Source organism: Schistocerca gregaria, chromosome 11 (assembly GCF_023897955.1).
Source record: "Schistocerca gregaria isolate iqSchGreg1 chromosome 11, iqSchGreg1.2, whole genome shotgun sequence".
NCBI lineage: Eukaryota > Metazoa > Arthropoda > Insecta > Orthoptera > Acrididae > Schistocerca > Schistocerca gregaria.
The window spans coordinates 108,399,933-108,688,290 of NC_064930.1; the positions used below are offsets into that span (position 1 = coordinate 108,399,933).

Here is a 288,358-nt window from a genome sequence, read left to right on the forward strand (position 1 = left end):
ACTGCACTTGTCTGTAATTCAAAAAAATGTTAGTATAAGCACTAAAGTAATGGGTGTGGAGCACTCCAATGTTGATCACAGCCCTACATATTCAACATACTCCTGTAGCACAGAATAAGAATCCATTTGCAATGCATGCATGCATGCGCGTGCGTACGCGTGTGCGTACACACACACACACACACACACACACACACACACACACACACACAGAGTTAAATGTGTTGTAATTGCGCTGACTGGCAAGAGGTTTCTGGCTGCCACAGCAGAACCTTCTCCCAACTGGCCCCTGTTTGCTGCCCCCCTGCAGGTCCGGGGTAAGAATAGGCCCGAGGGCGACTAAAAGGAGTCCCTCCCCCTCGAGGGGGTAGTTTGCGCCCGCGTCTTGAGACAGACGGTTCCACGACTTACATTTGCGGTAATTTTGGTTTTTCGCTTATTCTGGTTTCTTCCTTCCTTTCTTTGTCCTTCTCCCTCTCTCACTGTCTACCTTGCTTTTTACCTCGACTTCTTCTCCTCACCTTCTCGTCCACCCTACGGTCTCCGCCTCAGCATTCGAGACAGTCTGTCCTTTCTCTCCCTTTTTTTTCCCTATTCTTCTTTCGTCCCTGTGCGTGCCCAAAGGCCTACCCACGCGTTCGCACGCATAGCCAGTGACGGAGTAAAGCGTAATTCCCGCCCCGGGTAGACAAGTAAGGCACGCACGTACCCCCTGGTAGAGACCAGGCCTGGGGAGGGGTGACTGCCCGAGCTAACACCTTTAGACCGTGCCAACTGGTCCCTCCGTCCGTTTCTCGGGAGGTGTGACCCGAGGTGTAAACATTCACCTAAGGCGGGAGTGCCCTCCGAGAGGATCCCCACGAGGAAGGAGCGTGCCGTCGGAGATGCTGGCAATCGTGGGGGATTTGTCCGCAATGCTTTTCTCTTCTTCTGCCCAAAATTGCAAACTTGACCAGCCACCAGTGACAAAACTACTACCGCCTGCCCCAAAGTTCCTCGTAGTTTCTACATCTGAGGACGGAAAGGATTTTTCATCAGTCAACCCTTTCCTTATTCAGAAGGGCATAGAAGCCGTAGCTGGATCTGTCGAGTCTTGTACCAGGATGCGTAACGGTACCTCATTGTTGGAAACTGAGAGCGCCTTTCAGGCACAAAAACTTTTTGGGCCACACTCCTGTACACGTTCCCTGTCCCAGTGCAGGCTCACCGCACTTTGAATTCGTCGCGTGGTGTGGTATTTACTAGATCACTCGACGGATTGACTGTCGAGGAGATTCAGTCTTTCCTCGCTGAACAAGGCGCGACGTCTGTCCGTAGGGTCACGAAAAAGGTCGACAACGACCTTGTACTGACCCGGACACTTTTCTTGACTTGATAGTGTTCAGCTGCTGTCGCGCATCAAAGCGGGCTATGAACCTCTTCACCTCCAAATAACTCCTGCAACGTACATCCTTGTGACTCTACTTACTGCATTCATTCTTGGTCTTCTTCTATGGTTTTTACCCCCACCCCCACCCCCCCACTTCCCTCCAGTATTAAACTCGTGATCCCTTCAGTTTCTCTTTTCTCCCAAAACTTCTTAATTTTTCCCATAGGTGAAATCTATCTGCTAGTGATGTATGATTCTAAATCCTTACACTTTGCCTGTAGACATTTGTGCTTAGCCATTTCGCACCTTCTCTCTGTCTCATTTTTTTGACATTTGTATGCCCAATCTCCTGCTTCATTTATTGCATTTTTATGCACACATCAAAAAGTTTTGCATCACACCGGTTCCCAGGACTCCTGAAGATAGACACTGACTGTGGATATTATATCACAGACACAGTCCCTTTGACTGCTCATACATGTCACTGAACCCATCCAATGATGTAAACAACCATGTGTGAGCAGCACCTATTAGACGGAGGGAGTCCGACAGCCGATCAGTTCCAGTCATTCCACCAGTTCAACCGTGCCTAGACAATCAATACTGTGGTTCAATTGTGTCCACATTGTTACTTTGTGCAAGGAAGGGCTCTCTACAAGGGAAGTGTCCAGGCGTCTCTGAGTGAACCAAAGCAATGTCATTAGGACATGGAAGAGATAGAGACAGTAACCGTCGGTGACACGCTTTGCTCAGGCTGCCCAAGGGCTAATACTGCAGTGGGTGACCGCTACCTACAGATTATGGCTCGGAGGAACCTTGTTAGCAATGCCCCCATGTTGAATAATGCTTTTCGTGCAGCCACAGGAGGTCGTACGACGACTCAAACTGTGCGCTATACGCTGCATTATGCTCAATTTCACCCCGACGTCCATGGTGATGTCCATCTTTGCAACCACGACACCATGCAGCCTAGTACAAATGGACACAACAACATGTCGAATGGACTGCTCAGGATTGGCATCACATTCTCTTCACCGATGAGTGTCGCATATGCATTAAACGAGACAATCATTTGGAGATGTGTTTGGAGGCAATCCGGTCAGGCTGAATGCCTTAGACACACTGTCTAGTGAGTGCAGCAAGGTGGAGGTTCCCTGCTGTTTTTGGCTGGTATTATGTGGGGTCGACATATGCCGCTGGTGGTCACGGTAGGCGCCATAACGGCTGTACGATACACGAATGCCATCCTCCGACTGATAGTGCAACCGTATTGGCAGCATATTGGCGAGGCATTCGTCTTCATGGATGACAGTTTGCGCCCCCATCATGAACATCTTGTGAAAGAATTCCTTTCAGGGTAACAACATCACTCGAATAGAGTGGCCAGCATGTTCTCCAGACATGAACCCTATGAAACATGCCTGGGATAGATTGAAATGGGCTGTTTATGGACGACATGACCCACCAACCACTCCATGAGGGGTCTACACCGAATTGCCGTTGAGGAGTGGGACAATCTGGACCGACAGTGCCTTGACGAACTTGTGGCTAGTATGCCACGATGAGCGCAGGCATCCATCAATGCAAGAGGATGCACTACTGGGTATTACAGGTACCGGTGTGTACAGCAATCTGGACCACCACCTCTGAAGATCTCACTGTATGGTGGTACAACATGCAATGTGTGGTTTTCATGAGTAATAAAATGGGCGATGTTTCTGTTGATCTCTATTGTAATTTTCTGTACAGGTTCCGAAACTCTCACAATTGAGGTGATGCAAAACTTTTTGTGATGCGTGTATTTTCTCCTGTCGTTAATTAAATACAATACTTCCAGTGTTATCAAAGGATTTCTATTGGGCCTTGTCTTTTTACCTATTTAAATCTTTGCTGCCTTCATTATTTCACCTCTCAAAGCTACCCATAGATCTTCCATTGTATTCCTTTCCTCTGTTCTTGTCAATTGTTTCCTAATGCTCCCTCTGAAACTCTCAACAAACTCTGGTTCTTTCAACCTACTCAGGCCCCATTTCCTTATTTTCCAACCTTTTTGCGGCTTATTCAGTTTTAATCTACATTTCATGGCCAATAATTTGTTGTCAAAGTCTACATCTTTCCCTGGGAATGTCTTAAAATCTGGTTCCTAAATCTCTGTTTTACCATTATATAATCAATCTGACACCTTCCTGTGTCTCCAGGTCACTTCCATGTGTACAATCTTGTTTCGCATAGCAATGATTAAATTATACTCTGTGCAAAATTCTACCAGGCAGCTCTCTCAGTCATTCCTTCCCATCAGTCAATATTCACCGACTATTTTTCCATCCCTTCCTTTTCCTACTATTGAATTCCAGTCCTCCATCGCCGTTGAATTTTCTTTTCCCTGAATTGAATAATTTCTTTTATCTCTTCAACATCTGAGGACCTAGTTGACACATAAACTTGTCCTAATGTGCTGGGTGTGGGCTTCATGTGTATCCTTGCTATGGTAATAATGTAAATCATCATGCTATTCATAGTGGCTTACCCCCATTCCTATTTTCTTATACATTATGCAACTCACAACTTTTGTCTAGCTGCCAACTAAGATTGTAGTAGTCTCATAGCTCAAAATCAGGGGATACAAAATATCACTCCTGACACACAAACAAGAAAAAGTTAACAGAAATACAAGAGTTCAAAAGTGTGTAACTTGAAGATTTCTGAAACATGTGAAGACGTTATTCCATATTCTGTGAAACCTGTGACAAATGACTCTGCGCATTATTCAAAAAGACACTGATTCCTATGAACCTGGATTTTTAATTGCACTTGCATCCTCAATAAATTGATTATTGTATATGTATGTTCTTTCTTTTCCTTTGCAGTTTACCCAGTTTTTGTTTCTAATTCTTGGTGCAAGATAAAATAGCCTTCAGTAGTCAGCATCCTCATGGTATGCTGAGTCCTGGCCTGGCAGTGTGGCTACAGGCAGGATGCAATGACTTCCAAAGAAAATGTTATAATAATAATAATAATAATAATAATAATAATAATAATAATAATAATAATAATAATAATTACATGTGTGCTATAAAATAATGTATAGGAACTTTTGCAAACAAGAATGGTGGTATATGATGAAGTAATAACATACACAACTAGTACGAGTCGTTGATGTATTTGAAGGATAGGAAAATGTATCAGATACGTGTGGGATGCTTATTCTTGAAATGTGGTGTAGAGGAGATATATCTATTTAATTTAAAGAACAAAATACAGCTTTGAGAACAGAGTCCATAACATAAATGTGTGAAGCACACAGTCAAACTACTTTTACGTATAACAGCAACACACATCTGAAGAAACACCACCAATGCACAATGCATATTTAATTTTCCACCATATCTGAAATGCTTACTGGGCTCTCTTTTCAGGAATGTAAACCAATTAGAATTATGAGTGTGTGTCATACCATCCAAGCATTGTAATACGAGGTGCATTCAAGTTCTAAGGCCTCTGACTTTTTTCCCCGTACGGGAAAGAGATAGAAACATGCGCATTGTTTTAATATGAGGCCGCGTTCATTGTCAATATTACGTCGAGAAGTAACACGACTTTCATCGATTTCGGGTGAATAGTTAATTAGAAAAAAAATCGGAGGCCTCAGAACTCGAATGCACCTCGTAGATCCTCCTGGCTTGCAATACAACATTTCTTTACACCAGTAGTAATGCAACACATATAAATGCTGAATATATTGACCTTTTAATTTTAGGACTTACTGCTATTTTGAAATACTGACTCAAAGCTTTAAAGCCCTACTATGACTCATTCAAAAAGAATTCCACACAGGCATCAATAACCTCGACGCCGAGTGCCCTGAAATAAAAAAAAAAAATGGAGCTGCTGCCTCTGACACCAACATTTCACGCTAACTGAGGATGTCAGCCAACTGACACACACGTGACCAGTGCCCACCTGACAGCAGAGCTGCCCTCTCCATGCTACGACCAGTCTCATCCTCAGTTTCATCTTCACGGAGTGAGCAAATCTACTCAGTAACCCTGTGTGCCGTGTGTGTGTGTGTGTGTGTGAGGGGAGAGGGGACATGTGCATTGAGAGTGCTTGTGGCAGGGGGTGAAGGTTTCTACTGCCTCTCATCCAGTTACCAGGTACAAGGAAAATGGGAAGTGCGATAGGAAGTAATTTTACATTACGTACAGAGGCACAAACTCACATTTCTCTGAGCAAGTTGGGGAATGTAACAAAACATAAATAGTCAAAAATGTTTTTAACTAATTTATTGACATCTGTCTTCTCAGTTGAAATATATGAAGTAGTACAAAAAACACTTCCGCATTACATTGGGTGTGACACCATTACAACATTTATTCGTACGCTTCAGATATGCAACATCAGATGACCACAAACAAAGAATTTTCGTGCCATTTTAGTCCATATCATTGATTCAAACCCCCAACAAATTAAATCAAATGGAGAATACAGTTTCAAATTTTGTCAGTTCAAACTGGATATATCACATTTTAATTTGAGCCTGTAATGATCTAGTTCAAAAATTCTGACTTAATTATGAATAAACATATTGTAACAAGCCTCTCATTTGACATACTGTAGTTTTCCATATTTTGGAGTAGCATTTTACAAGTTATACAGATATAATAAACTGAAATTGAAAATTTCATGTAACACTATCAACAGAATTTGGAATGCAACATTTATGAAATACAAAAAAAGCAAGCTCTCCAAAAGATGTTTTTTTGAAACACTTAGCATGTATTGTCAACCACTTGTAAGTAAGATTTTTTAACCAGTTTATCTTGACTTAATTTGCATTTCAGTTAAAAATTATGGCACCCCAAGTCAAGTTATTTACAAATTGTGCTACAACGTATAAAGGACTCATACGATAAACATTTCTCGTGGAAATGCATAATTTACGTACAAAATAGTTCATAAATTTCCATTAGCCTTTCTCCATTACCATTATAAATTGCTTCTCTGTTTTCCCCACTGCCCTAGATGATTCCCTGATGCCTACTCTTGCATTCATGTCTGCTATAGTAGTAAATTCCTTCCTTACTGGGATCTCTTCAATATTTTCTTGGAGAATTGTCCAGAAATCTTCTTTCTTCTGGTCTTTTGTATCATTCCTGGGTGCATGTGCTCCAATAATCACAATGCCCAAGGTAAACAGTGTAATTTGAGCTAAACAGTACATTTGCAGATAAGTTTCAAATTTTTTTAATTCTTTTACTCCGTATTACCTTTAACTTTCTATATTTTTCTACTTCATTTAATACTTTTATATACATTTCATGGTAATACTGTACTAATTTAGCATGTTTAGATGTTTTTCATGTGAGGTGCCAAAAGCAAAAGTGTTTCTTGCAGACTGCAATCCCTTATTACATTCTGACAGTGAAATGGTAGAAAAAGTTACATCTCTTCGCTACTCTGCCATTTCTTCGTGTTCCCAACTGACAGTAAAATTCAATATGCAGTGAATAACATTCTGAACAACAAATTACCAAAGAGCAGTTGGTTGGAAGGATACAATTGACTAGTAATAATTAGTTTCATACATAAATGCTTAAATTTGATCAGAATACGTGTGCAATAGAACCCTGTCATCATTTTGGTACACTATGCCACAACTCACCGTGCAAGCTTGCGTCTTGACAAGTGCACAGTAGTGTTACACAGTCCCAGATGAAGAAGAAAACTTAAAGAAGGTGGGTAAAAACACTTTTGTTGAGATTTTTGACATAAATCCTCAAACGATTATGACACTCGTCAAGAGAAAAAAAAGTAAGAAGCTCAACCATCGAGGACAATCTGTGGCGTGAGGAAATTTAAGTACTCTTACAATGACAGAACTATTGTTAAAGACCATGTTAATGAGTTTCCTCATACTGAGAGCCACTATTATCAATGCAAGCCCTAAAAGGAATATCTCAGCCAAGACCTCAATGTGAACAGACTCTATGAAACTTGCAAACAAAAGTATCTCACAATAACAATGGCCTACTAGTTTTACCAGGCAAAATATTTGAAGGGTTGTAACGCTACAATACAATAGCTGGAGGCAGCCGGCACAAGCCATCTACCGGCAAAAAGGTGATGCTAAGCGGTAGTATTAATATAAAATAAAACCGAGAGAGGGCAGCAGGGAATGGAGACAGCCAGCGAGAGGCATCTAGTGCCTTACAAAAGAAACGGTGCTGCTAGCCTTACCTGGGGACAGTACTCCCCCTTTGAAAATATAAATAGTGTTTAAGGAAAACAGATAATAAGTAAATGAGTAAAAATAATAATTAAGCTGTACTGATGGAAGAAGAATAGATGAAAGTACATAGACTATAAGTAAATCAACCAGTAATTTTACAAGAATAACAAGGGGAGTTTCTCCCCTCCAAGGTTACGCGAATGGAACAGCGTAGACAGCGGGCGAGAAAAAGAACAACGATCAGGAGTCAAGTCGAGGTGGCTCACGGCAGCGGAAGTTTCGCACGTGATCTGTTGAGGCCTAAGTACACTGTGCACTAACTTTTGTTAATTATTATAAAAGTCAGCACAGAAATGACGTCGTGTGGAGGGGAGCAGTGGCATATACGTGTTAAAAGGGCTTCAGAACGAGGAGAAGTATATTTCAGTGAAAAGGGCGTTATTGTGCAGTACGACAATGACGATGGCAACCACGTACACCCACTGCTTTGGGCTCTGCTATGGGATATACAGCAGCAACAGTACTGAAGAAAGTTATTAAGTGCACTGTCTTGGGCCAAGCTTGTGAATACAAGACGCTTCCAGCACTGTGAGTGATTGTAAGTGTGATTGTGGCCACAAATAGGTCTGCTTGTGTCTGTATATGTATGGATGGATATGTGTGTGTGTGTGTGTGTGTGTGTGTGTGTGTGTGTGCACGAGTATATACCTATCCTTTTTTCCCCCCTAAGGTAAGTCTTTCCACTCCCGGGATTGGAATGACTCCTTACCCTCTCCCTTAAAACCCACATCCTTTCGCCTTTCCCTCTCCTTCCCTCTTTCCTGAAGAAGCAACAGTTGGTTGCGAAAGCTCGAAATTTTGTGTTTGTGTGTTATTTTATTGTGCTTGTCTACCGGCGCTTTCCCGCTTGGTAACTCTTGGAATATTTGTTTATATATATATATATGTGTGTGTGCGGATGGATATGTGTGTGTGTGTGTGTGTGTGTGTGTGTGTGTGTGTGTGTGTGTGTGTGTGTGTGTGTGCGCGTGCAAGTGTACACCTGTCCTTTTTTTCCCCTAAGGGAAGTCTTTCCGCTCCCGGGATTGGAATGACTCCTTACCCTCTCCCTTAAAACCCACATCCTTTCATTTTTCCCTCTCCTTCCCTCTTTCCTGACGAAGCAACTGCCAGTTGCGAAAGCTCGTAATTCTGTGTGTGTGTTTGTGTGTTTTGTTCATGTGCCTGTCTGCCGGCGCTTTCCCGCTTGGTAAGTCTTGGAATCTTTGTTTTTAATATATTTTTCCCATGTGGAAGTTTCTTTCTATTTTATTTACATCATCTCATATATATTAAAAACAAAGATTCCAAGACTTACCAAGCGGGAAAGCGCCGGCAGACAGGCACATTAACAAAACACACAAACACACACACAGAATTGCTAGCTTTCGCAACCGATGGTTGCTTCTTCAGGAAGGAGAGGGAAAGACAAAAGGATGTGGGTTTTAAGGGAGAGGGTAAGGAGTCATTCCAATCCCGTGAGCGGAAAGACTTCCCTTAGGGGAAAAAAAGGACAGGTGTAAACTCGCACACACATACACACACATATCCATCCGCACATTCCCCTAAGGGAAGTCTTTCCGCTCCCGGGATTGGAATGACTCCTTACCCTCTCCCTTAAAAGCCACATCCTTTTGTCTTTCCCTCTCCTTCCTGAAGAAGCAACCATCGGTTGCGAAAGCTAGCAATTCTGTGTGTGTGTTTGTGTGTTTTGTTAATGTGCCTGTCTGCCGGCGCTTTCCCATATATGCAGACATATGTAAATGCAAAGAGGTTTGGCAGAGATGTCAGTCGCTCGAGTGAATGAGTATTAAATCGGTGTTTACCTCAAATAGTGGTCCCAGTGAATGTTATTTGAAAGTTAACCTAAGTCCTTCACCACCTGGTACATGGTATTATTATAATCTTGTACAATATAAACAGAGCATGAGGATTGTCAACTACAGGCACCACAAAGTTGGTCGTGGAGGGCAATCTGTCAGGCAGGTGTGCAGTCGTGCCAAACGTAGTCTGATGGAAGAATCCTGGGGAGGGCACGACCGCTACAGGGTTTTCCAAACTCATCATTTTGAAAATTCACGAGTTGATACGTGTAAAACTTGTGATTCCCTCTGTATTAAAGTAGAACTCTTTACGGAATTACTGCAGTGTTGGTTTGATTCGGTAGTTTTTGCCAGTCAGTGAGAGCAAATTGCAATTGCCAAGAATCTCAGATCCAGTTGGGATCTGCATTGTGATTGGATTTTTTTCCGGCAAAAGTGTCTCCAGTTGCTGAAATAATGAGTGACAAAGTTCCAAAATGGTAACGAGAGATTTTAAACAGCTGCACAAATGTTCAAGACGAATAGTGGAGTGGTAGGCTCAGCATTCACATCGACGACATCGTCGATCGAGTGAACCGAAAACTTCAAAGTGATTGGCAATTAACAATTACTGATCTGGCTAATAAATTCCAAAATGTTGCTCAAACCTCGATTTACAAAACTGTCACCGAACAGCTCGGATATCACAAACTGTGTGTGAATGTGTTCCAAAAATGCTCACTGATCAGCATAAAGAGCAAAGAATATGTATTAAACAGTTTTTGGAGACTACAGAAAAGAGAGAGGTTTTCCTACATTGTTGCAAGTGACAAGATGTGGACAACAGAGAAGCTAAAGAACAGTCAATGCAGTGGCACCATTAACAAAAATGTTTAAGCAATCTCCAATCTTGAATAGAAAAATGATGGCATCCTTTCGGTCAATTTCGTACACCGTGGGTTAACAATTACAGCTGACGTAGACTGTAAACACCAACCAAACTGAAATGCATGGGTAGAGGTATAAAGCCAAAATCGGTACAGTCTGCACTGTTGCCAAATTTACTCAAGATGGCGACTCTTCTTGGGTGGTCCTCTTCGTGGGGGTAGGCGTGACAATGTCACACTGATGGTGTCACCACACCCACTACTCCCTCCCCCTTCCCCCCACTTGTGAACTGGCAGAAGAAACACTCAGTCTGTTGTCGTGTATGTGTTGTGGATGAGTTGCGTGGAGTATTGAGAGCGTGTAGCTGAAAGGTATAACGTTGCACGAGGTATGCCTGTAAAAAAGTAACCTAACATCAGCAGGGATGCTACAAAGTAGGAAGAACTGTGCTTTTGTGGTAAGGGTAGAGGGCTATGTGACCAGCAGCATAGAAGCTCGGAAGGAGCCCAGGTCAGAACAGCAAATCAATTGCGTCGGAGGCTGTGGGAGATATTTTTTTTTTCTTTTTTCCCTCTTCCTTTCTTTTCTTTCTTTCCATTTCATATGTATATTTCTGATGATATAGCATAGGATTTATTTGTCCTGTGTTTATTAGAGATAATATGGTTTTGAAATTAACTTTTTTACATGAGTAAATACGTTTCTCTTGCTTATTGAGAAGGTAAAATATTTTGGTTCTTTGCTTATCATTTGCTGAAAATGTTTATTGCGATTAAAATAGTTTGTACAATTAAAAATATACTGAGATACTAGGTAAACAGAGCGATAGTGAGCTGGGAGCATTGATAGTGACGGTCGAACAGTGTGTAGAATGTCTGTGTTAGATGAAGGAGGCACGAACACGTATGGTGTGATGTCAGTGTTTGCTTTAATTCAAATCGGTGCAAATGAAACTCATTAATGGTGATGTGTGTTTCTGTTCTTTCCGCACTGAATTCTGAAAACGTTTATTGCAGGCAGAGAAGTTAGACTTCGTAAAACCGCCAACTGAACTGGGTTGTGTAGCTACGACAATACAGCTGTGTGCAGAAGACATTGTAGTTACAGGTTTTGAGGTGAACTGTGTTCACATTGACTGTATTGCGGGCACTTGGCATGTTTGAGAACTCCTGATGTATGTATGCGTTTTGGCTGAGAACAGGGTAAATATTATTAACTGGGCCACAGGTGTGTAAAAGACTGTCTACTATGAACATGCTGATTCCCACCAAGTGTGGGGATTTTGTGGTAGTGGTTTTCGCGTAACTAATGAGCTGTAATTCCCCTATCAGAAAACTTTAAAACTGTGTAACGAACAGTGTTGCTGCAAATCTCGTGTGTGGTAGACGTGAAATCATGCACACTTGCCAGTCTGAGTGCTGGTAACAACAACAACAACAACAACAACAACAACAACGTACAGTGTGCCAGTGGCCTATAATACGCCACTGATGTCAGCTTCACTGGATGGAGATCATTTGCCAAATGAGAAGATGATCAGCTGTCTTCATTCAATTAACAGAGCTGATCCAACACACCGCCTGTACCGACGAGCTCCTGTAACATTATCCTCAACATCACAACACACCCGTCATCTCAACACATCAGCAATGGTAAGATAAGATGCATTGCTTTGCGCTCTCCCTATTGAAAGACTAAACAGTAATTCAGAGGATGAACTTGTAAATTCACTATTTCCAATTAAAAACCATAATTTTGTTTAACTTTGCCTATGGCAATAAAACTACTTTCACTGAACTGTTAGCTTTCACTGTAGGTATTGTTAACCTGCCATTATTTATAAGCAGTTTTCTTTCACTTGAACTATATTTCATTTTAAGTTAACCCTGCTGTATTTGCATGTATTTTTATGTGCCTTTTGGAGGGAAGTGTTATAAATGTGAGTGTAGTATTAATTCAAAACTCAGTAGGCACAGTTTATTGTGTGACACATTCGTGCACGTAAAGCACGGTATCTGCCACTAGTTTCTGGGCACCGACCAATAGGATTAAAGCTACTTATTCCCTACAGGCGTAAGCTTTGCTGCGAGGGTAAAACTGAATGTGACAGGTGTCAGACAAAACAGGCTATGTTTACATCATACTCAGAGTCATGTTACCACACTATCACGAGTAGAAACATCGAGTTTTGTTGGTTACAGGGGATAAGTGTAGAGAAGAAAAGCCTGAACCCTCAGCATTTACAGGGTTGTTAATAGAACTGTGTGGGATTTACACGTTTAGGACACTATTTTATTTGAGAATGTTTTGTTCCACACAATTCGGAAGTAAAACGCTTTCTTTTGGGGAGATGTAATTAGATACATTCTCAATAGGGTTATTTTCACAAGACTTTGTATAAACACATGGTCTGTAATCTCACAAAGTACAACCTCTGGCAACCATTTTCTTCACATATGTCAACCGTGGCATGACATGACAGGATATTCTGACACTGTCTTAAAGAATTTGCAATCTTTGAATCGAAGTTTCAAAATTAGTGGGAGTGATTTGTTCGTGTTTGGAGCAAATAATAGACAAGATGATTATCAAAGAGGATGAATGGGTAGCCATTTTAAAGGTGTGGGGTTGATGAGGAAGAGCAAAAATAAAGAACAGGAACCTGTTATGGAAAAGGTGGAAAAAGATACAGCAATTAAGACAGAACCAGGTGTTGAGAAAGAAGTGGGGGAGAAAGTACAAATAGGAAGTATGTTTGCTGTACTGTTAGCGGAAATGAAAGGAATGAAACAAGGTTTAAGAGAAGAAATGAAGGATGTAAGAGAAGAAATGAAGGAGGTAAAAGAAGAATTGAGTAGAAAGATGGAAGCTGTTAGTAGGGAGGTAGAAGCAGATAATAAATCTCAAAAGGATGTGGGAGAAGAACTGAGAAATTTAGATATGAAATTTGAACAAAGGTTTAAAGATTTTAAAAGGGAACTAGATGATGGAATAAAAAAGAAGATTTCTGAGATAAAGTCACATGTGGGCAAAGATTTTTACAAATTTAAAGATGATGTTAAAGAGACATTTAAAGAAATAGAATTAGAGTTGGTGGAAAAGCAAGAGAGATTCAGGGAGGGCATAAATGAAAGAGTGGAATGCTTGATAAAAATATTGTAGCACAGGATGAAGTGTGAGATAAGAGAAAGAGAGAAGTGAAGGAGTATCGTGATAGAATGTTGCAGGAACATAGCAATAAAGCTCAAGTGTAAGTGGAAGAAATCAAAGCGCCCACTTCTGTCATTGAAAAAAGAGTGGAAATAAAGGTAGAAGATACAAATTGCACAGCTCCATCTGTGGTAGTAAATGTGAGAGATGGCAATAATTTTAATAACATAGTGTTTGAGCCTAAAGGCAATGTCCATACAGTGGCTTTTGTGAATAGTGTAAGAAGTCAGCTTACTGTAGAGTGGACTGAGAAAGATGAATTAATAAGGGCCAGTGCTTGCTTGAAAGGTGAGAGTTTAGATTGGGAGGGCAGATGCACCGGATAAATACGAAACTTTTGAGGATTTTGTGTTAGCTCTCCTAGCAGAGTACTGGTCTAAGGAGAAACAGAGTGATGTCATTAAGGTATGACAACCAAAGGGAGAGTACGAGAGAATACTGTGAGAGATGGATCAATAGGTTGAACCACTTCAAGGAAGGTCTCCCTGACCAGGGAATACCAGTGACATATATGTCAACTTCCATTGATAATAATAATATTCTACATATTCACTTTTCTAGTTAATAGATTCTACTTTCTATTGCTGTTGCATGAATTATTTTCACTGTATCCGATACCTTTGGGAAGTTATTCGTTGGTGAATGCCAAACGACACCTCGCTTGGTGTAAGGAGTGTAAACATTGGACAATTGAAAAACGTTGTGTGATGAGTCACAGTACACATTGTGGCAATCTGATGGCAGGGTGTGGGTATTGTGAATGGCCAGTGAATGTCATCTGCCAGCATGTGTAGTGGCAACAGTAAAATTCAGAGGTGGTGGCGTTACGGTGTGGTCGTGTTTTTCATCGAGGGCGCTCGCACCCCTTGTTGTTTTGCATGGCACTATTACAGAGCAAGTCTACATTGAAGTTTTAAGCACCTGCTTGCTTCTCAGTGTTGAAGAGCAATTTGGGGATAGTGACTGCATCTTTCAACACGATCGAGCACCTCTTCCTAATGCACGGCCTGTGGCGGAGTGGTTACACGACAATAAAATCCCTGTAATGGACTAGCCTGCACAGAGTCCTGACCTGAATGTTACAGATCACCTTTGGGATATTTGGCAAAGCCGACTTCGTGCCAGGTCTCGCTGACCTTCATCAGTACCCCTCAGTGCAGCACTCTGTGACGAATGGGCTGCCATTCTCCAAGAAACCTTCCAGCACCTGATTTAACGTATGCCTGTGAGAGTAGCTGTCATCAATGCTAAGGGTGGACCAACACCATATTAAATTCCTGTATTACCGATTGAGGGCACCGTGAACTTTTAAGTCATTTTCGGGCAGGTGCCTGGATACTTTTGAACACACAGTGTATATGTCAGCCACCACCTTGATCCACTTGACAATACATTGTGTTGAACTGCTAAAGAGAGGAAGGACATGAGGTACTGTGTTTACTTATTTATTTCTGTGGGGTGTTGGCTGGGTGTGGCCTCTACATTCCACCCCCTCCCTGGACCCACTTTTTCCGATCACACCTGTGTCTGTACACCTCAAAGTTTGGAGACCAACTGCTCTAGTCCACAATACCATCACCAGAAGATGCTGGAAACTGTCCTACAGCCCCCGCCACCCAACTGCCCCCATTCTCCCCTCCCCCTCCCCCTCCCCCTTGTGCGCTGCTGGGAAAAGCTCTGTTCACCTGGCTGTTCGTGAGGAAAGTACTGTGTGTGTGCACACAACGTGTACAACTGGTAAGAGAAGTGGACATCAAACAGCAGGTCTGCAGCAGTTTGTCCTCTCCCACAGCCCCAGACCGACTGGTCTAGTAGACAATTCTGACACCACAGGGTGCTCAGAATTGTGACACCGTGGGTGAAAAATTTGCGAGAACCGACGGTAACACTGCAACCGATCATACGACGACGAAATCTGAGGATGTAAGACTCGTGAGGCCGACAGCAACCGAGATCTTCATCTGCTCCGTCTCACAGAAAAAGTGTAAAATTAAATATGTGTGGTTTACTTCCATATCTATGTTCAACTCCACATCTGGGGACGCTTACTGTTCCTCCTCCTCCGTTCGACACCTCCGGCACACCCAGACTGCAGCGCCCTCCGGCCTGTCAGGATCCTGTAGCGCACCTGACCAGCTCGCTGGAGCAGGACGACCGTCTGCTATTATCGATCCCACTAGTCGATTTGTGTAACGAAGACACCCAGCCAGTCCCTGATCCTCAGACAAATTGTGCCGGGGTGCTACACGACAGGGTGCAGGTCAGTACCGGTCTCCGACACACACACCACTCCAGAGCATTCCGGTGTTACAGCGAGGACCGTGTCGATGTGGTCGAGGAGAAGCTGCCGATTCCACCCGGTGCTCTACTGCTTTCCAATTCAATATGCAATGCAGCAGCTAGTGGTCAAAGTGCTCAAATATCAGTACAGAAGCATCGTTGGAAGGTGAGTGGCACGAGGAGTGTGTTGAGAAGTGTTGAAGTGCAGTTTAAGGAGTCGGAACGGGATGAAGTGTGTCGTGCAGAACTCTATATCGATCGACAGATGACCTCCGAGTAGTGCCCATTTCGTTCACCCCCCGACATTTACTGTTCTCGCCCGATGCTGTCTGTAATATCATCACACGACTGCACAGCACTCGTGGTAAGATCCGGAGGTCGATCCGTTTACCTGCAACATTTGACCGTCACAAACTTGATCGCCCTAACGATGGGGCTATCCCTTGTGTCGGAAAGACTGGACATATGACTTCCTCACGTTCAAACTGACATAAAGACATTGTAAACTATCACTGTATGTATAGTGTGCATGCAGACGATTTTGAACACTGCATCAATTTAATGTCAAAAGAAGAAACTAAAGGAACGTGCATCAGTTAGAGAAATACGTGCTGAATTCTATGCAGACAAGAAATCTTTATTTATTAAATTCTGTACAGTGGTGGAGATAAAGAAAGAACCGACTGATTCTTCTGATGTAGTGCACTCAATGTATGGCTGTTAAATAAAAATATGTATATTACCGCTAATGTGTTTTATTTGCTTCAAAGATCTCTCACTGTTACAGGTACCAGTATTTTCACTGCTATGTCTAGAATGCCACAGCAGCACCAAGCTGTCTTAATCACCTCGCCACCACATTCAGCAGATAAGCAACTACTCCTGTGATGGTGAAGAAGAAGAAGAAGAAGAAGAAGAAGCCAGACAATATACAAGCGACAACTGTAGGTCCAACAAGCTGAGGAACACCAATGTTCTCCTGTCACAATTAACACGTACAGATGGAGTCCGCTTTGAGCATGTATGCATATTTTCAGCTGCTGCAAAAGATATTGCAAGTGTAGCGATTCAAGAATTCCTGTGTAAATTCTAGAACCACTTGGCCTTCTACCGTCTCGAACACACGATATTCTGGATACGAGTGTGGGATGGTAGAATCCTACCTACTGCGTATCACATGTTTGTGTGTGCAGGTTTAAAAATGAGTTGTGGGAAGAAAGTAGATGTGGTGGACAGACAGCACTGACAAGTGCCTGTTGGGCAATCCGTAGATGTTTTAAGTGAGTGTTTAAGGAAGAACCACAGAGTTTATATGCAACTCTGTGCTTATAGGGTCATTGACTATTGTTATTAAAACAAAAACAGCTGAAAAAGAACTCTTTAAAACTCTTGACATAACCTTCACATAGGCAAGACTTATTTTCTGATTTATGTTATGAAAAGTTAAGGTATCAAAGCCCACTGTCTTTTAACTGTAATTCAATTTGTTTCTGATGTTCGACTGTATGAGAGACTTACCACAAGTTATTTACAGGGTGGTCCAAAAGTCCGTACACACTGATAAAATCCAAATGGTTACCAGAGACAGCATACACGAAAAAGAAAAGAAATGCTCTTCGAAAAAAGGTCGGAACACTGGACCGACAACAAGTTAAGCAACCAATGAGTAGAAAATTTCATAGTAGAAACGAACACATTCTAACACATTAAGAACAAAGAAATAATTGTGAAATGAACATGGGACTGATAAGAGAATTAGTAATAAAAGGTATAATAACCCAGCAGACTCAGAAAAGAACAACCAAACAGAAGCAGTCAAGATAAATGCATTAAAACAAAAGTTAATAAACAACAACATAGTAATAACAAGAGCAGACAATGGAACTTTAAGAATACGTATGGACAAAGAACAATACATCACAAAAACCAAGGAATACATGATTACCAACACCATGCAAAAACTGAAGTCAAATACAACACAATTCCAGGTAAACTTGAAATGAAAACTGAAAAATATTGAACACACACTCACAGATGAACGGAAATACTACATAACACAGAAAAACCCACAAGTACCAATACTCCACAGCCACACAAAGATATATAAAGATGGTATGCCAATGAGAGCCGTTATAAACTTCAAGAAAGCCCCAAGTACCATATAGCCAAACATCTCCAAAAGTTGATCACGAAACACTATAAAATTGAAAACAATAAAACAGTGACAAACACAGGAAACCTAACAGAACACATATCCAGAACATACATGTACCACACGCACCATCACCGATTCATTCAGCAGAGGAAACGTGTATACCTCCGTCCCTATCGCAGAAACAATAGAAATCGTAGACCAAAATTTCATATTCCACAGCAACTTCACTACAGAAGCAATAATAGAAATAACAAATATACTCAGACTGACAAATGAACAAAACCACTCGCAGTTCGAGAATGAATATTACCTACAAAGTGACAGACCACCAGAGGGGGTCCCCAAAATTGGGAACATTAGCAAACATTTTTATCAGTCATCTAGATAATCAGATACTTGACAAGATAACCACTAATGAAAGATTTAAAATCATATAATGGTACAGAAATGTGGACGACATTATTTGTGTGGTAGATGAGCCAAATGAAAAAACATGTGAACTCCATTCGGAAACCAACAAAGCACACCAGAACATAAAATTCACACTTGAAAACGAAAATCAGATAAATTTTCTTGACATAATAATAATAATAATAATAATAATAATAATAATAATAATAATAATAATAATAATAATAATAAAAGAAAATGGCAAACACACATTGAACATCTTCAGAAAATCAACAGCCATAGACACAATACTACAACCAACATCCAATCACCTTCACAACCAGAAGCTTGCAGCACATGTATTATATGTTATATAGGTCACATTATAGCACATGTCATATAGATTAAACAGGACCTCACTCAACAAGAGAAACTAAGAAAAAGAAATGTGTAAAACCATACAAATAGCTAGGAACAATGGGTATGACACACATGCAGCATACAGACCCAATCAAAAAATAAAAACGCAAATACAAAAGAAACGCAACAGTTCCAGAATACACAATGACTCATAAGCTACAGACTCAAAAACACCCACAATGGCAGCATCACACAGAAAAGCAGCAGGTGGTGCACTGTGACTTACACACACAAATTAGCACACAGAGTGGCAAACACACTAAAGAGACAGGGCTCCCAAATAGCATATAACACTGGGCAAAAGCCCTCCAATCACCCTTAGGCCGTCAGCACACGGACCGTGCACTCTGACATCGAGAGTGCTGAGTTTCTGACGTCACAGAGTGGAAAACGTGCATCGGGTAGTCTTTCCGAACGTGCAAGAGCGACGTTTAGCATTTCAGATATTCTGAACTCGCACTCGAACGTTGACCGACGAGATGGAAGAACGCCACCTACGTCCCGGGCAGGTCGTCTCTCCACTCGGTGGTATCACAACTTTAGGACGCGAAATTCAGCTGCCCGAACACACGACTTATTGTGTGTGCTAATAGATGCATTCGAGGAAGAGCAGTGCTTGTATAATGTGAAGTGCGAGAACTATCATAATAAACATTCCCAGTTGGAAGCTCTCAGTGGCGTGTTCCAGAAAGTGAAAAGTGTTCAGCCGCAGTAACAGGACGCAAAGGAATGCCAGATAAAGTTTTCCGATATGATAAATGTGTTCAATGTGGAAAACATTGAGAGAAGAGAGAGAACATGAAAACTGGATCAGGAGCAGATGATGTAAGTATTTATTTTCGTTAGATTTGTCTGTTATAAAGATTGTATTTACTAGTGATGTAAGTAAATCGTAGCACATTGTTTTTACAGCATTTACTAATGAAATAAATAAATCACTGCACCTTTTTTTTAGGTGTACACACCAAATTTACAGTATTTTAAAAAACGATATTCGTGGAGGAACATTATGTACCACGGAGAACGAAGGCAACTGAGGTTCCATTCATGGCAATTCCCCACAATTTTCAGGTTTGTATAAGTTTAGTTTTTAGAGTGTAGTGTTTGTACATGTCGTCTTGTTGCAGTTGGTGGTGCCCTCTGATGGTCTGTGTACGGCCCGCGTGTTATGTGGTGTATTGGGTTCATATGGGTGTCGGTGCTTGAAGTGTGCTAATAGAAGTTCGGAAATTGGTTTCAGTGAGTTAAGAATTAAGTTTCTGTTGTGTTTATGTTATTGCAGAGTCGTTTGATGTCATTGGTCTGCTTGTTTGTCACGCAGTAAGTTGTTTAATTCAGTTTGTAGCTTCTTTTGTTAGGCACGGATATGACTTCTAAGTTTAATAGTGCACGTCTGATGGCTGAAATAGAGGACGACATGTCCGTCATAAAGGTTCTGCAACTTTTTGTGCTTGTGGTGGTGATAGTGAAATGCGGCGTATGCAAACAGAATATGTGGCCGGCTAGAGTTCAGGCATCTCGGACCGGGGAGTGTTGGTAGGTATTTGTTTATCCCTTTATGCCCCTACGCCCATAATCGTGAGGGTCTGGTACGACTTCATACTTTTGGAACTAGAATGTAATTGCAGCCGTAAACAAACGATCGTGAGGGTACTTTGGTTCGTGTATAAAAGCCGAACGTCACTAGATCACAGCTCTGTCCACTCCGCTGTTTTGGCGGGCTTCTTTGTCTTCCAGTGTTGTTGCGTGACGTGTAGTGGCTTTGTCTTGTCTGTAGCAGTTGTGTTTTTGTGTGATTCTGAGGAATTGTTTGGACTCAGTCTGTTTTTAGACATCTCAAAGAAATTGTGTATTACCGAAATATCCATTTTGCGCAATTATTGTGGCTGTGGTGCTTGAAATTGTCTCCACCGTCACAATCGTGAGGGCTAGGCGTTGCTCCAGTTTTCACTTATATTTTACTCAAATACTTTTTTTCGCATTCTTTCATGCTGATTAATGCCATGTATATGGTGTAATGTATTGGAACATTTTTAGATAATGAAGGGACTTACTGAGGGAGATATTTTGAAGTTGCTTGATGCATCAGACTTAGAAGTAAGTGAAGAAGAAGATTCTGAAGATTGGTTTGTGCCAGAAAATACTGGTGCATTCAGTTCTGATTCTGATACAGATGAAATACCAGTTGAAACTGCATCAGAATCGTCCGGGAATAATAATCAACCGAAAGCAGACACTCTCAGTTCTCCACAAGTTATAAAGAAGAAAAACCTATTAGGCGGAAAGTATCTGTGGAAGAAGAAATTATTTACAGCTAAGCATCACCCAGGACCATTGGACTTTTCTAGAATGCAGGTAAAATATACACCTTCTCTCTGGGTTACAGTAATATATTTTGTTCTTTAAATGAAAATTTGGTCCATTGTAAGCTGTTTGTTCTGTTTTCCAATCAATTTTCTTTTCAGTTTCTGGATCCATTGCATACTCCTCTCCAGTATTTTACCACAAATTTTACAGATGAATTCTTTAAGATTGCTGAAGAACATACAAATCAGTACACCATGTGGAAGCATGGAAAAAGCATTAAAACAGATGCAACAGAACTCAGAAATTTATAGCTGTCAACCTGATTATGGGTTGCATCACACTTCCTCGACTGAGATTATACTGGAGCACTGAGTATGGCTATACTCCAGTTTCGAGAATCATGTCAAGAGACAGGTTTCTGGCACTCAGAAATTCTTTTCACGTGATTGATGCTTCCTCTGCCCCAGATAATAATAATAATAATAATAATAATAATAATAATAATAATAAAACTCCGCCAAAGCCGGTCCCAAGCCCGGTTGCAAAAGGAGGAGGGGGAGGAGTAACACCTCGTTAAAAAACCTTGGTTCACCTGGCCCGGGTGATAGTACCTTGTGAGGGCCCCTTGTCAGGGTACAATGAAGACCTCAACGGCAGTGAAGACGGAGATGAAGATCATCGGTACGGCGGAACTGGCGGAAGAGGCTAGCTTTACGGAGAAGATAAAGCATATCCAAAGTCCAAACACGTCTGTGTGGCAACCACCGGTACTCTGGCCAGCGTCTGTTCACCATGTGAGGTGCGGCTGAACACCATGCTCCAGGAACTAACAATCCCTGGTTCTAACCACCCAGCATAGCTGGAACTGAATTACAAGCAGTATGATTCGTACAAGTAAAATTAATATTACCCCAGGTGGACAATCCACTCGCCCTGTGGCGACAACCAAGCTATCGGATTCTGGGGAGCTTGGGCTAGTACGACAGAGAGAGTCGGAGTTCTCTGGTAAACTTCCACGAAAGTCGCATACATTTATTGGCACTTTCAACATCCAAACACTAATACAAACTGGCAAGTTACATAATCTGATGACAGAACTCAACAAACAGAAAATTCAAATCCTTGCTCTCCAAGAGACTAGATTCACTGATTCAGAAACAATAGACTACAATAACTACTGTATCTTCAAAAGTAAAACAAGCAAGAAAATATGCAAAGGAGCTGCATTATTTGGCATGGCCTTTATTGTGAATAAGGACATCCTTGATTCTGTTATAGGTGTGAATCAAATCAGTAACAGACTAATGACCATGCGAGTCAAGCACACCAACAAAACATATACATTTATTAATGTTCATGCACCCACCAACATTGATAACAAAAAAGAACCTGAGAAGACAGAAAAATTTTGGGAAAAACTTGAAAATGAAATGTCCAGAATTCCAAAGGAGGACGTAAAAATTCTCCTCGGTGATTTTAACGCACAAATCGGCAAAGAAAAGAAATATAAAAAAACAGTCGGCAACTACCCTGCACACAAATTCACAAACAAGAATGGCATGAGGCTCATCGAGCTGTGCCAGCAAAACAACCTAAAAATCATGTCAACATCATTTCAAAAGGACCCTAAGAAACAAAACACGTGGCGATCCCCTATCCTTCAGCTAGGGGAATTTCAAATAGACCATGTTGCGATTTCCTATGATTTCCAAAAAGAAATACATGACGTTCAAATCCGCAGAGGGGCAAATATAGATTCTGACCACTATCTTACCAGAGTGAAAATTAAATTCACTCCAAAAAGGAAAGGAAGAAAGAAAACTCCACTAATTCCCAAATTTGATCTGAAAAAAAATCGAAGAATAAAAAATTACAGAAGTATGGGAAAAGCAACCTGCAAACAATTGGAGAGATTTCCAAACAAAAATTGTACAGAAAGCAAGAGAACTGATCCCATTAAAGAAAAAATCCAAACACCCATGGTGGAATTCAGATTGTGATAATGCAATAGAAGAGAGACGACGTGCCTTCCTAAATTACAATTGTGACAAATCGGAAACCACGCAACAGACATTTTTCGAAGTGAGAAAGCAAACAGCTAAAATACTTAGGCAAACTAAAAGAAAATATCTTCATGAACAACTAAACTCAATAGAAGAAGACTTCAGGAACCACAACACACAAGATTTTTACAAAATGCTCGCAAATCAAGTCAAAGGATACAATCCACGAAACCTCTGTTTCAGGAAAGAAAATGGAAAATTAGCATTAACTAACAAAGAAAATTGCCAAGAACTAGCTAAATACTTTTCACAACTTCTAAACTGCCCACAACCGAAAACAAGATTCCCCAGATTACAACCAGAATGCACGAATGAAAGTTCACTAGCGCCAACTCAGGAAGAAATATATAGCCACATTAAGAAGCTCAAAAATAATAAGTCATCAGGAGAGGATGGAATTGTAGCTGAACTACTGAAGAACCTTGGCCCAAACTCCCTAAAAGAGATCACCCAAATCATCACAGAAATCTGGCAGACAGAAAATATTCCAGAGGATTGGAAGTGTGCACTAATTCATCCACTGCACAAAGAGGGAGACAGAGCAGACGTAAACAACTACAGAGGCATTTCACTTTTACCTGTGACTTATAAAATTTTATCCGCGTGTCTACTAAAGAGGGCACAAGAACAACTAGAACATACAATTTCAGACTACCAAGCAGGCTTTCGACCTAACAGATCATGCCCTGAACAGATCTTTAACCTTAAAGCTATTTTAAAACTGAAAGCAATCCGGTCTAAACCAATAGTGTGCACATTCGTTGATTTTAAAAAAGCATATGACTCTATAGACAGACAGTCTCTATTTAATATTCTCGAAGAACGTGGACTAGACACCAAAACCCGAAAACTAATCGAACAAACACTGACAGAAACCAAATCAAAAATTAAATTCATAGACGAAATCTCAGAACCATTCTTAATTAAAACAGGAGTAAGACAAGGAGATGGGATCTCGCCACTATTATTCAACATAGTTTTAGACAAAGTAATGGAAGAATGGGAAATCGAACTAAAGAAACAAAACTTCTGGAAACAAATTGAACTAGGAAGAGGTAAAGGAAAATTGAACATCCCATATTTAGCGTTTGCAGATGACCTAGCAATTATAACTGACAGTGAAGAAACTGCAATAAAACAAATTGAGATCCTTAAAGAATGTGCAGAGAAGGTTGGCCTGCAAATCTCCTTTGAGAAGACTGAGTTTATGTGCTCCAAATTAGATATTCCAAAACTGGAAACAAATTTTGGTGAAATCAACAGAGTCAAACACTTTAAGTATCTCGGCGAAGTTATTGAACCAACAGGACTCGAGAAAATAGCACAAAACAACCGAGTACAGAAATTCAAGAAAGCATTCGGACTTGTTCAAAGCATATATAACAAAAAATGCCTGTCAAAAGGAACTAAAATCAGACACTACAACACAGTTATCAAACCTACAGTCACATATGCAAGTGAAACGCTCTCACTGAATAGAAAACTAGATTTACAAGATATTAAGAAAATAGAGAGAAAAATTATTAGGAAAATTCTGGGACCACGATACACACAAGATGGATACAGACTGCAGACCATCGAAACAACTGAAAAACTATCAAATATCGAAAGTGACATCAGAAAGAGACGAATGAAATTTTATGGACACCTACACAGATTACCTGGAAACAGGTTAACTAAACGTCTATTGGACTATGTGACATCACTTAAAGCAACAATACCCTGGGTAACTGAAGTTAAGAAGGATTTGACAAAAGCAAAAATTGACATAACAGACGCATCAGACAAGGATACATTCAGAAGAAAAATTGACAAGTGGAAGTTTACTTCAGAGACGGCACCAAAACCATACCGAACAAAGTGGACTGAAGAAAGAAAGAAGGCCTTTGGGGAGAAAATGAAGAAATATTGGCAAAACAAGAAGAACCTAAAGAAATATTGATAAATCACCTGCTTATCGTTCTCCTATGGGGACATTCGCTAAAAAATAATAATAATAATAATAATAAGAAAGAACCTAAACCACCAACCATCAACGAAATAGCAGAAATTATCAAGACACTGAAGAACAATAGAGCCCCAGGAGAAGACTGAATTATTGCTGAACTAAGGAAGTTAAATGATGAAAGATTAACAGGAAAAATCCACAAAATCATATTAAACGTTTGGCAAACAGAACATATCTCTTCTGAATGGAAATGCGCACTCATCCATCCACTCCACAAAAAAGGGGACAAAACTGAACCAAATAATTACAGGGGTATCTCACTCGTGCCGGTCACATGTAAAATCCTATCAAAAGTTCTCATGAATATATTAGAAGAACAAGCTGATGCACAAATAGGAGAATACCAGGCTGGTTTTCGCAAGGGACGATCCTGCATAGAACAGATCTGGAATCTGAAAATGATTTCTCAGATGAGAAACACCCGAAACACAGTGGTCACTTTTGTAGATTTTAAAAAGGCCTACAACCCAATAGACAGAGTAGCGCTCCACAACATGCTGGTAGAATTCAGCATTGACAGAAAGACAAGAGCAATCATTCAGCAAACATTAACTGACACAGTCTCCAAGGTCAAATTTATGGGGGATATCTCTGAACCATCTGAAATCCAAACTGGAGTGCGACAGGGTGACGGACTTTCACCATTATTCTTTATTATCATTCCTGAAAAAATTATCAGGACATGGGAAAAAGGAGTCAAAGGAATCCAAATTGGCATTAGAAAAGATAATAGATTCAATGTGAAGTGTTTAGCTTTTGCAGATGACCTTGCAATCCTCACAAATAATAGAAAAGAAGCCACTAACGCCATAGAGAAGTTACATGTAATTGCACAAAGAACTGGCCTGCAAATTTCATATGAGAAAACACAGTACATAGAAAGAGTGCCACAAGACAAATTGCCTATTGTGTCAACCTATGGGAAAATCATACAAGTACCAGATTTTAAGTACCTGGGAGAAATCATCCAGCCATCAGGGATCAACCTAAAGGCCAATGAGGAAAGAATAAAAAAAACTACAGAAAGCATATAAACTCAAGTGGAACTATTATAACAAAAAGTCCATATCCATTAATGCAAAATTGAGGCATTACAACACTGTCGTACTTCCAGAGGCACTGTATGCATCTGAAACAACACAAATAAGTGGGCAAGCTAAAATCAAAGAAATAGAGAAACAAGAAAGGAAAATTCTCAGGAAAATTTTTGGCCCGATACAAGAGCAAGGAATCTGGAAGAAGAGACCAACATCAGAATTACGTAAATACACAGACATGATTACAGATACAATAAGGAAAAGAAGAATGCAGTTCTACAGACATATCCACAGGATGAATGAAAACAGAATTTCAAAGCGAATTCTTAAAGTCATCAACTCAGGCAGGGGAAAAACAAAACCGATAAAAAAAGTTGAAGAGGACCTTAGACAAGCACATATAACAGTAAACGATGCAGAAAATAGAACTGAATTCAGGAACATCATCAAAAAACATAAATTTGACACCACAACACAGAAGACACCAGGATGCAAATGAACAGCGGAGCGAAAGAAACAACACAGTGAACAGTGAACACACGAAGAAAATTTGGCCTCAGAAAAAACATAAACAATCATCATAAAGGAATTCAAGTTCAAACGCTCTCTTTAAATGGGAATAATCGATGATAATAATAATAATAATAATAATAATAAGAAGAAGAAGAAGAAGAAGAAGAAGAAGAAGAAAACGAGAAAAAATTGAAATATGCATCCAAAATTGAAATATGCATCCAAGTCAAGGACATATGGCATCAGGGTAAGTTTGACATTATACCAATTATACTGTCAACTTCAGCAGTCATACCACACAATATCCACCAGTACATCAACGCAATACAGCTACATCAAATATATAGATACAACTACAGAAATCTGTAATTATTGATACATGTTCAATTACCCGGAAGTTCCTAAATAAAATGTAACATATACCGTAAAGTTAAAAGGAAGTCACACTTGATCAAGGTCCACGTCACTTTCCATTTTTAACCAGACATAACGTCTGAGAAAGGAAAGAAATAATAATAATAATAATAATAATAATAATAATAATAATAATAATAAAGTGTGGAAAGCACAGCCAGTTCTTGATGCAGTAAGAAATGTGTGCCTGAGTCTTCAACGGGATCGTGTTACTTATTCAGTTGACGAACATATAATACCATTTACGGGTCGCTGCCCACTGAGGTAGTTTGTAAAATACAAACATCGGCCAGTTGGATTAAAGAACTTTGTACTTACTACATCAGCTGGTCTTGTATTTGACTTTGAAATATATCAAGGTGATTCAGCTCCTCCACAGACTAAGGAGTTTGTAACATGCCCTTCTGTGATATTAAGATTGGCACAAACTTTACCTCAAGAAAGCTTCATCTACTTTGATAGATATTTTACATCATTGCCTCTCCTGGAGAAACTGACTGAAATGAAGCTCTATGGAAGTGGAACAATAATGGCCAACAGACTAAAGGGCTTGCCTCTCACTGATGCAAGCAAGTTGGTTCATCGACAGAGTATAGAACATGTTGCTGAAAATTGTGATTTAGTAGTTGTAGAATGGAAAGACAGCAACAAAGTAATCACGGCTTCAAACTGTTGTGGCTCCACACAGACTGAGCCAGTGCAACATTGGTCCAAAATTGATAACAAACACATTGAAGTCGATTGTCCTCCTGTGGTGTGCAAATATAAACAAAACATGGGTGGAGTTGACGTTTGTGACCAGCAGATGGAATGCTACAGAGCCTGGTTCAGAAGTATGAAATGAACATGGAAAGTAATTTTGCACTTTGTGGACCTTGCTGTGGTAAATGCATGGAATCAATACATGAGAAGCATCAAAGAGAATAATATTCCAAGAAAAGAACAGAAAGATTTGCCACACTTCAAATTAGAGGTAATGGGTAATTTGCAATATCACATTATTTTATGTTTACATTAATGTTATTTGATATTGTGTTATCTGAAATTATGTTATTTGATAATATTGTATGTTTCTAGGTAGCAGAAGGACTGCTTGCAGTTACACCTGAGGATAGAAGGGTATTGAGTGACAGTGAGACTTATCAAGAAGGAGATGCACTTCCTGTGGCCAAAAGATCTAAATTCTTTAATCAACCTGCAAAGCTGACATGCAGTGACAAGCGCTGTGATGGATATGAACATTTTCCAATTTCTGATGATATTCCAGCACCACGCACTTGCAGATACGAGCCATGCAAAACGCGGTGCGAAAAGTGTAATGTATACTTGTGCCTCTTGAATGACAAGACTTGTTTTAAGGGCTTTCATGTTCCTCCCAAATAGAAACAAAGAAGACAAACATTCATTTAAAACAGCTACAACAAGAGTTTTGTACATTTTGTGTAGTTTTTACAAGCACAATAAATGTTGCGTTCTCTAAAGTATTTTGTATTAGTATTTACCTGACCCTCATGATTGTGACAGTACCGACCTACACCTCCCCCCCCCCCCCCCACCACCACCACTACCCCCCCCCCCCCCCAGAAAAAATTTAAACTCCAGAATATTTTTCTTATTTTTCTAGTAACATTTAAAGCTAAACAAATACACAAAAGCATTGGGAAATAAAATCACGTTTTAAGAAATCTTCAGGTCGTACAGGATTACGGGAGGGGGGGGGGGGGGGTTAAAGTTGGGTGGAGGGGGATGGAGGGGTGGGGAGTGGGAGGGGTGTGTTGATAGGTGTTGTGGGTGGGTTCGAAGTTGGTTTTGGTGTGTGTGTGTGTGTGTGTGTGTGTGTGTGTGTGTGTGTGTGTGTGTGTGTGTTTGAGCCTGCGGCTTTGTGTGATTGGGGTGGCTTACTGTGTTTAGTGACGGAACTTTTATGTGGTAAATAGTCTATTTCTTGGCTCTATTGTTCACACGTTATGATGTTCAGTGGGGTTTTTGTATGTTGTTGGGTCGGTGTTATTAACTGCATGTGTTGGTGGTTGATGTTTTGGTAACGGCTCATGTGGCTGATTTTTGTTATCTCAGGGGAACTACTCAATTTCAATTTTTTTGGTACCACCAGTTGTATTTGAGCTATATAGGTCCCGGAAAGCGTCCGATTCTAATTTGTCATTGTAGCTATGCGTGTTTTGGTATTGTGAGATGTTGCTGACCCTTTAAAGGTCAAGGGAAGAGTCCGATTCGAATGTGTCATCGTAGCTGTGGGTGTTTTAGTCTCGTGAGCTGCTGTTGAGTCATATAGGTCAAGGAAAGTATCCGATTCAATTTTTTTTTTTTTTTTTTTTTTACTTTTAGGTGTCGGTTTTGTGGTATCGATAGTTATGGTGTGATTATAAATTTTGGAATAGTTGGCTTTTATTTTGTGGTATCGACAAATGAAGTTGAACTATGTAGGTGAAGAGAAGTGACCGATTCCTGTCGATATTTTAAGTGTAGCGGAATCTGGGAATTTTGTGGGGTTTCCATGTCATAGTTTTGTGTGGTTTCGGATAGTTATGGTGTGATTATAAATTTTGGAATAGTTGGCTTTTATTTTGTGGTATCGACAAATGAAGTTGAGCTATGTAGGTGAAGAGAAGTGACCGATTCCTGTCGATATTTTAAGTGTAGCGGAATCTGGGAATTTTGTGGGGTTTCCATGTCATAGTTTTGTGTGGTTTCGGATCGTGGTGTGTGTGTGTATATGTTTATATTTAATTTATCCCCACGCAAAACCTCCACTTTCCCACGATGGTCCTGTTATTTTTTTATATTTTTGGAGGAAGGTGTGTTTGTTGGTTTTATATGTATTTTCGTGTTTGTTGTCATGTTTATATGATAGCATCATAGGCACCTGGAGGTGGACCCTGCAACAAACGATGTTGAGGATGTCTGCAGTAGCAGTAACAGCAGCAGTATCAGTATGTTTGTAGCAAATAATCAAGCATCCTCACAAACAGTTCATGAGTCACTAGATATTCAAATGTCCACACCTAGGTTCTCAACAACTAAGAAGGCGAAGTGAAGAATATGGATCTGCAGTTCACCTGATTGCGAATGCACTCCAGGAAGATGATGAAACATATCTGTTTGTTAAATTTCTGGGAGCAGAAATTAAAAAAATTAACTGTTACAGAAGAGACATGTAAGATTAGAACTAATGAAAGTACTGTGTCAAGCATTAGATGAATAAATTTAATTTTGAAATGTAATTTGCTTCTATTTGTGTGGATAGAATTCATCCTCTGTGTTTTATGCCTGTAAGTGCAAGGGTATGGATGGGAATAGAAACTGTTAAAGTAGTTTTACCCCAACTGAAATGTGCATCTGCACAGATAGTTCCTGTTTGTTGAAACAGGCTGTCTTCTCAAGGAAAGCTTGATAAATCTGTATAACAAATTTTTGAAACTATAAGAGCAATATTTGTCACATGCATCAGCAGCTAGATGGTAAAGCACTGCTACAGTGAACTGGTGTTTATGTAAAGTCCTTATTTCCAACCACATTTCATTTTAATTTTATTGGGACAGTTCAAATAGCATAAATATATACTAATGTCTATTTTCCAATTATTGCTTGTGGTACTGTTGTAATGTAATGAGTAAGTGCAGAAGAAACTACAGTTGAGGTTGGTCAGCCAGCCAGCTCAAACAAACAAAAGTTATCTGTCAAAGTTTTGAAACTTCCTGGCAGATTAAAACTGTGTGCCCGACTGAGACTTGAACTCGGGACCTTTGCCTTTCGTGGGCAAGTGCTCTACCATGTGAGCTACCGAAGCACGACTCACGCCCGGTACTCACAGCTTTACTTCTGCCATTATCCGTCTCCTACCTTCCAAACTTTACAGAAACTCTCCTGCGAAACTTGCAGAACTAGCACTCCTGAAAGAAAGGATATTGCGGAGACATGGCTTAGCCACAGCCTGGGGGATGTTTCCAGAATGAGATTTTCACTCTGCAGCGGAGTGTGCGCTGATATGAAACTTCCTGGCAGATTAAAACTGTGTGCCCGACCGAGACTTGAACTCGGGACCTTTGCCTTTCGTGGGCAAGTGCTCACCATGTAAGCTACCGAAGCACGACTCACGCCCGGTACTCACAGCTTTACTTCTGCCAGTATCCGTCTCCTACCTTCCAAACTTTACAGAAGCTCTCCTGCGAAACTTGCAGAACTAGCACTCCTGAAAGAAAGGATATTGCGGAGACATGGCTTAGCCACAGCCTGGGGGATGTTTCCAGAATGAGATTTTCACTCTGCAGCGGAGTGTGCGCTGATATGAAACTTCCTGGCAGATTAAAACTGCGTGCCCGACCGAGACTCGAACTTGGGACCTTTGCCTTTCGCGGGCAAGGCAAAGGTCCCAAGTTCGAGTCTCGGTCGGGCACGCAGTTTTAATCTGCCAGGAAGTTTCATATCAGTGCACACTCCGCTGCAGAGTGAAAATCTCATTCTGTCAGTGTTTTATTTCTGTTCATTGCAATTTTCAGTGAAGAATTTCTATACAGTCTTCGTTAAAATCAACCTGGGTGTTTTATGTACAACTTTGTTTTATGTTTCAGGTAGATGATGGTGGCACATCCAAGGATAGTGATCCAGCTCCAGCAAATTGTGAACTGAAGGTGGACTCCGTGTTGTAACCGCAGAAACAAGCCCAGTTTAAACACAGTCTTTCTCAGGCAGTACAATGGAAATAGTTCATAAACAGCAGCCGAGTTAAAATGTAAGCTAAATGCTGGGCATGGCAGACGGGTCATAAAGGAACTCGGCTGGAGAGCCTAGGCGGAAGTCCAAACTGTCGGGCAGCTACACGTGATAAGAAAAGAAACAGACTTCTTAATGAGACAAAAGAAGCTCTGTGTAGGAACTCGTGACAAGTAGGCAATTAAAAATATCAACGGAAAACTTCTGGTTCGAGAGAGAAGTCTGGGATCGGAGAGAGAAAGAATAAGGGCCCTCGATGGGGACCGCACTATGTCACGAGGAGCTAATGAAGGGCCCAGGACGCACTGCATGACCGTATTGGGAGAGGTGCCTCCATCCTGCCACCCAGCCTCTGAAGAACACCAACAATAATACTTCAACATTACCAAATGAGGGTAAGCTGCCTGCGACGGTACGTCACGCCGAGCGCCGGCGGGATCGGAGGGGCAGAGCTCACAAAACTCGAGAGAACGCCGTTCCGGCAGCTCTCGACGTCAGGCTCCAGGTAGCGACAGTAGTTGGCGTAATAGTGGCAGCCGACTAGGGCTGAGAAACAGACTGTACGCAGGCAGCCGGAAACAGTCACCGAAGAGCGTCAGGTTGTAGCCGCGGGACTCTGACATAGGGTGCTAGGAAGTACTGCAGAGCTTCTAGTAGGCAGTCGGAATGGTGGAATCAGTCACCGCCTCTGTATTAGACTCGGCCTTCCTGTGAACGCAATCACCGCCCAGTTAGGGTGAGCTGTAATTCTTCGAAATAAACTGCAACTTGTTAAAGTTAGTGAGACTTTAATTCCACCCACTTCCTGGCCTCATACCTGGGGATTTCAACATCTTAGCCAGATCAAAAAGTCTCCCTATCACTAAGGTGAACCGGCTAAAACCCCTTTCACGAACTGTGTCACTCAATCCCTTACAATAACCACGGTTGGGATGCAACACCTACAACGAACAATGTTGAGGATGTCTGCAGTAACAGTAACAGCAGCAGTATCAGTATGTTTGTAGTGAATGATCAAGCATCCTCACAGACAGTTCATGAGTCACCAGATATTCAAATGTCCACACCTATGTCCTCAACAACTAAGAAAGCGAACCTGATTGCAAAATCACTCCAGGAAGATGATGATGATCATGATGTAACAGATCTGTTTGTTAAATTTCTGGGAGCAGAAATTAAAAAAAAAATAATTGTGACAAAAAGAAAAGACATGTAAGATTAGAACTAATGAAAGTACTGTATCAAGCATTAGATGAATAAATTTAATTTTGAAATGTAATTTGCTTCTAGACAAAGGAATTATATTCTGTGCCTGCCCCACTACCTGTATCCTAACATTACCTTCTCTCTCTGTGTGTGTGTGTGTGTGTGTGTGTGTGTGTGTGTGTGTGTGTGTGTGTGTGTGAAAATCTCTCTAAATATGATCAAACGGAGAACAGACTGTTGTATCAGTATTTTTGTGCACTATGATCAGTTTATTTAAGTAATTCAGCCATCCAATGTGAACCATATTATAGGAACATGTGAAACATTGCATAACAACAACCTACTTTGTGTAGGATTAAATTCAAGGTTAATATCAACATAAAATAATACTGGTAGTTCTCATGTTTATGTACTTTGGTTTTGTATGATAAAATGCTTTCAGTGCAGTGAAATTTGCCTGCCCCTTTTTAGTACCTATTCCATTGACAGTGTGAAATGATAATTTCAATGATCTACATGAATAAAGGGCCACATTTCATGTATTTCCATTTAAATTGTCATTGTGTATGTGAAAGCAACATGCTGTGTAATTTTCTTTGAGTGCAGTTCTCTATTAAGTTAGGGAATTCTCTATTCAGTTAAGGGAATTTGACAGTGTGTACTACATACATATAATTTACCAGACATTTTCAGTTTTTCCTATCCCCCTGTGGCTGTTAACCCTGCATTGCTACTGGTGGGTCTCCCGGACCCTGACTCGTGTGAGCGATTAGTTTTCATTAGGTTCACAAGAGTGGACACGAGCAGCATTCCTTGTAGCTTCCTACCTTACACAGCTGTGCCATTTGCTAGTCGAGTCGTAGCGTGTTTGGGTCTGCCAGACCGACCGTACCAAGTAGGTAAGTACTTGTCGGGGCTATAGGACCCAGAGTAGCAATGACGGTATCATTTATCCCAACATAAATACGTTTGTAGCACACATGTCAGCATATCAACAGACCTCTCAAAAGATATGTCAACAGACAGGTGGGGGTCGAACAGCGAGACAATGGGACTGTGAGCCAGAGTACGGTGCCCAAGAGATGACGGTGCTATGGGTGTGAAGATAGCAGAACACAACATTTGTTACAAATGCTCTACGTTTGTGTGTCTCAAAAAACACGTTTAATTTGTAAAGACGGCTTGTAGTGGCCCGATGTGGTAAAACGACATGTTGAAACGGTACATTCAAAAGACATTGTGGAGACACACTGTTTACTTATGACATTTTTGTACATGTTTTCTACTCATCTGTTCGCACCTGAGTTTGTTTTTTTGTAGCTTTCACTGTTCTACTTTGTGTGCTATTACACATGACAGTCGCACTGTGTAACCATTTTTGTCCTGTATGGTATGTAAATGTTAGAATCAAACCCAAAGCAAAATGTGTTTGTTTACGTCATCTAGACAACATTCATGAATGTGAAGCGCTTTTGTGCTCCCTATCCTTAACAAATCAGACATAGGCAGGTCGGGTCTGAAAGACACCTTGTAGCGTTAGTGGTACAAACGAACACAGTAGCAATGCAGCATTAACTAATCAGTAAGACCATCTATTGATACATGTTTATTTCACCATTTTTGAGCTATAGTTCAATAATCCTTTCCACCAATTTTCCAATCACTCTTTTCTTTTTTGCAGTATGTTTAATTTCACTTTATCTGTTATGACTTTCTTAGTAATTTTGAGTCAGTGTACCCTACCTTTTCTTAATAGCTATTTTTTTTCCAAATTGTGCACTCTGTTGCTCAGTATTCTTGTTGAACTTTTTGCTTCATTCAGTGATATGGTCATGTGATGTCAGAGTTTGCAAATGATAATTACAATGTTAAAGGCAGCAGTTTATTGTAGTAAGCTTCAATGTTGAGTTTGCTAAGACTGATTACATATTCCATTACACAAACTGGCATAGAAACTTTTGTCATTACTTACGAATGGTATTGATGTGCTGTGTCTTCTGGCATAACTGCAGGATTGTAGGGAGGAAAATAGAAAAACAGTACAATAGATGATAGTACTGGGACAGCCGTTCTCGTAGGAGCTGAATCCAGATACAGATGAATAGACGAGGGTTGGTTTTTTTCATTATACTCTACAAATCATTCACTTGCTATCAGATTGTTTTGACAGCATAAATTAAAGTCCAAGATAAAAGCCCACAATTATAAGTGGGAAGAGGTGAAAGTATGAGGAAGGTCCGATGGTGTAATTTGTTAATACTCTTTACCACTGTGTCAATTATATATGTCATCTAAATTTGGATGCTTGGTATACACACAAAAGCTACATTCCCAATAAGGCTGTACACTGAATGCAATTCACATAAAAAGCTAGCATTCGTTGTTAACTGCTGTGGAGCCCAAGATTTATTTACATTTAAATAAACTGATTATACATAAGCAGCAACATATATTTAACAACAATATTGGGATATAACTGAGGTGCATGAGGCCTCGAAATGGTGTGGATAATGTGCTTAAAACAACTAACTTGCACCAAGTCATGGTATTGAAAGATATCCAACAGAGAACTTACATCATGGTTTTCATCTCAGTCCGATACTATAGCAGGTAAAAATAACATTCATAAACTTCATCGCCCACATTACTACACTATTCACCATCTCTCTGGATCTAGCGGTTTGCCATATGAAACTCGTCAATACAGCTTGTGACAGGTGTTTGCAACATAACGGGTGATCAAAAAGTCAATATAAATTTGAAAACTTAATAAACCACGGAATAATGTAGATAGAGAGGCAAAAATTGACACACAAGCTTGGAATGACATGGGGTTTTATATTAAAAAAAAAGGGTTCACAAAATGTCCGAGAGATGGCGCTGGACAGCAAAAAGCCAGTGACTGTGCATGACAATCCTGTATAAAAGGAGCTGTAATGAGAGAGAGAATCAGATGCGCGAGCAGTCGCAGCATGTTGACGTTACCTGAAAAGGCGCTTTTAGTGAAGCTGTATTATCTGAATGGGGAATGTGCTAGTTCAGCGTTACAATCCTATCGCCATACGAAGGGGATTCGAACGGGTAAGGGTCCGTTGACAAATGCAGCTGTGGTGAGAATGATTTCGAAGTTCAAAGCCACGGTTGTTTAGACGATAGATCCATAGTGGCCTACTGAGCACAAGGCGTAATGCTACTGAGACAGCTGAGGAAGAAACGAAGACTGTAGTGGGTTTGTCTGTGCCCTGGGAAGTCAACGCTCGTGCAGTCGCATGTTGCACCAGCATGCCGTACACTACTGTTTGGTTGGCACTGAGGCGTTCCCTCCAATGTTATCCGTACAAAATCCATCGGCATCGTGAACTGTTACCTGGCAATTTAGTGAAGCAGAGGGCGTTTGCGGTGTGGGCATTTCAAAAGATGGGGGAAGATGACGTGTTGTGGTCCGACGAAGCTCATTTCACACTCCGAGGGTCTGTCAATGCCCACAACTGCAGAATTTGGGTTACCGAAAATCCTAGAACTGTCTTGGAAATTCCATTGCACGACGAGAAAGTTACGGTATGGGTTGGATTTACCTCATCTACCATTTTTCGGGCCTTTTTTCTTTGAGGAAAAGTGTGATTTTGGTTTTGTAACTGCTACCAGGTACGCCGGTATGTTACAGAATCGCATCATCCCCAGCCTGGCTGATACACACCTGCTGGAACGTATGATGTTTATGTAGGATGACGCTCAACCCCATATTGTTAGACGCGTGAAAGATCTCTTGCGCGCGTCATTTGGTGACGATCTTGTGCTCAGCTGCCACTTTCATCACGCTTGGCCTCCCAGGTCCCCAGACCTCAGTTCATGCGATTATTGGCTTTGGGGTTACCAGAAGTCGCAAGTGTATCGTGATCGACTGACATCTAGGGATGCTGAAAGACAACATCTGACACCAATGCCTCACCATAACGCTGGACATGCTTTACAGTGATGTTCACAACATTATTCCTCGACTACAGCTATTGTTGAGGAATGATGGTGGACATATTGAACATTTCCTGTAAAGAACATCATCTTTGCTTTGTCTTACTTTGTTATGCTAATTATTGCTATTCTGATCCAATGAAGTGCCATCTGTCGGACATTTTTGAACTTTTGTATTTTTTTGTTTCTAATAAAACCCCATGTCATTCCAAACATATGTGTCAATTTGTACCTCTCTATCTACATTCTGTGATTTATTCAGTTTTCAATTTTATACCGACTTTTTGATACATTTCGAGGTGAGAGCTCCCTGTAGAGTTTTACCAATGGGACTCCAGAAGGTTACTGATGTGACTCAAGAAGTGCAGTGTGAATGTATGTAGTACTCATTTAACTAGAGGTCTTTTGGTAAATTGCACCAGTGTAGTTACCAGAAAACATCAGGTGGTTGGTTGGTTTTGGGGGAAGAGACCAAACAGCGAGGTCATCGGTCTCATCGGATTAGGGAAGGAAGTCGGCCGTGCCCTTTCAGAGGAACCATCCCGGCATTTGCCTGGAGCGATTTAGGGAAATCACGAAAACCCTAAATCAGGATGGCCGGACGCGGGATTGAACCGTCGTCCTCCCGAATGCGAGTCCAGTGTGCTAACCACTGCGCCACCTCGCTCAGTCATCAGGTGGTCCACTAGCACATTATATGGTTACTGTTACTAAGTGTTATACTTGCTTTAGGTCTTATTTAGACTGACATTGTTGAAGGAAATTAAGTTGACAAGGACTCCCAGTTCATATAACAAGAATAGAGGGAAAGGGGAATTAACACCAGAATATTAGGGGATACACATCAAAATAAACGGGCAGCTAATTTGATCTGGAAGATCCTAGTTGTTGGAAAGGAACTGATGTCAGTTGTTTGTCCAAATGCCATAACAATCAGAAGGATAGAAAATCACATGCAAGCTGTTATCAGTTTAAAAACATTCGGGTTTAGCTACTATCGCAATAAGAAGAACTGTCAAAAATGGGGACATAAAATTCAGTAAGTTAATATATTTTCATTCACTGATGTATTACAGGATAATGCTTTGGGCTATCCCATCTCTGAGACAAAAGTATTTATTGGTCAAAAGAAAATAATTAGAGCTATGTGTGGGGTTCATGCACATACATCTTGTGGACATATCTTTAAGCAGCTGGAATTATTAACCACATTGTAAGTGTATTGTCATATCACTGGCTCGGTTGCAGAATATCTTTGCAAGCAGCCACGTTTTTGCAGAGTCTAGCACGGGACACGAAACTGTAATGTTGTGCTGTGGGTACCTCCACATGTGGTAGACATTATTATGGAAGTTAAAGTGTTGCTACAAGTGCTATTACAGTGAAATAATGAGATATGGAGGTGAATACAGTGAAAAAGGTAGCAAAGCAATAATGAAATATGAACAGTGCCACCGATAAAGTGTGAGTATCCACTCGTTGCACGTCGTACCGTACAGCATCAATCGTCCGCGCTGTATTCAGTTACGCGCACGCTCGTACAATTGTGAATTGTAATTTAACTTTATGAGCAGTGTTGTATTATTACTAATGTCAATGAGGGCTGGTATCAGATAGCTATGTACATGTGACGAGCGTAAGAAGTTTCATTCAAAAATTCGGCTTCCGCATCATCAAGAATCACCCACGCCGTGTTCGGTTACGTGTACGCTCGTCCAAGTGATATTGTGGACAGATAATCATCTAGAAGTGGCATCAAAACTTATGGCTTATAGCATAAACAGTGCAACCTGCTATTTTTCTTATCATCTCAGAATATAGTTGTTCATACCACATGAAGGACAGTGTTGGGTTTGATGTTGAGTGGCTCCCCTAAACCCGCTTGCATGTTTAGATACATAATTTCAGGCAAGCCAGCAGCAGTGTGGAGCAGAATAATACAACTGTCACGGGAGTATCAGGTATGTGGTCTGGACAACAGGATGCTGTGAGAGATGCTGGACTGCGGAATGAACTTTTTATGCCTTTTCTTTCTCTTCTTTCTGCATCTTCTACGTTCTCTTTACCAACCTTTTATTCTTTTTCCGACCGTGTCTTCCATCTTTCATAACCGGCAGTTGCTTAACTGGTTAACTCAATGTAAGGATCCACGACAGATTAATTGATATATTGTAATAAAAGTTATACTGATTAAAGAGAATTTATCTGTTGCACCCCTGTAAGTCAAAATGAGAGGACATTATGACTTCTGGCTGTTGACCCCCAGAGGGCAGCCAAGTTTTGTTGATATGAAGACACATATGAGGTTGATTTATTGAGGTTGTTTGTGAGCATACAAGAGGTCCTGCCATCCATTTGGTTGAAGGAAAATATGTACAGGAAGGAGTTCTTGTGGCAGTTGTTTTAAGTTATGCTATTTCTGTTGTATATATAATGTTTTGTTGTGAAATTTGAGAAGGATACAATGAATGCTAATTATGTTGCTAACTCTGTGAGAGATTATCGAGTGATGTTACATGGTCTATTTTATGCTGTGGTCCCCAAAGGTCAGAGTAGAGCTATTAACCACGATTAGTTCTACTGTGCAGCGAGTTTTGAGTTGAGGCTATGGGTATTTTTAGTCATTTAAATTGCAGGCTATGTTACCAGTGAACACTTACTATAAGCAGAGACCGCATGGTGCGAACACGTGGACTGGCAAGCCATCACCTTGCGATAAGCCAGCCACGCCCCGACATGCTACCACTCCTCTCCCTCTTCATTGTCTTGTCTGCTGTAATTAAATCTAACTTTCATATGGTTTACGTTATTTATTGCATAAGTTTTGAGTGACAATGTTCTGAGAGTATTATATACAGTATAAATATTGGGTGGTGTAATTGTTACTAGTTTTGTCAGAGAGATGGCCCAAGTTCATACTCATTTGTACTGTATGGAAATTTTAAGTATAAGGGTGGTCCAAAAAGCAAGTTCCATTTCGATTTCTATCCGTGGCAGCGGTACGATCGCAGTTCCGAGCATGTACGGCAGTTACTCTGACTCGACGAGGAGACACGTACGCCATTTTCAGATCGCTGCTGCTGACGAGTGCTTTGTAGTGCTTCTTTATAATGTCAGCCGTAATTGAAAATGCCGCTGCGTGTGAAATAAGATCTGCAAATTGTTTTCTAAAGGCAAAGAAAGTTAAACTAAAGGAAATTCATCAGCAGATCTGTGAGGTTTACGGACAAAATGCTATGAGTGATTCAATGGTTAGAAGACGGATTAGACTGTTAAATGAAGGACGTGATCAAGTGCACGATGAAGAACAAAGTGGACATCCGTCCATGATTACTGATGAACTGGTTCACACAATTGAAAAGAAGATTAAGCACAACCGTAAGTCTACACTTGGTGGCCTTGCTATGGAAGTTCCGCAAATCTTATAATCACTATTTCATGAAATTTTTACTGAACATCTGAAATTTCGAAACTTTGCTCACGATGGGTATCCAAAATTCTTACTTAACAACACAAAAAACAACGGATGGGCAGTGCACTTCAGTTTTTGACATGATACAATGAAGAAGGCGATGGTTTTCTTTCTCAGATAGTCACGGGAGATGAAACTTGGCTATAGTATGACATCCGTGAAACAAAACATCAATCAGTACGACGCCACTGAATCAAAACAGCAATCAGTACGACACCCCTGAAACAAAACAGCAATCAATGGAATGGAGGCACACTTCATCCCCAACAAAGGTTGAGCCTAAGCAAATCTTGACACCTCAAAAAATCATGTGCACAGTTTTTTTGGGACAGAAAAGACATTTTGTCGATTTATTTCTTACCACGAGGCCAAAAAATCAATGCACACAGTTACTGCGAGACCATTAAGAAATTGCACTGCACAATACAGAACAAGCACTGAGGATTACTGTCAAAGGTGTTGTTTTTTTTTTTTTTTTTTTTCCCCCATGAAAATGTCCGACATCACACGGCGAGTGTGACCAAACAACTCTTACGGGAATTTCACTGGGACACAACTGAACATCCTCCGTACAGCCCAGACCTCGCTCCTATCAACTTTCATCTCTTCTTACACCTACAATCTGTCCTCAGTGGTCAACACTTCAACGATGATGACAAGCTGAAAGAACGTGTTACCACACGGTTGAATACACGGGTGGCAACCTTCTATGAAGAAGGCATACACTAACTTGTGCCACTCTATGACAAGTGCCTACAAAATTTCAGAAGCTATGTATAAAAGTATGTTAACAGTTGTAGATTTTTGTACAATAAATATTTTTTCTGTATCTGTACATGTTTGTTTTATATAACCAAATGGAACTTACTTTGTGGACATACCTCGTATTTCTCAAGATTTGGAGCTGTTTACTGTGGAGGTCTTTGTAATGTGGTGAATTAAGCTATTTACATTATTCAGCTTCATTGTACCATTCTGGTGTTGTACTGTATTTCACTTGCAGATCTCTTATTTAGAAGATTTTTGTTTTGTCTTTCGAAAGGATGCATCAAGCTTACCTTATTAAAGTTTTTCAACAATGCTATATGTTACAAGTCTGCTTTGTCAAATGTTTCATTTTGTTGTCAAACCTAGAATGTCTATTCTGTTTGTCTTTGATTGTTCAGCTGATCAAACTTTTCCACTGTTCCACTGCTTCGCAGATGAGCTAAGTCCACTGTTGGTTTAGAAGCCTTTATTTCCCTCTTATCTTTCAAGCTGTCACAGAGTTACATATAACTATGCATTTTTAATTCTTAGGTCCATTGAACTGACAATTTCCCTTCAGTCTCACTCTATTATGTATTTCTGACCCGTGTCTAGTAAAGCAACAAGCACTCTTTCCCTGCCCACACCTTAACCAGCAGATTTTTTGTCCGAAACCGTAGTACTCCTTATCACACCTCGGTTCTTCTGTAACGAAATTTTTGTCGTTTTGAGATGACTGTCGTGGTTTTTATGTAGGCAACAAATTCCTAAAACAGATGGCCAGTGTTTTCTGATTTTTTTTTGTTTGCTTAAATTCAACACAGAGATGCACTCTGTCACCCTATTTCTGTTTTAAATTTAAAATAAGTACTGTACTGACAGTCCGAACTAACCCTCACTTTTTTGTCACGTGAAAGTCAAGGTGCTTTCGCTTACAAATTTGGTAACGCTCTGTACTTAGTATTTAACCTGCCATCAGAGAGCATTGCCTTTCTCTGTTTTCACACATACTTAGTGTTGTATCACCTTTACATGGCACCAGTTGTGCTTCAAAACAAGTTCTTTTCAAGGTCGCTTTAGCAAGTATACGTGTGTCGTGACACCTCCCTCTCACCTCTCTCGCCCTTCCTCCTCCCTCGCGCCTGCCTACGTCTCCGCTCTTTCCCTCCTGCGAGATGTGCATTGCACTGTAGTTAATACCTCTCCATCACTCTGCTGGAGAGAGATGCCATTAAGTTTTGTCAATGTCACACACGCACGTACCTTTCTCCCTGCAGTGCAGTTGGAAGTCTGTTTACAAACAGTGCACACGTTTCTGTCACATCGGACCACATTCTAGCCTTGAAACTTTCTGTATCTTACAAACAGGTTAAAAACTCACTGCATTCTTTCCCTTCCGCTATGTAAAGTTTTACGAATAGGACAAGGATATTATTCGAGGGGGCGGACCAGTAGAGCGCAGGCCCTTTACTGCCGGACGATACCTCGAGCGCACTACGCTTGCTGTAGCTAAGCAAACTTTGTTGTGAACATTGTGCTTGCATAAAGCAGGCAAAATTGTCGTGTGTGTGTGTGTGTGTGTGTGTGTGTGTGTGTGTGTGTGTGTGTGTGTGTGTGTGTGTGTGTGCCCGAGCTTCCTTCGTGATTGCGCTGCAAATTTGTCGTACGAGGATTCGCGCGTGGTCCCTTTGTCGTGTAGCTGCTGCCAGTCTACTAGCAGCGCAGCTGCAGCAAGGGCCGTGATTTTCTCGTTCGTCCATCGTCTGATATGCCTCCAGTGTGAACCGCTCATACACTGCCGTGGGGCACCCTCCCTGCTCCTCCGAGAGTAGGGAATTTCCTATGCCGGGGCACGGGGTGTTACCCAGATACCCGTGCGTTGTATAAAATAGGGCTGGCGCTGTAGAGGGAAACCTAACGGTGCCGACGAATGATCTTCCGGTGCCCCTCGGCAGCGCACATCAGACTTCGAGAACCGCTTCGTCAGACATATTGGGTAAACCCGAAGCCCCAGTCTGCAGCAGCAACCAGTCACTGGGTACCCGTGGCCAACCTGACATGGGCATTACAAAGGCAAAAACACGCCTACGAGAAGTGGATGTAATGCCGGCACCTAAGTTTTCGGCTCACTGAGGAACCCGCGACCACAGTGCTGACACAGAAGCAGGGGGGAAAACCGTTGTGGCCGACATCCTCAATTCGAACAGCTTCACTCCGATCGCTTCCGACAGCACAGAAGTGACCGAAGCGACAGCTACCTGACCCTGAACCTCAGGTGCACAAGTGCAACATCTACATCTACATGATTACTCTGCAATTCACATTTAAGTGCTCGGCGGAGGGTTCAACAAACCACAATCATACTATCTCTCTACCATTCCACTCCCAAACAGCGCACGGGAAAAAGCGAACACCTAAACCTTTCTGTTCCAGCTCTGATTTCTCTTATTTTATTTTTATGATCATTCCTACCTATGTAGGTTGGGCTCAACAAAATATTTTCGCATTCAGAAGAGAAAGTTCGCGACTGAAATTTCGTAAATAGATCACGCCGTGACGAAAAACGTCTTTGCTTTAATGACTTCCATCCCAAATCGCGTATCATATCTGCCACACTCTCTCCCCTATTACGTGATAATAGAAAACGAGCTGCCCGTTTTTGCACCTTTTTGATGTCCTCCGTCAATTCCACACCGTGGAGCAATATTCTAACAGAGGACGAATGAGTGTAGTGTAAGCTGTCTCTTTAGTGGACTTGTTGCATCTTCCAAGTGTCCTGCCAATGAAACACAACCTTTGGCTCGCCTTCCCCACAATACTATCTATGTGGTCTTTCCAACTGAAGTTGTTCGTAATTTCAACACTCAGGTACTTAGTTGAATTGACAGCTTCGAGAATTGTACTATTTATCGAATAATTGAATTCCAACGGATTTCTTCTGGAACTCGTGTGGATCACCTCAAACTTTTCGCTATTTAGCATCAACTGCCACCTACCACACCATACAACAATCTTTTCTAAATCGCTTTGCAACTGATGCTTGTCTTTGGATGACTTTACTAGACAGTAAATTACAGCATCATCTGCGAACAACCTAAGAGAACTGCTCAGATTGTCACCCAGGTCATTTATATAGACCAGGAACAGCGCTTCCCTGGGGAACACCCGATATCACTTCAGTTTTACTCGACGATTTGCCATCTATTACTACGAGGCAGAGACGGGAGAAAGTGCCACCAATCGTTACCACCGTAGTTAAAGGCAATATGAAAATTATGAAGGATGTCAGCCCCCACCTAAAACGGTGATTGAATACTTAATGTAGAGGGTCCTCTATTAAACATCAACCCTCCATACCACCCGACTACAGGTTTTCGGTATATTATTTCAGGCAGAAGAAAATCCCCTTCCACAGCTACACATCAATAGAGAAAAAAGCACCTACATGGCGGTGATCGACGGTCTTCCACGAGAGACAGACCCTGCCGAAAACAAACAATTACTCATTGAGTGTCAGTCCAGACTCAGAGGTTGTAACGAAGCAGGGTTGCCCACTGCTATGCTGTTTTGGTTTTACCCTCCTTCAGTAACTTAGTTAAGCAATGAACGTTTCTTATTTTTCATTTTCACTACTCAAGATTCCAATTACAAATTCTGTGGCCTTCAGCCTCACTGCGCAGAATTCAGAAATAGTTTAAATAAAATTCCCCTAGTAAAATCTATTATTTCAGTACATTCTAATGTCTGTTCTGAAAGTAATGAGCTAATAGTTTTATTTGAAATGCATCCTATTAAAAGTTATGCACAATTATGTATATTGTGCAATACATATTAAGTAAAATTCGAGTGAGCTAATAGATCAAATTCAGCTATAAGACTGCATCCAAAAGAAAGCATAAATTTCACTGATTCCAGCAATGTGTTTAAATTAACCTAAAGTCTATTAGTTAAACAGACATTAAGACTTGAAATGTGTAGCCTGTATGACTTTCAGTGCCAATTGTGACCAAACTACTAAATAATTCTGAGATCTGTTTTGATACTTTTGGTACCTATATTTTTCTACATAAAATGACTCCAGTCTCAACTTTGTAAGTGCATTAATTAAGACTTAAGTAAATTTGAATAAGTAAAAACTCTTGTTCAAGAGGGAATTCCCACAGCGGATGCATAAGTTAGTTCTGCGTATTTAAATTGATACAGCTCACTCGTGTTATTTAAGTAATAAAACCCAATAGTTAACTTCAAAAACAATTAGAAAGGATCATTTTAAGCCTGGGAAATCATAAACTATAATATATTAACAGAAATAGTCAAATATTTAAGCACTCGTCTATGTAAGGTCCGAGCTGGTGCAATTCTCAGTTAGTTCTCGGTCAGATTCTCACAGAGCAAAAGTGGGGCAAGTCGGTGCCGGAATGTGAAACAGAAGCTTAACTTTTCTGGTCTGCACAACAACAAAAAAAGAGTAATTGTATTCGGCTTTGAACATTTAACGCGTATTGTGAACATTGTTGAAGACTGGAAGTTTTTGACCTACCTAATGTGACAATTATTAAGTGTAAGAGGCCTGGTCACAGGAATATTGTGTGTGTGAGTGGTAACAAATAAATCACACTGAAGTTGTTGTAAGTGTTCAACAATGAATACGGTCTTGACTTTTGATTTTGAAAAACATAATCTAGGATCCTGGCTCCTTAATTGCAGTGAGATTTAGGTGAGATGGACGCAGTTACCGAGAAGACAATATCAAATAAGCAAACCGAGGTAGGTCAGGAACAATGTGCGCCATCTACTGGGTGAGGAAATGTTTCACTACATCCGGTTGGAACATGAACTTAAAGTGGCACTAATACAAGGATTCAGCCCGGCACGTTGCAACCTGATTGCGTGATATAAAGTAAGTATGAGGGCAAACTTATCGTAAGGAGCGCCACACGTGACATGTTCAATGAGTTCAGAATTAAAATTTTGTCTACTGACTTGCCAGAAAATATGAAGTACTTTTTGTACAGATTGAAGCCATCTGTCCAGACACAATCGATAACCATAATGGCACTGAGGCAGAGGAAGAGGCAGGAAAGGTCAAAATATTGAATAAGTTTTTCTTAAACGGCTCCGAAAGGAAGATCACATTGTAGTCTCTCCTATAAATTGTAGCACGGATGACAAAATGGCTGGTACTGAAATAAGCAACCATAGGACAGAATAGCAACTGACAGAAAACTACTAGATCTGACAGCTCTACAAAGAATACACAAAAATACTTTCCCCTTCTAGCAGTAGCTTGCGCATTATGATATTCCGTGAAGGCAGAAAATCATCTTTAGGAAACAACACAATAATTGTGGGACACCCATCTTTCCCTGTTTGTTCACAAGTCTCAGAAAGCAGTAGATAAGGTACCCAAGTAGATGACACCTTCCTCGACTGCTGGAAGGTGTTCAGTACAGTTCCACATTGCTGCCCAACAAACAAAATGTGTGTGTACAGAACACCAGACAAATTGTGTGACTGAACTGAGGAGTTTCTAAAAAATAGAACACAACACGTCATTAAGAATGGAGAGAAGTCTTCAGACATTACAGTAACTTCGAACTTGTCCAGGGGAATGTTACAGGACCATTTCTTTTCCACAATACACACAGGGGGCAGTCAAGAAAGTCCCAGAATATTGTTGTGTTTTGCTGCCCCCCATATTAATCTGAATTAATTACCCTGATTTAACTAGTTATCCTTCATTATTTGCAAATCATTTGCATATTTGTATTGTTTATTTACAGGCTAAGTGTGCTCTCGCCTGCTGTCACAATGTCACATTTCGAGCAAAGGACACACAACAAATTCATGTGCTGATCGAGGAAATCTACTGCAGAGAATTTGCTAACCTAACAAACAGTTTTTGGGAATGCTACCTTAAAAAGAGCAGCTATTTCCTAATTGTTTACAAGATTCCAGGGCAGATATGAATTGTCATTAGATGAGTTCGAGTACCACAGTCCCCCCCATGAACCATGGATCTTGCCGTTGGTGGGGAGGTTTGTGTGCCTCAGCGATACAGATGGCCGTACCGTAGGTGCAACCACAACGGAGGGGTATCTGTTGAGAGGCCAGACAAATGTGTGGTTCCTGAAGAGGGGCAGCAGCCTTTTCAGTAGTTGCAGGGGCAACAGTCTGGATGATTCACTGATCTGGCTCTGTAACACTAACTAAACGGCCTTGCTCTTTTGGTACTGCAAACAGCTGAAAGCAAGGGGAAACTACAGCTGTAATTTTTCCCGAGGGCATGCAGCTTTACTGTATGATTAAATGATGATGGCGTCCTCTTGGGTGAAATATTCCGGAGGTAAAATAGTCCCCCATTCGGATCTCTGGGCGGGGACTACTCAAGAGGATGTCGTTATCAGGAGAAAGAAAACTGGCGTTCTACGGATCGGAGCGTGGAATGTCAGATCCCTTAATCGGGCAAATAGGTTAGAAAATTTAAAAAGGGAAATGGATAGGTTAAAGTTATATATAGTGGGAATTAGTAAAGTTCAGGGCAGGAAGATCAAGACATTTGGTCAGGTAAATATAGGGTTATAAACACAAAATCAAATAGGGGTAATGCAGAAGTAGGTTTAATAATGAATAAAAAAATGGGAGTGCGGGTAAGCTGCTACAAACAGCATAGTGAATGCATTATTGTGGCCAAGATAGACACGAAGCCCATGCCTACTACAGTAGTACAAGTTTATATGCCAGCTAGCTCTGCAGATGATGAAGAAATTGATGAAATGTATGATGAGATAAAAGAAATTATTCAGGTATTGAAGGGAGACGAAAATTTAATAGTCATGCGTGACTGGAATTCAAGACTAGGAAAAGGGAGAGAAGGAAACATAGTAGGTGAATATGGATTGGGGCTACGCAATGAAAGAGGAAGCTGCCTGGTAGAATTTTGCACAGAGCACAACTTAATCATTGCTAACACTTGGTTCCAGAATCATAAAAGAAGGTTGTATACATGGAAGAAGCCTGGAGATGATAACAGGTTTTAGACATGTTATATAACGGTAAGACAGAGATTTAGGGACCCGGTTTTAAATTGTAAGACATTTCCAGGGGCAGATGTGGACTCTGACCACAATCTATTGGTTATGAACTGTAGATTAAAACTGAAGAAACTGCAAAAAGGGGGGAATTTAGGAGATGGGACCTGGATAAACTGACTAAACCAGAGGTTCTACAGAGTTCCAGGGAGAGCATAAGGGAACAATTGACAGGAATGGGGGAAAGAAATACAGTAGAAGAAGAATGGGTAGCTTCGAGAGATGAAGTAGTGAAGGCAGCAGAGAATCAAATAGGTAAAAAGACAAGGGCTGGTAGAAATCCTTGGGTAACAGAAGAAATATTCAACTTAATTGATTAAAGGAGAAAGTATAAAAATACAGTAAATGAAGGAGGCAAAAAGGAATACAAAAGTCTCAAAAATGAGATGACAGGAAGTGCAAAATGGCTAAGCAGGGATGGCTAGAGGACAAATGTAAGGATGTAGAGGCTTATCTCACTAGGGGTAAGATAGATACTGCCTACAGGAAAATTAAAGAGACCTTTGGAGAAAAGAGAACCATTTGTATGAATATCAAGAGCTCAGATGAAAACCCACTTCTAGCAAGGAAGGGAAGGGAGTATATAGAGGGTCTATACAAGGGTGATGTACTTGAGGACAATATTATGGAAATGGAAGAGGAGGTAGATGAAGATGAAATGGGAGGTAGAAATGAAGAGTTTGACAGCGCACTGAAAGACCTGAGTCGAAACAAGGCCCCGGTAGTAGACAACATTCCATTAAAACTACTGACAGCCTTGGGAGAGCCAGTCCTGACAAACTACCATCTGGTGAGCAAGTTGTATGGGACAGGCGAAATAACCTCAGACTTCAAGAAGAATGTAATAATTACAATCCCAAAGAAAGCAGGCGTTGACAGATGTGAAAATTACCGAACTATCAGTTTAATAAGTCACAGCTGCAAAATACTAACGCGAATTCTTTACAGACGAATGGAAAAACTAGTAGAATTAGATTAGGAAATGAGACGTTTACAGTAGTAAATGAGTTTTGCTATTTGGGGAGCAAAATAACTGATAATGGTCGAAGTAGAGAGGATATAAAATGTAGACTGCAATGGCAAGGAAAGTGTTTCTTAAGTTTTTGTATGGAGTGTAGCCATTTATGGAAGTGAAACGTGGACAATAAATAGCTTAGACAAAAAGAGAATAGAAGCTTTCAAAATGTGGTGCTACAGAAGAATGCCAAAGATTAGATGTGTAGATCACATAACTAATGAGGAGGTATTGAATAGGATTGGGGTGAAGAGAAGTTTGTGGCACAACTTGACTAGAAGAGGGGATCAGTTGGTAGGACATGTTCTGAGGCATCAAGGGATCACCAATTTCGTATTGGAGGGCAGCGTGGAGGGTAAAAATCATAGAGGGAGACCATGAGATGAATACACTAAGCAGATTCAGAAGGATGTAGGCTGCAGTAGGTACTGGGAGATGAAGCACCTTGCACAGGATAGAGTAGCATGGAGAGATGCATCAAACCAGTCTCAGGACTGAAGACCACAACAACAAACAAGGAGTACCACAGTAAAAGACCATCAACTTACACAAACTAAGAAGCAAGTGGAACAGTTTATCAATATCAGACCAACGTGATTCTGGGTCAAATGGAAACTCATTTGTTGACTGCAGCCAAATGTTTTGAAAAGCGCACAGAGGACCTAACATTTCTCGAGACAATCATCACTGGTGATGAGACCAAGATGTGCGGATATGATCCACAGCAAATAAAAAAGGAGCCATTGAGCATAATGCCATACGACATCCTCTACCTGAGCGAAGAAAGCACGTGAAGTGAAACTGAGAATAAAATTGATGCATACCACGTTTTTTGACAACGAAGGCATAGTTCACCACGAATTTGTACCAACTGGGCAACCTGTTAACAGCCGTCTCAATGTGCAGGTTTTGAAATGACTGAGGGATGCAATCGGAAGAATACTTCCCACGAAATGATAAGGACGGACGAACACCGGATTACGACAATGTAGGAAATGTAGCACCTCAATGGAAGGGGCTTGCAAAACACTACCTAAACCAATATTTGAATACTGCTCATCAGTATGGGATCCATACCCCAAAAGATTGGAAGATGAAGTAGAGAAGATCCAAAGAAGAAGGGTGCATTTCCTTACAGATTCATTCGGTATGCATGGAAGAGTTACAGAGATGATCGACCAACTCCTGTGGCAGATGCTGTAAGAGGGGTTCCCAATCACCGTACGAATTAATTGCTAAAGTTCCGACAGTGTACGTTCCTAGCAGGATAAAAATATATATTGCTTCCTCCTAATTACATTTCACAAAAAGACCACGAAAATGAAGTTCATGAGACTCGAGCCCACATTCGTCACATCAACTGTTTGTGACTGTAACAGGAAAGAGGAGTAACCGACACGAAGTGCATTCTGCCACACACCGCAAGGTAGCTTGTGGAGTATAAATTTAGATTCATGTCTATAAAATATGTTAGTAATATCATGTGACCGGTTGCCTTACACTTTATATATGTTCTCGGATTTGTTTCTTGGACTTCAACTATCTTAAATATTTCAGCTGACCATCTGGAGTGTAACCCTTATTAAATACTGCTTTATGCTTGCCGATTGTCACAGGTATAGAAACGAATGGTTTGGTCACGAGATCTAAGTAACCCATTTTCTTTCAGGTTTGTTTATACTGGAGAAGAACTGCAAAGCTCATTAATTTTGATATTTTTGGTAAATTCAGTAGGGAGCGTCAAGTCTGAGAGGAGCACCTCTGTGCAGGGTTTCAGTCATCGGTACACACCAAATTTCATCCAAGCATTAACCCCTCAAGCCGGGAGCCCGAGTAGTACTCGCACACTGTGAATGTCCGCACTGGCGGCCTCCCGACCACTTACTCGCCAGTTGTATCTCAGAGGTAAAACTGTACTGCTCTGCTTCCAAGATCTTTGTCACGAAGTGAGGCAGTTGGAAGAAATAACGTGTCATGTCTTACAGTCCGAGCGACGCTCTCAAACGCAAAACGATGCAGCCAAACACTTCATGCAGTATAACTTCAGAGCAAATTCTCACGATTGTCAATGAACCGACGAACAGCTTAGATAGTATAAATGACAGCGAGAGCGATCTAGATGTTGATGATCAAAGTGATTTTCACTGTTTGGAAGAAACACCCGAAAGAAGTGAAGAAGAAACTGCGGACAGTGACGATGACATCGAACGAGGTGCATCGGTGAACCGCGCACGCACTGAAGGAGACTGGAAATGGCAAGAAGATGACAGCGCTTATGTCTCTTTGAGAACACCGTTTGTTGGTAAATGTGGGCCTGTGATACAGGTAAATTCTGCAGCCGAAGTGTCCAAGCTGTATTTCGGTGAAACCGTCGTAGAAACAATCGTGTGTGAAACTAACCGTTATGCTGCATATTGTACACAAAAACAGACTTCTACAACCTCGTTCTAGGCTACGTAACTAGGCAGATACGGACAAAGATGAGCTTCGTGTGTTTTTTGCACTGCGGATGTTGATGGGAATTATTCAGAAGCCATCCATGAAGTCTTATTTCAGCAAGCATCCGCTTTTGAACACGCCGATTTTTTACCAGAGTATGCAACAAGACAGGTACGAGCTACTTTGCAGATTCCTTCATTTTGCAAACAATGAAGAATTGAAAACATTTGAAGGCAATAAGAGATTGTTCCCGAAATGCAAAATGGTGCTTCGGGGGCAGCACTTGGGAGATGTGGAAGCCATCGAGGCAGAAACAACACGGCAACTGAACAACATCACAACTGAAGACTTTCAGCAGTGTTATCAACAGTGGAAACGGCATTGGCAGAAGTGTATCAAGTCTCAGGGCGAGTACTTTGAAGGAGACCTTATTGTAATACCTGAATATTTGTAAAATAAAGTTATTATTCAACTTTTATAAGTATTTTCCGGACAAACCTTGTATAGCATATTTACTGGAATTTAGACTGTGATACATTGAAACATGTAAGAAACAGTAGGCTGCTCATACACATTTGTTATGTATATTTTGAGTAATATATTTTAGACTTATAATGATAATACAAGTTTATCCAGTTGTACATATGACTTATTTCTTTACAGAAGAAGAGCTTCAGAACAGTACTGACTTGACATCTCAGCAGGAAACGTGTCCAATAGATCACCAAGTTCGGAATGGTTATTGCTCTCGCTGCCTCTCTGTGCTTATAAATAATCAGTAGACTGTAATAAAAAGTAAATAATTTTGGCCAGTGTTGTGTAATAACTTGTTTAGGTATTTAGGTAAATAGTACAATACATGTAAACAAATCCTACATACGACTAAACCCGGGCCACTGAAGCATTGCACTTGACGTTTGCGTATGAAGTTGGCAGCATAACAGAGTAACAAGTGAAGAATGATAGGCACAAGGCATTCAGTGTGGGGCGCCAGCCAATCACAGCGCAGTGAGCACTGCTGTTACTCACGTGCTGTGACGTCAAAGTTCCCGCGTGGCCGGCTTTGTTTAGTAAATGTGTATACAACGTGAATTGTATGTTGTTTACCGCATGTTTTCGTTGTACAGTGTGCTATATCATTGTGATTTTTGTTACGTTGTGAGTTAACACACTTGGAAAATGCCACCAAAAAGACTTCGTTCACCTAATGACAATCCTCTGCGTTCAGGGGTGCCGCTAAACAGCCAGGCACTGGAGTTGCTACGCAGAACTCGTGAGTTTTATGAGCAGGAGAGAAACTATGTAAGCATTCATGGACAGCCATCAATTCCTGCCGACGAAGTGGTGGAACGTACGTCAAAAACTCTTGGTATTAGTGCAAGAACCGTAGTAAGTAAGGGAGTATTACTACAAAACAAGTGAGCCGTAATGATTCCAAACTGTCTGGATTAAATAATACATTTTTATCAACCCCGTGAAAGAAGAAAAAGCGGCTTAGTCCTATCACAGATCAGATTCTTTCCAGACTGATGCAATTCGTAGGCATGTTTATGCTTACTTCAGCAGACAAGAGTATCCGACTGTAGCTAAGTTATTAATCTCTTTAAAAGAAAGTGAACTCTTCAGGGGTGGTAACACATCACTAAAAATTGTGCTAAAAAATATGGATTTCCGTTACAAAACACTAAACGGACGCAAAGTACTGTTAGAGAGGGCACATATTGTTACCGCTCGTAGCATTTTCTTGCACAAAATTGTGGGCAGAGACATTCATTCCATAATTTGGCTAGACGATATGTGGGTTAATGCCGGGGAAGCTGTCAGTAAATGTTGGACGGATAACACACCCAGCAGTAGCGGCCATCAGCCGACGGGAAGAGGAACTAGATTAATTGTGGTCTATGCAGGCTCCTCCAGTGGTTTTGTCCCCAATGCACTTTTAGTTTTTAGATAAAAAAAAGACTGGTGATTACCATGAAGATAAGGATCTCACACGATTTGTTGAGTGGCTCAGGAACCTTTTAAAACAATTTCCTGTCCCTACAACAACTGTAATGGACAATGCTCCATATCATTTGATGATATAGAACAAAGCCCCAACCACAATTGATCGGAAATAAGTTATGGTGCAGTGTTTACAGGCTCGAAATATTGCAGCGGATACGAGTATGACAAAGGTTCCTGTTATATTCTCTTGTTAAAGAAAATAAGCCTACGACACCTACATATGTAGTAGGAGAAATTGCCAGGGAGCAGGGTCATACTGTAATAAGGCTGTCACCATATCACTGCCATTTCAACCCTATTGAGTTAATATGGAGTGATGTAAAAATGTATGTAAGGAACAACAAGAAGCCCTTTACAAGAACAGAGGTGGAAAAGCTGTTGCGTGAAGCTCTTGTGACTGTGGATGCAGCCTCATGGAGAAAAAAGTAGAGCATGTCGAGAAGCTTATACGAGCAGCACAGACAATAGAAGGCATTATCAGTGGCCATGAACAATTAATGATTTGTCTTGCTGATGAGGACGATGAAGACAGTTTTGGCAATGAGTCGGACAACACTGACGATGGCGAGCTGGATGGAATTGCGCCATTATCGCTGTAAATTGGTGAGTGAAAAATTACTAATATTGGTTATTTATTGCAATCTAGGTTATTATTTATTTTGTAAACTAAGTACATTATTGATTTTAAAGTACCAGTCATCACATGCTTGTTTTTTGTATTTCTTTGCTCCGTTATCGAAAGGGTGTGTATTGTTATGCTTTTACATGCATTATTATATGGTTGTTTACTTCCTGTCACTGTAGTGCAACTAAAAACGAGTTTTTATATACACTGTGATTGCTCAATCACTTGCATTTACGAGACGGGCCGGAAAACTGTATTGTCTGCTGTGTGTATAGAGGCTGCTGTTGCAACATCGCTATTACAGTATAGCCAACCTAACTGGACACAAAGCGAACTGTCAAGTGCAATGTTTCGCCGGCAGGGGTATAATTTATAGGAACTGAAGATCAAACTGATGGTGTGGAGACACCGCAGCATGTAGAGCACGCGGCTCCTGATCATGAAGTTGAAAATGGTAATTATTCTCAACCCTATCTTTCTCATTACCAATAAGAATACTGTTGATTTAGAGCAAAATTATGACACCCTAAATATACAAATCTACTTTCATGTTGTCATTTTAGGTCATCAACCGAAACCTCAACCTACTCGTTGAGTACGTCGAGTAAGAAGACCCGGGGCAGGCAGCGACGCTGACTCGGGATGGGATGACATTCCTGTATCTGCCCCTCCAGTAAGGGACACTGTTTATGAAGAAGTTCCGAGAATTACAGTTCCACTCGATGCCACATCAACTGAATTTGACTTTTTTGAAAACAATTTCGACAGGAATATGGCGAAGCTTGTGAAACGAGCAACAAACAGGTATGCTGCAAATACCATTGAAAACTTGATGCGTACCGTCAAATCGAGGAACACAGTTTGTGGTCGCATTGGAAATCTGTTACTTTAGCAGAGAAAAACTGGCCACGATGGCAGGGGAGGAACTGGTGGGAGTGAACCCTTTGACTGTAGGTGACAGACTAACTGTGTGTCATTTTGGAAGAAAAATACCTCCAACTGACAACAAAGCGAGGCCGTGCAGATTGTGCAAAGTGTGTGGTGACAGGGCTAAGGAAGAAACTGGAAAGTGGAATAGGAAAGATACAACTTATTATTGTGCAATGTGTGATGTTGCTCTGTGCATGCCAGAATGCTTTGAACTATTTCATACGAAAGCCAATTACGTATGGAAATGATTTATACAAAATGTAATGTAATTTAGTTGTGCATTGTAATTTTTTAAAATAAATACCTTTCATTTTGCTTTTATAAAACATACTTCAGTGCCATATTCTTTCTACCAACAATAAATCCTACTATAAGACTCTTTTATTTTCCTTGTTTCAGCAATCGGCTTGCGATAACAGTGTAAATTTAAGTGTAGTTGGTAACTATAATGTGTTGCTTCACTGTAAAGTTTAAGTTACAGTGGTAAAAATGAAAAAAACTGTAACGATTTATCTCTAACTGTTCCTGAATTACAATTTTTTGAAAAACAACAAAAAACCCCAGTCTCGTGTGTAGAATGTCGTATTAAGTCCCAGACCTTAAAGTGTTAATCGTAATAAATATGTATTGAAACCAATTCCTGAAATCTTCGAAACATTTGAACAAGTAATTCCCATCCTAGAGCAATTTCACTGAAATGTTACATTCTGGGGCCAGCCAGCCGTATAAACTACCGCCAGTAGCCTAGGCACGCACCTGGAAACTACTGGCTTGATGGGTTAAGCTTTAGGCCTGTAGACATTACCTTTTTTTTTTTGTTAGGATTGAGTGAGGATTTCTCTGTGATTAACGTACCACCCATTGTCTTCCACCAAGTAAAGTGTTCACAAATGTACACATTATGAGCTATCAGCCTCTCTACGTGCACATTTTAAAATGACTGAGTGAGGCAATCTGAAGAAAACATCCCATGAAATGGCAAGGACAGTGGACACTGCATCAAGACAATGCCGCCTCCCACACAATGCCGACTGTGCGGGGACAGCTCGCACAACCTCTTGACAAATTGCATATTGTTTTCCTGATCACTTCTTGTCCCTCGCTCGGGAACTGCGTCGGAACATCTCAGCTACGACAAAAGTTGACCAGAGTGGTTCTGTTACAACACACTGACTGACAAAAAGCTCAGCACTGACATTCTTTATTTGATGTCACACAGAAGGAGGTACATTTCTAGGTTAAGCCATGATTGGCAATGAGACCTAGACGTGTCACATCACCGAGGGGAACAAATGCAGATCACTCTAGAGACATCATCCCTCGTGAGCAAAATCTGAGAAAATTCAGACTGACACACTCACCACGAAAGGTCACGACAACCGTCTTTTGGGGCTGTAAAGGCGTTCTTTTGGTGCCTTTCTTGTCACAAGGCTTTGTGACTAATGCAAATAGTTATTGTGAGACTAATAAAATGATGGAGAACCATCCAAAGGGGGAAGTGAGGAATGCCTTCTAGAGGAATTGAGCTTCTTCACAACAGTGCCTTCCCTCACATTGCTGCTGCAACTGATGAACTGCTCAATCAATTCAAATGGCGAACTTACTCGTGCAGCCTATAATGTGGGTCTTGCAACTAGCCGTTAGTTCTGTAGTTTTCCAGTAAATGTTTTGTTTTTCATTTTGTATAACTAAATGGTCTTTACTCTGGATGACCATCTCCATACTGCCCGGGTGTAGCAGAAATGGCATATCACCTTCCCAGACACATAACCAGTTTGAAAATGGGAGTGTGATCACTGGATACAACATCTTGTGCCAATGAAATCAAAGATGATTTTAGACAAGTTGAAAGTGAAACACACTAAGAAAGTCGGGAATACAAACAGTAACAAGTTTACCCAGACTCATACAAGGATAGCAGTAAGGAAAATTTGCACTACATAAGTTTTCAAGTTTTTACAACTCAACACTTATTATTTCACGCAATTGGGTACTATTGCTAGTAATACATAGATACCTAAGAGCAAGTAGAGTGAGTTTCAGAATTATTGCTGGACAGAGACAGCTGGAAAACTAAAAACAAGAGAAAGTTTCTGGAAATTAGGTCTACTGATAGAGAGGTGATGTTATCTGTAGAATCAGAGGAAAAAAATATGTGCAACGTAATGAAAAGAAGGGATATGATGCAGAATTCAGCTGAATTAAATCTGTGAATTTCCTCATGAACCTTAGTGGTGCAAAAATTTCTGCCCTCATTGCCCATAAATGAACAAAGGTGTGCACAACTAATTTTATTATACTTTTAATTGTAATTGAATGAGACCAAGAGATCATTTGTAAATAAATGATATCCTAGAAATGTTGAAACATTTGCTTTGTATTTCGTAGTTGACAGCAGGTGCTTCATGGAGCTACCAAAGTCGTGCCAAGTGTCAACAAGGACCTCAGAATACTACACCATAATGAACGAACGAACGAACGAACGAACGAACACACACACACACACACACACACACACACACACACACACACACACACACACACAGAGAGAGAGAGAGAGAGAGAGAGAGAGAGAGAGAGAGAGAGAGAGAGAGGTATGCATAGCATGTAACACCAAACTAGATCTTGAAAAACAAAGGTGCATTAATGACAGAAACATGGTAATGAAAGAGGTGTGAATTTTATATCCATTGTATGGTTATTAGCTTCAGAAATTCAGTTCTTAACACTGGCAAAACTTCATCTTTGAATAGGGCACGTAAAGGCAACAGTGAATAACTTCTATAGTACTAGAGGGAGCTATAAAGGTAAAAAATTTAGAGGAACAAGAATACTGGAATATGCCCAAAAAAGTTGCGCAGAGCACACGATCTGTTCTCTCCGTATTCCTCCAAAGCTCGATACCAAATTGCCAAAAAAACAGAATTATATATTAAAAAGACCACCTAAAAATATGTATATACACATATATAAAATATTTAAAACAAAGAGTAACAATGCTATAGTACATGCTTCATGGTCGGTACTTACAGTCCTCAGAAGCTTACACACTTCTCATACTGCGATATTATCAGACACACAATACACACAAGTATGATGCCCCTTTTCTATGTGAAGATTTCTATGACATCACTTAACTTGTTGCAACCAACAGTCTGGTAATATTTGCCATGGCTGCACAAGGCAACGCCACGTGTTCACAGTACAGTATGCAATTCACAGTGCTACTTGCACAGTACAATTTAATTGATCGCAAGTTGCACCATTAACCTCGGCTTTCATTCTGCAGCAGCAGACTCAAAACTGGAGGCTGAACATTGAAAACTGGTCTCTAATGAATGTTACTGTGCCAATGAGACTGTGAGTTACATATCACGACAAATGTCCAGTTACACACACCATGTGTGGAGTCTTACAGAGGTTTTTCTAAAGTCTTCTCCCAAAATAGAAACAAAAGAGCTCCCTCAACTAAGTAGAATATATACACCGGGAATCATTCGACGTAAGGCAATCTAAACGCCACGCCAGACATCTCGCACGAGCTGGCGAGGCCCCACACGCTCCCAGCATGCCACTGTTAGCAGCTGCACATTTGCTTTCTCACAATACAAATAACAATCGGCATGTCACCCCAAAGGTGTGCGAGACTGTACGTGCCCGATTACGACGGCGGCAGTTTAGGGTCCGAGGACACTTTGACACGTGCTCGGTACGCATTACAAATACTTCTTCCCTCTTCACGACGTATCGTTCGAGTTTCGTACTCTTCCGGCTCACGAGATTCCGGTGCAGCACTCGGAAACAGCACACGTCATTCTCCGAGCTGTTACCGCTACTCGACTTCACGTCAGTGGCGAAACGTCTCCTTCACGTAGCTCCCGGACTTTGCGGGTCGTCGTCTTCGTGTAGCTCCGGGGCCTCGCATTGACCTGTGGGATTGAAAACAAATTGAAGTGAGGGGAAAAAGAGTATTACACAATATAGAATGTCTGCAAAAAAAAATAATTCCCCAAAATTGGAACAAAGATTTACTACTTCTGCTTCACAAGAAGTGGGACGGACTATACATCTTCAGAAGCTTTTTTAAGCCGCCTCTCTGAATTCTTACATTTAGTTCCTAGCACCTGTACTCCTTAATGGTTCTCACTATTGCTGATGGAACAATTCAATTTAACTCTGAATTATACAATCGGAATAGGAGATAAAAGTTCCTAGAATGAGATTTTGACTCTGCAGCGGAGTGTGCGCTGATATGAAACTTCCTGGCAGATTAAAACTGTGTGCCAGACCAAGACTCGAACTCGGGACCTTTGCCTTTCGCGGGCAAGTGCTCTACCAACTGAGTTACCCGAGCACGACTCACGCCCCGTCCTCACAGCTTTACTTCTGCCAGTCCCTCGTCTCCTACCTTCCAAACTTTACAGAGGCTCTTCTTTAACAACAGTGGAAATTCTTGGCTGGAGCAAAATGTAAAATAAGGGAAAAGCAACCAGTCAGGAGACTCACACGTGTAGCAGAGAATGTCTGACTGTGTGAACATTGTCTAGAAATAGAGCTAGTGTCAAAGCTGTTCACTGTTAAATGTTTGTGTTCCACCCATCATTCTCCATAGAAAAGTACAAGGTGGTTATAATTAAGCTTTTACAATTGAAGGACAATGAAACTCTGTGGAAACATCTGGAAGAACATGTGGACGACGTAACAACTAAACAGGGATCATTTATTAATTGCATACCACATTTAGGTTCCATTTCACAAACGTTGCCCAATGTGACCACCACCTACATGGTCGACAATTTGAAACCGCCGTAGAGGTTCGTTGCACAATTATCATCCACAGCACTTTTTGAACGGTGGACCGTGGAAAGTTCGGCTGTCACAACGATTCGCGCACTGCTCGGAGACTGCACATTGCATCCAGTAACCTTAAGCTGTGGCAACAAAAACCTATTCAACAATTTCTGACACATTTGGCCATCAGCCTCTCCCACGAGCAATTCTCAAACCGTCATTTAATACGACTTCTGAATCGTGTTCTTCCACCACAATGTGGAAAGAGGACCTCTCCGTATTCCTTTAATGCGTCGATACTCACGAAGAACAGTGGGACTACTACTGCTGTAATAAAACAGCTTTATGAGTAAAGCTCTATCCGCCTGGTCCAGGTCCGTGTTGACTGTCTGCAACTGTAATGTGCAAGGCGGTTTTTTTTAAGTAAGGTCAATTTTGATGTAGATTCTACTAGTTCATCCACATACCGCAACGAGCACGCGTGTCATGTATTGGCACGCCTCGTGAACAACTGTGCTCAGTTTCAGCTCTGTATTTAACCTGTACGGTTCTGTTCTGTGCTTTCAAAATGTTTAAGACTATCAACTCCTTGCCACGAGTGAGGTTCACTCGGTGATACGGTTTTTGTCAGCAAGGAAACTGTCTGCTGCAGAAATTCATTGACAGATTTGCGAAGTGTACAGTGATACTGTTACGAGTGAAAGCAAAGTGCGTAAGTGGGTACGAGAATTCAAAGATGGCCGTGACAACGTCCACGATGAGGACCGGTCCGGATGCCCTTCTTTGATTACAGACAATTTGGTTGCCTCAATTGAAGCGAAGATTCGTGAGAACAGGTGCTTCACAATAATGAATCTCTCAAACGAATTTCCTGATGTGTCGAAATCAGTGCTTTACAACATTGAGTCTAAACATCTAAGGTTTAGGAAACTGTGCTCCCATTGGATCCCTAAAATCCTAACAGAGGACCACAAAAACTGAAGATTTGAGTGTGCGATGAAGTTCTTAACTCATTATCACGATGAAGGTGACGGCTTGTAGAGTTAGATCATAACTGGAGACAAAACATGGGTTTTGCATGTTGCACACACACACACACACACACACACACACACACACACACACACACCTGTAAAGGTGAAGGCCAAACAGACCTGGTCCCAGTGCAAAATTGTGGCATCGGTGTTTTGGGATAGGTACGGTGTTTTGTTGTTCGACTTTATGCAAAGAGGAACCACTATCAATGCAGAAGCATATTGCCAAACCCTGAGAAAGCTATGCAGAGCAATTCAAAGCAAAAGATGTGGCACGTTAACAAAGGGAATTGTCCTCCTCTGTGACAATGCAAGACCTCACACTGCAGGTCACACCTGCAAGTTATTTGACAGTCGTGTGTGGGATGTTTTAGACCACCCACCCTACAGTCCCGATCTCGCATCGAGCGATTACCATCTGTTCCGCCACCTCAAACGACACCTCAGTGGCAACCGTTACAATGACAACAATGTGAAAACGGCAGTTGGCTCTCGGTTATAGGAGCAGGCGTCATTTTTTTATGAAAAGGGTATTTTAAAATTGGTTGAGAGGTATGATACATATTTCAACAAACTTAGCAACGGTGTCAAAAAATAGAGTGAAGTACATAATTTCTGAAAATAAATTTACATTTTTTTTTAAACAACCCTTCATTGTGTACTTATGTTCAAACAGATCTTACTTAAAAAACACACCTCGTACACTCATTCTCACGATTCAACCCTACGTTGCCATATCGGTACCAGCACCTAGCAGTAACTCGTGTCACCAACACTGCTGAAAACACAAATCTTGCAGTGCACAGTCTCCCATTGCTATAAAGTTGGGTATCCAAATGGGAAACAGTTTTCCGACTGCACTTGTTCGAGTAGCGAAAGTTTAATTGTAACCACCCTGTACTTAAGCAAATAGAAAACAACAGGTTTTATATTAATTAATTCATACTTCATTTCTTAAAACTGCCAAAAGCTATTACATTAACTATTAGTTTCCTGCTGTTATGTAGACAGGAGAGACACCACCAGAAGTCGACCAGTGGTGTAAATGCGCAGAAGATGACCCCTACGTCAGGTTGAAACCGGTTGGCGGTATTTTAACGATAATAAATGCGATTCAGAGGGCTTTTGAATTACTGATTAATCACACTAATTGCTGCTTCTCTCCATAACCATGTTGTCCAAAAATCTACTACATTAATAATTTCTATCTTAAATCATCCATCTCATCGACATTATTTTTTAGCTTGTTTGCAGCACGCCCTAACTGTATTACGTATGACACATACATATATTACACATTGCCTCATATATCATACCACGTATGTAGATAAGTACGAGGGGCGTTTGAAAAGTCCGGGCAAAGTCCGAGAGATGGCACCACTGGCACATATCGAGGTCAAGTCTAGTTAGTAGCATCTTTGGAAAGGACGCACACCGAGTTTCAGCCATATTGGTCTATTTCTTTATGTTTGGCATTCGTGTGAATCAAGGAAGTCAAGTTATTGTCAAAAAAATGGATGAAGAAGAATTTCATGTGCTGATTAAACATTACTTTCTGAAAGGCAAAACACCTCAAGAGACTAAAGAGAAGCTAGATAAACATTACGGTGACTCTGCACCTTAGATTAGAACAGTTTACAAGTGGTTTCAAAATTTTCGGAGTGGCCATATGGGCACAAGTGATTCGAAACTTTCCTGACGCCCTGTGGAGGTTATGACTCCAGAAATCATTGATAAAATCCGTGATATGGTGATGGATGACAGAAGAGTTAAGGTGCATGAGATTGCTAGTGCTGTGGGAATCTCGAATGAGCGGGTACATAATATTTTGCATAAACATTTGGACACAAGAAAGCTATCCGCAAGATGGGTTCTGCGGTTGCTCACACTTGACCAAAACCGGAATCGTGTGAAGTGTTGCAAGGATGGCTTGCAGCTGTTCTGGAAGAATCCGCAGGACTTTAAGCATCGTTTCGTCACTGTGGATGAAACGTGGATACATTACTATATTCCTGAGGCCAAACAACAATCTAAACAATGGGTTACCAAGGGAGAATCTGCACCAAAAAAGGCAAATACCACTCCTTCCGCCGGAAAGGTTATGGTGACTGTTTTGGGATTCACGAGGGATAATCCTCATCAACTATTTGGAAAAGGGTAAAACTATTACAGGTGCATATTATTAATTGTTACTGTACCGTTTGAAAACCGAGCTGCGAGAAAAACGCTGGTGACTGGACCGCAAAAAAGTCCTTTTCCATCACGACAATGCACCAGCACACACCTCGGCAGTTGTGGTCGCAAAATTAATCGAAATAGGATTCCAACTCGTTTCAGAGCCCCCTATTCTCCAGACTTGGTTCCCTTGGACTACTATTTGTTTCCCAATTTGAAGAAATGGCTGGTGGGACAAAGATTTTATTCAAATGAGGAGGTGATTGCAGCAGCTAATAGCGCTATTATTCTGAAGGGATCAACAAATTAGAACAGTGTTGGACAAACTGCTTAAGTCTAAAAGGAGACTGTCGAAAAATAAAAAAGGTTTACCCTCCAGTTTTTATTTTTCAATGGACTTGTCAAACGCCCCTTGTAAGAGTGTGTGTGTGTGTGTGTGTGTGTGTGTGTGTGTGTGTGTGTGTGTACATACTTCATAGAGGCTGCACAACATCATGAATACAAAGCAGTGGAGTTCAGTTTGTTGACATCAAAAGAACTAGTGACATTTGCCAAGTTTATTATGCAAAGTTGGCTGTGCATGAATGAAACTATTAAGCCATGGTTCTGGACAGTGTAAAGCTCATATCACTAGAAAAAGCAAACTTGTCCTTGGCCAGCACTCCTTGCACTCACATCAATCTTTTCAACACGTCCACTGCCTGCAGTAGTTATGTGGTCCAACGAAATTTGGCATCATACCTTGTAGTGTGAACAGAAATGAATTTAACTGCAATACGAATGACTGAACCTTGTCCAGCTCGCTGGAATACTTTCGACAGACGTGGTCTTTGACTTTGCTGAACAAAACTGAACCACAAAGTGTCAGACTGGACGAATACGGAGACCCATCTGTGCTCGCACCGTTCAATTTAGGATAGCCCGACGCAATGACTATTCCCGAAATATTTGGCAAATAAGCGAACGTCTGTTCTGTGTGATGCGGTCAGGCCCCATCTCACACTCGGTGCCCACTCAATCTCTAAACACGTGCTGTGGTGGCGAACTGTTCCAAAATTGCTGTGCAACATTCGCCGGTCCTTTCACAGCAAATCTGGTATGCAAAATGGATCTGTCGCATATCGAAGCCCAAACAACAACTTTGGAAGAACGAAGTTGTTTTGTTTGACACAAATGTGGATTTTCAAAATCCCAAAACTACCAGATTTTCTTGTTCACAAATCCATTCATTTGGAAGTGTGCTTCATTTGTGAACCAAATGCAGCCAACTTCAGATCCTCATTACCATTTATTATGAGAACCTGGATTGCAAAAGCAGCTGTTTGCCACACAGCAGGTGTGAGCACAACCTGGTGACTGGATTTTGAACGGAAGCATTTAGACTGTTTCCCCAAACTGTATTTGTGCTGAAGCATTTCAATCCAGTCTCTGCTGCAATTCTTTGTATGAATTTCCTTGAATGTTGCTAATTATCCAGAAACAGTGACAACATTTTCTGCAGTAACTGCAGTTGTCCTGCGGCCAACCTCACTAAGTAGATCACCGCTGCCCGTCCATTCGAATTTATCGAAAGCTTGAGAGTTGTTTTGATGTCGAGTCCTTTTGTAGCATTAAACTGTGTCTGAATATGGCACCTCATTGCCATAATACTGTGTTCTAAAGTGTGTTTTTCCAGTATCATAAACACACACTGTATAATGAAATACAATATTCGCCCAAAAAATTTTATTTTATTCCCAGTGTATAAGCCCCAAACTCAGTTCGACACAGCTGCCTCACTGTTTGTGAAACGAAGGGGACGGCACTAGCTACAGGCCTGTAAAACTGTGTCAAACCCACTTCACCTCAGGGCTGGTTTTCAGGGATAACCTGTAATGTGAAAACTTTTTACATTCAACTGCATTATTTCATGCCAGTATTTAATATTCCCAGTATAATCCACTACATCCAGATTTGCAGTGCAGTGACGGCGGTTCGGTATGTATACCAATCAAAAATTTATCATGCCAAATATCAGCTCAGGAAGAGGAACAATAAACTAGCCGTAACATTCCTCTGTGTCAGCCATATTTCTTTTTATTTCATTATTCCACAAATGTGATAGTATTCATTCAAGTATGTGGATACTTGACTATGTCGGGAACCCAAGTTTCTCAGAAAACAAATTAAAGTAAGCGCATTGTGGATAACTTAGCAATATAATCCAAACAAGAAGTTTATTAACACCGAACATAAATTTAAGCATTTTCTGGAGGTATTTGCATGGAGTGCTGTCTTTTATGGAAATGATTTGTAGGCAATAGGCAGGTCAGACTAAGAACTATGGTGCTACAGAAGAATATTGAAGACTAAAGACTACATTGGTAGATCAAGTAATTATGAAGAGGTATTGAACAGAATTGGGATGGGGATGAAGATATTTACAGCAGAGGCTGACCAATAATGGGGTTAGTTGAAAGGACACATTGGGAGTTATCTAGAAACCGTCAGTTTCGTAATGGAGTGGAAGAATGGGTGGATGGGTGAGTGAGCGAGTCGTTTAGGTTAGGTTAGGATGGTGGGTGAGTGAGTGAGGGAGGGATCAAGTGGATGTACACTGTTATGCTGACATGAAGAGGACAGAGTAGGGGGGAGCGCTGTATCAAACCAGCCTTCAGACTGAAGACAACGACAACTCGTTACTCACGTAATTCTTTGATTCCTCCTGACATAACTCATGATTAAAGTTCACAGGTGGACTGAAGGATGTCAGTGTTTCACAGGCACAATATTTTGAAGAGCAGCCACATTTCCCTCACCAAGTGGCGTGGTGACCTGATTACCTAGGAGCTAGTGAGCGACTCGACATACTGTATCACCGCAGGAGCCGTTTGTAGGCAATCAGTTCACCAGCGCGCTTCATGACGAAAATGTGGTCAGCTCACTGAAATACTGTGTCTGGGAACTATTTCATTAACTGAAACTTCCTGACAGATTAAAACTGTGTGCCGGAGTGGGACTCGAACTCAGGACCTTTGCCTTTCGCAGGCAAGTGCTCTACCGACTGAGCTACCCAAGCACGACTCACGCCCCGTCCTTACAGCTTTCCTTCTGCCAGTACCTTGTCTCCTACCTTCCAAACTTTACAGAAGCTCTCCTGCTAACCTTGCAAGACTAGCACCTCTGGAAGAAAGGATATTGGCGAGACATGGCTTAGCCACAGCCTGGGGGATGTTTCCAGAATGAAATTTTCACTCTGCAGCGGAGTGTGAGCCGATATTCTTCCAGGAGTGCTAGTTCTGCAAGGTTGGCAGAAGAGCTTCTGTGAAGTTTGGAAGGTAGGAGACGAGGTACTAGCAGAAGTAAAATTGTGAGGACGGGTCGTGAGTCGTGCTCGGGTAGCTCAGATAGTAGACCACTTGCCCGCGAAAGCAAAAAGTCCCGAGTTCGAGTCTCTGTCTGGCACACAGTTTTAATCTGTCATTAACTGTCATATCAGCACACACTCCACTGCAGAATGAAAATCTCATTATTTTTCATTAACTGGTCACTACTTCTGATGTGGTGTACAACTTGTTGGATGAAAACTTACTGGATTGAGTTTGACTCATTAAAACACCATAAATAGTTGTAAATACATACCTGTCTTTTCTGCCTAGCTCAATCTGTCTGCCGTGCTACAGTCGCTACTACCAGCAGGTCTGCAAGAATTCAGAAATGGGATTATATAATAATTAGCCGAAAAGTTGAACGGTGAAACTAATTACAAATTCAAGTTTGCCAGAGAGAGAGAGAGAGAGAGAGAGAGAGAAGGGGGCACCGAGAAACTGGCAATATGAGTGCTTATTTGGCCTCCAGATGAAAATATAGAATTTAAGACTAGCACAAACCTCGAGTTAATTTTCGAACTGAAGGCAGACCACCGTTAGCTTTTCGCTCGGTATTATCATTGGACAGACTAATCAAGTTTAACAGCTTATAATGCAAGAGTTTTTATTTCTTGATTAATAACGCTGTTAATTACAAGTGTTCTACTGAATTAATACTTTTGATACAAAAACAATATGCAACAGAATGAAAAACTGTGTTGACCATAAGTGGCAAAGATCTACATCAAAAGCACTGAAACATTATACTGAGATGACTAAAGTCACGGGCTACCTCCCAATACCATGTCGGACTTCCTTTTGCCCAGCACAATGCAGCAACTGAATGTGGCACGGACTCAACAAGTTGCGGGAAGTCCCCGGCAGAAATATTGAACCATTTCGCCTCTACAGCCATCCAGAATTGTGAAAATGTTGCCAGTGCAGAACTTTATGCACGAACTGATCTCTCGATTAAATCCTACGAGATTCGTATCCGGCAGCATGGGTGGCCGAATCGTTCGCTCGAACTATCCAGAACGTTCTTAAAACCTATTACGAACACACTGTCATCCCTAAAAATTCGATTGTCGTTTGAGAAGGTGAAGTCCTCGAATGGCTTTAAATGGTCTCCAAGTACCCAAATATAAATATTTCGAGCCATAGATCGGTTCAGTCGGACCACAGGACCCAGTCCTTCATATGTAAACACAGCCCACACCATTACGGAGCCACTACCAGCTCGGAAAGTGCCTTGTCGACAGTGGGTTCGTGAAGTCTGCACCCCACACCAACTCTACCATCAGCTCTTACCAACTAAAATCGGGACTCACCTCGTCAGGCCACGGTTTTCCAGTCATCTAGCATCCAACCGAATGTCGTTAGCAAAAGCACTCTTGTTGGCTGTCTGCCGCCACAGCTCATTAACGGCAACTTTCACCACAATGTACTGATGGCATGTTTGTCATACATTCCACACTGATTTCAAGCAGTATTACTTGTCTGTTAGCACTGACAACCTCTACGCAAAAGCACTTACTCTCTAGTGAATGCCGTCGGCCACTGCATTGTCCACTGTGAGAGGTAGCGCCTGAAATTTGGCACACTCTCAACAATGTGGATCTTGTAACATTCAATTTCCAAAGGATTTCCGAAATGTGCCACTCGTCTAGCTCCAACTGTCATTCTTCATTCAGAGTCTGTTAATTCCCAGTGGGGCCGTAATCACGTCAGAAATCTTTTCACGTGAATCACCGTAGCGCAAATGACAGCTCCACCCTTTTATACCTCGTGGATACGATACTACCACCATTCGTATTCGTACATATGGCTACCCCATAACTTTTTTCATCTCAGTGTGTAAAGGGTGAACCAGAATTCCACCAAAAAGCCTTGAGAGGTTGTTCAGGAATACCTTCAGAGTATTTTGGTATATGGGACCTACGAAAGCAAATGGACCATTATACAGTAATTCTGCAATATTCCTCCACATCTCCTTTTCCAGGGTTTTAATGCCTCCTCTAGGTAGATCTTAAAGAGAGTAGGAGCGAGGGTGCATCCCTGGCGTACTCCCTTTGTCACCTCAAACTCTTGAGATAGTCAATTTCTCACTTTAACCATTGCTGTACAGCCTCATTAGAAGAGTCTGACTGCTTTCACACAGCTCAGTGACATGCTGTTATAAATTAGACTTGTCTGTAGATTGTTCTGTGGAACTGTGTCACAAACTTTCTGGAGGTGTACAAAGTCAAGCTGGGTCATAAAGCCCCTTGCTGTCTTTCTCTCCACTAGGTTTCTGCGGGTGAATACTCCATCAGTACAGGAGCGACCGGATCTGAATCCATTTAGTTTTTCAGATTCAGTTATTTCTTTTTCTATCCTCTTTTTTTAGTATATGGCCGTATACTCTCACTGTGTATGGCATCACACTAATACCACAATAGTCTGCACAAGTTCTCCTGTTGCCCTTCTTAGATACTGATGTAATTACTGCCTTTTTTCAGTCCTTTGGGGCTTCATCACCTCTAAGGGATTTGTGAAAAATCACTGCCAAAATCTCAAGGAGTTTTGACAGAGCCGCTTCAACCAGTTCTATATAAATTAATCCCGAACCTGGCGACTTTCAGTTTTTTGGTGGTATTAATTGCATTTTGGACTTCCTTTGGGGTTATTGGTGATATATTATCATTACTTATTATCATCATTACTTATTTCAATGTCTGGTGGGTTCTCAGTGACGAAGAGATCTTGTTCACTTTATTTTTTGCTGATGTCCAAGTGTTAGTAGCTGAAGATAAGGAAGATGCAAATTATATGCTCCACAAATTAAAAGAATAATATGATATTATAAACATATCTAAAACAGAAAATCTGAAAGTGGAAGAAAATGCTTTTAATGACTTACAACTCGGTGCTGTTACTGTTAAAGGGTGTCATAATTTTAAGTATCTAGAGTGACACTGTTGTCCAATGGTAGAAGTAGGGATGATATAAACAATAAAATTGGCCAGGACAAGTGAGCCATAAAACAACAAAATGGTATTCTCTGGAACAAAAACAGAATGCTCAGAACAAAACGTACCATCTACCATACAATTATTGAAATCATCGCAACATATGGTGCAGAGTTGTGGGAACTAACTCAGAGGCAGAAGCATCGCCTGCTAAATGTCGAGATGGATTTCTGAAGACAGAGCTGTGGGCATTCCAGGCTTGATCGTATTAGAAATGATAGGATCAGAGAGGTTACGAATGTCGAAAGCACAATCCTAGATTACATAGAAAGGAAGCGCCTACTCTGGTAAGTCACTTACAGTGTATGCCAGACACAAGACGGCCAAAACATGTATGGCAATGGACTCCACATCAAAGAAGAAAGTACGGTAGTCCTGTAAGATTCTGGAAAGACGACATCAATGAAACAATGGTGGCGAGAGGTCTTAATGAAGGAGACTGGATTGACCGTGAACGATGGAGATTGGGATGCGAGTGAAGAAGCCGGCAATATGCGACGACCCTCAGACTAAACACCTCATTGCAATAATGTGTGGCTGCCGCTGCTGCAGGAACAGCCCGGCACAGCATCACTGTGCCTTCCCCATAAACACACTCACAGTACTGCTTTAACACTGTCAATCCACAATTTACACAGTCGGAAAACTAAACCCTAGACAGAACCGATCAGCACTGAATGCAAACTTCAGGGCAATGCTGTTAACAGTAAGTAACATTGGCAAATGGAAACCAATCTCACAGCATGCAACATTGATATTTACACTGTTGTGCACTATTTTCAGTGGAATGCAGATACAACACTAACTGAGACACAAAACCGAACTAAATGCAATAAGTCCGTAATGAGCTGCCAGAGACTGTGGGTCCCTAATATCAAAACACTCAGAAGGTACCTGAACAACCTCTGAAAGTTTGTTGTTGGGGCTCTTCATCATCCTGCATACAGGCACACATACATTCAAATATAACACAATATATTACACAATGGTTATAACTACACTCTCAGTTTTATAGTCTACTAGATTCTGAAATAGTTCAAAAATAATTATTAAGTTCACCATCCCAGGTCAATGCCTCAGTAGGTGTCAGATGACACATTTGAATGTCTCACATTCAACTGCCAGTCAAAGATTTTTATTGGTCAATCGTAACTTATTTCACCTTTGTCAATGATTTGTTAATCTGAAAAACCCTAAAATGTACAAAAGGTCAGAGTTCCATGTCAAACTGCAGGTCTGCTGTAAGTGGATGACTAAGTCATTATGAGGGTTGGTGAAAGGCATTCTGGGAATCAAATCTAGGTCCTTCTGTACCAAAGGAAGCAATGCTAACCATTCGACTACGGAGTCAGTGCGATATATGACCTGCCTAAGTTATTGATTACAAGCTGATAATTGCAATATTATTGGTGTCAATAAATGAAAATCTTGGCTGTAAACAGTGATAATGGCCAATCAATGAGAAACATTGTAAGAGGCGTGCTGTATTCATACCAGTTAATAATTGAACTATAAACCGAGAGGTGGCAATACTACCTCCAATTTCAGGTTCTCACTATTCAAAACTATATCAGGATTATGCAAGTAAATAGCGGTAACTGCTAAATGCATGGCCGACAGCAGTAGTAACGCAACTTGTGTTCGTGGCACAAATATGATCTCCAGGGACTTAATTCAAATATCTTCTGAAAATTTATTGAAGTTTTACTGTGCACTTTCTTGACACAAGCATCTTGTCCCCTACCATCATTTACTGCTAAAATCTTCAAATATGAAAAGTTTTCAAGCCAACCACTGTAGTGTTGTGTGATCATTTAAAAACCTGTCACTAAACCAAATAACTGCAGGAAGCTTGGCACCAACGAGAATCACCACTACTACTGAGGTAACATTGCCAACAACTGCAGAAGGACTGTTCCTAGTAAAACACTCCAGTGTTCTCATTCTAGAGAGGTGTGTACGACAACTTGTGTCAGGTTTAGAAGGCAGCAAATGAAGTACTGGTGGAAGTGAAGGTGTGTCACGAGTTGTGGCTCGACAGTCAGTCGGTAAAGCAACTGTTCACGAAAGGCAAAGGCAGGTTCAGCCCAGGTTCGGCACACGGTTATTCATTTGACGGGAAGTTCTAAATTGGCACACAGTCCAGTGCAGAGTGGAAATTCATTCTTGAAGTAATAAATAAGATTATGAGGAAGCTTACCACCAAATTCTATAACAATGAGCAATTTATTTATGACAGCAAACTTATATAAATTAATTGGAAGAACTGCTAGTTACAAAGAAAGAGTTGGGCCTTCTAAATTAAATGCATTAGACTGACGTATGATCAACATTAACTAATGATTTTTGAATAAACTAAAAAAGGTGAATCATTTTTCTGACCTCTTGTTATTCTGAATTTCCTTCTTCAAATGGTACAGAAATTTGGCATGCAATCACAGTTATTCAGGCTGCGTGGTCACAAAAAGTGATGTACAATTAAGACCGCCCCCCCCCCCCCCCAATTAACTTACCACATGCCTAAAATTTTGATGAATTGTAATTGCAAAAATTGATAGCGAGTATAAAACACATAATACATCACTTCCCAGCAAAACTGAGAATTTACAGGGTATGAGCAACTTTTAGAATTTCAGAACTGCTCACTTCCACACTCCATAATTCAAACCTTACTTATGACAGTTTCATTGTAGGTATTCTAGACTATCAGTAACAACTCTGATGGGAGTTTGTGAGCTGACCAGATTAATAGTCTGTTTCATGTAGCTCAACAGCTGAGGGATTTGACAAAAGGACTTCAATTTAATGTGCTATTGTTGGTTATCTTTTAGGAACATTGTAACCTGAGATTCCAGCAACTGTTTAAGTCTTACTTATATATGTTTGTCAAGGGCTCAAAAGTATGCCACTGACCGATTGGTTACCTCTACTCCATCTACTGTTTGTATCCTGCCATGAGCATTTCCATATTAGACGAGAGATTAGTGCCGAACATCAAGGCGACATCGAGGTCATTAAAGACGGAGCACAACCTTGGATTAGGGAAGGCTGGAGAAAGAAAAAGGCTGTGCCCTTTCAAAGGAACCATCCTGACATTTAAACCGAGTGATTTAGGGAAATCATGGAAAACCTACATCGGGACAGCTGGACGTGCGTTTGAACCATTGTCCTCCCAAATGAGAGTCCAGTGCCATTTCAGTATTGTACAAGTAGCTCAGATTAACCCTTTCATTTGCCTCGAGCGACTTAGGGAAATCACAGGAAACCTAAATTGGGATGGCCGGACAACGTTTTGAGTCGTCATCCTCCCAAATGATAGCCCAGTGTCATTTCAGTATTTTATAAGTAGCAACATAACTTCATTAGATATTATCTATCTTACCTCTTCTGAAAAGCTGAGTGGATCGGTGTAATCATCACAGTCCTGCAACAAATATGCAAAAATTATGTAAAACACATGAGTCAACTATAAAAAGTATTGAATTAACAAATCACCTGGCAGAAAGGAACAGAAACTTAACCAGAATCAAAAGGCAATACTGATCAGGGCATTAAAACCACTAAGCATACACATACTAGCTCATCAACATTATTCAGACATCTATTAATGTACTTCAATATGTGGTTTGAACTTTGGTAGAGGCACTTTCACTAATGTGTTCCAACACTTTGCAGTTGGGCCACAGGAACTGCTGAAATCCCTTAGAAGTCTTACACTTTTGCACCTTTTATGCATGGCTCCTGACCAAACGATAATGATGACAAGCAAAACCTTTTAACTGATGTTTGGATTCTCATTCTATATCTCAACATTTGTTTAAAGTTTTTGAAAGGTATCACATATTCCCAGAATCATTATTTTTGAAAATTAGAAGATTCAGAGACAGAAAAAAATTGTAATTGCAATAAATCAGAAATTATTATAAAATAAATGTAAAAACTATTTCATTAAATTTATAAAACTCTTTTCATTGAACAAAATTTTTCTTGGCGTGAAGACTTTTCAAGCAATATCACACAACCACTTGGTCTCCCTTCCCATATGTCTGCCAGCACTGCGTGCGCGCTCCTCAGAGCAAACGATGCAGTACCCTGTTTGCTGCTGAACCCTGTTTTTCATCTTCATTGAAAACTTCACCTGATTTCTCGAGTACCGTATTAGTTTTCCCAGGTTCACCATAAAAGTAAACAAGCTGGTTTGTATGTGAAAGACAGGCGGAAGTTTCTTGTACAGAATTGACCACGCACATCATAAATACATGAAAAAATACCTTTTTCCACCATTTCATTGTTCGTCGTTGAAAATAATAGGAGGCCACTAGCTGATCTCCATAATCAACACCAGTTTTATTTTTATTATAATCAAGTATGAGATCAGGGTTCAGTTTTTCTACCATCCCAGCCTTGCATTTTGTCTTTATAACACTACGTGTCATTCTACGTTTGTACAAAGGGCAAACACATCCCTAGTATCTTTCCAGTGAAGCGCTAGCATGGAATTTTTTCTCTTGAAAACTATTTCACCCCTTCTTAGCTTATTATGTTTGAATTCCTGTGCTAAGCCTCTTCTGTTTCTCATTACTGTGCCAACAGTAGATGTGCTCTCATCGAAAAATCTTTCAAATAATTTTACAAAAGTATAAAACCGGTCCACATTCAGTGTAAGACCCGAATGTAGACTGTTGCACAAACGTAGCACCACTTAATCTGCACTGTTGTCTTTTTCAGCTGCACCAGCGTACACTTCACAGTTCAAAACATATTCTGTTGCTGATAATCACTTAGAATGAAAAATTTTTACCTCAGTTTGTTCTCGATATATACTCGAAATCGAATTCTCCCTCTGAATGGGCACATACCTTCAACTGCGAGATTCTTGCCAGGATAAAAACTGTTCTTGCTTTTCAGTACAAAGTTATCAAAAAAAGGTCAGATTATGTGTGTAGGATCACGGTTTGTATGTCATTCTCATTGTTATTCACCCGAAGTATAAAATAAATTGATCTAAATCTGTCTCTTTTTCATGATTTTTGGAGGTAAAGAGGAATCTAGCATTAGCTCATTGCTCCAATAGTCCGTAACATTTGGTTTGTGTACAAGACACATGTGAATAATTATAGCAAAAAACGGATACATCTCATGTAGTGTCACAGCAGATCATCTGGCTCAAAGCGACCTGGATGTTATCTTATTTTGCCTCCACAATTTGGAAATTATTGCTCTAATGTAGCGGTTTGTTTCTGTCTTTATGTTTTTTTATGACATTTGCGTCAATAAAGATGCTCCAATTGTCAAATTAAGTGCCACTGAAAATACAAGAGGGCAGTACTTGCCTTAAAGAGGCAAAATTCCATGTATCACTGATAGACACACAATCATACAAAAAACTATCTCAGCTTTCAGAAGTGTCAGTTTGATCCTCGACAAGGACAGGAGGACATCTGACGATGACCCACCCATTGTCGCGACAAGAGGGACAAAGATAAAAGAGAAGCATCACAAATACGTTAAATGCAGACCGACGGTAAGCACTGTGATGAACACGCTTGAATACACTAAGTTCTGGTAAACTTCCATAATTTCGAAGCCCCCTTCCCGATATTTCACCCCAGTATGAAACTGATGACTACTTCATATTGCAAGACGTGTGTTGCCAACTAAGCTGATACGCATCACCGTAAGTGTGTGTGTGTGTGTGTGTGTGTGTGTGTGTGTGTGTGTGTGTGTGTGTGTGTGTGTGTGTGTGTGTGCGTGTGCACGCACACACGCTCGTGCCTACACTTACTGACAAATGGTAACTCATAACTTTACATTATAAAGGAGATTTTGGTAAAAGTACAGATACTGTGCAAGGTGGTTGCTCCTTATTTGCATGTATCAGTTCACATCAAGGGATGATGCATGGCCAATCGGATGGCAAATGCACTAACTTCACGAGATGGCATACCTGTTTAGGGGGAGACTGGAAGCTGTGAGGACTGCTGGCCTGCTTTCGAGAGGCACAGGTTTCCGAAGATGAGACACACAAATGAACAACAGAGAATAAGATTTTCAAACAAATGATGTGTTTTTCTGGTTTCCTTCTTTGATTGATCTCGAGAATTGAAAGAAAGTACAGATAATGTACACCAAGGAAGTCAATAGATGGGTTACTGGTAAAAAATAATGAGTTTTTATATTATTTGACAGAAGCCTCTAAAGGTGTTGTGGATTATCTAAACAGCAACAGAAATACAGTCCCAGTCCGAGAAAAGGCTTACAAACTAACACAGTTGAGAATGAAAAAGGAAAGGAAGACATAAATTACTAATATTCCACAACATCGTCCACCAAAACACCACACAACCAGCTCCTTCTTTTAGTTACATTGTGCCACGGATATGCTTTTTTCCTCATTTCAAATCATAATCTCCTCATTAGTCATTCGATCTACACAACGAATTTTCAGCTTTCTTCTGTTGCACCACATTTAAAAAGTGTCTAGTCTCTTCTTGCTTTAACTACTTATTGTCTATATTTATTTCACTTCCATTAAAGATTACATTCCAGAAAATAGTTTTAGAGAACACCTAGTACACTCGAATTCATATTAAACGTTTTTGTAATTTTCAGAAACACTTTTCTTCCCAGTGCCAGTCCGCTTTTTATCCTGTCTACTTCAGACATGGTCAGTTATCTCGCTGCCTAAAGAAACAAAACTCCATTACTCAATTTAATGTAATTTCTTATTGAAATACCCCACAGTATTGCCCGTTTTCTTCTAATCTGTCACACTACAGCGAAAAGCATCAGTGGCCAGACTGCATACTGGCTAAACCGGTTTCCAGTGCTTACTCACTGTAAACAGCCCACAAACACTTCTCAGCCCACATCCGAGTCAACATTTCCACGAGACTCCTACTAAGAGACTTCTCTATCGACCACAACAAACACTGCACCCCACAATTAGCGTAGAGGTGCAAAGCTGTGGAAGTTGCTAGTTGAAGCAGTGAAACCCACGGCAGAGGTAGAGGTAGTCCATTTAGTAAATAGAGTGGTGACAAGGACCAGTAGGACAGCCCAACATTAAAATGGAACAAAGTTATTAGTAACAAAGTCTATTAAACCATTAAGTGTTGTCCACAACATAAGTTTTTCTCTAGATGAAGTTAAAAAGTTTGTCAGTTTTGTACATGTACGAGACAGCTACACACTTATCTCATTACCCTGTCAGGGTTCTAATCTATTGCCTTCCCGTAACCTCATTAAAATGAGTGCACATGCTTAGCACAAGTCGCAGTAACCCTTCAGACTGTCTGCTCCCCTCTGACAACTCGCTTACTTAGCAGTCTGCGTACTTCGCCAGTGGTACGAGCTCAGGTGCCGCCTGCTGGTCGATGTGAAAGCTCCACTTGTGACCTCGTCCTGAGCTCAACATCAGCTGTGTCCAGACTCGGGCCGTAGTGCAGCACCTGCCAAAACAGTGCGTTTCCATCCACAGCTGTCATCTCCCGAGCCCTAGGTAGCGGTGCCGGGTCATTTTACTGGAACTGCTATGACGCACGGTCGATAGCACCACACTGAGACAGCAAGCTGCACGGGACTTCAAACTAACCCACCACAGGCCAGATGCGGCTGAAACCTGCTCAGCAGAGGGTACGTCCAGCTTACCTGCCGTCGAGGTCACACGTAGACACGATCTCGAGACCCAGATGCCACTGAAACCTCTCAGGGTGTATACGTGGACAAGAAAAAAAATTACCGTATTTCCCGGTTGAAAATGCACTTTCTCCTGGGTGAAAATACAATTTTTCCGTGTTAAGTGACAGTATATTTTTCCTCGGCACTGTAAAACTTAGCAATCCTTTGAATGTTTACGGTTTTATACACCGACGTAGCATTTCCCGGCACTATAGAAAACAAAATTGAGATTGTGATGCGCTTTTGTAAGCCCGTCATAGCTCATGTCACATGATCTCGCCAGGTGATGACAGCGTAGGACATGTGGTGTAGTCAGCCAATAGCAAGATCACTCTTAAGTAGTGCGAACACACAAATAAGAAAAGTTAATGGTTTAAATTACAAGAAAAGCAAAGCTGTCACGCATAATATTGGTCTCTAAGATTAATAAGCTGCAAGAGAAGCTAGGCTTCCACATATAATGTTGATCTTTTTGCACGTGTTACACTTCAAGATACATCACACAAATGTGGAAGTAAAATTTTTAACAACAACGTAAATGTCTGATCTTTTGGGCTCAAAGTCCTTCTAGATGGTCGTCCTGAAAAAGTTGATTTTAAATTAGAGTCAAACGCTCTGCGATTTAAGATATTCAACATAAATTCTCGCACATAGTACACGATGCGTAAAAGGAAATTTACTTTTAAAGTGACGCTTTTCAAACCATCATTCACAATATCTTTCCGCGATCTGTTAGAAATACGTTCATTACAGTAGTTTCCAGAGAACACCAGATAACAGGTGCCAATATATTTGCACACCTATGATGACACAGGAAGGCCATATGTTCGTTTGTGTAAAACATTAGAAGTTCTTGCTTTATGTCATATAAGAAACAAGACATCAGAGGACACTTCAGAAGCGTTGGAATTTCGTGAAACATACTAAAACGCATAATTCGGCTTAATGTTCACATTCGTATGTCCAGATTCAGATGTAAATTTTCTTTGAGTACCAGCACTGTACTATCTCATGTTTGGTTCTTTATTGTGGCATAATGCTGCAAAAGCTATAAGATGGAAAAGTGCACTTGAAATGCAGTGAACTGTTGAAACTAGCCAACAGTCTGAAATTAAACACTTCGTTTCAAACAAATTGACTGCCTAAGCAGAAAAGATTAACAAAAGCCAAATCTGTTTAGCAAACAGACAAAAATAACTTCATTGTTCTGCAAGGCGGTCAATGCTTTACTGTCAAAAAGGTGGAAATAAAATCTGGAACTAATAAGATATTTTAGCCTTTTGTAAGTATGCGAACATATTTTAATTATTTGATGGCTCTTGACCCCAGAAATCCGTTTTGTTTTCATTTATTGTGAGAGCAATACTTCTGAACCGGGGCAAGATTAGGTAGTGGCTCCCAGCCACACATCTGTAGCCAGAAGCGGGAGAAGGCACTACTCATACGCGACTCAACTACACAGGCGCAATTGCCTGCCTGGAACTGCCCAAACGAATCACAGTTGTCACATCACGTTCATCGGAGGCAATTTGTTGTTAGGAAGCATTGCATAGTCTTCCCAAAGCCTCTGACACATTTTGCTGTTGGCAGACACTTGCATGAGCACTGTGTTTTTTTGTTGTATATGGTGCATTTCCTTTGCAACGTAAGTTTTATTTTCGTCTCCCCCCCCCCCCCCCCCCCCCTATCGTTCATGTTTCATTGCTGCAGTATTACTCTGCAGAAGCGGATACAGCAATATCCTTAGTTAGAGCATTGGTTCTTACCAGTCAAAATCACGAAAATTTAACTGAAAACTAAAATGTTGAAAAATCCCAGGAATTCTAAAAAAATCCCCATGTTTTTTCCGGATCTCCTGGGTCATATACACCCTGATCTCTGCCTTCGAAGCCTGACAAGTGTTGCATGATCCTGTCCTTGCTCTAATCAGTGTGTCTCACGTAGTCCTTTCCTCACTTCCACCTTACATCATCTCTTGTCAGCCCACTAAATTTTCCAGCAGCCTTCTGTATATTGCATCTCAAATTGTTTGATTTTCTTCTTTTCCCATTTCTACACAGACCACGATTCACTTCCGTACAATGCCGTGCTCCAAATGTTTATTTTCAGAAATTTCATTCTCAAACTGAGATCTCTGTTTGATGCCAGTGAATTACTTTAGGCTTCTTACAGTCACATTAAAAGAAAGAAGCTAAAATGGGTTTGTAAATAACACACTGACTTGCGTGACAAACAGAACGACATCACAGCACAATGAGAAATAGCTAGATTACCAAACATTATTTGAACACTGTTTACACCAAGAGAAAGGCTGGTATACAACAGCACATTGTAGATTTCCCATATAGTCTATACTGGTTCTACTATGTAAACACTAATGAATTTCTATTGAAGAAGATAGTCAACAAATGTGGCCAACATGTACTTACAATTTCTTCTTTGATGATAACTGGCAGTTCCTGATCGTGACCCACTTGTTCACATGACTGAAATCATAAAAACAAACACAAACAGTTAGGTTTCCAATGATACACAATACCAGTAATAGTGTTACTACTATCACCACCACCACCACCACTACTGCTGCTGTCTGCAAGCCACCACATAACATAAAAGTGGGCCAAAAGTCAATGGGATCATTTTCATTCAATGCTGTTTCATTAGCAGAGTAGTGACATTTTAGTACATCTCCATATAAATGCCAACTTCTCCGGCACGAGGAAGTCCCCAGGAGTGGGATGAACTTTTTGAAACCACCTACACAGTAGTGTAGGTTAAGGTCCCAGATATATCCTGCAGCCATTCACCTTAGTTGGCTCTCATTTGCTAGTAACTGACGAAAAACAATTTTGCGTGATACTCTTAGAGCCTTCAAAGTAATGGTAATTTCCTGATTCACTGGAAGCTGTGGGTTGAATGCCATCAAGTGGTTTGACAACTTTACTTTTAAATTCTTATTGAAATGACTGACAAATTTTGTTTAGTTAACTGGTTTAAATGTATGTTTTTTTTAATTTCTAATCCTTTCCAACATCATTGTAATCTCACTTTTTCCCTTGGAAATCACTGTACATATGATTCTAATTGTTTTTATATAAAAATAAAATAGAAAGAAACTTCCACATGGGAAAAATATATTAAAAACAAAGATTCCAAGACTTACCAAGCGGGAAAGCGCCGGCAGACAGGCACAATGAACAAAACACACGAACACACACACAGAATTACTAGCTTTCGCAACCGATGGTTGCTTCTTCAGGAAAGAGGGAAGGAGAGGGAAAGACGAAAGGATGTGGGTTTTAAGTGAGAGGGTAAGGAGTCATTCCAATCTTGGGAGGGGAAAGACTTCCTTTAGGGGGAAAAAAAGGACAGGTGTACACATGCACACATATATCCATCCGCACATACACAGACACAAGCAGACATATTTAAAGGCCTCCCTTAAAACCCACATCCTTTCGTCTTTCCCTCTCCTTCCCTCTTTCCTGAAGAAGCAACCATCGGTTGCGAAAGCTAGTAATTCTGTGTGTGTGTTTGTGCGATTTGTTAATTGTGCCTGTCTGCCGGCGCTTTCCCGCTTGGTAAGTCTTGGAATCTTTGTTTTTAATAAATTGTGTATATATATATATATAAAGATTCCAAGACTTACCAAGCAGGAAAGCGCCGGCAGACAGGCACATGAACAAAACACACAAACACACACACAGAATTACGAGCTTTCGCAACTGGCAGTTGCTTCGTCAGGAAAGAGGGAAGGAGAGGGAAAAATGAAAGGATGTGGGTTTTAAGGGAGAGGGTAAGGAGTCATTCCAATCCCGGGAGCGGAAAGACTTCCCTTAGGGGAAAAAAAGGATAGGTGTACACTCGCGCACACACACACACACACACACATATCCATCCGCACATACACAGGCACAAGCAGACATCAGACCGGGAGCGGTTTCTGCTTGTGTCTGTGTATGTGTGTGTGTGTGTGTGTGTGTGTGTGTGTGTGTGTGTGTGTGTGTGTGTGTGTGCGTGTGTGCGCGCGCGCGAGTGTACACCTGTCCTTTTTTTCCCCTAAGGGAAGTCTTTCCGCTCCCGGGATTGGAATGACTCCTTACCCTCTCCCTTAAAACCCACATCCTTTCGTCTTTCCTTCCTGAAGAAGCAACCATCGGTTGCGAAAGCTAGTAATTCTGTGTGTGTGTTTGTGTGTTTTGTTCATGTGCCTGTCTGCCGGCGCTTTCCCGCTTGGTAAGTCTTGGAATCTTTGTTTTTAATATATATATATATAAAATAGAAAGAAACCCCCACATGGGAAAAATATATTAAAAACAAAGATTCCAAGACTTACCAAGCGGGAAAGCGCCGACAGACAGGCACATGAACAAAACACACAAACACACACACAGAATTACAAGCTTTCGCAACCAACGGTTGCTTCATCAGGAATGAGGGTAGGAGAGGGAAAGACGAAAGGATGTGGGTTTTAAGGGAGAGGGTAAGGAGTCATTCCAATCCCGGGAGCGGAAAGACTTACCTTAGGGGAAAAAAAGGACAGGTGTACACTCGCACACACACACACACACACACACACACACACACACACACACACACACACACACACACACACATCCATCCGCACATATACAGACACAAGCAGACATATTTAAAGGCAAAGAGTAAGGGCAGAGATGTCAGTCGAGGCGGTAGCACAGAGGCAAAGAAGTTGTTGAAAGACAGGTGAGGTATGAGCGGCGGCAACTTGAAATTAGCGGAGGTTGAGGCCTGGCGGATATCGAGAAGAGAGGATATACTGAAGGGCGAGTTCCCATCTCCGGAGTTCGGATAGGTTGGTGTTGGTGGGAAGTATCCAGATAACTCGGACGGTGTAACACTGTGCCAAGATGTGCTGGCCGTGCATCAAGCCATGTTTAGCCACAGGGTGATCCTCATTACCAACAGACACTGTCTGCCTGTGTCCATTCATGCGAATGGACAGTTTGTTGCTGGTCATTCCCACATAGAAAGCGTCACAGTGCAGGCAGGTCAGTTGGTAAATCACGTGGGTGCTTTCACACGTGGCTCTCCCTTTGATCGTGTACACCTTCTGGGTTACAGGACTGGAGTAGGTGGTGGTGGGAGGGTGCATAGGACAGGTTTTACACCGGAGGCGGTTGCAAGGGTAGGAGCCAGAGGGTAGGGAAGGTGGTTTGGGGATTTCATAGGGATGAACCAAGAGGTTACGAAGGTTAGGTGGTCGGCGGAAAGACACTCTTGGTGGAGTGGGGAGGATTTCATGAAGGATTGATCTCATTTCGGGGCAGGATTTTAGGAAGTCGTATCCCTGCTGGAGAGCCACATTCAAGGTCTGATCCAGTCCCGGGAAGTATTCTGTCACAAGTGGGGCACTTTTGGGGTTCTTCTGCTAGAGGTTCTGGGTTTGAGGGGATGAGGAAGTGGCTCTGGTTACCTGCTTCTGTACCAGGTTGAGAGGGTAGTTGCGGGATGCGAAAGCTGTTTTCAGGTTGTTGGTGTAATGGTCGAGGGATTCAGGACTGGAGCAGATTCGTTTGCCACGAAGGCCTAGGCTGTAGGGAAGGGACCGTTTGATATGGAATGGGTGGCAGCTGTCATAATGGAGGTACTGTTGCTTGTTGGTGGGTTTGATGTGGACGGATGTGTGAAGCTGGCCATTGGACAGATGTAGGTCAACGTCTAGGAAAGTGGCATGGGATTTGGAGTAGGACCAGGTGAATCTGATGGAACCAAAGGAGTTGAGGTTGGAGAGGAAATTCTGGAGTTGTTCTTCACTGTGAGTCCAGATCATGAAGATGTCATCAATAAATCTGTACCAAACTTTGGGTTGGCAGGCTTGGGTAACCAAGAAGGCTTCCTCTAAGCGACCCATAAATAGGTTGGCATACGAGGGGACCATCCTGGTACCCATGGCTGTTCCCTTTAATTGTTGGTATGTCTGGCCTTCAAAAGTGAAGAAGTTGTGGGTCAGGATGAAGCTGGCTAAGGTGACGAGGAAAGAGGTTTTAGGTAGGGTGGCAGGTGATCGGCGTGAAAGGAAGTGCTCCATCACAGCGAGGCCCTGGACGTGCGGGATATTCGTGTATAGGGAAGTGGCATCAATGGTTACAAGGATGGTTTCCGGGGGTAACAGACTGGGTACGGATTCCAGGCGTTCGAGAAAGTGGTTGGTGTCTTTGATGAAGGATGGGAGACTGCATGTAATGGGTTGAAGGTGTTGATCTACGTAGGCAGAGATACGTTCTGTGGGGGCTTGGTAACCAGCTACAATGGGGCGGCCAGGATGTTTGGGTTTGTGAATTTTAGGAAGTAGGTAGAAGGTAGGAGTGCGAGGTGTCGGTGGGGTGAGGAGTTTGATGGAGTCAGGTGAAAGGTTTTGTAGGGGGCCTAAGGTTCTGAGGATTCCTTGAAGCTCCGCCTGGACATCAGGAATGGGATTACCTTGGCAAACTTTGTATGTAGAGTTGTCTGAAAGCTGACGCAGTCCCTCAGCCACATACTTCCAACGATCAAGTACCACGGTCGTGGAACCCTTGTCAGACGGAAGAATGATGATGGATCGGTCAGTTTTCAGATCACAGATATCCTGGGCTTCGGCTGTGGTGATGTTGGCAGTAGGATTAAGGTTTTTCAAGAAAGATTGAGAGGCAAGACTGGAAGTGAGAAATTCCTGGAAGGTTTGGAGAGGGTGATTTTGAGGAAGAGGAGGTGGGTCCCGCTGTGATGGAGGACGGAACTGTTGCAGGCAGGGTTCAATTTGGATAGTGTCTTGGGGAGTTGGATCATTAGGAGTGGGATCAGGATTGTTTTTCTTCGTGGCAAAGTGATATTTCCAGCAGAGACTACGAGTGTAGGACAGTGCATAATTTTGTCTGCTATGCAACAAGAATTTGTTTTAATGTAGAAAAATGTATATATTTTAACAAACATATATTTGGCACCACTTCTCAGCCAATATAAATAGGTTATTTTGTATTTTTTTTATTGAAAGCAGCATTTTCAAACATTTAATTATGAGTGATAAATAAAAATAATTACACTAACATGCATAAATATGATAGTTAAAAAAATATGGAAAAAGAGATGCAAAGAAGTTAAAACAATGATTAAAGTGATGTGCAAAGGATTAGAAATAACATGTTAACCAATTATCTGCATAAAAATAATGACTGAGTTATTTTCATAAAGATTTTAAAATTTTAATTCACTCAATGAGATTCAAACCCACAACTTGTATGTGTCACTGTGACTCAGAGTATTACATTATTTTGAAGGGTGTAAATAATCACATGAAATAATTTTTTGTCAATACCACCAAGAAGTTGATCCCTCCCATGGGCACCTCGCTTTATGAATGTATCACTCCAGACATATGAACAAGAGAGCAATATGTTCATTGAAATGCTTTAGGAACTGCACTATTAGAAGATAATGCCACTATAATGCAGAGTATCTTTTGCTGCAAGTTGTTGATCATATCACCCCACACACTTATATATATATATATATATCTCGTGCACATGTTTCTTTACTTTATTTCACACACAACACCATTATACAATCAAATTTAGCAAGTGCTCACAAAGTGATGAACAATACTCAGTAGCATGCTCCATGACAATTCTTCCATTGAATATCTGCACATGATTTACCTTATTACACTTGAAATTGATTACAGTGTGCCTGTGTTTATGACAAGGCAAACAACAGTAAATACATAAAGGAAGGGCCACCGTTATCAGAGACAATACAATTGGGCTTTAGGATTATGAAGACCCTGGAGCACAATGCAAAGATGTGTTGGAGCATCTTCGAAACAATAAAATAAAAACCACGAAAAAATACCTCTTTGAAAAATCACACAAATCATATTCTGAAAGTCACTGAATTAACATATGAAATAAACAAACATACCAATACTTCTGTAACAATAAGAAATAAATAAGAAGATCAATGATATTCAAAAAGACCTAGAAGAAATGAAAATTTTCGGTGTGGTAACCTCTTTTCACAGCACTATCCATTCCATTCAACTGCTCTTTCAAGTCCTTGACTATGTCTTAAAGAGCTGCAAAGTCATCGGCAAACTTTAAGGTTTTTATTTATTTTCCCTTAAGTTTAATTCCCTTTCTAACACACTCAGTGTGCACACTGAATAACATGGAGGATAGGCTATAACCTGTTTCACTCCATTCTCAACCACTGCCTGCCTTTCACATCCTTTGGCTTGTGTAACTGCAGTCCTGTTTCTGTACAACTCAAAGATAACCTTCCAATCCCTGTTACACTAAGAATTTCAAAAAGTGTATTATACGCAACTAAATAGCACAGACACAAAAGTACAGCACAACAGTATAAGTACCTTCCGCCCCCCACCTTACGACTGCCGTACTGAGCAACCCAGACACCAGTTTCCTCTACTACTGGCTGCTGCGTTAACCTTAGCCTCTCACTTAACCACTGCAACTATCGTAAGCCACAGATTCCTAAATTCCCAAGATTTTCTAAAGGCTTTCGTAAGCATTCCTCACGAGGGGGTCCTAATCAAATTGCATCTCTCTAGATAGCTTTTGAGTTTTGTGTCTGGGTTTGTGATTAACTGTCAAAAATGTCACAGTTCATAGTAACTGATGAAAAGAAGTTGAGTAAAACAGAAGTGATGTCAGACATTTCCCAAGAATATATTATAGGCCCTCTGCTGCTCCTATCTACATAAATGAATTAGGCGACAATCTGAGCAGCCCTCTTAAGATTGTACGTACGTACGTACGTACGTACGTGTGTGTGTGTGTGTGTGTGTGTCGTCTCTCTTTTTTTTTCTTTTTGCCAAATTCCCACGAAGGAGTTTTTGGCTGCTGAAAGCTTACTTGTCTGCCAGTCTTTTTGTTGTGCCTATCTGCAACTTGGCATCTTCGCTATATGTTGAGTAGCAATCTATCCTTTTCATACAATTGTAGTTACAAAATGATTTAGACAAATTACAAAATGATTTAGACATGATACTTGTATAGTGCAAAAAGTGGCAACTGATCCTAAATGATGAAACCTGTGAGGTCAACTACATGAGCAATAAAAGGAATCTACCACATTTCAGTTATCCAGTAAATCACAAATCCGAAGGCTGTCAATGTGACTAAATACCCAGGAATTAGAATTACAAACAACTTAAATTGAAATGATCACATGCATAATATTGTAAGGAAGGCAGCAGCTGGGAAATGCAACAAAGCCACTATAGAGACTGCCTACGCTACATTTCTCCATCCTGTGCTCCAGTAGTGCTGTGCAGTACCAGAGCCTCATCCAGTAGGACTCGCAGGGGACATCGAAAAAGTTCAAAGAAGGGCAGCTCTTTTTCATTTATCCTGAAATAGGAAAGAGTGTGTCACGGATGTGATATGCGAGCAAAGGTGTCAGTCATTAAAATACATATGTTTTTGCTGGGGCGATTTCTTTTCACAAAATTTCAGTCTCAAACTTTCTCCTTTAAATCCAACAATATTTTGTTGACATTCACCTACTAGGGGGAAATGATAATTGTAATATAATAACAGAAATCAAAGCTTGTGTGGGAAGATTTCAGCGTTCACTTTCCCTATGCGCAATTCGAGAGTGGAGTGGTAGACAAATAGAGTGAAAGTGGTTCTATGAACCATCTGCCCAGGCACTTGAGTGTGAATTGCGGAGCAGTCATGTAAATGTGTAGAAGCAGATAGAAATTAACGTCAGTATAAGAAGATTACAATTTTGAAAAGAGTGTGAGAGTAGAGGCATTTGCCGAATTAAACTCATAAATTCATCATAAGCACCAGAGATGCGATATTTTCCGTATTCTTGTCTATACGGGTGAACAAGTATGTGCACAGTTAGTCTTGTTACAGTTGGAGTCATATAATTCAATAGGAACACAGTAGTGCCCCAAAGTTGTTACTTACATGTAGATGATATATTATGCATGTTCATATTTCAAAACTATTTATTTGAGGTAAGCCTTGGACAGTGTGCTTCAGATGGACTTTGATAGCACCAATCCCTAGGACATTTCAGAAACTGTGCTCAGAAGTACCAACATTGTATGCACTGCCAAGGAGAATCACAGAGTACTATGTTCCATGGAGGTACTCTAACACACTGACAATGAGAAAATGAAATCTGATTTTTATGCAAAACAGTTAGTTTCAAGTCTAGTCTTTGCACATGTCATACACCTGCCCTCACTCATATAATAAAAGTTAACTGTTGTTGTTGTTGTGGTCTTCAGTCCTGAGACTGGTTTAATGCAGCTCTCCATGCTACTCTATCCTGTGCAAGCTGCTTCATCTCCCAGTACCTACTGCAGCCTACATCCTTCTGAATCTGCTTAGTGTATTCATCTCTTGGTCTCCCTCTACAATTTTTACCCTCCACACTGCCCTCCAATACTAAATTGGTGATCCCTTGATGCCTTAGAACATGTCCTACCAACCGATCCATTCTTCTAGTCAAGCTGTGCCACAAACTTCTCTTCTCCCCAATCCTATTCAACACTTCCTCATTAATTATGTGATCCACCCATCTAATCTTCAGCATTCTTCTGTAGCACCACATTTCGAAAGATTCTATTCTCTTCTTGTCCAAAACATTTATCGTCCATGTTTCACTTCCATACATGGCTACACGCCATACTAATACTTTCAGAAACTTCCTGACATTTAAATCTATACTCGATGTTAACAAATTTCTCTTCTCCAGAAACACTTTTCTTACCCTTGCCAGTCTACATTTTATATCCTCTCTATTTCGACCATCATCAGTTATTTTGCTCCCCAAATAGCAAAACTCCTTTACTACTTTAAGCATCTCATTTCCTAATTTAATTCCCTCAGCATCACCCGACTTAATTTCACTACATTCCATTATGCTCGTTTTGCTTTTGTTGATGTTCATATTATACCCTCCTTTCAAGACACTGTCCATTCCGTTCAACTGCTCTTCCAAGTCCTTTGCTGTCTGTGACAGAATTACAATGTCATCGGCGAACCTCAAGGTTTTTATTTCTTCTCCATGGATTTTAATACCTACTCCGAATTTTTCTCTTGTTTCCTTTACTGCTTCCTCAATATACAGATTGAATAACATCGGGGAGAGGCTACAACCCTGTCTCACTCCCTTTCCTACCCCTCGACTCTTATTTCTGCTATCTGGTTTCTGTACAAATTGTAAATAGCCTTTCGCTCCCTGTATTTTACACCTGCCACCTTCAGAATTTGAAAGAGAGTATTCCAGTCAACATTTTCAAAGCTTTCTCTAAGTCTACAAATGCTAGAAACGTAGGTTTGCCTTTTCTTAATCTAGCTTCTAAGATAGGTTGTAGGGTCAGTATTGCCTCACGTGTTCCAACATTTCTACGGAATCCAAACTGATTTTTCATGAGGTGGCTTCTACTAGTTTTTCCATTCGTCTGTAAAGAATTCGCGTTAGTATTTTGCAGCTGTGACTTATTAAACTGATAGTTCGGTAATTTTCACATCCGTCAACACTTCCTTTCTTTGGGATTGGAATTATTATATTCTTCTTGAAGTCTGAGGGTACTTCGCCTGTCTCATACATTTTGCTCACCAGGTGGTAGAGTTTTGTCAGGACTGGCTCTCCCTAGGCTGTCAGTAGTTCTAATAGTTAACCATTATCTTAAAAAAGTTCTTAGTAGCAAATAATGACAGAAGGTGCTGAAGCAATCAGTTTAAAAGAGAGCCTTACTGAAAAAGTAACTGGAGGCATGCAATAATGAAGTTGAAGTTCAACTTGGATACAGATTACATAGTAGTAGTTTGTTTTGTTTGAAAATTCAGAAAGGAAAAAGAGCTTTAAAAGCAAATACAAATGATTTTGTTCCCAATTCCTCACTATACATAGTCTTACCTTTCAAGTTGCTGACAGAATCAAAGAAGTGCATGTTGAATGAAATCCTCAAGCTTAGATCAAAAAGCTCAATTACTTGATATGATAACATACAAATGAGTGTCACAGGGGGCTTAAATTGTTGAAGTTGTAGATGATATATTATCACAAATCACTGCTCGGCCAACAGGAGAATATCACGAACAAATGCTAAAATACACAAAGAACAAAGGCAAGTGAGAGAGATATTGTGTCAAATGGCTGTATGATTGTAGAAGAAATTTTATTGTTACCTGAGTAACAAGACAGAGAAATTCCATTGTGGTCACACTTTCAAACTATTGTCTGCATATTTATGGAGTTCTCGTGATGAATGAGCAATGAGATGCTGACACGGTTTGCTTGTTGAAATCTGGCGGCCTTCCCTAATCTTCTGAATGGAATGCTGCTACGTCACACCTCAACTATCAGCCTAGAGATAGGATGCACCTATCGTGGAAACACACACAATCTTCTTCATGGAGGTCCAAGTGAGAGTCAGTTTTCAATTTCATTTTATTTTTTCCATTCCCAACTCTTGAGAGCAGTGTGGACTGTCATGGGACTTCACAATTTTGAGCCAAATACCTCAGAATGCATGGAGTGTGACAGTTTACAACCTCAAATACTCCATCCACCATCTAACCACTGCTCCATGCGAATTTTCCATTGCTCAAAGGAGTGTTTGAAGTTATCTTCTGATAGCTCGTCTATGGTCTCGTTGTTTTTTCTTTCACAGCTTCAGCTGCCTCAGATGTTAGTCATTTCAGTGCAGATTTCACTTTTGGGAACAGAAGAAAGTCATTTCGAGCAATATCTGGTGAGCATGATAGATGTTGCAACATCGGGATCCCACACTTGACCAAAAATGATTTCACAACCCACGCAGTATAGGCCCCTGTCCTCGTGCAGAATGCAGACTTTTTTTTTGGGGGGGGGGGGGGGGGCACAATCAAGGTTGTTTCCTTCTGACACATTGACAGAGCATAAGTTTACAGTTTGAGCTTCAGGCACCTGATTAAAATACTCTGTCCCACGGGCAACAAAAAACAAAATAATAACTTCTTTGAATTACAATCTGACATTCTAGCATTCTTTAGTTTTAGTAAAGTGGGGGTCTTTATGTGCCAATCAGTGCACTAGGTTTCGAAATCGTACGAGGGTGGTTTGAAAAGGTCTCGGAACAGAATAGAAAAAAAGTACTTACATCACTGAAACTTTTTTTTATTTTTCAATGTAGTCTCCTTGTAGATTAATGCACTCGGTCCAACGATGTTCCAATGCCTTGATCCCATCTCGAAAATGAGTTTCCACCAGGCCTTTAAAATAGTTGTCAATTCCAGCAATCAATTCTTCATTCGAAGTGAATCTTCATCCACCAAGAAAAATTTCCAGTTTTCGGAAGACATGGAAGTCTGACATAGGTGTATTCGGTGAATAAGGTAGGTGTGGCAACAATTCATACCTCAGTTTGTGTAATTTTGCCATGGTGACGACATGTGTCCAGGTACGCATCAAAGAGTTGCGACACCCATCTTGCAGAAAAATTTTTCATTTCTAATTCTTCAGTTAAAATGTGATATACAGATGACATGGGGCAAGCATGAGAAATTTTATGCACTTTCAATCAGCGATCTTCCGTGACCATTTTGTGCACTTCTGTGATGATTTCTGGAGTAGTGACACATCTCGGCCGACCGCGGATCATCATCTAAGCTCTCCCGACCAAATTTAAATTCATTTGTCCACCTGCCAACAGTCGAATACGAAGGAGCACAGTCCCCCAGTGTATTCCAGAAATCGGCACGAATGCCCTTAGCTTTCATACCGTCCCTTACAGAGCACTTAATCACTGCTTAAATCTAGATTGTTTCCCACCTTCACAAATCAGTATGCAGGAACAACAACAGAGCCACGTGACTGCCACAGCTCTCTTTCAAGATCACTGATGTAGCACGTGTTTACAGCCAGCAGTCCAATGAATATCGTGTGAACAACTCGTTATGCTAGCACTGATCTCTTGTGGTGATTCAGAGAGAGCTTTTTCAAACCACCCTTTTATGTTATAAATGACAATTCATTGCATGTTATTACTATTTCAAAAAATTTACAGTTCTTTTTGATGGTTTTCAGAGTGTCAGCACAAATGTTCACGAGAAAGTCTTTTTGTTCAGGCATCAGGCTCTTGGACAATATTTTTGAACAAACTTCTATCACACACAAATTTGCATGCAAGATGTGCGTAACTGTTTGTCAATCACTGTGATATAAGCAACAACACGAATCCTGAACTGATGGTTTTTTGCGATTAAATCTCCAATTTTTCAATGCTTCAGTACATTCCTGATCTTCAGGCTTACCAGGGACATGACTCGTCTTTAATCTCAAAACTACCCTGTTTGAATCACTTGAACCACTCAGAAACCTGTGCAGAAAAACAAATTGGCCTCTGTGGCAGATTTCAAATGTTTCACTAAAAATTTCATCGTATACTCTTTTAAGACACTAAGCATTTTTTTCAATCGGCTACAACAATCCGACGCAAACAAAGTCCACTGGCTGCGGGGTTGGCAGGTGGACACATAAGGGGAATGAGGAGGGGAGACATCACGTGCCCCGGCATTTGATTTTGAGGTCTGTGCTGTTTTTCTGTTTAAAAAAATGTTCTATTTTTAGCCAAACCTTGTATCTCCTAAAGGCAGAGTTAAAATTCAGATCTGACTTGGTCTGAACACCAAAAAATGTTATAAAACTGATACTACTTTTTATGTGCCTTTTCGGCAATTTTGGAATAACCCTTCTGAAATATGAATTACCGGGCACAGCTTCTTTTAATATTTAACTTTCCCTCACAGTCGTGTCCCTGCGCATCCAAGTGCTCGACTTTCTACGTACTCAGTTTTAATGGAAGCTACAATCTTGGTAACAATTACTAACTTTTTTTAATGTAACTGAATATTGACTCACAAAAAATCTGACAAAAATATCTCTGTATCCACTTATCATCACTATCTACTTAACATGAAGACAGCCACTTTGAAGCAAAGATAAACTGACATGCTGATCTTTCCAATTACTAATTACCAAAGTTTCTGTTTTAATTTTTAGGCTCGACTGTTTTATTTCCTTTAGGCTAATTAATTTTACATTTTTATCACCATCTCCTCAAGGGTGTGCCACTGCTAAGAGACTCAGATCAAGTAAAATGATATTAAAAATGTGTAGTTCTCACCTCTTCATTTGCTGACAATGTGGATTCGTCAGGGTCTTCAAATGGTTCCTCCCTGACTGACAAGTATTCAAATTCCTGAAAAACACGAGTTTGACTTGCTAAGCTAGCACCACAGGCAGTTACAGTAACGACAAATCTTTAGCAATTCTGAGAAATGTAATTCCAAATTAACATCGACGATAAATATTAATCGTACAGCCATTGGTATTCATTTACAGACAAGATAAACTATCAGTACTATACTACGGCATAATATTCTGAAGGAAATGCGGCTAAGACCAAAAACTATTCTGGGCCAAAAAAATATTCTATGAAGTGTTCAGTATGGGTATTGCATTATCCAAAAGCCAGACCTATTGTAGAGGCTTCTTTAGGAACCTTGGAGCCATCACATTCGTGTGCTGAAGTACTTTTGCATACTCAATTCGTTGTTAATAACAAGAATAAATTTAAGATAAACTATGAAATTCACAGCCACAAGACAAGAATAAAAAGGAAGATCAGGATTTAACAACCCCATCAGCATCATGACATACACACCAAATGCTCGGATTCTGGTAGATTGTGACTAGAAATCAAACTACTTGTTCTCAAAGGAACCCTCCCAGGATTTTCCTTATGCAATTCAAGGAAACTATTTGAAGTCTGCCGAGTGACCACGCCAGGTTTTGGTCACTTCCGACAGACAGCGTAGCGGCAGGACAGCTTCAAAATGGTGTCTGTACGTAGTGTACATTGCAAGCGACATGCCGTCATTGAATTTCTCACTGCAGAGAAAATAAACTGTGGGGAATATTCACAAATGCTCGTACAAAGTCTATGGAGCATCTGCTGTTGAGAGAAGTTTACTTGCTGCGCACAGAGGGTGGGGTTTGATGATTTGCAACCGTCAGGGAAACCACCCGTGGCTGTCACACCTGACAAGTTGCAGCAAGCTTCCACTCGTTTGGCCCATTAACCCTTTGACTGCCGGGGACACGTTAACTCACCACGCCTTGCCCTTCCCCTGGTGCACCTGACGTGTTTAAGTGTGGCCCTTTGGCTCTCCCTACAGCGCTGACATGTTGACGTGTACCGTGCGCCGGCCTTTTCACTGCTAGGGGCGAGTTTACATGTGCTGAGTCACAGCTACCAGAGCGCAACAGACGAGTAAACATGCATCGCTGTCTTTCCACCCTGCTCTCCCAGTAACTGTTCAGTGGTCTTACTGTATAGTTCGAGAGTGCGTACATTTGTTGCTGTGTATCCTCTTTGCAAAATTCAACTTTACTTCCTGTGTTTTCGTCAGTTTTCTTGTTTTCTACAGGAGAGAGTTACGTCACCACGGTTGCACAGATAAAGAGATCTTGGATAGCTCACTAGGAGTGACAGTGAGTGTGAATTATCTGACGGTGCTAGCAGTGACGAGTCCTTGACAGTATCTCGAAGCTGTAGTCCTCGGCCCTTTACATCAGAGAGGAGAGCAAGAATTACAGTCAACAGTTTCTCTGAATCCGGGGAATCGGAAAGTGACATGTTTGACAGGAAAGAAACAGATTTTCAGCTGTGAAAACCATTACTTTGATGCCTCAAGTTCAGGACATGAATGTCAACTAAATACTGATCCCAACCATTTTTTCAGATATTTATATCTGAAGAAGTGTTGCAATTTATTACAGATGAAACAAATCATTTTATGTTTGCACGAGAGAATCTGTGAATTTTCAACTGCTATAGTGGAAAGACAATGGATCTGAGAGCGTGTATTGTTTTGTTGCTATTTGCCTTCTAATGGTGCAAGTTAAGAAGTTCAGATTAAGTGATTATTGGTCCAGAGCCACACACTTGAACACACCAGTTTTCAGAGAAATTATGTCCCGAGACCATTTTTGTCTACTTCTGAGAATCCTACACTTCAGTGATAACTCTTGTGAGTACTGGAGGAGACAGTCTATTTAAAATTAGGACAATTGTTGACAAAGCTCGTAAGACATTTCGTAGTTCATTTCGTCCACATCACAAGCTTTGTATAGATGAAAGTGTCTTGCTGTTCACAGGACTATTAGCTTTTAAGCAATTGATTCCAACAAAGCAGATTTGGAATAAAGCCATTTGCACTGTGTGACTGTCACACTGGGCATATTTAGGATTTTACTGTATATACATGAACAGAAATTGGGTTCCACAATTTAGGGAAAAGTGGTGATGTGGTGGCAACTCTTATGGGACGGCATTTAGAACAGGGTCATATTCTGTATGTTGATAACTGTTACTCCAGCCCGGACCTCTTCCTCCGGCTTCACAACCACGGAACAGCCAAACCTGGTACTGTTCGTAAGAATAGGCGCAACATGCCAAAACTGCAGAAGAAATTAAAACGAGAAGACACTGAGTAAGTCCACTGACAAGAGCCTTACTATCGAGTGTTGCGATAAGAGAGAGGCACGCATGGTGACTAAGTCACACAACACAAATGGTTGAAACAGGAAGACCGACAAATAATGGCAAAAAAAAAAAAAAAATATATATATATATATAAAGAAACCACAACGTATTGTAGATTACACATAGAGTATGGGTGCAGTTGACCATTGTAACATGTTACTGAGCTCAGTGAGATCAGTGTGTAACACTGTGAAAAGGTACAATAAATATTTTTTTCACATTCTGGATTTGTGCATTCTAAATGCTCATATTCTCTACTGGTCGCTAACAGGGCAAAAAACGGCACTCACAGAGTTTTATCTTTCTCTTGTAAGGGAGACCGTCATAAAACATGCTACAGAACAGAAAAAAGCTGGTAGGGGAAGGAGCTACGATGACGAGAATCCTCTGCAATTGACAGGGAGAGACATTCTGGCCATTACTGTGAGTGAACATTTGCAGAAAAGTGCGCAAATGCGTGGTTTGCACGAAACAGGTAGAGCTCCGGGAAACATTGCAAAACTTGCAATGTTCCGTTATGTGCCCCGCTTTGAGCTTTATCATAAAAAGAAGCATTACTAATCACTGGGAACTAAATCTGAGAATATTTAACACTTCTGGCTGAAGAAACTTCCCCATGGGAAAAATATATTAAAAACAAAGATTCCAAGACTTACCAAGCGGGAAAGTGCCGGCAGACAGGCACATGAACAAAACACACAAACACACGCACAGAATTACGAGCTTTCGCAACTGGCAGTTGCTTCGTCAGGAAAGAGGGAAGGAGAGGGAAAAATGAAAGGATGTGGGTTTTAAGGGAGAGGGTAAGGAGTCATTTCAATCCCGGGAGCGGAAAGACTTACCTTAGGGGAAAAAAAGGACAGGTGTACAATCGCGCACACACACACACATATCCATCCGCACATACACAGACACAAGCAGACATTTGTAAAGGCAAAGAGTTCAGGCAGAGATGTCAGTCGAGGCGGAAGTACAGAGGCAAAGAAGTTGTTGAGAGACAGGTGAGGTATGAGCGGCGGCAACTTGAAATTAGCGGAGGTTGAGGCATGGCGGATATTGAGAAGAGAGGATATACTGAAGGGCAAGTTCCCATCTCCGGAGTTCGGATAGGTTGGTGTTGGTGGGAAGTATCCAGATAACCCGGACGGTGTAACACTGTGCCAAGATGTGCTGGCCGTGCACCGAGGCATGTTTAGCTACAGGGTGATCCTCATTACCAACAAACACTGTCTGCCTGTGTCCATTCATGTGAATGGACAGTTTGTTGCTGGTCATTCCCACATAGAAAGCATCACAGTGTAGCCAGGTCAGTTGGTAAATCACGTGGGTGCTTTCACACGTGGCTCTGCCTTTGATCGTATACACCTTCCGGGTTATAGGACTGGAGTAGGTGGTGGTGGGAGGGTGCATAGGACAGGTTTTACACCAGGGGCGGTTACAAGGGCAGGAGGCACAGGGTAGGGAAGGTGGTTTGGGGATTTCATAGGGATGAACTAAGAGGTTATGAAGGTTAGGTGGACGGTGGAAAGACACTCTTGGTGGAGTGGGGAGGATTTCATGAAGGATGGATCTCATTTCGGGGCAGGATTTTAGGAAGTCTTATCCCTGCTGGAGAACCACATTCAGAGTCTGATCCAGTCCCGGGAAGTATCTTGTCACAAGTGGGGCACTTTTGGGGTTCTTCTGCTAGAGGTTCTGGGTTTGAGGGGATGAGGAAGTGGCTCTGGTTATTTGCTTCTGTACCAAGTCGGGAGGGTAGTTGCGGGATGCGAAAGCTGTTTTCAGGTTGTTGGTGTAATGGTCCAGGGATTCAGGACTGGAGCAGACTCGTTTGCCACGAAGGCCTAGGCTGTAGGGAAGGGACCGTTTGATATGGAATGGGTGGCAGCTGTCATAATGGAGGTACTGTTGCTTGTTGGTGGGTTTGATGTGGACGGATGTGTGAAGCTGGCCATTGGACAGATGGAGGTCAACGTCTAGGAAAGTGGCATGGGATTTGGAGTAGGACCAGGTGAATCTGATGGAACCAAAGGAGTTGAGGTTGGAGAGGAAATTCTGGAGTTGTTCTTCACTGTGAGTCCAGATCATGAAGATGTCATCAATAAATCTGTACCAAACTTTAGGTTGGCAGGCTTGGGTAACCAAGAAGGCTTCCTCTAAGCGACCCATAAATAGGTTGGCATACGAGGGGGCCATCCTGGCACCCATGGCTGTTCCCTTTAATTGTTGGTATGTCTGGCCTTCAAAAGTGAAGAAGTTGTGGGTCAGGATGAAGGTAATGAGGAAAGAGGTTTTAGGTAGGGTGGCAGGTGATCGGCGTGAAAGGAAGTGCTCCATCACAGCGAGGCCCTGGACGTGCGGGATATTTGTGTATAGGGAAGTGGCATAAATGGTTACAAGGATGGTTTCCGGGGGTAACAGACTGGGTAAGGATTCCAGGCGTTCGAGAAAGTGGTTGGTGTCTTTGATGAAGGATGGGAGGCTGCATGTAATGGGTTGAAGGTGTCGATCTACGTAGGCAGAGATACGTTCTGTGGGGGCTTGGTAACCAGCTACAATGGGGCAGCCGGGATGATTGGGCTTGTGAATTTTAGGAAGTAGGTAGAAGGTAGGGGTGCGGGGTGTCGGTGGGGTCAGGAGGTTGATGGAGTCAGGTGAAAGGTTTTGTAGGGGGCCTAAGGTTCTGAGGATTCCTTGAAGCTCCGCCTGGACATCAGGAATGGGATTACCTTGGCAAACTTTGTATGTAGAGTTGTCTGAAAGCTGACGCAGTCCCTCAGCCACATACTTCCGACGATCAAGTACCACGGTCGTGGAACCCTTGTCAGCCGGAAGAATGATGATGGATTGGTCAGCTTTCAGATCACGGATAGCCTGGGCTTCGGCTGTGGTGATGTTGGGAGTAGGATTAAGGTTTTTCAAGAAAGATTGAGAGGCAAGTCTGGAAGTGAGAAATTCCTGGGAGGTTTGGAGAGGGTGATTTTGAGGAAGAGGAGGTGGGTCCCGCTGTGATGGAGGACGGAACTGTTCCAGGCAGGGTTCAATTTGGATAGTGTCTTGGGGAGTTGATCATTAGGAGTGGGATCAGTGGAACAGTTCCGTCCTCCATCACAGCGGGACCCACCTCCTCTTGGTCTCTCAGCAACTTCTTTGCCTCTGCACCTCCGCCTCGACTGACATCTCTGCCTGCTCTGCCTGAACTCTTTGCCTTTACAAATGTCTGCTTGTGTCTGTGTATGTGCAGATGGATATATATATATATGTGTGTGTGTGTGTGTGTGTGTGTGTGTGTGTGTGTGTGTGTGTGTGTGTGTGGGTGCGTGTGCGCGCGCGATTGTACACCTGTCCTTTTTTCCCCCTAAGGTAAGTCTTTCCGCTCCCGGGATTGGAATGACTCCTTACCCTCTCCCTGAAAACCCGCATCCTTTCGTCTTTCCCTCTCCTTACCTCTTTCCTGAAGAAGCAACCGTTGGTTGTGAAAGCTAGAAATTTTGTGTGTGTGTTTTATTTATTGTGCCTGTCTATCGGCGCTTTCCCGCTTGGTAAGTCTTGGAATCTTTGTTTTTAATGTATTTTTCCCATGTGTAAGTTTCTTTCATTATATATATATTATATATATATAAACAAAGTTGATGTGACTTACCTAACAAAAGTGCTGGCAGGCCGAAAGATACACAAACAAACACAAACATACAGACAAAATTCGAGCTTTCGCAACCAACGGTTGCTTCTTCAGGAAAGAGGGAAGGAGAGGGAAAGATGAAAGGATGTGGGTTTTGGAAGAGCAGTTGAACAGAATGGACTGTGTCTCAAAAGGAGGATATAAAATGAACATCAACAAAAGCAAAACGAGGATAATGGAATGTAGTCAAATTAAGTCGGGTGATGCTGAGAGAATTAGATTAAGAAATGAGATGCTTAAAGTAGTAAAGGAGTTTTGCTATTTGGGGAGCAAAATCACTGATGATGGTCGAAGTAGAGAGGATATAAAATGTAGACTGGCAATGGCAAGGAAAGCGTTTCTGAAGAAAAGAAATTTGTTAACATCGAGTATAGATTTAAGTGTCAGGTAGTCATTTCTGAAAGTATTTGTATGGAGTGTAGCCATGTATGGAAGTGAAATGTGGACAATAAATAGTTTAGACAAAAAGTGAATAGAAGCTTTTGAAATGTGGTGATACAGAAGAATGCTGAAGAACAAATGGGTAGATCACATAACTAATGATGAAGTATTGAATAGAATTGGGAAGGAGTTTGTGGCACAACTTGACTAGAAGAAGGGACCACTTGGTAGGACATGTTCTGAGGCATCAAGGGATCACCAATTTAGTATTGGAGGGCAGCGTGGAGGGTAAAAATCGTAGAGGGAGACCAAGAGATGAATACACTAAGCAGATTCAGAAGGATGTAGGCTGCAGTAGGTACTGGGAGATGAAGAAGCCTGCACAGGATAGAGTAGCATGGGGAGCTGCATCAAACCAGTCTCAGGACTGAAGACCTCCACAACAACAACAACAAAAGCAACAATATGTTTGTGCTATCTATCTATTGCACTCTAAATTTCATTTTCATCATCACTCTACTAGATACGCAAATCCGAAGTTTACATTGTTTTTCAGACTGAATTTCATGCCTAATTATCATTCTAATTATATAATTTGGAATGTTTTATAGAACGTAGTTTTTTTAGCAAAATTAGATAAAAAATGCCGATTTTTGACATTTTTACAAAATCTTCAATTTTGCACTTAATTCATTCAGTACTGGAAAGCGATACACAAAAGAAACTTCATATTTGAAAACCTCGTGTTGTTAGGTTACTACATGCCAAGTATCACGTTCATCATAGCATTGATCCAGGAGATGCAAGAAGCCAAACTTCAAAATTTGTTGAGGGCCTAGTTTTTTTGGCCGATTTTACTTACAATTTTCTGTCTCAATATGGCTCGTAATATTTATTTCATTATTATTCTTAAGAGAATGTTTAAAGTTGTACGAGATGGGCAAATCTGATTTCTTTACAAAAACTATTGCCGAGATACTACACTTGGAACTAGCCAAAATTCACACCAGCTCTGCACGATTCGTAGTCGGTCGAGAAGTATTCGGCACAGGGCGGGTCGGACAGCGCGGGCGCTCCAGTCCCAGCAGCGGCTCCGAGGGACAGGCACTTGGCGTAAGTAGCCAGATTACGTTGCAGGTCGCGGCACCTCGGTTCGCAAAGTGGACGGTGCACCTCTAGCAGTCAACGGGATAACGAAGCCACTTGTGGAAGACCTTTGCAGGACAATGACAAGGTGATTCACACAGTGAAGCACCGGCTCCCCAACCGGGACAAGGATTAGTACTCACAAGGCATACATGCCCTCGTTTCACGGTCGAGGAAGGCCGTACAGTGGGACGGAGATTAAGTGGAAAATAGGATGTGTAGATAAAACAACATTCTTTCGTGTGTGGAGTTCTCATTATGTTCAATAAAGAATTATAGAAGAAAAAAAATGCAATACATTACTTTCTGGACAACCCTCAAATGTAATAGGCTGCCGGTATACCTCAGACAGGGGTAGTGGAACCACCTACTTTCAAAACACAAGTAAAAGATTACTCAGTTACGCACTCCTTGTCATCTATGCTGCTGCTGCTATGTTATTACCAAAAATCTTGAAAGTTCTTAACTTCAGATATTTACCAGACACTCTAATATACATTTGCATTGACACTGGTTACATATTTTTTAACAAAGATGGTGCGACAAAGTAATGAGACTTTTTTCCTTGCAAGATGTGGCAACCCTGCAGGCTTGCGTAGACACAATATCTTTGACCTCGGTCTATAAGCTGCTTCTAGTCCCAGCGGCACATGCAACTGTTCAGTCGTGAGTTGTGCTGTAGTAAGTTAACACGTGTTTGTGTGAATCGTCGTGGAAATGGAACTGCATAATATTGCACAATGGTAAGCCATTTCTTTTTGTGTTAAATTGGATGCAAACATGACAACAACTTAACGTAAGCTTCAGAAGGTTTTTAGAGAGAAGGTTATGTCAAGAGCTCAAGTTTTTCGTTGGCATAAAATGTTTAGTGAAGGCAGAAAGAATGTTGAAGATGAAGATCACTGTGGACAACCGTCAACTTCCCGGACGGATGTCAACTTGGCCAGGGTGCGTGAACTCGTACAATCTGATCGAAGATTATCCGTGAAAATAATTGCAGAAGAACTGAACATCAATCTAGAAACGGTTCGTCTAATAATAACTGACGATCTTGCCATGAGAAAGATTTGTGACAAATGGTCCCCAAAAATGTCGCACCACAACAGCGAGAAACGCAGAAAAATGTGGCAGCCAACCTGTTAGAGCAAACGGAAATCAATCCAGAATTGTTGAGCCGTGTTATCACCGGTGATGAAAGTTGGTTTTCTCAGTATGCTCCGGAGACAAAACGCCAAAGTTCGCAACGGTGCTCAAAGGGATCACCCAGACCAAAAAAAGCTCGCATGTCAAAGTCAAACGTGAAATGCGTGCTTTTGTGCTTCTTCGATTTCAAGGGAATTGTTCAAAGAGAGTGGGTGCCTCCTGGACAAACAATTAACCAATACTATTACAAAGAAATTTTAGAAAGATTTCGTAAAATACTTCTTTGTGTCCGTGCCAACATTGCTGATAATTGGATTCTGCATCACAATAATTCGCCCTCCCATACTGCTCTGTCAGTACAGCAGTTTTTAACCTCAAAACAAATTTCAGTACTACCACAGCCACCTTATTCACCAGATATTGCTGCGTGGGACTTTTTTCTATTTCCAAGAGTCAAAACGGCGGTCAAGGGACACCATTTCCAAACAACACAAGTTGTCCAAAAAGCTGTGATGAGGGTCTTTGAGGATATTATGGAAGATGAGTTCCAGAAATGTTACCATCAATGGCAGAAGCACTGGAATAAGTGTGTGTGATCAGAAGGGAACTACTCTGAAGGATCCACTCTGCAGCAGAGTGTGTGCTGATATGAAACTTTCTGGCAGATCAAAACTGTGTGCCGGACCAAGACTCGAACTAAGGAGAAGGAGACAACACCCCCCCCCCCTTCCCCCCCCCCTCATGTCAGCCTCATTACTTTATTGTCGCATCTCGTACATGGTATACATAATGTTGAAATCATGACTGGTGCCAAACAATGAAAACGCCAAGTTCCCCTTCCCATTCCCTCATCACTTGTTTGTTGCCACTTTTCTCTACACGTGTCTAATTTAGTTGACTTTGTGTCACAAATATATCAAAGTCACACAGAAAAGTTCAGTTTGTTGTGTTATGCAGTGTTTCTCCTTATCCTCCCTTCTATTGTGTGGACCGAGAGAACAATACTGCTGGGCTATAACACTGGTTTTATTTGCAGTTAATCTATTTAGAAAGGACAGACATCAAGAGAGACAAACTGGCTCACAGGCCAGCAAGGGACCAGAAATAAATGGCTCATACTCTTAAAAAGACAACATTGGAACAACTGAAGTTTAGAACGTATGTCGATGTACACATATTAAACAATGTAAAGTAAAGAAGCTAAATAACCAGATATTTCCATAAGTAGGTGATACAAGTTTTAAGATTGTCTTTATCTCATTCACTCATTTTCAACAAGGACTTTTTCATGCATACTGACAAATGTGACTTGGAGCCCAAAAGAAGAAAATTGCTCCAAAAAATGCTGTGGAACGGTAAACTTATTCTCCACATCCACATCACTACTCTGCCAATCACAAAGCCTGACAGAGGACACCGAAACATAGTTTGCTTGAGAAAGCACACACACTCATTGGTGATTTCAGTAGGGAGGGTGCCAAACATACCGGCAGTGTTTTGGAATCAGTGGCAAAAGCTCATTATCATCAAAACTGTTGAAACCCTCCTCTGCTCAAGAAAGGGGCCTCCCTCGTGACACCCACTTTGATGCTGCTTTCCAACAAACATGCACTTCTGCTGATTCTTCAGAGAAATGTCAGTTTTCACTGCACTATTTATTGCTGAAAGTCAATGTATGTCTTCCTGAAGCAGATATGACGACCATAGAAAATCTAAAAATGGAAGCAACCAAACACTATACGGTGGTGGAGTACTGTTTTATTTGCTCAACAGATATTGCAATATTTTAGTTGTGAAGGTGTTGTACATAAGGATTGCTAAATAATTAAAAGAAAGCAATTGTTGATTAGCTTTCATAACAAATTATTTTTAGTCCAATGTAAATGTTAAGGTGCATAACACTGAACAAAAAAACGGTATAATAGGACTGTTCTGAATTAATATATGCCATTTTTAAAAGGACATTCTTTTTCTTCCATCAGATTTTAAAAGTAACACTCATGTGCCACACAAATGAGTCTATATGCATAAAAAGCAAATAGCTGTGGAGAAAAAGAAAGAAATATTTAAATGAATTCTTATCAAAGCTGAAAATTATGCGTCAAAGACTAATGTGTTTTTTATCTTCAAGATAGAATACCTCGAAAACTAGTTATTTTGCTTAAACAGGCATATGACCCCCTTTGAATAGAATTTCACTGGAAACATTTTTTGTGACTGTTTGTACTGTTCTCGGGCCTCCAGCCGGGTGCAGTCGTTTTGAAACCACGATATTTCGACAGCGTTCCTTGCCGTCATCTTCAGGTGATAACTGCAGACTGAGTGTCTAAACTGAATCTCCTCCCCTTTATACCCTTGCCAACATGTTTTTAGCACTCCCATTTGCTGAATATCTGGGATTGTCTGGTATTTCAAACCCATAGTTATCCTCATGCGGTCAAGCTCGATGATTAGCTTAAAATAGTAAACTCATTGCCCCCTTCACTTTTGACGTCCAACAAATTATTACAAATGTTAAGCCAGTCGATATATCTTTGTTCCTTGGGAGGATAACATATACATCAATTTCATTAGCCGCACCTGGTTATTTGTAAAATTTTAAGTTTAGGAGTACATGTTGGTACCAGTGTTAACAAGTGCACACGACACACTATCGCGCATGTGCTCTCGAGGCTACAGCAAGTTCCAGTACAACATCCATTTCTGCCCTACTGTGGTCGCGAAGTGGGGCCAAGGCTGTTTCCCAGATAAGTTATTGCAATATGACGATGTATTACTATATTATAGTTTTTAGTTTCTGATGTTGTCCATTATGGACAAATCTTAGTTCCTTTTCTCTGAAGGAAGTTGGGTTATCTAGACTGAAACCTAGGTAAATCTAGGTAAACATTGCAACTGAGGCTGTTGTTAATGTAAAACTAACAAGTATAATTATTCTTTATGGAACACTATCTTCATTCCACCTTACCTGTTGTCTACCTGTGTCCACCACTTCCTCAGAATCAGACTCAACTTCTCTCTTTACAATTATTTCCTCTTTTACAATCACATCCTGAGGGTTCTGCAAGCAAAAATATGACCACCTCGGTGAATGGTGAGAACAACTACATAAAGCACCTGTGTAATATTTTTTAAAGATGTGAGTAATAAAATTACTTAGAGTAACATTCGTCCTTGACAGCTATCCAACACAAAATGACAAAACAGCAGAGACACATTCAGCTCACAATTTTTTCAGGGCAGACACAACAGGAAGTGAATTCTTTGCTCCCGAGTAAACTGCTAATTAGATAACGATTTCTCCCAACCACATATCACGAGGCTCACATATTGTATGTTACAAGCCCAGTCCTACTTTTAATTTCAAGAAGGCTAAATATAGATAAAATTAAACTGAGAGTGAACAGGAATGTTGCAATAAGTAGTAGCTGCATGCAGATGACAAACAGGCAACACTATAGGGAAGTGAACTGAACATAGAATACACAAGTTCTTTTCTGGATTTCATATGCTCAAAGAGCCAACATAAAAGATTAATATACTGATGTAGAAAACTGAACGTATGTGGGAATAAACAGATGCAAAAACTGCAAGTTTGTAATATGCGGAAACATTTTAAGGGCACAGAGTCGAAAAAAATTTTCAATGCTGAACATCTACACAAATTTGACACACAAATTGTAAGTCCCTCTGTTACAAAACAGTGCTCCCCTCATAAGCTGTAATCACCATTGTTATGTATCTTACCCCCTGATCCACTGCACTTAAAACTGTGATCTATAATGTTGCTCTTGTGTGAAAGGATTCTAAATCGAGTAACTCACCACTGGTATTTTGTGTGCAACAGCATCCACATTGTTGTTGTCACTGTCATCATAATCACAGCGACGTAGCTTCTTTCTTCTGCGTCCTCCTTTCTGAAATTTTAAATTCATTTCTGTTAGCTCAGTCACGAGGCTTTTGCAATGTCTAAGCAACCATCAATTTAATAAGAAGTTTAGCTCCCACTTTTCAATAACTTTTTCACATGTACAGCATATCTTTCATCAAAATTCGTCCCCCACCACCACCACCACACCAACAAAAATGTCAGCAACACGGAGTGCTGTTGGAGGATCCACAAACCAAGTACGACAGGCTTTCAAGACGACGATGGAGAGGCTTATGTTCCAAACAGACCCACCCAGATGCTGGAAACTGTCCAGGATGATGATGATGGTGATTGAACTGCCTCATTTTCCAGTGGAGAGAGAGAGAGAGAGAGAGAGAGAGAGAGAGAGAGAGAGAGAGAGAGAGAGACTTTCTTCAGTGGAAATACCGTGTGAGGCAGTTGTGCAAATGCTGTGAATATTTTTCCCACCAGCAGAGAGTGTCAATCAGCCTGTGAATGAGGATGTGTGGCAAGTGCTCACTGGATTGCATTAAAGAACAGCAATATAGCATGTACAGTGCAAGCTGTTACTGATTTGTTTGACTGATGGGGCTGCTAAGTGCTATACCCCCTACTGCACTCCCCTGACTTAAGCCCTCTTAAGTTCAACTCGATTTGTAAACTGAAGGAAACACTTCACAGCATTCGCTTCAGAACCGCTACAAATTCGTCGGACAATAGACCGCACCGCTAGAACTCTCAACACAACTGGCACTGCTAAGAGTATCCTACGACTTCCACATCGCCGGCAACCAGTTATACACAAAGATGGTGACTACTTTGAAGGTCAGTGAAACTTTGAAACATTTATCTACTTTGTACGAGCTGTAAATAAATAGTTGCCACTACTGAAGTTCCAATCCTCATACCTAAGACTCAAGCTGATGTGAGCATTCCATTTCTAATCCCTACAAAGTGTTACACCCAAATATTTGTACAAGTTTGCTGATTCCAACTGTTGTGGCGATACCTGTAAGACACCGCTAGCCCACGCCTCTCGCGGTGTGCGTTTAACCCCATTTAAATGACGCGCCAAGCGCGCGCCCAGCGGCTGTACGATTAATTAAATAATCGGCGTGCTAATCACAGTTGAAATCTCTGGTCCAGAGGGACGTGAAGAGGCTGTGGTCCAGAGAGAGAGAGTAGAGTCAGTCGAGTCTAGTTCAAAGAGTCAGTCGAGCTAGAAAGTGTCTTGTGAAACGATCATTCTGTGGATAATATTAGTGTGATGATTTCTTTTATATGTGTTGTGTTGTCTTTTTCGATGAGTAAAAAAAAAAAAAAATATAGGTAAAATAAATTTTTGTGATGTCCATCAATAAGTTCATTCCAGTAAAAATAGAACCACTTCACTTCACCTTTATTCACCCTTTTTCCTTTCTTTCCTTTCAACAAAATAAAACAAAAAATTACCACCCCCCCCCCTTTTTTTTTTTTTTTTTTAATTCCGGACGTCGCACTGTGACTCATTGATACTGTAGTCAGATGATGCTACATTTTTTCTTTTTGTGAACTGGACAATTTTAAGTTTTTGAACATTAAAAAAGTCAATCTTTAGACAACTCTGAATTCTTGTGAAGACCTGACTGAATATTTGTGCAGCTTTTTTGAGGTAATACTTTATTGTAGGGAACTACATCATCTGCAAAAGGTCTGAGGTAACTATTAATATTGTATGCAAGGCCATTAATATACACAACATGACCAAAAAGTGTCCTAATACACTTCCCCAGGGCACACCTGAAGCTATTTCTACATCTGTCGATATAATGCCTCGCCTTCCGTACCGAGATATATTCAATCGAGTCACTCGATACACCACGAGACCATACTTTTGACAATAACACTTCACAAAAGATGCTAGAGTAGAAACTGTTCAAAAGATTCAACTGTTCTAGGGAGTCAATGCTAAACATGAGCAACTCACAGATAAAGATGTGGTAAAACAGTTTCAAAGATGGTCACAAAGCAGTGGATAGCAAACAGTGTCAAGGAAGTCCCTTGACAAGTTGAAATGATAACGCGGTGCTGAGAAAGTGCAGACCTGTCATGTGTAATCAGATGCAAACAAGAAACTGGACTGGACTGGTACATTCAGTTTAGATGAACAATAGGTGCACCAGGAGATAGTCTGCAAAATTCATACCAAAATTGCTGACACTGGAGCAGAAGCAACACTACCTGAAAATCGAACAGGCCATTTTGGAAAATACAAACAGTAGACCACAACTTTCCAAGCACTACGATCACAAGCGATGAGACATGCGTTTATGGGTACGGCCCACAAACTGAGAAGCAGCCATCAGAATAGAAACACCAGACATCCCTAAAGTTTGTGGGGAAAAAAAAGCTGCCCATAACAATGTCAGTGTTACAATGAACATTCTTTTTGATTGTTGCAGTGTGGAGCAACAGAAGTATGCAGCCACAATCAATAAGTTCATTCCAGTAAAAATAGAACCACTTCACTTCACCTTTATTCACCCTTTTTTCTTTCTTTCCTTTCAACAAAATAAAACAAAAAATTACCACCCCCCCCTTTTTTTTTGTAATTCCGGACATCACACTGGCGACCGTGACAGGACGCCAATCTTCGGATATTACTGGAATGAACTTAACAAGGGCAAATTAAAGTAAAATCATACGTGTAGTAATATTTATTGTCTTGTACATTGGCTAAAAAAACTGTAATTTTCTCTTTCATGCCCAATATGAAAACGAGAGCCAACGTTGTTTCAAGATTAACAAGATTTCTGCAAGCTTCAACGCAGCGCGGTGAGTAGTGCAAAAGCATTTGTTCTGCTATGCCATTGTCCAGCGTGCGCCTCCCGCCTATGCTAACTTTTATTCCCATTTCCCATGCCTTTCCCTAAACAAGAATCATACCCTTTGTCAATGGAATTTCTATTATTGTAACATTGAAATTCAACAGTAAGATATGCAGAAGTCATTGTTATGAGTCAATCCTGTTTGTTACGTCATGTCACCACTTTCAGATTAGCTACGCGAATACGGTTACAACCACAATAATAATTCAGACATTTTTGGGAATTCTATCAAGTAATAGTTATTACCGTCTAACTATTTAAATTTTATTTATCTTTTGTACTTTGCAAGCCATCGCCATTGTGGGTGTACTATTTGTATATTTCACGTTTGTTAATTATTGGCAAAAATGGAACAACAGCAACAGCAAACTGATAACGGTGATGCTACTGTATCATCAGCATCCCCTTTCCTAGGCTTTTCCAGCCCAGAATCTATGGAATTTACTGCAGGTGTATCACATCAAATAATACTAAGTAACGAAAGTAATTCATCAGGTGACACACCCAATAATCCTGACCCTATGGAAAACGATGGTAGACGTGTCCAACTAGGGATTTCCCACTCCGATCCTGATTTGCACAACTCTAGTGAAAGGAACAATGATCCAAACATTGATCCGAATCAGTACGGAATTTTAATACAACTTCTTACGCGAAGTATGGATAGCATCCTTAATGAAAGGTTTGATAAACTAGACACTAGATTTGATAAACAGGAGCAGAGTACAAAAGAATTAAACAGCAAAATCGATCAATTGTCTTCTGAGGTAACATCTACTCTGGAAAAACAGGCTAACCAAATCTCAGAACTTATTCAAAAACGACACAATTGACCGAAAGTTTCAACGAATTGTCATGTCGTGTAAACACTCACGAAAATTCCTTTGTTAAATATCAAACAGTGACAAATTCCGAAATGCAGTCATGTAAAACCAAGTTGGATCAGGTCACGAACGCTCAGGCTCAGGTCAATGATCTAGTTCAGAATTTCGTGCAAAATCAAACCACCTCACAAAATAAAATTTCGATGGATATCGAAGGTATTACTCAACAAGTTAGCGTAGTATGCTTACAACAATTAGAAATGGAAGAAAAAATTTCCCATTTGGAGGAAAAAACAGAATCGCTTTCTTTAGAGTGTAAAGCAAACATTGCAGAAAAATTAGTGCACGAATGTGGTATTTGCAACAAGCTCATTGAGCAAAGGGTAGAAAGCGCTACAAAAGAGATTTTACACCAGGCCATGTCGCAGGTGCAAACCGAGACCAACACTTTAAAAAACCAAATTTCTCAGTTATTAACTCCCGCTTCTAACGTAGTTACTGTTCCGCCTACAACCCCACTCACAACGAGTTCACCGCCTAATTTCACTGTGCAGTTTGTTCCACAGTCTAACAGCGAATCACTTGCGAGCGAAAAACATCAAACAGAGCCGCTCTCAGTGATCGCACAAAACAGTAATTCTCAACCACCCTTGTGCCATGAAGTTTCACCAGGGAACAATAGTTCAGGCCCTATAGTGCCTGCCGGTATTGTTGACGGTAACATGATTAAACATTCCTATTTTCCAACGTTCAGTTCCGATGATACCCAAGCGGTGCACCCGATTGTTTTTATTAGGTCTTTTGACGGAATGTTTCCGCACAACTGGTCAGATGCGGAAAAGATTTTTTTTTTTTGTAAGTAATCTGTTGAGGGGGCGAGCATCCAGATGGGGAGCTGAAATAAAAAGGCAAAATTTAACTTTCAAGCAATTTGAAGAGGCTTTTCTGCAGGAATTCTGGTCAGAACATGAGCAAAAACAACTTCGACGTGAAGTTCACAATCCCGAACCATACAACCCTCGTAAAGAAACTTTGCGTCAATATTTTGAAAGATACCTGGACAAAACACTTTATTGGTCAAAACCGGCCGATCTTGCCGATGTGATTAACATCTTAAAAAGTCATTTACCCCTGCATTACCGGACACAATTAATTGGTGTTCCGGAAACTAACATCAAGAAATTTCTAGATTATTTGAATGAAGTAGACCTTGTGTTTAGAGGAGATTCAGGGAACACCCCACATATTTATAATGCTAATTCCAACTCTCACCAAAACAATTGCCATAATTTCAATCAAAATAACAACAGCGGTAACATGTGGAATGCAAACCCGCTTCCTCAAAAACAGGGGCAAAAATCACAACAGCCCAACTTCACACAATATTCGCAGCAGTCTTGCGATCCCCGATTCCAAAATTCCAACAATTACAACAGTTTTGGTAATGGTCAATTTTACCGAAAAAGTAATAGTAATAGCAACAGACGCAATGGTAGTTTCAACAACAATCAGTACTCCAGAGGCAACAACAACCGTAACCGAAACAACAACAATCAAAACAGACGTCACGATGGAAGATACAACCCTGGTTATTTTGAGAGAAATTCGCCATATCAGCAGAATAATTCAAATTGTCAAAATTCTAGAGTCAGTTATCCACCCCCGCAGTGGGGAAACCCGAACTATACACCACACAACTACAATTATATGTTTCCGAATGCACGACACTTTGTACCAACAAACAATACAATCAGGACTGCGGTAATCAAACTCCACCGAATACCAAACATGTCCATGAACAAAGGATAAATATTATTGAGGTAAGTGATGACCAAAATGCGTCGCCTAATAACGCGGCGGAAAACATGAGCAGACCGGCGTAAGCGCCCAACCCCCGGTCGAGAACGTGAGCACGGGCGCAAATAATCTTGCAAATTGTTTTTTGAGATTCCAAGACGGACACACTATGGAACATGACCTTCTTGCCGAGAATAATAAGTCTAGTAATAACGACAAAGTAAAGGTAACGGTTCAGGCAACTGCTGTTTTATCGTTAGAGAAATCCATTGTAGAAGTGTTATTCGACACTGGAGCGTCAGCAAGCGTGATTTCTAGTTCCCTGTACTTGGATCTAGATAAAGGTTCTAAACTTCCGACGTTTCCAGTGCAGAACTGCCGAATCATCGGTGCCACTGGAAACAAATCAAAAAATGTCAAATTACAAGCTCTTCTAACTTTTGTTGTTTCCAACGTGCATGTTCGTTATCACTTCCTTGTTGTGGATAATTTAACAGTCCCATGTCTTTTCGGCATCGATTTCTTAAATCAGTATCGAGCAGTGATTGACTTAGGGAATGGTATCTGTCAATTGACGGTTGAAAAGCAAAGAATTTTGATACCTTTATCTAAAACAATTAATAACAACAATTCTTATCGGGACGTACGTCACTTGAAAGTACAATCTGTGCCCATCACTAATTTTTCTATGACAAGCAATTGCAATTCTTCTTACAATGCTGATAGTAAAACTCTGTGGGAAAAGTGTGCCGAAGCCTACCATCTAACTGATTTGCAAAAACAGAATCTGTTTCACCTTCTTCAACAATTTTCAGTAGTCTTTCAAGATAAACCTGGTATCATACGTGGGTATGTGTACAAGATGGATGTCAAACCCCACCTAACATTTTGTCGTACACACTACAATATACCGTGGTCTAAAAAACCAGCGGTTATGCAGGAAATTAACAGAATGCTACGTTGGAAAATCATAGAAAATTCGCACTCGCCGTATTGCAACCCTTTGTTGTCAGTTTCGAAACCCGATGGAAGCGTGCGTCTTGTTCTCGATGCACGCGAAATCAACAAAATTATTATACCGGTAAATACTCGCCCTGTAAATCTGGACGAACAACTCCTGAAATTTCACAACGCCAAATTTCTGACTAATATCGACCTACGATCGTCCTACTACCAGGTTCTTCTACATACTGAATCACGTAAATATACCGCATTTTTGTGCGAAGGACGATCATACCAATTCCGTGTTTTGCCATTCGGGTTACGAATAAGTGCAGGAATCTTTATCGAGGCGCTTGACGACGTCCTCGGGCCAGATTTACTTTCACAAATCACTCCCTATGTGGATGATTTAGTTGTGGCGACTGCCACCTGGGAAGAACATGTCGATCTTCTAAGACAAATTTTGATTAAATTCGCCGATGCAGGCGTGATAATTTGGAAAAATCAAGGTTCGCCCGACAACAGATTAAGTTCCTTGGCCACATCATCACGCCGGAAGGCATCAGGCCGGACTCTAAAAAGACTGAAGCAATTCGCAACTTTCCTGCACCCCGAACCAAAAAACAACTTAAAGCATTTTTGGGTCTTTCGTCATTTTTCAGAAAGTTCGTGACACAGCAAGCTCTTAACAGCCCACATCTTCTAAAGAAAAATTCCCTTTGGCGATTGACTACAGAATGTCAAGCCGATTTTGAAAAAATTAAACAATCATTAATCCACGCACCACCCCTCAGTCATCCGGACATGTCAAAAGACTTCTGCCTATCGACCGATGCGTCATCTAATGGACTTGGGGCATTTTTGTTTCAACTGTCTGTTGAACATGATCGAACAATAGTAAAACCTATCAGTTTTGCCAGTCGCACCTTAACTGAATGCGAGAGATCGTATTCAGTTACGGAACGCGAGACCCTTGCAATTATTTGGTCTATGCGAAAATTTCAATATTTTCTCTGGGGAAAACATACACGCATCTATACAGACCACCAAGCTTTATCATTTTTACTGTCTTGCAAATTACTTCATTCTCGGCTCACTCGTTGGTGTTTGTCGTTACAAGAATACGATTTCGAAATTATTTACATCTCCGGTGAAACCAATATTGTTGCGGACGCTCTTTCTCGTCTTCCGCACGATGCGAAAAATCTTTCAGATTTGCATGAGCAAACTTCCGACTTTCAGGTCATGTTAATGTATGACGAATCCTACAACCGCTACTATCACCGAATCTGCAGGGATTTTGCACAGTTACAAGATGCCGATCCTAGGTGGTCTACAGTAAAAACAAAATTATGTCAGAATTCAAATTCTAATCTTCAAAATTACTACAAGATCAACAATGGTGTACTGTTTCATCGTTCCCGTCTCGTGTCAGAGCGTTGGTTGGTATGTTTACCGGAAGCTTATGTTGACGACTTCATTTTGTTCACCCACAAAACCTGGGGACATTATGGCATTAATAAATGTGCCGCCAAGATCCTACGCTTCTGCTATTTTCCTAACACGCGACGTAGAGTCCTGCAGGTCATTCGCAAATGTATCATTTGCCAGAAGGCAAAATATTTGAACAAACATGCATCAATTGAATTGCATCCCATTCTTCCAAAGCAACAGCTTGATTTGATTTCCGTAGACATTGGCGGACCCTATCCACAATCCCGCGGTGGTGCTAAATACATTTTGGCTATATTGGACGTTTTTACTAAGTATGTGAAATTGTACGCCTTGCGCACAGCCACTGTTGCGGCTACCATTCGACGCTTTTCGGCCGACTACCTAGCCCGCGTCGGAAAACCTGTCGCTGTCCTAACGGACAATGCATCGTATTTTACGAGTGCAAAGTGGAAATCATTTCTGCAAGATTCCGATATTAAACATGTTCTTACTTCCCGATTTCACCCACAGGGTAACCCCGTTGAGCGAATTTTTAAAGAATTTAATCAATTTATGCGCATCCATTCTTCCACAAAACATTCCAAATGGATAGAATACCTCGCTCCGTTCGAGTACATTGTGAACAATTTGCCACATAGTTCAACTGGATTCTCACCTGCCGAGTTATCATCAGACGAACCAGAAAAAAACTCATGGTCAAGTCCCCTGCCTAAGTTGTCTTCGAACGATATTTCTTTGCAGGAAAAGGTAAGGCAAGCTGCCATTACCCTGGCACACACTGCGGAGCTCCGGAAGAAAAAATTTGATAAACGGGTCAGACCGACACGTGTGTTCTAAATTGATGATTTGGTATTGCTCACAACCCATCCCAAATCTACGAGGCTAAAACGTTTGCTTACGAAATGGCAATTAGTTTACTCAGGTCCATACCGGATCGTCGATATTCCTCACCCTGGATGTTATTTATTAGCATACCCTACAACACAGAAAGTTAAAGGACTTTACGCCCACCACCACTTAAAGCAGTATGTAAAGTAAGAGAAAGAGAAAGGATGTGCTAGTTACAGCTAAAATGTTAGTGTTAATTGTTAGTCAATGCAAAGAATCATAACGCATTAAACTATAGCAAATCTACGTTAAACATTACATGCAATCCAAGAACTATTTAATCTACGTTATATTTACTATGCTACGAATAATTTGACTACTAGCCAAGGACAACGAAGTTAGCGACCAAACTTACTCCTTAAACAGGCATTTTCTAGAACAGGAAACTATGTACAAGAAAAAAGATTTTATTATGTTAATAACTGTGATGAATTTGAGAGCCACCAGAATGCTATACTATACGCCAGCATGAGTGAATGATTGTGCTGAAATGAGTGTGAAAGAATGAATGTGAATTTTAGTTTATAAGGTAGTTTTTATGATGATGATGAGGATTTCGTTGTGTGTGAGCCAATGAAGGCCACCACGTAGTATTATTTGATGATGTGCGATTTATATTGAAGCTGTTCTATGAGAAGAAAGGTGAATATTAATTATATGAAGCTGTATGAATGAAAACGATACGTGTGTATGAATACTGATAGATGTTAATGAGAAATGATTCGCCGTGTAGGCAATAAAAAGGAGAAAGAAAAACTTATTTGGTATGTGCCCTATTTAAAAAACCATTATCTCACGCTTGGCATAAAGAGTTTGTGTGCTCTCCATCGTAACAAACGTAAATTTTGTACATAGGTCATTGTGGAGGAAAAATGTTTATCAGCCACAGCGAAATAAATAATCTGCTTACGTAGCGAATAAAAATTGCTGTCGTTATAGAATCTCATTCTTTACACAGGCTAATTGTGTAGTACCATGCATGCAGGCTGCCTTCGTAAGATTCGTATAGTACATTTACGAAGGTCGTGTTTAATGGTTACGAACTTATGAACTCACTAACATTAACACTATTTAAAAAAATGTTTTTATCCTGTGAAGTAATTTAGGTGAAATCTAGCACTCATTACTTGATACTGTGAGGACATGGACATATGTATTTGTGTAAGTGGGATAGTATATAAGTTATGCAATTTTATGTCGTTCTGTCTGGACCAGAGTTAAGAAAATGCGACTCTCATAAAACAATTACTAGGATACGAAGTCTCCCGATCTCTGCTCATGTTCTCGACCAGGAAACAAAAACTACACGACTACCGGTACGACGTACAATTCACGATTACAAGAAAACATACTTTAGTGTATGAGATTTTTCTTTCTCTTTCAGCAAAGTGGATAAGTTTTTGAAGATTTGTGTGTGAAGCAGTACGACGCAGCTGTCTTCGTGGACACAGCGATTTTCTTGTCTTTATGGAAACTAAAGCGCATTCATTTTCCTTTACCTACAGGAAATTCATATATTTATTTTACTACGTGATACTCACTAAAGTACACCTCTTATGGAAGGATCCTATAGTCATTTATTAGTACGTTTACTGACCGAATTTTTTTCAGGAATATAAACTACCGTGCCATTAAGCGCGTATTTACCTAAACATGACTGATTCAACGAGTGAATTAAACCATATACGGTACTCACATTGATTCTTGCAAAAATCTTTGACTGATTTACAGGAAGTGATTGACAATTATCATTGAATTTCTTTTTGCTTAAACAGCAATTCGGATCAACTTTAAAGGATGAAACTGAATACAACATGAATTGGCTTAAAGTCAGTGACACTTGCGCAATGGCAAAGTTTATGATGCATACGTTACGCAAACAGATACACTATTCGTCGCACACATGTGTGAAAACACTACTGTATTGATGAAGATTTTGTAAATATGAATATAACCCAATCCTTCTATCTTGATCCTACTCCCACCTCCTTGCCCACTGCTGGACGATGGATAGTGGGGTAGTGAGGTTTTTGCACTATTCTTTTGTATATTTTGTCCATTCATAATTTGCAGCACTTAGGGTCTCTCGTAGAGTTTTGCAGAATTCTTGATGGCAGATGCCATAGATTTCAATATTCTGTAAAGAAGGAGATAGTACTCCGTTAGTGCACATGCACAGCAAGAAATAGATGGCACAACCTGAATTTCGTGTACATAAATATGTCATGTCATGTCTAATTGTAAAATTTTATAAATGTAAACAACTAGCAATCTCAATATAAATCTGAATTTTGTAAAGTTTCACAGGACACGACTAGCAAAACATGTCTAATTGTAAGTTTTTGAAGATGTAAACAACTAGTATTCTCTATATCAATATGAATTTTGGGAGAGTTTCACAGGTCACGACTAGCAAAGTATTTCAATGGCTATGTAGCAACTTAGCTACGAAGAAGTTCATTTGTATTATGTATATTGAATTTCATGTCTATAGTAGGTAATCATTTTATGTATATGTACATGTCCATTTTTTCTATGTAATTTTGAACTTGCCTATTCAAAACTTAAATGTCCTCTTGTGAAGGCTACACACAAAACAGTCTTACTATGTGCACCTAATATAAAAGGAGAAAAGATGCAAAGTGTAATTTTGCTCAAAAGTGAAGTGTCTGTGAAAATGTGTTCTCAGAAGGAACAGGACGTCGAACCTCCCTTCTGAACAGTGTAAAAAAAATCAAATAGTGTTGATAAAGAGAAATCAACCAGTCAAGAGTAAAAATATGATAGAAAAGTGTTTTCCGTACAAAGTGATAAGTTTAATCTCAAATTCTACGATAAAGTGCAATGATGCGTATCACAGTGATCCCTACCTTGGAAAGTGCTTGGAAGTCTGCGTTGTACGGTCTTCGGATGCGGCTACCAGTACTGTCGCGTCCGTCGTAAGGGGTGGCGCCTCCAGACGTGTCACCGCCTATTATACCTCAACAGCGGACCCGAGCGCGAGGCTGTACGCAGTGCCGCGGTGCGTGGTGGATGGACCACTTTATCAAAATTACTGCACTCGTGCACGCACAGCCACTCTTAAACACCAACAATACTGACATGAACTTTGTTGTCATCGACAACTTAAAACCAAATTGTATGACCCTTTTGTGTTCTTTTGTCGTAAGCAGATTCATTACCTATTGTCCTGATGTGCAAACTGTAAAGTAAACAAAGTTGTGGTGCTGTGACTTTTACTGTGCTTCGCACGACGCACCACACTGAACTGAGGCAAAGCATAGTGCTCACTGGTCGACACAATAAGAACTGTGAATACAGGGTAGCAGCTATTGTTTTAATAACAGGACTGCCAACGGTGCAGGCATCTCTCTAAAAAAAAAAAATGAATCATCCATTGATCAATTTCAAAGTGGCTATTTTGAAATGTGCAACAATTTATGTATATTTACTTAAACTTTGTATTTTAGGCTATAATTCTTTATATATGTATGTACTTGTCATATGTTTGAAAATGTTGTATAATGCTGGTGCAAACACTGCACAACCTTGTTCGTCAACTCAAATCTGGTACTGCCGCGAAGTTTGAAAAACTTACGCACCAGTAGAGGGGGCCGTGTGGCGATACCTGCAAGACACCGCTAGCCCACGCCTCTCGCGGTGTGCGTTTAACCCCATTTAAATGACGCGCCAAGTGCGCGCCCAGCGGCTGTACGATTAATTAAATAATCGGCGTGCTAATCACAGTTGAAATCTCTGGTCCAGATGGACGTGAAGAGGCTGTGGTCCAGAGAGAGAGTAGAGTCAGTCGAGTCTAGTTCAGTCTTAAGAGTCAGTCGAGCTAGAAAGTGTCTTGTGAAACGATCATTCTGTGGATAATATTAGTGTGATGATTTCTTTTATATGTGTTGTGTTGTCTTCTTCGATGAGTAAAAAAAAAAAAAAATATAGGTAAAATAAATTTTTGTGATGTCCATCAATAAGTTCATTCCAGTAAAAATAGAACCACTTCACTTCACCTTTATTCACCCTTTTTTCTTTCTTTCCTTTCAACAAAATAAAACAAAAAATTACCACCCCCCCCCCCTTTTTTTTTTTTTTTTAATTCCGGACGTCGCACTGTGACTCATTGATACTGTAGTCAGATGATGCTACATTTTTTCTTTTTGTGAACTGGACAATTTTAAGTTTTTGAACATTAAAAAAGTCAATCTTTAGACAACTCTGAATTCTTGTGAAGACCTGACTGAATATTTGTGCAGCTTTTTTGAGGTAATACTTTATTGTAGGGAACTACATCATCTGCAAAAGGTCTGAGGTAACTATTAATATTGTATGCAAGGCCATTAATATACACAACATGACCAAAAAGTGTCCTAATACACTTCCCCAGGGCACACCTGAAGCTATTTCTACATCTGTCGATATAATGCCTCGCCTTCCGTACCGAGATATATTCAATCGAGTCACTCGATACACCACGAGACCATACTTTTGACAATAACACTTCACAAAAGATGCTAGAGTAGAAACTGTTCAAAAGATTCAACTGTTCTAGGGAGTCAATGCTAAACATGAGCAACTCACAGATAAAGATGTGGTAAAACAGTTTCAAAGATGGTCACAAAGCAGTGGATAGCAAACAGTGTCAAGGAAGTCCCTTGACAAGTTGAAATGATAACGCGGTGCTGAGAAAGTGCAGACCTGTCATGTGTAATCAGATGCAAACAAGAAACTGGACTGGACTGGACTGGACTGGTACATTCAGTTTAGATGAACAATAGGTGCACCAGGAGATAGTCTGCAAAATTCATACCAAAATTGCTGACACTGGAGCAGAAGCAACACTACCTGAAAATCGAACAGGCCATTTTGGAAAATACAAACAGTAGACCACAACTTTCCAAGCACTACGATCACAAGCGATGAGACATGCGTTTATGGGTACGGCCCACAAACTGAGAAGCAGCCATCAGAATAGAAACACCAGACATCCCTAAAGTTTGTGGGGAAAAAAAAGCTGCCCATAACAATGTCAGTGTTACAATGAACATTCTTTTTGATTGTTGCAGTGTGGAGCAACAGAAGTATGCAGCCACAAGGACAAACCATCACAAAAGAATCATCATCATTTAACAGTTCCAGTTTCCATGGGTACTGGTAATCGGCCTCTTCCACTTCGTCCTGTTCAAATACATCTGTTCATGGAAATCACCATCCACTGTCCATCCTCTGCTCATTACATCAGCCATAATCAAGTCCATCCATTGGGTTTGAGGTCTTCCTTGAGGTCTTTCCCCATCCACCTGTCTTTCCAAATTTATTTTTGGCTGTTCTAGTTGGCTCCACTCTCATCACATGCCTGTACCGTCGAAATCTACATGTGCCAAATCGATGTAACAGGGTTGTCTTTATTCGCTTTTTTCCTCACCACTTCATTCCTGAACTTGTCCATCTTGGTCTTTTGGATGGTGGATCTAAGAAATGTCACCTCTGACGCTTACAGCCTCGATGATTCTCTTTTTGTGCTGGTACTTGTTTCAATATCAATGTAAATACTGGTATGAAATAGCTATTAAATATCATCAGTTTGGCTGTTTTTCTGAATCGAGCCATCCCATAAAAGTGATCTTACTTGTTGGTAGAATTCAGATCCTTTTTGCACTCTGTTGGTGATTTCATTTCTGGCCACATTATCACTGAAATTACACTTCCAAGGTAAGGAAGTCTACACACTCTAGTTCGTGGTCTCCTAGCTTTAGACTTTCTGGTTGCCCATCTCTGTTAACTGCCATCACCACTACCTTGGTCTTGCTTATGCGGAGGTTTTATTTCTGGAACTGAGAACCCCATTCATCAAGTCTGATTTGTATTTCCTCTTCAATTTCACCCTGTATCATGATATCATCAGTGAAGGCAAATGCATTCAGTTCACCTGACTTCTCCTCGACGTTCTTAATTATAGTATCCGTAACAGTGATGAATAGTAGTGGAGACAGTGCACTTCCTTGCTGAAATCCACTCTCTGTCTCAAACCACAATGATCGTCCTTCGCCAATTTGTACACTCTTTTGGAGTTTGCCGGTCTCCCATCGAGCACCTCCCCACGTGGCACATAAGGGAATGCTCACCAGATATAGTGGGTACCAGGGAAATAAAATACCTGGGGTGGACCAAAAGCAGCAGCTGCCGCCTTGTAGTATGACGTTGGCTTATCAAAGGCTAAGAGAGTTAACCCAGAAAGAAAATCCTCAATAACCTTGGGCCTAACAAGCCAGTAAAAAAGCTTATTTGTAGTTGCTTACAAGACACATAAGAGCCTCGGAACATAAAAGAATATTACCAGAAAGTCCTTCATCACCATCATAATGCTGTGGGCATGAAAGATCTGAGCTATGCTCATAAAAAAATGGGAGCTCCATTAAATAATGCAACCACCAACACTGTGCATCTGATTCAGACTTCCGTCACACCAAAGACATCCTTCCCTACACATCTGAAATGGCTTTGTGTAACTTTTAGCTATTTCCCAAGCTTGAACTGCTTGGAAAAGGATCAGGAATTGATTCAAAGTAAGATACTGTGACGAATGTTATGGTCCAAGTGATCATAATTCCAAAAGAGTAGTTGTATGAATGTTTCCAACAATGGCAGGAGCACCAGGATACATGTGTGCATCACCAAGGAGACAACTTTTAAGGGGATTAGGGTTCTCTGCCTGAAATTGATACATGTATTCCTGCTAACTACAGGTTCAATACCTTTTGAACTCACCTACTCCTACTTCACTAAATGAGGTTTTTGTGGCTTCATGCAAAAAAACAGAACATGACTGGGACAATGCCAATGACAGCGATAATGAAACAAGCAGCACGCTAGCAAATAATGTTAGAAGTAAAAATACTTGCCAAAGTTTAGCATAATGTGTCCATATTCAGAGCCTCAAAAACATAGTGTTAGATTTACAATCATCTTTAAATAATTTTGTTGATACACAAGAAATTTTAAATTTGTATCTCATTACCTCCTGAACGCTTTTTAAAATGATGGAATATACGTTTACACAGAAATAGCACAACAATTTAAAGCAAAAAAGACAAGTGGACTAACAAACTACACAGGGCGATCAAAAAGTCAGTATAAATTTGAAAACTTAATAAACCATGGAATAGTGTAGATAGAGAGGTAAAAACTGACACACATGGTTGGAATAACATGGGGTTCTATTTTAAAAAGTTCACAAAATGTCCGACAGATGCGCGTCGTTTGGTGATGATCGTGTGCTCAGCCGCCACTTTCGTCATGCTCGGCCTCCCAGATCCCCAGACCTCAGTCCATGTGATTATTGGCTTTGGGGTTACCTGAAGTCGCAAGTGTATCGTGATTGACCGACATCTCTAGGGGTGCCGAAAGACAACATCCGACACCAATGCCTCACCATAACTCCGGACATGCTTTACAGTGCTGTTCACAACATTATTCCTCAACTACAGCTATTGTCGAGGAATGATGGTGGACATATTGAGCATTTCCTGTAAAGAGCATCATCTTTGCTTTGTCTTACTTTGTTATGCTAATTATTGCTATTCTGATCAGATGAAGCGCCATCTGTCGGACATTTTTTGAACTTTTATAATTTTTTGTTTCTAATAAAACACCATGTCATTCCAAGCATGTGTGTCAATTTGTACCTCTCTATCTGCATTATTCTGTGATTTATTCAGTTTTCAAATTTATTGACTTTTTGATCACCCTGTACACAGAGCTTTTGAAGAAACCAAGAGAACAATTAACAAGGAACTGAAATTTAAATTTGCGTGAATAATAATAATAAGAACCTAGCGCTGCCAGTTTTTTATTACTCTACCACTGGTTACGAAAATTACAATCTTACGAATGATAACAAATAAGAAATTTTTGCTTACTAATGACCCAACCCCAGCTTCGCACGGGTAGCACTTTAACAAAAAATGGTTCAAATGGCTCTGAGCACTATGGGACTCAACTGCTGTGGTCATTAGTCCCCTAGAACTTAGAACTACTTAAACCTAACTAACCTAAGGACATCACACACATCCATGCCCGAGGCAGGATTCGAACCTGCGACTGTAGCAGTCGCACGGTTCCGGACTGCGCGCCTAGAAACGCGAGACCACCGCGGCCGGCAGCACTTTAACACCTATGGCCGGAAGACTTAATCATAATACGCAGAATGCATGACGCTCTCTATCAGAATTCGCCATTCGAGAAGGCGTTTCCAAAGAGCGAGCTATAGCCCGATGTTCCCGAGCAGCGGCAAGCCTCGTCTCACGATTTTCACAAGATTCTTGAGATAGCATAGATCTCAGCTTTTTAGCCGTCCAAGTACACTCGACCGTTTTCTAGGCATTTTGGTTCGTAAATGAAACTAAATCAAAATATAATAAGCAGGTACCCAAATCACGAAGTCAACTCAATAATTTGTTTTTCCTAATCAAGGAGCAAAATATAAATAAAACCTAATGAAAGAAACAAAGCAATTTCATTAAGTTTACAACACACAAACCGAAATCAATAAATCCGCAATCAGTGTCTTTCTGTATTCGCGAAGATAGGATTGCGGCGCTTAATTCTGTCACTGGGGTAAAAGAGGCTGTATGTGTGTGCCAGCCACCTACTGGCTATTTGGTGCACTACGCCCTGTTCAGATAAAACAGTTTTGAATACAACCTTCAAGTACAATATCTTCTTCCTGTGATCCAATTTTGATGAGATCAAGCTTATATGTTGCCCCACACTACCCTGGAGTCACCTGAGAAAACTTCATTAATATTCGCCAAGTAGTTTTGGATAGTAGCGTATTCAAACAATCACACACTGGGCGGTTACACTGTTTTATTATCGGTATAGAAGGTGAATATTTTGAACAAACATGTTAGAATTCCGAGATTATTTCAACGCAAATTTCAACTGTATGTATCCCACATAAAATACCTTTCTGAAATTCATAATATTTGTTGTATTTATGCAATTTGGAATGCGGTATTGTGAAGGGTACCCATAACGCTACATACAGCCTTTCATGTTCTAACGAAATCCATGCAATGTAGATTCTCTCTGGATGGATAGACAACACTACTACTACTACTACTACTACTACTACTACTACTACTACCAAATCTACGGTACTTATTCATCCATGAGTACCTCCAGGAATTAAGACGACGACCGCGTGGAAACAAGACATATAGAAAATAGACCCGCATCAATGGATGGAGGGTTAGAGCTGTTCAATACATGCACTGGTGAACATTAGTAAGTCCAACCCTTGTCACACACACACCGACTCAAAGGAAGGCCTCGGCGCTTGTTCGTGACGTCACGTCAGCAAGGCACGGCGGACGCCAGGTCCGTCGCAGGCAGAAATGCCTCGGCGTGCTTATCACTATAAATCTCTTATCTTTGGGGAAAATGTTTGGTATTGTTTTGGATTCTTCACTTTTATTTAGATGAAAGATTTTCTTACTATCGTAAAGCTACAAATGAAGATCATAGTTCTGTAGTACTGAATCCTGTCGAAACAAACGTAAGTCAATATGAGAAGACGCTTTGCCCCATTGCAAGCTTCGGAAATTTTACATTCAAGTAACTATATTTACTTGACCCATTTTGTTATCGAAACTTACATGAAGCCCCTTACAATCAAATCGTTTCATTTATTTAATTATTTATTTTCGTTTGACATCGTAACTGGAAATGCGAACTAATTTACATGTGTAAATGTCCAACTGTTGCCAGTCATTAGATTACAGTCGTTTTCAACGAAAGGAATTCTAAACAGATAACAAAATAGCTTCATACATCGAAAATACTGTTGAGCTTAAACTTTTTACTCATGCACATTGGAAAAGATAAATATTCCCCTCTTGCAACTGAAAGGAGAATGATAGGATAAAACAATTTTATTTGATAAAACAAGTATTTAGAAGAAAGATTAAGATTAAGAAAAGGCAAACCTACGTTTCTAGCATTTGTAGACTTAGAGAAAGCTTTTGACAATGTTGACTGGAATACTCTTTTTCAAATTCTAAAGGTGGCAGGGGTAAAATACAGGGAGCGAAAGGCTATTTATAATTTGTACAGAAACCAGATGGCAGTCATAAGAGTCGAGGGGCATGAAAGGGAAGCAGTGGTTGGGAAAGGAGTGAGACAGGGTTGTAGCCTCTCCCCGATGGTATTCAATCTGTATATTGAGCAAGCAGTAAAGGAAACAAAACAAAAATTTGGAGTAGGTATTAAAATTCATGGAGACGAAGTAAAAACTTTGAGGTTCGCCGATGACATTGTAATTCTGTCAGAGACGGCAAAGGACTTGGAAGAGCAGTTGAACGGAATGGACAGTGTCTTGAAAGGAGGATATAAGATGAACATTAACAAAAGCAAAACGAGGATAATGGAATGTAGTCAAATTAAATCGGGTGATGCTGAGGGAATTAGATTAGGAAATGAGACACTTAAAGTAGTAAAGGAGTTTTGCTATTTAGGAAGTAAAATAACTGATGATGGTCGAAGTAGAGAGGATATAAAATGTAGACTGGCAATGGCAAGGAAAGCATTTCTGAAGAAGAGAAATTTGTTAACATTGAATATAGATTTATGTATCAGGAAGTCGTTTCTGAAAGTATTTGTTTGGAGTGTAGCCATGTATGGAAGTGAAACATGGACGATAACTAGTTTGGACAAGAAGAGAATAGAAGCTTTCGAAATGTGGTGCTACAGAAGAATACTGAAGATAAGGTGGATAGATCACGTAACTAATGAGGAGGTATTGAATAGGATTGGGGAGAAGAGAAGTTTGTGGCACAACTTGACTAGAAGAAGGGATCGGTTGGTAGGACATGTTTTGAGGCATCAAGGGATCACAAATTTAGCATTGGAGGGCAGCGTGGAGGGTAAAAATCGTAGAGGGAGACCGAGAGATGAGTACACTAAGCAGATTCAGAAGGATGTAGGTTGCAGTAGGTACTGGGAGATGAAGCAGCTTGCACAGGATAGAGTAGCATGGAGAGCTGCATCAAACCAGTCTCAGGACTGAAGACAACAACAACAACGAAACAAGTATCTCTCTTTTGCCTCCTCATCTGTCCCCCCACCCCCTGACCCAACGTGTACAATCGCAAGACATTTCATTAACATTCAGTGCTCCTCACCCCATAGCCAACCAAGATACCTAAAGAATATCACCAATACGTTCACAGTTTCTTGTAAAAGCAACCCAGTACAAACGTAACTTCCTCAGATTTACAAATACGGTAAGAAAACACGAATTCTGTTGGTACTGGACCACGAAGTTGTTTTTGAATGTCAATCCTTAAAACAGGTGGAAATTTGTTAAGAAGTTTAATGAACTGCACAATTAATTGATTGCTGAAATCTCTAAGAACAATGTGTGTTGGTCAACTACCGGCAATAGTTTCACATTTTCCTGTGTCAGAGAGGGAGACACCACCATCATGATTATGCCTGCGACAGACCTGGCGTTCGCCGTGCCTAGCTGACGTGACGTCACCAACAAGCGCCGAGGCCTTCCTTTGAGTCGGTGTTGGTCACATACGCTTCAACATCTCTGCTGGCAACAGGCCTACCAGCCAGCACCTCTGAACCCGTTATACCACATATGGATTGTTTTCTCTGTCTGCGCCTTTAGTTAATATTTATATTTGGTACAAACTCTTCGCTAAACCGTCACAACTGACTCAGTGAATTCGAGGACACAAAACGCACGCATCGCTCCATTTATACATCATGTTTCTGACACGTCTGCCATCTTGTTGCATATTCCGCAACTACACCATAGCGCATATTTCTAATCCACGCTTTAGGAATCGACTCGTATGTGATTTTTCTGTCTCGTGCTTTTCGCGCAGTCGTCTGCGATGCGCCGGAAGTACCGGTACTTACGAATAACACTGCATATTATTCGACAGCTATCAAGATAACCTGAAAGCAGGAACTAATCATAACTTTCCTGAAATCATTACACACACTGGTTACTTCCAAGACCGACATGGCAGCCTGAATACTGGAATGTAATTACATTGAAATCGAGACCATTAGCTGCTTACAGGCGATGATAAATATCAACGGGGGACAGTTGAAAATGTGTGCCCCGACCGTGACTCGAACCCGGGATCTCCTGCCAACATGGCAGACACTCTATCCGACTGGGCCATTGAGGACACAGAGGATAGTGCGACTGCAGGGGCTTATCTCTGGCGCGCTCCCCGTGAGACCCACATTTCCTGCTTAGTGTCCACACACTTCCATTTGCTGTGCCCCTGCCCACTATACTCGTTACTCGCGGTCGGGGCACTCATTTTCAACTGTCGCCGTTGATATTTATCAACGCCTGTAAGCAAGTAATAGTCTGGATTTCATTGTAATTTCATTCTTCGAGAGCTGCAAGATCGTATTATATGAGTATCGGAATGTGGACCTGCTATTATATCCTCCAACAAGTCATACGAAATGCGACCATCTACTTTCGTCAATTGTCGAAACTGCTCGCCTCTCTGGGTAGAAAGGTTTTCAAGTAAGCCTTCAATAAAACCAGGTCTTCATTCATATGCAATCCATGCTAAAGGACGCTCTATTGGGCATAAGCGTACGATTTTGGGACCTGAAGTGAATGCAAGAGCAATATAGTGAGAATTCCATTTTAGCTATAGTCCCTGTTCGGACAGACGTATTTACGCTGGTATAAAACATTTGGAGGTGTGTGTGTGTGTTTGAGGTTTACGGGCGCTAAACAGCGTGGTCATCAGCGCCCGAACGCATAGAAACAGGAACACAAGCGGTGAAGGGACGAAGACGGACGCCGAACAAGGAGAACGGCTAAAAGACACAGGCCTGACGCAGTTCCAAATGCGCACATACAGAGGCAAAACAAGAGGAGAAGAAACACACTAAAAAAGGAAAGGAAACACAAGGAAAAGAGAACAGATACCGAAGGGAAACAAGGAGGTAATCGTGACTGGCGGACCTCTTACCTAAAACCTGGGTGAGCCAGTCACCCGGCAGCACATTAAAACCTTCTCCCTAAAATCCGAGGCAACAGATTGGACAGGACACAAAACCGTAAGACCTTAACCACAGTCGCTGCGTCGTCTTGCAAAATAGAGGGCAAATCCGGTGGCAAGGAAACCACCGCCCTCTGGTCAGAGAATAAAAGACAGTCAAGTAAAATGTGGCGGACAGTAATCTGGACGCCACAAGCACTGCAGATTGGGGGGTCCTCCCGCCGGAGTAAAAAACCATGCGTGAAGGGACTGTGTCCAATGCGGAGGCGAGTGAGGAGAACCTCATCCCGCCTGTATGACTGGTAGGACGTACGCAATGGTCGCGTAGTGGCCTTTACCAGACGCAGCTTATTGTCACCAACTGCCAACCACTCCTCTTCCCATTGATGCATAACACGAAAACGCAAAAGGGAGGTTACAGCATGGAGGGGGACGGCACATTCAACAACGTGAGGGAGGGAACATGCATCTTTGGCAGCCACATCCGCCAGTTCGTTTCCCCTAATACCCACGTGCCCCGGCACCCAGCAGAAAGAAACCTCCTTCCCCTGCCGTTGCAGGTGGAGTAGGGCATCATGGATGTTCTGGACGACCGTATCCGCTGGGTACAAGTGTTGCATGGTCTGAAGGGCACTCAGGGAGTCAGAAAAGATGAGGAACTGAAGACTGGTAACACATCTCATCTGCTCCAATGCCCGCAAGATTGCAAACAATTCGGCATCGAGGATGGTAAACGCCGCAGGAAGCCGTAACTTGACGACTCGATCAGGGAAAACAACAGCACAACCAACAGAGTCCCCCTGTTTAGAGCCATCTGTGAATACAGGTACATGGTCCGGATGCTGGTTTAAAATATCGTAAAATAAGGAGGTAAAAACAAACGCCGGAGTGCAGTTCCTCCGGTACTCCGACAAGTCTAGAAGGATGCTGGGCCTCTGGAGCAACCAGGGAGGCAGGCGAGTAAAACCTTAAAACATTTGGACAGATCACTGTTGTGTAATGTGGCTTTATCTTTCGTGCCAATGCATTTTTGTCCCTCTAAAGAAAAGACAAGACGAAGAGCATTTGTTTTGTTTCTAAATGCAATATCACTTCATTTTGACGACCACACCAGAGACTAAATCGTCTGTAATCGGGCGGGACACCCGACCAAGTCTGAGCAGTGTCCCAAACAAATTCGTCCATTATTACGAAGTCAATTGTGTATAGGTTATGTTATGGGAAATGATATTTATAGCAGCTGTGGCAGTTTATCTTTGTATTGCCACGAATATTTGAAGAAGAAAAATTTATTGATCTCATTACACAACTTTCTACTTGGAAACTATATGTATGTTACAGAATACATTGTATTTTTAGTTGAAGCCAATTGGATTGTGTAAATCTTTCCTGAGGGGCCGAACAATTAGTTTTTCCATTTATTAGCCCTCAATTCCGTTTTCATTTATCGATTTCGTTATTTTAATGTCACTGTTTTTCAATACCGAAGCATTTATAGAAATGTCAATAGCAGCACATTCGATTTCGGTAACACTTTTACATTCTGTGAGGGTCAGTTAGATTAGATGAAACAAAGGGCGTGAGTATACCTGTTCATAAGTTATCGATATATCTACGTATTACACAAAAATATCGATATACGTCTGCGGTACATTTCCACCCACATATCGATATGGCAAAGACGATATCGAGAGCAGTTTTTTATATTTTTTCACAAATTTCGGAAAATAATTGAAACTGTTCTTTGTAAATTGTACAAGGACAGTTTTATTTTCACTGTGTGATGGAGTCTTACTACTTTTTGAGCTTTCACGAAGTTCAATCTTTCACTTTGGCTGTGTGAAGCAAGTATATGTGGCATAAAAGAAGAACTGTGATTGCACTGGGGGTGACGATATGAATTGAACAACAATATTTCAGATGCGAAGAAACAGCGCACCAGTTGCGTTAAAAAACAAGTTTTAACGCTATTACTGTACTATTTCTTCACATCGACAATCTTCAACAACAGTTGCTAAAAATGATGAACAAAAATCTAAATGACAAGATAGGTCGTTACATCGCTCGGAGACTTGAGAGGGGAAATGCTGAGTTAGTCGGCGCTCGGCGTTAGCAACACATACTGAAACAATTAGATTCACTACGTGACATATTCTGAGGCATCAAGAGATCAATTTAGTATTGGAGGGCAGCATGGAGGGTAGAAACCGTAGAGAGAGACCAAGAGATGAATACACTAAGCAGATTCAGAAGGATGTAGGTTGCAGTAGGCACTGGGAGATGAAGAAGCTTGCACAGGATAGAGTAGGATGGAGAGCTGCATAAAACCAGTCTCAGGACTGAAGACCCCAACAACAACACTATTTTGACACTACAACTGCTAGGTCGCTAGGGTTTTCAGAAAAGCAAAAGTAGACATGAAGTGTTCCAGGAAAATCTGATATGTGATGAAACCGAATGTTGGACCCATCAGACATCTTTTATCGTGCCACTTACATGCAGTTACCATCGTTAGCAGACTAGTTATCGCCAAGAGTGCAAGTGTGACACTTTCAATTTTTGCTCTATGGGGGATAGGCAGGCCACTAGCATGTTGAGTTAGAGAATATCTAATAATAAATCAATACTTAAATATGCAGCTCTACAATCGGCAGTATATTTACAATGTGCAGTCAATACTTTTATAAACAAGTACCTAGATATTTCTTTCGCCGATATATCGATAAATTATTTAAATATATCGAGAGAGAAAACTGGCAGTTTTTAAAATATCGATATATCGGTATCACGATATTTTTAAAAATAGCAACAGTCCTATCCTAAACCAGAGCCAGCTAAGGTAATGCTCCACAGCACCCAAAAGTGCAGTACAGGTGCGAATATCTCAACCAGCGGGCAAATCAGAACAGCGACATCTGTGACTATACTTTGTTCATCATAAAAAACTGATGTAAACATTACGCCATGTATTTTTCCACGTCTGCTTGAATCTCAACCTCATTGGACTTCGTTACACGTGGAGCGGAAGACAAGCTACACTACGTAATCAAAAGTATCTGGACACCTAGCACCCTCCATCGGTAATGCTGGAATTCAGTGTGGTGTTGGCCCACCCTTAGCCTCGATGATAGCTTCCACTCTCGCAGGCATACGTACAATCATGTGTTTGAAGGTTTCTTAGGGGATGGCAGCCCATTCTTTACTGAGGAGAGGTATCGATTTCAGTAGGTGAGGCCTGGCATGAATTCGACGTTCCAAAATATCCCAGAGCTGTTCTATAGGATTCAGGTCAGGACCCTGTACAGGCCAGTCCATTACAGGGATGTTACTGTCGTGTAACCACTCCGTCGCAGGCCGTGCATTATGAACAGGTGCTCGATCGTGTTGAAAGATGCGATTGCCGTCCTCGAATCATTCTTCAACAGTGGGAAGCAAGAAGGTGCTAAAAACATCAATGTACACCTGTGCTGTGATAGTGCCACACAAAACAACGATAGGTGCAAGCCCCCTCCATGAAAAACACGACCACACCATAACACCACCGGCTCCGAATTTTACTGTTGGCACCACACACACTGGCAGATGACGTTCCCAGGGAATTCGTCATACCCACACCCTGCCATTGGATCGCCACATCGTGTACCGTGATTCGTCACACCACACAACATTTTTCCACTGTTCAATGGTCCAATGCTCCTTACACCGAGCGAGGCGTCGTTTAGCATTTACCGGCGTGATGTGTGGCTTACGAGCAGTCGCTCGACCGAGAAATCTGAGTTTTCTCACCTCATGCCTAACTGTCATTGTACTTGCAGTGGATTCTACTGCAATCTGGAATTACTGTGTGATGGTCTGGATAGTTGTCTGCCTATTACACATTACGACCCCTTCAACTGTCGGCAGTCTCTGCCAGTCAATAGACGAGGTCGGCCTGTACGCTTTTGTGCTGTACGTGTCCCTGCACGTTTCCATTTCGCTATCACATCAGAAACAATGAACCTAGGAATGTTTAGGAGTGTGGACATCTCGCGTACAGACGTACGCACCCAATCACCTGACCACGTTCGAAGTCCGTGAGTTCTGTGGAGTGCCCCATTCTGCTCTCTCACGATGTCTAATGACTACTACGGAGTACCTGGCAGTAGGTGGCAGCACAATGCACCTATTAGAACAATTGAATGTCCGGATACTTTTGATCACATAGTATATTTCTCTGCACGTCCGGGTATACTCAAGAATGTGCTATGATGTCAGAAACTCGGCACGCTCAACCCTTATAACGCTCCGATGCACGGTCTGTGTGCCGACGGTTTTAGCTTTGTAAGGAAGACACAGATTACCGTTCTTAAACACGTCAGACACGCCAGGGGAACAGCGAGGCATGAAAAGTTAACACATCCCAACAGTCAAAGTGTTTATTCCTCACAGATAAAAATCACAAGGATTTACATCTGGAGAACGAGGAGGCCAGTCAATTATCCTACCATAAAAATTACTGCTATCATAAAAATTATTGCTGTCATACGAGGGTGGTTTGAAAAGTTCTCGGTATCACCACGAGAGGTCAGCGCAAGAGCAACGAGTTGTTCACGTCATATTAATTGGACTGTTGCCTGTACACATGTGCCACATCAGTGCTCTTGGAAGAGAGCTGTGGAGGTGATTGCGCTCTGTTGTTCCCACATAGCGATTTGCGAAGATGGAAAAAAATTGAGATTCGAGCAGTGATGAAGTACTTTGTAAAGGACGGTATGAAAGCAAAGGACATTCAGGCCCATTTCCAGAATACACTGCGGGACTCTGCTCCTTCATATTCAGCTGTTGCTCAGTGCACAAATGAGTTGAAATTTGCTCAGGAGAGCTTAGGTGACGATCCGCGCAGTGGTCGTCCAAGACGTGTCACTACTCCAGAAATCATTGTGAAAGTGCACAAAATGGTCACGGAGGATCGCCGTTTAAAAGTGCGAGAAATTGCTCACGCTTGCCAGAAGTCATATAAAAGGGCATATCACATTTTAACTGAAGAATTAGAAATGAAAAAATTATTGGCAAGATGGATCCCACGACTCGTGAAGCTCACCTGCACGCATGTGCCGTCGCGATGGCGAAGTTACGCGAAATACGGTATGAATTGCCACACGCGCCTTATTCACCTGATGTGGCTCTGTCAGGCTTCCGCCTCTTCCAAAAACTGAAAATTTTTCTTGGTGGATGAAGACTCACTTCAAACGAAGAACTGATAGCCGGAGTTGACAACTATTTTGCAGGGCTGGAGGAAACTCATTTTCGAGATGGGATCCAGGCACTGGAACATCGTTGGATCGAGTGCAATAATCTACAAGGAGGCTACATTGAAAAATAAAGTTTCAGTGACGTAAATACTTTTTTCTATTCCGTTCTGAGAACTTTTCAAACTACCCATGTAGAAGAATTGGTGATGTGTAGTTTTGCACTGTCCTCCACGAAATGACCGCTTATCTTTTCTTTAGGTCAGAGATCGGCAACAGGTGGACCGCGGTCCATATGGACTGCCAAATATTCTTAAATACAGTCCGACATCCAACTCAGTATCCCGGCACCTTTTTCGCACTAGTCGAGTGGATTAGCAAATCATTTAGTCGAGTAAATCCATTTCATTCTACACTACTGGCCATTAAAATTGCTACACCAAGAAGAAATGCAGATGATAAACGGGTATTCATTGGATAAATATATTATACTAGAACTGACATGTGATTACATTTTCACGCAATTTCGGTGCATAGATCCTGAGAAATCAGTACCGCAACAATCACTTCTCGGCGTAATAACGGCCTCGATACGCCTGGGCATTGAGTCAAACAGAGCTGCCCATGCAGCTTCAACATGATACCACAGTTTACCAAGAGTAGTGACTGGTGTATTGTGACAAGCCAATTGCTCGACCACCATTGACCAGACATTTTCAATTGGTGAGAGATCTGGAGAATGTGCTGGCCAGGGCAGCAGTCGAACATTTTCTGTATCCAGAAAGGCTCGTACAGGACCTGCAACATGCGGCCGTGCATTATCTTGCTGAAATGTAGGGTTTGGCAGGGATCGAATGAAGGGTAGAGCCACGGGTGTTAACACATCTGAAATGTAATGGCCACTGTTCAAAGTGCCGTCAATGCGAACAAGAGGTGACCGAGACGTGTAACCAATAGCACCCCATATCATCACGCTGGGTGATACGCCAGTACGGCGATGACGAATACATGCTTCCAATGTGCGTTCACCGCTATGTCACCAAACACGGATGCAACCATTGTGATGCTGTAAACAGAACCTGGATTCATCCGAAAAAATGACGTTTTGCCATTCGTGTACCTAGGTTTGTCATCGAATACACCATCGCAGCTGCTCCTGTCTGTGATGCAGCATCAAGGATAACCGCAGCCGTGGTCTCCGAGGTTATAGTCCGTGCTGCTGCAAACGTCATCGAACTGTTCGTGCAGATGGAGGTCGTCTTGCAAACGTCCCCATCTGTTGACTTGGGATCGAGACGTGGCTGCACTATACGTTACAGCTATGCGGATAAGATGCCTGTCATCTCGAGTGCTAGTGATACGAGGCCATTGGGATCCGACACGGCGTTCCTTATCACCCGTTTGAACCCACCGATTCCATATTCTGCTAACAGTCATTGGATCAGCACGTTGTAGGTGTCGCCACCGGCACCAACCTTGTATAAATGCTCTGAAAAGCTAATCATTTGCATGTCACAGCATCTTCTACTTGTCGGTTAAATTTCGTGTCTGTAGCACGTCATCTTCGTGATGTAGCAATTTTAATGGCCAGTAGTGTATTTTTCTTGGCAAGTAGCGCCTCCCACCACGAGTCACTGCTCACTCGTTCATTTGTTAAACACGTCCGAACCTGCTGTTTCAGTCAGAGAGAGCACAGTGGGCGGTCGGTCTTTACTGCATTTCATCAGTCGCACGCAGGCCGCAGAGCAATTATTCAATTGTTTCACAATTTGTTGTGTGAAAAACCTTTTCGTACATACATACTTACGTTAATAATGGGTCCTAAAAAGCGAAAAGTGGACACTGAAAATTGGAAATTTTTGACTGAATGAACTGAACAATATTGTTTTATGCTGTCTGATAGGACTCAAGCGGTTCCAGTTTGCTTAATATGTAATAAAACTGTCGCTGTTATTAAAAGTGGCAATTTAAAGCGACACTATGAAACAACTCATCAGCAATTCCAGAAAAACTTTCCTCTTGGCAGTGAGGCTCGTAAGGAAAAACTACAGGTAATATAATTCTATTAGATAATGTATAAATGTGATATGTATAACTGCTTTCTAAACTTATCACAATAAAATTTAAATTTAAATGACAAGAATATCTCGCTTCTGACGAAAAAAAAAAGCATGAAACTGCTGATTCGCTGCAAGAGTGAGCAAGAAAAATCGGCAGAAGCAGCATTATGTGTGTGCTGGGCACTTTGTAAACACCAAAAACCATTTTCGGATACTGAATTAAAGAATGTACGTCGGAAGTAGCCTGTTGTAACTGCAGAAAAGCCAAGTCTAAATGCAGTTGTTCTCAGACGATACACCAGAAATCATAAGGGGAGATAAAGTTAACAGGGGACGCCAGGCGTGTCAGAGGGGTCACAAAAGATAACGACGCAGCCAGATAGCCGAGGCGGCGGTACAAGCGGCCAGGCAGCTGTGCGTGATAAGCAAGGAAGCAGACTCAGCTATTAAGATAAACAGGGCGCTCTGGGCAGGTCCCTTAATAAACAATAACTTGCAGTATCAACAATCTTGGCTAGAGGGAGAAGTCTGGGAGCGGAGAGAGAAAGAAAGAGGGCCCTAGTTGGGGACCGCACTACGTCATGAGGAGCCAATGAAGGGCTCAGGACGCAGTGCGTGACCATATAGGGAGAGGCCCCTCTACCCCTCCACCCAGCTTCTGAAGAAAAGTACTGAAGTTAATACTAAAACAATCCCTAATAAGGAAAAGTTGCACTCGACGCTACGTCATGCCAAGCGCTGGCGGGGTCGAAGGGGAAGAGCTAACAAAACTCGGAGGCACGCCGCTCCGGGGATCTCTCTCTCTCTCTCGGGTTTAGGCAGCGACGGTAGTCAGCGTGAGTAGCAGCCGACTTGGGCTGAGGGCGGGCTGCAGGCAGACAGTTGGAGATAGTCGCCGATGAGCGTTTAGGCAGCGACCGCGGGACTCTGACGTAGGGTGCTAGTGTGGGCAGCAAAGTGCTGGAAAGTTCTATCAGGCAGCCAGAACAGTGGAAGTCAGTCACCGTCTCTGTAATGGGCTTGGCTATTCTGTAGGTACAATCACTACGCAGTTAGGGTGATCTGTATTCTTTATGAATAAATTAGAACTTTTATAACGTCCATACGAGTTTACTTCTACCAACATCCTAACCTTGTACCTTCACACCAGGGAATTTAACATCTTAGCCAGATCAAAAGTCTCCCTCTCAATTAGGTCAACCAGCTAATTCCCGTTTACGAACCGTGTCGCTCAATCCCTCGCAAAACCCACGCTTGGGACGCGACATAAATAAAAGTTTTGGTGCCAGGTGTGGGGTACCACAAAGACATATAGGCAAAAAGGAGATAGGAGCCAGTAGATTTTGCTACAGTGACTGTGGCAATTAGCAGGAAGTTGTGGCGACTCGCAACTTTCAGCATTAGTAGCCCCACTACGACAGAGTCCAGAGAAGTAGTCCTCGCGGGTGCAGGGCAACGCAGGATAGCGGCAGCACGACGCGGAGCGACGAGGCACAGAGGTGCCTAAGCAGCCAGCGTTTGAGACCGGGGGTCCGGGCCGAGCAGCGGCAGCAGCCGTAGCAGCGGCAGCCGAGGCGAGCGACGGGGTCGGCACAGCCCAGCAGAGCGGCGGCCGACACATCGCGGCAGCGCGGAACAGCGCGGGCATAGAGAGCACAGAGACAGCGCGGAGCAGCGCGCCACAACGCGGGACAACGCGGATCAGCGGAACACACGGCGCACCACAAGAGAAGCGGTACATATAAAATTATATTAAGAATTTTGTATCTTGTATTGTAAAGTGCTAACATAGTTAAGTTGGTAAGATGGCCCAAACTAACGAAGTTCCGTCATCCTCCAGTAGCGGTAAGATATCAGTGAAAGAAGCCTTGTGTATAGTTCCAAAAGTGTTCGAAGGAAATAAGAGAGATCTTAGGGAGTTTATTGAAAATGTAGACGCTGCATTGGAACTTGTGAAACCGGAGGAACAACGAAACGTTACTGAAGTTTGTTAAAGCCAAAATAACCGGAGAGGCCAGATCGAGGCTGCAAGTAAGGGAACGCACGGGGACATGGCAGGAAGTAAAACATGTTCTAGAGGAAAATTATGCGAGTAAGCGTACCATTGACTACTACGCGTGCAAGATATTTCAATCGAGACAGGGACAAGGAGAGCCAATTGCGACATGGGCAAGCCGAATAGATGAAATGCAAAGGGATTTCAGGGAAGCAGTAAGCAGAGTTACGGTTAGGGAGAACTTAAAGGACGCAATAGAACTGGTTGATTCACTAGGAAGAGCATGCTTTATACAAGGGTTAAGCAATGATAGAATACAGACGATAGTAAGAAGTAGAGATGATGAAATCACGCTAGCAGCGGCCGTGGAACTAGCATTGCAAGAAGAAAGTGCAATACTGTCAATGAAAGAGCGGGGACTAGCCCCAAGAGTAACTTTCAACCGGGGAAAGGAAACGGTGAAGAATACCAGAGATATTAGAGATTTGAAATGTTTCAATTGTGGATTGAGAGGGCACATGGCAAGCAAGTGTAGAAAGAATAGGCCAGAGGGAAGAGTACGGATAATGACGGGCAAAGAGTTTACGAATTTTTGTTACGGGTGCGACAAGCCAGGACATACAGACGCGGAATGCCGGGTAAGATTAAGAAAAATTCAGCCGATAGATACAAGAGACTTTAGAGGAAATCATAGGGAAGCTGATGGAGGGTTACGAGAGTGGAGGTGCCCACAATGTAATCTACCAGGGAACTGTGGAGTTCCGTGTACGAGGGTAAAAAACGTTGCTTGTTTCAAGTGTAAGCGGCCGGGACATTACGCGAAAGATTGTCACGCAGGGCCCTGGCACGCATGGAGAAAAGGCAGGGTGCCAGTATCGAGCAAAACCGGTAAAGTGGTGCAGGGAAACTAAGAGGCGGCAAGGCCGCACAGTCGGGCCTAGTTGCGATAGGTAAACCCTCAGTTAGGGTAATCGACTGTGCAACAGAAAATGACGTTTTGGTTTTATACTGCATAGAATTAAAAAGATATTTGAAGTTGCTAATAGACACTGGAGCACAGTTGTGTCTGCTCAAGAGAACGAGTATTCCGATAAATAGTACACTTGCAATTAATGAAGCGGAAAGGCTTCGGCTAAAAGGTGTAACCAGTGAGGCCGTCAGCACAATAGGTACGGTACAGGTACACTTAAGTGTGGACGGTTCTGAGCAAGTAGGGCAAAAATTTCACGTGTACGGGAGAGGATTAGATATTCCGTACGACGGACTGATAGGCAGAAATTTCTTGACAGAGCATAGAGTTAAGATAGACTATGCAGGTAAAATAGTGAGACTAAAAGGGCGAGATATACCCTTAGTAGTAGAGGAAGAGCCAAAGGGACATGAGAACGAACAAGATTCAGAAGTAGGCGGGGAAATAGGGCCCCGAGAGGAAAAAATAATGTTATTAAAGGTGGAAGGAAATGTAAAAAGGGGAATCGAAAAGGAAATGATTATTCCTTGGCAGGAGATTGCACAAGGGGTACATGTACCTGAAGCGTTAGTAAAAGTGCGAAATGGGAAATGCATAGTAAGTGCATTAAACTTGTCAGAAGACAGAGTGCAGTTAGGAAACGTCAGGTTAATGACGGAAGAATTAGAAAAAGTAGGGAAAATACGCGAAGTAAAATGTTGTACTAATGTCATAGGAAAAACAGAAAGTCGTACTAGTGTGTTGCGAAGGCAATTAAGAATGGATCATTTGAACGCTGAAGAGAAAAGCGCTCTAGCAGAGGTTTGCGCGGAATACGGAGATGTATTTCATCTACCAGGGGACAACCTGTCCTATACTTCCGCAGTGAAGCACAGAATACCGATTGCACCGGAACACGCGGGAAAGGTAGTAAACGCTAGACCGTACAGGATCCCGGAAGCGCAAAAGGAAGTGCTAAGGGAGCAAATAGAGCAGATGCTAAGAGATGACATAATTGTCGAGAGTAAGAGCGCTTGGAACGCACCGTTACTGTTAGTTCCAAAGAAGCTAGACGCTAGTGGCAAACAGAAATGGAGAATCGTAGTGGACTACAGACGATTAAATGATATCACTGTAGGCGATACATTTCCACTACCGAATATCTCCGAGATACTGGATCAGTTAGGGCAAGCTAAGTACTTCTCGACGCTTGACCTCGCAAGCGGGTACCATCAAATATTGACGGACGAGAAGGACAGAGAGAAAACGGCATTTAGCTCAAACTATCAGCATTACAAATACAAACGAATGCCGATGGGACTGAAGGGAGCCCCAGGATGTTTTCAGAGACTGATGAATACAGTCTTGGCAGGTTTACAAGGAGTGAAATGCTTTGTATATCTAGACGACATAGTATGCTATGGGAAAAACCTGCAGGAGCATAACGAAAAGCTCCGGGAAATATTTGACAGGTTGCGAGAGCACAATTTGAAGCTGCAACCAGACAAGTGTGAATTCCTGAGGAAGGAAGTAATCTTCCTAGGTCATTGCATCACTGACAAAGGAATATCACCAGATATGGCGAAGGTGGAGAAGGTGAAGTTCTTCCCACAGCCAAAGACAACTAAGGAACTAAAAGGGTTTCTCGGATTGATAGGTTACTACCGCCGTTTCATTGCTAACTTCAGCAAGATTGCGAAACCTCTCCATGAGCTCTTAAAAAAGGGAGTGGAGTGCCGATGGAGCGAACGTCAGAACAATGCGTTCGAAGAACTAAAAGAGAAATTAATAAACCCTCCGTTACTTCAGTACCCTGACTTTACGAAACCGTTCATCATTACAACGGATGCGAGTAACGCAGCCTTGGGTGCAGTGTTATCGCAAGGTAAGAAGATTGGCGAAGATTTGCCCATCGCATATGCATCCAGAGCATTGAACAAAGCCGAACTAAATTATAGCACAACGGAAAAAGAGTTGTTGGCTATAGTTTACGCAGTAAAACAGTTCAGACCATATGTATATGGCAGAAAGCTCACTGTAGTGACAGACCATAAGCCACTAACATGGATATTTAGTGTCAAAGATCCGAGTTCGAGACTCCTGAAGTGGAGACTGAAACTCGAGGAGTATGATTATGAAGTAATATACAAGTCAGGAAAGTTAAATAGTAATGCGGATGCGCTGAGTAGAATAAGGCATGAAGGGAAGGAAGAGATAGATGCGAAGCAGAAGGTGGAGACAGAGATCTCGGCAGCAAAAGCAAATGGGGAAGAAAGTTCCGTAAACGTGCGGCAAGCACAAGTGTCGAGTGAAATAGAACAGGAAACGGATAGTGGTGAGGAAATTAGTCCCGAAGAAAAAGAAAATATACTAAAGGAAATGCATGACAATCCCTTGGGAGGTCACCAAGGAATGCACAGGACACTCGAAAGAATTAAAGCATACAAGCAGTGGCGCGGAATGAAGCGTGACATTGAAAATTACATTAGGAAATGCCCATCGTGTCAAAAGAATAAAAACACGCAAATGAAAACTAGGATGCCCTTAGAAATTACAGACACAGCAGAAACAGTATTCGGAAAGTGTGCGATGGATATAGTGGGTCCACTAGATGTATCTAATACAGGAAAAAGGTACATGTTAACATTCCAAGACGATCTGAGTAAATTTACCTTAGCAATCCCAATTGACAAACAAGATGCCGAAACAGTAGCTGAGGCATTTGTGGAAAACGTAGTATTAAGGTATGGAATTCCATCAGTATTATTAACAGATCAAGGGTCTAACTTTCTGAGTGATGTATTTAAAAGTGTATGTAAATTGTTGAAGGTAAAGCGTATAAATACTACAGCGTACCACCCTGAATCAAATGGTGCACTAGAAAGAAGTCATAGAACTATTGTAGAGTATCTCAGGCACTTTGTAACAGGAGATCAAAGTTCTTGGGACAAATGGGTACCGTATGCAATTTTTGTGTTCAACACTACACCACACAGCAGCACAGGATACACACCATTTGAATTACTATACGGAAGAAAGGTTAACATACCAGGAGTACTGCAGCAAGAAACACAGCAGGTAAGTTACAATTATGAAATGTATGTAAATAAACTAAGAGCGAGAATGCAGGAAGCCCACAGAGTGGCCAGAGACTCGATTATAAGAAGTAAGAAAATCAGTAAGGAACAGTATGACATGAAACAAAATCCAAAAAACTTCAAGGTAGGAGATAAAGTATTACTGCACGATGAGTCAGTGAGACGGGGTAGATCTCGGAAATTAGATTCACAATGGAGAGATCCATTTGAAGTAGTAAAAGTGGAAGGTCCTAACGTAGTAATAAAAGTTAAAAGAAATAAGGAAACAAAAGTACATGCCAACAGGCTGAAACAATTCTTTTAAATTTCAGGTATGGCACTCAAGTGGCAGGTCGTGAAATTCGTCATAGTGATAACAGCATACTACATCACTGCATCAGAGCATGCAACAAATGAGTACCAAGTGACGCCATTTCCGAGTTCATCAGGACTATATTACGATAATAGAGGACAGGTAGAAATATACAGTACCACATGGAGAATAGTCACATACGTAAATCTAGATATAATAACAGAAAGGTTTCAGAATGCAGAGAGGTATGGTAGGGCAGCGGTACAAAGGTGCCGAGAAACACTAACACAATTAAATGTAGGATTAATAGAATGCAGGGTACTAGACCAACAAGTAACCCATCATGTGGAAAAAATCACAGGATTGCAACTTTTAGTACAGCAGCTAACGAAACACGAGACCAGAAGGAAGAGAGGAGTATTCAACTTCGTCGGGCTGGTAAGTAAAATACTGTTCGGGACGTTGGACGAAGCAGATGCAGCATACTATAAGGAAAGAATAGACGCTATGGAGAAAAACTCAGAAGGGTTGTTGAGGCTAACAAAGGAACAGGTGGCAGTGGTAAGAGCCACATTGGCGGGAGTAAACAGGACGGTATATACACTAGAGTCAAATGAGCACGTTCTGAAGACAGGTATGCAAAGACTAGAACGATTCATGAAGGAATACGGTAAGGAAACCGATATAGGGTTTAAACGTGTAGCGTCCTTCGCCACAGTAACAGAGCAAGTATTACAACTATCGGCAGTGTTTGGTCAGATCGAAGAGGAATACGAACAAATGATAAATGCCATTGTAAATGCTCAGAAGGGAATACTACAGCCTCATATAATCAATCCAGTCCAAATTATAAAATACCTTAGTTTAATACGGGAAGAACTAAAAGATGTAAGGTTTCCTGTTCCTCTTACGGAGTCCCCAGGTTATCTATTGTTAAGAATAATTGATTTAGATGTTTTCATCTCGGGTAGCATACTAGGATATGTAATTAATATTCCATTAATAAATAATAACAATTTCAATTTGTATAGAGTACTCCCACTACCAAAAGAAATTCCAAACATGAAAGGTAAATATGTGTATATACAGCCAGAGAAAGAATTCTTACTAATAGATGAATCCAAAAGGCAGTACGCGAAACTTTCTGCGGAGGAACTAAAATGCAAGGAGCTAAGTAAAAATAGGAGACTGTGCAAACAAGCATTCGCCTTGCTGTCAACATTCGACCACGAAGAGTGCGAAGCCAAATTGTTGCAACCGGTAAGAGAAATTCTGGAAGATTGTGTGCGAAAAATAGTCGCACTGAATCAGAGCCTTTGGACTCATCTAAACAGTAACGAATGGCTATATGTAGCACCGAAGGAAGAAGGCTTAACAGTATTGTGTGGAAGGGAACCACCAAAGGACCTAGTAATAAAAGGGGTAGGAAAAATTAGTTTTTACAGTAAATGTGAGGGGTATGGCACTAGAGTGTTCATACAAACAGATAGAGTGATTCAGAGTAATGTGACGAAGAAAGACATAGTTCCGCAGATCAATCTAGAATTCGATTGTTGCGTGGTAAACAAGGAAAAAAGGAATGTCTCAACGTTAGCATTAGATTTGCCATTGGACCAGGTAATAACACAGTTAGAAGACTTGAAAGTCGCAGGAAAAAGACTGGATGATGTCCAGAAGATGGTAGAGAGACAAGAGGAGGAAATGAAGTACTCCAGGTACTTCACACATTACTCCATAACTACGTATGTAGCCATATCAATAGTTATTCTAATCATAATAACATGCTGTTGTAAAAACTGTAAATGTTGTAAAGACTGTTTTAAAAGTATATGGAAATATTTTGAAGACAGTGATTGTTGTGGAAAAGTATGTATAAGAAATACCATAGTGAACCAATACCCAGAGACTAGTTGAGCTAGAAGACACAGTAATAAAGAAACTGAAGAGATAGTAATTTATGAAAGATGTGGAAAAGACCAAGGTGATACGGTCGCTTTCAGAAACAGACGTTAAATAACTGTATTTGAAATGTGTAATTGAAATGTAACTGTATTTGAAATATGTAATTGAAATGTAACTGTATTTGAAATGTAATTCTAATTGAAATGTGAATGTATGTATCAATGAAAGTGTCTTTTGATTTTAATGCAAATGCTTTTGACATAACTGAATGTTAGGCATGTATAATGTAATTGTATTATTGTGTGTTTAATGAATTTGACTTTACTAAATGAAAATGAAAAATATAACATATCAGATGCTAATGTAGTAAACAAATCTGTAAAGCATGTAATGGAAAAAAAAAATAAAAGAGTCACAATTGACGCTACTCTGAGGAGTAACGCCAATTTCCCTGGCGGGGGAGGTGTTGTAACCGCAGAAAAGCCAAGTCTAAATGCAGTTGTTCTCAGACGATACACCAGAAATCATACGGGGAGATAAAGTTAACAGGGGACGCCAGGCGTGTCAGAGGGGTCACAAAAGATAACGACGCAGCCAGATAGCCGAGGCGGCGGTCCAAGCGGCCAGGCAGCTGCGCGTGATAAGCAAGAAAGCAGACTCAGCTATTAAGATAAACAGGGCGCTCTGGGCAGGTCCCTTAATAAACAATAACTTGCAGTATCAACACTCTTGGCTAGAGGGAGAAGTCTGGAAGCGGAGAGAGAAAGAAAGAGGGCCCTAGGTGGGGACCGCACTACGTCATGAGGAGCCAATGAAGGGCTCAGGACGCAGTGCGTGACCATATAGGGAGAGGCCCCTCTACCCCTCCACCCAGCTTCTGAAGAAAAGTACTGAAGTTAATACTAAAACAATCCCTAATAAGGAAAAGTTGCACTCGACGCTACGTCATGCCAAGCGCTGGCGGGGTCGAAGGGGAAGAGCTAACAAAACTCGGAGGCACGCCGCTCTGGGGATCTCTCTCTCTCTCGGGTTTAGGCAGCGACGGTAGTCAGCGTGAGTAGCAGCCGACTTGGGCTGAGGGCGGGCTGCAGGCAGACAGTTGGAGATAGTCGCCGATGAGCGTTTAGGCAGCGACCGCGGGACTCTGACGTAGGGTGCTAGTGTGGGCAGCAAAGTGCTGGAAAGTTCTATCAGGCAGCCAGAACGGTGGAAGTCAGTCACCGTCTCTGTAATGGGCTTGGCTATTCTGTAGGTACAATCACTACACAGTTAGGGTGATCTGTATTCTTTATGAATAAATTAGAACTTTTATAACGTCCATATGAGTTTACTTCTACCAACATCCTAGCCTTGTACCTTCACACCAGGGAATTTAACATCTTAGCCAGATCAAAAGTCTCCCTCTCAATTAGGTCAACCGGCTAATTCCCGTTTACGAACCGTGTCGCTCAATCCCTCGCAAAACCCACGCTTGGGACGCGACAAGCCTCAGCAATCTCTGAAGAAAAAAAAAGATGTTGTTGCCGCAATTCAAAGTATTCCAATGTCGGCAAGAAGAAATACAAGAAGAACGGAAATTTAGCTACTGATATTAAAAGCACTCTGCTTGAACTTTTGGAAAAGGCATCATGATGCTACGGCATTGCACTTGACGAATCTTGTGACAGTGTTGATGATCAACAAATATCTATTTTCATGAGATTTTTCGACACTGAAAATAAGATATTCAGGGAAGAATTGCTCGCAATATTGCCTTTGAAAAGTAACACTCGAGGAGACGATTTATTCAAAGCTATTGACGAATTTATTAATAATTCCAACATTCATTATGATAAAATAGTGTTGCTTTGAACTGACAGCGCCCCAGCGATGATTGGCAAAGAAAAAGGTGTAGTAAAGAAAATCAGGGATCTGAATCCATGTCTAATATCGTATCATTGTATAATTCATCAGACTGACCTCCGTGGAAAACTCAGTGCTACACTGAAAGAAGTAATGGAGAGTTTGGTGCAGTTGATTAATTTTATGAGACCTCATTCTTCTCTTCAACACCAAAAGTTCAAGAAGTTTCTTACAGAATGTGATGTAGCATATTCTGACTTGTTGCAATACAACAGTGTTCGTTGGTTAAGTAAAGATCTTTTATCATTTAGCTGCAATATAGCAGGTCAGCAACTGGAAGCAGGTAATTCCATAAATTATCTGGGAGTAGGCATTAGGAGTGATTTAAAATGGAATGAACATATAAAGTTGATCGTCGGTAAAGCAGATGCCAGACTGAGATCCATTGGAAGAATCCTAAGGAAATGCAATCCGAAAACAAAGGAAGTAGGTTACAGTACACTTGTTCGCCCACTGCTCACCGGTGTGGGATCTGTACCAGATAGGGTTGGTAGAAGATATAGAGAAGATCCAACGGAGAGCAGCGCGCTTCGTTACAGAATCATTTAGTAATTGCGAAAGTGCTACGGAGATGATAGATAAACTCCAGTGTAAGACTCTGCAGGAGAGACGCTCAGTAGCTCAGTACGGGCTTTTGTTGAAGTTTCGAGAACATACCTTCACCGAGGAGTCGAGCAGTATATTGCTCCCTCATACGTATATCTCGCGAAGAGACGGTGAGGTTTAATCAGAGAGATTAGAGCCCACACAGAAGCATACCGACAATCCTTCTTTCCACGAACAATACGAGACTGGAATAGGAGGGAGAACCGCTAGAGGTACTCAAGGTACCCTCCGCCACACATCGTCAGGTGGCTTGAGGAGTACGGATGTAGATGTAGAAAGGTCAAGTTGTTTAACATTCCTGGCTAATAAAGGAAGAAGTAACCTCCTCCTTGCAAATCTTGGATACGCAGGGAGCAAAGAAGCACTTAAGAGTTCATAACGTACGAGTGCAATATGATAGCTGTGGCTTTTCTGATGGATATTGTGAAATATTTAAATGCGCTCAACATAGACTTACAAGGGAATGGGAAATTAATATGTGATCTGACACAAAACGTTTCTGCTTTTCGTCCTAAGTTAGATATTTTTGAAAAAGATATTGCAAGGCACGATTTTCTTCACTTCCCAACAATTTTCGAGTATAAAAAAAGAGAACTCTGAAGAAGACATTGCAGTGTTTGTAAGATTTCTGTCCAATATAAGGGACGAATTTGCTACAAGATTTCAAGGCTTTTCCTAAAATTGCCTTATGAAGTTGATGCATCGGTAGAATGGACTGATGTGGCTGCTAAGTCGTTCAGCGATTCGAAGTCTTCACTTCAAGAGGAGACTTGCAAGAAGATATTCCTTTGCAAATGTATAAAACTGTATCCACTGAAGAATTTTGGGGTAAACATGTTTCAGAAAAACATGAAAATTGTAAGAAAGTAGCTATCAATCTGGCCACTATGTTTGGTTCAACATATACAGGGTGGTCCATTGATCGTACCCGAGCCAAAAATCTCACGAAATAAGTGTCAAATGAAAAAACTACAAAGAACGAAACTCGTCTAGCTTGACAGGGGAAATCAGATAGCGCTATAGTTGACCCGCTAGGTGGCGCTGCCATATGTCAAACGGATATCAACTGCGTTTTTTAAAAATAGGGACCCCCATTGTTTATTGCATATTCGTGTAGTGCATAAAGAAATAAGAATGTTTTAGTTGGACCACTTTTTCCGCATTGTGATGGATGGCGCTATAACAGTCACAAACATATGGCTCACAATTTTAGACGAACAGTTGGTAACGGGTATGTTTTTTAAATTAAAATACATATCATAGCTACATTAGAACATTATATTTCGGTTGTTCCAATGTGATACAGGTACCTTTGTGAACTTGCCATTTCTGAGAACGCATGCTGTTACAGCGTGATTACCTGTAAATACCGCATTAATACAATAAATGCTCAAAATGATGTCCGTCAACCTCAATGCATTTGGCAATACGTGTAACGACATTCCTCCCAACACCGAGTAGTTAGTCTTTCATAATTTTCGCACATGCATTGACAATGCGCTGACGTATGTTGTCAGACGTTGTCGGTGGATCACGATAGCAAATATCCGTCAACTTTCCCCACAGAAAGAAATCCGGGGACGTCAGATCCGGTGAACGTGTGGGCCACAGTATGGTGCTTTGATGACCAATCCACATGTCATGAAATATGCTATTCAGTATCGCTTCAACCGTACGCGAGCTATGTGCCCAAGATACATCATGGTGGAAGTACATCGCTATTCTGTCATGCAGTGAAACATCTTGTACTAACATCGGTACAACATTAAGTAGGAAAGCAGCATACATTGCACCATTTAGATTGCCATCGATAAAATGGGGGCCAGTTATCCTTCCTCCCATAATGGCTCACCAGACATTAACCTGACAAGGTCGCTGATGTTCCACTTGACGCAGTCATTGTGGATTTTCTGTTGCCCAATAGTGCATATTATTGGTTTGCGTTACCGCTGTTAGTGAATGACGCTTCGTCGCTAAATAGAACGCATGCAAAAAATCTTTCATCGTCCCGTGATTTCTCTTGTGCCCAGTGGCAGAACTGTACACGACGTTCAAAGTCGTCGCCATGCAATTCCTGGTGCGTAGAGATATGGTACTGGTGCAATTGAGGTTAACGTAGGATTCTCAAGACCGACTTTTTTGAGATTCCCGATTCTCGCGCAATTTGTCTGCTACTGATGTGCGGATTAGCCGCGACATCAGTTAAAACACCTACTTGGGCATCATCATTTGTTGCAGATCGTGGTTGACGTTTCACACGTGGCTGAACACTTCCTGTTTTCTTCAATAACGTAACTATCCGGCGAACGGTCCGGACACTTGGATGATGTCGTCCAGGATACCGAACAGCATACATAGCACAGGCCCGTTGGGCATTTTGATCACAATAGCCATACATCAACACAATATCGAGCTTTCCCGCAATTGGTAAATGGTCCGTTTTAACACGGGTAATGTATCATGAAGCAAATACCTTCCGCATTGGCAGAATGTTACGTGATACCATGTACTTATACGTTTGTGACCATTACAGCGCCAACTATCACAAAGCGAAAAAGTGGTCCAACTAAAACTTTCATATTTCTTTACGTACTACACAAATATGTAATAAAAATGGAGGTTCCTATTTAAAAAATGCAACTGACATACGTTTTACCTATGGCAGCGCCATCTAGTGGGCCAATCATAGCGTCATGTGGTTTCCCCCTTCAAGCTAGACGAGTTTCGTTCTTTGTAGTTTTTTCGTTGGATGCTTATTCCATGAGGTGTTTCGCCCGGTCACTATCAATGGACCACCCTGTATATGCGAATCGTCGTTTACGAAAATGAATTATTTGAAGAACACACATCGGTCAACGTTGACGGACGCCCACCTCGAAGACACACTTCGCATTTGCTGTACCCCTCATAATTTTCATTAACCTTTTCAATAACTATAAAGTAAGGAAGATATGTTGAACTTTACGGCGAGTTACAGTAACGAAAAAATGTTCCTTTAATAGAAATCCAGATCCAGAACAACGTGCGGTGATGTACTCGACGACGAACCTGGGTGCACGAATGGCAAAACGTCATTTTTCGGATGAGTCCAGGTACTCTTTACAGCATCGTGATGGTCGCATCCGTGTTTGGCGACATCGCGGTGAACGCACATTGGAAGCATGTATTCATCATCGCTATACTGGCATATCGCCCGGTGTGATGGTATGGGGTGCTATTGGTTACACGTCTCGGTCACCTCTTGTTCGCATTGACAGCACTTTGAACAGTGGCCATTACACTTCAGATGTGTTATGACCCGTGGCTCTACCCTTCATTCGATCCCTGTGAAACCCTACATTTCGGCAGTATAATGCACGACCGCATGTTGCAGGTCCTGTACGGGCCTTTCTGGATACAGAAAATGTTCGACTGCTGCCCTGGCCAGCACGTTCCCCAGATCTCTCACCAATTGAAAACGTCTGGTCAATTGTGGCCGAGCAACTGGTTCGTCACAATACGCCAGTCACTACTCTCGATGAACTGTGGAATTGTGTTGAAGCTGCATGGGCAGCTGTACCTGTACACGTCATCCGAGCTCTGTTTGACTCAATGCCCAGGAGTATCTAGGCCGTTATTACGCCGAGAAGTGGTCGTTCTGGGTACTGATTTTTCGAGATCTATGAACCCAAATTGCGTTAAAATGTAATCACACGTCAATTCTAGTATAATGCATTTGTCCAATGAATACCCGTTTATATTTCTTCTTGGTGTAGCAATTTTAATGACCAGTAGTGTAAAAAACAGTACCTTTTAATTATTAGTTTTTTCTGGACCTCAATAAAAATTTTACACTGAATGCGGACCCCACTGAAAACTACTTGCCGACCCCTGCTTTAGGTATTAATTCACGGAAAAAAGCTGCAGTATACAGGGTGAGTCATATAACATTACTGCTGGATATATTTAGTAAACCACATCAAATACTGACGAATCGATTCCACAGACCGGATGTGAGGAGAGGGGCTAGTGTAACTGGTTAATACAAACTAAAAAAAATGCACGGAAGTATGTTTTTTAACACAAACCTAAGTTTTTTTTAAATGAAACCCCGTTAGTTTTGTTAGCACATCTGAACATATAAACAAATACGTAATCAGTGCCGTTTGTTGCATTGTAAAATGTTAATTTCATTTCAAGATATTGTAACCTAAAGTTGACAATTGAGTACCACTCCTCCGCTGTTTGATGTTGTCCCAATTTACATTACCAGAGATGACAGGCCGTACACTGACTTTCTCACTGTGAAGTGGAATGTTCAAATATCTCTTGAGGGTTCCTCACCATCCAGCACCTGGCGTTCAGTGAATTAACTTGAACAGGAAGGGGTTTGTAACTCTTCTTTCAACATCAGAAATGCCATTTTGTTTTGCCTTTGAAACCAAACACATCTTGAACCACATCTTATAAGCTACTATTCACTGGGATACCAACAGTCAGAAATTTTTCTACCAATACTTTACGTGTTTCTTGAAATGACTGAGAACAAATGTAGCGTGCAACTATAGCTATCTTTCCTGAATTGAATAAAACATTTTCCACTAGCAGAGCTGCGCTCCTCGTACTGCACTGATACGTAACCATCTGACAAAAGGCAGAAGTCAGTCTACACCAGCTAGTCGCTAGTTGTGCGAGAGTCTTTCATAAATAGTCATGGGAAGTGGTAAGCTGTGAGTTTTGTTGTTGCTAACTCCGTATATACAGTTAGATATCAAAATATACAGCTCCACTAAATATAGTTTTTGTGGTAATCACAAGCACATGGTACCATAATTTGGTAAACCCTAACTAATTTATGCAAAGCATTTTTAGCATAAATAATTTCACACACTGACTTCTTACCTGTTTGCTCATATCCCTGCATTCCACAATGTCACCTTCGTCCCACCTCGGAATGTTCAGACTGGGTATTGCTGTGGGTACTAATTTCTTTCTCAAGGGTAATCCGAGAAGTTCGTTTCTCAAATCTCGTACGTAGTCCTCTGGCCGAAAATGTACAGAGCACACCCGTGCAGTTCTCACGTTGATTACGTCGGGCCGCCTGCACCTCGCGATCCACTCGCGCCGCAAGTGTTCGTCTTTGGGGAAAGAGTGACACACGACACCTGGCATCTTGCGGGCATTGGTAACACATCTTAACACTGCACAGTGATACTGGCTGCAGGACGGACTCCGAGACGGCGGAGGGCCGGCGGACTGGTGAGCCCGCGGCAAGCAGCTGGCGCAACTGAAGAGCCCGCCTCTCCCTCTTGTGACTTTGGATTTGCAGGCGGCAGAAACACCGTTGTCCTGTCGGTGTAAAAGATAACAAAATGTCACCATAAACAATTTCTTGCACTACGTTCGACATTCACATACTGGCTTTTCTATACCAAAAGGGGAGTGGGGGTGGGGGTGGGGGTGGGGTGGCAGAGGGGGTTTATTTTATGCACAGCTTTTGTAAATAGTGTACTCTAATCGTATACCCTACATTTTAAAAGTGTTGATGAAAATACTTATTGTTTCAACGAAATCTTCTGCCAGACTGGAATTGCTTCAACTTTTTCAGCTAATCTTAGTCTAAGAACTGAAGCCCGATTGATATGTCTTAGTATACAAAACTTTCCACAAGAAATGTCATAGTCAATATTTTCAGGCTCTCGGCCCTAATTACACATCATTAAATCCTTCAAAAGTATGTTGTTCAGAAAAATGACAAACAATTAACAAAATTTGTATTTTTAATTTTTTTAAAAATAAAGTACCACTTGTTGGCAGTACACATTATGGAAAAGGCATTGGTATTTCTAGGGTTAAACATTAAGAGCTGGCAAAAACAAATGGGACAGGGGCATTAAGTACAGGGCGATTCAGAGAAGGAGAAATTTTTAAAATTTGAGTTGATAACCTTGGGATATTGTAAGCACTGATTAACAAACAAAGACCAGTTCATGCCGAATTGCCATTTAGTGTCCAGCAGTAAACCTTCTACCTCACCACCACGACCCCCTTCCCCCGCTATTTGAAGAATCAAATTCTAGTGCATAAAACAGCTTTAGACATCGGATTACTTTTTAAATAAGTAAACATGCTCACTTTTTTATGATAAGCATGTAAGAAAGTTTAGGAAAGGTCTGAAACTATGTTTCAAATTTGTTGGAAATTACTCAAGTGTTCTCATTATCAAACAATGCATGAATTTTAGTGAGGGTAATTTTCACTCCATTTTATGCAAAAGCTAGTTTTTCATGCATCTCAATGTTTATGACATTACATTTCCTAAATTGTGTGTCATACAATGTTATAATTTTGGAAGCATATTCAATGGTAAATGTGATACTGTCAGCAAACAGAGTTAGTATGTAAGAAGTAAAAGTAAAATATCATGACTGATGCGGCAATTTTACTGTAGGAACAGTGAAAATGTAGTTAGTGTACTGAGCAATTTCCTTTCATCATTTTGTGTGTGTGTGTGTGTGTGTGTGTGTGTGTGTGTGTGTGTGTGTGTGTGTGTGTGTGTGGTTGGGGGGGGGGGGGGAGGGGGAGAGGGATTGAAGCTTAATAAAGATCTGGGATTATGTGCGAAGTTTGTTAGAAGCCACTAAATCACACTGCAACACATTACTATCATGCACTTAACATCTTGAGACAGGATTCTCTTGTACATGCAGTAAACTGAGATAATCTGTTTGTAATGCGACAGAATAATCTTTCCTTATTCACCACGACTCTGAGTCCCCTAAGAAATCTTTAATCATTGCAATATATGCTATTAATGAATAATGTTTCAGCTGCCTTTTTTATGTCAAATACATAGTAATGTTTCCCTGGTATGCAACACAGATTTGTAGATGCACTCACTTGATGCAGTAATTATTGTTTGTTATTTTTATTACTGATATTGTTATCATCATCATCATCATCATCATCATCATCATCTGGGTATCGACTGTGTTCAGTTTAGCCATATGTTTCTGGCATTCCATATGGTTCTCACTCACTCTCCATGGGCTAATCCCTCGAGTATACTCAGTTCAAGATCTTTTGTTTTTAACTTCATTCTCTTCCTGTCCTAACAAACAGTTTATCTTTGGAGAATGTTTTACTATTCACTATACGAACTGCTTCTATCTGGATTACTTAGGTCCTTTTCGCTTACTGCACCCACGGCACCTCAGTGAGCTGCCATGATAGAAATAAAATTTCCTGCCCAACTACCAAAGTTAAACAGTGTAGGGGGCCACTGAGTACCTGGCTAGGTGACCTGACTGAGAATGCTGGGTGCTTCATTGGCCGGGGAATTCAAGTCACTGAAATGGTGTCCAATTGAAAGATTCAAACTAGGCCAGGTGGCCATATGGTGTCATCATCATCATTACCAGCAGCATCATCATCCAATATATATCACCAATCTTTTATGTAAGCCTCTCTGTTTTGAGTCCCTGAACATTGTGACAAACTTTCAGTTTTTGTTTTCTAATGTCTGCTGTCAGGTCCGACAATTCCTTCATCGCTTTATGGGATTTCAGTCTTATCTATCCTTCGTGTATCTTGAGCAAACAATTTTTTTCCAAGATATTATTCTTCTTTCAGGATGTTTTCCAGATCACCTATGTTGTTGAGGATTTTAAGTTTTGCTTCCATACAGAGCATCAGCTTTTGTTCACTGTGTTGTAATGTAACACCCGTATGTGTTAACATACACTTGCTGTAATGAAAAACTCTGTGCCTTCTTTTTGAGGATCATTGGTTCTAAGATTTTAACAGAAGACAGGGTGATTCGAGGAAACAGGGTATTGAAAAAAAGACTTAACTATCATTAAGAAAAATAAAATTGTCATCAATATTAAAAAAACATCCAATTTAACAATATACAAAAGCAAATTTATTTCTCAAACATGGTATCTTGCAGGCAAGCTAAATTTTTGTGCAAACATACCTGCAATTTCTTCGATAAATTGTGCACAGTTTGAAGTAACATTTCAACAGTAATTTCAGCGATTGCTTCTCGGATCTTAGCTTTCGACCAGTAAACCCCTGAATTCTTTAAAGAATTAACTCCCATAGCACACAGCTTCAGGCTTTTGATTACTTTACGGATAAGTTGAAATGTTAAACATTTAACATTAAGGATGTAAGTGAGAAAAAGTTGAGAAAATATTTGAAATAACATTTAAAGTTTCTGGGAATTCGCTAAGTGTTTCATTATGAAGCACTAGATGAGTATAGTCAGAGAAGTTGTGCTCCATTTTAAGCAAGAGCTAAGTTTTTCACACATTGATACGTTCATGACATCACATCTTTTGAACTGCATGTTGTACAAAGATATAATTTTTCAGGGATATTGAGTGGTATATGTGGGTGCTGCTGTGTGCAAACTGTGTTGGAAATAGTTTGACGTAAAGAAATAATACATTAGAATGTCTTGTCTGATACTGAAGTTTTACTATATAAATAGCAAAGCTGTAGTTTGCAAAAAATGTTTTTTACAGCTACAGGTTGCCTATTTAATGGTTTCCATAGGCAACAAAAATTGATTTTAGTGTCCCCTATAATTATTGATCACAACAATAAAATTAAAATGCTTTCACAATCTATGCATTAGGCGGTACGATCTGAGGTTAAATGTTAAAACTCGGTATGACAAATATTACGCTGCTTACCTGGAGGCAATGTAACTGGTGATGCATGTGCATGCTACTGACCATTACAACTCTAATATCGTTGTGAGATAATCCTTGGATGAAATAAACTAATAATAAGATGAAGAGGCCACTCACTCATTTTGGTAAATTAAAAATGAATAATACACACCAAAATAAGGCATTAAAAGGAAATTTATTGAAAAAGAAAATGTATCAGAAGTGTTGAGAAAAAGATGACCGGAAGACAGAACACACCGTAGCTGAGTGGACAGCGCATTGACTCGTCATGCCTGAGGGCCTGGGTTGTTCAGGGACCGGGTGTTTGTGTCGTCTTCATGATCATCATTTCATCCTCGTCGGCGCACGAGGCACTGAAGTGGCGTCAGCTCAAAAGACTTGCACCGGGCCATCAGGTCTACCCACTGGGAGGCTCCCACCACACGACATTTATTTTCACAACATAGTTAACCAATTCTTCAATTGCTTCTTGGTAGAACAAGACAATACTAAATGAAAAGCAGTATACTGTTACATTCTACAGGATTAATTTACTCAGGTTAACTGATATTCAGTCCAACTGGTTTAAGTTGTCAAAGAACTCAACCTTTTTACACTGGACAAGAGTTTATTGATCTGCATTGAGGCATAAACATACAGTAAGTGCCATCTTCTGACACTGTGGTGGTAATGCAAATTAAAAGGTTTATTATCGTTGTTGTCATCATCGTCATCAATTGCAGTAATACACATTTAGCAAAACAAATAAATATACATAAAAATGAACATGTGAAAATATATATTGTAGACAAGTTTTAAAATTGCTGTGACTACACTCTGATGTTGATGGACTCGATCCAGCAGAGTGCCTTGTGGGATGCTTGATGGAGCTTCTCAGTGCCACCAGAGAAGCATCCGATTCACAAGGTGGTTCACTGTTTGGGTGTCACCACAGTCACACACACTGTCACTTGAAAAGCCCCACTTGAGCATGTTCTCGAGTCCAATATCTGTTTAACTGCACCCACACCTCCCGCGCCTGGTGGAAGCCTGGAACTGGAACTGTCGGATTGCCTACTAGATCGTGGTTTCGGGTTCTCATAACTTGCCACTCACGTTTCCACTCTGGGTCCTGGTCGAATCCTGTGGATAGCAAGGACTCCCATTTCATATGCTGGTGTTCTAGATTTTAGGCGTTTCCTGGGCAGTGATAGCAAATCGTCACGAAGAGGGATCGAGTTGTTTTCAGAAACTTGCTGACAGAGATTGTAAAGAGCAGCCTTTTGACGGAGGTCTGGTGGACAGATGTTTGAAAGCACTGGTATCCAGCAAGTAGGTGTAGACCAGACTGTACCACTAATTACTCTCATAACTGTGTTCAGTTGAACATCTACTTTCACTACGCGGGCGCTTCGGAGCCAAACTGCTGCACAGTATTCTGTTGCTGAGTATACCAGTGCAACGGATGCTCCTTGGAGGACTGATGATCGTCACGAAGAGGGATCGAGTTGTTTTCAGAAACTTGCTGACAGAGATTGTAAAGAGCAGCCTTTTGACGGAGGTCTGGTGGACAGATGTTTGAAAGCACTGGTATCCAGCAAGTAGGTGTAGACCAGACTGTACCACTAATTACTCTCATAACTGTGTTCAGTTGAACATCTACTTTCACTACGCGGGCGCTTCGGAGCCAAACTGCTGCACAGTATTCTGTTGCTGAGTATACCAGTGCAACGGATGCTCCTTGGAGGACTGATGTGGTTGCTCCCCGTGTACTGCCTGACAGCTTTCTCACAAGGTTCACTCGTGTTTGCATCTTCTTGCCCAAGTTGGAAAGGTGTTTTTTGTATGTTAAAGTTCTTTCCAGAGTGAGTCTCAGGTGCTTTGGGCTTTCGTCGTATGTGACTGTACCGAGAGAGCCGAACTGTTGACTGATCTTTGCTGATGAAAGGCGATCAGACAGGTGGAACAGGCTTACCTCACTTTTAGAAACATTTGGACTCAGTAATTAAAAGGTGAAGTTGAATAATAAAATACATAGTTAAGGAGAAAACTAGGAAAGAGAGAACTCAAAAAATAGTATCTACATGACCTTTTACAATATATAACTGTTTTTTCACATTTAGTGTTTTTTTTTTTTTTTTTCATTTTCTCCATTTATATTTATTTTTTATTCAACTTTAACTTTTAAATTAAATTACCTCCGCACTGTCAAAAATGACATTTGGGTTTGGGTTTGTGTGTGTGTGTGTGTGTGTGTGTGTGTGTACTTGCGCTCCTCAGTCTAGACAAGTAACATCTTTTGCAATGTTGTTTACAAACATTGTAACTTCTCTGATGACAACAGCATTTTAACCTGAAAACTGGTTAACCTGAATAAATTAATCTTGTATAACGGCAATATACTGTTCTTCATTTCCTAAAAACAATAGCAGACAGCTGAAGGAATATTGGGAAAAAAAACAAGAGAACCATAAATAAGGAATTGAAACTAAAGTTTGAATGTAGCTCTGAGATGGTCCGATGAAGAAAATAATAGTAATAGTAATAGAAATAGTAATAATAATAATAATAATAATAATAATAATAATACTGATATAGTGCAGTACAAAGACTACATGACTAATTTGCATGAGATTTGTGGCAACAATGGCTCTAACCCAGTGCATATTACGTCTAAATAAGCTCGAGTAACAGATACGAAAGCCAGTGTCTCAGGAACCTGTGACAGGCGTTTTCAGTGGGTGAGAGATCTGGACAACGTACCAGCCACAGTAGCAATCTAACATCGTCTGCATCAAGGCGGATCTCGGGATCGCATATAAAACATGTAGTCTCGCATTGTGTTGTTAAAAGGTAACGTCACACATACCTCAAAGATAATGTGCAGATTAAAACCTTAACACTTTAGAAATTTAACATGTGCTATCCAAGCCATGAGTTACCGTGTTGTGTACATAATGCTATCACACACCAGCACGGTGCGTGCTGCTGCTGCATAAACGTGCAATCTGCCAATGTTCTTTCTCCCCTGAGACTCCACACAAATCTACAGCTATAGTCCGCAAGGCACATTACGCTTTGTAGCAGAAGATATTCTGTCACTGTTACTTCCCCTTTTCCTGTTGCAGTTGTGAAGAGTTTGCTGGAAGAACAATAAGTGGTATGCCTCCGACTGAGCTCTAAACACTCTCAGTTTTTCCTCTGTGATCTTTTCGCGGGACATACAGATTACGAGGCAATATATTGTTTGACTCTTCTAGAAAAATATGCTTTTGTCATTTTGAGAATAAACAGCACCAACGCCTCTCCTATAGTGTCTGCCACTAAAGTCGGCTGAGCATCTGCACGACACTTTTAGTGGTTTATAAACAAACCTATAATGAAATACGCTGCTCTTCTTTGGATCTTCTCCATTCCCCCTATTGTAAGGATCCCAAACTGACAAACAATCGTGTGATCATGAAGTAATGAGTCTTTCTGGCTATTTCCGCACAATAAAAGACATTTGATTACACTGGGGTAGGGGAGAGGGTGGGAGGTGCAATTCACTACAATTCTCAAGCCTCATACCTTCTCTCAATGACTTCCAGACTGCAGTAAACAAAAGGGGGACATTCCTCTATGATGTCCACAGCTAGCTCTGAAAGTATGCAGTTTTTTTTTTCTTACACCTGTAACACCAAAAATGCAGAATGCATGGCACCTGCTCTCTCTCTCTCTCTCTCTCTCTCTCTCTCTCTCTCTATCTATCTATCTATCTATCTATAATGTTTGCTACATGAAAATGTTTGCTTGTGTCTGTGTATGTGGGGATGGATATGTGTGTGTGTGTGTGTGTGTGTGCGTGCGCGAGTGTACACCTGTCCTTTTTTCCCCCTAAGGTAAGTCTTTCCGCTCCCAGGATTGGAATGACTCCTTACCCTCTTCCTCAAAACCCACATCCTTTCGTCATTCCCTCTCCTTCCCTCTTTCCTGGCGAAGCAACCTTGGGTTGCGAAAGCTAGAAATTCTGTGTTTGTGTGTTTTATTTATTGTGCCTGTGTACCGGCACTTTCCCGCTTGGTAAGTCTTCGAATCTTTGTTTTTAACATATTTTTCCCATATGGAAGTTTCTTTCTATATATATATATAGATTCCAAGACTTCCCAAGCGGGAAAGCGCCGGCAGACAGGTACATGAACAAAACACACAAACACACACACAGAATTACGAGCTTTCGCAACTGGCAGTTGCTTCGTCAGGAAAGAGGGAAGGAGAGGGAAAAATAAAAGGATGTGGGTTTTAAGGGAGAGGGTAAGGAGTCATTCCAATCCCGGGAGCGGAAAGACTTCCCTTAGGGGAAAAAAAGGACAGGTGTACACTCGCACACACACACACACACACATATCCATCCGCACATACACAGACACAAGCAGACATGTCAACCTCACAACATCCCTACAATGACCCCATTAAATTTTATTTACATTCCCTCCGCAAACATGCCTTCACTCTAGCCAGATTACGCTCCCATATTTTATTCACTCAGGCTTGTCTGACATTTGGCATTACTCCCAAAGGCCTCACACTTAAAGTTCCCATCTCTGGCTGCAATCCTTCTTTCCATCAGTCCTTATACCAGTTCCAAACAGCACAATCCATAGCCCTCACCCGTCTAAACCTTCACCTATACATCGACTCGGCCAATGAACACACCCGTCAACTCCTATCCCAAATCAAAGTCCTCTATCTTTCCTCTCCCACATCCACACCGGCTGTACATAGCATCCTCCTACAGGCCAACCGCAAATTAGAACAGCATGCCACCCTCCACCTCAAAAAACTATCCAATCTCCTGGTTTCCACCTCCGGAAAGGCAACTCACTCACCCTCCACAACCTTTCCAACAAACCTCAACCTCCTCTCATTGCACACAGACCCAGTCTCTCCCATCTACTCAATACAACCTGGAACCACAACACCCCAATTCAGTAGTTAACCTTTCCTTCAAACCTCTCTCCCAATCCGAAACCTCTGTCCTATCCAAAGGCCTCACCTTCAGCCCCACTCCCAGGTTCAACCAAACTGCCCTTGTCAAAGATTTACTGTCCTACACTCATACTCTCTGCTGGAAATATCACTTTGCCACGAAGAAAAATAATCCTGATCCCACTCCTAATGATCCAACTCCCCAAGACACTACCCAAATTGAACCCTGCCTGCAACAGTTCTGTCCTCCATCACAGCGGGACCCACCTCCTCTTCCTCAAAATCACCCTCTCCAAACCTTCCAGGAATTTCTCACTTCCAGTCTTGCCTCTCAATCTTTCTTGAAAAACCTTAATCCTACTCCCAACATCACCACAGCCGAAGCCCAGGCTATCTGTGATCTGAAAGCTGACCGATCCATCATCATTCTTCCGGCTGACAAGGTTTCCACGACTGTGGTACTTGATCGTCGGGAGTATGTGGCTGAGGGACTGCGTCAGCTTTCAGACAACTCTACATACAAAGTTTGCCAAGGTAATCCCATTCCTGATGTCCAGGCGGAGCTTCAAGGAATCCTCAGAACCTTAGGCCCCCTACAAAACCTTTCACCTGACTCCATAAAACTCCTGACCCCACCGACACCTCGCATTCCTACCTTCTACCTACTTCCTAAAATTCACAAACCCAAACATCCTGGCCGTCCCATTGTAGCTGGTTACCAAGCCCCCACAGAACGTATCTCTGCCTACGTAGATCAACACCTTCAACCCATTACATGCATTCTCCCATCCTTCATCAAAGACACCAACCACTTTCTCGAACGCCTGGAATCCGTACCCAGTCTGTTACCCCCGGAAACCATCCTTGTAACCATTGATGCCACTTCCCTATACACGAATATCCCGCACGTCCAGGGCCTCGCTGCAATGGAGCACTTCCTTTCACGCCGATCACCTGCCACCCTACCTAAAACCTCTTTCCTCGTCACCTTAGCCAGCTTCATCCTGACCCACAACTTCTTCACTTTTGAAGGCCAGACATACCAACAATTAAAGGGAACAGCCATGGGTACCAGGATGGCCCCCTCGTATGCCAACCTATTTATGGGTCGCTTAGAGGAAGCCTTCTTGGTTACCCAAGCCTGCCAACCCAAAGTTTGGTACAGATTTATTGATGACATCTTCATGATCTGGACTCACAGTGAAGAACAACTCCAGAATTTCCTCTCCAACCTCAACTCCTTTGGTTCCATCAGATTCACCTGGTCCTACTCCAAATCCCATGCCACTTTCCTTGACGTTGACCTCTATCTGTCCAATGGCCAGCTTCACACATCCGTCCACATCAAACCCACCAACAAGCAACAGTACCTCCATTATGACAGCTGCCACCCATTCCATATCAAATGGTACCTTCCCTACAGCCTAGGCCTTCGTGGCAAACGAATCTGCTCCAGTCCTGAATCCCTCGACCATTACACCAACAACCTGAAAACAGCTTTCGCATCCCGCAACTACCCTCCCGACCTGGAACAGAAGCAGATAACCAGAGCCACTTCCTCATCCCCTCAAACCCAGAACCTCTCACAGAAGAACCCCAAAAGTACCCCACTTGTGACAGAATACTTCCCGGGACTGGATCAGACCTTGAATGTGGCTCTCCAGCAGGGATACGACTTCCTAAAATCCTGCCCCGAAATGAGATCCATCCTTCATGAAATCTTCCCCACTCCACCAAGAGTGTCTTTCCGCTGTCCACCTAACCTTCGTAACCTCTTGGTTCATCCCTATGAAATCCCCAAACCACCTTCCCTACCCTCTGGCTCCTACCCTTGTAACCGCCCCCGGTGTAAAACCTGTCCTATGCACCCTCCCACCACCACCTACTCCAGTCCTGTAACCCGGAAGGTGTACACGATCAAAGGGAGAGCCACGTGTGAAAGCACCCACGTGATTTACCAACTGACCTGCCTGCACTGTGACGCTTTCTATGTGGGAATGACCAGCAACAAACTGTCCATTCACATGAATGGACACAGGCAGACAGTGTTTGTTGGTAATGAGGATCACCCTGTGGCTAAACATGCCTTGGTGCACGGCCAGCACATCTTGGCACAGTGTTACACCGTCCGAGTTATCTGGATACTTTCCACCAACACCAACCTATCCGAACTCCGGAGATGGGAACTCGCCCTTCAGTATATCCTCTCTTCTCGATATCCGCCAGGCCTCAACCTCCGCTAATTTCAAGGTGCCGCCGCTCATACCTCACCTGTCTTTCAACAACTTCTTTGCCTCTGTACTTCCGCCTCTACTGACATCTCTGCCCTTACTCTTTGCCTAAATATGTCTGCTTCTGTCTGCGTATGTGCGGATGGATATGTGTGCGCGTGTGTGTGTGCGCGAGTGTACACCTGTCCTTTTTTCCCCCCTAAGGGAAGTCTTTCCGCTCCCGGGATTGGAATGACTCCTTACCCTCTCCCTTAAAACCCACATCCTTTGGTCTTTCCCTCTCCTTCCTGAAGAAGCAACCATCGGTTGCGAAAGCTAGTAATTCTGTGCGTGTGTTTGTGTGTTTTGTTCACTGTGCCTGTCTGCCGGCGCTTTCCCGCTTGGTAAGTCTTGGAATCTTTGTTTTTAATATATTTTTCCCATGTGGAAGTTTCTTTCTATATATAATTGTATGTAAATATTTGTAATTTAAATGCTTTCTTTTTAATAAGTAAGGACATTGCTTCACTGGATGTGTACATTTAGGTAGTAGTCTGTTGACTTTTATTGTATTTATCTGTGTTTTACTGTTAAACTTATAAGCTCTGGGAAAAAGCCAAAGGAGTTGTTATTTGCATCGACTAGCAACAATAACAGCAGTGCTTGTACGTTGTAAAATCTTTGCGTAGGGGGCTGTTGCACAGAGTGCACTGAGAGAGCGAGAGACAGGTTCCAGCGCTTTTAGTGTGCGGAAGTGTGGTGTTAACACACTCGCAGTAGAGAGTACCATTTCGGCGCCATCATGTACGCGCACCTGCCAGATGACTAGTAGCAGGAGGAAGGACAGTGGGTGGGTGGAAGAGTAAGTGGTATGCAGATAGAATAGCTAAGTCTCACGATAAAATTAAAACCATGTGGTCAGTCGCAAAGGAAGTGGCTGGTCTGCAGAGACGGGTCGAGGATATAGAACCAGTGCGTAGTGGGAATGTCCGTGTTACTGATAAGTCGCATACATGTACAGTATTTAATAATCACTTTCTGAATACAGCAGGTGATCTAAATAGAAACCTAGTCCCGACAGGGAATCGATAGCGCTCTTAGAAAAAAGTGTTCCGAGACCGTTACCTGAAATGCTCCTCCGTGATACTGACAAGAGGGAAATTGAGTTAATAATTAAATCACTAAAGACCAAGAACTCTCATGGATATGACGGGGTATCTAGCAGAATACTGAAGTATTGTTCTATGTATGTTAGCCCACTACTTAGCCATATCTTTAACTTTTCCTTTAGGAGTGGTCGATTTCCTGACCGATTAAAGCACTCGGTGGTGAAACCACTTTATAAAAAGGGAGACAGGTATAATGTTGACAATTATAGACCTATTTCTGTGCCATCGGTGTTTGCTAAAGTTATCGAGAAGGTTGTATATACAAGGTTACTGGAGCATTGAAGTTCACATAATTTGCTGTCTAATGTTCAGTTTGGTTTTAGAAATGGTTTAACAACTGAAAATGCTATATTCTCTTTTCTCTGTGAGGTTTTGGCCGGATTAAATAAAAGGTTGCGAACGCTAGGAGTTTTTTTTTTTTATTTAACGAAGGCTTTTGACTGTGTTGACCACAAAATATTACTGCAGAAGTTGGACCATTATGGAGTAAGGGGAGTAGCTTACAATTGGTTCGCCTCTTACTTTGAGAACAGAAAGCAGAAGGTAATTCTCCCTAATATTGAGAGTGGCAGTGATGTTCAGTCCCAATGGGGCACTGTCAAGTGGGGCGTTCCCCAAGGGTCGGTGCTGGGGCCACTGCTGTTTCTTATTTATATAAATGATATGCCTTCTAGTATTACAGGTGATTCAAAAATATTTCTATTTGATGATGACACCAGCTTGGTAGTGAATGATCTTGTGTGTAATATTGAAACATTATCAAATAATGTAGTTCATTAAATAAGTTCGTGGCTTGTGGAAAATAATTTGATGTTAAATCACAGTAAGACTCGGTTTTTACAGTTTCTAACTCACAATTCATCAAGAACCCAAATTTTGATCAGACAGAATGGGCATATTATAAGCGAGACGGAACAGCTGGAGTTCCTAGGCGTTCGGATAGATAGTAAGCTGTTGTGGAAAGCCCATGTCCATGATCTTGTTCAGAAACTAAATGCTGCTTTATAAGTGACACTTCAACACGAAAAATAGTCTACTTCGCATATTTTCATACGCTTATGTCGTATGGTATTATTTTTTGGGGCAATTCGTCTGATTCAAAAAGGGTATTTTTGGCTCAAAAATGGGCTGTTCGAGCTATATATGGTGTAAGTTCGAGAACGTCTTGTCGACCCCTATTCAATCGTCTGGGAATTCTGACATTGCCCTCAAAGTATATATTTTCTTTAATGTCGTTTGTTGTTTGCAATATTAGCCTATTCCCAAGAGTTAGTAGCTTTCACTCAGTTAATACTAGGCAGAAATCCAATCTGCATGTGGAATGCACTTCCTTGATTCTTGTGCAGAAAGGAGTGCAGTATTCTGCTGCATGCATTTTCAATAAGCTACCACAAGAACTCAAAAATCTTAGCAGTAGCCCAAACGTTTTTAAGTCTAAACTGAAGAGTTTCCTCATGGCTCACTCCTTCTATTCTGTCGAGGAGCTCCTGGAAGATCTAAAATATTAAGCAAATTCCAGTGTTCCATTGTTGATTTTCTTTATTTAAACTTACTTGTCACCTGCATATGTTTTTTATATTTCATTTTATCTGTTTCTAATATTGTGTTATAATTTCATGTATTGACTTGTTCCATGACCATGGAGACTTCTCCTTAATTTGGTCCCACGGAACAATAAATAAATAAATAGGCTGTATTAATTACGATTGCCCATTCATTTAATTAACTGTGACTCCACAAGATGCTACCGTCTTCAACAACAGCAGCAGTTCCAGCAACACAGATTCGTCGCACGCACAGCACTGAAGTAAGACTGTTCATTGGTAGAAAGTATTAACGGCTAACCCAGCAGCACAACTTAATGTGATTTGATTAATGAACTTTATTTAAATAATAATCAGTCAAACTCAGGGTGATTGTGTCCTCATTGCCCCCAGACATTGTTACAAAGCAGGGCCCTTGTTCCCTTTTTTCCTTATATGCTAACCGAAGTTGGAGAATCTATCACTGGAAAAAATCAAACTCTAAAGAAAATGCACAAAGTAAGAGTGCGGAAGCTTTATTTATTTTACATATAGCTTGGAGCACATGGCTGTTTGTTTTGGTACGTATTCTAGTATTTAATTCTGTTCAAGTCAGTAAAAAAAGGCTCCGTGGTTCAGACAATAATATGAAATCCAATTTGAAAATTAAGTAACTGCAAAGTAAAAAGTGCTTGCCTTTCTCTAAATTTCTTTGATGACATTATGTTGAGGTCTCTGAAAGCCATTGTTCATGTAACGAAGTTCAATACTAACATAGAGTTTAAGTGGATATTTTCAAATCATTACTCGATTGCCTTTCTTTTTTTTTTTTTCAAAATTTAATGACAAACTTAATGTAAAAGTGACTTCTCAGTTTTCTTTATTATTACATACTCACTTAAAATTAGTGTCAATAAACGTGACAACTGAAAGTTGTCACGTCAGTGTTTAATAATAAATGTTTTTCTTTCCCATCATCTTGTACAGGATGTTGGAAGTACATCACCCCAGTAGCCTGGCGACCAACATTATTTCCTTTTTGTTCATTAGTGTAACTTTTAGATTCATGATCAGTGGTACCCCTTTTCTGTCCAGTGTTTTTCGTGAGTGAATACACAAAATGACTCATTTTTCCAAATTGTAGCCCTGTTCAGTTTAATTACTTTTTTATTTTTGCTAGACTTTTCTATCATAAAGATGAGTTGCACACTTTCCACCTACTCACTGGTATTACTTTTTTGGAAAAGATAGCCTTATTCAATTGGAAAAATTCCATCAGGTATACACGCAATTCACAGTCATATTTTATATTGCAAGCAGGATAGGCCGATTGGGGGGGGGGGGGGGGGGGGGGGAGGAGGAGGAGGAGGAGGAGGAGGAGGAGGAGGTTACACACCCGGTATACTGTGAAAAGAAATCATCCAAGAACATTCCCTTAGGGTACACGTAAGGTTATTTTTACATCGAACACAGCTCTCCACTCAGAATGACATGCTGTTTCCATTGTAATAAAGTATACAGATCTAGGACTCATCAGAAGAGACCTAGCCCGGATTCAGTGTAGCCACTTCCTACAGGACTGATTTGGGTGTCTATGCCATTTGGAATCTCCCCGCCAAATTAAATGTGTGTGTCGACCAAGGGTCCAACCAGAAACGTCAACCAATTCCTCACAGGAAACAACATTGTCACGCCTGAGCAGTTTCATTTCCACTCTGACAGCTCCATCATTCAGCAATCGTTTCACTTGGTAAAACATACCTGTATAGCCAGGATGAAGAAAGAATATGCTGGAGCACTATTCCCGAATATAGAAAAAGCGTTCAACCAGATGTACAATGGACTCATTCACAAACTATATGAAAGAGAATGCCCAGATCATATAATCTGATCATCGATTACGAGGCGACAGGCAGGAGTATAACAAGGTTTGGTCTAAGGTCCCCATCCTATACATAATTTACACCAAAGACACCCCTAAGCAAGTCAGCAGAGAGACCGAGCTCTCTATGCCGATGACACAGCTATCTAGAGGAAACTGTAGCGAAGTGCAGAAAAACTGGCCGAGGATCGACGTTTCGTGCAGGAACTGGCAGTTAACCCTCAATCTAATGTAACGTACTGTGCATTGTATGTTTAAATGGCTGCAGAATGATCATTTCGAGGAGTTAGTTCAGTGAAACTACCTTCACTTCATAAAAAGATGATGACAACTTGACAAGTAATGGTAGTGGTGGGCTATTGGGCAGTGGCAGGGTCCCACAGCTGACTCAAACACAGCACTTTCTTTTCTTCACTCTCAATACAGAACCACTGTTTCTTATTTATACAGGTACCAATTGAAAAACATTTATGTGAGTCTCCCATAATATTGTTAACATTCTGTCATTTATACTGCCCGTAATCTTTCGAGCTTCTTACCCTTGCTTTTTCAAAATTATCATTTTCTGCACCATACGGCCTCCTGCATGAGGGTCCAGGTGTTGTCGTGTATCGGTGCAAATTTGGAAAAACTGATGGCACTGCATCTGGTTTTAGTTTTGGAACACTTCTTACAAATGTTTTTACTTCTCCGTCAACTACAAACTGCTCTGTTTTCACTATGCAGTCTTCACTAAAATGCTTTATGCATATTATAGGATTCTTTAACTCTGAAAAGTCAGTCGGAATTTTTCTCAGCCACTTTTTCTTTAGTTCTTCATCACTGGGTAAAGCAAATGTGCTGACAGATTCATTTTGTGATTTGTAATTACTTTTACAGCCAGCCACACTACAGCACCTTGGCATTTTTGGTATCTGAAAAAAGGACATTCAACATGGCAATAATTACGTAAATATACACAATTTTGCAAATTATCTGTACATATTTTGTTAATTTATACATTAACTTATGACATAACCTCAAAGCAAAATCTGGGACCGCCTCGAAAATATTCACTGATTGTTAACAAATTATAACAAATATCTGATGCCTGAGTTTTACAGCACAAAAAGTGAAAATGTACTAAGTGATAAACATTTTTCCTTTTGTCATCTGGAGGATGGCACCGAGAAAAAGTTTTGCAAATGTTTGAAATTGTGAATAAAGTTTGTTGGAAATCTGTGAGTGATCTCATTCTATTTTGTCTGTTTCGTCGAGTATAATTAACGCGGCACCACATATCGTCAATTCTTCCTCTTCACTTGCAATAGTGTCGCTCTTGATGGAGATACACAGTATTAAAGGTTTGCTGACATATCAGCGTAGCAGACAGTACAAATACACTGGTTCAAAATTATAGCAAAAAAAAAAAAAAGGAAATTTTACAAGGTCACATTTATTTTGCTGCAAAACAGCATTAACACGTGAGAGCAATGTAGAAACAATGTAAAAAATACAGAACGTAAACAACTGCAACATGCATAACAGTAGACGAGAATGTACTTCGTTTTTTCCCTTGTTTGCACTGCGACAACTGGTCAATGTGCTCAGTACGGGGTGTGACCACCTCTGGCAGCAATACAGGCGTGACAGCGATGGAGCTTGCTGGGAATGTCACCAATGTCACACTGAGGCAATATGCTGCCATTTTGCGGAGATTTTTACCTCTTCCCTTCTATTCTCCAAACCGCGAGCGCTACAATGCCGCCTTCACTAGGAGGGAGCTGGATTGTGCTCTTATTTCATCCTTATTCTCTGCCGCAGGGCCAGACGTGTTCACATTCAGATGTTGCACCACCTTTCTCTTGCGGGCAAGCACTTTCTGCATAATATGTACAACTGCATCTCGGCACAGGGCACGTTTCACGGACACTGGTGTGAAGCCACAGTCGTACCCATACCGAAGCCCGATAAGGACAGAAATCTTCCTTCTAGCTACTGCCGCATTTATCTCACCAGCTGTGTTTGCGAGGTGACAGAACGTACAATTCAGGTCCGGCTGGTACACTGGCTCGAGTCTCCCAATGCTGACAAATGCACAGTGTGGAAACGAGCGCAGCATTCTGCAGTTTGACACAAACATTCAATCAGAGATGCAAAATCTTTCAGTGAAAGAAAACAACTTATCAGAGGCTACATATCGCTGCACGTCTTCAGACCCCTACAACACTTCAGCAGCTCCGACAGGCACTGGTGCAAGAATGGGAGGCTATACCGCAGCAGCTGCTCGACCACCTGATCCAGAGTATGCCAATCCGCTGTGCAGTCTGTGTATGTGTGCACGGTGATCATATCCCATGATGATGTCGGGGTACGTGCGCAGGCAACAGTGGCGTTTTGTAGCACAAGTGTTTCAGGGTGGTTTTCTCAACTTATCACCAATACCGTGCACTTACAGATCATGTGTGTTCCCTATGTGCCTGTGCTATTAGCACCAGTTTTGTATAGTGCCACGTCGTGTAGTCCCACATTCTGCAATTATCCTTAATTTATGAGCACGAGTGTATTTTACCGCTGCCTTAGTGATGGTTACGATAGGTTCCAGTCCAGCAAACTTTCCTGTCCCAGTCAGCCTAGGATTTTGTTCACTGCCATGTTTCCCGAGTGATTGGGGACACCACAGCAGGTTTACCCTCTTGTTTTCCATAGCCTCACACAGTTGCGTGGCATTCTACAACAATCTTTGATCTTGTCGCAGGCATGGGGGGGACTTCAGAGTTGCTCGGCTGTCCGAACAAATGTAGGTGCCACAATTCCTGTAGAAAAGACTTAGATTTTCCTCCACACAAGCCAACAGCAAATATTTCCTCCTGGACTCCTGTGGCCAAGATTCTCTAAAGAAACTGCTCTTTCTAGTCGAGAGTTGTATCCCCCTATCCCAGCCCTGGCACCCGAGTGTGCTTTCCATCTGTCAATAAACCAGAATGTCTTCTGTGTAGTACCATGGTTCATTACACCACTACATACTCTTTTGACTGTTACTTAGAAAGATTTATTTAAGCAGCTGGAAGTTACTGCGCAGTCACCCAACTTTCGCCGACCGTACCCTATTCCTCACTACCACTATTTTATGTGAGATTCTGGATATCCTAAAGGTTTTCAGTTTTTAGCCTGTGTGCCAGTGCTGCCGCCTCAACTGTGTCGATGGTGTAACGGGGACATGTCCGGCCGGCACGGTGTCCATTCGAGCAATGGGTGTGCTGTGAATTCCACCTGTTACAGATGAGGCGGCCAGTACCTTCCCAAAATGCTTAGCAGGCACCTGTTATTCTGCTGTATTCCACCGTACTATAGCCTCACGAATTAACATAGGACATATTACAGCTGTCAATATCCAGTACATGCTCCTGATGTTTAGAAACCTGTTTTTACCATTAAATTAATTTAAACATTAAATGGATAACAGAAGACGATACTGAAGGATTCTACACAAGCCAACAACATTAATCCACAAGCAGGTGCACCTATGTATAAAGTGTGCCAACTGCAAATTCCATTCTTGTTTTACGTGTGTGAGCCCAAAGTTGCTCTGTCAGAAGTCCAAGTCAGCAGCGGTAACATAAAATAAATAGTGAGATAGGTGAGAGAAAAAAAAAATACCATCTGTGCAAGAAAATAACCTAGATTACAAGCTAGCAGCTCAATTGCACAATGATGCAGTTGTCTACAAGATAATTAACAATCTAGTAAGTGGTTGGCTGGAATCTGATGCAACTGTACTGTTTAATGCTTCAAGTGGATCAGTGAGTGGTAGAACTTGCACATGGCAACAAAGTAATATAATAAAAGTTTATTTGGTTTGTTGTTGTTGTTGTCTTCAGTCCAAAGATCAGTTTGATGCAGCTCGCTTCCATGCTAATCCATCCTGTGCAAGCCTCTTCATCTATGAGTACCTACTGCAACCTACATCCTTCTGAATCTGCTTAGTGTATTCATCTCTCGGTCTCCCTCTACGATTTTTACCCTCCACGCTGCCCTCCAATACTAAATTGGTGATCCCTCGATGCCTCAGAACATGTCCTACCAAGTGGTCCCTTCTTCTATTCAAGGTGTGCCACAAACTCCTCTTCTCCCCAATCCTATTCAGTACCTCCTTAGTTACGTAATCTACCCATCTAATCTTCAGCATTCTTCCGCAACACCACATTTCAGAGGCTTCTGTTCTCCTCTTGTCTAAACAATTTATGGTCCCTATTTCATCTTCGATGCATGGCTACACTTCACATAAATACTTTCAGAAAGGACTTTCTGACACTTAAATCTATACTCGATGGTGTTAAATTTCTCTTCAAAAATGCTTTTCTGGCCATTGCCAGTCTACATTTTATACCCCCCTACTTTGACCCTCATGAATTATTTTGCCTCCCAAATAGCAAAACTCCTTTACTACTTTAAGTGTCTCATTTCCTAATTTAATTCCCTCAGCATCACCCGATTTAATTAGACTACATTCCATTACTATCGTTTTGTAGATGTTCATCTTATATCCTCCTTTCAAGATACTGTCCAGCCCATTCAAATGTTCTTTGCTGTCTCTGAGATTTGCCAATGACATTGTAATTCTTTCAAAGTTTTTATTTCTACTCCCTCAACTTTAATTCCTACTCCAAATTTTTCTTTTGTTTCCTTTACTACTTGTTCAATATACAGATTGAATAACATCAGGGAGAGGCTACAACCCTGTCTCACTCCCTTCCCAACCACTGCTTCCCTTTCATGTCCCTCAACTCTTATAACTGCCATCTGGTTTCTGTACAAACTGCAAATAGCCTTTCGCTCCCTGTATTTTACCCCTACCACCTTTAGAATTTGAAAGAGTGTGATACAGTCAACATTGTCAAAAGCTTTCTGTAAGTTTATAAATTCTATAGAAATAGGTTTTCCTTTCCTTAACTTACTTTTAAAGTTTATTTTATCATTGTTTAATTAAATAGTGCTTTTGATCATATAACGTACACTTATTTTATCATTGATAAATTAAACTAAGATTAAAGTGTGATTTGCTGATAAATTTTTACCTCTGCAACGTAACGGCAGCCATCCTTTACATGCGTACGAAGAACGCCACACACCCACACTTACGAAAATATGGCACACCAGCTAAAGGATTAATGTGACCACCGCCCATATTCAATGTCAGCATGCAACAACTACTCACAGAGGGCAGAGGAGAGCAGTCAACGATACATGAAGTGTGTCGGGGGGACGTGGAGAGCAGAGCAGAAGCTGTCGTAATGCGGAAACGGAGCAGTTAATCTGACATCGAAGAGAGAATGATCATTTGCTATCATGCCAAGAGTGGAAGCTTTTCTGAAATGGCTAAGTTTGTAATCCGGTTCCATGTCACCATGGTTAAAGTGTATGGCAAAATGACACTTTCCGAAACCGGAATTTGATAACTGTGGTGCACCACAGTCAACACGAGTAAATAATGGCTGCGGAGATACGTGCAAGTGAATCGATGTGCAACCTTTGAGCAACTGATCACCCAGGTGAACAAAGGGGCTACAGACAGTGTATTTCCTCAATGATTGTTCAGCGAATATTACTGCACCCGAGTTGACTTCTGTTCATAGGTGATGAAGGCTGGAAATTGCAAACCGCAATTGGATGTCCAATGAGAGGTGACAGGTGCCTTTTCAGATGGGTGCCTTTTCAGATGAATCGCATTTTACGCTCCATTGGACGTGGCCATTGGGGTGTGCCGCCCTCAATCAATCATCAGAAGGGTCCAGGCCAGAGGAAGGACTGTTCTCTAGGTATATTTCCATGGCATTCCCTGGGTGATCTTGTCATTGTGGAAAGGACAATAGACCGACACAATTACATTTCAATCATTGGGAACAATGTCTATGTGTACATGCAGTTTGTTTTTCTCTGGCACAATGGCATCTACCAGGAGGACAAGCAGCACATCACAGCTTATTGCACTGAAAATGTGTGGTTCGAAGAGCACCGGTAAGTTTATCATATTCCCCTACCCACCAAACACTCCGGATTTTGGGTTTTGGGGTTTGATGGGGGCTAAACATCGAGGTCATCAGTCCCCTGTTCCAAACAGACATACTTGTAAAAGGCCTATACCGGAAAACCGTAACCTCTGCACCCAGAGGGAGGGAACACCGAGGGGTATAGAGCTAAAATGGACATCGCAATAACACAAAATAGAGGACACTTAAAAGGAGCAGAGCAAATAGTTGGCTTGAGTAAAACAGATTACAGTGGTCAATGGATCAGATAAAATGTCAACCACTCAACTACAAATGAAGAACCTCCAGCTGGAAAGAGTTGATAGAGGTACCGACACAACTTGTTACCATGAAAGACACTATGTCGGTATCCACGTCACAATTAAAAGTCACCGGAGTAGGTGTAGCCTGAGAAATCACACGAGAGTGCCCACACTAGAGTGAGTGATAAAACCCAGCCGCACGGATAAAACATAAAACTGAGTCAGCTATAGAGGCATCGTCACCTAAAATTAAAGGAACTGCAGCTGGTAAATTAAAGGACTGCCGCAAGGGGGCTAAAAGGGGGCAGTCCGTCAGAAGATGGACCACTGTCAGCCCTGCATCACAGCAACACTCGTGCGGGTTCTCACGGCGAAGGAGATAGCTGTGGGTCAACCGCGTACGTCCAATTTGGAGACGGCAGAGAACAACAGAGTCCATACGCGTGCCCCTCAAGGACGAGTTCCATATGGCCGTAGACGACTTGACCCTGCGGAACTTATTTGGCGTGTTCGAGACAAACCATTCAGAGCTCCAGCATCGCGGACCTTGCGATGTAGGGCTGACCGGAGGTCTCTTTCCACGAGATCGAGCTCCAGGGGTGGCGAAGTGGTGGCCTGCTTGGCCAACCAATCACTCCAGATTTAAATCCGATCTAAAATCTGCGAGGCACGTCAATCGGGCCGTTTGAACCGTGGATCCTCAACCGAGAAAGATAGCAAACCTGGCCATGGCACTGGGATCAGCATAGCTCACATCCCCCTCAATACATTCCAGAACCTCACAGACCCTTCCTACACGTCCCTGCTGCAAGAGGTGGTTATTCAGGCTGCCAACAGGCCGTCACAATAACGCGACCAGACCATTTATGTCTGTGATTAGACACTGAATATCCATCCGGTTTGTCTAGATAACAGACACTGCAAGAAGTCCATAAGTATACAGCAATAGAGACAATGTAAAAATAGTTCTGCATTCAAACTTTGGAGGACCAAATCTTACCTCCAGATATTAAATGCATACTGAATGCGTATGCTACTCTGTCACATTATTCATGTAATTTTGATCAGGTTGCTTCAATGTCAGGACTGCAGTAACTGATTGTTAAAGGTAGTAGTAAGCCAAGTTCTCTATGGGCACTGGTCATGACATGAAACAGACTTAAAGTACAGCACTTATTATCGCAACATAGGTCAACCGAACGACTCAAATTGACCATACTGCTGCTTGGTTGTGTACAAATATGTTTCAATTTGTATATGCCCAAATCAGTTCAGAATTACCAATATTCTTTGTTTATTTGGGTAATAAGAGGGTTATGGCACCATTTGTCTAAGAGGAGCAATATGTGGCGTAATATCACTTTGAGAAAGGGAGATTTTATCCCTTTTTTACCTAACTGACAAATAGTGTTTGTGACATTATTTGTTAAGAGGTGAGTTTGGAAATGACTCCTGTTTGGAAGTTAATTCATATTTGAGGATGTACACAGGTCTGAATGGAAGCAGTAAGTTTGCAAGGTGGGACAATACTAGCACATTTTCCCCACTTTGCAATAACTACTGGTTAGGTGGTTTATTCTGTGCTGCCACATCCCAGCTCAGATACGCACTGTGTGCCACAGAACATCGAGTACCGTGACAATGTGGTGAAATCACAGAAGATTGTCTATTATTAGCTTTCAGATTTTGTACCATCTGTAAGGAGCGAACATCTTACAGATTATGTATCAAGATCGATTAATGTTCACATTGTTTCCATGTTGTAAAGGAAAGAGAAATATGTTGGTACCTATGAAGAAGTGCTTTCTATTCTTTAGCAGACAGTTGAAGTTCAAGAGAACTTTACAGTTTCCAACATGTGAAAAGTTGCAGCGGTGAAGAAGCTCATAGCAGAAAGGAAAAATTTAACACCATTATCCTGGATGCTGAGTAAAGAAGTAACAGTTCAGGATATATTTATGATAATCATAATCCAAACAAACAAAGGCGCGCACGTGCGCGCACACACGCACGCACACCATAATATAGAAGTAGAGATCATTACAAGACCAGCCCAAGGGATGATACGTGCTTCAAGTTAAGACAGCAATTGCAGAGAAGTATCTGTGCAGATGGCCCTGTCAATCAATGGCCTACACTGGAGTAGCATATTGTCCAAAAAATAAATGAAGGCAAACATAAATGACTGTCATTAGTTTGTAAAAACAAATTAACATTTCATTGCACATTCTGTATCCTTGTGTATTCTTAACTACCTGTTATATGAAGAATACTATAATGGTTTTGAAGAATAAATGGAAGATATACACAAGAAGCATCAGTACAATTATTGAAGGGAAGTACAAATTGTTTTATGCCACTGCCTTCCAACACACACTGCATAATAATGAGAACAGCTCTTGCACTGCTGAATCTACAATTACAGTCTACGTGGAAAACTGAGGTGAGCAGAATGATAAATGGTCTCCACCAACTGAGATACGCAAACTATAAACTTCGAAATCTGCCAGGACCACTACACAACACTGGCTTAGCCATACACATTCACATCCTGGTAACTCTTGTTGCAAATGTGCATTTTTTTCTCCTGTCTTTGCCAAGATCCTTACACTTCAAACCAAGCTACAAGAACCAAATTTAAGCCGACAGTAACCTCAAGTTCTACCAGGTGTACAAGTATGAAATGCAGATTTTTTTGGTCTAAAACACATATTAAATTCAGAAGACTGATAAATAGTGCTTTATTCAAAGTGTGATCTGTCGTTTGTTATACATTTTTCTCATCTTTTGGGCAATTTGTGAATAACACATCATCAAAAATTTTCCCATTTTGCTGCAAACCATTCATCGAGCCATTTTTTCAAATCATCATACGAACCAATGCTCTGCTCAGCAAGTGTGTGGCCTGTCGATGCAAAAAAGTCGTACTCAGAAGGTGCCAAGTCTGGTGAGTAAGACATAAGCTGCATGGTATATAATTTTCCAGTCGAATGCTTCAGACGTGTCACAAACCCTTTTTGCCCTATGTGAAGGAGCACTGTCACAAAGCAAAATGACTGTTGCCTCTTCAGGTACTGTGGCCTTTTTTCAAGCAGTGAATGGTTCAGATCAGTCACCTGTTGTTGGTAATGTTTAGTATTAATTGTTCCCCAGGCTTTAACAGCTCATAATAGACCACGCCCCTCTGGTGCCACCACACACAAAGCATCGTCTTTCTGCCAAAGCGATTCAGTTCCTGTGGTCGATGTGGACGGTGTGGTCCTTTCACAATATTTTGTACTTGGGATTCTCATGGTAAATATATATATCCTTTGCTCTTTTCTTCTCCTTCCCTCTTTCCTGAAGAAGCAACTGTTGGGTGCGAAAGCTAGAAATCTTGTGTGTGTGTTTGTGTGTTATTTTATTGTGACTGTCTACTGGCGCTTTCCCGCTTGGTAAGTCTTGGAGTCTTTGTTTTTGGTAAGTCTTGGAATCTTTGTCTTTATATATTAAAAGACTTACCAAGCAGGAAAGCGCTGGTACACAGGCACAATAAAATAACACACAAACACACAAACACACACACACACACACACACACACACACACACACACACACACACACACACACAAAATTTCGAGCTTTCTCAACCGGCGGCTGCTTCGTCAGGACAGAGGGAAGGAAAAGGAAAGATGAAAGGATGTGGGTTTTAAGGGAGAGGGTAAGGAGTCATTACAATCCCGGAGTGGAAAGACTTACCTTAGGGGGAGAAAAGGATAGGTATATACTCACGTGCGCACGCACACACACACACACACACACACACACACACACACACACACACACACACACACAAGCTGACAAGGGTCCCACAACCGTGGTACTTGATCGTCGGGAGTATGTGGCTGAGGGACTGCGTCAGCTTTCAGACAACTCTACATACAAAGTTTGCCAAGGTAATCCCATTCCTGATGTCCAGGCGGAGCTTCAAGGAATTCTCAGAACCTTAGGCCCCCTACAAAACCTTTCACCTGACTCCATCAAACTCCTGACCCCACCGACACCTCGAACTCCTACCTTCTACCTACTTCCTAAAAATACACAAACCCAAAACATCCCGGCCGCCCCATTGTAGCTGTTTACCAAGCCCCCACAGAATGCCACTTCCCTACACAAATATCCCGCACGTCCAGGACCTCGCAGCGATGGAGCACTTCCTTTCACGCCGATCAACTGCCACCCTACCTAAAACCTCTTTCCTCATTACCTTAGCCAGCTTCATCCTGACCCACAACTTCTTCACTTTTGAAGGCCAGACATACCAACAATTAAAGGGAACAGCCATGGGTACCAGGATGGCCCCCTCGTATGCCAACCTATTTATCGGTCGCTTAGAGGAAGCCTTCTTGGTTACCTAAGCCTGCCAACCTAAAGTTTGGTACAGATTTATTTATGACATCTTCATGATCTGGACTCACAGTGAAGAACAACTCCAGAATTTCCTCTCCAACCTCAACTCCTTTGGTTCTATCAGATTCACCTGGTCCTACTCCAAATCCCATGCCACTTTCCTTGACGTTGACCTCCATCTGTCCAATGGCCAGCTTCACACATCCGTCCACATCAAACCCACCAACAAGCAACAGTACCTCCATTATGACAGCTGCCACCCATTCCATATCAAACGGTCCCTTCCCTACAGCCTAGGCCTTCGTGGCAAACGAATCTGCTCCAGTCCTGAATCCCTCGACCATTACACCAACAACCTGAAAACAGCTTTCGCATCCCGCAACTACCCTCCCGACCTGGTACAGAAGCAAATAACCAGAGCCACTTCCTCATCCCCTCAAACCCAGAACCTCTAGCAGAAGAACCCCAAAAGTTCCCCACTTGTGACAGGATACTTCCCGGGACTGGATCAGACTCTGAATGTGGTTCTCCAGCAGGGATAAGACTTCCTAAAATCCTGCCCCGAAATGAGATCCATCCTTCATGAAATCCTCCCCACTCCACCAAGAGTGTCTTTCCGCCATCCACCTAACCTTCGTAACCTCTTGGTTCATCCCTATGAAATCCCCAAACCACCTTCCCTACCCTCTGGCTCCTACCCTTGTAACCGCCCCCGGTGTAAAACCTGTCCTATGCACCCTCCCACCACCACCTACTCCAGTCCTGTAACCCAGAAGGTATACACGATCAAAGGCAGAGCCACGTGTGAAAGCACCCACGTGATTTACCAACTGACCTGCCTGCACTGTGACGCTTTCTATGTGGGAATGACCAGCAACAAACTGTCCATTTGCATGAATGGACACAGGCAGACAGTGTTTGTTGGTAATGAGGATCACCCTGTGGCTAAACATGCCTTGGTGCACAGCCAGCACATCTTGGCACAGTGTTACACCGTCCGGGTTATCTGGATACTTCCCACCAACACCAACCTATCCGAACTCCGGAGATGGGAACTCACCCTTCAATATATCCTCTTTTCTCGTTATCCACCAGGCCTCAACCTCCACTAATTTCAAGTTGCCACTGCTCATACCTAACCTGTCTTTCAACAAAATCTTTGCCTCTGTACTTCCGCCTCGACTGACATCACTGCCCGAACTCTTTGCCTTTACAAATGTCTGTTTGTGTCTGTCTATATGCGGATGGATATGTGTGTGTGTGTGTGTGTGTGTGTGTGTGTGTGTGTGTGTGCGCGCACGAGTGTACACCTGTCCTTTTTTCCCCCTAAGGGAAGTCTTTCCGCTCCCGGGATTGGAATGACTCCTTACCCTCTCCCTTAAAACCCACATCCTTTCGTCTTTCCCTCTCCTTCCTGAAGAAGCAACCATCAGAAACTTCCACATGGGAAAAATATATTAAAAACAAAGATTCAAAGACTTACCAAGCGGGAAAGCGCCGGCAGACAGGCACAATGAACAAAACACACAAACACACACACAGAATTACTAGCTTTCGCAACCGATGGTTGCTTCTTCAGGAAGGAGAGGGAAAGACGAAAGGATGTGGGTTTTAAGTGAGAGGGTAAGGAGTCATTCCAATCTTGGGAGGGGAAAGACTTCCTTTAGGGGGAAAAAAGGACAGGTGTACACACGCACACATATATCCATCCGCACATACACAGACACAAGCAGACATATTTAAAGGCCTCCCTTAAAACCCACATCCTTTCGTCTTTCCCTCTCCTTCCCTCTTTCCCGAAGAAGCAACCATCGGTTGCGAAAGCTAGTAATTCTGTGTGTGTGTTTGTGCGATTTGTTCATTGTGCCTGTCTGCCGGCGCTTTCCCGCTTGGTAAGTCTTGGAATCTTTGTTTTTAATAAATTGTATATATATATATATATATATATATATATATATATATATATATATATATATAAAGATTCCAAGACTTACCAAGCGGGAAAGCGCCGGCAGACAGGCACATGAACAAAACACACAAACACACACACAGAATTACGAGCTTTCGCAACTGGCAGTTGCTTCGTCAGGAAAGAGGGAAGGAGAGGGAAAAATGAAAGGATGTGGGTTTTAAGGGAGAGGGTCAGGAGTCATTCCAATCCCGGGAGCGGAAAGACTTCCCTTAGGGGAAAAAAAAGGATAGGTGTACACTCGCGCGCACACACACACACACACACACACACACACACACACACACATATATCCATCCGCACATACACAGACACAAGCAGACATCAGACCGGGAGCGGTTTCTGCTTGTGTCTGTGTATGTGCGGATGGATATGTGTGTGTGTGTGTGTGTGTGTGTGTGTGTGTGTGTGTGTGTGTGTGCGCGCGCGCGAGTGTACACCTGTCCTTTTTTTCCCCTAAGGGAAGTCTTTCCGCTCCCGGGATTGGAATGACTCCTTACCCTCTCCCTTAAAACCCACATCCTTTCGTCTTTCCTTCCTGAAGAAGCAACCATCGGTTGCGAAAGCTAGTAATTCTGTGTGTGTGTTTTGTTCATGTGCCTGTCTGCCGGCGCTTTCCCGCTTGGTAAGTCTTGGAATCTTTGTTTTATATATATATATATATATGCACAATGAATAAAACACACAAACACACACACAGAATTTGAGCTTTCGCAACCGGCGGCAGCTTCGTCAGGAAAGAGGGAAGGAAAAGGAAAGATGAAAGGATGTAGGTTTTAAGGGAGAGGGTAAGGAGTCATTCCAATCCCAGGAGCGGAAAGACTTACCTTAGGGGGAAAAAAGGATAGGTATACACTCGCACACACACACGTCCATCCGCACATACACAGACACAAGCAGACATTTAATTTTTTTGTTTTCCACATTCCTTGTCTGCAAGATTGAAGTCACAATTTCTAAAATGCTGAAACCATCATTCGCACTTATCTTGTGATGGAGCATGTTTATTGTGAGTTTCTCAAGCAATAGGTTTGATTCAACAGCAGTTTTCTTCAAAAGCAAAAAATTATTCATGGCTGCAAATGCTCTTTATTTGGAATATATTTCGAGATACTTAACACAACAACACAATGTTATGCACACAATTTTCCAGTTTATCACTTGTGTGCATCTGACACTTATGGGTGACAACAAAATGGCACAGTGTCAAATCTTTAACTGCATTGGTGCGACATCTGTTGTCTGAAATTCACATTTAATATTTGTATTCTATGATGGACTGCTGTACTATTTTGAAACTCTTCGCCTTTGCTGAAAGGTTGCAGTTTATCAAGATCCTACTAAAGACCTGAAATCTGGACCCCGTTTTAATTAGGGCAGATCCTATGTGTTTTTCCATGTGATATCCCCACCAATTGTTACAACCAGTTATTTGTATGACTTTACTTTTACTGATGTTCTTTGCTGGATGGATAATTTTTATTTACAGTTCCATACATAAAATGAGACCAAAACATTATGTGGCAGTAGCCACAGAAAGCCAAAACAGTTACAGTACATGTAACAGACAGAAAAGAAAAGCCGTAAGTTAGAGGTCATCAGGTAACTTTCAGATGAGAACTTACCTCATCTGCAAAATGCGGAGAATCCAAGTTGTTGACAGAACCGTTGTCAGTATCACAATCCTGCAACAAACAATGTCTCAATACATCTAACAACATCCAAAATTTCGGGTGCTTCAAGAGAAACACAAACTAGGTTTCTCAGCGGATTGAAACAACCTAAGTGCTGCGTATGGAGTGAAAATTTCAAGTGGGTTCAATATTATTCCTTCAATGGAAGCAGAGTTCTGCACCTTGAATGCAAATTCATGTTTAATTTTCTTCTGGCAAAGAACTGTAATTAAATTGTATGTCAAAATTCTAGTGAAACGTTAGTCTGACCCCACTTTTCCAGCTGTACGCGTCACATAGCGCCAGTGTGTGTCACCACGATTTTGCTTTCTAGGGGTGTTTCCCTTCAGCTTGACACGCAATAAACAAATGCAAACCATTTGTGGATTTAGCACACCGGTTCCCTCAGACAAGAAAGGAAATTGTATCAGAATATAGCCACAAAAATCGGTTGACAGAAGCGTAGTAAATATAGTTTGCATTTTCAATGACATTTTAAATAAAAGTTGTGAATTACTTAGTTCAAAGTATGCACAGAACAACAGTTAAAAGGTTTCAGCGTAAATTATCACAATATTCACACACAACTACAAGTAACATCCCACCACCCAAAAGACGCAAGTAGCGAAGGTGCTGAAAGAGATGAAAATGTGCAAGAGTCCACGAATATGCAGATAAAATTCTCATTTTATTTTACTATTCCATTCGAGCAACTTCTCCGGTTAGTGTTGCAGACAGATTCAGACGGCAAAAACCTCGACATCACAACAGGTGCCGCACAAAGCTAGTAACACTGTATGGAAAGCCGAGTGGGACATCTAAGTACTCTGATCTCCTCTCTACCTCAATTTAGGTAATACAAATCACGTCTGCTTATTCTGCTCGGTGTCTGTTCTTTCACATCCAAAAGAACGGACATTGGGCATTCATATAATTGAACAAAGGAAGTAGGTTACAGTACACGTGTTCGCCCACTGCTTGAATACTGCTCACCGGTGTGGGATCTGTACCAGATAGGGTAGACAGGAGAGAGAGAGAGAGAGAGAGAGAGAGAGAGAGAGAGAGATCCAACAGAGAGCAGCGTGCTTCGTTACAGGATCATTTAGTAATTGCGAAAGCATTACGGAGATGATAGATAAACTCCAGTGGAAGACTCTGCAGGAGAGATGCTCAGTAGCTCGGTACGGGCTTTTGTTGAAGTTTCGAGAACATACCTTCATCGAGGAGACGAGCAGTATATTGCTCCCTCCTACGTATATCTCGCGGAGAGACCATGAGGATAAAAATCAGAGAGATTAGAGCCCACACAGAAGCATACCGACAATCCTTCTTTCCATGTACAATACGAGACTGGAATAGAAGGGAGAACCGATAGAGGTACTCAACGTACCCTCTGCCACACAGTCAGGTGACTTGTGGAGTATGGGTGTAGATGTAGATGTAGATTTACCTCTACAGGCCACAAATCCACCACCTTCAGTGCAGAAGCACAATTACGTTCAACCTCTGCAGGAATCTCAAACTAACAAGTGTGGAGGACACTGACGAGGACTGCAGATAAGTGGCATCCTGTGGGAACATGGGTCGGCACTGAGGTGTGCCGAGACAGTGCGCACAATTGTGACAGACACTGTGTCTGCATGGCGCTGTGCTTAATGTGACGGCCTAGTAAGCAGGAGATATAGGGGCCAAGCACAGTCCAGTACAAACGTCCACTCATCGCCGCCAATTTCGTGTAAAGTATTGAAGCAGCTGACAACAATTCCCGCCCTTTCCTTTCTCCCCCCTCCACCTTAATTTACATAATGCGTATTGCAGGTGGGGATTCCTTGTGATGTCTCTTCTTTCAGACATGTCCAAAAGAACAGACACCGTGCATTCACACAATTATAAGGTTTCATTATAGAAACTTTGACCTCAGCTTCAGAACTACTGTTCACTTCGATGGCGTATTTTCACCCACACACTGGTTTTTATCTTTGCAACGACGTTACCAACTTTTCTGAGCCGTGCCGGCTCTGCAGCTATCGATATTTGTTCAGAGATGCTAACTTTTCGGCACCTGTGGGTCTGTCGCGAGGCATGTCAAGAATCGAGAGGAAGTGACAGTGGAGATCGGCAGGGTTAACGGAATCCTTAGGGCCACGGGAAAGGTCCAAATGAAGCTGCGGTTGAGGCATACACCGTGCAGGCGTACGTGAACGGACCGCAAGTAGAGGTAGTAAAGCGAAGGACTCCAGTTCGGAGAGAAGGGACCGCACGCTAATAGCAATCGTCAGCCCCGATCTGGGCCGCCGATGCAGGAGATGGACTGCCGCGGGCGGAAAAAGGAGACAGTAATTTGGATGCTCATGGGAACTATGAACATGTGCTGCGTAACTGGCAAGCAGTTGCGCATGTCTGATCTGCAGTGGATGGACACCAGCCTCCACCAGTATGCTGGTCACCCTGGACTCGTCCTAAAAGCTCCTGTGGCTAACCTAACCCCACAGTGGTGCACAGGGTCGAGTAAATGCAATGCTGAAGGCGCTGCTGAACCATAAACCACACTTCCATTGTCGATTCAGAATTGGACATGGGCTCTGTAGAGCTGCTGCAGTGTACAGCAATCTGCACCCCAATTGGTGATGCTCAGGCAACAGAGAACACTGAGGTGCTGCCAAGCTGACGAAGGTGAGGGAGCCAAGTCAATTGAGCATCAAAAACCAGCCCTGGGAATCAATATGTCTCCACTACAATGTGTGGATTGTCATTAACGCAAAAAGCTGGTTCCGAATGAACTGTACGACTCTTACAGAAGTGCGTGACACACGACTTTGCAGCTCAAAACTGGAAGCCGTGGGCTAGAGCCTATGACTGCGCCTTGTGGATGGCTCCCTGGAGGCGCCGCTCAGCAACAACGGTACTGGAGCAACACAACGAAATGCAGAAGTCGTCTGCATACAGAGAAGGTGAGACGGTGGGCCCGACAGCTGCTGCTAGACCGTTAATGGCTCCTAAAAATAGAGAGGCACTCAATATCGAGCCCTGCAGGATTCCATTCTCCTGGCTGTGGATGGAACTATGGGAGTCACCAACTTGCACCCGAAGTACGGAGTGACAGAAAGTTTTGGATAAAAATCGGGAGTGTACCCCAGAGACCCCACTCATACAATGTGGCAAGGACATGACGTCGCCAAGTTGTGCCGTATGCTTTACGTAAGTCAAAAAAAGACAGCAGTCAGGTGTTGCCATCTGGAAACGGCTGCTCGGATGACAGACTCGACGGACACAAGATTATAAGTGGTAGAGTAACCATGGCGGAAGCCGCCCTGACACGGAGCCAGCAAGCCACGAGACTCCAGGACCCAACCCAACTGCCGGCACGCCGTATGTTCCAGCAGCTTACAAAGAACATCGGTGAGGCTGATGGGTCGACAGCTATCTAGATCAAGCGAGTTTCTACCGGGTTTGAGCACCAGTATGATGGAGCTCTCCCACCATTGCGATGGAAAGACGCCATCGCACCAGATCCGGTTGAAGATGACGAGAGGATGTCGCTTGTAGTCAGATGAGAGATGCTTAATCATCCGGCTGTGGATGTGATCGGGCCCAAGAGCTGTGTCGGGGCAATGTGCAAGGGCACTGAGGAGCTCCCACACCGTAAATGGGGTGTTATAGGATTCACTGCAGTGTGTAGTGAATGAGAGGATGTTTCCTTCCAGTCGCCGTTTGAGTGTGTGAAAGGCCGCGGCATAATTCTCCGATGCTGAGGAGCACTTACGATATTGGTTCTCAAGACTCGTAATCTGTATAAATAAGGATGTTATTGTTCGTTCATTCAAAACAGTGTGTCTCCAAAAGTTCCTGACTGACTGCTTTGAAAGTCTGACACTTTGTTGAATTCTAATATGGGTGTATTTAAGTATCCACCACTTCAATTTACGTATATTTTAATACATATATTATATAAATACATATAATATATAAAATTGGTAACCCTGTTATCAAAAATCTCAATATGTACTTCAAATCTTTACCAATTACTGTAATAAATCTTTAGACACACAAACTAATACGTGTCCATTTCCTCCAACCCCTGTGTCCATCTTCTCTCTCCACATCCTCTCTACTTCCCAAGCCTTGTTTGTTATTGCAAACCATAAATACAACGTTTAACTTTCCCATTTGCTAATGGTGTTTCACTGTTGTGTGTGTGTGTGTGTGTGTGTGTGTGTGTGTGTGTGTGTGTGTGTGTGTGTGTGTGAGAGAGAGAGAGAGAGAGAGAGAGAGAGAGAGAGAACAAGTGACTTTCATTTCATAAAATGTCGAAAGTTATCTTTGCCTGACGGCGACCTTTCCTGGAGTGCAGTGGCAGCTAGCATGCTGACCATAGTTGCAGCTCTGAAATGAGAGCAGAAAGGAGATGATGTGACCTGTTGTTGAAATATGACGGGTGACCACTGCTGCTTTCACAGTAATTACCAAATGGCATTAATAAGAATCTCATCCTAACAACACACCTTTTTAAGTCAAAATTATTCTTTGAATACAGTTTGCCATAAAAGTAACCTCTTACTGCGACACCTCACTAATCTTTTCCAATGACCGTTCCTGGTAGAGGCTATTCTTATTGTTCCATTAATTGTCTTGCATTTTAAAGACATACTGCTTCATAATTACAAGTTCAAACTAATTCAGATCCATTTCCTTAATTAATATTTGGGATTTATACTTAGAAAATTTCTAAATTTTGGATTTATTCCATACTGTTAGGCATACTGCACCAAAATAGCAGTAACAGTGAAGTTTAATGGTATTCCACATGCAAACACATACTTTATGAACCCGAATGCTACTAAGAAAAAGTGTAAGAGAACTAATCTATTTAAGCCCATTTCATCTGAGGCATGTATTCAATACTGTGTAACTTCCACAAGCAACTTGTGCAACCATTTCCTGACGTGTTTACATTACAACAAAAGCTTGCACAGGTTATGTTCCAGGAACTTTTTGGGAATATTTGCTGAAGTGTGTTAGTTGAATCATGGGTAGACAAGAGCAAGGTTACAGTATCTTTCTGGGAATGTCTTACACAAATTTCAAATACCTCTTCTCCATTTTACAATTAAATAATTGGAAACAGGACACAGAAATGCAACAAGCTACTGTATACCACCAAGTGATCACCTTCCAATTCTCCAGTTTTCACAAACAGTACTTATTTCTTTTATTACAAACACAAATGCATTATATTTGCGGTAACATTAAAAAAAAAATCTGCTAAAGTTTTAAGACACCTGAACTGCTATTCTGCTGCTTCTTGTAAAAAAAAGTAATCGGCAGTGTCAAAGTCACTTCTCACTTCTTTGGCTGAACTGGCCATTATGTATGCTTCAGGGTTTCAATATTACATTCATTTTGGCCCATCCAACTTTATGCTATTCTCCTTTTTGACACAGACATGTTCAAAGCGATATTGAACTCTCAAATCTTCTGGAAGTGTGAGAGAACTTCCAGCAACTGACAGGTACTTGCAGCAAGAAAACACTTCCACTAACTTGCAAAAGTTAGTTCTGGAAGTCTTGCTGTGGGGCACTTCAACATCATAAAATTTGGCGAAGCAGCTTTTCTACATGTACTTTGTGGAAGTTTACTCGAAAGACGTCACATGCCTCTACAATGTGTTCCCGACAGACCTCTCTCTGGGATAGTATTCTGATGCCGCCAACAGTCGGTCTATCGACCTCACATCAAAATGCATCATAAAAGGTAGTTTTGAGTTTTAAACTTTTGGTATATTGCCCTACCCCACCCTCCCTCTCTTGTACTTGGCTATGATGGAATCGCATGCCACTATACAAATCCTGTGCATAAGAGTAGTCTTATCACTAACTTTTCGTATAAAACAAAGGCCCAAAAATCTGTGATGTTCGTAAATACAAGTATGAGCAGAATTTAAGAAAATAAATAAATCAATAAAAAATTTCTATGGGTAACAAACACAAAAGTACTTACAATTTCCTCTTTGATTATTATCTGTGCTGATTCATGATCATTCTGAAATGTAGAAACCTGTGAACAAAACAAATGAGTATGATTAGCCTGCTTCTACAGAATTACAGCTGCTAAAACTGAAATGGAGGCAAACGCTAGAGTGTGATAATGGTCCCCATCCCCTGAAATATCTGTTGTGATGACAGCCTGATCTGTGGTCGTAGAGTGGTTGGGTTAAGTTAGCACATAATAAGTTAGTTATGAGTTGGTGCAGCTACTGAATGTGAATGCCAAATAAAGGTTGTCAGGCTAAAGTCTAGATCTGAGACAGCACTGGTCACAACGGTATTTCCCTACTGCTCATAGGTTGCCAATACGTCAGCTGCCCAATGGGATGATAGTTTCACATAACCAACAAGAGGTGAGAAAAGACACAATATATTTGTACGAGCTGCTTTGAAATCTATAATCTCTGTTGTTTCTTCCGAGTATGTCAAAATGTCTGAAGCGGTTGTTAGGATGGAACCTGGGAGCACAGATTATTTTTCCAAAATGGATTTCACATCAATATTGATGTGAGAATATGGCAATACTCCTCCGTACCTTGCTTGGAAAAATGTAGTCTGCCACTGCCCTCTCACTGGTGGTACAGAGACAGCAGCTAACACAACTCCTTTAGTTCCCCTAGCCACCCCTCCCTCCAATATGACCCCAATACGACACTGTGAGTGTTGAGAATACTGCTGCATGCACGAAGTATCAAGATAAATTGACATAAGCTATATTCGATAATGAGTAAGTCCTGAAGGGTACTTTTATGTGTATTATTTACTTATATCGTACGTAAACAATGGAAAATGGATGGGGCAATAGCCCACTAAATAACTTCTTCCAACCAATGCACAATTCGCAACTTAATAACTTTCTTATACAGGGCATTCATTTTAAGTAAAGACAATGAAATATCTCGAGAAATACAAGTCAGATCCAAAAAAGTTTGATATGTTGGGGGAATACAACATTGTGGATGGGATTTCCAACTAGAAGTTATGGCATATTGACATGTCTTACCCTACAGCACAGAGGTGGGTTCACATGCCACTGAATATTAAATGGCTATTGAGTAACATGTCGCAAATTATGACTGCGTATCCATTTCTATTCCTATGATTACTGTGCCATCTATGGAAAAACGAAGAAAATGCTTCAGACAAAACATACATAGATTTTGCTGAAAAAATCTTAATCTGCAATAAAAACAGGGGTTCCCATTGAAGATTTCAAAGCCAGCCCCCCCACCCACATGCAGGGTGGTGGTGGTGGTGGTGGTGGTGGTGTGGGGGAGGGAGAGTGTGGTATCAGTGGAAGTCACCCTCCAAGACAAACAATTTGCAATTATAACTTTTTTTATCAATTTTTTGTTTCAGATATTTCAATGTCTTCAATTAAAATGAACACCCTATACATTACTTACACAAGTACTATATCTGGAAGGAACATAGCTTACCTTGGCACTATTTGTGTCTGCTGATACATTTGGGAGACCCAATAGCTCTATCACCTTATCCCCAAATTCCTGAAACAAAATGTCTTTCCTTAGTAAAGGCTCAACCCTGACGTTGGCTAGTATCTACAAATTGCACACCTTACGTGTGAAAGTTATGATAAATAGTTCATTTATTCATTCATCTGAATAATATTTTGATCCCTAAACACACACTTGTAATCACTACTAGCAACATAGGCACTTTTGCACAAAAAAAATATTGGGAGTAGTAAACATAACTACAAACTAACACACAGCACCACACCTTAAGTTAACAGTTATTTCTGAATGATGACGTTGATCAAAAGCTTATCACTGATTTCAGCCGTATTTATATGTTTGTCAACAAATGCCTCCTCTACTATGAAATATACAGTTAGCTTCACTTCTTGCATTTTGTCCTCAGTCTAAAAGGAGTTCCACATAATGTCTCTTTATTTCTGCACGACTTCTGCAAAGCTACAACCACTTTACACTAGATAAAATCTACAACTTCAGAAAGCGAAAGACAAACTGGACTTCAATACCCCAAGACACACTGACATACTGCAAACTCACATAAAGTAATACACTTAAAACTTTTTAGTGAACTTCCAATATCTGCTCAGCACTTGCTATGTAATATTTTCAAGTTTCTGAATTACGACTTGTTACTGAAAACCCATTTTGCAAGATACCAGAATGAAACGAGATAGTGGCAGAAGTAAAACGGTGAGGACGGGGCGCGAGTCGTGCTTGGGTAGCTCAGTTAGCAGAGCACTTGCCCGCGAAAGAAAAAGGTCCCGAGTTTGAGTCTCGGTCCGGCACACAGTTTTAATCTTCCATGAAGTTTGATAAACAATATTTGAATTAAATTATAAGAATCTCACTGTAAAAGTTGTTAACTGTACATTTACTGTCTAAACCTATTCTTCTGTTAGAGGTCAATGGTGAATAAAGAATATAACTGAATTGCATGCATATATAGTGAAGTATACACCTTTATGCCAACAAATTTGTAAATTAATAATTACACTTTTCAGTTCCCAACACCACACCTTGGATGACTGGTATTGTTTATTAATAATGAGATTCACATTTTTATATTAGGTGGTCATAGAATTCATTTTAACAAAATTTGTCACACAGTATTCAGTTGTGAGTGTTACATCACTTAACAGAGACCAGAATTTAAGAAAGTAAAGAAATAGAACATAAAATAAAAAGCTGCAAAAAGAAAAACACAATTTTAATTACAGTTTCCTCTTTGATTATTATCTGTGCTGAATCTTGATCATTCTGGCATGTCTAAATCTCCAAACAACAAAACAAGAGAGCATGGTTAGACTGGTTCTACAGAATGGGAGCTTCTTTAACTGAACTAGATTCCATGGCAGGAGTGTGGTATTAGACATCAACCCCCGCAGTCGTGGTTTTGGTGACAGAACAATCTTTAGTGTAACTGGATGTCTAGGTTATGTTGGAAGGCAGCATTTGGTAGCCAGTTGGCGAAGTCAACAGATGCGAATACCACACAAACATTCTCAGGCTAAAGTGTAGATCGCAACCAGAATCAGCCACAGTGGTGTTTCTTTACTGGTGACAGATTAGCAATGGGTCAGCTTCACGTACCCAATGGGATGACAATTTTACATAACCAAAGGGAGGCAAGAAAAGAGGCAACTTATTTCTATGAGCAGCAGTGGAATCTATATACTTGGTAGCCACTAATACTTGGTTGTTTCTTCCGAGTATGTCACAATTTCTAACGTGGTTGTCAACAGTGCAATCACAGCTTAGCTGCTATTTTCACACACACACACACACACATACAAACACACACACACACACACACAGCAGATTTCATGTCTACATTGATGTGAGAATGTGCCACTATTCCTTTGTCTCTTTTTTGAAACACATCTGCCCACTGTTCCCTCATTGGCTGTGCAGAGCCAGCTACTGACACATCCCCTTCTCCTTCCCATCATACCTCTGAGCTAATGTTCACAACACTTGCGCAGAACACTCACGAACACCACTTACCTCAATCTAGAAATTTCACCACTTTACATTCAAAAACTTTTGAAGTCCAAGATAAATTCAGAAAACCTATACCAGATAATGGAAAAGTCTCTGACAAGTATTTTGATGCACATTTTGTACGTGTATTGTACGTAAGTTATAAAAATTGGAGTATTCCCCTATGTAATTCTTAATGAACCAATCTACTATTCACAACTTAATATGCTTCTTACATATTACATACAGAAGTTTAAATCCAGAAGGGACATAGCTTACCTTGAGACTATTTGCATCAGCCGATACATTATCGAGACCAAACAGCTCTGTCACCTTATCCCCAAATTCCTGAAACAAAATGTCTTTCCTTAGTAAAGGCTCACTCCCCTTACACTGGCTAGTATCTAGATAGTATACACCGTATGTGTGGAAGCAGTGGTAAATGGTTCATTCAATCTTATATTTGTATATTTCAACAATTTAACATTCAGAATACACACACACACACACACACACACACACACACACACACACAAAATTGTACTGCATGGAGTACAAACAATGAGGAATGACATTGAGCAAAAGCTTATTGGTGATTTCAGCCTCATTTACGTGCTTGTCAACAAACGCCACCTCTACTGTGAAGTAACTAGTTAGCTTTACTCCTTATGCTTTGTTCGCAGTCTGCATTTAATGCAGCTCTTCGCACTGGTCTGTCCTTTGCAAGCCTCTCCATCTCTGCACAACTACTGTAAGCCACACCAATTAAAAGCTGCTTAATGTATTCCAGTCTCGGTCTCACTCTACAATTTATACCCCTGCACTTCCTTCCACTACCAAATTAAGGATTCCTCAGTGTCTCAGAATGTGCAAGTGACCAACTGCTACTTCTGGCCACATTGTGCTGTAATGTTGCTTTCTCCTCAGTTTGATTCAGAACCTCTTCATCAATTGAATCGGTCAGTGGAGAAAGGAACTGTGTAACTTTTCCTTAGTTTCCAGTGGAGACAACGAACTGTTACTGATAAACTATTTGACAGACTGAATTGAAACTTTTGACACTTGTTGTTCACTAATCATACATACTGTGAATGAAAATAATTTCCATGTCTTCTGAAAATAGCTTATGGAAAAAAACTGAATTGTAACATAGTTCCTTTCACCAGTCAACACGGGACTTCAGCATTTTCATGAGTATATATTCAAAATTACACATTTCTGGACTAAAACTCAAATTCATTGATTAACTAATTGAAAATTATCTTCAACTGAACATAAAAATAGCTACTTCATGGAATTCAAAGTTCTGGATAGTTCATAATTTATCATATTGAGTTATCACTTGCAGTGGGTCATTTCAATATCTCTTCATAAAAAATCTCTGAATCTTCTCCATGGATGTACTTAACCATTTTCTGAATATCTTCAATTTTCTTTTTTATCGGTTCTAACAATTTACCATCACATAGCCTTTGCAAGCCAATTTGAAATGAAGCAAGTATACTTTTTGGCAGATTAAAGAGTAACTGACGCAGCCACTTATAAAAGGGCAGACTGTCACGACTCCCTGTTTTGTTACTTCGTAACTAAATTCTTTGAACATTGCTACAGAATTTCTTTTCTCTGTTGACAACAGGGGTGTCTTGAGATGTGCCGTTTCCCTAGCTTGTACTTTTTTTTTGTAATGACAAAGCCATCATGTGTCAAAGTCCATTATGTCTTCACATTCCGCCATTGCAACTGTAACTTCAGAAATACTGTTTGCTATGATACCCACATACTCTTTAGGGGTGTAAACTCTGTAACATTCCCATATTTGTCTCTTCAGTGTCCCACACACATGGTCACAAGTGACTTCTTTTGGGAAATCTGTTTTACTTATTTTTTTTTTTTTTAATTTTTCAGTGTTTGTAAATGCAAGGTACATCCTCACTATAGTATTATTCTCATTTTGACCAAGTGCTCCATCTGAGAACATGTATACTTTTGCAAAATTCTTCGATACATAGTTTTTAATGTAGTGGTACAGGAATGAAGAGACCTCATTTGTTAACTTTTTCACTTCACTTCCATAATATATCTACATCTACATCCATACTCCGCAAGCCACCTGACGGTGTGTGGTGGAGGGTACCCTGAGTACCTCTATCGGTTCTCCCTTCTATTCCAGTCTCGTGTTGTTCGTGGAAAGATGGATTGTCGGTATGCTTCTGCACCGCAGAATGCCTAGACTTTATATCATAATTGCAGAAACAGTTAACCCACAGCTTATGTAAATAATATGTCCCAGTACTGGGATGTTTGGCAAAGGCTAGTTTTGCATGATGTCAAAAGCTAATCCAATAATGTCATCCCTGCCCAGTCCAATAAATTCATCCCTGCCCATACATTCTTGCTCAGTTATTGTAATGAATTTATAAAGTCCCTTGTGAATATCCAACTCAAGTTGGACAGCTCTTTTACTACTGTCAGAGATATGTGGACCTTTCAACTTAGCCTATGTTCCTCGCATTTGCCACATACAACAGTTTGGGGACAACCGAATGGAAAATTTTAATTTACACAATAATGTTTCCTATAGAAATCTTATTCCACATTTATTTTTGGATACTTCCTAAGAACTTTTCATGCGTAGTTTCCAGATCCGAGTGTGCATCTAGGTGTTTCATTTTCTTCCCAGCATAGTGAGTTTCATTGAGTGGGAAAGATGTGATGTGGGTATCTATCAAATATATCACATTTTCCGAAACTTTTGTTGTGCATGTATTTGTTCGATGCTTAACTAGTAACTGACAAATAAGAAAAACACATTTCTGTGATACAGCATGAAGACTGAAAAAAAACTTCAGGGAGAGCATTGGGGAATGACTGACAAGAATGGGGGAAAGAAATGCAGTAGAAGAAGAATGGGTAGCTTTGAGAGATGAAATAGTGAAGGCAGCAGAGGATCAAGTAGGTAACAGATATTGAATTTAATTGATGAAAGGAGAAAACATAAAAATGCTGTAAATGAAGCGGGCAAAAAGGAATAAAAACGTCCCAAAAATGAAATCGACAGGAAGTGCAAAATGGCTAAGCAGGGATGGCTAGAGGACAAATGTAAGGATGTAGAGGCTTATCTCACTAGGGGCAAGACAGATACTGCCTACAGGAAAATTAGAGAGACGTTTGGAGAAAAGATCTCAGATGGAAACCCAGTTCCAAGCAAAGAAGGGAAAGCAGGAAGGTGGAAGGTTATATACAGTGTCTATACAAGGGTGATGTACTTGAGGACAATACGAGGGTAATCCCAAAAGTAAATTCTCCCATTTTTTAATAAGTACATAGACTTGTTTATTTCTACAATGGTTTACATCAGTTTACAGCTTGAACATTTAGATATTTTTTGATATAATCACCATTTCTGTCGATGCATTTTTGTAGACGCTGTGGCAGTTTTTGTATGCCCATGTCATACCAGCTCGTCGCCATGCTGTTCATGAAGTTATGAACCTCTTCTTTCACCTCGTTGTCAGAGCTGAATGACTTTCCGGCCAAATGTTCTTTTAAGCTAGGGGACAGGTGATAGTCACTGGGTGCCAAGTCAGGATATAGGGTGCGTGGGTGATTATGTTGCATTGAAACTGTTTCAGGAGAGCAACGGTTTGCTGAGTGATGGGTGGGTGAATAATGTCATGGAGAATGTGTGCACACTTGCTCAACATTCCTCTTCTCCGTTTGAGTCTCACAGTACCTGTAAGCATTAACTGAGGTCCCAGAAATTCAGCTCCGACGACGAGGTGAAAGAGGAGGTTAATAACTTTCTTAACAGCATGGCGGCGAGCTGGTATGACATGGGCATACAAAAACTGCCACAGCGTCTACAAAAATCCATCGACAGAAATTGTGATTATGTTGAAAAATAGCTAAACGTTCAAGCTGTAAACTGATGTAAATCACTGTAAAATAAACAGGTCTATGTACTTATAAAAAATAGGAGACCTTACTTGGGATTACCCTCATATTATGGAAATGGAACAGGATGAAGATGAACTGGGAGATATGATACTGCGTGAAGTGTTTGACAGAGCACTGAAAGACCTAAGTCAAAACAAGGCCCCGGGAGTAGACAACATTCCGTTAGAACTACTGACAGCCTTGTAAGAGCCAGCCCTGACAGAACTCTACCATCTGGTGAGCAAGATGTATGAGACAGGCGACATTCCCTCAGACTTCAAGAAGAATATAATAATTCCAATCCCATAGAAATAAGGTGTTGACAGATGTGAAAATGACCGAACTATCAGTTTAATAAGTCACAGCTGCAAAATACTAACGCAAATTCTTTACAGACAAATGGAAAAACTGGTAGAAGCCGACTTCGGGGAAGATCAGTTTGGATTCCGTAGAAATGTTGGAACACGTGAGGTAATACTGATCCTACAAGTTATTTTAGAAGATAGATTAAAGAAAGGCAAATCTACATTTCTATCTACATTTCTAGCATTTGTAGACTTAGAGAAAGCTTTTGACAATGTTGACTGGAATACTCTCTTTCAAATTCTAAAGGTGGCAGGGGTAAAATACAGGAAGCAATAGGGTATTTACAATTTGTCGAGGGACATGAAAGGGAAGCAGTGGTTGGGAAGGGAGTGACACAGGATTGTAGGCTCTCCCCAGTGTTATTTAATCTATGAGCAAGCAGTAAAGGAAACAAAAGAAAAATTTGGAGTAGGAATTAAAAGCCATGGAGAAGAAATAAAAACTTTGAGGTTTGCTGACAATATCTTAATTCTGTCAGAGATAGCAAAGGGCATGGAAGAGCTGTTGAACGGAATGGACAGTGCCTTGAAAGGAGGATATAAGATGAACATCAACAAAAGCAAGACGAGAATAATGGCATGTAGTCAAATTAAGTCGGGTGATGCTGAGGGAATTAAATTAGAAAATGAGACGCTTAAAGTAGTGAAGGAGTTTTGCTATTTGGGGAACAAAATAACTGATTATGGTCGAAGTAGAGAGGATATAAAATGTAAACTGGCAATGGCAAGGAAAGGGTTTCTAAAGAAGAGAAATTTATTAACTTCAAGTGTAGATTTAGGTGTCAGGAAGTCTCTTCTGAAAGTATTTGTATGGAGTGTAGCCATGTATGGAAGTAAAACATGGATGATAAATAGTTTAGACAAGAAGAGAACAGAAGCTTTCAAAATGTGGTGCTACAGAAGAATGCTGAAGATTAGATGGGCAGATCACATAACTAATGAGGAGGTATTGAATAGAACTGGGGAGCAGAACAATTTGTGACTCAACTTGACCAGAAGAAGTGATTGGTTGGTAGGACATGTTCTGAGGCATCGAGGGATCATCAATTTAGTATTGGAGGGACATTTGGAGGGTAAAAATCGTAGAAGGAGACCAAGAGATAAATACAATAAGCAGATTCAGAAGAATGTAGGTTGTAGAGGCTTGCACAGGATAAAGTAGCATGGAGAGCTGCATGAAACCATCCTCTGGACTGAAGACCACAATAACAACAACAACAACAACACAACAAGGGTAGAGGTCGTCCTTGGCAACTGGAAGAAAATAATAATTGGATCCTCCCACCTCAGATGATACAATTGCTGGAAGGCTGAAAGAAAACTTGAGTCCAATTTCAAACAGGTACTGACACACAATTATAGCTGGAGGTGACTTCAATTTACCCTCGACATGTTGTCAAAACTACACGTGTAAATCTGGAGGTATGCATAAAATATCTGAAATGCTCCTGAATACATTCTCTGAAAATTATTTCAAGCAATTAGTTCACAAGCCCACTCTATTAGCAAACAATTGTGAGAACACACTTGTCTTAGCAACAAATAATCCTGAGCTAATCATGAGCATGAAAACAAATATACGGATTATTGGTCACAGGTTTGTTGTATCGAGACTGAATATCGTAACTCCCAAATGATGTTGCCTAATTTAACTATAGCTGAAAGGGAGAGAATTTACAAATAATACAGGACTACGTGAATAACATTTATAAATTCAAATTCTCATTTTGTTTCGTTATTCCATTTGAGGTACTACCCAGCAAGAGTGGCAGAAAAAGTCAGTCGGTAGAAATCTCAAAACCACAGCAGGTGCTGCACAAAGCTACTATCCCTACACGGAGTGCCGAGCGCGACATCTGACCACTCTATCCCAGTGTACTTCCACAGATGTGCAAGATGACAGTCGCAGAAATATTGAGGGTAAACACAAATCCCTTAATAGTTCTTATGTGTCCACACTGTGCTTGGGAAGCAACAGTATATTGTCAACAGTTTTTTTTGTGTGTGTGTGTGTGTGTGTGTGTGTGTGTGTGTGTGTGTGTGTGTGTGTGTGTGTTTGGAACAAACAATAATATTTACAAGAGTAACCGAGCAAAAAATTACTTGTATCAAAGGAAAACTGAACTGAGAAAACTAGTACATTAACCTTCAGTGCGTGGGGCACTGTCGAAAGACGTGTACAAAAGTAATAATGGGGCATTTGATAGCTTCCAGAACTTGCAGCAAAGGAAAGATTGGTAGGCTGAGGAAGACTGAAGGGCAAGTCAGTCAGGCTCCAGAAAGAGTGGGATCTATATGTTACGAGGACTGGACAGATGAATATGAACGGGGAGACACCTAACAAGGGAACCTCCCCATCGCACCACCCTCAGATTTAGTTATAAGTTGGCACAGTGGATAGGCCTTGAAAAACTGAACACAGATCAATCGAGAAAACAGGAAGAAGTTGTGTGGAACTATGAATAAAATAAGCAAAATATACAAACTGAGTAGTCCATGTGCCAGATATGCAACATCAAGGAAACTGTGAGCTCCGGAGCGCCGTGGTCCCGTGGTTAGCGTGAGCAGCTGCGGAACGAGAAGTCCTTGGTTCAAGTCTTGCCTCGAGTGAAAAGTTTACATTCTTTATTTTCGCAAACTTATGATCTGTCCGTTCGTTCAAGTTTAGTATCTGTGTTTTGCAAGCACACTGCAAAACCGTGTGATTAGTAGACGAAAGGACGTGCCTATCCAACGGGAACCGAAAACATTTGATCGCAAGGTCATTGGTCGACCGATTCCTCCACAGGAAAACACGTCTGATATATTCTATACGACACTGGTGACGGCAGGTGCGTCACATGACAGGAATATGTTGTCAACCTGCCTAACTTGTACAGTTGGCGAATGGGTAAAAAGATTCTTCTACATTGCCCGATTTAGGTTTACTTGTGGATGTGATAATCACTCCCAAAAAGCGATGAAAGCATAAGAGTGTCACATAAACTGCAACAAATGAATGCAACAGTTTCACAGTCGCACAGTTTTCCTTGTGCTCTGTCAAAACATATGTTTTTAACGTTTTCAAATTTTTCCGTGTGTAGACTGTCAAATCCTGAATATTTCCAAGCAAATCTGAACATGTCCTGGAATTTTGGAGAGGTAAGTTGATTATTTGTGAGTGTCAGAACTTTGATAATTGCCTGAAAATAAAAAATTAAACTTTTCAATCGAGGGAAGACTTGAACCGAGGACCTTTTGTTACGCAGCTGCTCATGCTAAGCACGGGACCACAACACTCCTGAGATTAGACTATCCTTGATGTTGCCTACCTTGCGCACGGACTACTCAGTTTGTATATTTTGCTTATTTTTTTCATAGTTCCACACAACTTCTTGTTTTCTCGATTGATCTGTGTTCAGTTTTTCAAGGCCTATCCACTGTGCCAACTTATAACTAAATCTGAGGGGGGTGCGATGGGGAGGTTCCCTTGTAAGTATTCATTCCAAAACCTAGATAGTACATCACTTTTACATTGTCTAGGCAATACAAAACCTTTGTCTCTTGCAGGTTACTGACGGCCACAAATTGTTTCATAATTTATTAGTAAATAAAATACTTGATTACACCAAGACACAGGAGAAAATAAATTATAATTATTTGTGAATCTGAACAATTAAAGGGAAAGTACTGCAGTCTGAGAAATGAGCATTAAGAGGTTCACTGACAATTGTATATACACAGTCCACTGTTTACCTAGAGCTCGAGAAGTAGCCACGAGCTACAGGCCAGACCTCATCCACATTTCCACAGGCCAGGCACAGTTCTGTAGCATACAGGCCGTCTGCATTAATTTGACACAGTTATAAATGGAATACCACTTCTACAGTTCTGGGGGGATCCTGTAGTAGCTAGTTTCGATACAGTGGTAGGAGGTAGTGTAATGGACAACATACTGGCAGGAGCTGGAGGGACTTTTAAAAGTTTTTCTTGAGTAATTCAAAAACTGTAGCTTCTAGAAAAAAATGTTTCCCAGTACAAAAATTAAACTACAGTAATTTTCCTATGGTATAGGTCCTATTCATTTCTTCTCTAGGACTAATAGTTTCTGTGTTGGAGAGGATGGAAAAAATCTTTAGATTTTAAAAGATAGTGTTTTCATGGTGTAAAATTAATGTTCAGTGTTAAATGAAGTGTGTTAAGAACAAACATTAAAAAATGTGCATACCTCATCTGAGTGCAAGAGAGGCATATTTGGGGATAAATTGTGTTCTGATGGTGTGACAGGGTTGAAGGGGGCTGGTGAAGTGTAGAAGCATGAGGGAAAGTAGGTCACCGAATTGTGGTCACGCACTTCCCTCCGTCAGAGGTCTGGAAACTGAAGGTCGAGCAGGTGATTCCCCACTCTTTCTACCCCATTACATCACAAGAAACAACTATACAGGGTGTTACAAAAAGGTACGGCCGAACTTTCAGGAAACATTCCTCACACACAAAGAAAGAAAATATGTTATGTGGACAACGCTTACTTTCCATGTTAGAGCTCATTTTATTACTTCTCTTCAAATCACATTAACCATGGAATGGAAACACACAGCAACAGAACTCACCAGTGTGACTTCAAACACTGTGTTACAGGAAGTGCTCAAGATATCCTCCGTTAGTGAGGATACATGCATACACTCTCCATCGCAAGGAATCCCTGATGCGCCGATGCAGCCCTGGAGAACAGCGTATTGTATCACAGCCGCCCACAATACGAGCACGAAGAGTCTCTACATTTGATACCGGGGTTGCGTAGACAAGAGCTTTCGAATGCCCCCATAAATGAAAGTCAAGAGGGTTGAGGTCAGGAGAGCGTGGAGGCCACGGAATTGGTCCACCTCTACCAATCCGTCGGTCACCGAATCCGTAGTTGAGAAGCATACAAACACTTCGACTGAAATGTGCATGAGCTCCATCATGTATGAACCACATGTTGTGTCGTACTTGTAAAGGCACATGTTCTAGCAACACAGGTATGATCTGTCCGTTCGTTCATTGACGTCTCTGTTCACTGTAATAAGTTTAGTATCGGGGGGGGGGGGGGGGGGGGGCATTTATTTTGCATTAACAGTACACTAAATAAAAATATGAGTTACTAATAATACTAAATCAAGAAACACGTACAGACAGAATCTACACAAACCTCTGCATGCTGTTCCACCCTGATACGAGGGAAATTGATTCTTAGTAATCCCATACGGCAGCAGTTGCATCTCCTGTGAGAGGGAACTTCCTGTGCCACAAGCACTGCTTGCTATTTAGTTTACAGGCAGTCTATACGTCCCCAGCATTTCTTGCCCAATTCTACATCTACATCTACATCCATACTCCGCAAGCCACCTGACGGTGTGTGGCGGAGGGTACCCTGAATACCTCTATCGGTTCTCCCTTCTATTCCAGTCTCGTATTGTACGTGGAAAGAAGGATTGTCGGTATGCTTCTCTGTGGGCTCTAATCTCTCTGATTTTATCCTCATGGTCTCTTCGCGAGATATACGTAGGAGGGAGCAATATACTGCTTGACACTTCGGTGAAGGTATGTTCTCGAAACTTTAACAAAAGCCCGTACCGAGCTACTGAGCGTCTCTCCTGCAGAGTCTTCCACTGGAGTTTATCTATCATCTCTGTAACGCTTTCGCAATTACTAAATGATCCTGTAACGAAGCGCGCTGCTCTCCGTTGGATCTTCTCTATCTCTTCTATCAACCCTACCTGGTGCGGATCCCACACTGCTGAGCAGTATTCAAGCATTGGGCGAACAAGCGTACTGTAACCTACTTCCTTTGTTGTCGGATTGCATTTCCTTAGGATTCTTCCAATGAATCTCAGTCTGGCATCTGCTTTACCGACGATCAACTTTATATGATCATTCCATTTTAAATCACTCCTAATGAGTACTCCCAGATAATTTATGGAATTAACTACTTCCAGTTGCTGACCTGCTATTTTGTAGCTAAATGATAAGGGACCTATCTTTCTATGTATTCGTATCACATTACACTTGTCTACATTGAGATTCAATTGCCATTCCGTGCACCATGCGTCAATTCGCTGCAGATCCTCCTGCATTTCAGTACAATTTTCCATTGTTGCAACCTCTCGATACACCACAGCATCATCTGCAAAAAGCCTCAGTGAACTTCCGATGTCATCCACCAGGTCATTTATGTATATTGTGAATAGCAACGGTCCTATGACACTCCCCTGCGGCACACCTGAAATCACTCTTACTTCGGAAGACTTCTTTCCATTGAGAATGACATGCTGCGTTCTGTTATCTAGGAACTCCTCAATCCAATCACACAATTGATCTGATAGTCCGTATGCTCTTACTTTGTTCATTAAACGACTGTGGGGAACTGTGTCAAACGCCTTGCGGAAGTCAAGAAACACGGGATCTACCTGTGAACCCGTGTCTAAGGCCCTCTGAGTCTCGTGGACGAATAGTGCGAGCTGGGTTCCACACGACCGTCTTTTTCGAAACCCATGCTGATTCCTACAGAGTAGATTTCTAGTCTCCAGAAAAGACATTATACTCGAACATAATACGTGTTCCAAAATTCTACAACTGATCGACGTTAGAGATATAGGTCTATAGTTCTGCACATCTGTTCGACGTCCCTTCTTGAAAAGGGGGATGACCTGTGCCCTTTTCCAATCCTTTGGAACGCTTCGCTCTTCTACAGACGTACGGTACTCCGCTGCAAGAAGGGGGGGAAGTTCCTTCGCGTACTCTGTGTAAAATCGAACTGGTATTCCATCAGGACCAGTGGCCTTTCCTCTTTTGAGCGATTTTAATTGTTTCTCTATCCCTCTGTCGTCTACTTCGATATCTACCATTTTGTCAACTGTGCGACAATCTAGAGAAGGAAGCACAGTGCAGTCTTCCTCTGTGAAACAGCTTTGGAAGAAGACATTTAGTAATTCGGCATTTAGTCTGTCATCCTCTGTTTCAGTACCATTTTGGTCACAGAGTGTCTGGACATTTTGTTTTGATCCACCTACCGCTTTGACATAGGACCAAAATTTCTTAGGCTTTTCTGCCAAGTCAGTACATAGAACTTTACTTTCGAATTCATTGAAAGCCTCTTGCATAGCCCTCCTCACACTGCATTTCGCTTCGCGTAATTTTTGTTTGTCTGCAAGGCTTTGGCTATGTTTATGTTTGCTGTGAAGTTCCCTTTGCTTCCGCAGCAGTTTTCTAACTCGGTTGTTGTACCACGGTGGCTCTTTCCCATCTCTTACGATCTTGCTTGGCACATACTCATCTAACGCATATTGCACCATGGTTTTGAACTTTGTCCACTGATCCTCAACACTGTCTGTACTTGAGACAAAACTTTTGTGTTGAGCCACCAAGTACTCTGAAATCTGCTTTTTGTCACTTTTGCTAAACAGAAAAATCTTCCTACCTTTTTTAATATTTCTATTTACGGCTGAAATCATCGATGCAGTAACCGCTTTATGATCGCTGATTCCCTGTTCTGCGTTAACTGATTCAAATAGTTCGGGTCTGTTTGTCACCAGAAGGTCTAATATGTTATCGCCACGAGTCGGTTTTCTGTTTAACTGCTCAAGGTAGTTTTCAGATAAAGCACTTAAAAATATTTCACTGGATTCTTTGTCCCTGCCACCCGTTATGAACGTTTGAGTCTCCCAGTCTATATCCGGCAAATTAAAATCTCCACCCAGAACTATAACATGGTGGGGAAATCTACTCGAAATATTTTCCAAATTATTCTTCAGGTGCTGAGCCACAACAGCTGCTGAGCCCGGGGGCCTATAGAGACATCCAATTACCATGTCTGAGCCTGCTTTAACCATGACCTTCACCCAAATCATTTCAGAATTCGAATCTCCGTCAATTTCCTTCGATACTATTGCACTTCTTATCGCTATAAACACGCCTCCCCCTTCACTGTCCAGCCTATCTCTGCGGTATACATTCCAATCCGAGTTTAGGATTTCATTACTATTTAAGTCTGGTTTCAGCCAACTTTCTGTTCCTAGTACTATATGGGCGTTGTGACCGTTTATTAATGAGAGCAGTTCTGGGACCTTTCTACAGACGCTCCTGCAGTTTACTATAAGCACATTAATATTGTTATTCCTTGTTGCATTTTGCCTACTCCTGCCTTGCCGCGTCTCAGGAGGCGTCTTGTCGGGCCTAGGGAGGGAATTCTCTAACCTAAAAAAACCCCATGTGCACTCCACACGTACTCCGCTACCCTCGTAGCCGCTTCCGGCGTGTAGTGCACGCCTGACCTATTCAGGGGGACCCTACATTTCTCCACCCGATAGCGGAGGTCGAGAAATTTGCACCCCAGCTCTCCGCAGAATCGTCTGAGCCTCTGGTTTAAGCCTTCCACTCGGCTCCAAACCAGAGGACCGGGATCGGTTCTGGGAACGATACTACAAATAGTTAGCTCTGATTCCACCACGCAAGCGAGGCTTTCTGCCTTCACCAACTCTCTTATGAGAGTAAACAAATAAGTTCAGTAAGCTCATGTTTATCCAGAGGAGTTATTCTGAGATTATTAACTGAGTGTTTACTTGCACTCAATTTGATTTTATCTAAAATATGTAGCTATAAACAACAGCTGAGAAATGCTCCATTTGTACGTGTGATGCCAGTGACTTACGTAGTTTTCTTGGGAAGGGGATTGGATCAGTAAATGTAGCACCCTGCTGCTGTCTGTCATTGACAGCACATTTTCAAGCTGTGTAACCATGATGTTACTTGACGATGAATTAATGAATGACCAGAAAGTTATTGCACTTCTCTAGCCATTGACTGTGTTACTGGTAGGCTGTATGAATCTCTTCCACTCAGAAATTTCTGGCACTCTTAGAGTAGGCTAGACAGAGAAGGGTAACTTACCACACAGCCACTGTATGTCGTCTGAGGTGGGTGCAAGTACATCTGATGGAATGGGACTGACGACATTGAAATTTAGAATAATAATCTGCTGTAATGCATTGACTGACTTATGTTGAAACATCTGAAGTTCTATAACATCTAGGTGACTTACATCTGTTACAGAGGGAGCCAATGTAGGCCTCTTCTTATGCTGGGAGAGTTAAGGCTGGGGTAATGCATTTGATACCATCAAGCTGTGAAAGTATTCCAGCCATTGATAGTGGAGACAATGAAATCAGTATTATAAACATAGTGACAGAAAGTTATACTTGGGGGCATGCTCTTCAGTGCAGTAGACAACTGAAAGATCCAGCTGTTGAGCTTTTTACATAACAGTTCATTCAACGGCTGCAAAGAAACATTCAGTAATTTGAAAATAGCTCCACTACAGAAGCAAAACAGCAGAGAAGTTATTCTGTCTATTCATAAATGGGAACTGGACGGAAAATGCTCGGGACGTACGTATGTAAGCAGCACTCGTGGTGGGGGAAGCTGCCTTTCCTGAAAGAAGACTACAGCTGCCAAACGGGCTGAGATATAATCACTTTCCCCATAGGAGTGTAGAACAGTGTGCTGAGGTTCATGTAGATTCTGCCTGCATGCCTTTCTTGTACTTTTATTGTTGGTCATTCATACCTGTAGTCTATGAAGCTTTACCACACACTGCGGAAAATAAACAATCGCAAGTAGGTCTGCACATTGTGTCACAAGTGGTTCGTAAGGCAATCTCTTGAAGTGTTGCTATCATTTTGTTAAGTACCCCATTGTTACTTTTTGTGGTGAAGTGTGGTAGAGAGGATGGGGAAGTGCCTGCTCACTCTTCATTTTGCAGACCTAAGAAAGGAGGAGTTGCACAACCACAACCTGGCGACTTACCTTCCCTCAACTTCTCATACTTCTAACATCCACCCCCATCTTCCCCAGCCTGATACACCCCCAGAACACAATTTACCCCTCAATATTGTCCTACTGCACTCATATGTGGTACAAAAATTTTGTTCTTAACCCGCATTATTTAAGAATAGACATTAATTTTACAGTGTTAAAGCACTGTTTTTAATAAGCTGCTATTTTTCCAACTCCTGCAATGCTGAAACTATTAGTCCCAGAGAAAAAGGAATGGGACCTTTCACATAGGAAATTTAATGTAGTTTTCCCTTGTTGTGGGAACCATTTACAGCAGAAGCAATCTTTTTTGAGTCTCAAGAAAAACCTAAATCATTAGCCTTAAATGACCCACACCAATTCTCACACTCCATTACTCAGATTTTTTGTACATTATTCGTAGACCCCCCCCCCCCCCCCCCCGTAACTATACACATTCTTTCCCCTTATCTTCATTCACTGACTGAACTGCAGCTGCAGTGTAGTGTAAACTTGCACTTTATATGTACCTCACTTCTGTTGTCATCAGTTATTTGCTGTCCGAATAGCAAAACTCTTCTATTTTCAGTGTAGCATTACCCGATCTAATTGTTTCAGCATTGCGCGATTTAATTCAACAGGTCTTATAAAATTTCAGTAGTGTTTCTTTCTGTGTTTGGCTTCTCAGACACCCATTTACTGTTCCACATATATTTGAGAATTCTGCCCGCTTCTTTGTATCACATGCACATGTAACATATCACACCTTATACAGCAAAATATAAGAGCAAGTGAAATATTTTACCGACAACAATTGCACCCTGTTGGGGTCTTTTCACTTGAATGCCATTGCTTTTCACTTTCCTGTTGATATCTTTGGGTTTTATTCTTTACATACGGGGTCTTCAAGAAGTCTCTCAGCAGTGCCGTATGATTGTTAGCCATGCGTGCCGTATGCCACAGTGAATGTACCGAAATGAAACTCAGTAAAATAGAAGTTATTAATTTATTGAATATTCATTTCTACTTACAAATTTTCACATTAAATATCCAGTGTTGTTGAATAGACAATTCAATTTATCTAACCATGTTTCCAAACACAAGCTGTAACATTTCTTCTGCAACACAAGTGGTGAAAGTGGATATTGCAGCTTTGAGTCCATCGGGATTCTGGACGGTTTTTGTAGCAGTTGCTTTTGCTGCACCCCAGAAGAAAAAGTCAAGTGGTGTTAGGTCAGGCAATCATTGACGCCAAAGTCCCTGTGAAATTATGTGATCACCAGAAACATCAGTAATCAATGACACTGAAAATGCGAGCTGTATGGGTGGCTGCACCATCTTGTTGAAAGTAACTGTTCAGTATTTCACTTAATCAAGTTCTCCTATAAATGGGAACAGAATATCACTGCACTATAGTTGTGTGTTTATTGTTTTGTTGAAAAATATCGAACCCACAATACAATGTCTAGAAATTGAAATCCAAACTCCTACTGTAGTAGGCATTGGCTTTGTGTCTATCTTGGCCACAATAATGCGTTCACTATACTGTTTGTAGTAGCTTACCCGTACTCCTATTTTTTTATTCTTTATTAAACCTACTCCTGCATTACCCCTATTTGAATTTAGTATTTATAACCCTGTATTCACCTGACCAAAAGTCTTGTTCCTCCTGCCACAGAACTTCACTAATTCCCACTATATCTAACTTTAACCTATCCATTTCCCTTTTTAATTTTTCTAACCTACCTGCCCGATTAAGGGATCCGACATTCCACGCTCCGATCCGTAGAACGCCAGTTTTCTTTCTCCTGATAACGACGTCCTCCTGAGTAGTCCCCGCCCGGAGATCCGAGTGGGGGACTATTTTACCTCAGGAATATTTTACCCAAGAGGACGTCATCATCATTTAATCATACAGTAAAGCTGCATGTCCTCGGGAAAAATTACGGCTGTAGTTTCCCCTTGCTTTCAGCCGTTCGCAGTACCAGCACAGCAAGGCCGTTTTGGTTAGTGTTACAAGGCCAGATCAGTCAATCATCCAGACTGTTGCCCCTGCAACTACTGAAAAGGCTGCTGCCCCTCTTCAGGAACCACACGTTTGTCTGGCCTCTCAACAGATACCCCTCCATTGTGGTTGCACCTACGGTACGGCCATCTGTATCGCTGAGGCACGCAAGCCTCCCCACCAACGGCAAGGGCTACTGATGTTGGCAGAGATAAATGGAACAGAGGAATGTTGGGAGAGTCCACGTGAAGGGAAGCAACGCAGGCAGGAGAACAATCATACAGCACATGCAGTTAACAATCTTACAGCACTGCGGAGAGACCTTTTGAACACCCTATATTTGAGAATTCTGCCCATTTCTTTGTATCACATGCACATGTAACATCACACCTTATATAGCAAAATATTGGTAGACAAAACCTGTCCCCATATGGTCAGTGGAAAAAAAATGGTCCACACACCTCTGTCTCGGATACGGCACATGGTACCGAAGACGTCCACTTTTGGCAAATCCCTTTCCAACTTCACATGTACCCACAACAATTCAGTATCCCACCCTCTCACATTGTGACGATTCACGCTTCCCAACAGATTGAATATCAGCTCTTTGCTAAATATCAAAAACACTTTTCCTGCATTGTCACCTCCTCATAGAGTGCTGTCTCAGGGTTTTCAAACTTTGTGAGTATCTCTTCACTTGTCACCGATCTCTGTATGCTGTGTACTTGTCAATAAACAGTGCTTTGAAGCCTGATGAAACTTTAAGGGTAACACTGTAATTACAGACTGATAGTTCAGTAACACACGTCAGCACGTCACCTTTACAATTCCAGAAAAACTGGTTGATTTATTCAAGAAAAAGAGTTTCACAAGCTGAGCAAGTGAATAATGTGTTGGTCCACCTCTGGCCCTTACGGAACCAGTTATTCAGATTGGCAGTGAGAGTTGTTGTTCTCGAGGTATATCATGCCAAATTCTGTCCAATTAGTGTACTAGATCGTCAATATTCTGAGCCGGTTGAAGGGCCCGGCCCTAACGCTCCAAACATTTTCAACTGGAAACAGATCCAGTGACCCTGCTGACCAAGGGGTAGGGTTTGGCAAGCACGAAAGCAAGCAGTAGAAACTATCACAGTGGGCAGGCATTATCTTGCTGGAATGTAAGCCCACGATAGCTTGCCAAGGGGGGCAACAAAACGGGCCGCAGAATGTCGTCGTCATACTGCTGCGCTGTAATGTGCTGCGGATGACAACCGAAGTGGTCTCGCCACGAAATGAAATGGCACCCCAGACCACCACTCACAGATGTCGGGCCTTAGGGCGGGCGACAGTGAGGTCGATACCCCTCTGCTGTTCGGGATGCTCCACACGTTTTCACCGGTCGTCTAGGCTCAGTTCAAAGCAAGCCTCGTCACTGGAGACAATTCTACTCCCGTCAGTGATATTCCGGGCCGAATGGGCCAGAAACCACTGCAGACGGGCTTTTCGGTGTACAGAGGCCGTCAGTGCAAGTGGCACTATGAGTTCAGCCTCCTTTCTGCGAGTTGCCTGTTAACTGTCCTTGTGGTCACTGAAATACCAATTGCACATCAGACAGACAATTATTTGTTTTGTTTTAAGGAGCAAAAACAACTGTCATGCGCATCCGTGTCAAAACTGTAGAACACGAAGACAAAGGTGGGAGTTAAAAAAAAAAACTACATATAAATCCCAACGCAACTAAAAACAGGGACGTGCTGAAAGGTCTATAAAATACGCCATAGAGAAATGGAGGTCCAGAACTAAAAATAAAATGGCCTTCGCCATACCGCTACGACAGATAAAAAGTGATTTCCACAGAAAACCATCTGTGACACGGGTGGACAAACTGACCAGACGGTCAACTGCAGAACCGCACGCTTGAAACCCAAACTGCACAATAGTTAGTAAACTGTGAGACTCCAGCCACCGTACCAGTCAGGCATGAAGCATACTTTCCATCACCTTGCAAACACAGCTGGTGAGAGAAATTGTGCAGTAACTAGAAAGATGGTGTTTGTACTTACCAGGCTTATGTATCGGTATGACAGTGGCTCCACACCAGCATGTGCGAAATGTGCCCTCTGTCCAGATGTGGTTGTATGTATGAAGCAGAAAGTGCTTGCCCACAAGAGAAAGGTGCTGCAACATCTGAATGTGAACACGTCTGGCCCTGGGACGAAGGATCAGGATGAAGTAAGAGCACGATCTAGGTCCCTCATAGTAAAGGTGACATTGTAGCACTTACAATTCTGAGGAGATTAGGGAACCGCCTGAGCCGCCTCCACTATATTCCGGTAGAGGAAGGCAGGGTGATAATGGGAGGACCTCAAAATGTCTGCAAAATGGAGGCCCAAGGTGTTGGAGATAGCAATAGGATCCACTATGGGATCGTTTGCTACCATCAGGACGGAGATTGGGGAATGGATCTCGGTCACGGGGAGCTTTCTGAAGTTGGCCCACAGGATGGAAGAGGGAGTGGAACCATTGAAACACCTAGAGGATGAAATTCATCTAGCTTTTTTCCTATACCAAAGAATGCAAAGACACTGTATACCAACTGTTTATAATAAATGCAATTTGCCATCATAGAATGATGGTTAAAAACACGGAGAGCATCTCTCTGCACGTGTATTGCATTGCGGCTCGCCTCATTCCACCAACGGACCGGGACATGGTGTGGCAAAGAGGAACTGTGAGGAACGGAATGTCCCACGGCAGTGAGGATAATGTTTGTAAGATATTCTACGTGGTCATCACAACTGGGGAAATTTTTTTCATCAAAGGTTGCTAGGGAGGAGCAAAGCCTCCAGTCGGCTTAGTAATCTGCCATTTGGGTATGCACATAGGTGAGGTAGGAGTCAGCAAACGGCTACCACACGGGAAATGGCCACTAATATGTGTCAGAGACAACAGACGACTCGAGATGATGGGCAAGCTGGGCAGTGCAGAAGAATACGTCCAGGTGTGTGTGTGTGTGTGTGTGTGTGTGTGTGTGTGTGTGTGTGTGTGTGTGTGTGTGTGTGTTTTTGTAAGGAATGTGGGTGCTCCTGTGTTAAGGCAGAGGAGGTAAAGTTGATTTAAATGGTCAGCCAAGAGGGTACTTTTCTGACAGGTTCTGCATGAACCCCAAAATGGATAGCGCGCATCAAAGTCACCAAGCAGCAGGAAGGGGTGAGGTAGCTGTCCAATGAGTAGGAGGAAGTCTGCCATGCTGAATATCGAATGACGGAGGGATGTAAACGATAGAAGCGAGGAAGGAAAAGGCGAACTGCAACAGCTTGAAGGCGAACAGTCGGGAGATGGGTTGACTATTAACGTCATCCCTTAAGAGCAGTATGACTTCCCTATGAGGTGGATTGCCATCCTGGGGCAGGGGGATGTCAAAATATAGACCGGGAAGAAATGTGAAAGCTCAGAGGGGCCACAATTTTGTTTGTTGGAGGCAGAGAACTAATGGATGCTGTGATTCTAAGAGAAGCCATACATCCTCGTTGAAGGCCACGAATGTTCGATTCAAGGAGTCATAATGAGGGAAAGAGAGGAAGGAAAAAAATGAAGGAGTGTCACCTTGGCAGCTGCCAAGTGCCAGGCTTCAAAGATTCCCTGTTACATGGCACAGAGACTGGAGGATCCCGCTCCATCAGATCTACAGAGGTGTAGGCATTCTCCCTCTGTCGATCTGTGAAGTCCCGGGCGAAAAAACGGTTGGCGGTGCACACCGGAGAGAGAGGTCAGCCGAGTGAGGGTATCACGTGGCGACACCATCAAAGAGGCTCTCCGAGAAGACCGTTTGCCTTCTTTTGACTTCTTGTAGCCTTTTGGCTTGGCAGAGGAAGACTCTTATGTTTATTAGCCAGAGGGACGTAGAAGTCTTTGAGGGAGTATTCCTTCTGTCCTTCCCGGCCTGCTGGTATGTAGCAGGCGGCTTCACCCTGTAAGGTGGAAGTTTGTTGGGTTGTTGAACTGCTGGAGGAGGAGACAGGGATGCTGCCGTGACACTGGCCGAGTTCACAACTGCAGTGCTGAATTTGAGGTCGCACGTCTGCGTGGCCACGTCCTTCGTGGAATGAGATGTAGTAAAAACAGTACTGTAAGTGCCGGATGGTAGAACGCAAGGTTTCCGAATAGCTGACAACTTGCGAGCAACCGGGTAAGGCACTTTTTCTTTCATCCAGATGTCCCAGACAGCCGGCTCATCGAGATACACAGTACGATCTCAGGGGGTCAACAGAAGCGTCTGATCCCACGCGTCGGGTTTGACCCGTGACGTAAGGGTGTTGTGCGTGACGTCATGACGGCGCGGAGTTTGGTTTGTGAGTGTGGCGTGTTTGTAGATTTTGTCGTGTTGTGGTTTATTGTGCTCTCTATTGGTATGTTCAGGGTTTTCGTTTGTGTCGTGTAATGGGCTCAGTTTGCTTTTGCTCATCATCCAGGATTGTTAGTGTCGGCTGTATTTGTAGTGAAATTCTTTTCCGTGAGTTAACGATTGTGTTTGAAGGTTAGTGTTGTTCGCTGTACATCGTGTGGTAATTTTAGTAAAATTAATCGGTTGTTGTTTTTGTTCAGGAATGGATATGACGGATAAAATTAACTGTGCAGGTCAAGGGAAGTGTTCGATCCCAATGTGTGGCTGTGCATGTTGATATTGGTATCGGGAGATGTTTTTGAGCTATATAGACCAAGGAAAGCGTTTGATCATAATTTATGGGATCGGGAGCTGCTGTCGAGCTATATAGGTCAAGGGAAGTGTCAGATTTCAGATGATATTGTGTTTAGTGGTATTTGGGGAGTTGTGATGTGTTTTTTTCGTCGTTTTGTGTGGTTTTGTATGGGGGTGGGTGTCTAAATTTGTTTATATTCAGTTTGCCCCCATCCAAAAACACCCCATTTCCTGCACTTGTCCCGTTAGTGCCATTAGGCTTTTTGTGGAAGAGAGAGAGAGAGAGAGAGAGAGAGAGAGAGAGAGAGAGAGAGAGAGTGTGTGTGTGTGTGTGTGTGTGTGTGTGTGTGTGTGTGTGTGTGTGTGTGTGTTTTCGATGTATTTTCGTGCTCAATGTGTATGTACCGACTTTATATGTGCCATATTGGAATCGTGGTTTATGGTCGTTTCCGCCATATTTGTGACATCATGGGTTAAAGCAGATTGGCAGGATCAGACGCTTCTGTATTTACATCTCAGGAGGGACCTGCACTATTGCCATTGCAGTTGATAGAGCAAAGAGGCGGACAATCGGCCTCGTGATCACCCCAACCACAGGTTACACATTTAGCCGGATGTCAATAGGACAAGTCACCCGGCCTCACTACTTGTAGACCTATTAAACCTTCAGGTAACTAATGGAATGGTTCATCTGTTGAACTTATTGCAGGCCTACTTGTTATAATTGAGTTTGGTGTTATTGGTACAAGACTACGCAATGCAGCTATGGGCAAATACATAAATCCAAATAAATATTGAAATTACCATTCTGCACCAAAAATAACGACATAAAATGTAAAGTGGACAAACGAGTTTGCTGGTGACAGAATAAACAGTATATTACACAAGATGAATAAATGGCAGATTGGCTGTATGCAAAATTATGTACCACCACAACAACTGTAAGCCAATTACATAGGAGTTCCGTGTAATGTGGACACAGTATTTCATAAACAATTGGAAGTGTCTGGACAAGGTCGATCGATATCACACACACACACACACACACACACACACACACACACACACACACACACACAGCAATAGGCAAAAGGGAGGCATACTACAGTAGGCAGTAAATTTATCTACCAATATGGTCTTCTAGCTCTTAAGAAATTAAATGCTTTGGCTGGAGTGTAATTTTGGATTCCCTCCCTTCCATCAAATCTTAGTTGTGATGACACATTGATCTGTAGCGTAGTCCGAGGTCTTGGTTATATTGAAAGGCGATGAATTGTAACTTGTTTGTGAGTTGGTGAAGCCAACTACTGAATGCCAAACAAATGTTTTGACAGTCTGACCTGTGGCGTAATTTAATGTTCACATTTATGCCATATTTAAACGCTACATTTAACGCAGTTTGTCATAAAAACTGAAACTACAGTAAATCCGGCAAACGCATATTACATAATGGTCAAGTCTCTTCAGTATTTTAGTGTTCATTAGGCTTATGTACGTAAACTGTAAATGAACTGCGAGAAATTCAAGGGGGAGGGCACTTCGTACAATGTTGTTTTAGACAACATTAGACAGTTTAGATATACAAAACATATCTGCTTCAACGAGGACTTCACATTTCGTAGGGAAATGCACTAAGTGAATCCGGAGTTGGCGATTACACAAATGAGCCTTCGCCTTGGCACACTTCTGTCCCACATTTGGCAAATTTCTCGGCTGTGTTTCGTTCCAACGCAACAAAGGGTACTGCCGAATAATTGTTTGATAGTCTACGTGGGCCTAAGTTCTGTTCTGTATAAGCGGAGCATCAGGAGTATAAAGCCGGCGACCTAAACATTCATTCGATATCTATAATCCTACGTCGTACGAAAGATACTACACGCGCAATCGTAGTTGACACAGGCGCTGTAGCTGATGGGAGCGACTGTAAATGCATTTTCCATGTAAGCAGGTAGTCCCTCCCACCTGCCACCTCGCGAATGTCAACTTTGCTTGCGCAATTAATAAAATTTACGACTTACTTCGGCGGCGGCGTAGTGTACTGATCGGCAACGACCGGAGGTAAACAATTAATGCCCTTGCTGCTCTACGGTTGACAGGTTCTTGTATTTACTATTGTCCGCTCAGTAAATTAATTATTCCGGTAAAGCGAACATTTCATAACAAAATGTTTGCGTTAATATGAAATGATTCCCAACATTCAACGGTCTTTACCAACATCAGCTGACTACGCTTATTACAACACGGATAATCCAACAAAGGGTCAAATCTTGAATACATTGCACTTTTAGTGGTATTTGTAATCACTTACGTCGATATGATAGCAACGAAATTCTACTAATTTCTTCAGCTGCAGTTGGACAGACGCATATACTAATTTTCGATGTTTTCCGCATAAATTTCAGTTCCTGTCTATGTTAATGAAATACGGCTGCTCTGTATTCCATGATATTGATATTCCATCATCTGAGTAACACATTAAAAGCACTTCCCATTTACTGTCGCTCCCAACAGCCATCGGGCCGAGTGTCAACATAGTTTGTGGGTATAGTAAGCTGCGACGAAAACTCGCGGTCTGCGTGTTTGTTTATCATCAACTGACGCCATCTTCCTTTTCTTCCATACCCAACATTCCACGTGACACGCGCAGAACAAGAAGTTTGACAGCTAACACTTGACTTCAGTAATTTCGAATTTGTCCCGGCAAGGCATCCAGCTGGCCTGGTGAATTTGCCAGCTGGCTTCCAAGAAATATATTTTTGAAGAGTTCTTATTGCGTATAGCACAGTTCTCTCTACAAGATCGGAATAGTTCTGCAAATTTTCGCGAGGAAAACAATAATACTTGGTAAAATTTTAACCTTGTACAAAAAGTTAATTGCCCGAATTGCGAATACAATAACCACTATTCTAAATATCGCCTGGGGCGATAAATATATTTTTTTACATAGTTCTTGATACTTATGCTGTATTAAATGAAACAAGTAGTTTACTGTTACCAGTTCCTGTTAGAAAGTGAAGTTGCTGTGTCGTCATTACGAGCTTTTCTGCACTGTTTTTTTGTTCGAAAATAGCCTTGATTGCCTGACTACGCATATTAGCTTTAAATGCGAACATGTTCTACAGTTCTCCATAAAACATTTTAACAGCGCTGCTGAATTTTTTAAAGTTGTGATGAAAATTTTGAATAGCTGATTTTACGAGAAATACGCATTTTCTATAATTTTGTTATGGATATGCTACAGTTCTAGACTTCTTTGTCCTGAATTTGAATAGTCCTGCGGAATTTCGCGAAGGAAACACTTGTAACTGGGAAAATTTTAATCTTAAAAAAAAATATTTGCCAATTTGCGAAAATAAATGTGTGATCACAATTCTGAAGAGGCCCACAAGAATTCTACAGAAAGCCTTAATGACTTTTTTGTACAGATAATGGTTTATGAGATAACTGCAATTATAAAGGATCCATTTTCACTGCATAAAATGTACACACAGCTCAAGACACACAGCAAAAGACACAAAGCGGCGACCCTAGGGGAACATTGTTCAATAGAGTGACACAGGATCTTGGATATGCAGATGATATTAATTCGTCATCCAGAAGGAAACAGGACCTGGAAGAAAAGCTTGAAAAATTAGAAAGATGTGGAGTGAAGATGGGGTTTACAATCAGTCAAAGTCCAAGTATATGTTAGCATCTAGGAAAATGTGGAGTGAAGGAGAAAGAAGGATCGGAAGAATTTGAATGCTGAGAGAGCTTTAAATATCTTTGGTCTCCGGTAACTGAATAATCATGAGAGGGAAGAGATACATACAAGGTTTACAGCTGGTAAAAGGACTTACTTCGCACTGATTGAAGTATTTAAAGCAAGAAGCCTTAGTAGGAATCTGAAGCTGACAGTGTATTCTACAGTAGTGAGACCTGTGGTGATCTACGGTTCAGAGACCTATACAGTGACTCAAAATTATGAGTTGTTGCAGAGATGGAAAAGGAAGATAGTTAGGAAAATCTTCAGGCCAGTGAATTATAGGGGGGCTGTGATGAATCAGAATTAATGAGATCAGAGAGTTGTACAACAAACCTGATATCGTGACAGAAAGAGTAATAGACTATGTTGGTTGGGACATGTAGAAAGAATGGTGGAAAGCAGCACAATTAAGGAAGATTTCAAAGGAAAACCAGGTGGAAACCGTATAAGGGGCAGACCGAGGACCATTTGGCTAGACAACATGAAGGATGGCTTGAGAAGAAGGGAATTAGAAGAGGGAGAGCCAAAGCAACTAGCAGAGAAGAGTGGGCAGAGATTTTCCAGGATGCCAAGGTCCTACCTACATGAGCTGTAGCACCAAGCAGTAAGTAGTACAATATTGCACTAGAGTTCTGGATGGTGCCACAAGAGTTTTAATGAAAAACCTAATGTAATTTCTTGTGAAGATATTTATAACTGCAATAATGTGGGACCCACTTCACCAACATATAGTTGTTTGATCGAAAGGTGAGTGTTGCTCCCCTAGCTGTGATCAGTGCATGTCAGTACAAGTGGGCACACATTGTGTTGACTGTCATGTATCCGACTGCGGACAACATGAACAATCTAAGGATAGTTGCCCTTTCTGGTCTGCTTATTTCGTTGCACTACGGCAACTCGATCTCGTTGGTCCTGACAACAACTTAACTTTAATTTGATGCTCTTTGCTACACAAAATTAAGTACCAGATTTGAAGATAGCTGACTCTATAATGTGCTTTCATAAACTCTTGTTACTTCTGCATTGGATACATTCTGGGATTTTCCACCATTTAGCAAGGCATATGCTATTTCTGTCACAGAGCAGTTCAGATGCTTCATACAATTCCAGCACCTTTTGGACCTTCACACATTCATTGTTGGGGTTGGAAGACAAGTGCAGTATCTTGTGGAATTAGAGGAGGTAAAAGAATAACTGACAAATGAAATTAAATCAATTACTTTAAGTTAATTAAAAGACACACCAGCTGGAGCACAAGACATCATCAGTTGGAAATCACAGTAGGAAAACGGGATACGATTATCGGTTGAATGCAATAACTATCCCCATTAAATTCCACATAGAGATATATTTTGTAGTTAGTCATAAACATATACACAGCTTGAGATACAGAACAGAACTCAAAACTAACACGGAGGCCCGGCACAGCAATCAGTCAAAAGATGGTGCTAATCGTGGACAATACGACCTATCGACACAACAATAGTTTTGACGAGAGGGTGAGTACTGTCATGTGCTGCACTTATCAGATGTTGCAGAGTGTTGTTTGGTGAAGATCACTACGCACTACGGGCCAGAGAGAGAGAGAGAGAGAGAGAGAGAGAGAGAGAGAGAGATATGAGTAGTCTAGTCCCAGCACATGAGTGTCTTCAGACAGAATTAACATTTTTAAATAGTTTAATTTATGTACATGGTGACTATAATTAAAGGTAAACTTTCAAAACGCTGTAGAAATAACACCACTGGTCAGAATGATGTCAAATTGTAACAGAATGTTATCAAAGAAAGGGGAAAACAAACGGCATAAGAAAAAAGTTGTGATAATTGATCAATAGATGGCGCTGTGCGTGTCAGAATACGTAAATGAAAACACCTGTCATGCGCACGACCCACTGGAGATCGTATAAACATGCCGGGTGCACGGCTTTTCCTCCTTTCACATCTGCGACGTTCGCCGTGACTGGCTCAATGCAGGATCGCACACTGCTTACAAAGCTGTATTACAAGAATGACGACTGCGCACACTTCGCTCTACAGAAGTTCCGGACACTGAAGGTTTGAAAGAAGGCGTTGGTCCGATGACTGCTGTGGATTTGTAGAAAATGATTCAGAAATTCGAAAAGATGGATTCTTTTGGCGTGCAACCTGGTAGAGGGAGGAAATAAATTGATTCGACGCCAGAAATGCAGGAGGAGACGAATAGTGGTGTGGAAACGTGTAGTGCACAGAGAATCACCCAAACATTGGACATAGCCATGAGCACGGTGCATAAAATCCTATGAAACATGCTTCCTTGCTATCCACTCAAAATTACCCGTGTGCACGAGTTGCTGCCTGTTGACCTGCCAGCAAAAGAGATCTTTGCTTTAGAATTTCTTGCTTGCATGGAAGTGGACAATGATTGGCAATGGAAGATTTTGTAGACAGACAAAGCCCACTTCCATCTGACAGGATATGTCGATGGACAGAATTGTCAAATATGGGGAACAGAAAATCCTCACACACAATCAACCGGGACTACTTCATCCTGAAAAGGTCACTGTGTGGTGCGGGTTTACGATATCATTTATCAGAGGGCCAAATTTTTTTGAAGATCATGTTACCTGTACCATCACTGGTAAGCGCTATGAGTGTCTTTTGTGCAACCATGTCATTCCATCTCTCCAACAGCGTTGTGAGGATGGGATCATTTTATGCAAGATGACACACCTCAACATATTGCAAATACAGTTAAGCAGCAGCTGCTGAAGCGCCATTTCAGAAATGCTAGAATTACCAGCCACCATTTCCCTACAGCCTGGCCGTTCCAATCACCCGATCTTAATCCGTGTGACTTCTCTGGGGGTATCTGAAAGATGTGTTCAGTGTTGTGACTGCAAACTTAGCTGCATTGAAGGCACACATTATGCAACACATTCTGAACGTGATCCAGAAACACTTTGATCTGTTGTGGAACATGCTGTTTCTCAGTTTCAACTTGCAGAAAATGGTGGATAGCGTATTTAACATGTTTTGGGCCAGTCACACAGAAATTAATAATCCAATTAGATTTTTATTGATGCTTTTTATGCAGTTTATGGCCCTAGGCCAATTAAAAACAAATTTTTCCCATCCGATGTGATATGACCTTGCTGTGGTGGGTGGGCTTGCGTAACTAACAGTATCGCACCTGTACATCCACGCACACTGAGTAGTACAGTTTGTTTAACATCAATTTTACACCTTAGGCTTTGTCGTACGATTCATTTGTCATTTGCAGTTGACCACTATTAAATTATGATGCTTACAGCGCCATCTATTGCTACATTTTGTAACTATTTAGTTTTCCTCTGCCATACATTCTCCCCCTTCTCTGATAATATTATGTTGCAGTTTGATATCATTCTGACCAGTGGTGTTGTTTCTACAGCAGTTTGAAAGTTTAACTTTAATTGTATTTATTTATAATTATAAACAACATCTGTTACAGCCCAAGAACCTTACATACCATTAATTTGAGACTTTTATCCATGACGTTTGCCGTTAGTAAATGTTATGGTTGAAAAGGTAGTGATCTGAATGTCGTCTCAAAGAGACATAAGCTTATATAACTATGTACAAATGTTCTTGGCTTTAGGAAATGTTCACTACATAATTAATGTAAGAAATTAATTATGACAGGATCATTCTGACATTTTTAATAATGAAATTATTTTTAAATGAATGAGCTCTATTTCTGTGTTCCTGCGAATCTGCATTATATTTTGATCAATAACTAAAAATGGGTCTAAAACTTCAAATGACCCTTGCAATATTTAAGTTTTTCAGAATATTTGGTCACATTACTGTTATCCGCAGGACATTCACTCTGTTTTTTCAGGTATGGAAATTAATTCGAATCCTCATTTTATAACCAAGAGATGATTAGTTTTAATATAATTTTAAACCTTTGCCTTCAAGTTTTACATTTAGGCTTTGAGATGGCAACTAAATACAACTAAAAATGCCAAAGAATATTGCTAACTGTCATAGGTGTTTTTTTTTTTTTTTTTTTTTTTTAAAAGAAATACTGCATCTCACAATGAAGGCCAAGTTCACCTTACTCCAAATCCAACAATGTACAATAGCCTCAGAATTCTCATGCTGTGAATGCCATAGCTCTAGGTTTAGTCCCACATTTCAGAAACGGTGGCGTAACACGCTGTATATTTCAACCTTTAAGGTTTGTCCACACTGCGACTCTTTGCGTCTAGTACAGTAATATTTTGGTACAGCATTCAGCAATGTTGCAATGCTGTTGGTTTTACCCATCACTGATGACTCTCCATCGGTACACACACTGATAACTTTCAGTATAATCTACTACTAAATTTTTGTAGTTTACTTTTTCAAATATTTCCGATCCTCTTGTTTTAGCATGCAGCGTCTCCAGACTGGCAAGATCTTCGAAGACATTAAAATTAACGCCAATTCCAGGTATAACTGGTAAACTGGGCAACATCGTGTACATTAGTTGATCTATCCAAAGCTAGAAAACAAAGTACAGTAGCTGAGATACATTCTGAGAGCATTTGTTTTGTCTCTTAACTGGCTGCCTTCATATAGCAGTTTTCTTGCTTTCATTTCAATACCCTTACTGCCAATATGGCAAGCAATATTTGGAGACCAAGCATAACAGTACCTTCCCCACCAGAAAGAATTTATCTTATTTCAATAATGCTAATGGAGATTGATACGTCACTTATGTCATTGCCAGCTCTACGGAACTTACTTTAGCAACTATAATGTTTCTTTTTTCCTGGTTACTTCATTTTTCTAAGTCACATACTCTTTCCGTACATGAGACCCAAGTGCAAGCTTATTCCTTCCTTGTTAGTCTGATTTTGTGCTCTGTAGCATCTATCAAAGACATGACTTCTATTATTTGAAAGAGTACATCAACAGATGCAAAAGTCTGTTCCTGAGGGAAGTGATATAAACAAAAATAAGGACCACCAAACTTTGAAGTTAAGTCCTCGAAAAATTCTGCGATAAATTAATTTCTGGTGTTCATTATGTGGTGAACATTTCCTAAAGCTAAGAAAATTTGCACATAGTTCATCTGATCTCTCTCTCTCTCTCTCTCTCTCTCTCTCTCTCTCTCTCTCTCTCTCTCTCTCTCTCTCTCTCTCTCTCTCTCTCTCTCTCCCCCCCCCCCCTCTCTCTCCCTCTCTCTCCCTCCCTCCCCCCCCTTGCATCTTAGTGTATGTCTTGCTAAATGTTGGAAAATTCCAGTACGTATCAAAAACTGAAGTAACAGGAGTTTGTGAAAGCCAGCTACCTTCAGATCCGTTATTTAATTTACTGTAGCAACTAATATGAAACGGTATTTATTTTACTGTAGCAATTAATATCGAATTGAAGTAAAGCTGATATAATACAACACAATAAGTAGACCGAAAAGGGCACCTACTGTTAGATTGCTGGGGCTGTCAGTAATTGGATACATAATGTCCCAATCACAACTAGGGCAGTGCTCAGATTTCAGTCGAAAAGCTACATGTTACTGAGAGGGGTCCCACATTATTGCAATTATAAACATTTTCACAAGAAATTACTCTTGATGAGTTCTTCATAATATACACTGCATTTCTTCTTTTTTTTTTTTTTGACAAGTTGGCAAATAATATTTTTAACATTAAAGTCTTCCCACTTACTAGTGTTTGCTGCACAACTATTCAATTTAAATACAGAGAACTCTATAACTATGGTGTATTAACCAAGAACTCTGAAAAAAAAGGAGAAAAAGTACATTTATTGAAAGTCAGGTGCCAACTTCAAGTGACTTACCCAGCTCGTCTGTCAGGAATATTAACTTCAGACCATCAGAGTTCTTAAATTATTAATCCTATTCACACAGATTCCAATGTAACAACTATTATTTTTGCATTTTTCACAGATCAAACTGAAATAGTCTCACTATAATAGCGAAACTCGAACCAAATTAATCCTGCGCAGAGAGATTCCTGCACTTTCCTTTAAGGAAAAATGTTAATAATTGTTAATGAAATAGAAGCAACAAATTCCACGTGGATTCTTTCATTAATTTATCCACAGCGTTTTGTAGATAACATTTGGAAGATGATCTCCCCCAAGTACATGAAATACGAGGGCTATCCACAAAGTACATTACGTTTTGGAATCAAAAATAAATAAAGTATTGAAATTTTTTTTATTATATACAGATGAAAGCCACACTTAAATACTACTTTTCTACATAGTTGCCATTTAAATCAAGGCACTTATCATAGCGATGGATGAGCTCGGAAATTCCTTCGTCGTAAAATTCGGCCACTCGCGCCTTCAACCACGTGGTCGACACTGGTCACACTCACCAAGCTGTACATGTAAATGTGCATAAGGGCGGGTTGTGAACTTGCTAACACAACTATAGTTCTTACAAAATGGATTCGCAAATTGCAGATACGTATTGATGTCAGTTGTACATTTTATTAATGACACACACAAATTTGTGCCGAACTGGGACTCTAACCCCGATTTTCCCCTTATCGCAAATGGTCACCTTAATTGCTTCATCTATCCACGCGTGCCTCCCGAGCAGCCCCAAACTTCCAGATGTCATGTTGTCCATACCCCTACACTTGCACTTTGTGATTCCTGCACAGGGAGAGACCAATTTTTTTATTATTGTCATTTTAGCCGGTCGAGACATACACACAAATGATTACAAAATGTATGTATCCACACAGTGCCAAAAACTGTATACATCAGTGGTATTTGCGCATCCATTTTGTAATATTTACAACAGCTGTAATCGTCAAAACCGTGTCTGTTTCTTAAGCCACGCATGTGTGTCCGAAGGACATTGGAATTTAATATACAGACACTGTACAAATACTGGCATTATGTAAATCAAATATCATTTCTCTGAAGCATAATTCCTGGAATTGTGTGGTATTACAAACCACTCCAGAGGAGTGATACATGATCCTTTCCTACAGTTGACTCATTTTTAACTGCACGGGGTGATCTGTGATAAGAGGTGAGAGAAGGTAAGCTTCTTCGCCAAGATAGCTAATAATAACCTTTATTTTCGATAACCTGTTTTGGTCATTAGTGTTACCATCTTGAGGTCTCGAAGGCATTTATATGTGTAACTATATACTTCTTTAATCTAGTCTCCCTATCCATTATTACTGAGGAATGATGTGAATGATAGGCATAAAATAATTTATTGTAGAGGAGAGTACAAATACTGTGTGGATCTGTTAATTATTTGCATGTGTAGAGAACTATGTCAAGGGACAATATATGTCTTCGAGATCGGATGGTGATCGCAGTAACACAGAAAGGAAGTACCTGTGCAGAGGTCAATACATCAGTTCCTAGCACTATCGGCCTGATCTGGAGAACTATAAAGTCCTAGGAGAACACTTATTTTTGAAAACAGTTAAATTGTTGATCTGAAAACAGAAATTTGCTTAAGATTATTCAGTCATCCTTGTATAGACGTGAATGTAGAGGTTTCATGTTGGACATTATGATTTGACAGTAGTTTGATGTTATCCATTTGATTTTGTACAAAGGTCTTCATATGTTATGAAAGGGAATTTAAGAGTAGCAGTACTGAATTTCCTTATAGCAATAATCACACGATGAGGAAACAAAATTGGTCACAGCCTTACACAAGGCCACTGTTGAGCAACTAAGACATAATGAAAAAAACAATATTAAATAAATCACGTCCCACATCCAACAAAATGGAACACTAAAATCACCAGAGTTCTTTCCCATATCCTCCAATGTTTCCACAGTTCATATCTAAACGTCGATATCATTTAAATCAGAGTCTGTGAAATTAACCAGCAAATCACATGCATGTAAACTTTTAGAAAAATTATGCAGTTTCCACTGGTGTCACATTTTTCACAATTTCTCTTTGAAGATTGAGAAAGTTAACTGGATTTCACATTACTGTGAAAACTCTGAGACCTGCTCAAAGACAGTTCTTGTCATCCATATATGAATGGAACACAATGAATATTAATTTGGATTTTTACTCCACCAATATCATTTACCAGTGCCACAAAAAGAACTGATAAGTATGTCCATCTCCAAGTTGTTAGCAGCCATACAAAAAACTGAACCTTTATTCCCTTACTATTGTACAGTCACTGAAGAACAGATTTTAAGTTAAAAGGCTACATGAATGAACCAAATTTTATTTTAGGTGTCAGAACTGAAGAGAGAGAAATGTACTGAAGGTATGTTACCCCTGTCCAACCCTGTGTGGTGTAATGGTAATGCTGACTGTGATGAATATAATGGATAAATTACTGCCTACGGGTTGATCATCATAACACTAAAGGTGGCAATGAATGTGGAAAGGTGTTGCACAAACTACTGCAGTGTGTTCGTCATTTAAAATCTTGTCATTACAACAAATTCCAGTAAGGTGGCAAACACCAGAAACCAGCAGAACTATCACTCCGGCCTAACCTACGAGGGGCGTTTGAAAAGGCCGTGCAAAGTCCGAGAGATACACACTAAGTTTCAGCCATATTGGTCTATTTCTGTGTGTTTGGCATTCGTGTGAATCAAGGAAGTTGAGTGATTGTCAAAAAATGGACGAAAAATAATATTGTGTGGTGATTAAAAATTACTTTATGAAAGGAAAAACGCCTCAAGATACTAAAGAAAAGCTCGATAAACTTTACGGTGACTCTGCTCCTTCGATTAGAACAGTTTATAAGTGGTTTCAAAATTCTCGGAGTGGCCATATGGGCACAAGTGATGCTGAACGTTCTGGACGCCCTGTGGAGGTTACGACTCCAGAAATCACTGATAAAATCCGCGATATGGTGATGGATGACAGAAGAGTTATGCTGCGTGAGATTGCTAGTGCTGTGGGCATCTCATGTGAAGGGGTACATAATATTTTGCATAAAGATTTGGACACGAGAAAGCAATCCGCAAGATGGCTCACTCTTGACCAAATATGGAATCATGTGAAATGTTGCAAGGATGGTTTGCAGCTGTTCAGGAAGAATCCACAGGACTATAAGTGTCATCTCGTCACTGTGGACGAAACATGGATACATTTCTATACTCCTGATACCAAACAATAATCTAAACAATGGGTTACCAAGGGAGAGTCTGCACCAAAAAAGACTAAGACCATTCCTTCAGCCGGAAAGGTTATGACGACTGTCTTTTGGGATTTGCAAGGGATAATCCTCATCAACTATATCAAAAAGAGAAACTATTACAGGTGCATATTATTCATTGTTATTGGACCACTTGAAAACCAAGCTGCAAGAAAAACGCCGGCAATTGGACTGCAAAAAAAGTTCTTTTCTATCGCGACAATGCACCAGCACACACCTCAGCAGTTGTAGTCACAAAATTAATGGAAATAGGATTCCAACTCATTTCACTTTCCCCCTATTCTCCAGACTTGGCTCCCTCGGACTATTATTTGTTCCCCAATTTGAAGATATGGCTGGTGGGACAAAGATTTTATTCAAACGAGGAGGTGATTGCAGCAACTAATAGCAATTTTACACACTTGGACAATTCCTATTATTAGGAAGGGATCTACAAATTAGAACAGCATTGGACAAAGTGTGTAAGTCTAAAAGGAGACACTGTCGAAAAATAAAAAAGGTTTACCGTGATCACGTAAGTAGTTTTGATTTTTGCACGGACTTTTCAAACACCCCTCGTACTACTCTAATAAGAGGAGGCATCACAACCCCGATTGCAAGTCAGATAAGACGTTGCTCTCCAGCTGAGGTTGCTAACACACACTTGTTCAGTAGTGTCCCTCTTGGAAATAGCTGATTCCATTCCTGGCGGGGGAAGAATGTTTGGTAAACACTAAACACCAGTCCAATAAGAATGTTGGAATAAGCTTTGACTACATGCCCCTCGTATGTTAGTCACACTCCATACTGTTCTTACCATGTAAGCAGTAACAGGTCAGAAGACACCAAAATGTCTAATTTAGAATGAAGTTTTATTGCACTGCACATAAATAATTTTATCTTGATGCAGAAAGTTATTCAATTGTTAACTCGTGCTTTGTAAACGTGTATTTCTTTCCAATTTGTGTGATATGTAAGGGCGACATTTGACAGTGTTTGTTGCTGTACACACTACACTTTACAATATATGTGACAGTCAGTGATCCAGACATTGTATGAAAAACAAAATAATTGCGTATTCCCTGTCAGCAACGTCCTACTGGTGATCTTTCGAATTGGGGAGGGGGGGGACCACAGACTTTCCTCTCCATTTCTCCTAATGTAAGAAACACAAAAGTGGAAAGGTACCTGCTGACAAGCTCCACAATTATCACCATCCTCAAACCTACAAATCTGTGGTAATTACCATGCCATATACATGCTCTCTCTGTGTGGTAACATTGTCACTAGAATTTAAACAATGCAAAGTTCAGGTTATAATATCGACAAGATTATGAAAAACACAGACTGCTACTCAACGTAAAACGTCAAGGGACAAAAGTCTGTGCGGCCTGGCAGAGTGTGCAGGGACTAGGTGGTGTCGGAAAGCTGTGAAGGAGGGAGGGGGAGGGAATGGGAAATGAAAAAGGAGAGGAGCAGATAGGGGGAAAAGATTGGTGGGTGCATTGGCAGAGAGCTGCACACAAAGCGGGTGAGACCATGTGAAATTAGAGATGATGATATTGTTGGTTGCAGGGTGAGGGGACTGTATGTCACAATTGGTTGAGACTGAGATACGAGGGTTGTTTTTTAAGCAAGGGCCGTTTTTATTTTTTAAAAAAGATACAAATACTTTTGTAAAAAAACTTTTATTTTCTGATTCTACACACTTTTACCTATTTTTCTACTTAGTTGCCTTGTTTGTTTAAGCACTTGTCATACTGTACAACTAAGTTTTTAATTCCGTCTTCAAAGAATTCGGCCGCCTGCTCCGACAGCCAAGAGTTCACGGCCGCTTTCACTTCGTCGTCATCATTGAAGCGCTGCCCGCCAAGATACTGTTTCAGGTACTGGAAAAGGTGAAAATCACTAGGAGCAAGGTTGGGACTGTATGGTGCACGGTCCAAAACTTCCCAGCCAAAAGAATCAATCAAATCCCGAGTCTTGAGAGGTGTGAGGCCTAGTGTTATCGTGCAGGAGCAAAACTCCTTTTGTCAGCATGCTGCGCCTTTTGTTTCGAATTGCTCTGTGGAGCTTCTTAAGAGTTGCACAGTAGGCATGTGAGTCGATAGTCGTTCCTCGTGGCATAAAGTCCACTAGCAAAAAGTCCACTAGCAAAACACCGCGCCGGTCCCAGAACACAGTTATCAGAATCTTGCGCTTTGACGGCATCTGTTTGGCTTTGACCTTAACGGGTGAGGTCGTGTGTCGCCATTCCATTGATTGTCTCTTGCTTTCGGGAGTGATATGGGATACCCAAGTTTCATCTCCAGTGACAATTTGACTCGACACATCATACCCTTCTTCCTCGTAACGAATCAAAAAGTCCAATGAAGTGGCAAATATCTTCCCTTTGTTGTCCTCTGTGAGGAGCCTGGGTACCCACCGAGAACACAGTTTCTAAAATTTTAGGTTTTCAGACACAATTTTGTACAAAACCGATCTTGAAACTTTGTTTCGACTGCAGCCACCAAATCATCAGTGATCACAGAGAGCCAGCTTGAGCGTTCTTCGTCACGGACATTTTGACGGCCATTTTTAAACTCTCTAACCCATTGACGCACTTTACTTTCACTCATTGCATTCGAGCCATAGACTTCTGTTAACTGACGATGAATTTCTGCAGCTGATAGGCTTCTCACGGTCAACAAACGTATCACTGACCGTGTCTCACACACGGCGGGCGATTCAATAATCGTAAACATTATAAAGTAGCACAGCGATGCGTACACGTCAGCTACAGAGCTGCAACTTGCATCAGTGTGAGCGGGAAGGATGCCGGCAAGTGGCGCGGTGGCTTGTTGCGGCGTCTGCACAAACTACGGAACTATACGTGCGAACAGCCCTTACTTAAAAAACAACCCTCCTATCTTGGGAACAGAGACTGTGCTGTAAAGATAACTCCCATCTGCGCAGTTCAGACAAGCTGGAGGCGATGGGGAGGACCCAGATGGGCTGGGTTGTGAAGCAGCCACAGAAATTAAGCATGTTGTGTTCAGCTGCATGTTGTAACACAGAGTAGTCAAATTTGCTCTTGGCCCCAGTTTGGCAGTAGCCATTCATCCTGGTGGACAGATAGATAGTAATTGTACCAATATAAAAAGCTGTGCAATGATTGTAGCAAAGCTGTTGTACGACACGACTGCCTTCAGAGGTGGCCCAGCTTTTAATGGAGTACGACTAGCCAGTGACAGGACTTTGATTGTGTAAATCATGGAATTCTTTTAGATCAGCTAAATCATTATGGTTTGAGGGGGGCAGTGCACAAATGGATTAATTCATACTTAACTGGAAGAATGCAGAAAGTTGGAATAAGTGGTTCATGTAACGTTAAAACAACAGCTGATTCCTCAAAACATTAATGACTTACCATTCCACATTGATGAAGATGCAAAGTTAGTTCTATGCAAAGTTAGTTCTTTTTGCTGATGATACAAGTATAATAATAACATCCAAGAACTAAGTGATGTAATTGTAAATGATGTTTTTCACAAAATTATTAAGTGGTACTCAGCAAACGGACTCTAAATTTTGATAAAACACAGTACATACAGTTCAGTACAGTAAATGGCACAACTCCAGTAATAAATATAGATTTTGAACAGAAGTCTGTAGCTAAGGTAGAATTTTCAAAATTTTTAGGTGTGTCCATTGATGAGAGGTTAAACTGGAAGCAACACATTGATGGTCTGCTGAAATGTCAGTTCAGCTACGTATGCTATTAGGGTTATTGCAAATTTTGGTGATAAGAATCTCAGTAAAGTAGCTTACTACGCCTACTTTCATTCACTGCTTCCGTATGGCGGCATATTCTGGGGTAATTCATCGTTGCGTAGAAAAGTATTCATTGCTCAAAAACGTGTAATCAGAATAATTGCTGGAGCCCACTCACGGTCATCCTGCAGACATCTATTTAAGGATCTAGGGATCCTCACAGTATATATATTCACTTATGAAATTTGTTGTTAATAATCCAACCCAGTTCAAAAGTAATAGCAGTGTGCATAGCTATAACACCAGGAGAAAGGATGACCTTCACTATGCAGGGCTAAATCTGACTTTGGCACAGAAAGGGGTAAATTATGCTGCCACGAAAGTCTTTGGTCACCTACCAAACAGCATCAAAAGCATGACAGATAGTCAACCAACATTTAAAAATAAATTAAAATAATTTCTAGATGACAACTCCTACTCATTGGCTGAATTTTTAGGTATAAATTAAGGGAGGGAAAAAAAGCCCAACTTAAACATTAGTGTCATGCAATATTTTGTGTAATGTAACATCTCGTACAGACATCTTTTATTAATCTGACATGTTCCACATCATTACGAAGTGTCGTATTCATGATCTATGGAACAAGTATTAATCTAATCTAATCTAACAGGAAATGTGTGGTGGGTGGATCGGTCAGGTCTCACGCCAGGACCTTCTGCAGTAATATTATCCCTGTAACAGGGGATTAGGATTGGCATAGGAATGGACTAGGTTGTTGTCGAGTTTGGATGCCCGACAGAAAACCACTTCAGGAGGGGGCAGAAAGGATCTCGCATACGATGTCCATTTAAGGTCCTGGTGATAAATAAAGCCCTGATGAAAGATGTAGTTCAGTTTTTCCAGTCCAGGGTGGTACTGGGTGACAAAGGGGATGCTCATTTGCAGCTGATTATTGGGTGTGGTGGGAATATTGAGGGTAAGTGTAAAAATTTATAGCTTGTGTCCATGGGATGCTCATTTGCAGCTGATTATTGGGTGTGGTGGGAATATTGAGGGTGAGTGTAAAAATTTATAGCTTGTGTCCATGGGATGCTCATTTGCAGCTGATTATTGGGTGTGGTGGGAATATTGAGGGTGAGTGTAAAAATTTATAGCTTGTGTCCATGGGATGCTCATTTGCAGCTGATTATTGGGTGTGGTGGGAATATTGAGGGTGAGTGTAAAAATTTATAGCTTGTGTCCATCCAAATTGATTGAGTATTGTGTAAGAATTCGAAGTAGATTGTTCAGGAACTTTTCGAGAGTTTTGGTAAAAATGTTTCCCGTGCATGATTGTACATAAATACTTCTGTATCATATATATTAAAAAATATGTAACCTATGAGCACCCACGAGTATATCTGAGTACTGTGTAAAAATTGAAAGTAAATCAGTCAATAACTTCCTGAGATTTTTGGTAACAATATTTAACACTGTCCTTTCTTTATACAGGGTGTTACAAAAAGGTACGGACAAACTTTCAGGAAACATTCCTCACACACAAATAAAGAAAATATGTTATGTGTACATGTGTCCGGAAACATGTAATTTCCATGTTAGAGCTCATTTTAGTTTCGTCAGTATGTACTGTACTTCCTTGATTCACTGCCAGCTGGCCCAATTGAAGGAAAGTAATGTTGACTTCGGTGCTTGTGTTGACATGCGACTCATTGCTCTACAGATTTTCTGTGAACGTTTGGGCAGGCATTATGGGTGACGTCTTGGTTGGGTCCCATTTTCATCCATCTACGCTCAATGGAGCACGTTATCATGATTTCATACGGGATACTCTACCTCTGCTGCTAGAACATGTGCCTTTACAAGTACGACACAACATGTGGTTCATGCACGATGGAGCTCCTGCACATTTCAGTCGAAGTGTTCATACGCTTCTCAACAACAGATTCGGTGGCCGATGAATTGGTAGAGGCGGACCAATTCTGTTGCCTCCATGCTGTTCTGACCTCAACCCTCTTGACTTTCATTTCTGGGGGCATTTGAAAGCTCTCGTCTACGCAACCCCGGTACCAAATGTAGAGACTCTTCCTGCTGGTATTGTGGACGGCTGTGATACAATACGCCATTCTCCAGGGATTCCATGCGACGGAGGGTGGATGCACGTATTCTTGCTAACGGAGGACATTTTGAACATTTCCTGTAACAAAGTGTTTGAAGTCACGCTGGTACGTTCTGTTGCTGTGTGTTTCCATTCCATGATTAATGTGATTTGAAGAGAACTAAAAAATGAGCTCTAACATGGAAAGTAAGCATTTCTGGACACATGTCCACATAACATATTTTCTTTCTTTGTGTGTGAGGAATGTTTCCTTAGAGTTTGGCCGTACCTTTTTGTAACACCCTGTATAATAATAGAGATTTTAAATATATATTTATATACATGGTGGGGCAGATGAAAGTGGCCCAGAGAGGAGAGTTCCAGGGTGCAAAGAAACACAGCACTAATGAGACTATAGCAGAAAGTGCACACTATTCATCTCTTGGCACTTTTCAGCCCCGATCAACAAGTGGCTGAAGGCAGATCGAAGCTGGACAGCTGCAGTTCTGGAAGACTATGAGGGTTGTTGCAATACACCTTGGACCTGAGAGCTCTATACACCAAGTAACCACACACTGACAGATTACCGTATTTACTCAAATATAAGCCGCACTTTGTTTCCGGTTTTTGTAATCCAAAAAACCGCCTGCGGCTTAGAATCGAGTGCAAAGTAAGCGGAAGTTCTGAAAAATGTTGGTAGGTGCCGCCACAACTAACTTCTGCCGTCGAATATATGTAGCACTACACAGGCATGCTTTGCAGGCACAAAGATAAATACTGGTGCCAGTAAAAAAAATTTAAAAAAAGGGGTGGAAGATGAGCTTTTTTCTCCGTCCTGAATTTCAACCACTTCATTTTCATAATTATCCAACTAAGTAAATAAAACTTCCGTATTGCTCATATTCGAATGTAGCAGCATTTCAATGTACTACGAAAATCTGACTGGCAAGACTGTTTGGGATGTTTGTCAATATGGCCAACTCTACGTTCTGAATTTTTTCCTACCTGTGAGAAGAGATGGTTGCTAATAGGAACTTTTATGAATTGTGAATCACATGCAGTATTCTCGTCACCATAAGAATAATACAAATATGGACATTTTGCCATGTATTCTTTCGTGTTTGCTGCTATCTCATTTAAATCCTGTCTGCCTAATAAACTACGAAACTAGAGTGAGACAACAGCAAATGCGGAAGAATATACATATCATGTCATGTTTATATTCGTATTATTCTTATGTCTAATAGTGATACAGTCAGAATTGAAGCATGCAATTGACTAGATTTTTAAATCTAAGATGACTAATTTCTTATAATGTACTATTAAGAGGCGTCTGCAAAGATTTTCAAATGGAGAAAAGATTTCGCTAAACTGTCCTTCAGAACATCTTCCATCATACGCAGCCTATTATTTGGTTCTTGATTATCATTATCAAAGAAAGCAGCAGTGTAAGTATCAACAAATAGCAGTCTCTTGCCATTGTTTCACTAATGAGACGATTCCTTTCTCTTCTTTTTTTTAAAATCATAAGCAGCGGTAGAACGCACAAAAGCAACCCATGCCGCGAGCGGCGACAGGTCGTAAACACTCATTATCAGAATGCAACGAACAATGCGTGACACAGTACAGTAATGCATTTTCAGCTTAGAGTGACGTAAACACCTGTAACAAAGAGAACGGCATTTATCAGATCAAAGAAAAATAAGCAATCAATTCAAACCAGACCAAGCACGTGAAAAAGGAAGGGTACCTGTATAAATACGGATGGAACGCCTGACGCATAGCAATGGCTATCTGGTAAAGCTTATCTGCTAAGCTTACGACTCGAACGAAACTACTGTAGCTGTATCGTCATTCATTCGACCTAAATTGTGTCTCATATTACAATGGACCAACTTTGTTTCGATTTGGAGGTGTGGCCTAAAACTCTCTGCTTTGAATTTCGAGTCTCGAACTTCAGGTGTGGCTTAGATTTGGAAAAATGTTTTTCCTTGATTCGAGTCTCTTTTTTCAGGTGCGGCTTAGATTCAGGGACTTTTTTGTCCTTGATTTCGAGTCTCATGTTTCAGGTGCGGCTTACATTCGAGTGCGGCTTAGATTTGAGTAAATCGGTAGGTGACCAGTGTGGCCAGCTAGGGCTAAGACCAGAATGACCTCTGTTAACAACACTGCCAGATGTGAAGGCCGTGTAAATGTGCTCCAAAGTTCGACAGGGTGCACGGGCAGTCGCTCCGTCCTATTGGCTGTAACTGCAGGTATTTTACTCCTCTGTTAGTGGTGCGACAAATACTTCCCAAATGTTGACAACGTAACGCACCTGACGAAAGGAGATGGGACCGATAATACAGCACGCAGGCACTGAACACTGAACCCCAACATCCTGATTGCAATAGTGTTTTGTGAAATTTATTAGCATTCTCCACTGCCCATAACCTGTGATTCTGTAAGTTGACATAACTACTCTTATCTCAGTGAGCAGCCACTCACAAAGCTAGCAACACTAAGGAGCATCTACTGATTGTACAACACACACTCAAAAAGAGGAATGCATGTGCAGGTCCAGGTGGAGCATCTGTCCGCACGATCGACAAGATACGCGGATCTCTCGAGACGGGCATCGGGTCGATTTGGTAGTATTTTCTTGTGAACTGCAGACACATTTTCTGGAGTTCGGGCGTGGTTTGTAATGATTTTTGACTTGCTCAGAACAGATAATGCCCGATGCCATTTTCAGGTTAAGCATTGCAAGACACTCTCTGCTGGCACTTAAAAACCGAACAACTGATCACACCGTTTCCACTACTTTGCTGTCTCATAACGAATGCCCCCTTCTTAAGTGTTAGCACCATTGTCACCTTTGCACTGCTCCACTCACACTGACATAGCCCGCACTATGCTCTGAACTGGCGTAGATCGAGCGGCGGGCGTGCACACGGTGTGCGTATCACGGGGTGTGGTTATATGCACACATTTGTGCTCCATCGTATCCACTCGTCTGGCCCACCATGTAACATATATATTAAAACAAGATGTAGCCTATATCTGTACAAATATTTATTACAGTATCGTGTAAGGATTTGAAGTAAACTAGTCACAAAGTCGTCGACGTTTTTGGTGAAAATGTTAAAGAACGACTTGCCTTCATGCAGTACTGTCGATGATTTTCTTCTTTTTAGTCTCGTGTGTGTGTAATTTTTCCAATTCCTTTCAAACATTTTGATGAGATTACAACAGGGACATATGGTAAAGTGCAGTTTCTCTTCAACCAATATATTGCTTTCTTCTATGTATATCTCACAATAAGACTGTCATTCTAAAAATTTAAAGGGATTCAGCTCAAACAGAGGCTTATCAGCAATGTTCCTTTCTGCAAACCATTCACGACTGCAACAGAGATGGGGGGAAATGGTAATGGTACACGAAGTACACTCTGCCACACACCTCACAAGGAAGTGATTTAATATCGCACTGTCATCCAGTTCTGAACTATATTGAAAGTCAGAAGTCTCTAGTACACCTGGAAATTAGTTTAAAATCCACTGCAACATTTACACCAGACACACAAGAAATACAAATGCCGTAAAATGAAAACTCAAACACTAATGATGATATGTACAGCGACCCCTGTGTTGGTAGAGGGCCGTTCAGAAAGTAAGTTTCAATGCTGCCTGGTGTGTGAAGGAGAGTGACGTCAGAACAACTGTCTCACTCTACCATGTACGAATCTGGCAGTGCAGTGAAAATGTTATTCTACCGTCGTTAGCACCGTAACTGTGTTTTACAGTACTTACTTTCCAAATAGTCCCCATGTGATATTTAGGACAAGAACCAAGAATCTACAAAGCCAGTAGAAGAACACTTCCAGAAAATTATTTCACTTACTTCAAATTTCACGTAATTCATGTCCAAATACTAGTAGTGTTTTAATTGTGAATATTAAATAATGGTGACAAAGAAATACTAATAACACAGCATTAGCTGTTCTAAATTATTTAGCATCTCTGAATTCTCTGGACACCTTGGGTGGGGTGAGAGAGAAAGAACACTGATTTGGACTACCATGAAAGTTTGATTTTGACAGTTTTACATATTTTTGTTCAAAATCATTTTAAGAGATAACGAAAGTACTATCTGAAAGATGCTGCATAAATATTCGGTCAGATCTGGATTTCAAAGTGGTACAGTGATTGGAAACTTGCTCTAAATGTTCAGAAATTTAAAATTGTACACTTCACAAAACAAAACAAATAAAAGTAGTATCCTATGACTAATATCAATGAGTCACTAATGGGATCAGCCAACTCGTACAAATACCTGGTAGGGATATGAAATGAAATGAACACACAGGTTCAGTTGTGGGTAAAGAAGGTGGCAGACTTCAGTTTATTGGTAGAATACCGGGGGACGGTAATCAGTCTACAAAGGAGACTGCTTACAAATCACTTGTGCAGCTGGTTCTAGAATATTGCAGAAGTGTGTGGGACCTGTATCAAATAGGACTAACTGGGGATATTAAACGTATACAGAGCAGCACAAATGGTCACAGGTTTGTTTAATCTGTGGAAGAGAGTCACAGAGATACTGCAGGAACTCAACTGAAGGACTCTTGAAGACAGATGTAAACTGTCCCGAGAAAATCTATTTACAAGGTTTAAAGAACCAGCTTTAAATGATTACTCTAGGAATATACTACAACACCCCGTATATTGCTCACATAGAGATCGTGAGGACAGGATTAGAATAATATTACTGCACACACACTCTCTCTCTCACTCTCTCACTCTCTCTCTCTCTCTCTCTCTCTCTCTCTCTCTCTCTCTCTCTCACACACACACACACACACACACACACACACACACACACACACACACACACACACACACACACACTCTTTTAAACAATCTTTCTTCCTGCTCTCTATATGGGAGTGGAACAGGGAGAAAACCTAATAACTGGGATGTATCCTCTACCGTGCACCTCACGGTGGTTGGCAGAGTAAAGGTGTAAATATACATGCAGGACAACATATACCCTATTAAAATCTCCAAACCATTAATATAAAAACATCTATGCATTCAAAACAAACAGTTGTGAGCATACAGAATTTTTGTGGAATTAAATAGTATATTTTCCCTTTAAAAGTCAGAAAACTTCGAAATTCTATATCCTCATTTATAAATGAGTAAACAACTTGTTAATTAACCTTATTTTGAAAAATATAGCTTTCAATTAATGTGCAGGTGCATATTTTTATACAAACGATATTATGTGGTAGGGCAAATATTTGATTTGCTTTGCATTATTTGTTTCGGATAAACCTCGTGCGGTTTGGAGAATTTGGAGTAAGCCAGCAGATGCTTCCCGTCACAGTAAGCATTTGTACATCACAGAGCTTCCACCACCACACAGTCTGATTAATGGGAGCAGCAGAATATGTGATATCAAGAGTCATCAATTGAGAATACACTCAAGAATGTAAATATATAAACTCTTGTGAAAAAGATGTTAGCTTGTTTTAGTGTAATGATACCTCTCCTCGGGGAGTACACCTGTACACAGTTATGTAATAACCGTGGTTGCATAATCCAGATGAAAGTTAATTCAAGAGTAAGGAAGAATAATTTGTAATTAATACTTCAAGATTAAAACTGAACTAATACATATAAATTTTTTTTTGCAACCCAGAACCCTCTCACAGTAAGTATGTATTTGTGGATTATGACCTGTTGTAACCTCTCAAATCACTACTCCATACACAGATGTACAAGAAAAAGACATCTTTAAGCAAGTAACAATACACTATGCAGCCATACAGTGCATTCACAAACGTCACAGGATAACTGTGACATGATACTTACAAATTCTGCAAAACAACTTGGCACCACAGGACTTCCATAGTGAGAGACTTTCTCGTTAGGTCCTTTAGCTACAAGCTGGTGTCTTTCTGCTGTCCAACTTGGGCTAGAATTTGCAACATCTTCATAATTTGTCTTCGATTTGGAAGGACAAGGCCAAGCGTAAGTGTGATCAGACAGATACAAGGCATGCCCGTCTGCAGTTTCCTTCACGTAGTCTACAATAAGAAAATTAAACATATTAATGAGAGAGTGGTTGGATAAGTGGTCTGTGGTCTGATAATTTTGGGGGGGGGGGGGGGGGGGGAATCACCAAATAAAACTTTGTGATTAATGAACTGGTGCTGTCAACTTGTGGAGATTCAAACCTTGAGAAATGAGCGAAGGACAACATAACTAAACAATATGAAATTATTACTTTACTGAAACAAAAACCAACAAACGGATGGGACTATAACTGTAACAGGTGGATATATTAATATTAAGGGCTTCAAAAAATCAAAAACAAGCACACAACAAGAATAAAGATTTTAATTGGAGGACACGGGGATAACTACTGGATGCAGAATGCACTGTTGCACCAAAACCTTCCCTACCAGACCTCACAACCAGAGGCCAGGCTAAGCAGTCTGCTGCCTGCGAAATTCCTCTGTCAGGAACAGAATAATGGTGAAGTGGCCTACTGCAAGACACATGCCCAGTTATTTTATGTTTCTATTTTCATGGTAAGTGAAGTTCAGAACTCATATATCAAAGCTTCAAAACAGTTCTATGCAACTCTCAAATACTGTTGAGGAAACTGACATTGAAGTATTCAGAGTGCCATTAAGACCCTAAAGGAAGAAGCCTGCTGCAGGATCCCTCCATGGCTGTTTTCAGCTCAGCAATGATTTTGGGGTTATTGCTGTACACCTCGTCTTTAATATAGCCCCACAAATAGAAGTCACACGTGTTCAGATCCGGAGAATACGGTGGCCAATCGAGGCCCACGGTAGTAGCCTCTGGCTACCCAGAGCCAGAATGCAGTCCCCAAAGTGCTCCTCCAGCACATCAAACACACTCCTGCTTCGACGGATTCGAGCTCCGTCTTCCCTGAACCACATCTTGTCAAAATCGGGGTCACCCTGGATAATGGGGATGAAATCATCTTCCAAAACCTTCACGTACCACTCAGTAGTCATCATACCATGGAGGAATACCGGAATGATTATTCTGTGACTGAACATTGCACAACACAGAGTCACCCACTGAGGGTGAAGAGACTTCTCGATCACAAAATGTGGATTCTCAGTCCCCCAAATGCGCAAGTTTTGCTTGTTGACAAACCCCTCAGAATGAACGTGGGCTTTGTCACTAAACCAAAGCGTACAGCCCGTACTAATTCCCATCGTGCCCTGCGGCCAACCGTGCATTTCGAACGTCGTAACACAAACCGTTAAGAAATTATGACAATTTTATTTCATATAGTTCAATAACTATCACCCCTGTATCTTTCTGCTTGTTTTGGTTTCCTTTGTGCTTTGGTGATAATTGTTGCCACACCTGTGCCTTGGTCACTGATACCAGTTTCAATGTGGACATCCTCAAAGAGGTCAGGTCTATTGTTGTCATTAGATCCAATACATTTCCACCACAAATGGGGTTCTTAACTATTTATTGTAGATAGCTTTTGGAGAAGGCATTTAGTAAAGTTTCACAGGTTGTTAGCATGCCGACTACCAACGAAACAGTGATTTCCCCAAAAATTGTTGGATTATTGAAGTCTGCACCAATGATTACAGTATAATTGAGGAACTTATGTACAAGTGAACTGAAGGTTATCTCTAAAGCTTTTGATTTCATCAGGAGTTGAGGTTGCAGAGCGATAGAAGGTTCCAGTTATTTTATGCCCACACCTGATGCTGAGTCTTGTCCACACAATCTCACCTGCACCTTCAATTTCTATCTCGGTAGAGTTTCTTATCTACTGCGACAAATACATCACCTGCAGTTTCCATTTGCCTATCCTTTTGGTATAAACTTAAATTTTCCCCAAAAAAGCTCACTGCTATACGCTTCAGGTTCCAACCAGCTTTCCGTACCTAGTATTATGTGAGCTTCACTGCTTTTCACGAGTGCTTCAAACTCTAGCACTTCGTTGCGAGTGTCTCGGCATCTTACCATTAGGATCTTAATACTCTCACCTGGAGAGGAATTTCTTCCAATCTTCTGGATTTCCTACAGCTCTCATTATCTGGGTTGAATGGGGAGTTGCCTAAGTTATAAACACTGCTGGGCACGCCACACACACTCAACTGTGAGTAGCAACCTCTGATACTTACTGCACACCTGACATATTTAGGGGGACCCTACAGTTTGCAACCCTATGGCGCAAGTCTTGGAAGTCACAGCATAGCTTGTCATAAAGCCATCAAGGTCTCAGATTCAGTCCTTCCACTTGAATCAGAACCAAAGGGCCAGGATCAGTTCTGGGGACATGCTGCAATTGTGAGCTTCCAGACTGCACTAAAAATTCACAGTATGATTCTTCAGCCAGTACCGCATGGGAAATGAAAGCTTCAGTTAACCTGTCTTTTACTATGCCAGCCCTTACACTAATGCTAAACTGTTGTTGATCTCTAGTTATCAAAACTGCAATAAGGATCTTCATCCTTCTATATGCACATGAAAATTCTGCACTCCATTCCTGGTGAAATTTGTTTTGTCAGAGAGTGGTGAGGTAGATGGAAATGTCAGTACTGAGCACACACTGCCACTAACGAACTATAAAAAGCTTTTCTGGATTGAAAATCTGCTTCAGTAAGACCTTGCAGTCTCTGAAGAAGTTGTGGGTAAAGGAGCTGCTGCCTTAACACTTTCACACAGTCACATCACTCACATTATCAGTTTCTGCCATTTCTCTGGTACTGCTGCCACTGTTGTCCTCAATATGATGTAGTTCCTGATCTTCTATATCAAGTGTTCTACACCTTCAGTCTTCCACAATGAAATGATCTTTTCTCAAAAAAGCCTGTCTCCAGAAGGCACTCATGTATCCAGTAAAAGGTCGTATCACTCAATAAATGTCTATTACAGTTGGAGTCACGAACGTCGGCGGTCGAGTTTAGGCTCGTTCTGCAAACCTACGTCACACACTCTCCGACAGCCGATGAGCATTCAGTAGTGTTCCCAGTGCTCTGCTCTGAATGCCATAGCTAATGGATCATTGTTTAGTGAATTTTTATTCCCTTGGTTGCAAGTTGTAATCGCTGATGGTGGTGATACGTGATTCATTCTGCATAAGCGAGGGAGGGGCACAATTTGCAGGATATGCCCTTTCCTGAAGCGAAAAGCTGGTGCACGTGTGTACACACCTGTCGATTGGAATTGATAACAATGCACTGTTCGTCCGTGCCTCGACGTGTGAGAACCACCATCGTCCATGGATCGGACTATAGGAAATCTGACAGCACACAAGCATCTGGCTTCAGGCACATCACGATTTGTGAGACCACAGATGGTGCATGTTCGCCATGCATTGATTGTTGTTGTTGTTGTGGTCTTCAGTCCTGAGACTGGTTTGATGCAGCTCTCCATTCTACTCTATCCTGTGCAAGCTTCTTCATCTCCCAGTACCTACTGCAACCTACATCCTTCTGAATCTGTTTAGTGTATTCATCTCTTGGTCTCCCTCTACGATTTTTACCCTCCACACTGCCCTCCAATACTAAATTGGTAATCCCTTGATGCCTCAGAACATGTCCTACCAACCGAACCCTTCTTCTGGTCAAGTTGTGCCACAAACTTCTCTTCTCCCCAGTCCTATTCAATACTTCCTCATTAGTTAGGTGATCTACCCATCTAATCTTCAGCATTCTTCTGTAGCACCACATTTCGAAAGCTTCTATTTTCTTCTTGTCCAAACTATTTATCATCCATCTTTCACTTCCATACATTGCTACACTCCATACAAATACTTTCAGAAATGACTTCCTAACACTTAAATCTATACTCAATGTTAACAAATTTGTTTTCTTCAGAAACGCTTTCCTTGCCATTCACAGTCTACATTTTATATCCTCTCTACTTCAACCATCATCAGTTATTTTGCTCCCCAAATAGCAAAACTCCTTTACTACTTTAAGTGTCTCATTTCCTAATCTAATTCTCTCACCATCACCCGATTTAATTCGACTACATTCCATTATCCTCGTTTTGCTTTTGTTGATGTTCATCTTATATCCTCCTTTCAAGACACTGTCCATTCCATTCAACTGGTCTTCCAAGTCCTTTGCTGTCTCTGACAGAATTACGATGTCATCGGCAAACCTCAAAGTTCTTATTTCTTCTCCATGGATTTTAATACCTACTCCAAATTTTTTCTTTTGTTTCCTTTACTGCTTGCTCAATATACAGATTGAATAACATCAGGGAAATGCTACAACCCTGTCTCACTCCCTTCCCAACCATTGCTTCCCTTTCACGTACCTCGACTCTTATAACTGCCATCTGGTTTCTGTACAAATTGTAAATAGCCTTTCGCTCCCTGTATTTTACCCCTGCCCCCTTTAGAATTTGAAAGAGAGTATTCCAGTCAACAATGTCAAAAGCTTTCTCTAAGCTACAAATGCTAGAAACGTAGGTTTGCCTTTCCTTAATCTTTCTTCTAAGATAAGCCGTAAGGTCAGTATTGCCTCACTTGTTCCAACATTTCTACGGAATCCAAACTGATCTTCCCCGAGCTCAGCTTCTACTAGTTTTTCCATTCGTCTGTAAAGAATTCGTGTCAGTATTTTGCAGCTGTGGCTTATTAAACTGATTGTTCGGTAATTTTCAAATCTGTCAGCACCTGCTTTCTTTGGGATTGGAATTATTATATTCTTCTTGAAGTCTGCGGGTATTTCGCCTGTTTCATACATCTTGTTCACCAGATGATAGAGTTTTGTCAGGACTGGCTCTCCCAAGGCCGTCAGTAGTTCCAATGGAATGTTGTCTACTCCGGGAGCCTTGTTTCGACTCAGGTCTTTCAGTGCTCTGTCAAACTCTTCACGCAGTATAGTATCTCCCATTTCATCTTCATCTACATCCTCTTCCATTTCCATAATATTGTCCTCACGTACATCGCCCTTGTATAGACCCCCTATATACTCCTTCCACCTTTCTGCTTTCCCTTCTTTGCTTAGAACTGGGTTTCCACCTGAGCTCTTGATGTTCATACAAGTGGTTCTCTTATCTCCAAAGGTCTCTTTAATTTTCCTGTAGGCAGTATCTATCTTACCCCTAGTGAGATAAGCCTCTACATCCTTACATTTGTCCTCTAGCCATCCCTGCTTAGCCATTTTGCACTTCCTGTCGATCTCATTTTTGAGACGTCTGTATTCCTTTTTGCCTGCTTCATTTACTGAATTTTTATGTTTTCTCCTTTCATCAATTAAATTCAATATTTCTTCTGTTACCCAAGGATTTCTACTAGCCCTCGTCTTTTTACCTACTTGATTATCTGCTGCCTTCACTACTTCATCCCTCAAAGCTACCCACTCTTCTTCTACTGTATTTCTTTCCCCCATTCCTGTCAATTGTTCCCTTACGCTCTCCCAGAAACTCTGTACAACCTCTGGTTCTTTCAGTTTATCCAGGTCATATCTCCTAAAGTTCCCTCCTTTTTGCAGTTTCTTCAGTTTTAATCTACAGGTCATAACCAATAGATTGTGGTCAGTCCACATCTGCCCCTGGAAATGTTCTACAATTTAAAACCTGGTTCCTATATCTGTGTCTTACCATTATATAATCTATCTGATACCTTTTAGTATCTCCAGGCTTCTTCCATGTATACAGCCTTCTTTTATGATTCTTGAACCAAGTGTTAGCTATGATTAAGTTGTGCTCTGTGCAAAATTCTACCATGCGGCTTCCTCTTTCATTTCTTTGCCCCAGTCCATATTCACCTACTACGTTTCTTTCTCTCCCTTTTCCTACTACCGAATTCCAGTCACCCATGACTATTAAATTTTCATCTGCCTTCACTATCTGAATAATTTCTTTTATTTGATCATACATTTCTTCAATTTCTTCGCCATCTGCACAGCTAGTTGGCATATAAACTTGTACTACTCTAGTAGGTGTGGGCTTTGTATCTATCTTGGCCACAATAATGCGTTCACTATGCTGTTTGTAGTAGCTTACCCACATTCCTATTTTCCTATTCATTATTAAACCTACTCCTGCATTACCCCTATTTGATTTAATGTTTATACCCTGTAGTCACCTGACCAGAAGTCTTGTTCCTACTGACACCGAACTTCACGAATTCCCACTATATCTAACTTTAACCTTTCCATTTCCCTTTTTAAATTTTCTAACCTACCTGCCCGATTAAGGGATCTGACATTCCACACTCCGATCCGTATAACGCCAGTTTTCTTTCTGCTGATAACAACATCCTCTTGAGTAGTCCCCACCCGGAGATCCAAATGGGGGACTATTTTACCTCCGGAATATTTTACCCAAGAGGACGCCATCATCATTTAATCATACAGTAAAGCTGCATGCCCTCGGGAAAAATTACGGCTGTAGTTTCCCCTTGCTTTCAGCCGTTCTCAGTACCAACACAACAAGGCCGTTTTGGTTAGTGTTACAAGGTCAGATCAGTCAATCATCCAGACTGTTGCCCTTGCAACTACTGAAAAGGCTGCTGCCCCTCTTCAGGAACCACACGTTTATCTGGCCTCTCAACAGATACCTCTGCGTTGTGGTTGCACCTAAGGTACGGCTATCTGTATCGCTGAGGCACGCAAGCCTCCCCACCGACGGCAAGGTCCATGGTTCATGGGGGGAGGGTGCATTGATTACAATGCATTTTAGCCGGAAATGTTCAGTGCATACGAGGGGCATTTGAAAAGTCTGTGCAAAGTCCGAGAGACGGCACCACTGGCACGTATCGAGGTCATGTTTAGTTAGTAGCATCTTTGGAAAGAACCAAGTTTTAGCCATATTGGTCTATTTCTTTGTGTTTGACATTCGGGTGAATCGAGGAAGTCGAGTGACCGTCAAAAAATGTTGAGTTTTGCCATAGATCCAATGTCTGTTATTGCTGCTGGTTACTATTGTTGAGTTGAATTTGACGTTCACTGTTCAGGTGACATTACACGAGTCAGTATTTCATCTGCAAGTAAGGCTGTCCAAAGGACTTCCTAGTGAAGAGATCATGGAAATTCTAGACAGTTCTGATGTCAGTGACGGTGAAAATTAATGGAACATTGATAATGAACTGAATGAATATATGGAACTTCTTGATAAAGACCACATCATAGCATCAGATGAAGCTGATGATGAAATATCAGAAGATACTACACATTCACGTGAAGAAGTAGAAGAAGAAGACGACGAAGACGAAGACACTGGAGATTTGTTTGTTGCTAGAAGTGGACTACAATTTTCTAGTGAACCACCAAAAGGTGGGCATCGTCAACATCACATCTTGAACGTAACACCTGGCCCAGTGAATGATGGAAAAACAATCGAAACAATAACAGAGTCATTTTTATTATTTATCTCACCGGAAATCGTGAGCATCATTGTAGAAGAAACAAACAGGGAAGCCAAACGAGTAATTTCTTTGTGGACTGCACCTCATTCTTCAAAGAAAATGACATGCAACTGAAGTGTACGCTGTATTAGCAATTCTAGTAGGAGCTTGTCGAACTCTTGGACATCGCACAAATGCTTCCGATCTGTGGGGAGGTAACGTTGCCTTTCAGCAACTATTCTTTTCTGCTGCCATGTCAAGAAACTGATTTTTGTCGATACTGAAATCCTTGCGATTTGACAACAGATACACAAGAGCACAGAATTGAAGAAACCAAGGACAAGCTACAAGCCATCAGGGTAGTGTTTGATAAATTTCAATCTAACTTGTGCACGAACTTCTATCCTTATGAATACATGACTATTGATGAACAATTAGCAATGTACCAAGGAAACTGCTCTTTTAGGGTTTATATGAAGAGCAAGCCTGGCAAGTATGGCATTAAAATTTGGGTTTGTGCTGATGTGAAGACATCTTGCTTATTAGGGATCCAAAGTTACACAGAACTGGTGGAAAATAATTGGGAAGTGAATCAAGGACAGAGAGTTGTTTTGGATCTGATGGAACCATTTCTGAATAACGGTCATGGCGTAAGAACTGATAATTTTTTCACCAGTTTTCCATTGGCTGCTGAACTACTAAAACAAAACACGGCATCGGTTGGTACCTTGTGTTCCAATAAGAAAGAGATTCCAAAGGATTTCTTGCCAAACAGAAAGAGAGAAGTTGACTCTTTAATGTTTGGTTTCACAAATTACTTGACCTAGTTTCCTATGTTCCAAAGAAGGGAAAGGCAGTAAAACTACTCTCTACTTAGCATAATGAGAGACAAGTGAATGGTGAAGAAAGTGAACACAAACCTGAAATCATACTGCACTAGAACAAAACCAAAGGTGCTGTAGATAATGGGGACAAAATGACAAGATAATACAGTTGTGTTAGAGGAACGAGGCGGTGGCCACTAAGAATCTTCACGGAAATGATAGATATTGCAGCACTGAATGCACATATTCTGGAGACTCAAATATTTCCTGAATGGCAGAAGAATAACCGAAGCCGACAAACTCTTGACGACTGAACTGGCATTTGGGCTCAGCAAAGGCAACATGGAAGAAAGAGCCAAAAATATCAACGGTCTTCATAAAGATGTAAAAGATGCACTGAATGCTAGTGGTATTGCAGTTCCTACAGCAGTGATCTAGACCCAGTGTTCTAAGTTACCAACGCCACAATGATGTCAAGATTGCAAGAGAAACGAAGATAGGAAAAAAAGACTCTCTTGTGTAACGTGCAAGAAACCTGTTTGTAATGTATACAGAGAAGAAACTGTTACTGAGGAGTGCATGCAGTGCAAAAATGCGCTTTACTGAAAAGTTGAAAAAAGTCTTGTGTTATTTTACTGCAGTGACTGTTGAGGTACATAGATTATTAATTTTCTGTTTGTTGAGTACTGAATTTAGTGAAAGATACAAAAAAATTTTTGTACTTTGTATCTGTGATCTGATAAAATACTTCTAATAACCCGAAAAGCAGTTTTTCAATACTAGATAAACCCATTCAATGGAAATAACGAAATCTGAAAACAAATATTACAATAAAACACAAAACTCTTTTGGGGTAGTCCAAATACCCTGCTTGGTAAAATAGAGGTGTGAAGAGCTTAGTAATGTTAGACTTAATGATCTGACTGTGGATCCGATCCGGCCCAGGAGCTGCATTGGGGCAATGTGCAAATGCACTGAGGAGCTCTCACTCTGTAAATGGGGCGTTATAGGGTTCACCGTGGCACGTAGTGACCGAGAGGGCATTCCTTTCCATCCGCCGTTTGAGGGAGCGAAAGGCTGGGGGGTAGTTCTCCAAACGCAGAGGCTCGAGCGTAGTGCTCAACAAAGTGCTCGGGAATCGTGTCTGCGTCGGTACATAGCACGCCATTGATGGTAATGCCAGGGACACCTGTTGGGGGTCTGGTACCGAAAAAGATGTCTGATCTTCATCCAGGCTCGGCAAGGTGGCATGTGACACGCAATGGTTAACACTCCGTCTTATAAGCTGGCATACACGGGCACGGAGCTGCTCGAAGACTATCAGGTGCTCTAAGAAAGGGTGCAACTTACGTCACTGTAGAGCTCGCCAGCACTCTGTAATTGCCTCAGTGACTTCCGGACCACCAAGGGACTGCCTTTTGCCAAGGGTACCCTAAAGAGCAAGGGGTTACGTATTCTGCCACAGACACAGCTGTGGTAGTCACCTGCTCAACCATCACATCGATGTTAACGTGTGGGAGAGAGTCAACGGTGACATCAGAGGTGAAAGTTTCACAGCCCGCCTTGTTGAAAGCCCATCTGGGCAGGCATCTGTGGGCCTGGCGCTGGGGCAGTGACAGGGAGATGGGGAAGTGGTCACTACCACACAGGTCGTCGTGTGCTCTCCTGGGCTGCAAATTGATAAATCAATGGCCGAGTGACTACCGTGAGCCACAGTGAAATGTGTGGCGGCCCCAGTGTTTAAGAGGCAGAGGTCGAATTGCGACAGTAACGTTTCTACAACTCTGCCTCGGCCAGTAAGCATTGTACCACCCCACAAGGGGCTATGGGCATTAAAATCTCCCAGGAGTAGGAAAGGTTTAGGGAGCTGACCAATCAGAGCAGCTAATACATTCAGAGGTACTGCACCATCTGGAGGAAGATATACATTGCAGACAGTTACTTCTTGTGTCATCCTTATTCTGACAGCCATAACTTCAAGAGGGGTTTGAAGGGGCACAGTGTCACTACAGACTGAATGTAGGACATAAATGCAATCTCCACATAATACTCTATTATAGTCGCTAGGGTTGTTGTAATACCTCTTGTAGCCACGGAGGGTAGGGGTCCATATTGTCCATATTGCCAGGTACCAGGTTTCCTGGAGGGCAATGCAGATAGCAGGTGTAAAGTTAGCAGGTGTAAATCTAAACAGTTGCCACAGCTCAGACAGGCGGTGGTAAAAGCCGCCGCTGTTCCGCTGGAGGATGAGGCCGTTCTGAGACTGGAAGGCACGGAACATTGATTCAATGAGGCATTTTACACCACAAGGCCACCTGCTGCCACTAACTTTCTGCCTGAGCAGTCTACATCCATTCTGTCCGAGGGTCTGACGATATCTAGATCCTCAGCAGACGCCAGAATCTCTACCCCATCCTTAGACGCAGAGCTTGTAGGTAGCGGGGGTGTGGCTACCACCGCCATTTCCTTGGTCATAGGTGTCTTCTTTTTGGGTTTTTCGCAATGTTCCTTGCGTTTCCCTGGCTGGGAGGACTTCACTGAATCAGTCTCCGGGACTGAAGATGAGTCTGAAGCCCTACAACCAGCTGCTTTTGGGCTTTTCAGCCACTGGCGGGTGTCATCTTTCCCACTAGCAGAAACCTGGGAAGGGAGTGACCCAAGGGACCCCTTCCTAGCAAAATGAGCCGAAGAAGCCTTACACTTCTCTGGCTCAGAAGTGGGGACTGAAATCCCATATGGTAGGGGGAGTGGGGTGGGAGGGGGGTTGGAAGAGGTGTTGCCCCCGAAGAAGGTGGAGTGGGAGTAACAGGGAGGGAAAGTGCCCCCCACATCAAGGGGGCAGGTGTAGTCTCCCAGTTCTGAGATGCGACAGGAATGCAAGGAACTGATGGGGCGACAACTGTTATACCAGCAGTGGACGAGTAGGTCATAGCCACAGGATGTAGGTGCTCAAATTTCCTCTTAGCCTCAGTGTAGGTCAGTTGGTCCAGGGTCTTATATTCCACGATTTTCCTCTCTTTCTGTAAAATCCTGCAGTAGGGCAAGCAAGGCCAACGGTGCTCTCCGCAGTTGACACAGATGGGAGGCGGAGCACATGGAGTATTGGGATGCGATGGACATCCACAATCTCTGGGTCGGGCTGGAAGTACAGTGGGAAGACATATGGCTGAACTTCCAGCACTTAAAGAACCGAAGTGGGTGAGGGATATATGGCTCGACGTCACAGCACTATACCATCACCTTGACCTTCTCGGGCAATGTGTCATCCTCGAAGGCCAAAATGAAGGCACTGGTGGCAACCTTATTATCCCTCAGATTCCGACGGATGCGACGGACAAAACGAACACCTCGCTGCTCCAAACTGGCGCACAACATGTCGTCAGACTGCAAAAGAAGGTCCCTGTGGAATCTAATACCCTGGACCATATTTAAGCTCTTATGAGGCGTGATGGTAACAGAAACATCCCCCAACTTGCCACAAGCGAGTAATGCCTGTGACTGGGCAGAGGATGCTGTTTTTATCAATACTGGCCCAGACCTTATTTTGGACAAGCCCTCCACGCCCCCAAACTTGTTCTCCAAATGCTCCACAAAAAACTGAGGCTTCCTGGACATGAAAGATTCCCAATCAACTCTCGTACAAACGAGGTACCGCAGTGAGTAAGCTTCACTGCCATCCTTAGCCTGGCGTTAATCCCACGGTGTGGCCAGGGAGGGGAACAACTTGGGGTCATATTTCTTAGCACTTTAGTTAGACTTTGCACACTTAGAGACTACTGACAGCAGACCACCAGCAAGAGATGACATACTACACCTAATGACGTATCAACTGCCCCGATGCCGCCCACTCCGACCAGGGGCCCTCCCCAAGGGTGCCACCCTGCCGCAGCAAAGGCCACCTGGCAGGATGGCCACTGCTGGGAGTCCCGATGCCCCAGAGTGACTGGCATCTACTCCTCGGCACACTCGGGGAGTTAACAGCACAGGCATCAGCAGAGTGATCCATGTGTGGTCAGCGGTTCCAAGCGACAGGGTACATGGTGGCCCCACCACAACAGACTGACTACAATTCTGGATACGAGGTGCAAAGAAGTAGACGGTCACCGTCAGCGCAGAAAGCGACACTGCACAGTGCACGGTGGAAAATGCACCTAGGATGGTGTCCTCGCCTGAGAGATGGAAAATGAGAAAGACTGCTACGAGACGACGAGAAAGTGGGCTAAAGATCTCAATGCACGATGCACCGTGTAAGGCACCCTTCCCCAATTGGCTCGCTCTTTGGTAAAATTTTGAAGAATGGAGGTCAAAAACCTACAGGGGACCATCACATAAAGGCCAAAACGTGTGAGACTCCTTTTAGTCGTCCCTTACGACAGGCGGGAATACCTTGGGCCTATTCTGACCCCCGGACCCGCAGAGGAACGTCTGAAGAGACGGCCACAGAAGAATGGCCAGAAGTGTGGAGCTTAACACACTTTATCTGCAGAGCATCTGCCCTGTACCAGCCACCATGAGCTCACACCACAGGCACCACCCGGCTGCAGTGAGGGCCACGCGGCACGGCAGTCGTCGTCAGGAGTTCTGACACCCCAGAAACATGAGCGCCACACCTAGGCCTATGCGAGGCTGTGACAGCTCAGGTACCAGAAGTGTGATACCTGCGTTGTTAGGAGGCTCAGCCAGGTGGGTAGAGAACAACCCCACAACACGGACTGGATACGTGTGTTCAGTGACCTAGCAGGGGGAAGGGAGGGAGGTGTGGCAGAGAAACTCTCCCCAGACGTGCTAGCGAGCAAGTTCTTTTCCAAATGGCTCACACTACGGAAACAGTATTACGAAGAGGAGGTCTGACCCCAAATGGGATCAGAATAAGCCAGGGCAGTGGGGGAGGAGGAAGGGAGAGTGGAAATATAAAACACAAGATGGAACCAAGGGAATAGACAGGTTTTCATAAAGAGAAACACCAAGGAAGAAAGAGGGGTTGGGAAAGTGGGAGGGGGCGGGGGAGAGGTGGTGGAGCTAGGAGGGTAAGGAATGGGTATGGGGAAGGAATGCAGAATGGGAGAGAAGAAAGACTGCAGTAACTCGAGGCCCTGTGTGTGCTGAAGAGTACAACTCCAACCCAGTTAATGGTTTACAATGAGAGAGAAATATACATATGCTGGCGGACAGTGAACCTCTTAATAATTTGATTAAAGTTACTCCAACCTCACACCAAAAAAGAAGACAAGTATGTTAGATTTATTCTCCTCTACTTGGTCCTCCGATGACAAGCCATCAAAATAGCACAATGTGGGAACATATAGCCCATGGAAGAACAGGAGAATGTTTTTTTTTTTTTTATTTTCTCGTATTCCTACTTGTATGTTATGCATAGAATATTGATTTTATTCTTAACCTCACTGACATAATACACGAGCGGAAATGGTGTGACCCCACTACAATTTTTGTAATCACTAATGCTATTTTATTTTTATGCTTTATTGTAATTTGCATAGTAATTGTGGACACTAACAATACAGTAAGATAAATTGCAATAAAATTATTTTTCACCAAACATATGCACCGAAACATCAGCACAAACAACAAACAAAAATTCTGGCCAACACATTAAACAGCACAGTACACAGTCCAGTATTTGGCAAACATAGTAAACTTTGACAAATTATTTAACAGTGTAGGGGACCTTAAGGAGCAAAGAGTTTTGTGATCACAGATGGAAATAAAAGGAATTTATACTTCACATTCTGCATCACTGTTTTACTTATGACTATATCACATATTATGCAACATATCATTGATTGTCAAGTCAACCAGGTTCTGCTTCTAAAATCATGTGATCTAACAAGTATGCTGACTGCAACCCAAATACGTGCATTTAATGGGTTATACTCTTTAAGTTATCTTTTTTATTCTGTTGGCTATACAACCAATGGTCCCTTTAATTATCTTTTGCAAACACTCGAGAATGGCTACACAGGCAAAACTACATACTAATGAATTATATAAAAGGACACAGCTACGAAGTCTTTTGCAATGGAATCCTTCAATGTAAAGTTCTTGGTAACATGCTGTGTCAGATTTGGACATAATTCTGACTGTTTGATGGCTGTCTTCAGCATGGTCATCAGGAACTAAGACTGACTACTGTTTGATTGGTGAGGCTCCTGCTTTTATGCCAAAAGGACAGAAATAGTGCACACTTGGGGGTGCCCTCTGCACTTGTTTACATTTGAGCATTCAACCAGTGTCACTTGAAGTGCTGTCTCAGTTGGTGAGTTGCCAGAATGCTTCCTCCGTGCTCTTTCCTTACTGAGTGCACCTTTCTGTGCACCGCTAAGTGCATAGCCATTGTATCTACACTCCTGGAAATGGAAAAAAGAACACATTGACACTGGTGTGTCAGACCCACCATACTTGCTCCGGACACTGCGAGAGGGCTGTACAAGCAATGATCACACGCACGGCACAGCGGACACACCAGGAACCACGGTGTTGGCCATCGAATGGCGCTAGCTGCGAAGCATTTGTGCACCGCCGCCATCAGTGTCAGCCAGTTTGCCGTGGCATACGGAGCTCCATCGCAGTCTTTAACACTGGTAGCATGCCACGACAGCGTGGACGTGAACTGTATGTGCAGTTGACGGACATTGAGCGAGGGCGTATAGTGGGCATGCAGGAGGCCGGGTGGACGTACCGCCGAATTGCTCAACATATGGGGCGTGAGGTCTCCACAGTACATCGATGTTGTCGCCAGTGGTCGGCGGAAGGTACACGTGCCCATCGACCTGGGACCGGACCACAGCGACGCACGGATGCACGCCAAGACCGTAGGATCCTACGCAGTGCCGTAGGGGACCGCACCGCCACTTCCCAGCAAATTAGAGACACTGTTGCTCCTGGGGTATCGGCGAGGACCATTCGCAACCGTCTCCATGAAGCTGGGCTACGGTCCCGCACACCGTTAGGCCGTCTTCCGCTCACGCCCCAACATCGTGTAGCCCGCCTCCAGTGGTGTCGCGACAGGCGTGAATGGAGGGACGAATGGAGACGTGTCGTCTTCAGCGATGAGAGTCGCTTCTGCCTTGGTGCCAATGATGGTCATATGCGTGTTTGGCGCCGTGCAGGTGAGCGCCACAATCAGGACTGCATACGACCGAGGCACACAGGGCCAACACCCGGCATCATGGTGTGGGGAGCGATCTCCTACACTGGCCGTACACCTCTGGTGATTGTCAATGGGACACTGAATAGTGCACGGTACATCCAAACCGTCATCGAACCCATCGTTCTACCATTCCTTGACCGGCAAGGGAACTTGCTGTTCCAACGCGACAATGCACGCCCGCATGTATCCCGTGCCACCCAACGTGCTCTAGAAGGTGTAAATCAACTACCCTGGCCAGCAAGATCTCCGGATCTGTCCCCCATTGAGCATGTTTGGATCTGGATGAAGCGTCGTCTCACGCGGTCTGCACGTCCAGCACGAACGCTAGTCCAACTGAGGTGCCAGGTGGAAATGGCATGGCAAGCCGTTCCACAGGACTACATGCAGCATCTCTACGATCGTCTCCATGGGAGAATAGCAGCCTGCATTGCTGCGAAAGGTGGATATACACTGTACTAGTGCCGACATTGTGCATGCTCTGTTGCCTGTGTCTATGTGCCTGTGGTTCTGTCAGTGTGATCATGTGATGTATCTGACCCCAGGAATGTGTCAATATAGTTTCCCCTTCCTGGGACAATGAATTCACGGTGTTCTTATTTCAATTTCCAGGAGTGTATTTATGTTTTTAACACAATCCAATTACTGTTTCTCCTGCCCGAGTCTGAACACCTCAAAGCATGGACTGGAATTCTGGTACAATCTAACATAAACAGGTGTTTATTTACAGGGCTGTGCTCAACCACCAATGATTTTTCAAAGTATTTGTACTTCAAATGGTGCACATCTTCAACAGATCTATCGGCAACTGTCTGTATAAACTGCTCCACATAACTGCTGCCACAGTCATAAAACTCTAAAAACTCAGTCCGAACAGTAGGGATGGGAAAAAGCAACCAGTTAAAACTAATATGGGTATTTTACTTCTGAGTATATGGTATTTTTTTGGTTTTTCTTTGCTATCAGTTATAACATTTATTTTCTTTTTTACTGACAACTGGGTATAAAACTGATAATTTGCAATAGCAATGGTGATAAAATTTTTGGTGTAGGATAAACCTTGGAGTTTGGTAGGAAGTTCTGTGGCTTCTGAAAGTATTGTCTTTGATTGATACTTGCTTCTGGTGAAAGAAGTCGACTTACAGATCAACACATTGATTTACAAGCAGACTGGACAATAATTATTTGCCATTCGATTAATTCTTTACTGAAATTTTAACTATTGTCATGTAATTGTTCCTGGTAAATGTTATATTTTGCGTACCATGTAAACTGTTCATTAAACTTTTTTGAAAGAGAATTTTGGTGTTGCAAGTAAAAAATCAGTTGTATTCAAATTCACACTAAAAACTAAAAACATGCATTTAAATAGTGAAACAGGTTTCCAAGCAAATAGTTCCTTTGTATGCAGTATTTTGACATTATGGGGAAAAGCTACAAATTCAGATAAAGCACTTCTAACATCAACTCTAGCACTGTGTTAGAAGAAGAAGAAGAAGAAGAAGACTGGCTTGGTTTTTCATTCAAAACAGTCAAAGAAAAAAATAACATTACAAATTTTACACAAAAACTTTGTCTGCCATTTCTACAAAATGATGAAAGAAAAACCGAACACAGGACTATACATAAGAGAGAAGCTGAATGAAACATTTGGCCGTCAAGGGAGCAAAGCCTTCAATGAGTACCACAGAAGAATATTGTCACAGAAGAAGCTGAGTAGCACCATGGTGTAATTGTTATGATACTAAACTGTTGTATGGAGGGTCGTGAGTTCAAAACTTACCTGGACTGTACACTTTTAATTTCTATATTTGGTTCGAGTACATTCTAGAACTATCCACAAATGTCAAGAATCACTGTATTGGAATGTTCTGTAGCTGTATATTATATACTGTATGTGTTCTGGACGAAGGATGTTCACTCTGCATTCTTGTATGTGCAAGTGCTGAATAAATCTTCATTAAGTGAAGTTAGTGTTTGTCATTCATCTACTTACACCTTCCTCTATGTGACAACATTGTTAAATAACCTTTCACAAAATCCAAAAAAATTTTGGCCATATGTAAAGGCTGATACTGGTGCCAAAGTTGATGTCCTGCCCATAGCGAATGAGACAGGAACTGGAATTGATGGTAGCAAAGCAAAGGCTGAAATGTTTAACTCTGTCTTCAAATGTTCCTTTACAAAGAAAAACCCAGTAGAACTGTCCCCAATTAAATCCTCATACCACTCAAAAGATGAATGAAATCAGTATTGGTATCAGTGGTGTTGAGAAACAACTGAAATTGTTAAAATTCAACAAAGCTCCATGGCTCAACGGACTCCCTATCAGGCTTTTATATTCATTTGCAGCTGAGTTAGCCCCTATTCTAACAGATCACATCTGTCTACAAGAAAGGCAATAGAAGTGATCCATAAAACTTTCATCCAATATCCTTCACACTGATTTGTTGTAGAATCTTGGAACACATTCTAAGCTCAAACATAATGAGGTGTCTTTAACAGAATGGCATCTTCCATGCCAACCAGCACGGATTCCAAAAACATCGACCGTGTGAAACCCAACTGACACTTTTCTCACATGACATACTGAAAGCTTTGGATCAAGGCGATCAGATAGATGCAGTATTTCTCGATTTATGAAAAGCATTTGACTCAGTACCACACCTATGGTTATTGTAAAAAGTACGATCATGTGGGGGTACTGAGTGAATTTTGTGACTGGATTGAGGACTTTCTGGTAGGGAGGATGCAGCGTGTGTCTCGGATAGAGTGTCATCGTATGTAGAAGAGAGTAATCTGTGACTACAACATCAATGGCAGCAGTTGGAATCTACTAACTTATACAAATACCAGGGTGTAATACTTTGTAGGGATATGAAGTGAAATGATCACATAGGGTCAGTTATGGATAAAGCTAGTGCAACTACTTCTAGAACATTGCACAAGCGTGTGGGATCCGTGCCAGATGGTTATAACAGGAATACTGAACATACAGAGAAAAGCAGCACAAATGAGCACAGGTTTGTTTGATCCACGAGAGTATCATTGAGATGCTGAAGGAACTGAAGTGGAAGACTAAGATACACATAAGCTATCCAGAGAAAGTCTATTAACAAAGTTTCAAGAACTGGCTTTAAATGGTCACTCTAGGAATACAAACCAATACGCTATATATCGCCCACATAGGGATTGTGGGGATAAGATTAGGATAATTACTGCACCTACAACAATCTTTCTTCCCACACTCTATACGTGAATCAACAGGAAGAAACATAGGCAGCGTTCACACTGCCGGCCGGGCCGGGCCGGGATGAAGCGTACTGGGTCAGCTCTTGCCTAGCCAGTCAGGCCGACGTGTAGTGCATTCACATTGGGCACCGCACCGAGCCGGCATGGCAACATGGGGGAAAACCTTTTCTCCAATTTTCGTGTTTTAAAAATTCTTAGTGGTATATAAGACTTCGTTTTATGAACTTATTTTTTCCTTAAAAGCGTTACTTACGTCGTGAAAAAATAAAAAGTCTACTTAGGCTAAATTTACACTGCCCACGATGCGATGCAGAGCCGAGCGGAGCGATGAAGCGCTGAAATCGCGTGACAGTGGGCAGGCTCGGTTTAACAGTGGCAACAGAACGGTGCCCGTTTAGACTGCAGGCTGGGCCGAGCGATGTCATGCGGTGCAGTGCGATGCGATACTCCGTTGTAGTCGCAACCGAGTTTGTGTTTCGCGCGAGTGTTTCGAGCGATTGCTTGTTTGCGCTTGCATCTGGAGTAATTGCTTGCTTGCAATGGTCATCGAAAGACTAATTAACAGTGTGCGTGAACGCTCCGTGTTTTGGGAGCAGAAAAATAAATATTACCACATTAGGGAGTTTGTTCGTCAAGCATGGAATGAAATAGCTGAAGATTGTGGAACAGACAGTATGTACAAAAAAGTAAAATAAATAGCTACAAGACTCCAAGAAATAAGTAACACAAACAACTTCGTTTCTTTTCTAATTTTAATTGTGTATAGATACTATTACAGTATTTTGATAATGAAATGACGTTCACAATAGTTACAGTATTTGATAATTTCAACATGAAATATATTTGCGTTAATGACTGTTGACATAGTTTTTGAAGGCCTCTCTGACACTCCTCGCTCTTCTTGAAGCACTACTATTTGGAATTTCACGTCTATATTTTCAGGCGAGGTACTGAAGAATAAATGGAAGAACTTATGTGACACTTTCATCTCTCAACTCAAAAAAACTAGTGCTGAACGTTCAGGAGACAAAGGTGGCGTCCCGCATTTCCAATCCAATTGGCCGTGGTACGAGCTAATGATCTTCCTGACTGACATAATGATGCCACAGAAGACCAAGACTAATGTTCATCACAGTAAAAGAACAGCATCGCAACACGACGACGTACCATTTTCACCAGCTCTTACAGAGAGAGTGTTTCACCTGATGAAACCAACCAAGCCAGGTCTTCAAGACTGTCTGTAAGTTCAGAAGGTAGCGTTTCAATGCCTCCTCCCTCACCCACCCTACACACAAACCAAAACAAGAGATCCAAGAAATCGACAAACTCTGAGTTGCTAAATATAGAGAAGCAAAAGTTGAAGCTAATTGAGCAACAAATGTCGAAATCAGAAACGCAAGATGACAGCTATCATTTTGTAGTGAGTTTGCTGCCAGCAATGCAAAAACTATCACCAGCAGCTCAGTTGAGAGCCAGGATAAAAATTCAGCAGGTTCTTTTTGAAGAATTGGAACAATCAACCACTTCCACTGCACATTCGTTGATGTCACCCCATGCAACTGAAAATCCAGTTGAAATCGTAATTGCCGAAAATCCGCAGAATGAAATAGTCATTTCTGAAATTGAACCTGGTGACATTGTTATTTCAAGCCACCAAGATTCTGAAAACTTGGATACTTAAGTGAGTGAACTGTGATGTATTCTACTTCTCATTGTCAACTATGTCAAAATTTATTAAAAGAAAGTTTGAATCTATCACGATTTGTAAATTTTTCATAATAAAATGATTGCTGTAAACTTAATATTGTACTTAGCTAATGGTGATCATAACTTTTTCAAGGGTAATAGTCATTCTGAAATTTGTGTTTTGCTTCTGTAATCTATTTGAAACAGAAAACACTATATAATCAAATGTCTCTGTACTCATTCTGAAATAACTCCAAAATTTATCCTCATCTTTTCTCCAGTCAGTGTACAAACGATGAAATTCTCATAAAGCCCTACTCTCCTTGTTGATTTCATGCACCCATTCACGACTGTGTTGAATTCTCAGAGCACTGTTTTCCAATAAAAATGAATTTACTGGGTCAAGGAAACACGACATTGTGCTGAGACTGCTCCAATGTGAACACCCCATTGTATTGCATCGCTTTGGTCATTATGCCTCGCATCACGTCGCGTCGCATCGCGTCGCGTCACGTCTCATCGCATCGCATCGCAACGCAACACATCGCACGCAGTGTAAACGTACACATAGTTTCGTAACACTTTCCCACCGATTTTGAAGAATTTCATCATTTATCTTGAATCATTTATCTTTCCGTATTTCTTAACAGTCATTGTGAAATGATGCTATTTGTCAACATTGTGCACTTGAATTACAAATCTTGTAGTGAAAAAGTTATGTAGAGGGTAGTGTACTGTTAGATCCGTTTTAGACCATACATTGTTGGGCATGAAATGTAGCTAAAAGTACCAAAAAGTTTTTGAAATGATAATGATACTGATATCTGTCTCTGGTCACAAGTAATGCGAGCTATTCAGTGGCGTCAGTGCCGCGTCCGCAAGCCACGGAGTTCGAGCTGTTACAGCTTGGTTTAGTGTAGTCATGTAATGCAGGACACAAAAAAAACTTATTACTAGTGATCAGCGCAGACCAAGTGTTGGTCCCTCGTATTATTTTAATGGTCTCGTCTAGATAAATCCAAATGTATAAGAATTTTTCCCTCTGCTACTGGACAATCATCTGCTTTGGAATTGAAAGTACTTAGCTATTTATTGTATTTTTGTGTATCTCGTTTCACTGTAAATAAAACAAATAAAATTATAAAGGAAAATAATTTATATTTGTGTGTACTATCTGAAACACACTCCTTGGTTACTTCGTTCCATAATCTGGAAACTGCACCATTACTGTCATACTAGCCGAATTTCTGATACCAAACTGATGGACACAAGTTAATGTCACGTATATGTTATTCCCTCCCCCCATGAACCATGGACCTTGCCGTTGGTGGGGAGGCTTGCGTGCCTCAGCGATACAGATAGCCGTACTGTAGGTGCAACCACAACGGAGGGGTATCTGTTGAGAGGCCAGACAAACGTGTGGTTCCTGAAGAGGGGCAGCAGCCTTTTCAGTAGTTGCAGGGGCAACAGTCTGGATGATTCACTGATCTGGCCTTGTAACACTAACCAAAACAGCCTTGCTGTGCTGGTACTGCGAACGGCTGAAAGCGGCCATAATTTTTCCCAAGGGCATGCAGCTTTACTGTATGATGAAATGATGATGGCGTCCTCTTGGGTAAAATATTCCGGAGGTAAAATAGTCCCCCATTCGGATCTCTGGGCGGAGACTACTAAAGAGGATGTCGTTATCAGGAGAAAGAAAACTGTTGTTCTACGGATCGGAGAGTGGAATGTCAGATCCCTTAATCGGGCAGGTAGGTTAGAAAATTTAAAAAGGGAAATGGATAGGTTAAAGTTAGATATAGTGGGAATTAGTGAAGTTCGGTGGCAGGAGGAACAAGAATACAGGTGAATACAGGGTTATAAATACAAAATCAAATAGGGGTAATGCAGGAGTAGGTTTACTAATGAATAGAAAAATAGGAATGCGGGTAAGCTACTACAAACAGCACAGTGAACGCATTATTGTGGCAAAGATAGATACGAAGCCCACACCTACTACTGTAGTACAAGTTTATATGCCAACTAGCTCTGCAGATGACAAAGAAATTGAAGAAATGTATGATCAAATTAAAGAAATTATTCAGATAGTGAAGGGTGATGAAAATTTAATAGTCATGGGTGACTGGAATTCAGTAGTAGGAAAAGGGAGAGAAGGAAACATAGTAGGTGAATATGGACTGGGGCAAAGAAATGAAAGAGGAACCCGCCTGGTAGAATTTTGCACAGAGCACAACTTAATCATAGCTAACACTTGGTTCAAGAATCATAAAAGAAGGCTGTATACATGGAAGAAGCCTGGAGATACTAAAAGGTATCAGATAAGATTATATAATGGTAAGACAGAGATTTAGGAACCAGGTTTTAAATTGTAAGACATTTCCAGGGGCAGATGTGGACTGACCACAATCTATTGGGTATGACCTGTAGATTAAAACTGAAGAATCTGCAAAAAGGAGGGAACTTAAGGAGATATGACCTGGATAAACTGAAAGAACCAGAGGTTGTACAGAATTTCAGGGAGAGAATAAGGGAACAATTGACAGGAATGGGGGAAAGAAATACAGTAGAAGAAGAATGGGTAGCTTTGAGGGATGAAGTAGTGAAGGCAGCAGATAATCAAGTAGGTAAAAAGACGAGGGCTAGTAGAAATCCTTGGGTAACAGAAGAAATATTGAAATTAATTGACGAAAGGAGAAAATATAAAAATGCAGTAAATGAAGCAGGCAAAAAGGAATACAGACGTCTCAAAAATGAGATCGACAGGAAGTGCAAAATGGCTAAGCAGGGGTGGCTAGAGGACAAATGTAAGGATGTGGAGGCTTATTTCACTAGGGGTAATATAGATACTGCCTACAAGAAAATTAAAGAGACCTTTGGAGATAAGAGAACCACTTGTATGAACATCAAGAGCTCAGATGGAAACCCAGTTCTAAGCAAAGAAGGGAAAGCAGAAAGGTGGAAGGAGTATATAGAGGGTCTATAGAAGGGGGATGTACTTGAGGACAATATTATGGAAATGGAAGAGGATGTAGATGAAGATGAAATGGGAGATACGATACTGCGTGTAGAGTTTGACAGAGTACTGAAAGACCTGAGTCGAAACAAGGCCCCCGGAGTAGACAACATTCCATTGGAACTACTGACGGCCTTGGGAGAGCCAGTCCTGACAAAACTCTACCATCTGGTGAGCAAGATGTACGAACAGGCGAAATACCCTCAGACTTCTAGAAGAATATAATAATTCCAATCCCAAAGAAAGCAGGTGTTGACAGATGTGAAAATTACCGAACTATCCGTTTAATAAGTCACAGCTGCAAAATACTAACGCGAATTCTTTACAGACGAATGGAAAAACTAGTAGAAGCCAACCTCGGGGAATATCAGTTTGGATTCCGTAGAAATGTTGGAACACGTGAGGCAGTACTGACCCTACGACTTATATTAGAAGCTAGATTAAGGAAGGGCAAACCTACGTTTCTAGCATTTGTAGACTTAGAGAAAGCTTTTGACAATGTTGACTGGAATACTCTCTTTCAAATTCTGAAGGTGGCAGGGGTGAAATACAGGGAGCGAAAGGCTATTTACAATTTGTACAGAAACCAGATGGCAGTTATAAGAGTCAAAGGGCATGAAAGTGAAGCAGTGGTCGGGAAGGGAGTGAGACAGGGTTGTAGTCTCTCCCCGATGTTATTCAATCTGTATATTGAGCAAGCAGTAAAGGAAACAAAAGAAAAATTTGGAGTAGGTATTAAAATCTATGGAGAAGAAATAAAAACTACGAGGTTCGCCAATGACATCGTAATTCTGTCAGAGACAGCAAAGGACTTGGAAGAGCAGTTGAATGGCATGGATAGTGTCTTGAAAAGATGAACATCAACAAAAGCAAAATGAGGATAATGGAATGTAGTCGAATTAAGTCAGGTGATGCTGAGGGAATTAGATTAGGAAATGAGACACTTAAAGTAGTAGAGGAGTTTTGCTATTTGGGGAGCAAAGTAACTGATGATGGTCGAAGTAGAGAGGATATAAAACGTAGACTGGCAATGGCAAGGAAAGCGTTTCTGAAGAAGAGAAATTTGTTAACATCGAGTATAGATTTACGTGTCAGGAAGCCATTTCTGAAAGTATTTGTATGGAGTGTAGCCATGTATGGAAGTGAAAGATGGATGATAAATAGTTTGGACAAGAATAGAATAGAAGCTTTCTAAATGTGGTGCTCCAGAAGAATGCTGAAGATTAGATGGGTAGATCACATAACTAACGAGGAAGTATTGAATAGGATTGGGGACAACTTGACTAGAAGAAGGGATCGGTTGTTAGGACATGTTCTGAGGCATTTTTTTTTTATGAGGGATCACCAATTTAGTATTGGAGGGCAGCATGGAGGGTAAAAATCGTAGAGGGAGACCAAGAGATGTATACACTATGCAGAATCAGAAGGATGTAGGTTGCAGTAGGTACTGGGAGATGAAGAAGCTTCCACAGGATAGAGTAGCATAGGGAGCTGCATCAAACCTGTCTCAGGACTGAAGACCACAACAACAACAACAACATCTTACATTACAAGAAATGAAATAAAAAATAAAATGAGGGCGTGCCATGTGCCCTTCGCATTAACTGACTGAATTCAAATTCTGTACCAAGAGTCAAAGCCACAGACGTCTTAGACAAAGAACTTTTAACATATCGAGCTCATGTCATCGAGATAAGACAATGGTCCCAGCAGCTTCAGAATTGGAAGTACTTGTTCAGATGTGACTACAGAAGCTCCTAGCATATCAGGCCACAGTTCTTGAGGATCATATACCTCTGACAATAACTGTGTTTTTTATTCAAACAAATGATATGTTAATGAAATAACATTCAGACTGATTGTTTCAATAGACTTGTATGAAGGCTCTCTCTCTCTCTCTCTCTCTCTCTCTCTCTCTCTCTCTCCACATACTTGCATATGTAAATAGACAATATATGGTGGTTGTGTATTCTTCAAGAGAAATTAGAGTAGCAGAGGTAAATTTCCTTACAACAATAACAGAGCAAAGAGGAGAGGAAATCTTTTCTAACTGCGCCCCGTTGTGTCCAGAATCAGTGGCCAAGCTGATGTAGAAGGGAGTGAGTAAACAATATCAAGTTCTGGAAGTGATCTATACAATTACTTACACTTCATGGTTCCTCTATTGTACCAGCATGCAAACACCGATGGGATGGCATCTTCTTGCAGTCTGGGTTTGTCAAGCCTGACTGTAAGTGTTCTGTTTCTCGCTTTGTCATAATATGTAGTGTAACGGCGAATGTCGGATTCTGTGAAGTGACGATGGCATACCTACGAGAAAGCATATTATCGGTAAGTATAGTGTGCAGCACGATCCAAAGGAAAACGTGGGTCTACAGTATCTGAAGGCAACTTATGATTTAAAGGAAAATTGGTCTACAATATCTTAAAGCAACCTACAATCTAAAGGAAAGTGTGGATCTACAATAGTCCACTATATTTTGGGCATGCAGCAACGCAAATAAAATTTCTTCCACTGTCATTTCGGTGGCATATCGTCCGGTCACCCTCAGAGTGAGTCACGAGACTGACGACGAGGTGCCAAGCACAGCTTCATATGCTCCACCGCGGTGGTACACGCCTGCGAGTCACAGAGGCTGGTCGGCAGTAAAGAGATACAAGGTCTGTCTAAAAAGTATCTGACCTCTGATTTTCCTGTGCAAAATAGAGACGATAGCATGGCGCCACTGTACACAGTAGAGGAAGAGACCTTTATGTGCACGCGTGAATTTTGTCTGCACCTTCCAGCATGTCAGTCACTGGTTGGTTGGTTTTGGGGTTTGGTGGGGGCTAAACATCGAGATCATCAGTCCCCTGTTCCAAACAGACATACTTGTAAAAGGCCTATACTGGAAAACCGTAACCTCTGCACCAAGAGGGAGGGAACACCAAGGGGTACACAGCTAAAATGGACACCGCAATAACACAAAATAGAGGACACTTAAAAGAACAGACAAATAGTTGACTAGAGTAAAACAGACTACAGTGGTCGATGGATCAGGTAAAAGGTCAACACTCAACTACAAACGAAGAACCTCCAGCTGGAAAGCATTGATAGAGGTACCGACACAACTTGTTACCATAAAAGACACTATGTTGGTATCCACGTTACCATAAAAGACATAATGTCAGTATCCACATCACAATTAAAAGTCGCCGGAGTGGGTGTAGCCTGAGAAATCACACGAGAATGCCCACACTCGAGTGAGTGACAAAGCCCAGCTCCACGGATAAAACCTAAAACTGAGTCAACTTTAGAGGCATCTTCGCCTACAATTAAAGTAAGTGCAGCTGGTAAATTAAAGGACTGCCGCAAGGGGGCTAAAAGGGGGCAATCCATAAGAAGATAGACCACTGTCAGCCCTGCATCACAGCGACACTCGGGCAGGTTCTCCCGCTGAAGGAGATAGCTGTGGGTCGACCGCGTACGTCCAATTCGGAGACAGCAGAGAACAACGGAGTCCCTACGCGTGCCCCTCAAGGACGAGTTCCATACGGCCGTGGACGACTTGACCCTGTGGAGCTTATTTGGTGGGTTCGAGACAGGCCATTCAGAGCTCCAGCATCGCGGACCTTGCGATGTAGGGCTGACCGGAGGTCTCTTTCCACGAGACCGAGCTCCAGGGGTGGCGAAATGGTGGTCTGCTCGGCCAACCGATCGACACATTCGTTACCCAGAATGCCGATGTGGCCCGAGGTCCACACAAACGTTGCCGAACGACCACACTCGGCGAGAGCAAAAACAGCATCTGGAATACCGCGCACCAAAGGGTCCTGAGAAACACACTGGTCGAGTGCTTGCAGTCCACTCAGGGAGTCACTGCATATGACAAATGACTCCCCAAGGCAGGAGGAAAGGTGAGTGAGTGCACGATAAAGAGCAACCACCTCCGCAGTGGAAACACTGCTCCCACAAGACAGGGAATGCTGCTCGACGTAGTTGCCGTGGATGAAAGCAAACCCAATGAGTCAGTCACTGCCTGTCGGTCACCGAGTGAGGTGCTACACGGCATGTTCGTAGGATTACGGATTCTCTCCAGATGACTGAACGTGTTGAGCAAAGATACTGCATCAAATTTGGTCAAAAGCTTGGTGATTCTCAAAGCAAAACAATGGAATAGCTGCAACACAAATTAAGGAGTGGTTCAACTGATTCAAAATTGGCCGCACATCGGCGTAGAGTGACCGGCGTTCTGGCAGGACCCAAACTGCTCGGGGCGCAGCTGTTGTCGAGAGGGTGCAAAATTTCGTGACGGCAGATCGTCGTTTGACCGTGCGGGAGGTTGCCTGAGAGATTTGAGTGATGGAAGATTCTGCACGTGGAATTTTGTGTGACGATTTGAACGTGCACCGACTGGCTGCGAAATTTGTGCCCGAGTTGTCACTGGAACAAAAAGACCTCCATTCTGATGTTGCGCTGGACCTTCTAGACACCACCGACATTGATGCTGGGTTTCTGAACACCGCGACAACTGGAGATGAGTCACGAGTGTACAGGTATGACCCAGAAACAGAAAGACAGTTGTCGCAATGGAAGCATCCTGAGTCTCCGAGGGCAAAGAAAGTGCGACAGACGCAAAGCAAAGTCGGGGTGATGCTGTCTGTCTTCTTTGACGTACGTGGAATTGTGCATCACGAATATGCACCGGAAGGACAAACAGTGACAAAGGAGTACTATCGAGACGTTCTCCGGCAATTCTGTGACGCAGTTCGGCACAAAAGACCAGACGTGTGGACAGTGAAACACTGGCAACTGCATCACAACGGACCTGCACATTGATCCCACGTAATCCAAAATTTCTTGGCCAAACACGGAATTACAGCCATTCGCCAACCTCCCTACTCTCCAGACACGGCTCCTTGCGGCTTCTGGTTGGTTCAAAAATTGAAGACGCCACTGTATGGATCCCATTCTAAGAGTAGAGAAGAGATAATCCGGAACGCGACAACAGAGCTGAACACCATTCGAAAAGAAGACTTCCAGAGGTTTTTCCAGCAGTGGAAGGATCGGTGGGCTAAGTGTGTGCAGGCACAAGGGGCCTACTTTGAAAGGGAATAGGTTCCCAGTCCTGTCAGGTATTCAAAATGCGTTTTCTGGCCAAAGGTCAGATACTTTTTAGACAGGCCTACTACAGTTACACACACACACCGCCTGTGGTGAAAGGGTACAGACATTCAATTCGCTAAACAATGTATGTTCAGAGGCGATGACAATGTGACAACTTCTCTGCAATTTAATTATCCCAAGAGCCGGATTCTATGCTTTGTCCAAATTAAGACCATTATCTCTATTTATTAAATTATTAGATAATCTAATCTCTATATTTGCAAGGTTGGTTCACTTTGTCAAGAATGCAGCAGTAAATAGAATTTTACATAGGGTTAGTTGTGCTATTGTCAGAGAAAGAATTCATTTTACTCGTTGGAAGTTGGATGTTGTTTCTGCACACCTGTACCATCTGCATTTGAAGATAGCAGCTGTTTTATCTCCTGACTCACAGGAATGGATCGATGGCATGGCATTGGCTAAGTCTGACCGGGTTCGTGAAGTGGCTACAAAAAGACAGATTGCCAAGTATAGCAGAGTAGACCAGCCTTCTCAGGTGCACTGGTTATTTAACGCCCCGTCACAAATTTGACGGGTAAGGATCTGAACAAAGCTATGTTATCCGTCTCAAGTGAAGGGCTGAATGTTGCCCCTGCTCCAAAGACTTTGCCAATGTAATCTTTCGTCAGTGCAATTGAAGAAGCTGTTCGACTGTTAACACAGGATTCGGGTGAAGAAATCAGACGTGAAAGCTACCGAGCAATTACAAACATCGTTCACAAAGATGTAATGTTTCCAAGGAAGAGAGATTTGCGATACGAAAGCTGCACGAGGATAGTCGTCCTGCATGCTGATAAAGGTAATGCTACTGTCCTTTTGCCTCGGGAAGTCCACAAGGAAAAGATATGTGGTCTATTTAGTTCTGGCACATACCAGAAGATCAACAAAGATCCTACCAACAACGTGACAGTAAGGACTGCTGCCTTGCTGAACACTTCATCGCTACCAAATGAAGTCATAAGAAGTTTAAAAGTGCGAGCTGCAGTACCATTGTGATTTTGTGGGCTTCCTAAAGTTCACAAGATGGGTAAGGATGAGTATCTAGAGGATCTGTCTAGGAGGCCTGTAACGAGCACTATTGGTTCATTAATGTATTTTTCTACCAAATATTTAGCTTCTTTATTAACACAATTGGTAGGAAAATCTAATCACCGCATTTGTAATACTAAGGATTTTATTCCGATACTCAGTAACGTCACGCTAAATAGTGCTCGTTAGTTTTGACGTGTCGTCATTATTTACTGAGGTTAAAGGACCCTTTACGTCGTATCAGCCTACATTTTGATAAGAACGTAACAGACTTATTTGAAGATGTGCTTCTGTCATCATATTTTCAGTTTTATGGTGAATTTTATGAGAAGATTTATGGAGTTCTTAAGGGAAGCCCATTCTCCCCTCTGGTAGCTAATTTATTCATGGAAGCCTTTGAGGACAAAGCACTGGAGACAGCAAATTTTAAACCAACGGTCTTCTGGATGTGCGTGGATGACACATTTGTAGTATGGCCACACGGGATGGGTTAATTGCATAGATTTTTGAGCATTTTAATTCTATCCATGCTTGTATCAAATTTACTATGGAAACAGAAAAAGACTGCTGCTTCCCCTTTTTGGATGTTGTTGTTCACTGTAAAGTTGATGGCACATTAGGACATGCCATATATCATAAACCTACACATATAAATCTATATCTTCATGCCAGTAGCTGCCATCACCTTTCACAGACCGTAGGTGTCCTTAAGACCTTAGTTCATAGCGTGCACTGTATATCAAATAAAGATAATTTGCACGAAGAGCTCACATGCCTCAAGAGCATTTTTAAAGTGATTCGTTGAGAACTCAAGGTAAAAACTTAAAATGCAGGTATGTGATGGGGAAGAAGATAGTAATTCCTTCAGATCAACTGTGTTTTCGCCCTATGTGGGCGCTCTTTCCTCGAAGATAGGCCGTATTCTCAAGAAACACTGTGTTAAGGTGATCTTCTGGCCTCCCACGAGAATTGAAGCTTTACATGGCTCTGTAAAGGAAGATTTATTGCTTTATAAGACAGGTGTTTATTAGATTCCAGAAATTGTGAGAAGTCATACATAGGTCAAACAACATGCACCGTTCACGAGAGATGTGCGGAACATCGAAGATACCCAAGCTTTTCACGCCAGACAAGTCAGCTGTGGCCGAACACTGTATCGATACAGGGCATTCCATGAACTATAGTGATGTGAAGATTCTAACGTCCACCTCTTCCTTTTGAGATTCTACCTTCAAGGAAGCTAGACAGATTAGATTAGCTAATAATGTAATAAATAAAGATAATGGTCTTAATTTGGACAAAGCATGGAATTCGGCTCTCGGTTTAATTAAACTGCAGAGAAGTCGTCACGGTGTCATTACCACTGAACATACACTGACGAGCGAAGCCAGTGTCTGTACGCTTTGCCACAGGCGGTGCGTGTGTAAGTGTATCTCTCTGCTGCTGACCGGCGTCTGTGACTCGCAGGTGTGTACCACGACGGTGGAGCATTTAAGGCCACGCTTGGCACCTTCTCGTCAGTCTCTTGACTCAGTCTGAGGATAGCCAGACGATACGTGACCAAATTATCGGTGGAAGAAATTTTATTTGCGTGGCCGCATGCCCGAAATTTAATGGACTAGACACTATGCCACAAAAAGCTGAAAATGCAGTTGGTGTCTACAATATCTTAAAGAAACCTATGATGCTTCCTCATTCGCTCGCCCTCTTCCAAAATGCACCGTCCATCCAAAATGTTTTGATGGCTGATTTTATTCCCGATGTACAAGTTGGCCCAATTGAACCTAGCATCCGTAAACAACGGGTGTACATTTAACCAATCATTTGTTAAGTCATTTCAATGAGGATTTAAAAAATCGAATTACCTGGTAAGATACAAACCCACGACCTTTCACACAAGTCCCGTATCTTGACCATTACACTGCGCAATCAGCCTATTCTCGTGTCCATTTCTTAAAGCCAAAGTTATCAGGCAAAATTCCTAATTTTTGTTTTCATAAGTAACTCGCGAACGAGGGTCTACTAGGACGAATCGCTGCTAGGTGTGAAACCTACGTCACCGTATAGACGATTTAAAAAAGCTGATCCCATTGTTTGGGACTGCTCCTTGTGAGCAAACTTTCATTCAGTTCTGTCCTGTGGCTTTATCTGCTGGGATGTTGCAGCCGATGTGAAGTAAGCATTTCTTCTACAGATGCACGCAAACAGAATACTGTGTAGAGTAGGTAACCGAATGTCTAGCATAAGTCCTTTCAGAGACCTGAGAATTCTTACACTTAAATAAAACGTACACTGGCAATGGCAAGGAAAGCGTTTCTGAAGAAGAGAAATTTGTTAACATCGAGTATAGATTTAAGTGTCAGGAAGTCGTTTCTGAAAGTATTTGTATGGAGTGTAGCCATGTATGGAAGTGAAACATGGACAATAAATAGTTTGGGCAGGAAGAGAATAGAAGCTTTCGAAATGTGGTGCTACAGAAGAATGCTGAAGATTAGATGGGTAGATCACATAACTAATGAGGAGGTATTGAATAGGATTGGGGAGAAGAGAAGTTTGTGGCACAACTTGACTAGAAGAAGGGATTGGTTGGTAGGACATCTTTTGAGGCATCAAGGGATCAAAAATTTAGCATTGGAGGGCAGCGTGGAGGGTAAAAATCGTAGAGGGAGACCGAGAGATGACTACACTAAGCAGATTCAGAAGGATGTAGGTTGCAGTAGGTACTGGGAGATGAAGAAACTTGCACAGGATAGAGTAGCATGGAGAGCTGCATCAAACCAGTCTCAGGACTGAAGACCACAACAACAACAACATCCCAGTACATGTTATCTGCAGTTAATAATAGTAGTGGATTTAGAATGAACTTCGTAATTCCCAAACACAACATTAGAAGTTACAATAATTTCCACTTACACTAAATACCCCTCTCTTGTTTTCAGGATGCAGTTTTATAGACTGGTTCAAGTGACTTTAACAGATTGCCAGTAGATGTGAGGCAGCAAATGGATGATCAACCACTTAAACAAGTAAAAAGAAAACTTCATCAGCCACTCCTACAATGTACTGAAATACGCCGACTTTGAAATTTCAATTCTGGCTACTAAATATGTGATTCAGATAGAACCCAATTTTGCTCCCACAGACCACGGACTTTGCCAAAGTCGTTTGCAGTCCTGATTGTGGCGCTCACCTACACGGCGCCAAACACGCATACGACCATCATTGGCAACAAGGCAGAAGCGACTCTCATCGCTGAAGACGACACGTCTCCATTCGTCCCTCCATTCACGCCTGTCGCGACACCACTGGAGGCGGGCTACACGATGTTGGGGCGTGAGCGGAAGACGGCCTAACGGTGTGCGGGACGGTAGCCCAGCTTCATGGAGACGGTTGGGAATGGTCCTCGCCGATACCCCAGGAGCAACAGTGTCCCTAATTTGCTGGGAAGTGGCGGTGCGGTCCCCTACGGCACTGCGTAGGATCCTACGGTCTTGGCGTGCATCCTTGCGTCGCTGCGGTCCGGTCCCAGGTCGACGGGCACGTGCACCTTCCGCCGACCACTGGCGACAACATCGATGTACTGTGGAGACCTCACGCCCCACGTGTTGAGCAATTCGGCGGTATGTCCACCCGGCCTCCCGCATGCCCACTATACGCCCTCGCTCAAAGTCCGTCAACTGCACATACGGTTCACGTCCACGCTGTCGCGGCATGCTACCAGTGTTAAAGACTGCGATGGAGCTCCGTATGCCACGGCAAACTGGCTGACACTGACGGCGGCGGTGCACAAATGCTGCGCAGCTAGCGCCATTCGATGGCCAACACCGCGGTTCCTGGTGTGTCCGCTGTGCCGTGCGTGTGATCATTGCTTGTACAGCCCTCTCGCAGTGTCCGGAGCAAGTATGGTGGGTCTGACACACTGGTGTCAATGTGTTCTTTTTTCCATTTCCAGGAATGTATATAGAGGAACAGTTAGTGGGCATTCGAGACAAGCAACAAATACAAATCAGGGAGTTGCAATCGGCGCTAGAAGAACAAAATAGTCCAGCGATGAGACCACAGACGAAAGTTAGCGACAGATGAGCAAGCCACAGATGAAAGTAAGAATGCCTCATTCTGCCTGGAAAACCAGAACTTTGGTTTGTGACACTTGAACTGTCATTCAAAAAATGGTTCAAATGGCTCTGAGCACTATGGGAATTAACTTATGAGGTCATCAGTTCCCTAGAACTTAGAACTACTTAAACCTAACTAACCTAAGGACATCACACACATCCATGCCTGAGGCAGGATTCGAACCTGCGACCGTAGCAGCAGCGCAGTCCCGGACATAAGCGCCTAGAACCACTCGGCCACAGCGGCCGGTGAACTGTCATTGAAGCAAAATAAAATGGCTGAAGAAGACACTAGGTAATCGCATTGCACGCCAAAGCTGTTATTATAACCACAGGCATAATATTTCGGCCCATGTGGAATGACGACATACATTTTTAAAGAATGTCTAAACCACTTGAATAGCTCATACAACAGATGTTGAAGAATTAACAGATGGTCGATAGGGCACTCTCCAAGTATTAGTGACACCCATATGGCATCATCGGAAGAGAGGACTTACCAGACATGACACTGGCACATTTGGCTGGCACAGAAGCCCTGTGCAGCCAAGGCAGTGTGCAAAACACAGTGTCCAGACATAGGTAATGATAGCACACAAAGTTTACACGACAATGGACAGCACACATATGGCATGTATGACACTGGTTGCAGAAGGTTGCACACAAAAAAAGACTGCAGCTATACGGAAAAGACAGCATGGGGATTTGGCCTAGCACCTGCATAGCCTTACAGGTCAAAGTGTCCTGTCAGAACAAAAAGGGTTGCAGTTGTCACAGACCAGGAAGGTTTCATCTGGTCAAAATAAACATAACAACAGGACTATAAGGGCAGCCAGCAGGAGGAGATGTATTGGTACCACTGGCAGTTCGCTGACAGAGCAATGAGATGTCTAAGACTGTATGTGTACCAAAATGGCGACAGCAGCCGGCAGTAGTTGTGGCCAGCCTCAAGAACCAATGGGAGCTCCTTCAGCAGAGAGGTGAGCATGGTGAGTGACCCAGGTCGCTGAGTGATACACCCCTTCACAGAGGTTATACACTTAAGAGCCAAAGAAATTGGGACACCTGCCTAGTATCGTGTAGGACCCCCAGTAACATGCAGAAGTGCTGTAACATGGCGTGGCATGGACTTGACTAATGTCTGAAGTAGTGCTGGAGGGAACTGACATCATGAATACTGCAGGGCTGCCCATAAATCCATAAGAGTACGAAGGCCTGGAGATCTCCTCTGAACAGTACATAACAAGGCATACTAAATATGCTCAATAATGTTCATGTCTGGGGAGTTTGGTGACCAGTGTTTAAGCACAGAAGAGTGTTCCTGAAGTCACTCTGTAGCAATTCTGGACATGTGGAATGTCACATTGTCCTGCTAGAATTGCCCAAGTTCGTCGGAATGCACTATGGACACGAATGGATGCAGGTGATCAGACAGGATAATTACATAGTTCTCACCTGTCAGAGTCACTTCTAGACGCATCAGAGGTCCCATATAACTCCAACTGCACACGTCCCACACCACTAGCTTGAACAGTCCCCTGCTTACATGCAGGGTCTAGCATTCATGAGGTTCTCTCCAAACCCGTACATGTCCATCTGGTCAGTACAATTAGAAGCGAGACTCGTCTGACCAGGCAACATGTTTCCAATCATCAACAATCTAATGTCGGTGTTGACAACTCCAGGCGAGGTATAAAGCTTTGTGTTGTGCAGTCATCACGAGCATACAAGTGGGCCTTTGTCTCGAAAAAGCCATATCGATGACGTTTCGTTATATGGTTTACACACTGACACTTGTAGATGGCCCAGAATTGTAAATTCAGCAATTTTCGGAAGGGTTGCACTTCTGTCACGTTGAACGATTCTCTTCACTCGTCGTTGGTCCTGTTCTTGCAGGATATTTTTCCGGGTGCAGTGACGTCAGAGATTTGATGTTTTACCGGATTCCTGATATTCGTAGCACACTCGTCAAATGGTCGTATGGGAAAATCCCCACTCCGTTGCTGCCTCGGAGATGCCATGTCCCGTCGCTCATATGCCGGCTATAGCACTGTGTTCAAACTCACTTAAACGTTGATAACCTGCCACTGTAGCAGCAGTAACTGATATAACATCTGCACCAGGCACTTGTTTTCTCACATAGGCATTGCATATTTGAATATGTATGCCTATACCAGTTTCTTTGGTGCTTCAGTCTGTGTTAGAGATGGGAGGTCGTGTCTTTACTATCTGATTGACTTGGGTTCAGATGTCAGTGCACTGCCAGTCAAAAACTATCAGACTACAACCACAACCTCACAGGTGTACATCACAGTGGCAAATGTGTCACCGATGACAACTTATGGCACCTACAAAATGGAAGTGGCCTGAGGATTTAGATAAAGTTTCCAGTGGAATTTTGTTCTTGGAGAAGTGTCAGAGGCGATATTAGTCGCCGACTTCCTGTGTAATGAGAATCGAGATAAATACCTGTACTACACAATTAAAAGAGATGATGAAGTCGTTATAGGTTCGTCTGGATGAGACAAACATTGCACCATAGGCTGCATGCACAAAAAGGTGGCACAGGGCGAAAATGGCAGCAGAAGGGCACTTCAGCCAACGCTCTCACATAACACAGTGCACCACATTAGAGCCATGCTGGTCAGCTAGTATCACTATGATCTAAGGCGCTGCAGTCATGGTCTGTGCAGCTGGTCCTGGCGGAGGTTCGAGTCCTCCCTCAGGCATGGGTGTGTGTCTTTCCTTAGGGACTGATGACCTTAGCAGTTAAGTCCCATAAGATTTCACACACATTTGAACAATGAACATCACTATGATCAAGAAGGTTAGCTCTAGATTGCTTTATAGTGGCAAAGGGCAAATTCGAGGATTTGTTACAACCAGGTGTGCTATGTAGTTCTGACAGCCCGTGGGCAAGGCTGTTACACTGAGTAAAAAAGAAGGACGGTACTTGGACAGTTATGGTACCCACACTCAGGGATTTTACTTATGTCTTCCCAGGATTGACAATATTTAGTATGATTGACATACCATCAGATATCAGTCTCAGATGTGGATATACTAGGGACGCAGTCACAACACCTTTTGGGTTCTTGGAGTTCGTCTGAATGCCTTTTGGCCTTAAAGCAGAGTGCAGACATGGCAGCAGTTGTTTGGACGAGACTGCGGGTTTTAAACTGTCGTTCCGTGTACATAGACGATATATTGGTGCACTCAGAGACAAACCACTTGCACAAAGGACCCTTCAGGACTGTTACCGAAAGAATGAAACAATGTGGAATAGTTATCAATGAGAAGAAATGCACCTTCTAATAGCAGCAGGTGACATTTTTGGGTCACAAAGTGTCGTCAGATGGAGTATGACCCCTGACAGATAAAATAGCCGTTAACTAAAGAAATACTTCAACCAACAGATTACTAAGAAGTTAGAAGATTTTTAGGAACAGTAAATTCCTACTGGCAGCTGAGGTTCAGGCACCATTGGCAGCAGCACGCCTGGTATTGCATGCTCTGTTGACTATAGTGGTTGACACAAGTCTGTAGGCAATAGGACCAGCCCTCTATCAATTGTCAGCCTCTGGGTTTCTTTTCACGGAAACTCACAGCAGTACAGGTCAAATGGAGTACATATGAAAGAGAACTTCTGGCAATGCATGAAGCTGTAAAGTATTTTTGTCCCTAATTGAGGCCAGAGCATTAAACAGACCACAAACCTATCACACTCATATTCAGAAAATCTAATGACGACTGCTCTCCATGACAAGCCGGAAAATTAGAGTTTCTTGGCAGTTCATGACTGGTTTGCGTCGTATAAAGGGAGCAGAAAACGTTGTGACAGATTTCTGGTCAAGGATCAATATCGTCTCTCAGACAATAGACTATGAACCATTGTCAACTGCACAGACCACAGACACTCAACTACGAGAGTGCTGGCAGGACACCACTACTGAACTGAAACTCCAGAAAGTGAGTCCAGTGCAGATGAAGATTAGCATTTGGTGCCACGTGTCATGAGACAAACCTGAAAATCTGCAGAAGCCATCAGTAGCATCCACAAGCTAGAGCAACTCAGTGTGAACATTAATGTGTGTTGTGTGGCCAAGCATGGCATGCCAAAAATGCAAGATCAGACTACATATGCACAAACCAGTACAAGAGTTTCTATCATCTACAGAGTGGTTAGCACACATTCAGCTAGACATTGCAGGACTGCTGCCACCCTCTGAAGGGTACCGTTATTTGTTTACTGCTGTAGACCAGTTGATGCAATGGCCATAAGCAGTGCCATTGGCTGACATATTGACAAAGCTGGTGGTGCGAGTGTTTTTGGCGACTTGGATTGCTCGATTTGGTTGCCTCTTGCATGTGACCACAGACCAGAGCTGCCAGTCTGAATCGACCTTATACTTAGAGCTGGCAAAATTGTGTGGATTCCAGCACCACCTCGTGACAGCCTACCACCCAGAAAGTAATGGCATCGGCGCAGGACCTTGAAGGCTGCCTTGATGTGCCACGACAAGAATTGGAATGCAGGCTTACCAGTGGTGTTGTTGGGATTCCAGACCATTTGCAGTCCAAATTTAGGAGCTTTCACAGCAGAGTTGAAATATGGAATGCCTTATGCCTGCCAGCAGAAATTTTTGCTGCACCTTCTGAAGCAATGGAGAGAGGGATGCCCTACATTCTGCACCATGTGCGAGAACACATTTCTGTACTGCATCTGGCTCCATGTTCGTAGCAAGGAGTGTGCATCCAGTTTGTATACAGAGACACAGGGCATTGTTCCCATGTTTGCTTACAGATAGATGCAATACAATCACCCCTACAACCGACTTGCTCTGGGCCATACAAGGCATTAGCGAAAGACAGAGTTTTATGGAAAGGAGCAAATGGTCTCCATAGACTGCGGGAAACATGCCCACATGCTGTCTGAGAGAGAGACAGGACAGCAAAGGCAGATACAGATGGTCCTGTACCATTGGTATGGCACGAAGAAGAGACGACATGGATAGAGAACCCACTGCCCTCAACGTATCTGACAGCCTTCTAGGAGGAGCCACAGATGCATATCATACAAGTATCCCTACCTCCGTAGAGCTCCACTCTACCACAGTGGGCAGTGTGCACAGTGCACATTGTTGTTTATTCTGTGAAAGCAAACAGAGACTGTTTTTTATTCTTTGTTATGTTTGTATTCTTTGTTTTTTTAAATCTTGCTCCTTGGACGGGACGTATTCAGTCATTAGTGAATAAAGTTATAGCTTTAAGGAAACAGTATTTGTTGAAATCAATTCCATGAATACTAGGGAGTCATTGGGTATATAAATATCTTCTTCGTCATCTTCTCTACATATGCAGAATAAAGGCCAACTCACACTGGCCATCACATCACGTCATGTCACACCACATACCCTCCCATCAAAAAATTCTCCAATGCATTTGAAATCAAAGCATTCACTTCGGTCACCCTGTCCCATCACAGCATTGTCAAGGTTTCTCAGGAGGAAAGTTTCGACAGCTGATGTCATCCATGTATCATTGATCACATGACTCACAAGCCCATTTCCTCCCAATACATGGCATTCCTTGAGCTCCTTGTGTAATGTGTGAAATTCTCCTTCTGTATCACAGAATGACATATTCTGTGGGCACATTCTTTTCTTGTGTTGTTTTGCACTTCTGTCTTCCTTATCTAACATACAAGTTGCAAACCATTTGAGTCCAATAAAAATGATTTTCGTACAAATATGGACTTTTTCCTTTATTGTTATTTCAAACCCCCACAACAGGGCTGGGCTGGTGGTGGAAAAATCTGTTCTTCAGTCAAAGGTTACAAAATCATTAATTAAAAATTTATAAAACATGTAAAAAGTGATAATATTTGATGATTTTGTAAAAATACATAGGTGCATGATAGTGACCATTTTTACATTAAAAAATTGACAGTAAACAAGGATTTGTAAAATACACTTAGATGAAGAGACTGATGGTTTTTAAAACTCGTTTGATGATTTCTTTATACAGTTACAATAGTCAGTCTTGAACATGAGTGATGCCATGGTGTAATAGTGATGCAAGATGACACAAGGAAAAATTACCATGATGAAGGTGTCAGACGAATATGACTATGGGACCCTGTAGAACTGCAGGTAGCGACTGAAGGTCAGCAAGGCAGATGATGGGGGAAGGAGAAAATTGGAGAATGTTGTGTGCTGGAGCATTGTGATTAGGATTGGAGTGAGGAGTACATATTGAGGCAGATTTCATCATTGGGGAATGGGAATTGGCTAAAATTCCGGCGGGGGAGAATAGGTAACAGATGGAGGTGCACGGAAGGTGGCATTTGGATGTAGTGACACAGCAGGATACTTGGATTGGTGATTATTTGGTGGAAAACTGGGTGCTCGGTCTGGGTTTTGTGATTAATATATTGGATCCGAAAGTGTTCTAGGAAAAGGTGTGGGAAGCGGATTTACTGGTACTGGATGCGAGTTGGAGAAGGTAGGCAGATGCTAAAGGCAAGGCAGTGTGTGTGTGTCTTTCGAGGATTTCAGGGACTTATAGAGTTAAGGTGAGACAGAGGTCCAGGTAACCTTAGTGTAGATTAGGATGGGGCAGATGAGGGATGTATCGGTGAGGATAACGGTAGAAGGATGTAGATCCCATATGTAGCCTGTTAGTAGTTTTAGTTTGTTTCGGGATTTGTGTTTGGTGGTAAGGAGATGTGCGTTCCATGTTAGTTTCCTGTTGAGAGTAACTCCTAATATTTTACTGTGTTAATCAGAGGGATAGGTTTGTTGTAGACAGAGAGATGGAAATTCTGAACAGTGCGACCAGAGATGATGGCTTGGCTTTTCTGTCGGTTTACTTGAAGTTTCCATGAATTGCACCACTCAATTAGGATTCAAGTTGTGTTGAAGAGACGCATAGAAGAGTTGAAGGGTATGATGAGTGGCTAGATAGACGGTATTGTCAGCATGTTGCAGGAGGTATGCCAGGCTGGCGTTTCGGGAATGTCTGCAGTGTACAGGTTGTAAAGGAGGGATGAGAGGACAGAGCCCTGAGGCGCACCTTCAGGACGGTGAAAGTTGTGGGAGAAGGCATGTTCGATGGTGCAAATACAGGACAATGCTGAAGGAAGGATGCTTTAAGGCAGATGTAATTAACTGGGAGGGCATAGATTTTTAGATTGAAGATCAGTCCAGAATGCCACACCCAGTGGAAGGCTTTCTGGATATTAAGGAAGACAATTATGACGGACTTTGATTTATTCCGTTAGTGGCAGATGAGGTGAGTAAGGTAAACCCGTTGGTTGTCAATGGAGTTCCTGGGACGAAAGCCACATTGGGTATTGGGAATGGGTAGGTGATTTTCAAGATTCTGATGGATCGTTGGGTAGGAATAGTTTCAAACATTTCGCTGTAAACTGACATGAATCTGATAGATCGATATGATGAGGTGTGCAAGGGTGGCTTATCAGTTTTCAGAAGCAGGAGGACTCTGGGCGTTTTTCACTGCTCTTGGTAATAACCTGTGTACACGATGGTATTCTAAAGGATGACAAGGGTTTCGTAATAAGTTCTGGGACATTCCCTAAGGCGGCTGTAGGTAAGTGTATCATGACCAGACACAGTGTTTCACTTTTTAGCAAGTGTTCATGTGATGTCATCAGCTGTTATTATTATGTTTGGTACTGTTCGTGGACTGCTGTGTGAAGTACTGAAAGTTTGGTGTGTGAGTTGGGATAGTTGCATTGGTACATTCATACACAGAAGGGTCCATTGTGTAATCAGAGTTGGAACGAGTGGGATGGTGAATGTATCTTCCAGGTAGGATGTGAAGTGATTGCCTTTGGTGATGTTGCCTGGAAGTGGTCTGTTGTTATGTAAGATGGGATAGGTGGGAATGGGTTGTTTCTGGAGAGTCTGTGGAATGCTTTCCAATACTTCGTAAAGTTTACAGATGTTTTGTATAGTTTAGTGCATTTCATGCGCCAGTCCCAACATTGTTTGGCTAAGTAAGTAACTGCAAATGTGTCACTGGAGCTGTCAGTGGCGTGTTAGCGTGTCTCAGTCATGAGTATGAAGGAATTCTCTGTATGTATGATGGGATTTCTGGAGCGGGGCAAGAGCACATGGGGGAAAAGTAGGATGGTCATAGTAGATTGTGGATATAGTAAGAAATGGCATCCGAGACGTTGCACTGTGAGAAGTCAGCCTCCCTTTGGACATAATCAGGATTTTGAATTTGGAATCATGGCTTTATATTATGGTATGAATTTGGGCTTGGTATACAATCGTGTTTTGCATGGGTATAGTCCTGGATATATCAGGGTGGATTATTAGGAGTTGTGCGGGACATCTGGAGAAGGACAAGTAGGTTATCGCTCGCAGTTGGGTCAAGGGCTTCTGCTTTAGTCCACCTCAAGAGGTTGGGAGACCCAGTAATGGCATCGGGGATATATCTGTGTCAAGAAAAGTGAGGACAGGCAGATGGGTATAGTGATCATAGAGAAGGTTGATAAACTGACGCTTCAGCCATTTTTCGGCCAGTGTGAAGGAGTGAAGGTTAAGGTAGGCTGCTATTATGTATGTGGTAAAAGTTCGGTCAGCAGGTGTCAGGAAATCATAACAGGCGGTGTGTTTAGGGCAGATGTAGATAGTGGCAAGGGTTAATGTGCGTTTTGGGATAAAGATGGTGAGGATGAGGTGCTCAGTTGCATCAATGAGTAGCGGTTTGGGAGTAGAGGGCACATTTCGGACATGGGCGATGGCCACTCCACCACGGACGGTAGAATGGGGATTATCAGTGTGATATAAGATGCAAGGGGGCAAGCAGGTGGATTGGTGAGTTTAGAGAAAGGTTTTATTGATTAAGAGGGCGTGGATCTCATGTTGTTGGATGGTATGGATAAAAAGAAGTTTATTAGAGCAGAGGGAAAGGATACTTTGGAGTTTGATGAGTAGGTTAGACTGATGTTTCTAGACGATCGAAAATCAAGTGGGCTTGATTTTGGGAATATGTGGCATAGGTATTGAGATGTAAGATGGAGCGGGTTGTAAGGGTAAGTGTTGTAGGAAGTGGGATTTTTCATAATTATGGATATTTTTCAGTGTTAATGTTATGAAAAGGATTATATCCGTAAAGACAGGTGGAGGATCTAGGGAGTTGTCTGCATGGAGTGGTTTGTCAACCGTGCAAGTAGTAAGTGGGTCACTTGGGTGCAGTTGCAGGTTATTTTTTAATGATGTCCTTCATTGTATTATAAACTGCGAGACTGCACACACTAGCTACTAAAATTTTTTATAAACCGATGCAACAACAAAAACTAAAAATTTTCAACTAAATTCTATGTTGCGAATCATATGTCAAATTCTTTTTACCATACATTACCAGATACATAAACGTATGTGTCCGAATTTTATCAGTAACATTTGCACACAACTTAATTGTAGTTTCCTGTGTAGTTAATACATTCATTCTTCTAGACATATTTATAACAAAAATAGGATAATTTTCAATAAAGCTGAATGGACACACATTAACATCTCTATTCAATTGTGTAGTTCTCTGAAAATCTAAGAAATCGTCATAAGCTTGTAAATAATTCTTTGGCGGATCTAGATTCCACATTTCTTGAGGAAAAATCTCGTTTCTGCCATTTTTAATATAGATATTCTGTAATTTAACATGGTCGAATAAGGAAGAGTCATTGAGCTGATAATTTTTCATTTTTGTCTGGAAAACGACGAAGATGAAATAAGGCATATCAAATTCTGCAGAGATATAGAAATTTGTAATATCTAACACAGAATTTCTTTTTCGTCTAATCCAGCAATCTCTACAGTCTGTGGTTCAAAGAAAGATATGGGAACTTTTGGTTTTTTAGGTCTATCTTGATCTAATTCAAGCGAATATTCTGGTTCAAATATAACAACAGGAACACGAATTTCCATTGATTCTACAACAATTTTACCTTCTTTTGGATGTGTATCTTTTATGTCAACACCAGCATCTTTTATAGCAGACCATCGAAGAATAGAATATCCAGCACTTGATGACCATGTAAAAATAACTGTTAAATGTCCTTGCAACATTGTTTCTTTATAATCTTTAAAAAATCCACCAAATAATTCTAAGGGATAAAGTACTTACTTTTTTCCATTGCTAAGAATATGGTCTTTCTTTGGTTAACTCATTGGCTATAGTTGAAATCAATCGAAATTAGAGCTGACGAAGAAATAAATGGAAATTCCATTCTAGAAAAAATATTGTTACCTTTCTTTATGGTGATAACATCAAACAGTTTTGCTACATAATTATCGATTAATTTTTTATTGGATTTTCCATCATCAGTTAGGTAATCTGTACCACCAGTTCCAATAATACTGAAATTCATGAACAGTTGAGTATGATTTGGATGATCCCAACGATCTCCAATATTTATATTAATCTCCATGTTCTTGTTGGGGAGATTCAAATTATTTTTAGTCTTTTCATTCACAGGGAATGAATAAAACTGATAACTTTCGACTTTGTTCATGATTTATTTAAGAATAAAAATATTAAGAAATTTCTAAAATAACTGTTACGCAAGCAACATTAAAGACAATTAAACTATCGTTTTCATCAGTTACAGTAATTTCCAAGTCCTAAATGGGATCAAAAACAGTAATATTTACAGGATAATTTGGTTCATGAATTATTGGTCCACCAAATTCTGCATTAGGCTTGAATGAAGCAATAATATTAGTTTCTCTGTGAAAATGGTCATTATGTTTTACATACAGATTAGAATACATTCATCATAGTGAAGATAAAGTTTTTGGATTAAAGCCTGTTGGTACATTTTAATTTGTTGGTAGATTGCCTGTAAAATTTGAAGGCGATAAATTAACAGTTGCTAATAGAACATATGAAGGAACTGATGGATTAATGAATCTTTTAACTAAAAAAACAAATAACTGTGGATGATATGAACACACTATTCACAAGTCCTGATCTGTCAAATTATGCAGATACATTGATTGAATCAGGAGCATTATATTCTGACAATAACCCAAATGAAATAAATTCAAGTAAAGGTAATAAATATAAAACTTTGATAAAAGAGATTGTTGAACTTTATTTTTCCAAAAAGTGGCATCATCAGATTCAGATGAAAAAACTGGCTGAGGCTTAGTTAAAAATATACATAAAAGTCAATTGAATATGTTTGGACAATTAATTGATAGATTAGCTGCAATTCATGGTGAAGAACTATCTGGAAATACTAATTATCACCAGAATGAAATTTTCACTCTTCAGTGGAGTGTGCGCTGATATGAAACTTCCTGGCAGATTAAAACCGAGTTCGAGTCTTGGTCGGGCACACAGTTTTAATCTCCCAGGAAGTTTCATATCAGCGCACACTCCGCTGCAGAGTGAAAATTTCATTCTGGAAACATCCTCCTGGCTGTGACTAAGCCATGTCTCCACAGTATCCTTTCTTTCGGGAGTGCTAGTTCTGCAAGTTTCGCAGGAGAGCTTCTGTAAAGTTTGGCAGGTAGGAGACGAGATACTGGCAGAAGTAAAGCTGTGAGGACCGGGTGTGAGTCATGCTTCGGTAGCTCAGATGGCAGAGCACTTGCCCGCAAAAGGCAAAGGTCCCGAGTTCGAGTCTCTGTCGGGCACACAGTTTTAATCTGCCAGGAAGTTTCAAGAATTATCACAATGAAAAAGTTGGAATAATGCAAATGTTGACTAATAAATTTAGTGATTTCGTTGACAACAATCCAAAAGGAATTCCATACTTAGTTATAATTTAGAATAATCTTCCTCATACATTTTGGAAGTGTTAAAAACATGGTAAAGGATAACTCAATTGGGTTTTAAATAATGTTCCAATGCCTGACATGCTTTTACCAGGATATAATTACTGTGGACCTTATACTAAACTTGAAGAAAGATAAGAACGTGGTGATCCAGAAATAACTCCATTAGATGAAAATTGTAAACAGCATGATATCACATACAGAGGTAATAAACATGTACAATCTAGAAATGATGCAGATAAACAACTCCAGTTAACTGCAAAAGAAAGACTGCATTCAAGTGACGCTTCTTTAGGAGAAAAAGTCGCAGCAACAGCAGTTAGAGGAATAATGCATGGAAAACGAAAATTAGGAATGGGTTTAGGAGTGGATGACAATGGACTGGGAGTTCAATCTTTATTAAATTTTTAATCTATAGAAATGAACAATTTTACAATTGATTATACATTGCTACCTAGTGACGAAACAAAACCAGAGTCACTTAAATTAAAGTTAAATAATGAACAATTGAATGCAATTGAAACATTTTTAACAGATGATCAAAGAAGAAAAAAGAGGAGAAAGTTGGTGGAAATTTACTTATTACATTAAGTATTCCTTTTGTTAAAAAAATTATTGAATATCTAACAAAAAAGAAAGATGGTAAAGGATTAACACAATATGAAGGCGGATTTTTATCATTATTATTAGCTGCATTACTATATTTAGCAACAATTGGTTCTTTAGCTGGTGGAACTGCAGCAATTGCAATTGCTGTTATAAACAAGAAGAAAGCTGATAAGGAATTAGAAGAACAAAAAAATATATAACTTAGAAATAGAAAAGAAAGCTGGAACTGGAACAAGGAAAACAAATAAAATTTCGAGAAAGTAATTAATAAATGTCCTAATGCATTAAGTAATTTTGATATAGAAGAACTTACTAAGCAATTAAAAATTAACACTTTCGTGGAGTATACATGATTGATGCATTACCAAATAAGACATTTAAAATTGAATGTGCTATATTAAATTTAGATACATTTGATAAGCCTGGTACACATTGGATTTGTTATTATAAAAAATAAGATAAAAAATTTGTTTTTGATTCATTTGGTGGTAATATACCAAAACAATTAGTTAATTATTTAGGAAAAGATGAATTATATTACAATACAGAAAGAATACAAAAATTTGATGAGGTAATATGTGGCCATTTGTGTCTTTTTGTTTTAAAACTGCTTTGTGAAAATTATAATTTTAATGATATTTTAGATGTAATAAACGGACACTTTTGGAAATAAGATACATTTATTTAAAGAAAGTGAACATGTAAATTATACATATAAATTCAAACTAGAAAAAATTGAAAATTTGATTAAACAATATGATCCAAAGATAACTAATGCAATTAAACAATTTCAAAAAGAATTTAAAGTAACTAAAGGTTATATTAGCTTTAAAGGTAAAAGATTTGCGAATGTAAATGATCCAGTTGAGGCAAAGGATGTAGTTATTTTGATAATGGACTATTACATTTTGTTACAAAACGAGAATAAAGAAGCATTTTAACGCAATTTAATAACTATGTTAATAAACAAGAATATAACAAGTTTATTTTAGAGTTAAAGGAAAGAAATGATATTATAGATGGTATTATGCAACATAATAATAAGGAAATAAACGATTTTGTAGGAAATATCCTTGATACATTAACTATAATTAATTCACTAAAAAGTAAATTTAAAACATTAGAATCACAAACTAATAAAGACTTACATAAGAAAGAAGGTGAAGATACAGAAGAAATATAAGATATAAGATTGTTAGATAAATCATAATTTTAACTTTATTAAATTTTTTATCTATGTAAATGGACAACAATAATCACATTTATTGCTTGAAGAGTAAAAAATTTACTGATACACATAATCCATTAAGATTAACAACAAAAAATGGAAGACAAATAATTGAAGATCTTCGCATAGTTTATAAAAAGAAGAAAATTCGTCAAAAAATTTGTAGGCAATGGTCTATATAATATTCGTGAAGAAATTATTAATGAATTACATAATTCAATGAGAAAACATTTTACACAAAGAAATGTAATTTCTCTCGGTATAGATGAGTTATGGCAAGTGGACATAGTAGAAATGGATTTGGAATTAAAGACAAAACAGGTACGAATATGACTGATGCATTCGAAAAAATATTCAGCTCCAGGAGACCAAAAAATCTGCAGACAGATAATGGTAAAGAATTTTATAACAAGGAAGATGAAGAAATATAACATTAATAATTATTCAACTTTTTCAGAATTAAAAGTATCTGTTGTTGAACGATTGAACAGACCACTTAAAGAAAAGATGTGGAAGAAATTTTCTTTACAAGGAAGTTACAAATGGGTTGACATAATCTCGAAACTAGTTGACGAATACAATAACACAGTTCGTCGAATATAAAAATGAAGCACATAAAAGTTAATGAAAAAATTAAAGTCGTCCAATTAGGAAAGGTTAATGTCTAACAAAAAAATAAAATTTAAAAAAGGTGATAAAGTTAGAATTAGTAAACTTAAAGTTCACTTTGAAAAAGGATATACAGCTAATTGGTCAACTGAAGTATTTGAAATTGAAGATGTTATTCATTCTAATCTGATCACATATAGAAACTAATAGATAGCGAAGGTAATTTTTATGAACAAGAGCTACAGAAAACAAAATATCCGGATGTATTCTTAGTTGAAAAAGTTTTAAGAAAGAAAGGAGATTAAGTTTATATTAAATGGTTAGGTTTTGATGATAAACACAACAGTTGCGCAAATAAAGATAAAGTCATTTTATAAGTTAAACATCAAATAAAAATTATTTCTATATAAATGTATCATATGGTACGAATGCGAAAATTAACCATTTCATATTTAATAAATGTTTGTTATCCTGATGATGAAGATACAGTCTCTCCTGTATAAGAGTATCTTCATGTAAACTGTTTCAAAATGATTTCTTAGAGAAATTATTGGTAATCGTTCTTTCATTAAATTATATAGATTTACTGAGTTTGGATTCATGATTCTCAAAAATATTTGCATTTCATTATAATCTCCACGTAATTCATTCAGTCTCGAATTTACAGAACAATTTTGAGTTCGTATAACATAATATGGATACTCCCACATATGATTTTCTTTAATCAAAATAAATTCACTATGTTTATCTTGATTAATGTTTGGAGGAGTAGCACGATTTCCAATTTCTCTTGAATTACATCTCTAGCAACGTTGAACATAATTCTATTACTATTTTTCATACTTTCAACTTTATTTTCTAAATCTTTGATATTATTTTGTGGTTTATATTCACTATATTTTCTTCTTGCAGGTAAAACTTTATGTGTAACTCACCTTCTAAATGCTTTTGCATCTTCCTTTCCTGATTTAAAAATTAAAGTATATAATCCAGATTCAATATTTATTGATGATTTTTTATTACCATTCAACCCTGAGGTTTAAATTATAACATATAATTTTGTCTTCTTTATCAATATGATGTCTAATTGCATAGTCAATGCCTTTATACTCTATTCTTTTAGCAACATCTTTACCTTTAAATAGTGGATTATTCTCTTTATCAGTTATCACAAAACTTCTTTATTATTGTATGTAAGGTTTTTATTCACAAGGTCTACAATTGACTCCATTTAATACATAATGAAATACATTAGTAAATTAAAATTCTACAGCAGGGACAGTTAAAATTTCATCATAAATATTTTTTTTCAAAGGTCAAAATTTTGACCACTGTATTTCCATACAAAAACTCAAGAATGTAGTTCGTGATCAACTTGCTCTTCAAGAAATCCAAATGTCATTGAACCAACTTCCTAAATTTAATTCAAAAATCCTTTCTTGAATTAATTCGAAAATGTTCAATTCTGTGACAACAGCCATTTATATAGAATGAAAATACATTAGTAAATTAAAATTTTTCGTTGCCTCTTAAGGTGAATGACTCATTCAGGTTAAAATTTCAGCATTAGATATTTCCGTTTAATATAGAATAAAAATATATTAGTAAATTAAAATTTTTAGGCGTCTGCAACTTCCTTAAGACTGTGTCATTAAAGATAACAATTTCCTTTTCATGAAATGTGTATTGTACTAAAAACTCATAAATAAAAAACAATTAGTAGAAATACTAGTGAGAGAAGGAAAATTATGAGTGTAAGTATTTTATCTATACAGCTATCAATCCCACAGCAGCATGAAAGGGGATTCATTTATTAAGAAAAAATTTTAATTATTAATGAAAATTTATCTCAATAAATGGAAGTACACAAGAAGTGTAAAAAATGTGAAGTAGAGAAATCAATTGATAACTTTTATCAACAAAAATACTCAAAGGATGAGCTTTCATATATGTGTAAAGAATGTCATAAAACGATTACAAAAAATACATTGATAACAAAAAAAGAATGTTTTAAACAGTTTATATCTAATTATAAGTGTTACTTGGCAATGTTTAAGGATCTGACAGATTTTTTCATTTTTACAAACGACAACAACAGGAGTTACAACGTTTTAAAAAATGTATCGGTTGTCAAGAAATTGAAGATCTTGGCTGTTTTTACGTAAGTCATACATCTAGGGACAAGCTCGCAAGTAGATGTAAGACTTGTCAACTAGAATATAGACAAAAAAGAAAAATACTGTGTGAGTGTGGAAAGGAAATAGTTAAAAGTGATCTCAAAAAACATTTACAAACAAATAGACACATCAAAAATGAACTACATACTTAGAACATTAAAAATTTATCTTTAATAAATTAGAACTATCATTGCTGCTGCTCTTCAATTTTGGAAGTCTACTAAAAATTATCTTAATCAAATTAGAAGTCATCTTTGCTGTTGACCTTAAATTTTTTCAAATCTATTAAAAATTTATCTTTAATAAATAGAAGGCTTTCTTAGAAAGTTTCCGGTCACACAACTTTATGATTATTGCAGAAGAAATAATTTACAAGGATATAGTACATTTAGAAAGGATGGTCTTATTAACTTAATTGTTTCGAATAATTTACCACCACACATTTTTTCAAAAGCTAATGAAAATTTTTCTATAATGAGAGATAGAAAAATGAAAGTCTGTCTGAGCGATTTTACAGTTGTCAACTTCGTGATTATTGCAACAGGAATAATTTACAAGGATATAGTGCACTTAGAAAGGGTGGTCTTATTAATTGTTTCAAATAATTTTCAAGTTGCTACAAGAACTCTAGAAAATTTGAAAGTAAGTGAACTCAAAGATAAAGCTAATGAGCTTGGTATTAAAGGATACAATACATTAAAGAAATCAGAGTTAATTAAAGCCATTGTATTACAAGAGGTTAATTTTCATCCAGATGTATTTAAAAAAACTAGATTAAGACCAAAACGTGTACCAAATACAAATTAGTTTTACAGATTTGATGATGATGTTATTGAAAAGCCTCCTCCACCAAGAGAGGAAAAAACAGTAAGGCTAGGTCAAATTTATCCATTTAGTAGTAAATTATTTGATAAAGGAAAGGAAGCTGAGCCATGTGAAAAGAGTTTATTTGAGACAAAAGAAATAAAATCGAAATTTAATGAAAAATTTAAAGCAATGTCTGTTGACTACAAAATTGTCTTTAACGATGCTAATATTGCCAAACTCGATACTGTTAGTGAGAAAACAGATTATGTAACAAGAGCACTCAATTCCATAGTATATGTAGCCAAAAAGAGGACTAATTTCAGGAAAGGAGATAAGCTGAATATAACAACCAACAACCCAAAAATGTTTTATCCAATTTCTATAGGTTATAATGCATCGAATAATGACCAAGACTCTGTTCAAATTTTGTGCAACAAAATGAGGGATATCTTAAAATCAGATGAAACTGTTGATATAGTAGAAAAATCGTTTAATATTCAGATGCTAGCAATTCGTAGAGGTGGTGGGCGTAAAAAAATAATAAATCTGGGTGAAGACAAAAAGACTAAGAGATGCAACACAAGAATTAATAACACTTATAATTTGTGTTCTTCTAGAGCTGTAATTGTGGCTTTGACATATCACACAAACAATATTTTGGGATGAGAACTCTGTGATAATGAAATTAAGACAATAAGATATAAATACAAATTACAGAAACGGTTAACTAATATATTATGTAATCAGTTGGGCGAATAGAATGAAGAAGGGTTTACTTTAGATGACATTAAAAATATTGCAGAATTGTTGGATATTCAAGTAAATGTTTTAAGCGCTGGAAATTTTAATACAATTATCTATAGTGGTCTTGAGAAAGAAATCAAGATTTTATCTGTACAAAGATCACAATCATTTTGATGTAATTAACAGTATGACTGCTTTCTTAGGATCATCATATTTCTGTGATAAATGTAAGAAACTATATCACATCAAGGAGAAACGTAGATGTCCAATAGAGAGAAAAGTGTGTACATCATGCAAAAGACCAGAAGATGAAAGTGAAGAAAATAAGATTTATTGTGAGAAGTGTAAGAGATACTATTATAATGAAGAATGCTTAAACAATCACCAAGATGTTTGTGATACAGCTTACAAGTGTGAAGGATGTAAAAAGATTTGTTTTAGATCTAAAGAACATAAATGTGGCTTTGATCTTTGCGGAAATTGTAATCAAGTAGTGGAAATTGGAAATCAGAAATGTGATATGCAACCTGTATTGCAAAAAGGTGGTATCTGTGAAAGAAAATTTGGTGATGAATTCATAGTGTACGGGTGCCCAAATTGTAATAAAGAAGGTTGCTATGTTAATGGAGAATTCCAAGATTTTTATATTTACCAGTGCTTCATGTGTAATAAAATAGTTGGTGGTAAAGAGTTTAAATGTTGTGAAGAAGGCTTTCCAAAGAAAGTGAATTGTACCTATACTGAAAGATACATATGGTTTGATTATGAAGCAACTTAAGAAACTGGAACACACATTCCAAATCTTATAATTGTTCACAAACGTAAAGGTGATACTGTTTATAAATTTAAGACAAATGATGAATTCTGTAAGTGGATGATATTTCAAAAGAACAGTTATCACACATTCATAGCTCACTATGCAAAAGGTTATGATTCCCAATTGATTTCAAAGTACTGTATTGAAAACACAATAAGGCCATATACCGTCTTCACAGGAACTAAACTAATGTTATTGGAGATCAAACAGTTAGGCATAAAAATTATAGATTGCAGTAATTTTGTACAAGATCCACTTAGTAGTTTTCCAAAAACTTTTGATTTCAAAGAATTGAAGAAAAGCTACTTTCCGCACTTATTCATTACACTAGCAAATGAAAACTATATAGGACCGATTCCTGATACTGAATATTATTATGATGACAGTATTAAGCTAAAAGATAGAGAAGCATTTCTCAAATGGCACAGCTCTAGAGTTAAAAAAAAATTACGTGTTCAATATGAAGAAAGAAATTATGGAGTACAGTAATTCTGATGTAGATATATTAAGACGAAGTTGTTTAGAATTAAGAAAACAGTTTCTGGAAATTGCTAACATTGATCCATTCTGTTATTTAACAATTGCTGGCGTTTGTAAGGTAATTTACAGATCGAAATATTTACAGAAAAATACAATAGCTGTATTGGATAAAGAATAAAAGAGAATAAAAGAGAATTACAGTAAACAGTTGATAGCTTGGTTGAATAGTTTAAATAATAGCAACATCTCACATGCACTTAATGGTGGAGAAGTCAGAACTGCAGGAGCAAAAGTAGGTGGATTCGATAAAATGACTAATATTGTTTATAAATATCATGGTTGCTGCTGGCATCGTTGTAAAAATAACAATAGAAACAACAATTAACAATAGAAATAAGGAAACTATGGGTGATATTTTTCAAAAGTCTTTAACAAGAAGTGCAGAAATACGAGATGCTGGATACAATCTGGTGGAAATGTGGGAATGTGATTGGGTGATCTCGGTAGAGTATAAAAATCTTAAACATTTACCTAAAATTGTTGAACCATTGAATCCAAGAGATGCATTCTATGGTGGACGAACAAATGCAATAAAATTAAGAGCTAAAGTAGATGGTATTAGCTCAAAAAGAATA

The 288,358-nt window shown here is 41.2% G+C and overlaps 1 protein-coding gene across 1 annotated transcript; it reads right to left on the reverse strand.

The window, feature by feature from the left end:
* Positions 1-58,020: 58,020 nt before the first annotated feature.
* Positions 58,021-212,516, reverse strand: LOC126295370 (uncharacterized). Its single transcript, XM_049987851.1, has 12 exons — positions 212,434-212,516; positions 189,612-189,680; positions 185,807-185,863; positions 179,762-179,821; positions 149,977-150,423; positions 105,164-105,256; positions 104,308-104,400; positions 92,564-92,638; positions 79,824-79,880; positions 73,097-73,138; positions 66,978-67,036; positions 58,021-59,285 (listed from the first exon to the last, which is right to left on the reverse strand). Exons 5-11 carry the CDS (start codon positions 150,244-150,246, stop codon positions 67,025-67,027), a joined length of 642 nt encoding a protein of 213 aa, XP_049843808.1. The 5' UTR covers positions 150,247-150,423; positions 179,762-179,821; positions 185,807-185,863; positions 189,612-189,680; positions 212,434-212,516; the 3' UTR covers positions 58,021-59,285; positions 66,978-67,024.
* Positions 212,517-288,358: the final 75,842 nt, after the last annotated feature.

Bases quoted from the DNA above. Each gene is read 5' to 3' on its own strand.
- LOC126295370 (XM_049987851.1), bottom strand. From the start codon at position 150,246: ATGCCAGGTGTCGTGTGTCACTCTTTCCCCAAAGACGAACACTTGCGG. The intron at 104,401-105,163 runs GTGAGTTACTCG...TTTTGCTTGCAG, and splicing joins TTGCACACAAAATACCAGTG to AACCCTCAGGATGTGATTGT. The intron at 92,639-104,307 runs GTAAGGTGGAAT...CGTGTTTTTCAG, and splicing joins TGGACACAGGTAGACAACAG to GAATTTGAATACTTGTCAGT.